The 273,425-nt window shown below is 42.4% G+C and overlaps 1 protein-coding gene across 3 annotated transcripts; it reads left to right on the top strand.

Annotated features, from left to right (window-relative positions):
- The first annotated feature begins 30,421 nt into the window (after positions 1 to 30,421).
- STAG2 (stromal antigen 2) lies at positions 30,422 to 218,239 on the top strand. Of its 3 annotated transcripts, none has more exons than XM_030576074.1 (34): positions 30,422 to 30,645; positions 99,740 to 99,882; positions 111,856 to 111,934; positions 113,000 to 113,161; positions 114,219 to 114,315; positions 117,842 to 117,918; positions 130,983 to 131,187; positions 132,260 to 132,411; positions 134,084 to 134,157; positions 134,263 to 134,386; positions 145,215 to 145,313; positions 145,418 to 145,497; positions 146,525 to 146,632; positions 148,148 to 148,259; positions 150,101 to 150,218; positions 159,431 to 159,534; positions 159,756 to 159,848; positions 160,045 to 160,134; positions 161,162 to 161,365; positions 167,078 to 167,148; positions 167,493 to 167,580; positions 167,678 to 167,758; positions 172,282 to 172,374; positions 180,794 to 180,968; positions 185,925 to 186,064; positions 188,970 to 189,071; positions 192,129 to 192,277; positions 192,999 to 193,127; positions 196,176 to 196,381; positions 196,849 to 197,038; positions 197,124 to 197,237; positions 208,979 to 209,105; positions 212,864 to 212,941; positions 216,358 to 218,239. In XM_030576074.1, the coding sequence occupies exons 2-34, from the start codon at positions 99,839 to 99,841 to the stop codon at positions 216,379 to 216,381; spliced, it is 3,789 nt and encodes a 1,262-aa protein (XP_030431934.1). In that variant the 5' UTR covers positions 30,422 to 30,645; positions 99,740 to 99,838; the 3' UTR covers positions 216,382 to 218,239. The 3 variants fall into 3 exon arrangements, with proteins under 3 accessions (XP_030431934.1, XP_030431936.1, XP_030431935.1); XM_030576076.1 differs by lacking the exon at positions 30,422 to 30,645 and adding an exon at positions 31,392 to 31,484; XM_030576075.1 differs by lacking the exon at positions 30,422 to 30,645 and adding an exon at positions 86,693 to 86,712.
- Positions 218,240 to 273,425: the final 55,186 nt, after the last annotated feature.

The raw sequence follows: 273,425 nt of genomic DNA, 5'->3' as shown, positions 1-273,425 counted from the left end.
TCCCATTGGGTCGGCTGTGGAGCCCCTGGAGTGGTGCCTTCATGGCACTCAATATATGACCCTGCCAACCTCCCCCCCTCTTCAGTTTCTTCTTACTGTCTGTTTGGGCCATTGGAACAGCGCTCACTTACTCAGCAAGTGCTCCCTTAGCATTTTCCTGTTAGCCATTCGAGTTTCAAGTTAGTGTTATAGTTAATTTAGTACATAGTTGTATAGATAGTTTAGATACTAGGTTGGGGGCGGGGTCTCTTCCCAATCTCTAGCCCCCTCCCCCCTTGGTCTCCGGGGCATGCCACAAGCCCAAGGCTTTAAGCCCTGCAGTGCTTGCAATAAGCCTATGCCCATCAGTGACCCCCACAACTCTTGCTTAAAGCATTGGGGGGAGACACACCAAATGGAGAGGTGCAAAATCTGCAGGGCTTTTTAGCCAAGAACCAAGAAGGAGCATGATTTCTGCCTAAAACAACTTTTAATGGACTCCACTCTCCGCCTACAGTTGGCTGTGGCTCGCCAGGATCCGGCACAGAGCATGTCTCTGTGGAGTGCTCCAGCATCCATATGTGACATAGTGCCGAGGAGGGACTCTAGCGCAAGAGACCTTCTGCACTGGTGCTTTATGGCACCGCAGCCAGGAATAGCGGCCCGGTACCACTCGACTTCCCTGGTGCCACACAGTGACACAAGAAGGGCGAAAGTGGGCGCTCACGGGCCCCGAAAGCTGAGGGAGCATCAGGGGATGCACGGGCGCACCCCAGAAAGGATCTGGTGCCAAGTGAGCATGAGTCCGTGTTGTTGTCTTCAGTGCCCCAGAGGTGACTGTTGAGTCTGGCACATAGCGACTCTCAGGCAGGGCAGTGCTAGGTGGAGGTGTGAGAGCCACCCTCCACTCCAGACACTTTTGAAGCTGTCAGAGACCTGATCGAGATGACGGTGGCACAGCCCCTGGTTCTCAGGGACAAGTGTCCGGTGTCAATAAGACCAGTACTATCTAGAGGCAAGTCTGCTATGATGCAGCCTTCACAATCCCCAGTTCGGCACAATACCTGGCACTCTCAGTCACCTTTGCTGCGGCACTGCTCCCCAGCACCAACCCCCATGAAAGCACCTCCAGCACCAGCGATGCAACGCTCCCTCTGATCAGCACTGATCCCTGGCACCAACAGAGGACCGGCACCGACGACAGAGGACTGGCACTGTCCCAAGGCACCAGGGCCCTCGTCCTCGATAGCCAGCACTGGACACTAGGTCTACATCGCTGGATCCCAGTTGCCCACTTTATCGTGGCACCAATTGTTAATGCATGGGCCCTCAGCACCACTGTGGTCATCGCGATCAGGCTCTGCTTCCTTGGAGTCTGATACCGACTTGTACTACTCAAGGCACAGTTGACATAGGTCCAAAAGGCAACAAAGGAAAAGTGCCGCTGACCTGGCAACCACAATGACAGCCCCCAGCACAATGGCCCTTTTGGAACCTCTGGGCTTACCATCAGGCCCAGAGCCCCTTTTGAAGAGGGTCAAGATTGGTAGCCTCAGAACACCAGCTACCCCACTCTTCCAGGGACAGGCCTATGCCTCGGGGATCCTAGGCCACTCTATCACAACCGCCCCCTCAGGCTCGGGTCGTGGTCGAGGTGACTGACACAGGATGACCATAGGGCATACCAGGATCTCCTTAAGTAGATTGCCTGCAACATGGGGCTGCAAGCAGAGGAAGTGGTCGAGGCTGAGGATCCCATGGTGGACATTCTCACTCCCGAAGGTCCATCATGGGTAGCTCTGCCTTTGATCAAGATGGTTCAAAACACCATAAAGACGATGTGGCAGACCCGAGCCTCGATTCCGCCAGCTGCCAGAAGTATGGAATGCAAATACTTTGTCCCTTCTAAGGGATGTGAATACTTATTCTCACGCCTGCAGCCATGCTCTCTGGTCATGTTCATGGTTAACAAGAAAGAGTGTCAGGGTCAGCAAGGGATGGCTCCCAAATCTAAGGCATAAAAAGGATGGATCTCTTTGGTAGGAAGTTCTATGCCACTGGGGGCCTCCAGCTGAGGATAGCTAACCAGCAAGATAGCCTCAGTAGGTATAACTTCAAATCATGGACTTCCATGTTGAAGTTGAAGAGCTGATCCTGCAGACTCTAGGGCTGAATTATCTGCCATTGTCGAGATAGGAGCAGTGGAGGAGGTTCCTCAAGAACTAAGGGGCAAGGGATTCTTCTGCTGTTATTTCCTAATCCCCAAGGCAAAGGGGGGTGTATTGTTCACGTCCATTCCAATACTTATCCTCCTTCCCCTCCATCGGAGTAGCTGGCAAGAAGAAACTGAAGGGGGGCTGGGTCAGCAGGATCATATATTGAACGCCATGAAGGTGCCACTCCAAGGGGCTCCACAGCTAACCCGACGGGAGCTGCTAAGGAAAAGCTTTCCGACAACCATGCATGTGGCGTGGGCACACCTGATTGGAATGGACAAGAGCACTACCAATTCAGAGTATTCCCATTTGGACTAGATTCAGCACCCAAACTCTTCACAAAGGTCTTCTCAATGGTGGTGGTCCAAATGAGATGAAACAGCTACACCATCTTTCCATATCTGGCCAACTGGCTCCTGACAGGCAGATTCAGCAACCCTATCTTTAATCCTACCTTTATCTTCCTTGCAAATCTGTCAACACAGAGAAGCCCACTTTGACACCCATTAAGTCATAGAAACACCCCGACACTTGACTAGAAAAGGCTTACCTTTCTATGGGAAAAATTCCAGGCCATGAACAACTTGATAAGACGAGTCACCCTCAGACAACAGGCACGGTCTGCCCTTCCCTATTAAGTGATTTGGCCTCATGTACCTGAGTAACCCCAATTGCCACATCTGTTGCCTATAGGCCTGGCTTCATTGTGATTATCTCATCAGACAGAAAATGAATACCAGAGTTACAATTCGCACCAAGATCATGGCTTCTTTTGTTTGGTGGGGTGAACCTGGAACGAGTGCGTGTGGGAGTCTTTCCTTCCACTTTGGTCCCGCCATATCCAGATAATGTCAGACAACATGACAACTATTTTCTATGTAAACAGAGTGGAGCAAAATTCCATCATCTCCATATAGAAGCAGTCAACTTACAGAACTGGTGCATCCGAAACCATGTAACACTCTTGGGAACATACTTACCAGGTGTGCAGAACTCTCTCTGGCAAACAGTCTCAGCAGACACTTCTCCACAGACCACAAATGGGAGATACACAATTCCATCCTGAACAAGAGCTTCACCTAGTGGGAAATGCCATCCTGGGACCTGTTTGCTTCCCAGATGGAAAAGAAATTTCTTTCATACTGCTCCAGAGCACTTCTGGGCTGAGGGTCCAAAGGTGATGCCCTCCTGGTACCTTGGACAGATACCTCAGGTATGCCTTTCTTCCCAACCCACTGATACCCCAAGTTATGCAAATGTTTTCCATGAAAAAGCTCAGGTCATTCTCATTGCTCCCAACTTTCCCAAACAGTGATGGTTTTCAGTCTTTCTGTGCATGTCAGACCTCCTATCAGCATCTGACCCTTTCTGGATCTATTGACTCGAGACTGGCAAGGCCAGACATCTCAATCCAGGCCCTCTTTTATTCTCAGAGCCTGCTATTTGGATGGGTGTCAAATCTAGAGCATTCATATTTAGAGGCCATTCAGTCTATTTTCAATCAAAGCAGAAAGGTCTACACCAGAAAATGCTATCTAGCCAAATAGAGACATTTCTCCAGCTGGACACAACAGAACCAATTATTCCCAAGATCTGTGGAAATTCCTGTTATTTTAGATTATCTACTCACACTCAAGTTGTTGGGCCTTTTCATTAGCTTGCTGTGGGTCCACCTTGCAGCAACCAACACCTGCCATCCTCCGTTTGAGGGCTATGCTGTTTTTACTCCGCTAACTCCAGATTCTGGAAGGGCCTCATTAGAACTTTACCATCATTGATGAAACCAACATTGCAGTGGGATCTAAGGGTTTGTCTACACTTACCGGGGGATCGATGCTTCGGCAGTCAATTTAGTGGGTGTAGTGAAAACCCACTAAATTGACCACAGATTGCCCTCCCGTCGACTCCTGTACTCCACCAGATTGAGAAGAGTAGGGGGAGTTAATGGGAGAGCGTCTCTCGTCGACATCGCATAGTGTGGACCCTGCAGTAAGTAGGTCTAAGCTATGCCTATTTGAGTTACACTATTCATGTAACTCAAATTGTGTAGCTTAGATCGAATTTCCCCTGTAGTGTAGACAAGGCCTCAATCTTTGTCTTTTAATACTTACCAGACCTCCCTATGAACTGCTAGCCACCTGCTCTAGGTCCTACTTCTCCATGAAAGTCACCTTTGTAGTCGCCATCACATCAGCCAGAAGGGTGAGTGAACTGGGAGCGCTTAGGGCAGTTCTGACATAAAACACATTTCATAAAGAGGAGGTTTCCCTTCACTTTCTTCTGAAATTCATTCTTAAGGTAACTGAATTTCACACGAATCAACCTATTCACTTATGAGTATTCTTTCCCAGCACTTCAGACTTACGATAAGGAGAGAAGACTTGACTCACTCATCATCTGCAGAGGATGAAACCCAATAGAAAAATGCCTAGATTATTTGTTCCTTTAGTGGCACAATCAAAAGGACAAGCGTTTTCTGCGCAGATACCCTCTAACTGGACCTCCAACTGGATCATTCTTTATCAGCTAGTGCATATTCCTCCCCTGGATGGTGTGAGAGCTCACTCCACTACAGCACAAGCAACTTGGTGCTCTTCAAGATGTACCTATACTGAACAAAGTACTTTCCCAAAACATTACACATTAGTCCAGACCTCTTCTGCAGATGCAGCTGTGGGGACAGCAGTATTGCTGACATCTATATATCCTGTTTGATTACTGCTTATTAATTACCCATGTGTAAAATGCACTTGAAGACGAAATTAAGGTTTACTTACCTGGAGGTTCTTCGAGACGTGTGGTCCCTATCTGTATTCCACTACCTGCCCTTCTTCCCCTCTGCTGCAGATCATGACTGGATTTGTGGTAAGAAGGAACTGGAGAGGCGTCGGTCCACACCAGCCCTTATGTGCTTGGTTCGGAGCACGAGGAGAACAACTACACAGTCCAAATGACACAACTTGCTAGAAATCTCCAATCTCAGGCATATGGTGCTCAGGCATAGCTGCATGTGGAATACAGATAGTGACTGCACATCTAGAAGAACCTTCAGTTACAGGTAAGAAACCTCCATTTAGTTATCAGTCTGTAGTTCATGGGTTTACATATTTGTTTTAATTCCTACTTAATGCCTTTCAAATTAGGTTCAAAATGTGGTGTTCATTTATTCCAGATGAGTCTGGAGGTTGGGAGAAAAGCTCACAAATACTCAGTTTGGCATATTTCTCTTAGTAACTTATTCATTTTGGGCCTGATCCAAAGCCCATTGGACACAATGGCAAGACTTCCATTAACCTCAGTGGTTTTGAATAAGGCCCTTTTAACAAATAAAATACTTTAAAGACTTTCTTTGTGTTATACATTAGGTCTGACAGTAATGTAGGGCCAAAAGTAGTCAACAAAAATAAGTACTGCAATCCTGCATTTTTGGACAAAGATCTTGCAGTTACTGCCAACATTCCCAGTATATTTCCACTATCCTTGCCCACTAGTTTTCAGAGAGGATACCAAACCATATAACTGCTAGTTTTTAAAATGGTTTTTATTTATACTGTAACCAGAAATAGGGAAAGTGTTTGAATGATCTGCTACAATTGAAATATAACTGTAGGAGATTAACAATAAAATGTGATTACCGTTTGCTAATAACATATGCTAAGCTTCAACCCAAAGGGAAATGATTTTGTCCTGACAGGAAAGTTGAACTAAAGCAGTGAAATATATCACCATAGTACTAGAGTAAAGACTATTCAAAAGAAAATATATGTTGCCTTTGGGGCATGCAAACTCATGGTTGCCATACATGTGGACTATATATAAGGCCAGCCTATCCAGCATGTACAAGACTAAATCCTCCAAATCTCCAAACCCCCTTAGATTGTGTAGCTGCAGAGCTACTGGGCGTGTATGTGGAAATCCTAGATGGCTGCAAATAATGATTCAAAGCCGGTCTCTTCTACTCCACCTTTCCCATTGTGTACAGGATTAACCCCTATATCCAACCAGGGCTAGGTGCTGAACAGTTTTGTGTGAAAATACAATTTGAATTACTGTGCTGCTGGCTTTTCCACCCCAGATTATTGAAGAAAAAATAGTTGGGTGTCCATTTGTTCTTGTACCTGTTCAATGTGAAACGGTTCCAATCTCCTTTTCTTCATTTACCATTTTTCTTATTATTTTTGATGGCAAAGGGGGAGGGGAGGCAGGGAGTTGGGGGACCAGTTGGTCAAATGGGCCTAACCTCTTCTCCTTTTAGCGGAGTTCCATTGATGGAGCTGAAATATGGATAAGTGACTTTATTCCATGTATCTCCTTTACACACTTCCATGGGTAGCCTGAAAATCCATCTGACAGAGAACAAACTTTGCCACCATTCCCCTGCACTTCAGATTGTTGAGAACACCTCAGAATCCCTCCAAATCTTCTCCATGAACCTAATTGCCATTATACATGTCACACTGTGCCCCTGGGAAGAGGACAGACCTCTGTGGTTTCATAATTCCAAAATTAGCATTGTTTGGTTGCCTATGGTGAGGAAAGACCCCCTCATAATAGATAATATTCTCCACAGCCACACAGCAGAAAGATACAGTAGCATTCCTGCAAGAGGGTGTGAATATTCCAAATTTAAACAATGATGGCATCAAAATTAAAGTACTACTATGGGAATGTGATGTGTCAGAGACATTAGCATTGCCTATGTAAGGAGATAAGGAGAGTACTTGTTTTTAAATGCTTTGGACATGTCACTTAAAAAGTAGTCTGTGTAAAAAATACAATGATAAGATGGTTGGGGATACATTGGGAATATGTGACGTACCAAGAATGATAAGGTAAGTGAAAATCTTCTGCCTTCTGAGGGTAACAACGCTACTTTATACTGACCCAGCCTATAATAGGAGTGATGACAGGAACTGGAGGCATGGATAACTTGGCTATTGGCTCTTGAAACTACTGGAAATGTGTTGAGGACTTGGACTACTCTCAGTTTAGTTAGTGAGGTCTACAAAATCAAAAGTGGAGATCAAAAACTTATGAAGAGCCCACTGAAAACACCATGGAAAATCTGGTTTACAAAAAGAGGATTGTAATTACTGGAAATCCAAGTTTACTGGAAATGCATACATGTACCTGTAAACATTTCACAATTAAAGGGAGTGTCTTGAATGTATAGATTTAGTCTGCACATTTAAGTTAAACCATGTCCTGCCACAAATTAACTAACAACCCCCCACCTTCCCACTTCACAAAAACGATTGTGTCTGAATCTAGAAGAGACCATTCAAAAGGAGTTGGTGTAACTTTTTATAGCAAACTTTAGTTTAAAAATGTTTCTTCATAGAAAATGTTACAAAGGAATCTAGTTCTGTCTTAATATTGAATGGAGGTTCAAAGAACATTTTGGGCAGGAAATTGAACTAACTGTGAGCTGAAAATGGAAGTTTGTTTCCATAGGGACAACAATGCATTAATCAGGGCCCCATGTATTCCATGTACCCACAACTGTGGAATTAGCCAAATAATTCAGCCCTTACAGCAGAATGTGTTCCAGAATCCTTTCATTTAAAAAACATTGTTTCTAGCAAAGATAACTTTTAAAATGTGAATCTAATATAAACTGATGTGGTGGCATCTTCATGAGCCTGCAGACAGCCTGAAACAATAGTTCTGATATGTTAACTGCCCCATTTAACTCAGTCAGGCCCCTATGGACTCTATTCTGCAGCTATGGATTCTGGCATTTTCCCAAGATGCTACACAGTACAGCACTTTTGCTACAGAATTTGTCATTTGCGCCTGATGTTTTTGGTTTGTTTCCCTGTCCATCTGGGACCTGCTTATAGCTGCCTCTTGCTGTCCAGCTTTACCCAGATGCAGGAGTTAATTGGTTTACAACGCATGCTTCCAGGACAGTTCCAGGGAGCCAATCAGCTGAAGATGGGGGAGCCAGAACTGTAGTCCTGCTTGCAGTTAGGGAATGGAGTGAACCAAAAGCATAGACTAGGCTGCCTGTAGACTACCGCCATGGCCATGGCCCAGAGATCTATGGAGAAGAGACAGTGGAGATGCCTCCAAGTCCCCCACTTCTCTGGTACACGGTGGGTGGGGAGAAAATTTCTGAGCAGGTCTGCCTGGACACTAGCTGTGCAGAACATAATGAAAATAAACATCCAAAACCTATAGTTTTTGTAAAGGTGGCAAATGGGGAGAGAGGAAATTGTAGAGATTTGTCACAGAATGTAAATATTTGCTGCAGAATTTGGTTATCCTATCACAGAAAACAGTCAGGCCCTATCTATAATAATTTTATTGTATATAAAATATTCTGTTAGTGCTGCACATGGATTTTCCTACATCTGTTCTAACATGTTTTTAGTATATTAAAATATTACAAGCTAATGTGGGTGTCTGTAATGCTGTAATGTTTTAACATGTATGTACATTTTAATAAGTTGTGCACTAGGAATAACCTGTGATACATAAGCTGTTGCAGAAGGCAACAGAAGTGGTGTAAGGAAAACAGAAATACTTCTAATAAATGCAAGCAGAAAATTTTCAGTTTACTAAGGCTTTGTCTACATGGGGAGCTATTCCAGAACAGCTAATCTGGTCAATTTCCCCATGAAGACAAATCCTAGATCTTATGTTTTTCTCCTTCAAATGGTAATGAATAGTGGTTAAAGGCAATGGCTCTTATGTTTCCCTCCTACCAGCAGCATGCATGCTCTTCTCACCTTCTCCAGGGACAGAAGCCCTTCCACATTCAGACCACAGAATTTGGCCTATATGAAATAGTGGGTGGAAGGGTGGAACCAGGACGCAGCCACTTAGCACTGCTGCTCCACCAGGACATTACGAATAGCTGAGCAGGAATTAATGCTACTCCAATTTATTGCAGTCATAGTCAGAAGCAGCCAGTGACTTTTGGGAGTCATGCTGTTGTGTTGTGCCTGTGTCAGCTAAGGGGCAACATGGACACTGGACTCCCTGGGCCTGGGGCCAGGGTTCACAGAACTCTCTGGACCTTTTGTATATAAGGATCCTGTACAGTGCACTGAACCGATCCTTTCTGAGAAGACCATGCAAAAGGAAACTCCACCAGAGGAACCTCATGGCATATCCTGGTCCCATTCTTGCCCTCCTAAAATGGAGAGGGCTTGATATGATTAACAGCTCTAATTTACCATACTAATACCTCATGGTGATGCTGTAAAAAAAAAATCTTGGCTTAGGGGAGAGGGAGCCTTTCAACACAAGCTTTCCAGAGTGGATCAGTCCCAGGTCAGTAGGTGTATGAAATTAACTGATTAATTACCTGGTCGGTAGGTGTATGAATTAACTGATGTCAGTTTGGTGATCTATGTGAAATGAGTTGTTGGTCTTATTCCAGTTTCTTGTGGGCAAGTAGCTACAGTACTGGTCATACCCTGGCTGGCTGTGTTAGCAAAAGGCCACAATAGACTGGGCCACAGGGATCAAACTATTGTCTTGCCATTAGAGGTTGTCAAGATGAAATCCTATTGGCAGGGCAAGGTGGGGAGATTTGCACTGATACCACCATACCTGTTCTATGAGTAGTTGCCCATTAGCTGAGTGCATTTTGTGGCTGGGTAGGTCATTTTCCCATTTGGAGCAGAAATCAGTGACTCCTTCAGTTTATTTTCTTAGTTTGTTCTTATATAAAATGTATATGAGTCCTGTTTCCTTGAAGGATGTGGTCACAACAGCACCAGGCTGTTCCATGTTGCAGAAACCTCAGGTAAGGCCCCTCTGCCCGTCTCTCAGGACCTGGTCCACACACACACACACTTGCACGGGTTTCAATGAAGATGCAATATTGGACCAATTTAGTTAAACAAGTTCAATTTTGTGTGGATATACTTACATGGGTTTATCTTGCCCTTTTACATAACTTCTGTATGTAGATAAACCCCAGGACTCACGCACAACTCAAACAAATCAACTGCTTAACTACAGTCTGTGCCCCTTTTCATGCCCCCCACAACCCCTGCACCAACCCTAGTCCATAGTCCACTTCAGACTGAATGGTCTGGAAAGGTGGTCTGGCAATTACTTCTCCCTTTGTACAGCTGCTCTGCAATATAAAGGAACCTCATATAGGTCTAGCAGACAAAAAGAGTGTGTTAACCCAATGCAAAACCCTTAACACTCTTTGAAGGTGGTTACTGTATTGCATCTTTAGCGCCTTTTATAGAGTTTTGTCCTGGGTGTCTGTACGTCAGACACTCCTAATGTGCCAGCCATCACCTTTTGCCATAAAAGGGTGAATAAAGCATTTGTTTTCATTGCTGTCACTTTGATGTTTTTCAACAGCACTAAATTCACTTTTAAAATAGATAAAATGCACCCTAGAAAATACTCTTTTTGGTCTTCCCTATTTTGAATATCCGTGCCAACAGACGATTCTTTGAAACCAACTTATCAATCGTATTGCTGTATCAGCCACTATCTTTCATGCATTAATCTTTTTACACAAGGAGAGTCTATTACATCAAATGAAATTTCAAAAGATGAGCCTGGGAGCTTAAATTCATAACTCTGCTAGACACTAAAAATCATGGATTGAAGGGAAACTGTGGATTCATGGCTTATTACAACAATCTGTAACCCACTAACCCCCTCTTTTTGTTTTATGACTGCAGAGATGTTTTTCTTCTTCAAATGGCAATGAATAGTGGTTAAATGCAATGGCTCTTATGTTTCCCTCCATTTCTACCTGCAGCATGTTCTCCTTACTTCCTCCAGGGGAACCTGCAGAAGCCCTGCCACATTCGGACCACAGAATTTGGCCCATGTGAAATAATGGGCCACTCTACCTTGAATGATCCCTGTGATGGAGTGTACCAGGCCCTCTGAGACTCCCTGCTAGAGACCTTGCAGTTACCACACCCTGCACCAGAAAAGGTGCAGTGAAGGTGAGTCTTCCAGCCCTGCCTAGAAAGGCTGCAGCGAAGCAGCCAATCAGAGTGCAGCAGGATCAGTTAAAAGGATCTGCAAGGCCTACTCAGGTCAGTTCCTGGCTAGGCCCTGAAGGGTGATGGAGTCCGGAAAGGGAAAGGGAAAGGTCTGCTCAAGTAGGGATTGGATAGAAAAGCTCTCCAGGCAGGGAGGTTTGGGGAAGCCCTATGCAAACAGGGAACAAGACAAATAGAACCCAAGGACTGTAACCTAAGGTAATGGGGGTGAAGGTGATGGGACCGAGTGGGAAGTGGCCCAGGGAATAACAGCAGCAGCAACTAAGAAAAGGTGGCTGTCTAGAGGGTTCCTGGGTTGAGAGTCGGAGTAGTTAGTGGGTCTGTGCCTCTGCCCCTCCCCGCCACCGACCAAGCCACAGGAGAAGTGGCCTAAGTCACAAGAAGGGAATAAGACTCCGTATTAAAAGCCTGAGAAAGGGGCTAGAGTTTAAACAGGCCTAGATACAGGGCTGAAGATCCTGGAGAGGGCCAACCATTCACTGAAATGTGTTATCCTGGAGTGGGAATGAAGTTAAGATGTAACCTGGCTGGAGAGCTTGGACACCACAGAATTGCTAACGTCAAAGAATTGTGAGGCAGAAGGCATTGGGGGGTAGTGTTCTATAGTATGGCTGGGAGAGGCTTAAAGCTAGTCCACAAAGGCTGAGAATTGAGCCCAGAGGCAGGGCCACAGTTACCAACAAGGGCACAGTGATAGTCCTTGTTAGATAGTCCTTGTAATTTTCACTCCATGCATCTGAAGAAGTGGTTTTTTTAACCCATGAAACTTATGCCCAAATAAATCTGTTAGTCTTTAAGGTGCCACCGGACTCCTTGCTGTTCTTGTTAGACCTTTGTTACCCCAGAAAGAGTTAATCCATTTTAGACTATGTGTTACTTAGCTGGAGGGCTGAGCCACTGATGACCCTCCTGACAAAGGCAACAGCTAACGGGGTGGAGTGGGGGAATAGCGTGAGAGAAAGTGAGTGTGCAGGTTCACAGCCGATGGGATGCACTCACTAGAGGAGAGTGTGCCCCATCACAGTCCCTTAAAATATGTGCTAACTACTTACGCTAAACAATATGTTCCACCTTGCATTGTGTTGAGATGCTGGGATTACCTTTCCCAGAATTGAAGAAGAGCTATGTGTGGCTTTAAAGCATCTCTCTCTCACCAATAGAAATTGTCCAATAAAAGATATTACCTTACTCACCTTATCTCTCCTAATTACAAAGCAATGACATACAAATCATTTTTCTCAGCTTACAAATTTGTAAAGTAACAAACATCCTTTTGTGATGTTCTCGGGGGAACACCCAGCACCCCCATGTTCATCCTTATATGACCGTGTGGTATCTAATGCAGTTTGTCATGTTGGGTGTCTTCGGAAGGCTCATGATGTATTGAGCATTGTTGTTATGGTAATGTTATAGGAATCATTGTTATAGTAATGTTATAGGTTGTAATTTCATGTATATAGTTATGAGGCTGAAAATGTATCCTCATGGCTTAAAGCAAGCCCAGGCAAAAACTCTCCAGAAGCAGAGGGGCAGTTCACACCTCATCAGGACATGTATGGGACAAACCCAGCCCAGCCTCACAGGAACAAAGGACACTGGCCTAGGCAACAACAAAGGATGTGTTGGACTGTCAAGTGAGTCACCCCCCTTCCTTTGGTTCGTTTGGGACGGCAATGAGGTAATGCTAACCTGACTCTGAGGATGTTTGCCATGCTCTCTCTCTCTCTCCCACCTTCATCTATAGACATAACCACCAAGGGACTGAAACGCTGATCAATGGGGAGAGCCTGGCTGAAGGGCAATCAGCCAGCCTGTGGCGAGAAGAATCTAAGTTTGTAAGGGCATCAAAACTGTTAAGATCAGCTTAGAATGCATTTTGCTTTTATTTCATTTGGCCAAATCCGACTTGTTATGTTTTGACTTATAATCACTTAAAATCTATCTGTGTAGTTAATAAATCTGTTTATTCTACCTGAAGCAGTGCATTTGGTTTGAAGTGTGTCAGACTCCCCTTGGGATAATAAGCCTGGTACATATCAATTTCTTTGTTAAATTGATGAACTCATATAAGCCTGCAGCATCCAGCGGCCATAACTGGACACTGCAAGATAGAGGTTCCTACGGCTGTGTCTGGGACCAGAGATATTGGCTAGTGTCATTTGGTTGCAAGTAGCTGGGAGCAGCTTACATGCCAGAGGCTGTGCATGAACAGCCCAGGAGCGGGGGTTCTCACAGCAGAGCAGGGTAAGGCTGGCTCCCAGAGTCAAGGATTGGAGTGACCTAGCAGATCACCAGTCCAGATAACACCAGAGGGGAACATCACATCTTCCCACTCCCTGCGTGCAGCCCAAAGAAAATTCTGTTTGACCCCCAAGTGGGGCCCCAGGGCCAGACTACGGGTGCTCCGGCCTCCACCCCCCAACGGATTTTTCCCCCAGCCCTCAGAACTGTCATATAGCTGCTCTGAAAGCAGAACTTGCAACAGGAAAAGCAGCCTTGTGGTTAGCCAGCCTGAAGAGACACAGTTCCCCTCGCGACGGTTGCTTCCTGAGTAAAGATGTTAAAGCCCGACTGCCTCCCTTGTATGGGCATATGTCACTCGCAACCCCCCAATTGGCTTATCACAAACAATGACGACAAATTTACTATATATTGCCGGTCCCCTCCCGGGGACGGGCGGAGAGCCCCCGAATTCCTGTCGAAACCGTATCCAGGCCTGATCACCTTGGACGCTCTCTCGGCTCACGCGTTTCCTGAAGCCTAACCGGTTGCCGGCCGTAATGAAACTTTCGTGGTTTGTATGTGTAAGTATAATTAGCTGTTAAGTATTCTGTACTGATAGATAAGAGGCAAAGACTGATTCTAGCCGCCCTGAGACTCTTGCTAGGGGAAACCCGTTGACCAGGAAATCTCAAAAGCAAGGGGGATCAGTTGAGCCTCACAATTTGTTTAGGGAAATTAGTTGCTGCACTTATGATTACTAATAGCACCAATATTACTCCTACTAACCCCTGGAATGATTTAGATAACTATTGGGATTTAGAAAAATACCAGGGCCAGCTTTTATTTGTAATTGCAGTATTTGTATTATTTGCTTTGGTAGTGTGTTGTAAGCCCCAGATGTAACTGATCGTGTTTTCCCTTATCATTATCTGTGATTCATTTAATAAACCCTTATACTCTTAAACACTAAGAGTGATTGCTTGCGTGCTCTCCGTCGCTACCCGTGGGGACTTGACACCCCCCCCAGGGCATCCAGTGATCGAACCTCCGCCCTACCCCAACGCTCATTACCCGGTAGATAACGGGCACCTGGTGGCCATATCGGTGGAGCAAGGGGCGAGAGTAATCAGTAATCAACAAATTCAAGCAGCCAAACGAGAAGAGTGGTTCATGAATGATTTTTTTCTTCATCTGAAGTACTTTTGATGGACATCCTGCTTTCTCTGACTGTACAGGCCAAGTTATTCACAATTATAAGGCTCCATTTGTTTTCTGTTACTCTTATATATATTTGTCCCCCTTGAAATTAGATTTAAAATTTAGGGTACTTAGGTTTAAAATTCTGAAGGCTTTGAAACCTCTCTTCCTTCAGGAGCTCATTCATATATTCCCTTAAGTGTGACCTTTATGATCAACTGATGACTGTTAAGCTTTTATTGTGGAGTATCTTATGTGGACCATCTATTCTGGAATAACTATTGTGGAATATCTTATTCTGCAATAGTTATGCTAGTCAATTCCCCTATTTAGATCAAGCCTTGAAATGTCTAGGATCAGGTGCCTCCTTCTAGCAATGGTTTTCTGGGAGCTGAGTGTAAATAAAAATCTGTTATGGCAGTTTAACTGGCACTTCATACACATTCCATACCCACTGCTTCCACCCCACAAACACATGCTCGCTGGTGTACACAAGTAGATTAATTTGCATAATAGAATATTGGCACAGGCTTTTTTGTATAGATGGGTGCTGATGGGGCCAATGAACCTTGGAGAGGCTATGAACATATCTGCACTGCAGCTGGGAGCTAGGGATAGAGAAACTCAAGCTAGCAGGGCTCAACCTAGATCATTAAAAATAGCTGTGTGGATTTTGCAGTTCCAACAGAGACTCAGGCTAGTCATCTAAGCTGAAGCCTACCTGACCTCCTGAACTTGGCTGACTAGTAGCCAGAGTCTCCACTGGTGCCACAATGTGCACAATGCTATTTTTAATATGCTAACTCAAGCCCTGCTAGCATGAGTCTGTTTACCTGGGCTGGGAGGCCTGCTCCCAACTGCAGTGTAGACATGCTCTGTAAAAGGCCCGAGGTAAGGAGTGAAGTTACAAGGGAGTGAGGAGGAGGAAACCCATTGGATATGGGCATTGGGTGTCCTACAATGCTCCTTGAGCATTCTCTGACTTGCAGTCAGTCAGTGGGAGCAGCCCTGAGCCCAGGAAGGCTTTTGAGAAGCACTGTCTGAAAACAAACGTCAATGAGAAGGCTGCAGCCCCGACAAAGCCAGAGCAAGGCTATGGTGCCCAGAAGTATTCTCAGAGAAAGCAGGAGAAAGCAGAAGCCACAGGTAAGTTCTGGGGATGAAAACAAGAGCCATTCTGCCCCAGCAGGCCCTGGCATGGCATGCAGGATTTTTGCTGAGGGACTCATCAGTTTCTCAGGAAATTTAAATCATTATCTAAGTATCAAAAGAAAACAAACAAACAACCCATTCCAAAGCCCTTACTGTTTAGTTGTGAAGAAAATCTGGATGTGAACTGATGCAATGCCATCTGCCTGAAAATATAGCTCTGAGAGCTGCCCCATTCATTGGAATTGTGTATTATCTCTGAAGCCTAACAATGATAATTCAAATAGTGACATAACTGATTTTATCGCTAACAATTTTAGCAGAAACATCTATCTGTGGGCACAACTATGGATGAATATTCCCACATCCTCTGCCCCAGCCCTAGACTCTGACTTGTCAGGTCTGGAAGTGGGGACAAAATCATGCCCTGGATTTGGAGAAGTTGGCCTGAGTGATAGCTTGTCCCTTCCATCTTTAGTAGTGCCTCAGTTGGGGGTGAGGCCTTTCTCATGAATCTGGGATTAGTTTTTTTCTGACTAAAGCTTGTGTGGGCTTTACATTTTCTTGAAAATATAAACTTTAAAACAACTTTGCGAACTCTTTATCTTGGAAGTCTAGCCTGAAGAGGTGTAGACAAGAAAGAGAAAGGACTCCAGGTGGGGTCCAGTGATCTGAATAAAACTCCCTGTCTGGGAGTTAGGGCACGTCTTCACTGGGAAAGCTACAGCATTGCCACGGCAGCGCTTTAACATGGCTTGTGTAGTCATGGTATAGCACTGGGAGAGAACTCTCCCAGCACTCTAACCCCCTGCCCCGAGTGGAATAGCTACCAGTGCTGGGGGGTGCGCTGTCTACACTGGCACTTTACAGTGCTGAAACTTGCTGTGCTCAGAGGCACACCTGTTTTTTCACACCCCTGAGCAAGAAAGTTGCAGCGCTGTGAAGTGCCAGTGTAGACAAGCCCTTAGTTAGCATACAAGTGGTGTCTGGTATATTGCAGGAGGCTGGCTGTTTGGCTTATTATTTAGGGCCAGGGTGAGCTGCAACACTGCCGTCTCTCTCCAGTGAGGGATCACGTTGGTTCTCTGTGATTCCAGGCAGTCTCTTTGACAGGATCATGGAATCATGTTAGGCTGGAAATTATAGATCCAAAGGTGGTCAGAACTTTAGTCTGGGATCCAGTCAAGGCGTAACAGAAAACAGGGGTGGAATATATAAAGACACTGCCCACAGACCAGGGAGAGACCTCAAGTGAGTTAGGCGTGTGAAGTAGCTCTTCAGGAAATTATGAAAAAGTACTCCATTGTTTTCTCTCATGTAATTTGGTTCATCTTTAAACGGATTGGAGGCAGACCCATCTGGTGAGGGTTGAGCTAATTTCAGAGGACTTGGAAGCAAAGTATCTGGCAAGTGGAGATTTTTTCACTCAGTTATATATATAATCCAGGGGTGTGGCTTTTATTCAGTTTGACCTGTCACACATCTGTCCTTCCCTGGGGATGAATCCCTCAGCACCAGCAAAGGTAAATCAAACTCTTTTGCTCATGTGGGTGAATTCTTATCTTTCAAGGAGTGATTATTTAGTTCTGGTCTTCTCTTGCACATAAAAGAGAGAGGAAGCAGAGTTGCAGTGTGGGTTCCTGCTCCAGTACCATCAAAGAGGAGGCAGAAGTGGTATCAACATGGTTCTGATGATTGGAAGGAGGATTCACGGGTATTGAGAGTACCCTTTGCATCTATGGTGTAGATTCCAAGGTTTTCTTCCTCTGAGTGACAGTTCAGATCTGTTAGTACTGATGCCTTTGTCTTCTATGGTGCCTACTGAAATGGCTGTATCGGATGAGGACTGGAGTTGTATCTAGTAGAGAAGAGTTCTGTGTTGCAGCATCTCAGTTCCAGGGGCTGTCTGAATTGGCCTCACCACCACAAAGAATAGACATTGAAGCTCATCTGGGTAGCTCGTGGAATAGAGGAGCAACAACTAGGACACCACAGATACCTTGTGGGGAGGTGGGGATTTTACTACGGTCTCTTTTCTCTGTCATCCTTGGATAATGTGGCCTTTTTTGCATAGTTCCACTTGATCTGATTGGGAATGAGGACTCCTAAGAAGCAAGAGGCCGCATCAGGAACTTTAGAGCATTCTTCATCTTCTCTCAAGAAGCTAAAAGAACAAGACAAGATCCATTGCTTGCTCTCTGCCATCTGCCAACTAATCACTCTCTTGTCTCAGCCATTAGCCCCCCAAAATGATATGCTATCACTGGCAGTACACTTAACCTGGTTCCTCCTGCTCTGCCTACATGAAGTCCCAGGCGCACCAGTAAAATCAGTCAAAGGAAGAACACAAAGGGAAGAATTCCAAAGAGACTTGAGAAAAAGAAAAGAGAGTAAATGCCTAAAAACTACCTAAAGTTTTCTCTCTTCATGTCATTTACATAAAATACCTCAGCTATAAATTTAAGAGTAGGCTGCATTTGAACTTCACTGTTTTCTCAATAGACTAAATATGTGGAACTAATGTTAATATTTGGATTTTATGTACAGCTGAATCTGCTTCACTCTTGTGCTTTTATCAGCTTTTGCAATAGATCTGTACAATCTTCAAAATTTATTATTTGAGCTTTCACCTGAGCAAAATGACAGAGTACCACACTCTCAGGAACACCAGAAACTTTATTTTTGAGGGCGTATAGCTTGTCTTAATGTAAAGTGGATATATCATACCTAGTCAATTACTTTTAATTGTAGGGGGCAGACAGACAGATGGACCTAAGTCCTTCCTGTCTTTTCTTTCTATTTCTCATTTAACATGCCTACATAACAAGCCCAGTTTTTAAATTTAGCTTTTAGTTTTTTTGTACTTCATCCACAACTTCCAAACTGATATTTGCAGGCTCATATTCAGGATCAGCAACAGCATCTTTGTTCCTATGTGTAAAGCATGAAAATAACACTTTGAATGTAGTTCTGTGACTAGGCGTTCTAGATATTATTTCAGGGTGTACCCGAAGTCTTACAACAGGACTTTTCCACCACACTTTTAACTTTTACCCCCATTCATTTGCTCTCATGAAAACCTTCTTACTCCTTTTAACCTTCTCCAAAAATATACCAGAACACATAATAGATGCTGTACTTTTAAAAATGTCTAAATGTACTCTGCTTTCAAAACAGTTTGTTTGCTTATCCTCATGATTCCCTCTAATTCTGGGAATTGGGGAGAGGGGAAAAGAACCTGTACTTTCATGGAAGCAAATTTTAGTTATAGCATATATTTTATGTTCAAATGCCCTTCAAATACATTTTGGAATGTACCAACTGGTTGATTACACATGGAATAACTAGACAGCACAAATGATTGCATCAAAGATTTATTTATTTTTAAATTCTCTTTAGCTGACTGCAGATTATATAGAAAATGCCTTACCCACCATTTGATCCATGAAGACTCACTCTAGTTACAAAAAGACCACAACTACTAATGGATGTTTTTCTCTCCAGGCACCCAACAGGCTTGTTAACTGTCAAACTGGGAGGATGATCTAGTGGGGCGTAGGTCTGTCTTGGGTCTGGTACAATTCAATATTTTCACTAATGACTTGCACAATGGAGTGAAGAACATGCTTACAAAATGTGTGGAAAACACTGTGATGGGATCCCCAGGGTACAATCTGGAACTGTGGGACCATTGTACTCCCTTAACTCTTTAGCCTGGGTTGTCTCTCACAAAGCTATGCTAGTGACAAGCAGCAACACTCCTTCAGGCACTGTGATCACTCAGCCATCAGCATGTGGAGCCCCACATCCAGCTATATTACATGAATGCTCCCTGAGCCAGTCATGAATCATACAGAGAGGCACCAAACAATCACCCCAGCCATGCACCCTAGAAATATACCATCTTACACTGCTCAAGACTCTCTTGGGCAGTGCAAGCTCATTAATTAGTTTTCCACTTCAAAGGAAAGCGGGCATATACCACCCTTTATAAACTGAGCTGAGATTCCCGAAGCACTTCAACCAAAACCACACAGTTTTAGGTAAAATATAAAACAGATTTATTAATTACAGAAAGACAGATTTAAGTGATTGTAAGTAGCAGGCATAGAGATCAAAATTGGCTACAGAAGAAATAAAAATAGAAACAGTCTAAATTTCAACTTTAACAGACTAAGCAAGATTTTAATGAAGCAGTTTCTCATGCTAACAGATGTTACAGGCAGCTCACAATTCCTCAACACAGAGTGGACTGGTCTCTTCCTGGGACCAATCTCCCTAGTTCCAAGACTTTGACTTCTAGATGATTTTCTAGGTGTTGAGATGGGGTAGGGGTGGGAGAGTGACAGGCCAAATGATGATGTCACTTCCCCTCTTGTATACTTTCTTCCAGCTGCTGGAAAGATCCTTTCTGTGACATGGGGCTCAGGTAGTGCTCATTGTGTACATGCCTTCTCTAAGAAACCTCTGGGTTAGTGGATTCTTCTTAATGGGCCATTAAGCCCTGTCAGGCCAGTGATGATTGCTCCTTTCTCCCTACTGAAAGGCCAGCTGTGGGCATCTCCCAACTTCACAACGTATTTCAATAACACATATAGCAATACTTCATAACTTCACATACAATGATAGTACATACAATTCAACAGGATATTAATGTTCAACAAATCAAGACTTCTTAAATGATACCTCACAAGGCATACTTTGTACAAAACATAGCATAATCATATGACTGTGGTGCATATGGGGGTTCCAGGGTGCTACTTTGGGGTACAGAGTGTCACAGACACCAAGGTGGAAGGAGTTGAAAGAACTCTGAAGAACAGGATTAAAATTCAAAAGGACCTTGATATATTGGAGAATTGGTCTGAAATCAACAAGATGAAGTTGAATTCAATTCCTGCCCTTAGGAAGGAAAAAATCAAATGCACAAATACAAAATGGAGAAAAACCGACTAGGCAGTAGTACTGCTGAAAAAGATCTGGGGATTACAGTGGATCACAAATTGAAGATAAGCCAACAGAGTGATTCAGTTTTGCAAAAGGCTAATATAATTTGGGGATGTTTTAGCAGAAGCTTCATATGTAAGACATAGGAGGTAACTGTCCCTCTCTCTTTGGCATCAGCAAGGCCTCGCCTCAGCTGGAGTACTCTCCCTCCAGTTCTGGGCTTCACACTTTAAGAAAGATGTGAACAAACTGGAAAGAGTCCACAAGAGAGCAACAAAAATGATAAAGGGTTTATAAAATCTGACGTACAAGGAAAGGTTAAAAAAGCTGGGTATGTACTGAGAAAAAAGACTGAGGGGCTCCCAATAACAATCTTCATATATTAAGGGCATGTCCACTGACAATAGGAAGGAATCTGTTCAAGCTACAGCAAGGGAAAAACTTTTTAACTATAAGTATAGTTAAATCCTGGAATAAGAGGTTGTGGAATCCCCGTCATTGGAGATTTAAAAAAACAGGTTAGACAAACACCTATTGGGGATGGTCTAGATTTACTTGGTCTTGCCTCAGTGTGGGGGGAATGGACTAGATGACCTCTCAATGTCCCTTCCAGCCTCTATGAGCTATTTACCCTTTGTGGACAGGTGGACAGACTAGTCAAGCTGGTGTTAGTGGCTCTACCATTCTATAAATGTTGTTCAGAAAGTGAAAATAAAGAGTGATGAAACTAGAGAGGAGGATGCTTAAGGAATGAAGAATCAGGCAAGAATGTGCTTGTACCTAGTGCTCCACCTAGATATGTTAATGCAACAAGACTATTATTATTTTTCTAAGCACCTACAATGTGCTTGGCATTGTCCAATACACAAAAGGAAAGGCCCTGAATTGAAGCACTTTAGAAACCCCCCCCCCCACAATATATATATAGAAATGAGGACACAATGAGACAGTCAGGGATGGGAATAAATTAATGTTTTAAAAATGTGTATCTTCTCCCCATAACTGTACACTCACTTCTTGTGGGTTCCTGGGGAAGAAGTGGGTTTTTAAGGGGGATTTGAATGAGTAGAGTGTGGTAAACTGGGTGAAGAGGTCATAGAGGGCAGTGTCAAAATACATAGATTGAAATAAAGGATGGAAACCTATGGCTTATCAATACAAGCATCACGGGTGGAATAGAGGAGTCAAAGGTTACATGAGAAGCAATAATGTCAGATGTTTGCCACGGCAGTTGTGTAGGGATCAAAGGCCAGAAGAAGAAGTTTGTATTTGATGTGGTGTGCCTTAGAGGGATTTAAAAATGGGGATGAATGACATAGATATTTAGGAGAGTATGACAGCTGGTCAAAAAATAGTCAGGATTTGTCATGAAATATTTTGACATTTTCATTGTACAGTTTTCTAAAGGAAATGGTTAATTCTGAATTTTTGGTGAAAATTTTTATCAAATATTTGGTTTATAAAACTTTCATGTTTCCCCCCCTCTTGGTCATCCTTTTCTCCCCTTATTCCCTTTTTCTTTTTTGCCACTGAAATAAGGAGTGGGAGGGCAATATGAAAAACAAAAACAAAAAAAAGCTGTAAAGGGTTTGGGGATTTAATAGAAAAAAGATCATTTTTTATAAATGAAAATATTATGCTATTTATGTATTTAGGAAGAATTGATAGGTTTACAAGTCCTTGTCATATAAATACCAGAATCAAAAGAATAATCATTACAACAGTGAACTTATGTTTAAAGAGATGTTATGCAGAAATATAGTAGTCTAATCTCTCTACTTAATGTAGTGTTACCATACTACAGAGTATTATAACACTTATGTTGTTTTTAGTGATTTTATTACATTGAATTAAATCTCTGATTACACATTTTTAACAGATCAGGAATGTTTATCAAAAATTAATATGCAAAAAAACTGGACAGGCATTCTGATGGTTTTTGAAGGTGAATACTCTTTGTCTGAGTATTGAATAGAAAGTAACCAATATCTAAGTATCTATTTGTCCTCTGTCTGTTTTCTGGCTGTGTAATTGGTACATTAATTTTTCCATAAAACCCTTCTCCTATTTTTTTAACTAAAAATTAAATTATTCCTAAAATCTTTTATTTTTGAAAAAAGGGCAATTTTTTTTTCACTGAAAAATTGTTGACCAGCTGTAGCAAGTAAGATAACTTTAGCAGCTGTGTTTTGGACAGACAGGAGAGGGCTATGGTGGCCATTAGGGAGGCTAGACATAAGGAGACTCTCAGGGCTTGGACAACTGTTTTAGCCAGTGGGACAGAGGGGAAAAATCATATTACAGCAGTAGAATGTTGGTACGTCTGAATGTGAGAGAAGGAAAGTCTAGGGGTGACACTCCAGGTTGTGATCCTGGGCTCATATTAAAAAATAAAAAACACTAGTGTTTTTCTGCTATTTATTTTTTAAAGGTAGAGAAGGTGAATTCCTGGTCCTCTTGAAATCAATGCAAAATTTGTCACTGACCTCAAATGGAGCCAGGATTTCCCAGTAGTTTCCTCCATGTGAAACATTTGTTAATACCTTGCAAGAAATATGTGCAAGATACTGCTGTGACAAGGATTGCTGGGTATCTTTCAACTGTCTTTTGGCATCTTAATAGATATTGATTTATTCAGGGCAGACTATTTGCATGTTTCAGAATTTAGGGACAGATGCCCATCCCTTATATGCTGTGTATTTACCAATAGATACCAGAGCCTACAGCAGGAGTCGGCAACCTTTCAGAAGTGGTGTGCCGATAATATATATTATATAACTAAACTAGTGTTATATTGTAAAATAAACAAGATTTTCAAAATATTTAAGAAGCTTCATTTAAAATTAAATTAAATTGTTGATCTTATGCCGCCGGCCCGCTGCTGGTCTGGGGTTCTGTTCACCTAGGCTGGCAGTGGGCTGAGTGGGGCCTGCAGCTGGGACCCCAGCTGGGAAGGGTCTGGCAGCCAGAACCCCAGATCAGCAGGGGGCTGAATGGCTCAGCCCGCTGCCGGTCTGGGGTCCCGGCCCTGCCCACATACAGTGGGTACCTACCTTCTCTCTGGTTCTGGCCCATTCTTTTCTTCTCTCTGCACTGAGCTGAGGGTGGGTGTGGACCAAGCACAGGGCTGGGGATGAAGGGCCTGGCCAGGAGCTAGAATGGGGGAGGGGGCTCAGGGTTGGGGCAGGAGGTTTGGGTGTGGGGGCACTTACCTGGGCAGTTCCCATTTGGTGTGAGGGGCGCAGGAGCTCCCATTTGGTGCTCAGGGTGGGGGTGGGGATGTGCAGGGTGCATGGGATGTGGGAGGGCTGGGGATGTGGGGGATGCAAGAGTCAGGACAGAGGGCGGGGGCATGTGAGGGGAATGCAGGTGTCAAGGTAGGGGGGCTGGGTATGTGTGGGGGTGCCAGAGTCAGGGCTGGGGTCATGGGAGGGGTGGAGTCAGAAGGCTGGGTGGTACAGGGCTCAGGGCAGGGGCCTGGGATGTGTGTGGGGCTGCAGGGCTCAGGGCAGAGGGCTGGGTGTGTGGGGGGGAGTGGTCAGGGCTCAGGGCAGAAGGCTGGGTGATTGTCCCCCCCCAGAACCCCGAAACCACCCCCACTCCTTGTCCCAACTACCTGCTCCTGGGACCCCACCCCCTATCTAAGCCTCCCTGCCCCTTGTCCCCTGACTGCCCCCCAGGAACCTACCCCCTACGTGTCCCCTGACTGCCCCAACCCTTATCCACACCCCCGCACCCAGACATACCCACTGGACTCCCATGCCTATCTAACCGCTCCCTGCCCCCTGAAAGGACCCCCAGAACTCTGGATCCATACAACCCCCTCTGCTCCCTGCCTGCCCCAACCCGTCTCCACACCCCTACCTCCTGACAGGCCCCCCGCAGAACTCCCAACTCATCCAACCCCCCACACCCTAACTGTCCCCTAGGACCCTCCCTGCCCCTGTCCGTGACTGTTCTAACCCCTACCCCTCACCCCCAACAGACCCCGGGACTACCATGCCCCATCCACCTCCCCTGCTCCCTAACTGCCCCCCTCCAGAGATCCCCGCCCCAACCACCTCCTGGGATCCCACCCCTGCATCCAACCCACCCTGCTCCCTGTCCCCTGACTGCCCCGAACCCTTATCCAACCGCCCCCGCCAGCCCCAGCCCCAGCCCCCTTACCCTGAGGCTCCCCACTCATCTGGAGCCCTGCCCCGCCCCTGAGAGCACTGTGCGCGTGGCGCCAGGGCTCCAGATGAGCAGGGAGTGGTTTTCCCTCCCCACGGAGCCAAACGCTGCCCTGCGGGAGCGAGCAACCCTGGCCCCCAGAGCGCTGCGTGCGGCGGCGGCAGGGCTCCGGGGGAAGGCGGGGAAGGCGTGGGAGGGGCCGGTGGCTTGTTGGGCTCAGCCGGCTCTCCAGCCGGGGAACGCGTGCTTGCCGTGTCGGCAGGATTTTGAATGGCACACTGGAGTCCCGGCAGGCTCCAGCGTGCCATTAAAAATCAGCTTGCGTGCCATCTTTGACATGTGTGCCATAGGTTGCTGACCCCGGCCTATAGCATACCTCTCTATCGGTACATCTAGACTACCCGTTGTATCGTCGGGTAGCGATCGATTTCTCGGGTATCAATATATCGCGTCTCATCTAGACGCAATATATTGATCCCCGAACGCGCTCCCGTTGACTCCAGAAATCCACTAGCGCAAACGGCAGTAGCGGAGTCGACCGGGGGAGCCAAGGATGTCGATCCCGCACCGTGAGGATGAGAGGTAAATCGATCTAAGATATTTCAACTTCAGCTACGCTATTCACGTAGCTGAAGTTGCTTATCTTAGATCGACCCCCCCCGCCAGTGTAGACCACCCCTATCATATGACACTAATTAACAAGAAGTAGCTGGGATAATGGTCACTATGTATGTTTCCATTACTGTATTTGTTCTTTTAAGGAATGAATATACAAGTAATAGAATCTGAACATTCTGTATGTATCCCAAAATATTTATTTTATCATTTGAAAATACACTGTTTTTTCAATAGATGTTATTTATTGAGTTCCATCAGTGATCTTGGTGATGTACAAACCATACAGAAATACACTGTGCCTGCCCCAAGAGCCCCCAACACAAAATAATTCAGATGTAGTTGACCAGACAAAGTCATAATTCAAAAGTGAGTAGAATTATTTTCTTATATTATTTTTAGGGCTGTCGATTAATCAATTAACTCACGTGATTAACTCAAAAAATGTAGTCATGATTAAAAAATTTAACTTTAGATAGTAACCACATATGAACATGTCCAGAATCTTTTGATCTGTTATTTGAGTATTATTGCCTTATGTCACAAGTGTTAATTTTAATGTTTATTATTTTTCATATTGCTTAGAATAATGCATAGATTGAATTGTCTTAATCTCTTTGTCAATGCTGACTATAGATATTGCATTTTAAAACTTACAGTAGCATGATCCACTCCATACTCTTTGATAAACAAGTATGACAAGTGTATCAAAATTAACAAAGACTTTTTTAAAAGTAGAAAAGACCAGACTAGCTTGGGTAATATTTAGGGCTATCGATTAATCAGAGTTAACTCACACGATTAACCCCGAAAAATTAATCGTGATTAATCTCACTGTTAAACACTAGAATACCAATTGAAATTTATTAAATATTTTTGGATGTTTTTCTACATTTTCAAATATCGATTTAAATTACAAACACAGAATACAAAGAGTATAGTGCTTACTTTAAATTATTTTTATTACAAATATTTGCACTGTAAAAATCAAAGAAATAGTATTTTAATTCACCTCACAAGTACTGTAGTGCCATCTCTTTATCATTCTACTTTTGTAAATTCAACTTACAAAGTAAAGAGATGGTAAACAGTACTTGTATTAGGTGAACTGAAAAATTCTATTTAGTTTTTTTACAGTACAAATATTTTTAATAAAAAATAAATATAAGGTGAACACTGTGCACTTTGTATTGTGCTGTACTTGAAATCAATATATTTGAAAATGTAGGAAACATCCCAAAATATTTAATAAATGCTATTCTATTATTATTTAATTGCACAATTACATTTTTAATCGCTTGACAGCCCTACTTATTTTATATAAAATGCTTACATTGGTAGATTATTGTCTATAATTTACAACTGGAAAGAAAAGTTAAACAGATGGAATAGACTTGATACTAGCATAAGTTAATATATCTAACACTAAGTTCCACAACCAGTAGATGACAAATTCTTACTAACATAGCCTAATACTTATGCTTTTTTGCATCTAATAAAATAACACTACTTATGATCCACAGTGACTTATGATCCACAGTGGCAACATGCCATACTTTTCCAGGAGACCAAAAATCATTTGATGGTAGAGTGCGACTGCTCAAATAGGGTGTAATCCTGCAAACTCAAACCCTGAAAGTGAACTGGTTGAAATTCAGAACTATTTTTCCTCTCAATATAATTAGCTTTCCTAATCTCTGATAACCAACCAATTTGTTCCCTGTTATTGTGAATTAACAACAGTTTGAGGGCTCCCCATCCAATATTTGTAGAACCCCTTTCTATAGCACTCTTGGATTCTGTGATTTTGGTAAAAAGAACAGAATAATATAATCAGTCTTAAGATTTGTGATGGTCAATATATAAGTATTACCTGAACATGTTTTATCATCTATTTGTGACCTTGGGCTTTTAAACTTTTACGGGAGTGCCTGCAAGAAAGCTTTCAGAAGGGCCGTCTCCTTCAGAGCCTAAGAGCAACAACTAATCTCAACTGAAAACACTTAGCAATGAAAAAAAAACAAAAAATTTTGAGGAAGACTGATCTTAACCAGAAGAAGCATCACCAACATCAGCAGACAAGTCCGAATTCTCCAGACAGGTCTAATGAGAGTGAAACTAACATACATGCACATTGTATGCAATTGTAAACAGCTCTGCAAACACAACAATCTTTATTAAATATTATATATAATGAGAATCTTAGAACAGTTTTAAAAAAGTAATTTAAGATAACACAGTTCTGCCTGTGGTTAGCCTAAAGAACAAGCTGACACTTGAGGGCATTAGAAAGGATGTAAATTGATAATGCAGTCCAATTAATGAAAAACAGTGTGACATTTGTGTGTCAGTTAAAACATTTCTCTCACATTGAGAAGTAACTTAATTTTGTAATTGCTCTACCTTTTGGGAAGTAAGAGAGGAAATTAGATACTAGTGTTTATATACAGAATTTTGTGCTTCAGTGTTTTGTGATATTGGTATGATGCACTCAAGATTTCTTATTCCAGTCAATTCTGTCACTTTGAATGAAATAAACAGCTGACCTTGTTAACCAGTGTGCACAGCCCAGCTTGCATAGCACAGGACTGTCCTTATTAGGTCAATAACAATGGCTTACTGACATGGTTCTTACCTGAAAAATATCATCATTAGAGGAGATTTGTTTGTTTCCGGACAAGTTTGTTTCCCTTCCAAAATACTTTTCCTGGTTGATTACAGAACTGTCTGCCCCAAGGGAGCAAATTCTCTGCCTAAAGCACTCAGCAGGGGAGCATGCTGAGGCTCTGTTGCCACCAGCCCACTGAGCAGTCTCTCCCTGAACAGGGCAGAGTAGCAGTGTCTGACACAACTGCCTCACCCTGGGGGAGGTTTTCACCCCACATTCTTCACCCCACTTGTGTGAGGTCCCTCATGCAGGGCCAAATTAACCTTTTGTGGGCCCCCATGGGGAATGATTGTAAAAGACAGGCGATTGACACAGAAGTTGTCTTTGACATGGCACACAGCATCACAGGCTTTATTTACAAAATGGACAAGTTTAAGTTGAAGATGGACGTGGCTGCCACCAGGGTACTAGCAATGATAGCGCTAGGGCAAAAGGAATACACATAAGTGTACATAAAAGAAAAAATAGAAAATAAATCACAGTGAGGAAAAACCGCTAACAAAAGTCAAGGCTGGTCAAAACACCAGCCATGTGCTGCACCCCTAAAAGGGAACTTTCACACTCTCTCACCCTTCACATTTCTTACATGAATACCAGGGCTTGAATTAAATTTTTGTATGAAATGGGGGCAGATTTAAAACATTTTTAAAATAAAAAATATGAAAAACTTTAACACATTTTCTTTACAGCATCATTCATACTAGCTTTGCTTGTCCTTTCCTGCAGGCAGAGAGACAGAGACCAGAGAGACATCAGAACCAGCTGTGCCCCCAAAAGACTGGGCCAATTCTCCAAATCGGACCAGACCAACATCCCTCCCCAGAATGATGTCCCAAACCACATCCATATCTCTCCCCGGAATGACTCCCACCCCCAGAACCAGACCAGACCCACATCCCTCCCCAGTCTGAAGTGGACCAGACCTGCATCCCTCCCCAGACCAAAACCTGCAAACTGGACCAGACCTCTCTATGAACCGACTCCTCTTGACCCAAATCTCCTACCAGAACATGGTATCTGTTCCTCAACCGGACCCCTCCCCACCCTGATCCAGGGTAGGGGCTGCAGAGCCAAGGGAAGGGTGGAGGGAGGGGGCAGAGCCAAAGCAGCAACTCCAGAAGCAGGGGCTTGGAGTCGTGATCTGTATCCCACAGCCACAAAGTGGAACCCAGTGTCTGAGGGAGCTGTGCCCTGGGTAGTGGAACTCAGGCCTCACAGAGCAGTGCCCCCAGGAGTTGGGGAGCAGCTACCTCAGACCAAGGAGTTCTGGCACAGTCCCTTCCCCATGGCCCTGCTCCTGGCTGTCCACTGGCAGCTCTGGCTACTTTGCTGAGCCAAATGCAGTGCTGGGGGGCAGCCGCTGTGTGGCACCTGCAGGTTGCTCCATGTGCCTACCCCACCGTTAGTGCTGGCCCCCCTGCCAGGCTCACCCTGTACATGGAAAGGGAGGGTTTATAGGCCCCTTCTGAGTGTGGGACCCAACACCACTGTAAAACTGGTATGGCCCTCATATGGCCATGTGGTGCTGCTAGCACTCTCCTCTGGGTCTGAGCAGGGCTAGGGAACCTGAAGGGCCAGCCACGGCCATGCCCTGCACCTGTTAGGCTGTCCTCCCCCTGCCAGCAGAGTAGCACGTGCCTGCTGAGTCCCTGTGAGCTGTGGTGGGCTGAGCCCTGAGGGTGGCTGATGGGCAGGGGTGCTTGGACAAAGGCTGATGCCAGCCACTGACTCAAACTGCAAACTCTGTATAGGATGGAAACCACTTCAGTCCAGGGGGTTTGGTGAGGCAGCATCAGCACTCCCAGCCCCTACGCTGGGGGGTCCTTCCTGCCTAGGCTGTGCCCTAGCTACGTGAGGGGACAGACCTCGCTGCGCCACGCGCTAAACTCAGGCCCTAACTTCTGCTCCTTTACTGAGTTAGCGCCTCCCCGCAGGGGCTGGGCCCAGCTGTCTCCACCCTCCCTGCGCTGGCGGGCCGCGGCCCCAAGCCCCGGGATCCTTCCTGCCCAGGCTCCCCGCAGCCCGCGTGCCCGCTCCCGCGCCCCACAAGGCCGCGATGACCCACATTTACCCGCGCTGAGCGCGTGCCCAGCCCCGCCCCGGGCTGGGGTGAGCCTGGCACTGTCGGGCATGCGCGCCACCTTGTTTACCCGCTCGGAGCCAGGCGGGGAGGGGAGCGCAGTGGCCTCCCCAGCCCGGCCGGCAGATGTCGCCCCACGCCCAGGATAGCCGGCCTTGCTCAGTGGCCGCCAGGTGGCGCCTGCGCCCTCCATTCGCTCGCGAGCCGCCGAGCAGCGAACACCCCAAACAATCCCCAGCGCCGCCGCCAAATTAAATAACCTGCCCGCTCCTAGCGCCGTTTCTAAACCCCTCCAGCGCGGAGCTTCCGAGCCGGGCGCGCGCACCCCGCAACCGGGCGGGGGGGACAGGGACGGAGCCGCGGGTCCGGGCCTGCGAGCTGCCTGCGCCGACACTGGGCAAGGTAAGTTAGAAAATGGCGGCGAAGCTTCTGGAAGTTTGGAGGGGGGACTCGGGGGCCGTGTATGGCGATAGGGCGAGGCCAGGCCGGGGCCCTGGGGGACAGAGCGGGGCGCCGGGCCGGTTGGCCACAGGACTTACAGTGCAGCCAAGATGGAGGACGCGGGGCCGAGCCGAGAAAACACTCCAGCCCCCCGCTCCCCCACCCCCTCTTCCCAGCGCTCCCCGGCGGGGAGGGGGAGAGAGGGCTCCGAAAGCGGCCTCGCTGCCCGCCCGCCCTCGAGGAGCCCCCCTTCCTTCTCCCCCTCCTCGGCCACAGGCGGCCCGGGCCCAGCGCTCCGCGAGCTAAAATGGAGAACCTCCTCTTCCTCCTCCCCCTTCTCTAGAGCCGAGCAGGGGCTGCTGGCAAGATGGAGGACTCGGGCATTGTGTGTGTGTGTGGGGGGAGAGCCGGGCCGGAGCCAGCGAGGGGGAGCCCTGCTCGATGGCCACTTAGGGGACGGCAGCGCACCGAAGGGCGGCCCGGCGCGCACGAGAAAAATGGTGGGGCGGCTACTTCTGCCCCGGAGTCGTGCGGCTTGGAGAGTGGCCGGGGCTAGAGGCTTCCCTGCCTGACAGCTCGTTCCCCCCCACCCCCAGTGGCGGGGGGGCATGGTGCCCCCCCAGGGACTGGTACCCCCAATTGATTTCCCCCGCGCCCGGGGGTTGGCCCCCTTCCCGCGCGGCACTTTGGGGAGGAATGGAGGAAGCGCCTCTTCCCCTTTCGGACAGGAATGAAGCCGTGGGGTCTGACCTCCTCCCGCCCTGAAGGAGTTGAGCAGGGAGCGAGCAGGGCCTGTGCGAGTGAGTCTCGGGGAGCGGGCCCCCCTTCCACCTCACTTGTTCTACGGGCTTTCCCCCCGCCCGCGCCCCGCAGGAGATTTTGGGGGCCGTTTCAGTTCAGTTTTGGGAAGGAGGGGCCATTGCAAACTTGTGTCGGGAGCCGCGTGTTGCTGGAGCCCTGCTGGGCCCTAGCCGGCTGTGATGGGGGAGGGGAAGAGAAGGAGGAAGAAGGCTGATTACAGGGGGTTTTGGCGCCACTTTTGTTTTAGACAGCTTTGCCCAGAGCCCCCTCCCTCTCGACATGCACACTGAACTGAGCTGAACCCTGCCCAGGTAGGAGGAAGCCGATTTCCCAGCTTTTTTCCTTTCTGGGCTCTCTTGTGTACGCGTATGCAGAGGTCTTTAGGGACTCGTTGGAGCGGGCAGAGATGGGGGTGTGTGTGTGGAAGGGCAGGGCACAGCAGCATCAAGTCAGTTCCGCTGAACTTGGAAGCTTGTTTCCATATTTCTTTATATCAACGTAAACATAACGCTTGCTTCTGGGGGGTGTGGTGATGCTGGTGCCCTCGCTGTCTGAATGGTCTGCTCCTTGGTGTCTTCTTCTCCAGCTTGTGGTGTAGGTGATACTTGCTGTCCCTGAACATACCCGGGATGACTTGCTGGTTGATTTTCCCCCTCCTCCCGCGCCAGCAGTGGCAATTGAACGGCAGTTTTTCTCTTTTCAAATCAGCTACTTTGTTTTCCCACAAGATTATGCATTTATTTAGCTGTTACAAACTTTTCCGTAAGAGCTGCGGAAAGATTTCGTTCCCGGCTTTTAATAGCTTCCTGGCTCTTTGGTTTAAAACTCTTCTATTTCCCCTTCAGCTGTGTAAACACAGATGATGGCTTGTTGAGGAGCATTGCCTCCCCTTGTGCTCCCTACAGCCACACCCTGTGTTTGTGTCTTTGGACCTGCTCTTATTAACAGCTTGATCTGGTGACTCAGCCCTTCTCTCTCTCCTCTACCAGGTGTAGGGTTGAGACAAGAGGTTCCTTTGCCCTGTGAGGCTTCCTGGAGGTAGCCTGGAGCGGTTCAAAACCTTGCTTTTCTCTTACTGTCGTGTCGCCCTCCTTCAGGGGAGGAGGGGCTGTGTCAGCGCCGTGACTCTTAACGGGGTGGGGAGTCGGGTTACCGAAGTGCGTCACACGCTGCCCTAATGGGGCCTGCTGGAGAGCCGATTGTGTTTGTTCATGTCCTCGGAGCACTCACCCGCCTCTCCTTTCTCTTTCTTCCCATTGGTCATCCGCACACGGAGAAGGAGGTGGCCAGCTTGCTCTCCCTTGGGGTGAGAGCACACTACAATGGGTTTCGTGAACTTGGATTCTGGGCTTCACAAACACAAGCTGATGCGCGGCACAGAAAAGCGTTCAGTTGTGTAGCTACATTAGAAAGTCTGGGGTCAGAGCTGGTTCTGTTTGCAATATGTCTGAAATGTACACAGTCGAGAAATCCAGTAAGAATGTGCTTTGTTAAATAAAGTTAGTGCTCATGCTTTGGATCCCTGGAAGGAACACTGTTGATATCATATACTACTAGAAATTAGAACTGAAAAACTCCTCATAGGTTCACTCCGTGGGGGCCAATGCTGGATTGTTCTTTACAGTACCTACTTGACGAAGTGAGTATTCCCCCACAAAAGCTTATGCTCCAATACATCTCTAAGTCTGTAAGGTGCCACAGGACACTCTGTGGCTTTTTACAGTACCTACTTGAGTGTTTTGTCCAGTCTTGTTTTAGAAGATTGGTTACTTGGTCTTCCATTGCTTCCTTAATAGAATATTCCACAATATAATAGACTCAGTTGTTACCGAATATTATTAATATTCATCCTACATTTTCCATTGTTCAGTTTCATCCTACTGCTTCTAGCTTTAACTCTTGTCCTAGCAGAAAGTTGTTTCTTAAGGAGGACTTTAACCTGGATGCCTTCCATCCTTTTTGGAATTCTTTCCCAGTCATATACCTCAATATCAGAAAAAAGTATTTGGAACTGTGCATAGTTTTGTGTGTAGTCTCGGTGGTGTATAGATAATATTTAGCACTCATGTTTTACAAACACTAACTGATTTTAATGCTAGTCTTGTGACGAAGAGGTAGTTTATCCCCCTGTCTGATTTTACAGATAAAAACTGTAATGGTACTCTGCTGTGGCCTCATAATACCAATTAATACTTGGGGGGGAGGGTCTTCAACAATTAGTGTATATCTATGTCATGGCATAACTTTTGGAGTAGCAATGACAGCATAACCCTATAGTGTGTAGATGAAGCCTACACTGGTGGATGGAGTTTTTCCCTGGGTGTAGGAACACTACTCTGAACAAAGTTTGCTCTGGTCAGTGTAGCTTTCTTTCATCAACATAACTATGGCTAGATTGGGATTTAGTTCAGCGTAGTATGTTGGTCAGAAATATGTGGTTTTCTCACCCTTGCCTGATGTAGCTATGTCAATTCAACATGTAAGTATAGACCAAGCCTCAGTAACAACATTCCTTGCTTCTCTTTCTTAGTATGAGAGTGACCATCTTGATAAAAATCAAAATGCAACTATTTGTGGTATATCATCTGATAGGTTAGTAGTCAGATTTATCATATTCCACTGCTCGCAGCATGCACAAGATTGGGCTGGTTGTGGTGGTTGAAGATTCATGAGGATTGTAGACATGTAACTATTGTGAGGGATAAAACTGAGAAGGAAGCTTTAAAATTATTCCAAAGAGATGACTGGAAATAATTCCTTTTTCTTAACAGATACATAGTGCTCACTACCCCTTGTAGCTGTCAACAGCAATCTTGTGGAAACACCAATGTTGTGTGCTGCACATGGTATAAGCAAGATTTGGGGAGCCTATTAAGTTGATGCAAGCTTTCTTTGTATTAAGTCCAGCTCTGTGAGTGCTCTTTGTCTGTTCCTTTGTGGTAGGGATTAGGGTCTGGGGCTTATTGATCTGTTTCTATAGAGGTCCATCATGAATCCCACTCCAGTGTAGTGGGTTTACAAGTAAAATTAAGGATATTCCAGGCCCAAGTCTAGAGTAAAGTGGTTGAGATTTTTCACAAAACAGTTTATTGGATAATGCTGACTAATCAAAACTGAATTTTTTTGCAGGAGTTTGTTTCCATAAAACTGAAGCTTTTTTCAGGGAGGCTTCTCAGGATCAGGATGTCATTTTTGAGTGAGACTATGTCTATGCCATAGGTGCTGCTGCTGCAGGGCTATAGTGCCATAGCTGACTGATTTAGTGCTGTAGTGTAGATGCTTCCTACAGCAATAGAAGAGGTTTTTCTGTTGACTTAGCTGCATCTTTACCAGGGATTAGATCAGCTTAACTACAGCACTTAGGGTGTAAATTTTTCAGCTTTGTGGCCTTAACTTTAAATGTAGATCAGACCTGAGAGAGTGAGACCTCACCCATCCCCCAGAATAGCCAATTAGGGTGCTCACTGGGTGAGAGAGACAGGTTCAAGTTGCTGCTCTGCCCGATTCAAAGGAATTTGAACCTGGGTTTTCCAAATGAGTGCCCCAACTGTAGGCTATTGGCTACTTTTAGGGCAGGTGTCTTAATTTTCCATGATCATTTTTGAAAGATCTTGGTTTTCTCCCAATGTTGAATGAGAAAATATTTTGAAATCTCAAGGTTTTGTAGGACAGGAAAACTGTCCCACAAAACTACATGCATCTGACGAAGTGGATATTCACCCACAAAAGCTCATGCTCCAAAACGTCTGTTAGTCTATAAGGTGCCACAGGATTCTTTGCTGCTTTTACAGATCCAGACTAACATGGCTACCCCTCTGATACTAAATGTGAAAATGTAGCTAGTAAATCATTGGCTTAGCTCAACAAGTTTCACAGTGCTTTATCATAGTTAAATCATCTCAGTACAGCTGTGTTCTTATAAACTAAAATATCGAGCTTATTAAATGCAGAAATGCTTTTATGTTCAACTTGCATAAGACGTGAAACTATGTAACTCATTAAATGTCCTTTTATTTTCCAAGGGTTTCTGTAATACTTACAAACATTAGCTGAATCACTTTAAAACTAGTGTATATAGAAGTTTAGACTGCTTTTATCTTTTGGCTATTACATGGTAGTTCCATAGTCTCCTATAGAAAATAACCATAGGGTGTTACCCTTTTGGAGATGAGTACTCTTATTTGTGGAAGAGACTATATTAAACTTGGTCAGATTACAAAATATTGGTTGTAATATTTTCTGATGTGTCAGAATACATTTTCATTTTTATGTGACTTCTCTTTTAGTCACTATGATTCAGGTGCAGTGTGACCTTAAAGAAATCTTGACTGGATTACCTGTAATCATGATAATTCAGTGTTACTTTCTGTATCAATATTAAGCAAATTTCACAGCATAGTATAAAAGTAGACTCTCTGGAAGTTATTCCTGTCCATGGAACCCATTTCTAATTACACGGGTCATGAGAGCTTGTACAACACTCCAGCCCCTGATTTTTATTTTTATTTTTTTGGCTAAAAATCTCACTTGAGGTTCGTTAAATGTTTTCTTGTCTGTTCTGATTTCCGCCTGTAACATGATGACTTGAATGCTGCACCTGATTCCTTCCAAAAGTTCAGGGGGTATTTTAGGCATCAATGCCCAGAACACTTTTGACTTTGGTAAAAGTTGTATAAAATGAAAGGGGAAAATAGGGGACACACAGAGTCCTTGGCATCTGGTTAGCAGAACCAGCAACTTCAGCCACTTCTCTAATTGTCTGTAGATCAAAGAATCTCTTGACGGCGGCCAATAATAAATTCTAGCATAATAATGTCCCTCATCTCAGCCCCGCTCATCCTCTTAATACAGTTTTAAATGTTGACAACCTGAAAAAATCATGTCCTAGACAAAAAAGAAAAAAAAAAAAAGACAAGGGAAATAGGAGCATGCATAGAGCTCCTGGCTGGGGGTGGGGGCACACAGTCACTGGTGGGGGTGAAGAAAGGGGAACCGTAGCAGGGTGGGGGCGGGAAGAATGGGGGAACATAGAGGGAAAGGATACATGGGGAACACAGAGACCCTGATGTGATGGAGGGGGAAATGGGATATGTGCACGTAGAGCCCCAGCCATGGTGGGGAAGGGGGGGGGAAAGAAGTAGCACGCAGAACCATAGAACAGGGGATAATGTGGCATGCTAGTATGGGGGCGAAGGGAGCACACAGAGCCCTGTCATAAGGAGATTGGGGGACAATGACGTGGCAGAGGGGGAATGGAGGGAGGACTTTCAGAACCGCAGAAATGAGGGGTAGAAGGTAAGGAGGGGTCGCAGAGAAGCCCTAAAAAAGAGGGGAAAGGGAGGGTGACACACAGGGAGCTCCTTGGAGGCAATGGAGGAATGCAGAGAGTCCCCTGGTGTTTGCGATATACTTGGTCTACAGAAGCAATAGAAGATGCAATCCTCTTGTTAATATTGCTGGAGCAAGACCTATAGTTAAGGTTTCCCAAGTGCTTCTATTCCAAATGAGTCATTTCAATTGCTTATACCTTTATTAAACTTTCACTTTTGGGGTACAATTTTCAGAGTCTAAGGCCATCTACACTACCACTTATGTCAGCAAAATGTATGTTGTTCAGGGGTGTGAAATACCATCCCCCCAGCAACATAAGTTACACTGGCATAAGTGGTAGTGTACACAGTGCTATGTCGGTGGGAGAGCGTCTTCCACTGACAAACTACTGCCTATTGTTGGGGGTGGATTAATTAGGTCGATGGGAGAGCTCTCTCATGTCGGTATAGAGCAGCTACAGGAGAGATCTTACAGCGGCACAACTGCATTGGTACAGCTGCTCCACTTTATGCTCTCTAGTGCAGACATAGCCTAAGATCTCTTACTCATAGACTCAAGGACTGGAAGGGACCTCGAGAGGTCATCGAGTCCAATCCCCTGCCCTCATGGCAGGACCAAATACTGTCTAGACCATCCCTAATAGACATTTATCTAACCTACTCTTAAATATCTCCAGAGATGGAGATTCCACAGCTTCCCTAGGCAATCTGTTCCAGTGTTTAACTACCCTGACGGTTAGGAACTTTTTCCTAATGTCCAACCTAAATCTCCCTTGCTGCAGTTTAAGCCCATTGCTTCTTGTTCTATCATTGGAGGCTAAGGTGAACAAGTTTTCTCCCTCCTCCTCATGACACCCTTTTAGATACCTGAAAACTGCTATCATGTCCCCTCTCAGTCTTCTCTTTTCCAAACTAAACAAACCCAGTTCCTTCAGCCTTCCTTCATAGGTCATGTTCTCAAGACCTTTAATCATTCTTGTTGCTCTTCTCTGGACCCTCTCCAATTTCTCCACATCTTCCTTGAAGTGCGGTGCCCAGAACTGGACACAATACTCCAGTTGAGGGCTAACCAGCGCAGAGTAAAGCGGAAGAATGACTTCTCGTGTCTTGTTTACAACACATCTGTTAATGCATCCCAGAATCACGTTTGCTTTTTTTGCAACAGTATCACACTGTTGACTCATATTAAGCTTGTGGTCTACTATGACCCCTAGATCTTTCTGCCATACTCCTTCCTAGACAATCTCTTTCCATTCTATATGTGTGAAACTGATTGTTCCTTCTTAAGTGGAGCACTTTGCATTTATCTTTATTGAACTTCATCCTGTTTATCTCAGACCATTTCTCCAATTTGTCCAGACCATTTTGAATTTTGACCCTGTCCTCCAAAGCAGTTGCAATCCCTCCCAGTTTGGTATCGTCCGCAAACTTAATAAGCGTACTTTCTATGCCAACATCTAAATCGTTGATGAAGATATTGAACAGAGCCGGTCCCAAAACAGACCCCTGCGGAACCCCACTTGTTATACCTTTCCAGCAGGATTGGGAGCCATTAATAACTACTCTCTGAGTATGGTTATCCAGCCAGTTATGCACCCACCTTATAGTAGCCCCATCTAAATTGTACTTTCCTAGTTTATCTATAAGAATATCATGCGAAACCGTATCAAATGCCTTACTAAAGTCTAGGTATATCACATCCACCGCTTCTCCCTTATCCACAAGGCTCGTTATCCTATCAAAGAATGCTATCAGATTAGTTTGACACGATTTGTTCTTTACAAATCCATGCTGGCTATTTCCTATCACCTTACCACCTTCCAAGTGTTTGTAGACCATTTCTCTTCTTGGTGTGTGTATATAGTTTTTGTTTGTCTTTACAAAGTTTGAACAAAGTAATGGTTCATTGAGTACAAAGAGTGAGAGGGAAAAAATACCCTATCCATTATCTCTATCTGTAACAAATTTGGACATTTGCCTTTTGGTGGTCTATTTTGATTCAGCAGAACTGAGAGTTTAAAACATACTTTTGTGCCTGTATGTAATTGTTTTAACTAGGGGCTTATCTGCACTACAAAATTAGGTTGACTTAAGTTAGATTGACCTATAGCCACCACAACAATTACATTAGTTGTTGGTGTCCACACTGCCTTCCTGCTGGTGGTGCGTGTCCTCACCATTAGCGCTTGCACCAACTGAAGTGGGGCATTGTAGGGCACTGACAGCTGGAGTGTGGTGCACTGGACAGCCATGTGGGGCTTACAGTTGGAGGCCCCCCTACCCTGGGGCAGACTGCCTGGTAGGCTTCCTGCTGTGAAATTGAGGTGTTGGGGAAAAGGGGAGCTCCAGCTGTGAGCCAGGGAGGAGGGTTCACTTGTGCCCAACATGTGGCTGACTACCAACTGGCAATGTAAGGGCAGACGCCCCCCGATTTATGCAGTTGTTCCGTTCCGGAAAGACTTTCCTAAGTTGGAAACGTATACCCATACGTTACACAAAAATTTCCACAACTCGAAAATCCTATTTCTGGCTTATGGAAATTTTTCCCTAACTGCGAATTTGCATAAATCGGGTCTTGTGTAACCTGGGGAGCATCTGTAATGCAGTGTCCACACCAGGGATAGGCAGCCTATGGCATGAGTGCAGAAAGTGGCACGCAAGCTGATTTTCAGTGGCACTCATGCTGCCCGGGTCCTGTTCACTAGTCCGGAGGGGAAGGGAGGGCTCTGCACTTTAATTTAGTTTTAAATGAAGCTTCTTAAACATTTTAAAAACCTTATTTACTTTACATACAACAATAGTTTAGTTATATATTACAGACTTATAGAAGGAGACCTTCTAAAAATGTTAAAATGTATGACTGACACGCAAAACCTTAAATTAGAGTGAATAAATGAAGACTCGGCACACCACTTCCAAAAGGTTGCCGACCCCCGGTCTGCACTGACTGTGTTGTCCTAACTAAGTGCTGCTACTCTCACAGAGGTGGAGTTAAGTTGATGTTGTGAGTGACTGTTGACATTGGCAGGAGCACCGTTGTAGACTCAGGGCCCTAAGAGCTGTCTGTACTAGTGGATCAATTATGTGGGCTCAGGACTAATATTCTTGGGGAATATTTTTTTTTAAATGGCTTTTGGATTGGGAACTGTTATTGAGAGAGCAACTGTAATTGTGTCTCAGGAAGAGTTTGGGATAAAGGGTCCATGTAGTCTAGGGAACTACATTGATGAAACATATTCTCACCAGTAACTGCACACTTCACCATAGTAACTCTAGCTCAGGAACCAATCTGTGCAACAAACCTCGATGCCAACTCTGCCACATATCTACACCAGCAACACCATCACAAGACCTAACCAGATCAGCCACACCCTCACCGGTTCATTCACCTGCACGTCCACCAATGTAATATACGCCATCATATGCCAGCAATGCCCCTCTGCTATGTACATCGGCCAAACTGGACAGTCTCTGCGGAAAAGGATAAATGGACACAAATCAGATATTAGGAATGGCAGTACAAAACCCTGTAGGAGAACACTTCAACCTCCCTGGCCACACTATAGCAGACCTTAAGAGGTGGCTATCCTGCAGCAAAAAAACTTTAGGACCAGACTTCAAAGAGAAACTGCTGAGCTTCAGTTCATCTGCAAATTTGACACCATCAGCTGAGGATTAAACAGAGACTGTGAATGGCTTGCCAACTACAAAACCAGTTTCTCCTCCCTTGGTTTTCACACCTCTACTGCTAGAACAGGGTCTCATCCTCCCTGATTGAACTAACCTCGTTATCTCTAGCTTGTCTGCTTATATATATACCTACCCCTAGAAATTTCCACTACATGCATCTGATGAAGTGGGTATTCACCCACGAAAGCTCATGCTCCAAAACGTCTGTTAGTCTATAAGGTGCCACAGGACTCTTTGCTGCTTTTACAAGATGAGAAGTTATGGATGTTAGGCATGGTAGCTGGTAGTGTTGGGAGAAAGTACTTTATGAAAGGGTTGTGTGCAGAAGGATGGGAAGGTTGGCAGTGAGAGGACAGATTGCAGTGTTTGGTTTTTAGTTTGCTGTCGTTGTGGTAATGATGTGCTTATGGGTGGAGGAGTAGAGGGTATGTACCATTAGGTGGGCTAACTAGCTTTCCTTGTATGGGTTTGGGTTAGATATATTCAATGGCATAGTGGCAGTAACTGCTTCACAGACTATATTTTTGTGCATTAATTTTCTATGGTGGTAGTATTATTTAGCACAGTGGGGGAATATTTTGTCCAACAGCATCTGCTCATGAGAGATACGTAGCTCTTCTTGAAAAAGTCTTTATATGCGATTGTGCCCATCAACCAGATTTGTGTATGTTTGCTCATCCCATCAACCAATCAAACTTGTATACACAATGTGCAAACTTTCATTTATACTATAAACACTTCTAAAACTGTCCCTAAATCCAACATTTAAAAAAAAATAAATCCTTTCCCTGTTGCACTAGTGCTCTTCGGGGTCAGTTCTAACAGGTTGTTTTGTAGATCAATCAACAATGAGAGAATTACAGTCTGATATGAAATCCCAGGGCTTTCTATTAAGAATTTATAAAGAGAAACCAAACAAACTAAATTGAAATCTCTAACCCTGAATGAAATTTAAAATATATTGGACACCTTCTTTAGGAAAAAAGCAGGAATTTATACCTCATTTAAGCCGATTTTTGGAATGCAACCCTTAAATATGAAGTCACTACAATAGTAGCTCCTTATTTATGGTTCGGTTCATATTAAAGCAGGGATTCAACTTCTGTTTTGCATGAAGAACATTTTCCTCAGATTTACAGCACATAATGAAGATTGAATTTACTGTGGATGTTCAAACAAATCTGTTAGAGTCTGTTTATAATTATAAGAAAGTAAGAGGTTAATTTACTGCATCTCATTATTTTTTGAGTTTGTGTAAAAACTGTGGACTGTAGAAAGCATAAAAAAAAATTAACACCATCAGTTTTTAAGGTGTCTTTCTGGGAATATATGCTTTTTTAGTTAACAGAAAGCATGTAGGAAAAAATAATGGCATATTTGTATACAATGGCTAGCCAATGGATTGCTTTGCTTGCGTGAATGTGGTTTCACAGATCAGAGCTTAAGGGAAAGTGGCTTGTATATGGTGGAATATTGGGAAGAGGAGTATTAATATTTTTTATATCAAGCAAATCTCTAAGCAAGGGTATATAATTTAAAAGTATAAAATCTAAGGATATAAATACAAGTAACTTCGGTTCTTGGGTAACTGACCCATTAGCAGAATCCTATAGTATGGTCTTGTATAGCATTTTGAGATCATTGTAAATTAATGTATACTGGAATATAAAGTTTGGATTTTATCAGAGTCATTGTTTTACATGGGCCCTAGTTATTCGTGACAAAAAGAGGTTACTGTCTCCATTACTTGACAAACTTGAAATTGGCTGATTAAGGCCATGTCTATAATAGTGAGCTTACAGTAGTAAGCTGCACTGATGCAGCCGGGCCACTGTGAGATCGCTTGTGTAGCCTCTCTGTGCTGATGGGAGTGAGCTCTCCTCTTGACATAAAATCACATCAACAAGCAGTGGTAGCTAGAAGCTCTTCTGCCAACATAGTGCTGTGCATACCACTACCATTTATGTCGCTCAGAGGCTTTTTTTCTTCCCCCCCAATACCCCTGAGCAACGTAAGTTTTGCCAGCATAAGTGATAGAGCAGACATGGTCTGAATTAGTTTGTTACTGAGTAATGAGGGGTGGACATCACAAAGACACCTGTAATATTGTCACTTTTACTGGCAGTCACATCAGAAGCTGAGGATTGATTTAATAATGATACTGCTTGGGAGTTGAGGCTTTTTTAAAAGAGCTCTGAAAACCTACTATTAATAGAAATTAATTGAAAGCCGTTTGTTTGAATTTAGATTACTTCTGTGTTTGCAACCCAGGCATGGCGACCTTGTGCTTGTTCGTGAAAACCAGAAAGTGAAATTGACTATCTGCTTTCCACTGTACAAACCAAATGAAGTGCACAGAGGAACCAGCACAAGTGATGAAAAGTAAATTAGATATAGAAAATTGTTTTAATAATCTAGGGTATTAGCATAAATAAACATTTAAAATATTTTTTTAACATAATGTCTCTAGTTACTCCTTGGTTTGGTAGTGCGAGGTATCTTGCATTGTTACTACTTGTGCTGTAACTTTTTTTCAATGGACAAGTAAAGCCTCTATCTTTAATACTATCTATACAACACCACAAACGTCTTAATCCTATACACACTGTGACTAATTTTTACAGTTGTCATTATTCACCAATGAACTTGCAGGAATTATTTGTAAGATTGGGTCCTAAGTACTTAAAAAAAAAAAAAAAAAGGTAGGGGGTATTTGGGTGTTTATATGCACACCTGTGCTCCTGATCTGAAGTAAAGCTTTGTTTTACATACCTGGTGTATAAACAGGAGATACTTCTTAGTTGTGGTGCCTTTGAAATGACTTAAAACTCATCCCTTCTCCTCCTCATCCCCCATTTCTAAAGATGACTCCAGTCTTGATTTTTGCAGTAGTGTTTGTTTAAAAAGCTTAATTTAGACACATTTAAAGGACAAAAAAGTTTATTTTGGTAAGATAACGTGTTACTGAAACTATGGCTAAGTGCATTGAAAAATACCTGTTGTCCTGGGCACAGCAAGTGAATGACTTGGGTGAAAGAAGGCTTGCATTTATATTGGGGGATGCACCAGGCAGGATTTTCGCAAAAGACTTTGAAATAAAAACATGTCCCTGGTTTTCTTGGTGCCTCTGTCATTTATCTTCTTTTCCCCTTTTTGTGGCACTTACCTAGAATGCTACTATTAATATGCTATAAATGATTCCTTTTTTAGACAAATCGCTTATCTGTGCATCAGTGAGATATAAATCGTGTTCTTTCAGTATTGCTTTTTAAATTAGTTTTAATGTGTAAATAATCAGATAGTATTCTTTTATTTCTTTTCATAACTACTTTTATTATTTCCAGAAACCTTTGCAACTTTGGCAACCAGAAGCAAAGCTGCACTAGTATCTCTGCTGCATCTGTGTTACAGTTCTATTATAGTTCTATTGCTACTTTTCTGATAAAGGATTGACAACTCTCCGCCTCCCAAAAAAAAAAAATTGAAACTGGCCTATGCATATTGATTTACCTACCTAGGAAATGCATTATTAGGGCAGTTTGCCTGTGAAAGGGGTGGAAATGAGTTTTCTTTTTACTAGCCAATTTTAAGGAACATTTCAGGCTTTCATTTTTATTTGTGTGTCTCATAAACACCCCATATCTTTCCCTTTTTATGAATTGGGTTACCTTTCATTTTATTTTGATAACCCTTGATATTCCAATCAGTGTTTGTACCTAACATGTATCTATTTTTAAAATACATTGCTCAAGTAAGTATGCATGTGTTCTGTATTATTGTAACGTGACTACATTGAACAGAGTCGAGAAACTAAAACACTTGGGGCTCAACACCTGAAAATTGTTTAAAAGTGTCAGTTCTTGGAGCCCAAGATGTTCTGGGTATTTCACTGTCATTTGCCATCTTGTTTTCTCTTCTTAGTTACATTGCTCAACTTCAGTTCTATGCAGTGCAGTGGCAGTCATATGAAATTTGATAATACCGTGAACACAGAAGTGAGCGTGCTGGTGCCTCAAAGCAGTATCTTGTTAATGCAAAATACAATTTTAACTAGTAAACACTGCGTGGTAAGACAAACAAATTATTATGCATCTGCAGTATTTAAAAATTATACAGAAATTTTACAGAACAGAAATTTATATTTTGGAAATTCCAAATCAGTAATATTGTGAATAGATAAATACATTTGAAAACAAAAAGCATGAAAACCAAACTTTTCCTTCATTTACATGGAAAGATCGGACTTCAAGATTCCTTATTTCCCACTACAACTGGCATTGATGTTTCAGCCTCCTTGCTCAGTTTTAGGTGTCTGCTTATGTCTTCAATAAAGTACTTTGATCTCAGGACTTGTTAGGGGAGGGTGGGAAGTATTGTTAATTTTTGGGGATTTTTAAATGTGGTTTTGACATTTCAACCCTAAAAATGTAGGGATCAGTCCTGCTGTCATGGAGGTTAGTATGGGAAGATGCAGTTGATTAAGCAAATATAGGATTTGTGCCATATTTAAAGTAGTTTGGCAATTTTAAATATTTTTTTTACGCTTTTTAGGTCTCCGTTAAGTAAACTTCAGTTGACCTACAGAATAAAGAACAAAGTGGGGCAGAGCATCTTAAATCAAATAAAAGATGGAGAAGGGAAATGAAATAACATTAAGGGAGACAGGAAAGAAGGTGTGAGAAATACTCACAGAAGTAGATAAGTAAGAATGTAAGAGAGGCCGTACTGGGTCAGACCAAAGGTCCATCTAGCCCAGTATCTTGTCTACTGACATTGGGCAATGGCAGGTGCCCCAGAGGGAGTGAACCCAACAGACAGTATTGCAGCACTTGCAACTGAGGCCTCTGTTGTGGAATACACTGGCAGTCATAAAAACTGTTAATGGTTGTACCAATGTGAAATGCACAAAGCTTTTGTATAAATGATGCTTGAAGCATCCTGAGATCATATAGGATGTGTAAGGTAGAAAGATTTCAATAATCCTGATATATTTTTTTCCTTTATGGTTTTAGTGTCATGTGATTTATTGGAGAGAGTAGTTTTTTAATTAAAGTTGCTCAAGGTAGGGTTTAACTAGCTTGATGATCATAGCTCCAAAAGCCATGAGTCTTATTTACAGTAGGGCTCCTTCCAGTGCCAACAACGGTGTTGATGATGGGATTTCTTCCCCTAAAGTTCCATAGACCATATTGAAACTGTCTTGGAATTAGCCTCGTTAAATCACTTCCTGTTTTTTCTATCTTGCTTGTGCTGTTAATCGACTGTAAACTACTGTAGTATTTTTTAAATAGTACTCTTCTGCAGCAGTATACTGCTGGTGACTTAAGTTTAAGACCATATTTAGTTGCTGGAAACACAAACAGGTTTGTGCATCTCTTCATGAAAAATGACAACATTCAGAATGTTTCTCTAGGACTTCTTGTTTTATTTTAAAAAAAAAGTGTCTGTAGTCGGTAACCTTAACTTTGAATTTCTAGGCTTCCTAGCATATGTTTTTTGAGAAAACTGCCATTTCTGTGTCTTTCTTCCTCCTCAAGTAATTGTTTAAATGGAATTTACAATTAAGGTTATAAAGATACTGGTCAGGGTGGATAAACATTGATTTAAAAAAAAATAAATTTTTAAAATTTAACTATAGCATTCTTTTAAAATATACCTATTTAGAATTAAAATTTGACATTAACAGTCTGTGTTAAGACTTAATTTTACTATAATATTTAGAATCATTTACATTGACTAAAAATATATTAAGCAATACATATTTGTTGCCATGTTTTAAAGAGAGTCATATTGCTGAATTGATGGAAGTCACTGCCTAAGCACCTGGAACCAGAGTTTGTTGAAGTTTTTTACAGCAGTAGCTGCTTTTGTAAGTGCAAAGAGAATATTTTTTTTATTTCAGTTTATTCAGTTAGTTCAGTTCCATGACTAGTTCATTCAAAGAAGCCAATTGGGAGGTAAGAGTGGGAATATTGTCTTTTGGAAAATAATACATTTGATAACATATATGTATATATATAGTCTCTCCTGTAATTTATTCTGGGACCAAAAAGTGTTGAGTTTAATTTACCCTTGGATTAGAATTTTTAACATGTCCATTTATTTATTTATTTATTTATTTATTTAATTTGGAAAGAAATTGTTTATAGAGTTGTCAGCTAAAGTCAGAACCTATGGCACCAAAACAGTCTAGCTGAGGTTTATTTTTGATACTTGTCACTTTCCCAAAGTCTGTCAATTTTTAATTGTTTTATGGATAGCAAAATAATAGACAAGAATTTTCTTTCTGTGTTGCTGATCTGATTATAAAGCAAGGTAACTTAATACTGAAAGAAATTCTAGGTTGTGTGCGTGTGTGCGCCCCGCCCCCCACTTCAATTGTGTAATAGTGCAAAAATAGAATCTAAAATACCAGTAGAGAATTTGAAAAAACAATCTCAAAGGTGCAAACATTTAAATATCTACAACAGCCAAATTTAGATATGCTACTACAGTACAGGTTTTAAGCACTGTTTTTCTTTAAACAGTATCGATCAATCTGTATTTATATTCTGTTGCCATTTGACCATATTAGTCAAAACAACTTGGATATAAATCTATGTGCAATTTTCAAGACTTTCATTGCTTCCTTTTATAATTGTCAAATGGTGTTAAACAATAAATATGCCCACAAAGGAAAAACATAGTATTTTCAACTTTTCTGATGTAACTAGTTCTGTTTCTGTGGTCTTAAATATTTAACTGCTCAACGATGAGTGAATCAAGCTAGTTCTTTGTGATTTTTATCTGAAATTACGGGAATTGTAGTGTGTTTGATACTACTTTAAAAATATCCTTGTTTAACAGTAATCAGTTATAGAATTTAAATGACTGTTTTTTTAGATCTGCTTGGTAAAATATAGTACTGTTCTGAATAAGTCTCTGTTTTTGCAACAATGACTTGATCTGAATGTCATTGTATGTTGCTGTAGTAGATGGTATAGGGAATATTTTTCCTGAATCACTTGAAGAGTATTGCAGTAAGGAGTTGTTAATAGTTGGTATTGTGGTAATACCCAGAGACCCCAGTTGTGATTAGGGTCTCGTTGGCTAGTTGCTGTTCAAACACGTCCTGGTGGTCTAAACAGGTTTTTTTATGCTGATTTTAATTTAGCAAAACTGTATGTAGACAAGCCCCTACTGAAAGATGGCCCTTGCCACCGAGGAGGAGAAAATATAACGTATATTTAAATTAAGTCTGTCAGGGTGTTATTATAAAAGCTCTCATATAATACCTATTTAAAGAAAATTGAAAGAACAATGAAATGTCTATAGTGTTTTGCTACCTTTTTTATATTGTACAGCTAGTCTTCTGAGGACAAGATGTTACAACCTGAGAAGGCTCAGAAAAGAGACAGAGACCCAAACTAAGGAGGGCAAGAAAAATACTAAAGAAATCTTAAAATGATGTAGGATTAATTTACTTGAGAAGTAAGGTTCGTTTAGTCTGATGTTTCATATGTTTTATGTTTCTAGCTGTAATTTTTCAGTAATTAAACTTTAGTCTTAAACATGTTTACATCGAGGGGCTTATAAATGTTTAAAACTGAACTAATGATTTTGAAATAAGTGTCAGTTAAGTAGTTTTTGTACAGTTAGTATGCTAATAACTTTCGAGTTTTGACCCATTGTAGCATTGCACCTTGGGTGTCTAAATGACAAAAAAGAGACAACAGTTTTGCAGGTGAAAAGACCAATTCATACCACAACAGACTAGTATATTGGACTATTGTTGTAGGATTGGGAAAGTCAAATCTAAAAAAGACCACTTTTATTAGGCAATCACCTGTGTTAGGCGAATACTTCAAATATCAAGTATAATTTTACTCTTTCATTAGAAGATCATCTAAATAAAGGAATTAATGCAGTCGATCCCTTAAGTAGATATATAAAACATTTCACTGTATAGTGTTCTAGTGCTACTGGAGAATAACAAACTTGTCACTACCTGAGGTATAATGTAAATTTCCCTCTTATATCCTGGTTGCTCAGTGACAAGAAAGTAGAGACTCTAACTTTGTCACCAGCTTTCCAAACAATACAAAAGAATCAGACAATATGTTTAATTGTACAAGTGCTCCAGAAATGTGCATGGGCTGTTGTCTGGGTTTTGTGAGTTTGAAGGAAAAATTTAAGCTATCACTTGTAGTTGTCATGCTTTGAAAATGAGTTCTTTTTATACAGGTTATAATAAGTAGTACATCATTTCAGCTAATGGACAATAAGCAAATTTATTACAATGGCTGTACAAAACCCCATCTCATTTGAGGTACATTGCACAGATGGCTTCATGTTGGACTAGAATTTCCAGGCTTGGGAAGACAAAAGCTGAGAATAAAGTAAGTGTGTGTAAGTGCTCAGGGACAGGGAGGGGATATCACAGGCACATAAAACAAGATAATCAAGTTGAACATGAGAGACATATAAGATTACAGAACTGCTGAAAATAAATTAGTAGAAAATGGTGAATCTCAATAAAAATATTCTCAGTGAACAGTTTGTGAGAAAATGATATATAAATTATATGCATTGTCATATTTAAATATTAAAAGCAATACAGTGAGTTGGAGACAATATTAAACAGCTTTGTAGGAACAATTCATTAAAAAAGTTTAACCGTTGGTACATCTATAATAAAGAACATTGCTTAATAGAAGTAAAAACCTAGCTTAATATGTTGTGTGGCCTTGGTAATGTGAAAATAAGCAGGCAGACATAAACCAAATACGACAGCAGTGTTCCCAAGAATAATCAAATGCATAAATCTTACCTTTCTAGTGTCTAGATGCCATCGAAGGCTGATTGGTTTTATTTTTGTTCTTATACATTGACTTCTTAGCAGACAAATTGGATATCTCTCCCTCAGTGAGAGAATTTACCTCATCAAAAAATTTATAAAGTTTTTCCTTTTTAAAAAAAATAAGATAATGACAGATATAGTCCTGAAATGAAAAGGTGTTTTTTCTTTTGTATTTAATAAACATAACTTTCTCTAAAGACTGTATATGTTCAGGCTTCTGTTCCTTAGTGCAAAAGTAGTGGAACTCCACTTAGTTCTTAATCTTTTGACCCTTTAGGACAGCGATAGCAGGATAGAGCATGAGCTATGCCCCTACCTGATGTTAAGCACCATGTTGTATCATTGATAAATACTGATTTTCAAATGTTGGTCAGTTTCTTCTTGACTTTGGTTAGAGAGAGATTGCAGTTGCTCTCTGGATTCCAGTGACACCCATTTGTGCAGTTTTCTCAGTTACAACCAATAAGGTCTGAGTCAGAAATCTAGATGTAATACAGCTGCTTCAGGTATGTCAGGTGAATTCCTCTGTAGGTTCTCATGTGCTTCCTGCATGGGAGATTTTTTTTTTGATGGTAGTGTCTGTAAGGGCCATACGTGTGCCCTTTGCCTTCCTGTATGAGGACATAAATGGTGGAGCAGTCCCTACCCTGCCCTACCCTACCCTATTCTGATTTTCTGTTTTTGCCCGTGACCGAGAGATGGAACTTGGTGAGTGTCCCAACTGCTAGTTTTTTTCAGGCTTAAAACTTTTCTTTTAGGCTAGTTTTTGAAGTGTCTCAAACAGCTTCCATATAAGGTGAGATCGAAAAAGGGAACTTTTCAGCTTGGAAAAGAAACAACTAAAAGGGGGATATGATGGAGGTCTATAAAATCAAGAGTGGTGCGGAGAAAATGAGTAGGTAAGGGTTATTTTACATAATGCTATAACCAGAGGTCACCGAATGAAATTAATAAACAGGTTTGAAGCTAAGAAAAGGACAGCACAGTCAATGCGCAATCAACACAAGAGCCAACTTGTAACTCATTGCCTGGGGGTACTCTGAAGGGCAAAACTATAAAAGGATTAAAAAATAATTAGAGAAGTTCATAAAGGAGAGGTCCATCAATGGCTATTAGCCAGGCTGATCAGGACGCAACACTGTGCTCTTGGGATTGCAGACGCTAGGACTGGAGGATGGGGTGGATCACTTGTTGCCTATTCTGTTCTTTCCCTCTGAAGTACCTGGCATTGGCTACTGGGCTGTATGGACCATTGATTTGACCCCATATGGCCACTCACTGTCCCAGTAAAAGCAGGTAACTGGGGCTCTCTTCTCTTTCAGGATTCTTGATGCAGGAACCAGAAACACTATTTCCAAGAGAATCAAACAGGCTTCTTCCAGTGATTTCCTCAGAAATTAAAAAAAAATACCATTTTCCTTGTACTCTGAATTGGGTAATTTGAGTCATCTGTTTCTTAACGAAGACTGGGGAAAGTGTTGGAAAGACACATTCATTTTCTCCATACGGGAATCTGTTGAGGAAAACTGATCCAATCATCATAATAAAAAAGTCCACTCTTTTTAGGGTCTCTGAAATCATACCAGAACCATTTGGATGAGACCAAATTCTTCGACTTGAAGATTGGCTCATCCTTCCTTTACCTTAGAATAGTCCTTGAGCAAAAAATAATTTTGATTTCTGTCAGTGGGATACATTCTGTAAAGGATTTAGCTGACTTGAATATAGTAAATCTCTTTCAAAAGAGATACTGAATCATCTATTGCTTCATGTGCTGCCATAGCGTGCATGGTATTGGACATTTTGAGGCAGCACTGTATTCCATACAGAAGCTGGATTCTATCGAGAGATAACATTAGCTTCCCTCTGTAATGCCTCCTGGGAGAGCAGACATCTCTCCAAGATCAACAATAGGAAAACCACCATTTGGTATGCAGAACAGGGTAGAAGAGGATTTTGAGGGAGTGTACTGGAGAACCGAAGTGAGCATTGGGGCCACGATAGTGAACCTGTAGGGTAGAGGTGGGGAGCAGGGGTCAGGGAGGAAATGTGGAATCCGGTTCGTAACCCAGACCCAACTCCTTCCTGCTTACGTACAACTTTTATGTCTGACAATTGAGTTCTGATCCTACTGAGTTCCTTAGGTCTGTTAGATCAGTCATTCTCAGACTATGGGGTAGGGCTTCCAGAGGACATGTGGGAATGTGTCAGGGGAGCTGTGAGCTCCAGGTATCAGCTCTGGGGTGACGGGGCTCTGCGTATTGTCCCGGGGGCACAGCAGCAGCGCAGAAGTAAGGATGTTAATGGGGTGCTAAATCTGCTGTGAATTCCTGCTCTTTTCTAGTCTTCTAATTACAAGGGGCCATAGAGGAAGCATGTACATACAAATGGAGAATAGAAACATAAGTATGCCAAACAAGTGATGTTTCCGGTCTCCTCTGGAGGCAGCTAAGAAAAGTTGGGAATTTGTAGGGACAATGGTGGTTTAGAGGGAGACTGAAAAAGTGAGCTTTTCAAGCTTAGATTTCCTAAGGGGGTATCTTGAAAAATTTCTTCTGCAAAAGTTGGGATAGTGAGGATGTTTTAAATGTGGAAAATTCAGTTTCTCTTTAAATAGTTGTCAAATTTGGAGTCTAAATTCAACAATTAGATTTTAGGCTTGTGTTCACTGCAAATCTCAGCAGTGTATTAACAATGTCTTAATATAAGACAGTAATAGTTGGGTGATTGTTGCTTTCCACCACCCTTTATAGAGGAGTCATCTAAATAATCTGTTAAGTGTGTATTGGAATTTTACATCAACTCAAGTGAAAATATGATGGATCCACTCGTGAACAAATGTTCAATCAACAAGAGCAGTGAATCAGTGGACCTTGAGATTTGGTGCACTTTGGTCCCAGTGTTAGTTCCATCTCCTGAGGGCTGTAATACTTTGGTCTAATTTTGATTGTTGGTCTTGGCTGGGTGGTGATTAATGGCCTGTGGTCTACAGGAGGTCAGACTAGGTCAGTGGTTCTCAAACTTGTGTACAGGTGACCCCTTTCACATTGCAAGCCATTAAGTGCAGCCCCTTTTATAAATTAAGAACACGTTTAAATATATTTAACAGCATTATAAATGCTGGATGCAAAGTTTGGGCTGAAGGCTGACAGCTTGTGACCCCGCGTCCCCTAATGTAATAACCTCATGACCCCCAGTTTGAGAACCCCTGGGCTATGTGATCTGGTGGTCCCTTCTGGACTTAAAAATTTATGACTCTCTTGTAGGCAGAAAGAACAGACAGCTCTGCAGAAATGTGCGAAGTGGTGATTTGACCACCCTGTTACAACTTCTAATTTATGACTTTTTTTGGAGACTCAGTGAGTTATTTGAATGCAACCAAGTTATCCTTTCACAAAAGATTGGTCTCCTTGGACACACAGAATATTGCAAGAAATGTATATTAGAATCCCTGTCAAAGCATTATCCTTTATCTATTGTCTCTGTGGATTGCATTGCTGTTCCATACATATGTCTTGAAAAATTGAAAAATTTATAATTAACCATTATTGTACTCACTTTTTTTCCAAACATGTGTCTGTTTCAGTATCTGCTGCTCATGTAGTGGCTCTTAGTAACACTTCTGTTGTCTCTGACTTCATACTTCTGAGCAGGACGTAACTCTTCAGTGGTGGATTGCTGGACATCCATGTGGCACACGATAAGAAACTGATCTTTCGATTCTAGAAATCTCAAATGCTATAGAAACAGTTTAGAGCTGTCAGGGATGAGTAGTCATATCTTTGAGAAACAATCTTAATAGCCAGATCGATTTTTTTTTTCTTTTAAAAAATAAATTGTATTGTTAATCTGATTTTTGGAGATATTCCAGTTTGGTCAGGTTTTTTTCTCTCACTATCAGTTTTTTCCTCTAATCATATTTAAAAAGGAAAATTTAATTATAATTGTTAGTAAAGTTTGCTAATCACTTAAGAAGAGTATATCTGAAAGCTAATTTCACTTCATTAAACGCCTAGTGGAAATAATGCTGAGCAAATACTGCAGTAGTATTACTTTCACTTAATGAAGACCAAATTATTTTATTTCCCAGGTAAAACTAATTAATACGGATCTCTTGATTTATATTCAACATCAACTACATTGCATTGTTTTTCCTTCCCTGTTTATGAATGGATTCTACCTTTTTAAGCTTTAATGTCTAACCCCCACAGCTTGAAGAGCACTCTGATTATGTCCTGGTGTGTGATACATGGTGACAACCCTATTTTATTAGATTCAAAAAAAGAGAATTCTTTTCTTGTTAGTGTTTTCCCTAAGCCTTTACATGGGTTGATTCTCTTTTTGTGCAATGAATTAGAGGTAGAAGAGCTGTCAAAGGAGGCACAGGCTGAAGGAGGCACAGTAGTAACTGCCACTGGGAAAGCAGGAGAAGCTCAGACAACCACTTGTAATGAAACTGTTAAAAACTGAAGAAGTCTCAGGTAGGACACTCCATTTTCAAACTCTCCAGTGTCCTACTTAAGGAACCATACTTTATCACTTGCAGCAGGCAGAGCAGATGGCTGGAGAGATTCAAGCAAGGATTTCCCCTATGTTTCTGACACCCACGCTTACTGCCTCCTTCTTGCAGCACTAGGAGCCTATTTCTGTTCTGATAATGTGTGCCCCCCCCCCCCACCAGGGATTTTCCTCTCCACAAAAGTGTGACATCCAGAAAGCAACATGATTTTAAAAAACAAACAAACCTAGAACAGTTGCTGATGTTGAGACTCCTCAGAATCATCATCTTGCTTTTTTTTATTGATAAAGGAGAATTTTCAGAGTTTAAGTATCTCAGCATAGAATTGCATATAGACAAGCCAAATCTTGTATCAAATGAAGAGGAACCTCAAGAAAGCAAGTTTTTTCCTGTCCTGGAAAAAGAGGGAACTCGAGGCTTTACCCCTCAATTCAGCACTCATTAGCATCATTCCTGCTATTTGTTATATCCCCTATTGCTTCATGAAGTTAGATTGTAAGATTTTTGTTGCAGAGAGTGTGCTCCTGTACTTTGTACATAGTCTAGTACAATGGAGTGAGTGATCAAAGAAATAGCATCAGAACTAGGAGAGAAGAAGTGTGAAAGCCCGAGCTCAGAGAAACAGGCTTGGTAGAATTCAGTTTTTGTTTAGTAATTAACAGGTTATGTTGATGGATGTTTGTTTTTGATGTTTTCTAAAAAGTATATAAATTTTTAAAATTTTCAGTTGTGGGAAATTATGGGTATGGGTCAGATAATGTGGGAGGGTTAGACAGTGATTATTTTCCGGCAGGAGACATTGCGATTAAAAATGTTAAAAAAGCTTTATAATTAAACACAGATGATTTCATTACATGTCAAAATACGCAAAATGTAAATATTCTTAAATCAGAGTCTCAGGTTCTCAAGCAGCATTTTTCTTTATCTGTAAATTTCTTTATGAATAGAAATTTTTTTTGTCTATGTTTACAGTGAAATCGATGTTTACTGATATTTACCAATAGAAATCTAATCCTTCTAAGCCTAACTATATTGAAGGCCACAGAGAAAATGTGCGTAGGAGTAGGGTGTCAGCTTCAGTTGCATGCTTCCTCTTGGCCACTTATCAGACTGCTGCGAGGGATCTAGCCACTGAATCCCCAAGTGTTTTATGTTGAGCATGGCTAGTTTCATGGTGAATGGCCATAGGACTGTTTTCCTTTTTTTTTTTGGTCCCAGGCTCGAGGGAGCAGAAGCTCCAAGCCAAATCCCAAGGACTGATTTCAGGGTCTTAATGTGTCTCTGCCTTTCAGAGACTGGAACACAAAAAGGTAAACTGCCCAGTGGCCATGTGCCAGGGAGTTGGCTGTGCCTCACAGCAGATTAACTTCGTGGCAGCCCATCCAGAGAACGGTTGGGACACCGTCTCACAAGTGCAGTAGGCTTACTTGTATGAGTACAGACATGAGGTGTGTGTCTATAATATGGAGACACATGAATTTACATCCCAGTCCTCTGCATGTGTCGTGTTGAATCTGGACAGACAACCAGTGGAAATGGGAGGTGAGAATAAATGGAAGGATCCTGGAGGAGTGACACACCCTGTGTAGTGCGCCTGTCAGGTGCTGGAAGGCAAATGTGGGTAAATGTCCCTGTGATGAATCCCATCGTGCTTATAGCTAGTCAAAATGGATGCTAAAGAAGATTCTGGGATGCTCACTGTAGCAGTCTCAGATACAAACGTGCCAGAGCCAGACTTCTTGGCTGTGGGACCAAGCACTCTGCTTACCATTGGCGAAGAAATTAAGTCAGTGTGGACTGTCAGCAGTCAGAAATCGTGGTGAAACTGAGATATGGCTAAAAGGTTCTGTACCAGAACTCCATGGACAAAACGGAAGTGGAAGGTGGTAAATAATACCGTCAGACTTATGATATCAAGTAGAAGGTGGGGAAAGGCTCCAAAGTGGTGGGAGGCAACTATTTGAGGAAATTCAGGAGGAAAGTTCCCCTTAGTTAATGGCTTCAGAAAAGTCAGTCAAGATGTAATTGAACCTGAGAGGGATAGTGGAGCAAGCACAATTCCCTTCTCCCAGTGGAGGTGTGAAGTGGGCTACTGGGCTCAAGAAAAGTTGGGAGATGCTACCTCTCCTTGGGACCATTCATCTCGCTGAGGCATATCAGTGCCAAAGACCCACCTTGCAGGGAGCCAAATCTGACATAGAAGACTGGGGTGACAATAGCATACGGAGGTCCCACAAACTCTGTCCTTGTCTATCCGTTTCCTAAGATAAGGCATGAAATGTATTTATATGCTGTAGATGGAAACTGACCAATAATGTTTTCATGTAACTATGTGATCATTATAATTGTTTACACTTCATATATTCAGACAGTAACAGCAGATTCTCTGTTTAGAAGTTAAGTGCCAAAATAGCCCCAGGGTATTTGTCACACACCTTTGCTTTGAGGAGGGAGAAATGTGAAGATTTCGGGAGTGAGTCTGTACAACTTATGAATTGAAATGGCTGTGTCATGGAATGCCAATGCGTGTGTATCTTTGTGTAGCTACCATTGTTGTCAGGACCTCTAGCAGACACACACCAGACTAAAATGGACTGCCACTGATCACAATGATTTTGAATGTTTAGGGAACAGTGTCCTAATAGATAAAGCACAAGATATGGTATTAGTTAGTGACTGCTACAGATAACCACATCATAGTAGGGAAGAGAGTGGCTCCTTATGCATTTATCTATAATATGTAAAAAAAACTTCATGGTCATGGGGCACTTCAATTTGAGTGATATAAGCTGAAGGTCTCATGCTGCCAGTACTGAAATTTCCTTGGATTTCTAAATATTATAGATGACAATTTCCTAACTCAAAAAATGTTGCATCAACACACGGGAATTCATGTTAGACCTTGTTTAGATAGATAAAGAGGAATTGGTCACAGAACTAAAAATAAATGGTAGAAATGATTGTGACTTGATCAAATGTATAGCGTGCTAACAGAAAAAAGTCCAAACCAGTTATTTAGATATCGATACAGATATCTACACACATACTTGGTACTTGAAAAGGGCCAGTTTCACAAAGCTGAAAACAATTAGGAGCCAGGTCAACTGAGAGGGAGAATTTAATCAGAAAAATGTGAATGATTGGGAATTATTTAAGGACTCTGTTCTAGATGCTGAAAAAAGCCGCAGTGGAGGGAGAAGGCTGTATTGGTTAAAAAACAGAACAAAACCCCCTCCAACAAAACTGCGGTTTACAGGGGAAGTGAGGGCAGCTATAAAATATATAAACAAATGGAAGAAAGGGGAGGTTGACAGTCATGAATATAAATCAGAAGCTAGGAATTGTAGAATTGATAAGGGAAGTGGGCCTCAATTTGTACTTGTATCCCCAGCTGAATTATGGGCAATAAGGAGTTCATGTATTCTAGGAACAAAAAGAATCCTAACAATAATATTGGTCCATGACTTGATGGAAAAGATAAAATTATCAACAATGTAGAAAAGGCAGACACATTCAATAAATATTTCTGTTTTGTAGTTGATGAAAAACAGATGATGCAGTCATATCATATAACATTTTTCCGTTCCACTGGTGCCTCAGGAGGATGTTAAAAAGCAACTGTTAAAAACAGACATTTTTAAATCAGCAGGTCTGCATAACTTTCATCTAAGAGTCACAAACGAGCTGGCTGAAGAGCTTGCAGTACCAGTAATGTTTTTTTCAGTAAGTCTTGGAATACTGGGGAAGTTCAAGAAAACTGGAAGAATGCTTATGTTTTGCCAATATTTAAAAAGATAAATGGGATGATTTGGGTAATTATAGGTCTGTCAGTCTGTTGATCCTGGGGAAGATAATGGAGTGGCTGATATAAAACTAAATTAATAAAGAGTTAAAGCCGGGTAATAAAATTAATTATAATAATCATGGGTTTGTAGAAAATAGTTTGACAGAAGCTATCTTAATAACTTTTTTGATGAGGTTACAAGTTTGGTTGATAAAGGTAATAGCATTGATGTAATAGACTTAGGCTTGTACAGGCAGTCCTCGGACTTACAGCACAATGCAATTTTCAGGAACCAATTGTAAGTCGAAACATTGGAACTCAACCACAATACAGGGAGTCCTCGGCCTTAAGACGCCGACTTACATCGGACATCACTTATGACGCTTTTCAGTTGACTGCCTGTTTCGCTCCTAGATGCTTGTTCACTCTTTTATGACTCTCAATTTGCATAAAGTTTGCTTGAAATCACTTCTGGCTGTGTTATACTGGTGTGGAGCTAGAAGGGGTTGCTTCTGATTGGCTTCAAGGCAGCAGGGTAGCTTGTTGCCAGGTAGGGTTGCTGCTTGTTTTTGATTGGCTCCCAGCCCTGGGCTTAGCCCATTAGAAAGCCTGAACAGTGATTGGCTGAGTCTCAGCATGTGTGCCATTCTCCTTGGCTTTCTGAGCCGATGTTGCCGGCATTCTGAGCAGCGTATATGAGTTTATATGTTTGTTTGAATGCTGCTGACAAATACAGTGTGTGGTAAATATATTGATATTGCAACATTAGTTATCTAAAATTCATTTAGTACAAAAGTCTGTGTTATTGTGATGAAAATAGTGTATCAAGCCTTGGTTCAGGAGCCAATCCCCCCTTCATACTATTGATTCCTATAGGAGAAGTGGTTTTGACTTGCAACGCAATTCTGAGGGATTAATTGTGTTGTAAGTCCGAGGACTCCCTGTACGCTCCATTGCGGGACCTAGCGTCATGAGGTTGAAACCAATTGTCGTAAGTCTAATCAGGGTGTCAATTCAGAAACGTAAATGCTGTTTGTCAGAAGTCAAATGGCATAAAGTTGAGGACTGCCTGGTTAAAACATTTTAATTGGTACAGCATGATATTTTGGTTAAAAAAGAGTGATATAAAATTAATATGGCACACATCAAATGGATTAAAAGCTGGCTTAATTATAGATCTCAAAATGTAATAGCAAATGGAGAATTGAGTGTGTGTATTTCTAGTGGGATCCTGCAGAGATTGGTTCTTGGCCCTACACTGTTGTTCTGGAAGAAAACATAACCCAGCACTGATAAAGTTTGAGCCCAAGTATGTGCGTCCTTCAGGGTTAAAGCCCTGAGCCCTGGTAGGTGTGCCCCAGCTCTTGAACTTCTGAATATTGTCATATATGAGACCCCCGTTCCCACTGGCAGAAGCAGAAGCCACCACCCCACTGCAAGGCCAAGGTCCCTAGCCCCCAGTCTGGCATGTGGAGAAGGGGGAAGGAGGGCTCTGCAAGCCCCATTTTAACAGTAAAAGAGCAGCATGTGGCTTGTGAGCCAGTTTGGCCACTTCTGATATGGGCAATATTTATAGTGACAATGGCTCTGAAAAAGATTTGGGGGTGGTGATGGATAATCAGCTGAACATGGGCATCCACTGTCATGCTGTGGCCAAAAGGGGTAAATATTATCCTTTGATCTTAAGTAGCAGTAGATAGGTTATTTTGCCTCTTTGTTTGGCTCTGATATGACGTGTACTGCAATACTATGTTCAGTTCTCATGTCCACAATTCAAGGAGCATGTTGATAAATTGGAGAAAGCTCTGAGAATGATTAAAGGATTAGAAAACGTGCTGTATAGTGATAAATTTAAGGAGCACAGTCTATTTAGCTTAAGAAAGAGAAAGTTAGCTGATGATTTTGATTTAAGTTCTGGATGTAACTTCGTGGATAACAAATATTTGACGATGGACTCTTCAGTTTAGAAGAGAAAGGTATAACATGATAGAGTGGCTTGAAGCTGAAGCTAGACAAATTCAGGCTGGAAATGTGGTGTACGTTTTTAACTGTGAGTGTAGTTTATTCATTGAAACAACTTACCAAGGGTCATGGTGGATTTTTTATCACTGATCATTTTAAAATCAAGAGTGGATGTTTTTTCTATAACATAGGTTGTAGGGAATATTTTGGGAGAAGTTCTAGGTCCTTTGTTATACAGGAAATCAGACTAGATGACGACAATGGTCCCTTCTGGTCTTGGCATCAATGAAGGACAATGGAGAGTACTTGACTTTAACAACTACTCTCACTGGTCAATTTATATTCTGAGGAGGTTGGTTGGATCTAGGAGATGCCATTTCCTTCAGTTTGTCTGTATGATTCTGGAAGTCTGGAGGCTGGAAAGTTACTAGCAACAGAATAAAGACTCAAAGAGCCACACTCAAAATTCTGGCAAGAAGAAAAAGCTCCATAACTGAAGCCATGCACTACAGCAAAACTGGATTGCCCCAGAGGACCCTGAGTCCAGCACAAAGATTGTTCTGGAGTGGTGAATAAACGGAGGCAGGGAAATGCATGTAAGGTTTTATTTTTGTATAAATCCAAGTAAAGAACAATGATTTTAGAGTCCTGTGCAAAGTTTGTGTGTTGTGTTGCACTACTTGTGCCCCTAGAAGAGGTGATCCTGTGGGTCAAGAGCATCCACTAGGCAGGAATTCTGGGAGAGGGTGCATCTTGCCACAGTTCACCATGCCATTCCAGATTGTATTACAGCAATGCTCTGTACTGTACATGCACCTATCGTAGAATGCTATCCTAAAAGCTACAGTTCCCAAATAATTTGACTGGTTCCCTGCTTGACAGTGTACAATACAGTAACTTTCTGAAGATCATAGTACCTTCCAGTTATAACTGAAGGTATTGACTTTGTTGCATAAGGCTGTATATGGTTTGAGTTCTTGCTAGTTGAGACCACTTTTCCTGAATTTAAGTATCTGGAGGATGGTAGCGGACTGTTCTCAGAGGGTCTTGTATTTTAAATTTGCACCCCTACATCCCTGGCTTGACAGAGCTAATGTCTCTTGACTGTCAGGGAAGAATATAAGGCTTGCCATTCCTGAGAGGGTTGGATAGCGGTTATATTAATAGCATATTTTTAGGGAATATATTTTTTGACACAGTCAGTGGTTGCTTTTGGGAAATAGACACATGCCTTCTAATATTTTCTGATAGCATTTTTGTAAACATAAAAATAAATACATAAAAGCAGCTGTTCAAAGAGGCACATTCTTTTGCGTTTAGCTTTAGCACTGTATCTGAGATGCACAGCAGCACCGTTTGTTTCATTTTTTTGTCAAACCTTGACAAATCATCCAGTTGGTCACTAGCCAGATTTTTCCTACTCACTGTCAGCACTTCCAGTGTGTGTAGGATTTGACGTAGATGAGAGGGAAATTAATGAAGCCTCCCAGAAATTCCACACAATTTAAGGGTAAGCTGAGATGCAGAGAGGCTTCAGAATTAATACTTTGAAATGATCGGAGATGGTTCATATCTTACAGACCAGATATTGACTGGTCTTGAGCAATTGAGGATTTCTTATAGTGTGATGCTGAGGAAGGATTTTGAGAACTCATGCTAGGAAAGCAAACAGCCTGTTAGCTGGAAAAAAATTACTGTGTGGGAGCTCTCTGTGTATTGATGTCTTGAGCAATTGAGGACCTCTTATAGTGTGTTGCTGAGGACCTTCTGTAAAACAGATTTTTCCATTCATTCTCTGTCCCCGCAGATGAGGGGTGTACAGGAGCACTGCAGTGGGAGTAGTGACAAAGCACCAAAGGCTCTGCTACTGTTAAGTGAACTGGGTAAGAAAAATAGGCAATGTATTCTTTACCATAGTTTTAGAAAACCACCCAGTGCAGATTGGTTTTTGGTTCTTTGGTTCTACCTATCTATGCATCTTCCAACAAATAGCTTGAAATCGTAGATTTCGTTTATGTTTATCTTTGTAATTATAAATGTTAGAAAATTTTGTGCAGAAACTGATTAAACACCACATTCACCAGAGTCATATTTGGCAGAATTAATTTTGTTAATCCTCTTAACAAATTAAACCTTAATTGCTGGTTTCAGCACTTTTTCTATCATAATTAAAAGAATTTGTGATTAGTCTGGTTTTTGGTACTGGAAGTATGCTAATGTTAATATGATTTCCCTGTAAAATAATGTATACAATTGAAAGGCAACATTTTAGGGCTAAAATATTTGTTTTAATTTTCATCTCAAGTTGGATCTCTTTTCTTTTTCCAATAACCCTTTTCAAAGATGGCCTTGGTGACTGAAATATTTTAAGGGTGGTTACTTCTGAGTTTGTTTTGGCAATGTAAAAATGTAGAATTTTCTGAAAATTGAAATGTCATATACAGTCTTCCTCACCCCATTTCCCTTTCACGCTCTGTCATGTTCTGGAGTGCAATCCAGACTAGTAAGGGGTTGTGTTACCACCTGCACTGCAACCTTGGGTGCCTCATAAACCTTTCCTGCTGTAGCTTCCAACCTGGTGCCCCACAAACAGCCAAACAAGAACGCCAATCACACACAGAGTGTCTGTGTATAGCTGTAACCTGTCCACCACATTCCAGCCAACGCCTTGGTTTCCATCAGCCTTGGTTACCACTTGCAGGGTAACACTAATACACTCTCTGTCCTGGATTTTCCCCAGAACTGATATTCTGTGCTATCTAGTCGTCTCCTGGACAATTCAGATATTAGAGGTCCATTGCCCCTGTAAAGGGTCAATATACAGTAGTTTGCTGCTTTAATTGGAGTTACCAGCCAGTTCAGGTTAAACACAACACTGGATTAGTTTTGATTAAAGAATGAAACCGGTTTGTTTAATGACAGAGATTTTTAAGTGAGTACAAGTACATGGTATTACATTCAGAAATGGGTATAAGAGAAATAAAGATAAAATGCTTCCTAGTTACTAAGACTATACTTTAATTCAAGGTAAAATCCTTACCATGCATTCCCAGCAATATAGCTGACCAAATTCTCAAGTTCGCATCTGGCCCCAAAGTCCAAAGGGCTGGTTCCGTTGTTGTCTTAGGTGAAAGAGCGAGTAAGAGAGATACAAAGAGAATACCAGGGGTGCTTTTGCTCCTCACTTTTATTGTCCAGTCACTCTTTTGAAAGCATTTTCCAGAGGGTTATCCCTAGATCAGGGGTGGCCAACCTGTGACTCTGGATCCACGTGCGGCTCTTCAGAAGTTACTGTGCAGCTCCTTGTATATGCACTAACTCCAGGGCTGGAGCTACAGGTGCCAACTTTCCAATGTGCCAGGGGGTGCTCACTGCTCAACCCCTGGCTCTGCCACAGGCCCTGGCCCCGCTCTTTCCACAGAGCCTACTGCACCCCAGGAAACAGCTGATCCGGAGGTGCAGGAGAGAGGGGGAGGTGCTGATTGGTGGGGCTGCCAGTGAGCGGGAGGTGCTGGGGGCGGGGCGAGCTGATAGGGGGCTGCTGATGTATTACTGTGGCTCTTTGGCAATGTACGCTGGTAAATTTTGGCTTCTTCTCAAGCTCAGGTAGGCCACCCCTGCCCTAGATAAAGTTCCTTCCAGCTGTGAGGATGGAGACATGAGAGTCTCACTGTGATAGAGGTTCCATGTTATTTGCAAAATGGAGATCAGTCTGCTTCTGCCTCTCTTCCCTGATAAAGAATGGCCACTTGACAATGATTGCCAGTCAACTTTCACACCTGGCTAGAGGTGTTGGCTCGCCCTTTGTCTGGTAAACTCATTTCAATCATAATTTTAGTTTTCAAATGATACTTCACAAGGCATATTTTGTACAAAGATTATTTCAGTGGCGTGTAGGGTTTAAATACAGGAGGGCATCTGGTCACACTCTCCCAAAGGCTATGCATAATGGTGATCCTCTCACTGCCTGTGGAGGGCTAATAAAGGCTTATTAATGGTGTAATCCGCATTAAGTAGTAGGTAAAGAACATCTTGAAGGCACCTCCTTTCCCCAGGGACTTAATGAATTTCCCCTACAGCACTCCTTGTCCCTTCTGTTTGTGGGATATAGTTTTCAAAAATGAGTGAAGAACACTTAATCAGAGACACATAGCCACCGTACCACTGGAGTTAGCATCATCTTTGCCTCTGCCTCATCCATCTGCTTTTTATCAGAGGGGTAGCTGTGTGTGTATTCACAAAAACAACAAGGAGTCCGGTGGCACCTTAAAGACTAACAGATTTATTTGGGCATAAACTTTTGTGGATAACTCCCTTCTTCAGATCGGTTTTTTACCCACAAAAGCTTATGCCCGAATAAATCTGTTAGTCTTTAAGGTGCCACCGGACTCCTTGTTGTTCATCTGCTTTTTGTGTCTGGTCAGGTTCCCCTTCTTAAGTATATTTATTCACTGTCTGGTCCTTTCCTGGGGTCATGCCTATGTTCCTTGTTTCTACATACAGTACTGAAACTCCTGATACATTTTTTGATACCTTTACATACAAATTATTATTTTTCTTTCATTATGCCCTACAGGAGAATATGCAAATGAAGAAAAAGTTTTTCTACTTTTAGTAATATTTCATCTCTTAAAAGATAGGTGGTCACTTTGATATGGCATTCAGAAACTTTTGTTTTGAATGCATATTTTTAGGAAATTCAGGTTCATGTGAAAAGATACATTTATTTTCATTTATATTCTGCAACCTCTAAGATGATTGGCATTAAATAATTTAATTTCAAGGCACATGAGAGGAACAGTAGCACATACTGTGAAACTTTCTCTTCTTTCCCCTCCCATGTTCAATAAAACACAAACTGTTTTATCTCCTTGCATCCTTTTGTGTTCCTAGTTTGTCATTCTTTTCTGCATGTAAATATTGACACAGTAACTTGTTTAAGTTGACTTTTTGGAGATCAACACAAATTTAACCATTGCTACTTGAATGTAACAGAATGGTGATGATGATTTAGTTGCCTCATTAGCTAGTCATAGATTTGAATTTAATTTTATCGGCTCTTTAATATATACAAGGTGAAAATATGCTATCACATTTATTTTCAATCATTTAAGTTCTCGGGAGTAGCAAGTATCACAGTTGAGTTCAGTCTACTCCCTGGATGATAGGAAATAGTCATGTGTAGTAGCGTATAAAAAAATTCGAAGGTTCAGGGTATAAAATGTAGCTATTTAGACTGTAAGATCGTTAGGACAGGGACTGTCTTTTTTTGGTCTGTGTTTGTAGAATCCAGCACAACATGGTCCTGTCTGTGTGTTGCTCCTATGGTATTACAAATAATACATCTCTTACAGAGAAAAATACCCTTCTACCACATATATTGTCTTCCATTGTGAACAGGGAAGTGTTACTGGTAATGAAAGCCATTTATGGCAACTCTTTATATGCATGAGATCGAGGAGAGCGCCCTAGGCCAGCATGTACTGGGAATCCAGTGGAGTCAGCGTGAATCCTTTGAGATAGGAATGATTTCATGTTGCTCTGAATGGTTTTCAAACTTCTTTTCTGGCAACCCAGTTGAAGAAAATTATTGATGCCCGTGACCCAACGGAACTGGGCATGAAGGGTTTGGGGTATGGAAGGGGCTCAGGGCTGGGGCAGAAGGTTAGAGTGCGGGGGTGAGGGCTGCAGGGTGGGGCCAGGAATGAAGGATTCCGAATGTGGGAGAGGGCTCTGGGGTGGGGCTGAGGGTGCAGGAAAAGAATCCGGGATGCACAGGTGCTCAAGGCTGGGGTAGGGGACTGGGGCACAGGCTTACCTCAGGCAATGGCACAGCAGGGGTGCTAAGGCAGGCTTCCTGTCTGTCCTGACACTGCATATCACGCTGCTCCCTGGAAGTGGCCAGCAGCAGTCCAGCTCCTAGGTGGAGGTATGCAAGCAGCTCCATGTGGCTCTCGCCCACAGGCACTGCACACCTTCCCCCCCCAGCTCCCATTGGCTGGTCCCTGGAGCCAGTGCTCGGGGTGAAGTGGATGTGGGTGCAGCATGTGGAGCTCCGTGGCACCCCTAGCTAGGAGCCGGACCTGCTGCTTCCAAGGCACAGCGTGGTGTCAGAACAGGTAGGAACGAGCCTGCCTTACCAGACAGCACTGCCGACGGGATTTTTAATGGCCCGGTTGGCGGTGCTGACCGGAACCGCCGCCACCTAGTATCTTACGTGCCACGACCCAGTACTGGGTCGCAACCTGCAGTTTGAAAACCACCTCTCTAACTGTTCACTGTGTATCCAGAAGGCTGATTAATTTGGACTCCAGCTTGTCTTTTTGTTTAGTATTAGGAGAGGCAATCAAAATAAACAGTGGAAGTTCTCCAAACCCTAAAACCATGTGAGAACTGTAGGTTATTAATCTTGTTCTATAACCAAAAATATATGAATTACATATAGTAACCTTACCAGTAATTTAAGAGAAGATATACTATTAAACACATCCATAAACAATTTGAATATTAGCCTTAATACTCAATTCACACACACACCATTAAACAGAAACCTTCTTAATAACTAGCACCCAGAAAACCTTAACTCTAACCCCTGAATTTGTTGATGTTTTGAGACCTGAGTTTACTACCATTGAAGTTGAAAATGGAGTGTTACTTGTTATGCAGTATCAATTTAGATTATTACATTAATAGTTACTTTTTAATATAAAAATATGTGTGATTAGAATATTCTTGTTAAATCAGCATGAATTGTGTTTAGTCTGTATTCATACAGTAGTGTCTGATTATAGTCTGACTAATATAATTTCTCTGGAATTTTGCTCAGTTGGAACAGATTACTGTTTGTATGGGCTAGTGTAATCAAGTGATCGGTGGCATAGAGAACTGACATAGGCAGATGAGATTCCAGTAGATCTGAATTGGTAAAGTTTCTTTTGATTTTTGTGGATTGTATAAAACCAAACTTTTTATGAATAAGAGTAAGACATTAAAGTTTGTATTTTTTGAGAGAGCTGTATGAATAATTTATAATTAGTAGTCCTTGTTACTGTCTTGTTACAGGAGCAGTTATAGTTGGGTATTGAGCTTGATATCAGATTTGTAACTCTTAGCTTGTTTTTGTAGTTTTCAACATAGGTTTTTTTTGGTGGGTGATGGCATATCATATCTTGAAATGATTTGACTTATAAGGTTTTTTAGTTTTGGAATTTCCTTTTTTTTTTTTTTTTAAATGCCTGATTTGATATCATGCCAGACTCTTCCTGCTTATTGTGTAAAGCACTGCGCACTATAAGGTGATGGCTTGATTGTCCATTAAAGCTTTTTTTGGTGGGTGTCCTCAGGTGTCTCCTGTTGTGGTGTTGGTATATTCTCTCTCTCACACACACACACACTCTCTCTCTCTCTCTCTCTCTCACTCTCACTCTGTGATTCTTTTAGTAGCTCCCCTGACTAGCTTCCCAACTGTTCAGTCTCATTCCTAGTTTCCCAATCTAGTCCTGGCTCCCCAATTTCAGACCCTAGCCAGTCATTCCCAAGGTGCAGCCCCATTCCATAGTCGAATACCAGTCCTAGCGTTCGTGCTTCTGGCTTGCCAGTCTCTTTGATTCTCTCTGTGCCCCATCCCACTCTGCTCTCCCCCCTGCTTATTTGGAACTTAGCAAGTGGACCAGCTGCCAAAGGTGCTTGCACACCATTCTGTTTCTCTGACTGCCGTTTCCCATGTGGTATATTAAGCTTGCAAGTTTCCTGGCAGTTCTAGAACAGAGTTACATATTTGGCACTTGAAGTCTTAATTATGTAGTAATTAAAGCTTAAATCACTTTAATGACTTTGGTAGAGATCCATTCCATAATAATGAAGAATCATTGATATCTAGAAAAACGTCCTTTTTGTGAAAACTGCTGTATGTTGAGTGTTTACAGATTTATATACATATGTGAAATTTGGTATTCTTAAATGTTTCCTGTAACAAGAAAAAGTGGCCAAAAAAAGTAAAAGGTCTTTGTAAAAATAGATATAATAAAAATAGTTTGGATTAAGTAAAGTTGAAAGGTAAAGTGTGTTTTTTTGTTTGTTTGTTTCTAAATTTTAAGGAAAAATTCTTCTCACTTCTTGGCTGAGTGTAATGTGGCCTTTTTCTAATTAAAATTGGATGATTAATATCTTAATAGAAAATAGGTTTCTAATTGAAGTCAGGGCGTGGCTTTAATGGTAGAGTCACTACTTTTGTGAAATCAAAAAACACTCTTCTATGAAAAAAGATGTTGCAGGCTTGTCCTGTTACTTACAGAACCAAATTGATGGCATTTAATCATCAAGAATTTTTATACCCTATAGAGCAGGGATCGGCAGCCTTTCTAAAGTGGTGTGCCAAGTCTTCATTAAGTCACTTTAATTTAAGGTTTCACGTTCCAGTAATACATTTTAACGTTTTTAGAAGATATCTTTCTATAAATCTATAATATATAACTAAACTGTTGTGTGTAAAGTAAATAAGGTTTTTAAAATGTTTAAGAAGCTTCATTTAAAATTAAATTAAAATGCAGAGCCCCCCCCAGACCAGAGGCCAGGACCCAGGCAGTGTGAGTGCTGCTGAAAATCAGCTTGCGTGTCGCCTTTGGCATGTGTGCCAAAGGTAGCCTGACCCTGCTATATAGGGAATGTTTTAAGTAGAGATGAGGTTGAACAACTGCCAGACCTCATTTACATTCAGATTTACACTCAGAAGTTTTCTTGTTGTATAATTGAGTTGGGTACTAATGTCTCCTTGAGCCTTCTTCTCTAAAACTTGATATTTCTTCGTTTTGGGTTTAAGGATGAAGATGAACCATCTTCATGCTCTGATGCCAAATGAATATCCTTGGAGTGAAGTTATTTGTTGTTCTCTTCACATTTATGAAATTGCAAGGGATGAGATATCAATATTTATGATCCACAGCATCCTTGTACAGCAGGGTATTAAGAAACTTAATCTAAGCACAATCCCTACCATAAAATAATGTGGAATCTCTGAAACGCATCAGTCAGTGACATTGGAATCTTTATACATAATTTTGTTAAAACCCTCACAACTTTAGCATTCATATTTGTTGTCCAAAAAAGCTATAGTTTTCTTTTCAGAATTTACATATCGTAATTGCTAAAGATGGAGGACATAAATAGTGGCCAGAGTGGATAAATATTGATTTTTTTCCATTTAAATTAATTATAAATTTTTCTTTTTAAAAATCTGTTTAAAATAATCTAGATTTAATACAAAATATGCTAAAAGTCTAAACTACTTATAACCTATTAAAACGTGTACATAAAAAGTAAAGATGCTAAATCATGAGCCTCTATCAAAAACTTTCAGTTAAAGGCTGTTTTTCACTTGAAAGCTATATTCCCCCCTGATTCTGACTTCTGAGGTCCATCTTTATAAATATGGCGTAATAGTAGTAAATAAGCAGTGTACAATTTGTAATTTTCTTAATTCTAAAATGTACAATTAATAAGAATCTGAAAATATTGAACTATATAGTTGCTTAAATAAAAGCAAGACAATTACATTGTACCCTCCTAGGAGCCAGAAAGATGAAACAAAACTAGTATAAAGGCTCTAGTTGTAAATCAATGTGTTTTCATGGTCTTATCAACAAAGGAGAATATACCTTTTTCAGAAAGTAATTGAGTACAAATGGAAAAGTTGATTAAAATCAGTGATCAGTTTAAATCAAAACTTTGCACTTGGTGATTTATACTGCTGTGACTTAAACCAGTAAGTGTTTAAGCAGGGTTATTAAAATTACTCTTTCAAAACAAATAATTGTTTATAAAAATGTTTTTAGGGCTGTCGATTAATTGCAGTTAATTGACACAATTAACTAAAAAATCACGATTAATTGTGATTAATTGCACTCTTAAACAATAGAATACCAATTGAAATTTATTAAATATTTTTGGATGTTTCTACATTTTCAGATATATCGATTTCAATTACAATACAGAACACTAAGTGTAGATTACTCACTTTGTTTTTCATTACAAATATTTGCACTGTAAAAATGATAAACAGAAGAAATAGTTTTTCAATTCATATCATAGAAGTACTGTATTAGTCTCTTTATCATGAAAATGCACTTACAAATGTAGGTTTTTTGTTACATAACGGCACTCAAACAAAACAATGTAAACCTTTAGAGCCTTCAAGTCCAATCCCTCCTACTTCTTGTTCAGCCAATCGCTCTAACAAGTTTGTTTACATTTGCAGAAGATAATGCTGCCCACTTCTTGTTGACAATGTCACCTGAAAGTGAGAACAAGCATTTGCATGGCACTGTTGTAGCTGGCGTTGCAAGATATTTACGTGCTAGATGTGCTAAAGATTTATATGCCTCTTCATGCTTTGGCCATTGTTCCAGAGGACATGCTTTCATGCTGGTGATGCTCGTTTTAAAAAAAAAATGCATTAATTAAATTTGTGACTGAACTCCTTGGGGCAGGATTGTATGTCTCCTGCTCTGTTTTACCTACATTCTGCCGTATATTTCATGTTATAGCGGTCTCGGATGATAACTCAGCACATGTTCACTTTAAGAACGCTTCCACTGCAAATTTGACACAATGCAAAGAAGATACCAATGTGAATTTTTTAAAGATATCGACAGCACTCGACCCAAGATTTAAGAAGCTGAAGTGCCTTCCAAAATCTGAGAGGGATGAGGTGTGGCGCATGCTTTCAGAAGTCTTAAAAAAGCAACACTCTGCTGCGGAAACTACAGAACCCAAACCACCAAAAAAGAAAATCAACCTTCTGCTGGTGGCATCTGACTCAGATGACAAAAATGAATGTGCGTCTCTCCGCTCTGCTTTGGATTGTTATCGAGCAGAACCTGCCATCAGCATGGACGGATGTCCACTGGAATGATGGTTGAAGCATGAAGGGACATATGACTCTTTAGCGCATCTGGCATGTAAATATCTTGGCTGAACAAGAAGTAGGACTGATTGGACTTGAAGGCTTTAAAACTTTAAAAGTTGTTTCGTTTTTGAGTGCAGTTATGTAACTGAAAACCTACATTTATAAGTTGCACTTTCATGATAGAGATTGCACTATGGTACTTGTATTTTTGTATTAAAATCATACAGATATTTGTACTCTTAAAAAAATAAAAGAATAATAAAAAATAAAATGAGCACTGTACGCTCTTTTCTCTGCTGTAATTGAAATCCATATATTTGAAAATGTACAAAATATCCAAAACAATTTAAATAAATGGTATTCGATTGTTGTTTAACAGTGCAGTAAATCATGATTAATTTTTTAAATCTCTCGACAGCTGTAATATTTTTACATCTTATTCTAACAATATGTAGTCAGATGGTGACCAGATTCTGTTGTATCTAAATGTCTTTTTTAACAGGTCCATCATGATTAAAAAAAAAAAAAAATGAAATCACCTCCACATAATTGCTACTACTGACAACATATAACGTTTGTCATGTGATCTACTTAATGTAGAGTCTGTCAGAAAACCTTCATTTAAATTTTGGGAATTTTCAAATGCAGACCGTTTTTAAATAGATTAAATTGTATTCTTACTCTTACTTGGCTAGACAACAGCATTTGACGTTTCTGTTGCTTATTGATATAAACAGCAATTCCCAAAAGTAACAGTCTTTTTGAATATGCAGTACATAAGATTGACATGCTATATTCACAATCCTAAGAGATTAGCGTGACACAAGGTAATTCAATGCCAATCCATCATTCTTATTAAAAGATCAGTACTTGAGGGATTTGAAGCACATATTTTGAAAAATTCACTGTTTAACATTATACCATAAAATGCTAAATTATTAAATAAAAAATTAACCTCTCAGTTTTGAATTTCTAAACCGAATTGTTTTCTTAAGCTGTTCTTTAGCCCTATGTATCTGCATGCCAGCATTCATGAGCAACCCCACAATAACAAGTTAACGTGGGACTGAAAAAATATTTTCGAAAAAGTGGACTTTAGTTTCAGATATCAAGAGGTTACTATAAATAACAGTAAAAGTGTTTGAATTATTAAAAATGGTCTTTTTAACTTTAAAAATACCTCTTTTAACAGGCTGTAGACTTAACAAAATGATAGAATTATGAGAGAAATGATCACAAGCTATTGGTAAAATCCTTAACAAGAAGCACATCTGCTAGCAATAAGTCACAGCAGAATCTTGGGCAGTCACCACTTTTCTTGATCCGGAGTGTGCTGAGTATTCTGCAATTGGTGGCTAACTACCTCATTAGAACGAAGAAGCCCTGACATTGAATAAATAGTTATAAAAAAGTTAATACCTTCAAATTGAAAATTTGAGCACTATTACTTGTGAACATCATGGAGTACAGTTGTTAGAGCAATATGTTGACTAGTATTCAAGAAGTATGGGTAATAAGCAGGAAGAACTGGAAGTGCTAATAAATAAATACAACTATGACATTATTGGCATTACTGAAACTTAGTGGGATAATACACACGACTGGAATGTTGGTGTGGATGGGTATAGTTTGCTCAGGAAGGATAGGGGAAAAAGGGAGGAGGTATTGCCTTATATATTAAAAATGTACACACTTGGACTGAGGTGGAGATGGACATAGGAGACGGAAGTGTGGAGAGTCTCTGGGTTAGGCTAAAAGGGGTAAAAAACACGGGTGATGTCGTGCTGGGAGACTACTACAGGCCACCTAATCAGGTGGAAGAGGTGGATGAGACTTTTTTCAAACAACTAATAAAATCATCCAAAGCCCAAGATTTGGTGGTGATGGGGGACTTCAACTATCCAGATATATGTTGGGAAAATAACACCGCGGGGCACAGACTATCTAATAAGTTCCTGGACTGCATTGCAGACAATTTTTTATTTCAGAAAGTTGAAAAAGCTACTGGGGGGAAGCTGTTCTAGACTTGATTTTAACAAATAGGGAGGAACTTGTTGAGAATTTGAAAGTAGAAGGAAGCTTGGGTGGAAGTGATAATGAAATCATAGAATTTGCAATTCTAAGGAAGGGTAGAAGGGAGTACAGCAGAATAGAGACAGTGGATTTCAGGAAGGTGGATTTTGGTAAGCTCAGAGAGCTGATAGGTAAGGTCCCATGGGAATTAAGACTGAGGGGAAAAACAACTGAGGAAAGTTGGCAGTTTTTCAAAGGGACACTATTAAAGGCCCAAAAGCAAGTTATTCCGATGGTTAGGAAAGATAGAAAATGTGGCAAAAGACCACCTTGGCTTAACGATGAGATCTTGCGTGACCTACAAAATAAAAAGGCATCATATAAGAAATGGAAACTAGGTCAGATTACAAAGGATGAATATAGGCAAATAACACAGGAATGCAGAGGCAAGATTAGAAAAGCAAAGGCACAAAATGAATTCAAACTAGCTATGGGAATAAAGGGAAACAAGAAGACTTTTTATCAATACATTAGAAGCAAGAGGGAGACCAAGGACAAGGTAGGCCCACTGTTCAATGAGGAGGGGGAAACAGTAACGGAAGACTTGGAAATGGCAGAGATGCTTAATGACTTCTTTGTTTCAGTCTTCACTGAGAAGTCTGAAGGAATGTCTAGTATAGTGAATGCTTACGGGAAGAGGGTAGGTTTAGAAGAGAAAATAAAAAAAGAGCAAGTAAAAAATCACTTACAAAAGTTAGATGCCTGCAAGTCACCAGGGCCTGATGAAATGCATCCTAAAATACTCAAGCAGTTAATAGAAGAGGTATCTGAGCCTCTAGCTATTATCTTTGGGAAATCATGGGAGACGGGGGAGATTCCAGAAGACTGGAAGGGGGCAAATATAGTGCCCATCTATAAAAAGGGAAATAAAAACAACCCAGGAAACTACAGACCAGTTAGTTTAACTTCTGTGCCAGGGAAGATAATGGAGCAGGTAATTAAAGAAATCATCTGCAAACACTTGGAAGGTGGTAAGGTGATAGGGAATAGCCAACATGGATTTGTAAAGAACAAATCGTGTCAAACTAATCTGATAGCGTTCTTTGATAGGATAACAAGCCTTGTGGATAAGGGAGAAGCGGTGGATGATATACCTAGACTTTAGTAAGGCATTTGATACAGTCTCGCATGATATTCTTATAGATAAACTAGGAAAGTACAATTTAGATGGGGCTACTATAAGGTGGGTGCATAACTGGCTGGATAACCATACTCAGAGAGTAGTTGTTAATGGCTCCCAATCCTGCTGGAAAGGTATAACAAGTGGGGTTCCGCAGGGGTCTGTTTTGGGACCGGTTCTGTTCAATATCTTCATCAACGATTTAGATGTTGGCATAGAAAGTACGCTTATTAAGTTTGCGGACGATACCAAACTGGGAGGGATTGCAACTGCTTTGGAGGACAGGGTCAAAATTCAAAATGGTCTGGACAAATTGGAGAAATGGTCTGAGGTAAACAGGATGAAGTTCAATAAAGATAAATGCAAAGTGCTCCACTTAAGAAGGAACAATCAGTTTCACACATACAGAATGGGAAGAGACTGTCTAGGAAGGAGTATGGCAGAAAGAGATCTAGGGGTCATAGTAGACCACAAGCTTAATATGAGTCAACAGTGTGATACTGTTGCAAAAAAAGCAAACGTGATTCTGGGATGCATTAACAGGTGTGTTGTAAACAAGACACGAGAAGTCATTCTTCCGCTTTACTCTGCACTGGTTAGGCCTCACCTGGAGTATTGTGTCCAGTTCTGGGCACCGCATTTCAAGAAAGATGTGGAGAAATTGGAGAGGGTCCAGAGAAGAGCAACAAGAATGATTAAAGGTCTTGAGAACATGACCTATGAAGGAAGGCTGAAGGAATTGGGTTTGTTTAGTTTGGAAAAGAGAAGACTGAGAGGGGACATGATAGCAGTTTTCAGGTATCTAAAAGGGTGTCATCAGGAGGAGGGAGAAAACTTGTTCACCTTAGCCTCCAATGATAGAACAAGAAGCAATGGGCTTAAACTGCAGCAAGGGAGATTTAGGTTAGACATTAGGAAAAAGTTCCTAACTGTCAGGGTAGTTAAACACTGGAATAGATTGCCTAGGGAAGTTGTGGAATCTCCATCTCTGGAGATATTTAAGAATAGGTTAGATAAATGTCTATTAGCCATGGTCTAGACAGTATTTGGTCCTGCCATGAGGGCAGGGGACTGGACTCGATGACCCCTCAAGGTCCCTTCCAGTCCTAGAGTCTGAGTCTATAAGTAATACATCATTAATGGTGTATTACCTCAGAAAAGGAAAGAAGGAATATAACAGGAATATAGCTGTTTAAAAGTGATACTGTTCTGTCTGAATTTTTTGCCAGCTATTGTTACAAGTAATGTCTAAGATTAGTATAACTGAAAGAAATTGGAGAAACCAGTAGGAATTTTTCTTTTTCAGTTTGTTTCCTTTGTGTGCTTGACAACCCTTTGTGTTTAGACAGTTTCATTGCTGCCCTTGTATAGTTAAGTAATTTCTCCTGTTTTTGTTGGTCTTTCACATAGAAACAGTGAAAAGAAACACTAAAATAATATGATTGTGAAGCCACAAAAATTAGCAGGGAGACTCAGTAGCTGGTGTACCTGATATCTAATAAATTAAAAAAAAAAAAAAAAAAGTAACTGTTGATGTCAAATCAAGCATCAACAGAAATGATAAAACACAGGATTATACAAGTCCAAATATTGGGATAAAACTAAAATTGAGTGGCTGGAACAGTTTTCCATACTGGTAGAAGCAGACTATTTGAGATACATTCCTCACCTTAACCCAGAGATGAGTCAGATTTGATTTGTTATATTTAAAAATTCACTGATTACAAGTATTAAACTAATATGAAAACTAAAATCTTACAGTAAAATGTCATCTTATTTCCAATAACTGTAATGTTAATGGCAATAAAAATCTGTAAAAATGGACAACTTATTAGAAGAGAATGATCCAAAATAGCCTGCTAGTATGTCTTGTATGGGAGAAGCAATAGCAAAAGGATGTTGAATATGTAGTTGAAGTATGATTTTGTGACATACTTTGCATGTTAATTGCTTTGCTCATATCAAGCATATTTTTGTCACAGCCTTCGGAGAAGCCTGTTTCTCCCCTCCTCGCGCAATACTTATTTACGTTTGAGAATTTTCATGTGTGTAGGTGAATGTGACAATAAATAGTTGAAGCAGTTTCATTGATACCTTTTGAGCCCTATGCACTTAGTGTGATCTTCATGGTATGCTAAGTATGAAGGAATTCTCATAACTTAGTGAGCTGGAATAGTAGAGAGTATTGGATTCCTTTATTTCTCCTGTGTGTGTGTGTGTGGGGAAATTCATAGCATATGTAACTTGTTTGAGACATCTGTCTGGCACTGTTGCTTCTGCTACTTTTGCAAAAGATAAAAGCGGGAGAACAGCACTAGAGAGAAGGTGACAGCAACTGCTCAGTCTTTCTTGAACATTATCTGCTGGGGGCTAAAGTAATAGATACCGTAGTAGTTGTTTTAGATGATTTTAAACTCTTCACTTAATATTAACTACTTGATACTTTTTTATTGCAAAATAAAAGATCCTTAAGAAGTGGAACCAGTGAATTTTGGGGATTTTTTTTTCCACCATGCACTTGACACTTTGTGTCCGGAGTATGACTGTTCATTCTTATCTTGGTGAGACACTATGCTTACTTAAATATTTGTTGTTTCTTGATTTTTTTTTCAAGAAGATAGATTATGGATTGAATTATTTGAGGGCAAATTTTGTTGCAATTTAAACATTTTGATACCATGGCAACCCTTGGGTTCAATTTGAATTTTGGTTGATTAGCATTAATAAGCTTGATGCATAGTATCTTAAGGCTTTATGGGAAGACTTTTTTCAAAAGCACCTAAGAGATTTAGGTGCACAAGTCCCATTGAAAATCAGTGGGACATTTTTGCTTTTACATTTTAGGTACTTTTGAAAATCCCCCATATTGAATTTATGTAAGGACAGATTGAAAGCAGTTGTCTATTTGTTACCTTTTAAAAACAAATAATTGGATTTACTTCCTGAGCTTTGTAAAAGCAAAAGATTTTGGGGAGAGGGATAGCTCAGTGGTTTGAGCATTGGCCTGCTAAACCCAGGGTTGTGAGTTCAGTCCTTGTGGGAGCCACTTAGGGATCTGGGGCAAAATCAGTACTTGGTCCTGCTAGTGAAGGCAGGGGGCTGGACTCAATGACCTTTCAAGGTCCCTTCCAGTTCTAGGAGATTGGTATATCTCCAATTATTACTATTACTAAGATACAGCTCTTTCAGTAACCACAATTCTTAACCTGCTAGAAGTAGTCCTTTCCAGAACTGAAAGGACTGCTGGACTTGAATATTGCCAAACTTTTATCGTGGTTTTAGGATATTAAAAAAAAGTATCCAGTGAAAACTAAATTGAGACCACTATAACGTATTTCTCTTGTAACCTAATTTAATTCTAGGTCTCAATATGTTACTGTGCCACATTAATCTTCCTCTCTTCCCCAGCAAGTAAAGAGGGTCTTTTAGACAAAAAATTGTTTATAGTGACTTTTGTATATGATAAGTCTTGTTATAATAATTGTAGAACTGGTTGCTTGATAACCTGTGTCATGTGTAAGGTCAGCCAATAAGTTGCATTAAAGTCATGCAAAACACTTCTGCTGTCTCTTAAAAAGGGTAGTATTTGATGCCACAAATTGCTGAACAAATAATGTGGACATTAGTACATATCTTTGAGGGAGTGGATATTAAATAAGCTTTAAGTTATTACTTTTGTATATGGCACGGATTTAAGAAGGGGTGAAATTACAAGGATAACTAACTTTTTAATTTGAAGATGGTATGTTCTTTATATAGATTTCATGTGCATCAATATCATGTGTCAAAGCTTTTATGGAAATAGCAAAATGTTAGTCTAAAAAGCAAAATTAAAAACCCAAGATCTATTTAGTTTTTACAAGCCTGTCAAACAATAAGGTTTTTGATGAAACAATGTTTCGTCCACACTCTTTAAATTAATGTTCAGATTTCAATGGCATAGATTATATTGTAGCATTCAGTCATCTTCTGCACCAGTAGGTAAATCGTTTAGGAACTGATATTGATTAACTACCTCTTGCTTGTATAACAGCAATATCAGGAGCATCAGTATGAATAGAGTGCTCTGCTGTTGTTCTCAAAATTATTATGCTAATAAGTGTACTATGCACTAATGAAGACTCTTCCTGTGCAAAGCTTCCATTCTGCATAAGACAGGTGGGAAAATATATCTGCTTAGAATCAAAGTCCTCGCGCAAATAGGCAGCCATTCAAACTCAGCCAATATACTGCCTTTTTCCTTTTAGCAGCAGGCCTACAGATGCCAATGAAATAGAATAATGCTGTAGTTGGAGCCGATTGTTGTTGTAGTAGTAGTAGTAGTAATTTTCTATTTTTATTACAGTAGCACATTGGGGAAACCCATTGTAATAGGAATTGTACAAATACATATTAAGTACAAAGGAATGGCCATACTTGGTCCAACCAATGATCCATCTACTTCAGAATCCTGTCTTCTGACAGGGACCTATTGTCACATGCTTCAGAGCAGAGGTTTTCAACCGTGAGTCTCGTGGCCCCCTGAGGTCCGTGAGCAGGTTTCAGGGAGTCCGCCAAGCATGGCCAGCATTAGACTTGGTAGAGCTCGGGCCAGAAAGCCAAAGCCTGCCACACGAGACTGCAGCTTTGGGGCACCATGCCCCTCCCACTTGGGGCTCAAGCCAAAGCCTGAGCAACTTAGCTTTGCTGTGCCCCTTTTGGTGTGGGGCCCGGGCAGTTGCTCTGTTTGCTACCCCGTAATGCTGACCCTGCCTTTTATATACAGAAGAAACAATTGTTGTGGCACAGGTGAGCCGTGGAGTTTTTATAGCATGTTGTGGGGAGAGAGGGCTCAGACAGAAAAAGGTTGAGAGCCCCTGCTTCAGAGGGAATGAACAGGACAAATGTCAAGTGATTTATCCTCTGTCATCCAGCTCCAGCAATGAGAGCCTCAAGGACACCCAGAAGATGGGTTTGCATCCCTGACCATCTTGGCTAATAGCTATTGATAGACCTATCCTTCATGGACTTATCCTTTTTTAAACTACTTGTACTTCTGGCCTTCTCAGCATCTCCTGGCAATTAATTCCATAGGTTAACTGCATTGTGTGAAGAAGTACTTCCTTCTATTTGTTTTAAACCTGCTGCCTATTAATTTCTCTAGGTGACTCCTAGTTCTTGTGTTATATGAAGGGGTAAATAACACTTTCACTTTCTCCTCACCTTCATGATTTTATAGATCTCTTGTCTTATCCCTCGTTAGTTGTCTCTTTTCTAAACTGAACAGTCCCAGTGTTTTTAATCTCTCCCTGGAAACTGTTCCCGTACTCCTAATAATTTTGGTTGCCCTTTTCCCAGTTCTAATGTCTTTTCTGAGGTGGGGCAACCAGAACTGCATGCAGTATTCAAGGTGTGGGTATACCATCGATTTATATAGTGACTTTATATTTTCTGTCTTACTGCTATCCTTTATTAAGATAGTCCCCTCCCGCAGACCGTACAGTGTAAGGCTGGGATATTCAGATGTCTAAGGGAGATAAGTGTGCAACTCCTTGTGATGGGGCTCCCTCTCTCCAGTCATCTTTATTCACTCTCAGACCACTCAGAGACATTCCTTTTGTAGATACCACTGTTGAGTTTTTATTTACAGTGCTTCACCTCACCATCTTTTAGATACTCATGCTGGCATATTATTTACAGTCCTTGAGCTTACCTAGAAGGGGCAGGAAACATCTCTCTGCACAGAGAACTCCCTTTATCAGGCCTAGCTAGCCTTTTCTCTTTTGATTTCCCTCTTGCAGTTCCATCCTGCACTTTTTTATCCAGTCTGCTTGTTAATGGACTAATTAGCTCATTAGCTGCCTAAACCTGATCTGGTAATCAGATACTTCTCTCCTTATGCAGGACCTGTGTCAGGGCCTGACTGGCTAAACAGTGACCACAGAATGATGGTTCATTTTCTGAGTCCCAGCACACACAATGTTGTCTCTGCTCCTGCTTTTGAAGTACATGACCCTAGTGACAGCTCCCAGCCATACCTTTCCTGCTGGCTATGAGACACAGGGAGAGGGAAGGGGTAAGAACAGGCTGTGGTGACAAATCCTACAAACTCTCTCACTAGTCTAGCAAAAATGCAAAGACCTTCAGAAAGGGCCAGTGCCTGGAGCCACAGTATTGGAGAAGCTTAACTTCTGTGCGTGATCCTGACATTTGTTTTTCCTCAAAGAGTGATGAAAGCAAATTGTTTGCCTTTTGTTGGGGTATTAAACCGTCCTTGGTAGCATTTGGCATGCGGGTAATGGACCATTGTTATGATAAAAGGACAATGCTGAATTTCTTAAGCATAGAAGAAGTTAAATGTCTGTGTTTAAAATATTCTTGTAAAATATTTTAATCTTTCCATATTAAAAATACAGCATTGGAAAAATGCAACAAGGCACTCATCTAATGGTTCTAGTCACATTGCAATACACTAGCAATTAACTCTGTGGTTGTGGCTACTGTAATGTATTCAGTTGAGTAGAGCATATGACATGTCCAATAGTCACTTCATGCATTATTCTATGTTGTGCTGTTTTATGTATTTATTGTTTTTGAGTGATTCTGTAATTTGAGTAAAAACAACGAGGAGTCCGCTGGCAGATGAGTTTGGGCATAAGCTTTCGTGGGTAAAAAAACCCCACTTCTTCAGATGTTGCTCCATGCAGATGAGGAACTGAGGTACTACGTAGATTGTGTCTTTCCTAAGGTCCAATAGGAAGTTTGTGGCTCAATGAGAAATTGAATCCCAGTGTACAGAATCATGACCTGTCCATAAGACCGTCATTCTTTTCTTTGCATCACTTCCTGACGAGGTTTATCCTGAATTTTAAGTGTGAAAGTCTCCTTAAGAATTGTGAGCTTTGTTTTTAAAAAGGAAAGAAAAGAGAGCTGATATAAAACTGTTTATAATTTCTTTCTAAGTCTCTAAGTGTAAATTAACATCAGATAATTTGCTTTTCTTTGTCTGTATTGCCATTTGTAACAAATTCTGAATTAAACCTGACCCTTTGGCACTGTATGTGGGATTACATATTACTGGGTTGTTTGGTCACTGGTAACTTGTATACTACAGGTATCTGCTGCTACATTTAAGGAAAGTTTGACTAAAGATATGTTTTAACTTCTTAATACTGAAGTGAACTGCATTTCAGTCTCTTCTCTCAGCTTAGCTTAGCACAAGTGAGGCTGGCCACATTGCAAAATAGCACTCAAGTTAGTGTATCCACTCTCACACTTGTGTGTGATGCCAAGTCTTCTGGAGGCACATCCGATAGTCCTCAGTGCTGTAGTAAAATGAATCTCTTTCTAAATTATTTCCCAAGTAAATTGTGGGAGAACTTTTTGTCCTTTTTTTGGCACATGGAGAGGGGAGGCATTGGAGCTCTATTGGTAGTTGAATGGTGCTAGCCTGTGGTTGTGTTAACATCTGATGAGTTGTGTATTCTCAAGTTTTAGCTTATGCTTTGTCACAAGCCAGCCAATTTGGGTTAAAAGTAGTGCTAAACTCAATTTCTTTTGTGTAAGGGACTGGAGTTAGGGGCAAGTTATAATTTGAGTTACTGTATATACTGGTTCATAAGCCAAATATTTCTGGTAAAAAAGTGAAGCTTTAGAGAGTGGGGGTTGGCTTATAAATGGGTCTACACCAAAATTTGATGATTTTAAGCTCTATGGAATTCTTGACTTGAATATCTAATACATTGTTGTTTTGTTTTCCTGGAGCGTCTGCAGGCATTGAGCCCCTCAGCTCCTAGTGGCTGCGATTCGCTGTTCCCAGCCAATGGGAACTGCGGGAAGTGGCAGCCAGCATGTCCCTCGGCCCGTGCCACTTCCTATGGTTTGCCATTCCCAGCCAATGGGAACTGTGGCCCCTGGGAGCTGAGGGACTCCATGCCTGCAGACGCTCCAGGTAAACAAAACATCCCGACCTGCCAGCGGCTTACCCTGACAGGCCGGGAGCCAAAGTTTGCCAACCTATTTATTGATATCTGTACTGCAGCTTTTTAAAGTTGCAAAGGCTTTGTTTAGTGGACTAGATTGGCTTGAAATGAATACTAAATGAGCAGTGCTGCAGAACTGCATGACATTTGACCCATGCATTTCACAAAATGCTATACCTTACAAGCCAGTCAGAAAAATACAATTAACAATAGTACTATAGCACTGGAGTCAGTCTGCTACTGTGTAATTTGATCTCTTCATGCACTTCTGCCAATGGACCGCATGAGTCTTGGGCCAATATGAAAATATAATGTGCAGAATCGATGGAATCTCTAATAAAATAGGCTTTTATCACCACAGACATGCCAAAGAACAATAATAATTTGACAGTGATAAAGGAGGTGACGTTCCCATATAAAGTCCTACAAAATCTATAACAATAATAATCTATTTTCATAATAGTATTTAAAATGAACGGTGAAATCAAAAGAAAAGTCTGCTTATCACACAGCGTTCAAACTTAGTTGTTGAATATGCAGAAGCAAACAATAATTGCGCTGCTGCTAGTGAATTCTGTATCAATGAGAAGCAAGTAAGAGAATGGCAAAAAAATAAAACAACACTAAAAGACAAGCCAAGAACCAAGAAAAAATGTCCAGCGGGGTACGCTTCATTTTCTGAACTGGAGAAAGAGCTCAATAATTGGGTTGTTGAATGTTGACAATGGGTACAATGTCACTGGAATTCGTCCACGTGCTCTGCAAATGTAGAAAGACGACAAATACAAGTCAGTAAAGCTGTCACTGTTTGTCGCATCAGTGGGTTAGTGTACTTTGTTTCTTGAACCATCGTGGTCTCTGTCTTTGTCAGTGAACAAAGATAGCACAATCGATGCTGAGAGATCTGGAAGAAAAAATCCAATCTTTTCAAAGGTTTATTATAAAATATCTAAGGAATATGCACTTGAGCTGTCACAAATAGGAGATATGGACAAAATACTGATGACATTCGATCTCCCAAGCAACAGAACGGTAACCGGTGTTGGTGAAAAAACAATTTTAATTAAAACCGCTTGCCATGGAAAAAAATCCATTTTACGGTGGTTTTATCATGTTTGGCAAATGGATTAAAGCTCCCTCCTGTTATTTTTAAAAGAAAAAACCTTGCCTAAATACATGAAATTTCCTGCTGGTGTCATCCTATGTGCACTTGAAAAGGGATGGATGGATGGATGAAAGTGGGACTATTGAATGGCTGAAAAAAGTGTGGAATAAAAGAGACCAGGAGCACTTTTCAAGAAGCCTGCTATGCTTGTTTGGGACATGTCCAGGGCACACACGATGAGGTGAAAAATGTGGCCAAAAAAATGAAAACTACTTGGGCTGTAATATCTGGAGGCTTAACTTACAACTGCTTGATGTCTGCCTGAACAAACTTTTTAAAGACAAGCTACACAAAATGTGGTCTGTATGGATGTTCTCAGGCATGGCGAAGTTGACAAAAGGCGGGAATCTTATGAAACCCAAAATCAGTCTGGTTGCCCAGTGGGTCAAGGACGCGTGGGTGTCCATTTCCTCGGAAATGATAGAAAAATCATTTTGGAAATGCTGTATCAGCAATGCACTTGAGGGGTCAGAAGATGATGCCATATTTTATGATGACACAACAGAGCCTGATGATGAGAAGGAGTCTGAATCTGAAGATGACACTGCTGACATCTACAATGCAGGAGCAGCTGTGACTGAAGCAGAGTTTAATGAACTGTTTGGTGAATCAGAGACTGATTCGGACTTTGAAAGATTTAAAGACATTTTAAAGTCTTATATTGTTCTGAGGTACTTGTTTTAAATATCCATTTACTGATTTTAAATTGACTAATTTTGAAGGTGAATACATATTTATTATAACAGGTTTTTTGTTAATTACATTAAAATAATTCTAGGAAAACTTTTGAGTGTTTCTTGTGATGCAGAGTTTTAAAATATAGCAGGGCGGTAAGCCGCTGATGTGTTGGGATGTTTTGTTTACTTGGAGCGTCTGCAGGCACAGAGCCCCTCAGCTCCCAGTGGCCGCCATTCGCCGTTCCCAGCCAATGGGAGCAGCGGGAAGTGGCGCCACTTTCCACCGCTCCTATTGGTTGGGGACAGCAAACTGTGGCCACCGGGAGCTGAGAGGCTCCATGCCTGCAAACGCTTCAGGTAAGCAAAACGTCCATGCCCGCTGGCAGCTTACCCTAATGGACCAGGAGCCAAAGTTTGCCAACCCCTGAAATATAGGATCATCTTATGAAAGGGTCATACAGTCTTTGCCATTTTTACCTATCCATCCTGGGGGGGTCAGCTTATTAATGAATGAGTATATACAGTAATATTGTATTGAAGTAGAGCTCCAATTGTGGGTAGAGTTAGAAGCTTAATTTAGTCCTTGCTTTTGTACCACATCAGGTGTTTGTGTTGTAATCCTCAAAAAGGGGAACTATGCAAAAATGAAGGGGGTAGTTAAACAGAAATTAAAAGGTACAGTGACTAAAGTGAAATCTCTGCAAGCTGCATGGGTGCTTTTAAAAGACACCATAACAGAGGTCCAACTTAAATGTATACCCCAAATTAAGAAACACAGTAAAAGAACTAAACAAGAGCCACCATGGCTTAATCATCTAAAAGAAGCAGTGAGAGATAAAGACTTCCTTTAAAAAGTAGAAGTCAGATCCTAGTGAGGTAAATAGAAAGGAGCATAAACACTGCCAAATTAAGTGTGAAAATGAAGTAAGAAAAGCCAAAGAGGAGTTTGAAGAACGGCTAGCCACAAACTCAAAAGGTAATACCAATTTTTTTTTTTAAGTACATCAGAAGCAGGCAGCCTGCTAAACAGCCAGTGAGGCCTCTCGATGATCGAGATACAAAAGGAGCATTTAAAGACAATAAAGTCATTGCGGAGAAACTAAATGGATTCTTTGCTTCAGTCTTCACGGCTGAGGATGTTAGGGAGATTCCCAAACCTGAGCCAGCTTTTGTAGGTGACAAATCTGAGGAACTGTCACAGATTGAAGTGTCACTAGAGGAGGTTTTGGAATTAATTGATAAGCTTAACATTAACAAGTCACCAGGACCGGATGGCATTCACCCCAAGAGTTCTGAAAGAACTCAAATGTGAAGTTGCGGAACTATTAACTGTCGTTTGTAACCTGTCCTTTAAATCGGCCTCTGTACAGAATGCCTGAAAGATAGCTAATGTAACGCCAATATTTAGAAAGGGCTCTAGAGGTGATCCCGGCAATTACAGACAGGTAAGTCTAACATCGGTACCATGCAAATCAGTTGAAACAATAGTAAAGAATAAAATTGTCAGACACCTAGAAGAACATAAATTGTTGGACAAGAGTCAACATGATTTCTGTAAAGGGAAATCGTGTCTTACTAATCTATTAGAGTTCTTTTGAAGGAGTCAACAAACATGTGGACAAGGGGGATCCAGTGGGCATAGTGTACTTAGATTCTAGAGAGCCTTTGAAAATGTCCTTCACCAGAGGCTCTTATGTAAATTAAGTTGTCATGGGATAACAGGAAAGGTCCTTTCGTGGACTGAGAACTGGTTAAAAGACAGGGAACAAAGGGTAGGAATAAATGGTAAATTCTCAGAATGGAGAAGGGTAACTAGTGGTGTTCCCCAAAGGTCAGTCCTAGGACTAATCCTATTCAACGTATTCATAAATGATCTGGTAAAGGGGTAAACAGTGAGGTGGCGAAGTTTGCTGGCGATACTAGACTGCTCAAGATAGTTAAGACCCAAACAGACTGTGAAGAACTTCAAAAAGATCTCACAAAACTAAGTGATTGGGCAACAAAATGGCAAATGAAATTTAATGTGGATAAATGTAAAGTAATGCACATTGGAAGAAATAACCCCAACTATACATATAATATGATGGGGGCTAATTTAGCTATAACTAATCAGGAAAAAGATCTTGGAGTCATCGTGGATAGTTCTCCGAAGATGTCCACGCAGTATGCAGAGGCTGTCAAAAAAGCAAACAGGATGTTAGGAATCATTAAAAAGGGGATAAAGAATAAGAAGGGGAATATATTATTGCCCTTACATAAATTGATGGTACGCTCACATCTTGAATACTGCGTACAGATGTGGTCTCCTCATCTCAAAATACTAGTACTAGAAAAGGTTCAGAGAAGGGCAACTAAAATGATTAGGGGTTTGGAACGGGTTCCATATGAGGAGTGATTAAAGAGGCTAGGACTTTTTAGCTTGGAAAAGAGGAGACTAAGAGGGGGTATGATAGAGGTATATAAAATCATGAGTGATGTGGAGAAAGTAGATAAGGAAAAGTTATTTACTTATTCCCATAATGCAAGAACTAGGGGTCACCAAATGAAATTAATGGGCAGCAGGTTTAAAACAAATAAAAGGAAGTTCTTCACACAGCACACAGTCAACTTGCGGAACTCCTTGCCTGAGGAGATTGTGAAGGCTGGGACTATAACAGAGTTTCAAAGAGAACTAGATAAATTCATGGAGGTTAAGTCCATTAATGGCTATTAGCCACTGTAGGTAAGGAATGGTGTCCCTAGCCTCTGTTTGCAAGAGGGTGAAGATGGATGGCAGGAGAGAGATCACTTGATCATTACCTGTTAGGTTCACTCCCTCTGAGGCACCTGGGATTGGCCACTGTTGGTAGACAGGATACTGAGCTAGATGGACCTTTGGTCTGACCCAGTGTGGCTGTTCTTATGATACATTGTAAATTACTGATATAATTAAATGACTGACTAATGTCACTGGAGACCTCTTCTCTCCTGCACCGCCCCCCCCCCAACTTTAATGAATCATAATGGTCGTACACTTCTTGTTTGTTAAATCTTTAATGGTAGGTTATAGTCAAGGTCCTTCACTTTCAGTTTTTACCAATTTTTTTAATTGTTTACCAAAAATTTCCCAGGTTTTACAAAACCTATTTATTTTTTTTTACCATTTTTTGTTCCAGATTAGACAACTCAAATCAGAATACTGATTAAGAAAATCCATTATACTAGGTAGGTATGTTTATGCTAATAATAAATTAGTCTAAGGGTATGTCTACTCTGCCCGTTGTATTGGTAGGCAGTGATCGATCCAGCAGGAATCGATTTGTCGTGTCTCGTCTAGATCCGATACATCGACCCCAAGCCCTCTCCAATCGACTCCTATACTCCAGCGCCGCGAGAGACACAGGCAGAGTCGATGCGGCAGCAGTCAACTCACTGCAGTGAATACACCATGGAAAGTCGATCTAAGTATGTAGACTTCAGCTATGTTATTGATGTAGCTGAAGTTGTATAACTTGGATCGATTTCCTTCCCCTCACCCCCTAGTGTAGACCGGGGCTTGATGTAAATGCAAGGCTGCCTGTTAAAAGAACGCAATGTAGTGGAAGATACAAACACACACTTACGTGCATATGTGTATGTCAGTGCTCAAGTCCTAAAAAGAGATGTGCCGGAACTCCACAGATCAGTCTACCCACTCTGGAAGGAGAGATGGCAGCTTGGTGACCTGGGCTGCTCAGATCACCAAGTTGTTGTCTTTCCTTGCAGAGTGGGAAGCTAGATCAGAAGTACTTTTTGTTGCTTTATTTTCTGTCCTCCCTTTCCCTAATATTTTCCCAGAACACTGAAGTAAATTTTTTGTACTGATTTTTCACCCATTTTTTAAATATTTGCAATAAAACACTCGTTAAGTTTTCAGGAAATTATAAACAAAATAGAAACGGAAAACAAAGGGCTTCGGTTACAGTATGGCGATGCATCACTGTGGGAGATGCTATAGCTGTAAAAAATTGGAATTTAAATCTTTTTGCAGTTATTTTTGGAACAGTCTACCAAGTTCAGCAAGGTCATGATATAGTTGCCCTTGACACTTTTGTATCCAAGGAGAGTCCAGAGTGATTCCAAATAAATATGTTTTTTAATTTCACCCAAGATGCAGGAACTTTTGGTATATTTGAACTGTTTTGTATAGAGATTTGGCAAATGTAAGCAAAATATGCTACAGTATGTTTTTAACAATGTATTATAAAGTTTATTGTAAAGAAATAACTAGGTCAACCTCTGGATGACCTGTCTTCTAGAGTTTCTTTAGTTAGCTTTAGGCTAGAGCTCCACCTTGTGATCTTTCAGCATCATACATTTTCTTTTAAAAGTTAATAAGTTAATTATGTTTCAGTAAAACTCATGGTCTTCTGAAATTCATCCATAAACTCATAAATCAACTTAATTTTGCCAACAAACACTGAAAACTGTATGAAATATATAAATAGACAAAATTAAAATGCTTAAGTACTAAGGATATAAAAGATAGTTACAGTTTCTTGATAATTAGAGACATATGTCGACCTTAGCCGATGCATATACCAGTACCAGGTGCCAAAGTCTGGCTTTAAATCTGTGCTTACTGTTGATGATTCAGTTTTTTGCTGGTTGGAATGGCATCTGCAAAATAGACTTTTTTTGCCTTCTTCGCTGAATTAACTACATCAAAGTATTTTTTTGTTTAAAAATTAAGTTTAAAAAGGATCTAATAAGGTACTTGTATAACAAAAGCATATGTCTGCCCTTTTACTGTCTATGGTCCCAATCCTTCTCATAACCTCAGCACCCCTTTGCTGGGGTTAATGTAAACTCCTCTGTCATCCTGCTGATATGTAGAGCATTTTGCATACTCATGGTACTATGTAAATAATTTATTTATCTCATATGTTGAGAAAGTTGCTTGCCAAATGCTAGGACCCTCCTCTTCTGTTTTTCTCCCCTCTCAAAAACATAATCCCAAAACACTTCTATTTTTGTAACACAGACTCTTGAGCTCCAGGAGACAGGTTCATATCCCTCTTTTGTTCTATAATTAGAAGGTAGAAATTCAACACTTACTTCAGGAAAAATCATCTGGTTTTCTTTCTTATTGTCTGTGCTAGAAATCTAATTATGAAATTTACAGTGTGTTGCAAAACTCCAGATATCTAGTTTTAATAGATGGTCTTTAATTTCAGAATGAGAGATACACCAAATATATAATTTAAATTCTGTGCTGAGATTATTTTTTAAAAGTTTATACATTCCTTTACTCAGTTTGTGATGATTATATTCTTTAAAAGGTTTTGTGGTTGCCGACCCCTGTGCTAGTGGATGATGCAAACATTTTTCCCAGTAGGGGTTTCATACATGGTTGCTTAACAGCAGACTAATGTTGAGACTTTGGGACCTGGGGCTGTTTTTATAAATTCTGGATAGGACTGTGCTGTGGTGATTACAGATTAAGACTGAGCATTTGCCTGTTCCAAAAATGATTGGTCAATTGATAGGCCAAGTATTATAAAATAATGTAAAAATGGTCAAATATTTTGAAGCATGAGTCCCTGGCCATCTTGGCTGATAACGATTGATGGACCTATTCTTCGTAATTTATTTAATCCCAGTGATACTTTTGGCCTTCACAACCTCCCCTGGCAAAGAATTCCACAGGCTGATTGTGCATTGTGTGAAGAAGTACTTCTGTTGCCTGTTAATTTCATTGGGTGACCTCCAGTTGTGTTACATGAATGGGTGAATAACACTTCCTTATTCACTTTCTCCACCCCATTTATGATTTTGAGGACCTGTGTCATATCCACCCGTTAGTCATTTCTTTTGTAAACTGAATAGTCCCAGTCTTTTTGATTTCTCCTCTTTATGGAAGCTACCCCTAATCATTTTTGTTGCTCTTCTTAATATTTTTTCCAATTCTAATATATCTTTTGTAAGATAGGGCGACCAGAACTGCATGGGCATACCATAGATTTATATAGTGGCATTACAATATTTTCTGTCTCATTATCGATCACTTTCCTGATGGTTCCTAACATTAGCTTTTTTGACTGCCGCTGCACAGAGTAGATGTTTTCAGATCTCTGAGGTGCCGCAAGTACTCCTGTTCTTTTTGCGGATACACACTTACACAGCTGCTACTCTGAAACCTGTCTTGAGTGGTAACAGCTGAAATAGATCCCATCATTTTTTGTGTATTATTGGGATTGTTTTCCAATATGCATTATGACTTGGAGACAAGCGAGCTGATTTTCAGTGGCACTCAGACTGCCCAGGTCTTGGCCACCGGTCTTGGGGGGCTCTGCATTTTAATTTAATTTTAAATGTAGCTGATTAAACATTTTAAAAACCTTATTTACTTTACATTAAACAATTTTGTGTGTGTGTGTATTATATATATAAAAACACACACACTTATGGAAAGAGACCTTCTAAAAATGTTAATGTATTACTGGCACGCGAAACCTAAAATCAGAATGAATAAATGAAGACTCGGCACACCAGTTCTGAAAGGTTGCCAATCCCTGTTTTAACTAGTTACTGATCCATGAGACGACTTCCCTCTTACCCTATTGCTGCGTACTTTGCTTAAGAGCCTTTGGTGTGGGACCTTATCAAAGACTTTCTGAAAGTTCAGGTACACTGTATCCACTGGATCTCCCTTGTCCATATGTTTTTTGACTCTCTCAAAGAATTCTAATAGATTGATTGAGGCATGGTTTCCTTTCACAAAAGCCATGTTGAGACTTCCCCTATATATCAGACAAACAGATGAATGCAATAACTCTTCTTCGAGTTATTGCTCATATCCATTCCAGGTAGGTGTACGCGTCGCGCGTGCACGTCTTCCAGAAACTTTTTACCCTAGCAACTCCAGTGGGCCGGCAGGTCGCCCCCTAGAGTGACGCCAGTATGGCACCAGATATATACCCCTGCCGGCCGGCCCGCCCGCTCAGTTCCTTCTTACCACCGTGTCGGTTGCTGGAACTGTGGAGTGCGGCTTGCTGACCTCCACGTCCCTAGCTCTCCTGTTCTTGTTCGTCGTTTTTAGTTGTAAATAGTTCTTAGTTAAGTAGTAGATAGACTGTTAGCATAGTAGTTAGTTAGAATCTTGTAAATAGTTATCTAACATCGCTTGCGGGTTGGCCGTTGCCCCACCGGGCCCATGCCTGCCTCGCCGGGTTTCAAGCAGTGCTCAGCGTGCAAGAAGCCGATGCCTACGAGCGATCCCCACGACGCGTGCCTTAAGTGCCTGGGGGAATCGCACATTAGCGACAAGTGCCGCATTTGCAAGGCTTTTAAGCCTCGCACTAAGAAGGAGAGAGACCAAAGAGTTCGCGCTCTCCTTATGGAAGCGTCTCTGTCTCCGACACCGGCGGCGCAGTCAGCCAGTTCTACTCCGGCACCGGACCGTGCCGGCACCTGCAAGACTCCCCGGCACCGACCATCTCCGGCACCGGGAGCAGACTCACGTCCCTCGGCATCTGCAACACCATCCAGGCAAGCCCGAGTGGAGCGCCCGGCACCTACCCTGGCCGCGGCACCTACCCTGGCCGCGGCACCTACAGGACTGCTGTCGACTCCGGGCCCAACGGTCCGTCGAGTCCAGCCCCTCCTAGCTCCCCCTTAAGATCAGGGGTCGAGCTATGGGTACCGTCTACGCCAGAGACCTTTGCCTCGGCTCGGAACTTGATCGCATTGACGGAACCATCTCAGCATCAGCCGGCACCCCCGGGACGGGTAACCTCCAGGGGTAAGCCGATGCTTCGAGCGCTGTCTCCCGAGTCCCGGCACCGATCACCCCGGAGGCGTGAACGCTCGTACTCGGGGCGCCGCTCGGAGTCCCGGCACCGTTCTCCCAGGCAGTACCGGTCGTACTCGCGGCACCGATCGCCATCTGCACGGTCCCGGTCGGGCTCGTCTCCGCCGGCACCGAGACTCCAGGAGCCGTTCACCTCGGCGTTCGGCTCCCCGGTCGACCTCCCGGCACCGAACTGGTGGTAGGTCCCGATCCCGGTCGACCTCCCGGCACCGCGCCTGTGGCAGGTCCCGGTCTCCGCTGCCGTCCCGGCACCACGCTCATCGAAGGTCGCCGTCCTGCTCCTGGCACCGACATCGCTCCCGATCCGGATCTCGGCACCCGTCATCATGCCGTTCCCGGTCCCAATCCCGGCACCGATGTGTGTCGCGGCACCGGGCCTCGGCACCGAGGGGAGCGTCGGTCTCGGCGCACAGAGCTGCATACCAACCAAGCTCAGCGCCTCCATGGCCTTCTAGGGAGCCATCGGTCTCTTCCCAGACTGACAGCGCCTATGCCATGGGACAGGACAGACACTCGGCCCTGTTCCAGGACCCTCCACTACAAGAGGCGAGGGCCTCAACAGTGGGGGTTTTGGACCCCATGGGCGTATTCCCAAGTCCAGGGCCCGCAACACGTTACCCCCCACCCTATGGGGGAACGCAGACCACCGGAGGCGACAGTATCTAGACCCCCTCACTCTCCGGAAGCAGACTGCAGGTCCAATCACCGGGACCCAGAGCTCCCTCCAGAAACGGAGGTGCAGCCCCACACAGAACCCCCCGTGGACACTTTGTTGCCGGGGGTTTCCTCGTCCTCTTCTCCGGATGAGGCAGTGACGGGTACCTCGTCCTCCAGTCCTCCCCCACTGGATCTTAGGGCACACCAAGACCTCCTCCGCTGGGTGGCACAGAACCTGGACTTGCAAGCGGAGGAGGTGTCTGAAATTGAGGACCCGGTGGTGAGCATCCTTTCCGCCGATGCGCCCACCAGAGTGGCCCTGCCCTTTATAAAGACAATCCAGGCCAATGCCACTAACATCTGGCAGTCACCGGCCTCCATCCCTCCGACCGCTCGAGGGGTGGAACGAAAGTACATGGCCCCCTCGAAGGGCTATGAATACCTGTATGTTCACCCGGCACCCTGCTCGTTGGTGGTCCAGTCGGTGAACGACAGGGAGTGCCACGAACAAGAGGCCCCAGCGCCCAAGTCGAAGGAGGCGAGACGAATGGACCTTCTGGGCCGCAAGGTCTATTCGGCGGGGGCGCTCCGGGTCTCAAACCAGCAGGCCCTCCTCAGCCGCTACTCCTTCAACTCGTGGGTAGCGGCGGGGAAGTTCGCGGAGCTCTTGCCTCAGGACGCCCACCAGGAATTTTCCACCATCCTGGACGAGGGCAAGAAAGTAGCAAGAACATCGCTACAGGCCTCCCTTGATGCTGCCGACTCGGCCGCTCAGACCCTAGCCTCTGGGCTCACGATGCGCCGAATTTCTTGGCTGCAGGTCTCTGGCCTTCCACCGGAGCTCCAACATACAATCCAGGACCTCCCCTTTGAAGGCCAGGGCCTATTTTCGGATAAAACAGACCCTAGACTAAAAGACCTCAAGGACAACAGGGTCATAATACTGTCGCTGGGCATGCATACGCCGGCGACACAGCGCAGGCCATTCCGGCAGCAGAACCAGCAGCAGCAGCGGCGGTCCGTCCGCGGCAGGACCTCTCTAGGCGCCGAGGCAGGAACAACCGCCGCAGGCAGTCTGGTGGTCAAACGGGGCAGAACCAAGGCTCCGCCAAGGCCCCTCCAGGGCCTAAGCCTTCATTTTGAAGGTGCGCCTGAGGGCGCAGTACCAGTTTCCCCTCCGGATCCCTCCCCGCAGTTTTCCAACCGCCTTTCTTTTTTCCTCCCGGCGTGGACCCGAATAACGTCGGACCGTTGGGTCTTGCGTCCGGTGCAGGCCGGTTATCGCCTCCAGTTTTCTCCGCCCCCACCCTCCCACCCACCATCCCCGTCCCTCTTCAGGGACTCCTCTCACGAGCAATTCCTCCGTCAGGAGGTGCATGCGCTCCTTGTCAAGGGAGCCATAGAGGCGGTTCCGCAAAACGAGAAGGGCAAGGGGTTTTATTCCCGTTACTTTCTAATCCCCAAGTCCAAGGGCGGCCTCAGGCCCATCCTCGACCTGCGGGAACTCAACAAGTATATCGTGAAGTTGAAGTTCCGCATGGTATCCCTTGGAACCATCATCCCATCCCTGGATCCCGGAGACTGGTACGCCGCCCTCGATATGCAGGACGCTTACTTTCACATCTCCATTGCCCCCCAACACAGGCATTTCCTCCGCTTTGTGGTCGACCGCCAACATTATCAATTTGCGGTCCTTCCGTTTGGCCTCTCTACGGCCCCAAGAGTGTTTACAAAATGCATGGCAGTCGTCGTCACACACTTTCGACGTTGCCGCATTCACGTCTTCCCCTACCTGGACGACTGGCTGATCCGAGGCACATCGGAGCTGCAGGTCCGCGACCATGTCGACAGGATCAGCACCCTCTTTGCGGCCTTGGGCCTCGTCATCAATGTGGACAAGTCTACTCTGCTCCCCATGCAGCGGATAGAGTTCATCGGGGCCCTTCTGGACTCTACCCTGGCCAGGGCCTTGCTACCCTTGCCCAGGTTCCAGTCGTTGTTGGCCATCATTCTGCGTTTGCAGGCGGCCCCGCTGACCTCTCTACGAACATGTCTGGCCCTTCTAGGCCACATGGCAGCCTGTACGTTCGTAACGGCATATGCCCGACTCCGCATGAGGCCTCTTCAATCATGGCTCATTGCGCAGTATCGGCCAGCCAGACATTCGTTGGACACAGTCGTCACCGTTCCTCAGCGGGTGCTGGACTCTCTTCGCTGGTGGCTGGACCAGTCCGTAGTCTGTGCGGGGCTCCCGTTCCATCCGCCCCAACCCTCGGCATCCCTGACCACGGACGCCTCAGATCTGGGCTGGGGGGCACACTGCGGCACCCAGAGAACTCAGGGCTTGTGGACACCTCAAGAGATCAACCTCCATATCAACATACGAGAGTTGAGAGCGGTCCGCCTTGCTTGTCAAGCGTTTGTGTCGCGGTGTTCACCGACAACACAACGACCATGTTTTACATCAACAAGCAGGGTGGCACCAGGTCCTCTCCCCTGTGTCTCGAGGCCATGCGTCTCTGGGAGTTCTGCATAGCCCATTCGGTTCACCTTTCCGCCTCCTATCTCCCGGGAGTGCGGAACACTCTAGCGGATCGGCTGAGCAGATCCTTCCGTTCGCACGAGTGGTCCCTCCGTCCGGACGTCGCCCTCTCACTCTTCCAGAGGTGGGGTCGTCCCCGGATGGACCTCTTCGCGTCCAGGCAGAACAGGAAGTGTCGAGCATTCTGCTCCTTCCAGGGTCGGGAACCAGGGTCTCTAGCAGATTCATTCCTGATCCCATGGACAGCCCACCTGTGTTACGCATTCCCTCCCGTTCCGCTGATGCACAGGGTTCTGCAGGGTTCACAGAGCCCGAGTGATTCTCATAGCTCCAGCATGGGCCAGACAGCATTGGTACCCCATGTTGCTGGACCTCTCAGTGGCCAATCCGGTTACCCTACCCCTTCATCGGGACCTGATCACTCAGGACCACGGCAGGCTCTGTCACCCGGACCTTTCGTCTCTACACCTTACGGCATGGCTCCTGTGTGGTTGACAGGCTCCGAGTTGCGCTGTTCTACCCCGGTTCGGGAGGTTCTCATGGGCAGTAGAAAGCCTTCCACCAGGGCTACTTACTCAGCTAAGTGGAGGCGTTTCTCCTGCTGGTGTTCAGAGAAAGCCCTTCGCCCTATGGAGACTCCCGTCACCACTATTTTAGACTACATCTGGTCCCTCAAGTCCCAGGGTCTGGCGTTGTCGTCCCTCTGGGTCCACCTAGCGGCCATCTCCGCGTTTCATCCTGGAATGGACGGATGTTCTGTCTTCTCCCACCCTATGGTGGCGAGATTCCTGAAGGGACTGGAGCGGCTCTATCCACAAATCCGCCCTCCGGCCCCTTCATGGGACCTCAACCTGGTCCTATCTTGGCTCATGGGCCCTCCATTCGAGCCATTAGCTACTTGCTCCCTGCTCTACCTCTCGTGGAAGACCGCCTTCCTAGTGGCCATTACCTCAGCTAGACGAGTGTCAGAGCTGAGGGCCCTCACAGTGGACCCACCGTATACCGTCTTCCATAAAGACAAGGTACAGCTGAGGCCTCACCCTGCCTTTCTTCCCAAGGTGGTCTCAGCTTTCCATGTTAACCAAGAGATTTTCCTCCCAGTCTTTTTCCCAAAGCCCCATTCGTCCCGCAGGGAGCAACAGCTCCACTCACTAGATGTCCGTCGGGCACTAGCATTTTATCTGGACAGGACCAAACCCTTCCGCAAGTCCCCCCAGTTATTTGTGGCGGTAGCGGACTGGGTCAAGGGGCTGCCGATTTCCTCCCAGAGGCTATCTTCCTGGGTTACCTCCTGCATCAGGACCTGCTACGACCTGGCCCACGTTCCGATGGGCCGTGTGACTGCTCACTCCACCAGAGCACAGGCATCATCGCTGGCTTTCTTTGCCCGTGTGCCAATCCAAGAGATTTGTAGGGCGGCGACCTGGTCATCGGTCCACACATTCGCTTCCCATTACGCCCTGGTTCAGCAGTCCAGAGATGATGCGGCCTTTGGCTCTGCAGTACTCCAGGCCGCGACCTCTCACTCCGACCCCACCGCCTAGGTAAGGCTTGGGAATCACCTACCTGGAATGGATATGAGCAATCACTCGAAGAAGAAAAGACGGTTACTCACCTTTGTAACTGTTGTTCTTCGAGATGTGTTGCTCATATCATTCCACACCCGCCCTCCTTCCCCACTGTCGGAGTAGCCGGCAAGAAGGAACTGAGGAGCGGGCGGGCCGGCAGGGGTATATATCTGGTGCCATACTGGCGCCACTCTAGGGGGCGACCTGCCGGCCCACTGGAGTTGCTAGGGTAAAAAGTTTCCGGCAGACGTGCACGCGCGGCGCGTACACCTACCTGGAATGGATATGAGCAACACATCTCGAAGAACAACAGTTACAAAGGTGAGTAACCGTCTTTTCTGTTCTTCACTGTCATTTCAGCCAATTTGCCTGGTACTGAAGTAAGGCTTACCGGCCTGTAATTGCCAAGATTGCCTCTGGAGCCTTTTAAAAAATAGGCATCTGATATAGAGGCTGATTTAAGTGGTAGGTTACATACCACAGCTAGTTTTATTTGAGCTCCTTCAGAACTCTTGGGTGAATATTATCTGGTCTGGTGACTTAATCCTGTTTTATTTATTTGTTCCTAAACTTCCTTTATTGACACCTCAATCTCTGACATTTCTTCAGATTTGTCACCTAAAAAGAATGGCTCAGGTGTGGGAATCTCCCACACATCCTCTGCAGTGAAAATCTATATAAAGAATTAATTTAGCTTCTCTGCGACGGGTTTGTGTTCTTTGAGCAGTCTTTTAGCACCATGATCATCCAGTGGGCCCCATTGATTGTATGGGAGACTTCCTACTTCAGATGTACAGAAAAGTTTTTTGTTCATTTTTGTATCTTTTGCTAGTTACTCTTTAAATAATTTTTTTGGACTGCTTAATCATACTTTTACACTTGACATATCAGAATTTATGCTCCTTTGTATTTTCCTCAGTAGGATATGACTCAATTTTTAAAGGATATCTTTGTTTCTAACCACCTCTTTAACTTTGTTTTTCCATAGTGGCATTTTTTTGGTCATGTTGCTTTTTTAAAAATTATAATAATAATAATAATAATAATAATAATATTTGGGGTATACATACAGTTTGAGCCTCTATTACAATGTCTTTAAAAAGTTTCCATACATCTTACAGGCATTTCATTCTTGTTACTTGTTTCTTTTAATTTCTGTTTTACTGGCTTCCTCATTTTTGTGGTGTTTCCTTTTTTTGAAGTTAAAATTTACAGTTGAGCGTTTCTTTGATATTTCCCACCCCTACAGGGATTTTAAATTTAATTACATTCATTTGGTAAGAGCGACCATAATCAGCTATATTCACCTCTTGGACTAGTTCTTGTATGCCACTTAAGACCAAATTAAGAATTGCCTCTACCCTTGTGAGTTCCAGGACTAGCTGCTCCAGGAAGCAGTCATTAATGGTTTCTAGACATTTCACTTCTGCATCCTGTCTTGAGGTGACCTGTATCTCCTGTCCTGAGGTCACAGTTTATTCACTGTATTTTTAAACAGCAATATATTGGGCTGAGTGGTGATGCTCAGTTGTGCACTGGAATAAGTAAAATGCTGGTTGTGGAGTTACCCTTAAGTTATTGACACGCTCATTGTGAATATTGTCCCATCCCTCAGGTACTAGACCGGGTTGGGCAAACGTTTTGGCCTGAGGGCCACATTGGGGTATTAAAATTGTATGGCAGGCCTTGAATGCTCACAAAATTGGGGATGGGAGTGAGGGCTCCAGCTGGAGGTGTGGGCTATGGGGTGGGGCCAGAGATGAGGAGTTCAGGGTGCGGGAGGGGGCTCCGGGTTCAGGTATGGGGTAGGGTGAGGGCTCTAGATTGGGGCTGGGATGAGTTGTTTGGGGTGCAGGAGGGGGCTGCAGGCTGGGATCGAGGGATTCGGAGGGTGGGAGGGGGCTCAGGGATGGGGTAGGCTATTGAGGCATGAGGGGGTGAGGCTGGGAATGAGGGCCTTGGGGCACAAGAGGGGGCTCTGGGCTGGGATTGAGTGTTCGGAGGGCGAGAGGGGGATCAGGGCTGTGGCAGGGGATTGGGTGCAAGCTCTGGGCAGCGATTCCTGTAAGCACCTCCCAGAAGCATGTCCCTTCTCTGGCTCCGAGGCACAGCCAGGTGGCTCTGCGTGCTGCCCAGGCGCCATCCTTGCAGCACCCATTGGCCAGGAACTGCCTGCAGATGGGGCAATGTGCAGAGCCACCTGGCCATGCCTCTGTGTACTACGTAGGAACCGAAGAGGGGTCATGCCAGCTGTTTTCTGGGAGCTGCGCGGAGCAGGGCAAGCCCCTGGCCCTGTTCCCTTGCTGGTGCACTGGAGCAGGGCAAACCCTGACCCTGCTGCCCGGCAGGAGCTGAGGGACTGTTTGAATGGTCTGACGGGGTCGGATATGCCCAATGGGCCATAGTTTGCCTGCCCTTATACTAGATGCATGAGGAGCTTTTGCAATAAGGACGCCAACTGTCTTTTTCACATTGTCTACTTTGGAATTCAGAAGACTACCTGGAAGCCATGAAAATTTCACCCTGAACAGTTGAAGTTCAGCTAAATTTTAAGCAACTAAGGTCTTATAATGGGTATAGGTGGTGTGTCCAGCTCTGCCCATAATAGTTCACAGTTGCACTAGATGGCAGTACTTCTTAATTTTTTGTCCGGTATGAGTTTTCTTGCTAGCATTCTAGATGGACCAATGAACTGCTGTAGCAATTCTTATGCTCCTGTTTGTAATGGGGATAGTATCTATATTGAGGAGCTGTTGAGAATTAATCGGATACAGCTTGTTAAAATGCTTTCAGTATAAAAATTGATGTTAATCTGGCATATTAAACAAACTGAAGAGTAGACCAACAGAAAAGCCAATATCTTAGACCCCCTTTTTGTGTATTTTTAACATATACTACATGTGGCATGATGTATACACACATGCCGCATGCCCACTAGCACTGGTATAAATAAATAACCGTGCAGACAGGCTCTGCTTGGGTGAGTAGTGTAAAGACACATCAGAAATTTAGAGTATGCACCCTAAATGGTTCACAGTGCCTTTTATGCCAAGACTTCTATTTTTAGCAGTTAAGTGTTCCACTGCCTCCCTTCTGCCAAAGCTTTTCCCCTTTGGTGAAAGACTCTGGCAGTGGAGAAAGGTTTTGGCAGCTCCCTTCTATTGGAGCTTTTCTCTGCTGCCGCCTCCTTGCCAGAGCCTTTCACTGCATTGTGGACTCTGCCTGCTTTTTTCACTGTGGTGTGTAGCTACTGCCGATGTAGACAAGGCCTTAGTTCAAAGAAAAAATTGAGGTTTTGTTCTTTAGATTAGTCTTCTAAAATGATCTAGACTAATAAGGAATGCATGCATATTCTCCTTGCCACTTCTGAGATTTTTTTCCCTATATATCATTTACCATGTTTTGCTGTATGTTTTTTTTTAATATTGTGATGCTGTTTCAGGAGTTGGAGGAGAGATTTTGGCGGGAGAAACAGCACTTATAAAATTTGTAATTTAAAAGGAGAAAAATAAACTTCTGATCTTCTGAAATATATGTAAAAAGGCTGATATACAGTACAAGACATTAATGACAGTAATATTTTTGCGCATTTCACTAAGAGTAAAAATTGACCTGGTTGTGTTTTTTTAATAGGAATTGTCTTTTGTGAAAGGAAGAAAACGTGCTTCCGCACCATAAACTGTTTTTTGAACATATTTCCAGTACAGTGGTGGTCCAGAAGATGATAAAGAAATGATAGCAGCTCCAGAAATCCCAACTGATTTTACTCTCCTTCAGTAAGTAACAGTGCTTAATGCAGCCATAACAAGGTTTATTCTGTCAAGTAATTACAGTGATTTAAATCTAAAGCATTGCTTGAATGGTGTCCTGTGTTTCCAGGGGAGTTAAAATAGCAATTGTATAACTGGTTTAACTTTATTTTTTACTATAGATTTTTAGAATCTTTAATGAAGCGTTTTGCTAGTAGGAGAAGCTATTGTCATGGTCACAGAATAGTTTCCATTATATAAGCGTAAGAAAAATGTTTCTAACTTTCTGAAAAACGTTTCTTTTGGATTAGAAATTTTCTGGACAGAAATATGAGTAATGTCAAGTCGTTATCTTCCTGTTTTTGAAGACAGATGTTGATTGAGGTCTTTTTTAAAGGGCTCGGTTGCTTAATCCTTAACCGAAAGAGTTGCTTTTTTGCCAAATGTTTGTTCGTGTGTGTGTGTGTGTGTTTTTGATAAACTTTAACTGTAGATTATATCACTTCTCAGATACTTGTAATATCTTCCTACTGGTTCTCTAGTCATCCATAATCTGCCAGGGTAGACAAAATCTGGGTTCCTAATGTGTTTTTTTTTGTTTTGTTTGTTTTTTAAATAGGGGAGGAAAAGCAAAATGCATCTCATAGGTACAGGTACAGACAGAAACCTTTTAGGCCTTCTTTATACATAATCTATTTTTCCTTTGTAGTTCACTTTTAAGAAATTCTAAAAACCCTTTTTTGAGTCATGACTTCAGCTGAAAAGTGCCTAAAATTTGATCTTTATGTGTAATTAGTGCTTAATGAAGAGTACCAACTTTCTTCGGGTTGGTTGAGGATATTAAAAAAGTAGTGGGGTAGGAAGATGATGTGATTGGAAAAAATTGTTTTAGAGCATCATTAGTAGTATTTAAGACCTTTTTAAAAATATATATTGATTAGCAGAGTCTAATAGATTCCTAAGGTTAACTTTCTTTTATATCTTTTACTAAGCACAGTCACTTAACCCTATTACTCCATACCCTTCTCTTTTCCTCTGTCTTCACTCTCCAAGAAAATTAAATACGCACAAGTGTTAAATCAAGAAACAATTTCTCCAAATTGTGTGCATGTCCACAAACTGGATTTGGGTTTATGTGATTTATTTGCTTCTTCACAACGTATTTTTCGGAAAAGTTTTTAAATTAAAACTTTTGTGTGTGATATGTGTGGCATTTATGTAAGACATAGGTTTTGTCTGTTGTTTTTCCTGAAAAGACTGTAGGGACTTCTGGAGAACTAGTGAGATCATGACGACAGAAGTACTATGGATGTAAAACTTAACAGTTGAGAAAGGAGGAAGGAGGAACTCTTAGACCTTATTTAGAAGAAATAGTTGCACCAGTTGAAGTTAAGATGATTTCAACTGGTGCAAAAATCTGTGTGGGCACTTTTTATTTTAAGAATATCTTATTTTGGTTTAGTTGAAATTGATTCCTAATCAGTTTAAAGCAAATTGAAATAAATGTGGTTTAACCAAAATAGATTTGTATACACTGCCTTTTTCATTAGTTTAATTAAATCTGTTTAAAGTCATACCTTAAGTTAAACTGGTACAGCTTTCTTGTGTAGACCAGCCTTTAGTCATATGTTTAGAATTTGGGTTTTCACACCTATTAAACTCTCACATGCCAAGTTTTGGGCTGAAAGGTTTTTTTATTAAAGACTTACCAGCCTGTTCTCTTTAATGGTTGGGGACAATTCCAATCCATATCTGAGTCCTCCTCTACAAAACAGGAACAACAAAATGTTGACATACCTGATCATTCTAAAGTTTAAAAAATAAACAAACAAGCTTTAAAATGGTTTTGCAACTGTAGGGGCTCTCAGCTTTTTGGCATCCTTAATATAAATAAGGAAGTACAGACAGTTTTTCCCTTTGCAGATCACATTTAAGGTTGCATAGTTTAAAAGCATGTCAGCAAATGCAAACTTATAGGTTCTGTGGCAACTGTCATTTGCATACAATGCATAGTCTGTATAATTTAGAATATACATTTTGTTATTAAACATTATTATAACAAGAAATGCAAAAATACTAATTTTATATTGGTGAAATTTAGCCAAGTTAATATTGCTATAGGAACAGGTGACTTTTTTTTCCTAACTCGTATATTTATATTAGGGCTATGCATTAATCGCAGTTAATTAATGCAATTAACTCGAAAAAATTAACTGTGATTAAAAAAATTAATCGTGATTAATCGCACTGTTAAACAATACAATACCAATTAAAATTTATCAAATATTTTAGAATGTTTTTCTATATTTTCAAATATATTGATTTCTATTACAGCAGGGAATGCAAAGTGAGAGTGCTCACTTTATATTATTTTTATTATAAATATTTGCACTGTAAAAATGATAGAAATAGTATTTTTCAATTCCTTATACAAGTACTGTAGTGCAATCTCTATTGTGAAAGTGTAACTTACAAATGTATTTTTTTGTTACATAACTGCACTCAAAAACAAAACAATGTAAAACTTCAGAGCCTACAAGTCCACTCAGTCCTACTTCTTGTTCAGCCAATCACTAAGACAAACAAGTTTGTTTACATTTACTTTTTACAGATAGTGCTGCTGCCTTCTTATTTACTATGTCACCTAAAAGTGAAAACAGCGTTCGCATGGCACTTTTGTAGCCGATATTGCAAGATATTTACGTGCCAGATATGCTAAATATTCAGATACCCCTTCATGCTTCAGTCGCCATTCTTCCATGCTGTTGATGCTTATTAAAAAAAATAGTGCGTTAATTAAATTTGTGACTGAACTCCTTGGGGGAGAATTATATATCTTCTGTTCTGTTTTACCCTCCATTCTGCCATATATTACATGTTATAGCAGTCTCGGAGGATGATCCAACACGTGTTCATTTTAAGAATACTTTCACAGAAGATTTGACAAAACACAAAGAAGGTATCCATGTGACATTTCTAAAAATAGCTACTGCACTCAACTCCAGGTTTAAGAATCTGGATTGCCTTCCAAAATCTGAGAGGGACAAGGTGTGGATCATGCTTCAGAAGTCTAAAAAGAGCAGCATTCCAATGTGGAAACCAAACCACCAAAAAAGAAAATCAACTATCTGCTGGTCGCATCTGACTCGGATGATGAAAATGAACATGTCGTTCTGCTCTGCTTTGGATCATTATTGATCAGAACCTGTCACCAGCATGGACACACATCCACTGGAATGGTGATTGAAGCATGAAGGGACATATGAATCTTTAGCGCATCTGGTATGTAAATGTCTTGCAACACCGGTTACAATAGTGCCGTACGAAGCCTGTTCTTGCTTTCAGGTGACATGGTAAACAAAAAGTGGGCAGTATTATCTCCTGCAAATGTAACCAAACTTTTGTCTGAATGATTGGCTTAAGTAGGACTTGGTGGTCTTGTAGGCTCTAAAGTTTTACATTTTACTTTTGAATGCAGTTATTTTTTTCTATGTAATGCTACATTTGTACGTTCAACTTTAATGATAAAGAGCTTGCAGTACAGTACTTGTATTAAGTGAATTGAAAAATACTATTTCTTGTGGTTTTTTACAGTGCAAATATTTGTTATAAAAAATAAATATCAAGTGAGCACTGTACACTTTGTAGTCTATGTTGTTATAATTGAAATCAGTATATTTGGAAATGTAGAAAACACCTCAAAATATTTTTTAAAATAGTATTCTGTTTTTTAACAGCGCAATTAATCACGATTAATTTTTTTAATCCATTGACAACCCCAGTTTATATTATAGCATTTTTAAAAAGTATGGTATGTTAAAGTAAAAGTGTAATTAGGAAATACAAAAATTGCTACACTTCCAACATTTTCAAAACTTTTGTAGAAAACTTCTGAGTTTTGAACCACAGTAGATGTATTATAGACTCATAGGTCAGAAGGGACCAATCTGATCATCTAGTCTGACCTCCTGTACAAGGCAGGCCACAGAACCCCACCCATCCAATTTTATAACAACCCCTATCCCAGGATCGAGTTATTGAAATCTTCAAAATTGGTTTGAAGACCTCAAGCTGCAGAGAAACCACCAGCAAGCGACCTGTGCCCCACGCTGCAGGAGAAGGCGAAAAACCTCCAGGGCCCCTGCCAATCCGCCCTGGAGGAAAATTCCTTCCCGACCCCAAATATGGCGATCAGCTAAACCCTGAGCATGTGGGCAAGAGTCACCAGCCAGCACCCAAGAAGGAATTCTCTGCAGTAACTCAGTTCCCATGCCATCCAACATCTCCCCACAGACCATTGAGCAGACCTATCTGGTGGTAATCCAAGATCAATTGCCCAAATTAACAATCCTATCATAACATCCCCTCCATATACTTATCAAGCTTTGTCTTAAAGCCAGGAAAGTCTTTTGCCCCCACTACTTCCCTCGGAAGGCTGTTCCAGAACTTCACTCCCCTAATGGTTAGAAACCTTTGTCTAATTTCAAGTCTAAACTTCCTAATATCCAGTTTATACCCATTCGTCCTCGTGCCTACATTAGTACTAAACTTAAATAATTCCTCTCCCTCCCTAACGTTAACCCCCCTGATATATTTATATAGAGCAAGCATATCCCCCCGCAGCCTTCTTTTGGCCAAGCTCTTTGAGTCTCCTTTCATAAGGCAGTTTTTCCATTCCTCGGATCATCCTTGTAGCCCGTCTCTGAACCTGTTCCAGTTTGAATTCATCCTTCTTGAACATGGGACACCAGAACTGCACACAGTATTCCAGATGTGGTCTCACCAACGCCTTGTATAACGGTACTAACACCTCCTTATCCTTGCAGGAAATACCCCGCCTGATGCATCCCAAAATCGCATTTGCTTTTTTAACAGCCGTATCACATTGGCGACTCATAGTCATCCTGCTATCAACCAGTACCCCAAGGTCCTTCTCCTCCTCCATCGCTTCCAACTGATGCGCCCCCAATGTATATCCAAAATTCTTATTATTAATTCCTAAATGCATAACCTTGCACTTTTCACTATTGTATTTCATCCTATTTCTATTACTCCAGTTTACAAGGTGGTTCAGATCTTCCTGAATAGTATCCCTGTCCTTCTCTGTGTTAGCAATACCCCCCAGCTTCGTGTCATCTGCAAACTTTATTAGCACATTCCCGCTCTTTGTGCCAAGGTCAGTAATAAAAAGGTTAAATAAGATCGGTCCCAAAACCGATCCTTGAGGGACTCCACTAGTGACCTCCTTCCAGCCTGACAATTCACCTTTCAATACGACCCTCTGGAGTCTCCCCTTTAACCAGTTCCTTATCCAACTTACAACTTTCATATTCATTCCCATCTTTTCCAATTTGACTAACAGTTCCCCGTGCGGAACCGTGTCGAACGCCTTACTGAAATCTAGGTAAATTATATCTACCGCATTTCCTTTTATCTAAGTAATCCGTCATCTTCTCAAAGAAGGAGATCAGATTGGTTTGAAACGATCTACCTTTAGTAAATCCGTGTTGCAATTCGTCCCAATTACCATTGACCTCTGTGTCCTTAACTACTTTCTCCCTTAAAATTTTTTCCAAGATCTCTGTCTCTATTCTCTTAATAGATGTGTAACTCCCATTGACGTTTATGTATATTTTTCTAATAGCTTACCAGCTTTGGCAGGGAGGAAAGGCTTCAGTTTTGCAGTAGTGTGGCAGATGTTAAGAAAATGTAGTGAAGTGCAGCATATGGGTCTCATAGAAACATACATGTGACATAGTCTCATGCATATTCATAGTCTGGAAAAAGCTAATAAGCTCCAATTTTATTTGTTGTTTTACCCATTTTTCTCTCCTTTTACCTCAAGGTGTTATGAATTTTCTTTATATAAGGGGGAAAAACCCACCCTTTGTTCTGTTAAGATGCCTGATTTGATATTTAATTTAATATGAAAATTCTTAAAGTAGTGACACATCTCTCATCTTAGACATGCTTATAGAATTTCAAAAAGACCAATGTTGAAATAACTTACCCTTGTGAAACACTTTTAGTTAATTGCAAATATTCTGCAACGTTATATTCCACTATATTTCTTGTAGGTGTCTAAAAATGAATGGCTCTTCTAAGAGTAGTGTCCCCCTCGGTACTCCACTTCAGGTGCGTGTGTGCCCCATATGCCTTTGATCAGAGATTTTCATTAGCAGTGTCTATTCAGCCTGTGCGTACTCTGCTGAGATCCTTGTACCCGTTACTGAGGGACTATCAAGCTGCCTGAGTGAATAGCCTTCAGTTCCTTCACAGCTATCTCAGCCTGTGATGAAGCTTAGCATATCCGCATTGTGTATGCCTACACTACCTGCTGATTTCAGTCTAGCTAGGTTTATTTTAGTTAGTTATTGGGAAGTTTGTTTTACTTCTTCCAGGGAGGTCCTTCCTGAAGGGCATACCTGGTTAACCAGGGTTTAAACGCTGCCTCACATGTAGACAGGCTATCCTGGTCAACGACAGACACTCTTAAGTATGTTCATTATTTAGAGGAGTTGCACATCCCACAGAATGTAACTTCTGTGTTGCCCTCAAATCCAGGGCAAGGAAGAATTGGGAAATGAAGCTGTAACTATTAATTATGGCGCTCTCCCTTCACCCCGCTTTGGAAACAGGTCACAAGAAACCCCCCTGTACACCAGTCTCCAATGATATCTAGTACCCCTTCCATCTTGGTACAGCAGTCTCGCAGAATGGGAAAAGCGTTAGAGACCTCAAGAAGAGGTTCCAAGAAGAGAGCTCTAACTCCACTCTAGGAATCCACTTTGAAAAGACCCCACTCTCTGAACAGGTAACAGCCTCAGAATCTAGTCTCAGGGCTCAGTCTTGCAGAGGCAGTGGGCTCCTCCAGTACCGTATCTCTTATGAAAGTAAATGTGCCTCTGAGAAGGTGCTGGTACCATCTAGCAAGATGATCTGAACAAATAGAGAAGACCAGTGCCATTAGACTTAACCTATGTCCTGGTACCTCTGTTGGGTTTTTCAGTACTGTGTAAGATTAAGCTTCCAACTGTGTCAGCACCTTCTGTGAAGTGCTCAAAACCCTTGGTACTGTCTTCCAGGGACAAGCATACAATACAATCAGTGCATATCACAACCTCACTCGGTACTGCAATTCCACTCTTCTTGATTTGCAAGACTTTAGGTGCCTGAGGATTTATTGGTGACTGCTGAACTAGAGTCTCCATTGCTTGCATCTCTTGGTACCGAGAGCCACTTGCTGTCTGGATCCTTATACATCTCTTGTACCATCTAATTCACCTCCCTATTTGGTTAGGGGAAGAAGAGGACGATGAGGGATACCTCCCTTCAGTATCATCAGTCTCTGTCCAGGGTTTTCCTAAATAACCACATAGGAAAACCTCTTTCATAAAGAGTGAGAGAAAATGTCTGGCGACATGGTTTTTGGTGGGATCATCCCTGTATGCTACCCTCTCCCTCCAGTGCTTCTCAGAGGCCATATTGAAATCTTTGGTGAGCTTATCACCAACAGTTCTCCAAGGTTCAGACCCTCTCTCACTGAGATGACAAGGAGACTGAAACTTCCGCTCCCCAGCACACCACTCAACAGAAGGAAAGATTTGAGGATCAGGAGGCTAGGACAGAAAGAGCCTACTCCTCAGATTGCCATCTCATCCTCATCACCAGATGAGGCAGTAGTACCTTCTCCTCCATTAATGACCGATGATTTTTTTGACAGTTTCAAGGCCTCATTAAACACGGGGCAGATTCTCTGCAGATACTGCTTGAGAAGGTTAAAGAATCTCAACTCAAGCTATTGGATGTTTTTCACTTTGCAGCATCATCCAGAGTTGCCCATCCTATCAAAAAGGCTCTGCAGGAACCTGCAAAAATGGTTTGGCAAACCCTGTCCACAGTAACGATGAATTCCAATTGTAACAGGTGCATAGAAGAGCTACTAGGATGATATAGGGAGTGGAAAATCTGTGTTATGAGAGGAGACTCCAAGAGCCTAACTAAAGAAAGCTAAGGGGAGATGTGATTGCTCTCTCTAACTACATCAGATAGATAAATACCAGGGAGGTACAGGAGTTATTTAAGTTAAGTGCCACTGTGGACACAAGAACAAATGGCTATAAACTGGCCATCAACAAATTTAGGCTCAAATTAAATGAAAGTTTCTAACCTTCCAAGGAGTGAAGTTCTGGAACAGCCTTCCAAGGGGAGCAGTGGGGGAAAAATAACCTAACTGGCTCCAAGACTGAGTTTGATATATTGTCCCTCCATGAATTTGATGGAACTGCCTACGATGGCATGTGGCCCATCAGAGATTGCCAGTAGCAAGAATTCCCAACTACTGGACATGGGGCACTAGCTGGGAAGGCTCTACACAGCATTTTTCCCAGCTATCTGCTTGGGGGATCTTGCCCACATTTCCCATGGGTCAGATTGGCTGAGATGCTGGGGGGGGGTTCGTCTTCCTCTGCAGCATGGGGCACAGGTTACTTGCAGGTTTAAACTAATATAAATGGTGAATTCTCTGTAACTTGATGTCTCCAAAAAATGATCTGAGGCCTTCAGTAGCTCAGCCTGAGGTTAGGGGTCTTTTTCAGGAGTTGTTCAATTTCTGTGGCCTGCAACATGCAGGAAGTTAGATTAGATTATTACAGTGGTTCCTTCTGACCTTAAAAACAGTAGTTACAGACTACCTCCATCATCAGGCAGTCATAGTGTACCTGTACCTTGATGATTGTGTGTTTTAGGATCAGTCATACTAAGAGGTGTTGACTGTCATGCAAAGGGCACTGTCTCTGTTCTTGGACTTGGGTCTTCAGTTGAATGTGGGAAAATGCACACTAACTCCCATATAGAACATAGAATTTATAGGGGCATCCCTGGATTCCTTGGCATCAAGGGCCTTCCTTTCTGTGAACAGGTTCATGACACGTGTCTGAACTATTCAAGGGAGCTCTCAGACTTCAGTCAGAAACTGTCATCAACTTCTAGGTCACTTGTAGGTCACTTGCACTTTCATGACAGAACATGCAAGATTACACCTCTGCAGTTTCTAGGGCTGTCTCAGTCAGTATACTTGCCAAACAGACACAGCCTACACCAGGGTTAGGCATCCTATGGCACGCATGCCGAAGGCGGCACTTGATTTGATTTTCAGTGGCACTCACACTACCAGGGGTCCTGGTCACTGGTCCGGGGGCTCTGCATTTTAATTTAATTTTAAATGAAGCTTCTTAAACATTTTAAAAAACTTATTTACTTTACATACAACAATAGTTCAGTTATATATTATAGACTTACAGAAAGAGACCTTCTAAAAATGTTAAAATGTATTACTGGCACGTGAAACCTTAAATTAGAGTGAATAAATGAAGACTTGGCACACCACTTCTGAAAGATTGCTGACCCCTGGCCTAGACAAACAAGTGTCAGTTCCTCAACAGGTGAAGTACATACTAGATCAGTGGAAGGTTAATCACTGCATATGCACGGGAGATTACTTCCTTCAGTCGACGCCATGGTAACCATGGATGCATCTCTCTTAGGATGGAGGGCACACCTCAGTGCTCCCATGGTACAGGGTAGATGGTTGCCCCAAGAAATCACCAGGGGCTGTGAAAGTTCACGGGATTAAAGTCGACCTGTACTGCAGAGCTACAACAGATATTACTGAATAGTAGGAAAATTCTTCAACAGTAGAAAATATGTAGTCACTGGTGTGAACTCCAGAAAATTGTTGCTGAATTTGCCTCACTTCTGCTTGTTCTGGATTACCTTCTGCAACGAAAGAAAAAGGACTGTCAGTGCTCTCAAGATTTGTTTAGCCATCTTACTTTTCATATCACAATTGAGAGATTTTCACTGTTTACCCACCCTACAACCATAGGCTTTATGAATGGTCTGGGAAATTCTTTCCCACAGGTAAAAGTCCCTAGGTTGGGGCCATAATTTATTTCTTAAAGCTCACGAAACCTCTTTTTGAACTGATGGCAACCTGCTTCTTACTGAATTTGTCTATGGAGATAGCCTTCTTCGTGGCTATTACATCAATCTATAGAGTAGGAGCAATTGGGGCCTTGATGGCAGATCCTCCATTCACAGTACTATACAAGGATAAGGTTTCCTTAGTTGCATCTCAATTTCTTTTCTAAAATATCTTCTGAATTTCATCTGAATCAGATCATTTACCTAAAGATTTCTTTCCAAAGCCATGTAATTCCAATCTGGGGACTGCTTTTCATACTCTAGATGTCAGGAGGGTATTAGCTTTCTGACTAGATAGTCTAAGAAATTTCTAAAACGATTTAGTGCTGTTTTTTGCATTTGCAAACAGATCTAAAGGTTTTGCTATTTCTACCCAAAGACCAGCAAATTGGATTTCTGCTTTCTAATTTGCTTGTCAAATTGCAGCCAGCATTCCACCTCCTCCTTGTATGTTGGCTCACTCTGAGGTCAGAGTCTACATCTATAGCTCTACTTAATAGTGTCCCAGTATCTGAGATTTGCAGAGCTGCTACATGGTATTTGGTACATACCTTCTTTAGATGCTATGCCCTAGTCAGCGCCTCTAGATCTGATATGGCAATTCTTTGCTCCGTTCTGGACTCAATTCCAAAGCTCATTTCTCCTATGGGGATACTGCTTGGCAGTCATGTGAAGTGGAATGCTCATAGGGACATTACTCAAAGAGAGGGAGAGAGGTTACTCACCCTGTCCAATAACTGTAATTTTCAAGATGTGTTCTCCTATAGGTTTCCACTACCTTCCTTCCTTCTGAGTTTTCTTCTGAGACCCGGTGATGGGTGGAGAAGGAATTTGGGTTGTTTACCCGTGCAGCCTAATATCTCAGTGTATGCATGGGCTTGAGCGGTCACTGCTAACCATAATCTCTGATAGAAGGTGTGTGGGGCACTTGTGCACCTGAAGGAAAGCACCCATAGCTAAACACATCTTGAAGAACTAGATACTGCACAGAGTGAGTAATCTCTCTCTTCTGAATAATCTTGCCATTTCACAAAACATCAATTTAAGCAAATTTTGCACAGTTAACAGTCTGAACTTCATACTCTTTAGGCCCTGACTCAGGAAAGCATCACTGTTCAGGACAACACTTAAATATGTGCTTATCTTGGTGCCTTGTGTGCAGGCACTTTAGTGCTGTTCTGAATAGGACTGAACAGAAGCACATGCTTAAGTACCTTCCTATATCAAACCTAAATTAAGAACAAATCAGGGATCAAGAATATTTGAATATTGTGAATATGACATCAGTCGTTACTAATATGACAGAAATGGTTTTATTAGTGTCTAGTCTCTGCAATGGCTTATCATGCAATTAAATTAATAAAATATATTTGTAGGGATAAGACTTTTAAAAGCACTTTGTAAACATGTTTTGAGCAAACAGCATGTCAACATTTTGATTAAAATTAAACACAGAATGTTATGTTTTTCTTGGCTGTCCAATTTACATGTTACAAAATTTGGGTTTTGATAAAATACAAAGCTACTTTGAGTATGCTTAATTTTTTTTTTCAAAGTAGGAGCTGGGTAAAGATAACTAAGGGGTGTGCATAAAGATGTTAGAGGAGGATTCCTACTATCTCTTTATCTATTTTCTAACACAGCTGGTTGAAAAAGCCAGAATATTTTTTTTTGTGAACTTTTTTTGTTGGAAAAAAAAAATTTTCAACCAGCTTCAGTGTTCAATAGTTGGATTTCTGTAAGTTTAAAAAAAAAAAAAAAAAAGAGAAAATTCCATAGCCATTTGATTTCACAGAAGACACCTTCCTGTGTTGTCAGCAGAAGGAACCTTTAATTTACGGTTCTCTAGCATGTTAATTAGTTGTTAGGGCAAAATGGATTTAAAAGGAAAAGCTTAAATTTAAATATTTGTTCATACTGAGTTGACAGTCTTATTGAAGATGGTAGATAATATTGCTACAATTATTTTGAGAGTAAGGTTTCTGACAGTAAGTAAACATTTGTTTGTCGTTACAGGGAGTCTGAAACACACTTTTCTTCTGATACAGACTTTGAAGATATTGAAGGAAAAAATCAAAAACAAGGCAAAGGAAAAGTATGTTCAGTTTATCAGGGATATTAAAACACTTGAAATTTTGTGCAGACTGAGAAGTACAAGAATTGTTTTAATGCTGGTTAGGTGGCTGTACCATGTGGGGGAAAAATTGAACTAGAAATATCTAAACTTCCTTTTTCTTTTAAAAAATGCAAAGTAATGAATGTTGGAAAACATAATCCCAACTATACATATACAGTAATGGGGTCTAAATTAGCTGTTATCACTCAAGAAAGAGATCTTGGGATCATTGTGGCTAGTTCTCTGAAAACAACTATTCAATGTACAGCGGCATTCAAAAAAGCTAACAATGTTGGGAATCATTAGGAAAGGGATAGATAATAAGACAAAAAATATCCTATTTTCTCTATATAAATCCATGGTATACCCGCATCTTGAATACTGTGTGCAGATCTGGTCACCACATCTCAAAAAAAAATCTATTGAAATTGGAGAAGGTACAGAAGAGGGCAACAGAAATGATTTAGGGGTATGGAACAGCTTCCATATGAGGAAAGATTAATAAGAGTGGGACTTCTCAGCTTTGAAAAGAGACAACTCGGGGATATGATCAAGGTCTATAAAATCACAAATGGTGTGGAGAAAGTAAGGAAGGAAGTATTATTTACTCCTTCTCATAACATAAAAACTAGGGGTCACCAAATGAAATTAATAAGCAACAGGTTTAAAACAAAAAAAAGGAAGTTTTTATTCACATAATACATAGTCAACCTGTGGAACTCTTTGCCAGAGGATGCTGTAAAAGCCAAGACTGTAACAGGGTTCAGAAAGAACTAGATAAGTTCCTGGAGGATAGGTCCATCAGTGGCCAGGATAGGCATGGATGGGGGTCGTTGCCTCTATTTGCCAGAATCTGGGAATGAGTGACTGCGGATGGATGACCTGATGAATACCTGTTCTGTTCATTCTCTCTGAAGCATCTAACATTGGCCACTATCAAAAGACAGGATACTGAGCTAGCTGTACCTTTGGTCTGACCCATATGGCTGTTCTTATGTTCTTACATTTGTAGTGATTTTAAACTTGCTTTTGAATTGATTGCAGACCTGTAAAAAAGGGAAAAAAGGCCCAGGAGAAAAGGGGAAAGGTGGAAACGGAGGAGGGAAACCTGCTGGTCCAAACCGGATGAATGGACATCACCAACAGAATGGTGTGGAAAACATGATGCTGTTTGAGGTTGTTAAAATGGGCAAGAGTGCTATGCAGGTAAGATCTGAGTCTCTTTAGGCTTAAAGGGATGTTCAACTCTTAAGTTGGGCTGCAAATTTTGTTAAAAAAGTTTTTATAAAAATTAAACCCACTACAGGTTTTTCCCCAATTTTTAAACAATTTTGTTTAAAAATCTTTAAACAAATATTCCCCCTACAGTGTTTGAAACCCAGATTTTGCATCACTAAGAACCTAAATGTGAAACTAATTGGCTGAGTTGGTTTTCACCGAGAGACGAAAATGTAATTTGTAAATACTCATGTAAAATGGAAAGATTTTTAATTATATAGTTTCTCAGATATAGGATGTTTTCATTTGTTTACATATGATTTTTTACTTATCCCTTTAAGTAGCTTGAATGACTAAATAGGTATAGATCATGTTTATAGTTATGAAGGGCACATAATAACAGTAAAGCTGCAATATAAAGTATGTGGGGGGTTACCAGTGCTTGCTAAAAAGCTAAAGTAGGGAGGATTAAAACTAAACATTTACAAGGAAGGATTTTTGTGACCATTTAATAACGAAGGGTAACATGGGAATTCTTAAAATGGGTAAGGATAAAATTCCTGGTATTGTGTAAAGTTGCTACCACTAAAGGTCTGTCTATTTCTGCCACAAATTAGTGCAGCTTAAATTATCTCATGCAAATCTATATCACATGAGTAGGAGCTGAATTGGATTCTTGTCTGGAAATTTGAGGCTGATTAATAAGTTTCTTAATCAGACACTTCTCCACCTCCCCTTACTAGTAGGATTGTAGAGCCTTTGCACTATATTCTGTCATTTGTTGGAAGCACAATATTTGTATGCTTTTGGTCAGCTGCACACACTTAATGGTCAGTTTTTGTGCTTGTATATATTTACAGGGTAAAGCAGGAATCCATTCAAAACCTTTACTCAGTATCAGTCAGTTTATTTCAAGGGTTCCGTTTGTGTGTTCTGGGAAGCAGTTGAGAAATACTGTTCATTTTCTCATCAATTTGTTAAAAGCTAATAGAGTTTTTTTGTTTTTTCTTTCTACCTCTTTCTCCTGCCCTCCGCCATGACCCAGTCTGTAGTGGATGACTGGATAGAGTCATACAAACATGACAGAGATATAGCACTTCTTGACCTCATCAACTTCTTTATTCAGTGTTCAGGCTGCAAAGGTAAGATGTATAGTTTTGGAAGCATGTTAAGTTAAAATACTTTACTAGCTATTCTACATCCCTTTTGTTTAGATAATTGTCTGCCAGATCTCTCTTTTGTAGTCTTTGCTGTTATGCTGATGGTGTAGTGAGTACCTTCTCACTCTTAGGGTTAGTCTATACTAGGCAGTTGTACTGCATTAATTATACTAGTTCAGTTAAAATTGTAGAATCCTCCTAGACTGGGTGCAGTTATGACGGTACAAAAGTGCTTTATATTAATATAGACATTCCGTACAGAAAAGGGAGTAACTACACTGATATAACTCATCTTATAGCACAATAACTTCATCCACACTAGGGATTTTACCTGTGTAACTATTGTAGATAGGGGAATGACTTTTTTCAGCAAAACAGAAACACAGGTGGAAACATTTTAAGTTCGAATCATACTTTAGCCAGCCCACACTGGAAAGATGAGATTTTATCTTTTTTTTTGCCCCTTGATGAATTTCAGTATAGTTGAACATTCCAGAAAGACTTTCAGCAATTTTGTTGGCCCTGAGTGTCATGCTATGCCTCTAATTTGTTCTATTTTAGAAATTGGATTTGAGTTGGACATTACTAAATAGTTTCATCTATTGCAAACATTTTAACTTCGAAGTCTAATACAGCTTTTTCTTTTTTTGATTTGAAAGATCTTTATTGAGTAGTCTCAAGATAGGTGGCCTAGAGAGGATCTTATGTTATTTCTGTGGGGCATAGACATAGTTTTACTTCTATTGGGGGAAAGATGGAGGATCTGGCGGGGCTTGGGCCAGTTCCTCATGGTGGGATCTGGAGAGGGAGCACCATCTCCATCCCCTGACTCACCTCACCAGGCCACCTTGCCTGTCTGGGTTGTAGGGGGGAGGGGTGCAACCAAAAATAGCTCAAAGTGGGGACTCAGCTCAAAAAGTTTGAAAACTGCTCAGGGTGCAGGTAGGAGGGCAGCTAGGGGCTGTGTGCTGGCAGGAGTATGTGTAGTTCAGGGGGCAGGGATAACTAGGGGGTTGCTCATGGGGCAGCTCTGGGTGCAGGCGGGGATAGCTAAGGGCTGTGCGCAGGCAGAGGGTAGCTCGGTGCAGGGACGGAAGTAGCTAGGGATTGGGTGCAGGCAGGGAGGTAGCTAGGGGCTATGTGAAGGCAGGGGATAGCTCAGGGTGTAGGATCAGAGGTAGCTAGGGGCTGTGTGCTGACGAAGGGGTAGCTCAGGGTGCAGGGATAGGTAGATGAAGGACTGTGTGACTGGGGGCTTCCCACCACGGTTGCTGCTCCCAGAGGGTTCCCCCCCACCCGGTGGCCCTTGCTGGCTGCAGTCAAAAACAGCTGGGAGCTGAGTAGTAGCTGCAACCCCAGGCAACAGCAGCAGGAGATGTGGGAGTTCTGACTCCATAGCACCAGCAGCAGCCCTGCATGGCCTGACTCCAGCTTCTGGCCTCTGACTTAGCCAAGGGGTGGGGCCTCAGGGGCAGGGCTGGGGGAGAGAAGGAGGTGATGGAGTGTGGAGCTGTCCCTGGGACTGCCATGGTCAGGATAAGGTGCTTCAGTTTGGGTGGGGGAGGGAAGCACGATGCCCCCAGTAATCTTCAATTCTGCCCTTGGACTCAGGGCTTTAGTCTCATGGGGACACTGGGTTTCAGGACTTCAGGGCTGAGGATAGGGGCTTCAGCCCTGTGGCTCCACTCACGGCTTCAGCCCTGTGGGGGGCACTGAGTCAGGGCTTCAGCCTTGCAGCTCTGTTCCCAGCTTCAGCCCCACAGGGAGTGCCAGGGCTTTAGCCCTGCGGTAGCACTAGGGCTTGTGGCTCTGGGCTTCACCCATGCAGCTCCTGGCTTTAGCTCCACAGTGACACCTGGGCTCGAGCCCCAGAGAAGCACCAGAACTCAGGACTCCTGGCTTTTATGCCCCAGGGGACACTGGTTCTCAGCTTTAGTCCTACAGGGGGCGCCGAGGCTCAGGGGTTCAGCCTCATGGCTCCCAGTTTCAGTCCTGCAGCTCAGGGCTTTAGCCCCGTGACGGGTGGTGGGGATGCTTGGGTTTAGCCCCAGTCCTGATGTGGAGGCACCGGGATTTGAGGATTCAGCCACGAGGACCTGTGGTTCCCCCGAAATGTGTCTCAGCCCCCCAGGGGGCCAGGGACTCTCAGTTCTAGAGCTCTGTACACCTCCAAGAGCAGGACTGAGTTCAGTAGTGCATCTCTTTTATGTTGGCACCAAAGTTCCAGAGTCCTTTATTTTTTTACCATGATCCATGTCATGAAGCAGTGAGCATAGTTGAAATAGGAACCAGGAGGTCTTTTTTATGCCCTCGTATCACTTTTTACAATCTACCTGTTAATGTTTGTAATGACTTAGATGTCTGTAGCTGAAAACTTCTTCTAAAACATTTTATGGTACCAGTAACTGCGGAAAATCATTATATGATTCTATTTAGCACCTTAGATACTGTAAGGTTAGTTCACATGAATGCAGTCTTTCATCCAGTGTTGTAGTCAGGCGCAAATGCCATTCATTCTCAGAAGTGAGATATTCCATGTTATCTATAAAAGCAGGTGTGGTACTTGGGACCTAATATTTTGCAGTGATTGTAGTTCAATCTTGAGTAGGAGAGGTCTTCTAGAAGCCCCCACTTCCCAAAACATACCCTTTGTCATCAAAGGCATCACACCACATCAGACCTCTGGATGAGGATTGTGGAGATTGGTTCACTCTTGACCTCATTGCTGTGACTTAGTTGGCTGGAGAGGATCCTAAAGATGCAGTGGTTCCTCTCATTTAGAACTCTGAGCAACCTATCTCTACAGTAGTTCTAGTCCTTCCTGCTTTAAAATAATTTGAATTTTCAATTTTCAGCCTTGAAAGTTTGATTTTTTTTTTTGGTTTATTTTTGCCTTTGGGTTTTTTGAGGGAGGGAACATTGAAAAGAAAACTGTAAGAGGTCATGTTATATTCCTCATTCAAATACTCCTTGTTTCATTTTGAGTTGAGCTTGTCACCTTAAAATATCGTGTCCTTAGTGATTATCTCATAATTGCATTATTTTGCAGGGAATTATGCAACTTTGTAAAACGATTGTATTCAAATATATCAAACTAAATTTCTCATAAATAATTGTATCTGTACTTCTAGAAATGGGAGCCAGCCAATCCATGTTTTTAGCCTCAAAAATTGATGTACTCCTAAAATTTTTTACCATTTGAAGGAGAATATATGAATCTTATCAATTAAATTTGTATATATAATGTTTCCCAAAATATATGTGGGTGCTTCTGTTGTTTAACATCAATAGTTACATTAATAGTGCTCTAAATAATTTGAGTGTACAGACAATGAACATGTTTGACTAAATCATGTTTTTTCTTTCTGTATAATTCTGTTTTGTATGAAAAACTTCAGATGTTTAAAGTCTATAAATTGATAGTTGTCTGAACTTTTTTCAGATGCTAACTAATATGTGATTCCTCTTTTATATCTACAGTATTAATAATTTAATATCTGAATTGTAGGAGTTGTTACAGCAGAGATGTTTCGACATATGCAGAATTCTGAAATAATCCGAAAAATGACTGAAGAATTTGATGAGGTAACTGTTTTAACACACACAGGTTCTGAGAATCTCCTGCAATCTAATAATTTTGAAATTCTCTTATTCAGGTTACTGGATGATAATACCCCCAGTAATAAATTTCTAAACTAGGGGCAACTATAAAATATATTGACAGGTTTCAGAGTAACAGCCGTGTTAGTCTGTATCGGGAAAAAGAACAGGAGTAGTACTCCTGTTCTTTTTATAAAATATATTAATAACACGGGGAAAAAGTGGATATTAGAAAAAATTACCGTATTTGGCACAACTTTATAACCAGTTAGTAACTCATCCCATAACTGAAAATCTCAAGTAATGCATCATTTCATCATGAAATCAAATGGAGTGCTTAATTGCATACAATGTTGTGGGTTTTTAAGTCATGTTTGAATTCAGTGTGGGTATGAGAAATTAAAAAAAATTTTTTTTAAAAGATAGCAGGATATTTGATTAATATTCCATTTTTTTAAAATGAGAATTGCAAAGTTTAAAACCTTAGCATAAGAAGAAAGTTATTGAAAGGAGTGGCTGAGCCTGATGACATCATTGTAAAAAACAATAGCATCAGCAGTTTTTAAAGGAAACGTCCAGCTTCATCTGCTTCCAGGTTCCTTTTTAAATTAATTTTCATTTAAAAAAAAATAAAATTGTTATTACGCAACTTGTCAGAACTGCAAACAATCTGGTCCACCTTGTGTTTTGCTGTAATGCTAGGTGTATCTTTCCCAGACCTCAAGAAGAGTTCTGTGTGGCTCGAAAGCTTGTCTCTTTCACCAGCAGATGATGGTCCAAGGAAAGATACTACCCTCACCAACCTTGTTTCTCTAATATCCTGGGACCAGCATGGCTACAACTGCACTGCATAGATATAACATATTAGGGTAGAGATAAAAGTAAAAAAAACAAACCACACACATAGGCAGAAAAAGGGGACGTGGGAGGGGTGGGAAGACGGGGGGAAAAAAAAAGAGGTCAGATGGAATGGAAGTCTGGCATTATTGGGCTATCTTAGCATTCTTTATCCAAACGTATCAAGAAACAATCCAAATTTATTCGCGTTTGTATAATTGCTCTCTACATCTTTCTTTTGATGCTGTCTCAGACAGGTCCAAATACTGCTGCTCTATTCTGGACATAAGCAATCAATTTTTTTAAAACCATGTGCTTGGTAAGCCTTTGTGGCATAGTTAAATCCAGTGTAGTAGGTTCATAATTTAGTAGATACGGATTACTTGAAATGGTCACAAATTCTTTTAAAGGGTAAACTAGGAACTTAAAAGCTATTCCTAGTTTTCATTTCAGCATGATTATAAGTTTTGTTAGAAAGAAGGTTCATTTTTAACACACACAAATGGTAAAATGGGTTTTATGTGACTGTTTAACAGGGTAAACTTCCAATACCTATAATGCTCATGCACAGAAGCTTCACTTAAGTAATGTTTAGGTTGTAACTGAATAAAGCAAATTCATTATGAAAGCAGTAATACCCGACGTGACTTGATGACATTTTGTTGGTTTGTTGTGGCCTTGAGCGAACTGCAAAGCAAAAACTGAAAACCCGTTTGTGATAAATAATACTCCTCAAATTAATACAGTTAGTTTTTATTCAATATGTACAAAACTAGTAACTTCCAGTTTTAAAAAGCTTGTTTAGTTCCCGTTGCCTCCTGTTACCTTCCTCTGTTCAGCATTATTCTGTGATGACATAGTTATGAGAGCAATCTACTGGTATGTGGAATTAGTTCTTAAGGTCTCTGTCTTTCTCTTGTATGTGGTATACTTTTCAAAAAATTTCTTTTCGTTTTTATTTTCTTGCACATTTTTCTCTTTTTGTAAACTTTGCAACATCCACACAAATGACTTACTTGAGCTTTGTAGGTTGGGTACATGTTCCAGCAGACTTGTTAGTTGTTGCATCGTCAGTCGGACTTCATAAGATCTAAAGGAATTTTTTTAAGTAAGTTTAAATGCCATTCAGTCATTCAATAAGTATTGGTAAAACGATTTTGTCTTCGTCTTTTTGTATAATTTTAAGAGGAAAAAGTGTAGTATTGCTCTGAGATGTTCATTGCCAAGAAATCAAAATAAGTAATCACTGACTTGATTGATTAGATTGTAACTTTGAGAAACAACTGTTTTAAGAGGGCTAAAAATCTTTCAAACCACCACCTATTAACCCAACTAAACAGCATTCTTCATGATGTTGGTTCCATATAGCCAGGCTATAGGAATTCCACACCTGGCAGTGTGGCTGTTGAAACAGTTGGGGGCACATGTGTATGTCCCTTGAGCAAGCCCTACATTCTACTTACCAAGAGTATAAATACCACATTACCTCTAATAGTCATGGTTCATCTCTCTCTGCCAGCTGCTAATATCCTAAGGCTTTTGATGGAGAGATAACGAATGGAATCATCTAATTTCCTGTGACCAAGCCCGTGCTATTTCCACAATGGAACCATAAGGTCAGCTCCATAGGAGTTTTCTCCAGAGCCTTGATTCCCTTGGTTACGTGCAGATATATTACTGGTGCTTTGGATGTCTCTGTTGCATAACAAGTTAGTGATGATGTTGATTCTGGGAGATTCTTGGGTCTAGCTAGAGTATTTGCTCAGTTTCATGGGCTTTTTGGATCTGATGAAACCAGTTTCCACCATATTCAGATGCTGTTCCTTTTGGAAAGCCCAACACTGGTATAGGATTATGCCCTCCACACCCTGTCTCCCCCTGATCAGCTCCTGATTATATAAGACTTATATGGATTAGTTGACACCCTTCATGTGTTTTACCCACTTGGGGGTTTTGCCTTATGATCCTCCCTTTTTCAACAAACTACATGATTAGCAACTGGCGGGAGCGGGGGATCATGATATCTAGATCCCTGTTGCTGCCTCCAAAAAAGTATTAAACTGTGGTGACGTTTCTTTTACTCTCCTGAATGCCATCAGGATTTTCCACAGCTTGGGTGTTCTAAGGGTTTCATTGTTCGACATCCCTTTGCTAGTTTTTCATAGAAAATCTAACAAACTTTTTTGTATCCTTGAGCTTCAGGAGTAAGACAAGATGACTCTCTCCCTTTTAATGAATAATTATTAGAACCTACCAGTGTGGTTTTGAACTATCCTGTATCAACTGCCTAGTGGCAAGGAACTTCGTTTCTACCAGATTCTATGGGGAAGGCTTTAGGAGCTCTCTTTAAAAAAGACTACATCTATGCTTGGGTGCCAAGTTTATTGATCTGTATTTTTGACGGTGCTGATCTATTTCAGTTGAAAGACTTTTGAGGGCTATAATAAAAATGAAGGCCACCAAATTACTGGCAAGGTGCTTTGATCAGCCTGCCTTCCAAATGAAATAATCCTTCAGATTTCCAAGATGAAGATTATCTGGGCCCCCAAATTTCTTCCCATTAAGCTGTTTGAGTTTGGCTTCTACCTCGGATGTGGTAATATCTACCTCCATATCCTCATTCCCATTTGTCATCCTACCATTATCCCTAAGCACCTCATTAGCCTCATTAAAGACTGAGGCAAAGTATTTGTTTAGATACTGGGCCAGGCCTAGATTATCCTTAACCTCCACTCCCATCCTCAGTGTTTAGCGGTCCCACTTCTTCTTTCTCTGTTTTCTTCTTATTTATGTGGCTCGTGACAAAGTTTCTCCTCTGCTTTGGTGGGTCCGGTGCTTATTGGCGGATTTGCTCGCCTCAGAGATCTTTACCTCTGGTAGAACCCACAGTCCGAATCAACTCCTCCTGTAACAGCTGCATGACAGCAACAACTCCCTGGGCTACTTTCCCATGGCCTCCTCCAAACACCTTCTTTATCCTCACCACAGGACCTTCTTCCTGGTGTCTGATAACGCTTGTACTCCTCAGTCCTCCAGCAGCAAACTCTCTCACTCTCAGCTCCTTGCGCCTCTTGCTCCCAAGCTCCTTACATGCGCACCACAAACTGAAGTGAGCTCCTTTTTAAACCCAGATGCCCTGATTAGCCTGCCTTAATTGATTCTAGCAGCTTCTTGATTGGCTGCAGGTGTTATAATAAGCCTGTCTGCCTTAATTGTTTCCAGAAAGCTCCTGATTGTTCTGGAACCTTCCCTGTTACCTTACCCAGGGAAAGGGGACCTACTTAACTTGGGGCTAATATATCTGCCCTCTATCACTCTCTTGTAGCCATCTGGCCTGACCCTGTCACAGGCTATAGAACCTGTTTACTGTTGGTTTTAATTCCCTTTGCAAGGTCCAACTCTACAAAGCTTTTGACCTTTCTCACTTTATCCCTACGTGTTCTGACCTCAATAAGGTAGCTTTCCTTGCTAATCCCTGCCATCTTCCACTCCTTGTAGACTTTCTGCTTTTTCTTAATCACCTCTCCAAGATGCTTGCTCATCCAGATTGATCTGCAACTCTTGCCTATGAATTTTTTCCCCTTTCTTGGGATGCAGGCTTCTGATAGTTTCTGCAACTTTGACTTGAAGTAATTCCAGGCCTCCTCCACCTTTAGATCCACGAGTTCTTCAGTCCAATCCGCTTCCCGAACTAATTTCCTCAATTCTTTAAAGTTAGCCCTTTTGAAATCAAAAACCCTAGTCTCAGATCTATTTTTGTTTATCCTTCCATCTAGTTTGAACTGAATTAGCTCGTGATCACTCAAACCAAGGTTGTCCCCTACAACCATTTCTTCTATGAGGTCCTCACTACTCACCAAAACCAAATCTAAAATGACATTCCCTCTTATTGGTTCTTCAACTACTTGGTGAAGGAATCCATCAGCTATCGCATCCAGAAAAATCTGAACCCTATTGTTATTACTAACCCTTATCCTCCAGTCTATATCTGGGAAGTTAAAGTCTCCCATGATCACACAATTCCCATTAGTGTTTACTTCATTAAAAACATTAAAGAGGTTTCTATCCATATCCAAATCAGATCCCGGTGTTCTGTAGTGCTTGGGTGTGCTATCTCAGGGGAGGCTCTAGTAGCTTTCTTTCCCAATGTGATTTTTGCCCAGACAGACTGTCTTATCCATTCCATCATTTTCTTATTTCTTTACAGTTTACCTTATCATTGATATACAATGCTACTCTACCACCTTTGCCTTTCTGCCTTTCTGTCACAGCACATAACCTTCAATACCTGTACTCCAGTCTTGACTTCTATTCCACCATGTTTCTGTTATCCCTATAATATCTGGTTTCACTTCCTGCACCAGTATCTCTAGTTCCTCCATTTTGTTACCTAGGCTCCTCGCATTAGTGTACAAACATTTTAATTTTTGCCATTTGGCTTCACTGACATTCTTTACCTGATTAGGCACAGACATTCTACCACCAGTATCACCAATTAGACGGTATCTACACTACCCTTCCTCCTTATATCCATTCTCCTACCCATGGCTATATCCTTTCTTACTTTTTCTTCCCTCTCAATGTTAAATTCTGGCGTGGCGATTACCTGGACATCTCTCAACCATCTCCTCCAAATTCCTAGTTTAAAGCTCTCTTAATCAGTTGTGCCAGCCTCCATCCTAGAAGTCTATTTCCCTCCTTACTCAGGTGAAGTCCATACCGAGAGAACAGTCCTCTGTCCATGAATGCTTCCCAGTGGCTGTACATCCCAAAACCCTCTTTAGAGCACCACTGTCTGTCTGAGCCATCTATTGATCACCATAATCTTGTCACACCTTTGTTGCCCTTCTCTAGGAACAGGCAGAATCCCACTGAAGATCACCTGAGCCTTGATTTCCTTAAGTGTCTTCCCCAGCCTGGCATAGTCTCCCTTGATACGTTCCAGCGAGAATCTAGCCGTGTCATTCGTTCCCACATGAAGGACAGTCAGCGGATTCTTCCTGCTCCCATTAGGATTCTTTTCAGCCTCGGGTCCACATCCCATATCTTTGCACCTGGCAGACAGCACACCCTTCTGTTCTCCGGATCAGCTCTAGTTACAGGCTTGTCTAGTCTTCTCAGTAAGGAGTCCCCAATCACGTAGACCTGCCTTTTCCTGGTGACAGTGTGATTCTCTGGTCTATCCCCTGTTCCCTCTGGCTGCAAGTCCTCTCAATTTCTGTTGTCCCTTGCAATCCTCTGCAACCCATCCTGTATCCTCCTGGGGCTCATGTTTGGTGTTGACTCTTCCCCTCTTCCTATAGGACTAGCTTCTCTTCTCTTCTTCCTTGCCCTCTCACCTTCAGCGACCACCTGCTGTGCCCCGTCTTCATTTTCCAACTCTGCAAACCTGTTCCTGAGCTTTGTTTCTCCTTCACTGGCCTGTCTTTTCCTCTGCCTGGTTCTCTTAGTCACATGCTTCCACCATCCACTTCCCTCACTCAGCAGTCTCCCCTCAGAATTCTTTGGTCCTGCTTCCATCTGCAAGTCTGAGCTTTTCCCTTCAGCCTCCATCATGTCTTTGCTCCATCATCCGCTCAAAGCCCCTTCTAAACTCAACCAGAGTTTCCACCTAAATTTCCAGTCCTCCGATCTTTCTTTTCTTTCATCAGCTCTATCAGGTGGCACTTCATGCAGATGAAACTCTCTTTTCAGGTACCCCCTCCAGGATCATGTCATGCTGCAGCTTCCACATCCAGTCATCCTCATTGTGTCTTTCACTGCTGCCTCTGTATCGGTCATAGCCTTCCCACCTAAAACCTGTTAGTCCAGGAAACACAAACCAAAGCAAACCACCACCACCTACAGCAAAACAACCCAGCAGGCACCAGAACACCAGCAGACCACCACCCACTCCCTTCACTAACCTGTCAATTCCTCTGCCTAGATCTCTTAGTCTCCCCCACAACCTCCCCTTGCAAACTCCCACTGAAACTTCTCTGTTTACAACTCTGCTTGCTGGCTGCAGTGCTGCTACAGCTGTCTGTGCTGCTGCCTGAGTGGCTGACTACCTTTATAGGACTCCTAAGCAGAGAAGTCCCACTCCCTAATTAGAGCTCAGCTTCTCTCCCAGCACACTACCCCTACCAGCCTCGACACGTATAACTACAAAATATAATACACAGAATACAGAAACCTTCTCCTCCAACAGAACTCCCACTGAAACTCCCCTGTTCACAGCTCTGTTTGCTGGCTCCTATGCCGCTGCAGCTGTCTATAACTAATCCTGTGCCTAGTTTTTTTTTCCTTCTGTCCCACCTTTTGGAGGCTATCTGGCATGGAAGGCAAATCCTTTAGAACTATTGGTCTTGGAGTATAAGCTGAATAAGAGTATTTCGTTTAGTTCAAGACCATACCAAAGCCTAACCCTCCTTCTCCTTCCCTTTTTAGGGAACAATCTCCTAGAAAATAGTTACAAGAGGAGATCTTGGCCTTGCTGCAAATGAGAGCCATAGAAGACGTGCCATAGTCATCTTAGGAGGGTGTTCAGAAAGAAAATCAAGGATGTTCACTGGAAAAGTTCAGGTCTATTTGGTTCCTTTAACAGCATGAGATGTCTTCAGGCCCCAGTGAATTTCTTGCCCATTTGTAGAATCATAGAATATCAGGTTTGGAAGGGACCTCAGGAGGTCATCTAGTCCAACCCCCTGCTCAAAGCAGGACCAATCACCAACTAAATCATTCCAGCCAGGGCTTTGTCAAGCCTGATCTTAAAAACCTCTGTGGAAGGAGATTCCACCACCTCCCTAGTAACCCATTCCAGTGCTTCACCACCCTCCTAGTGAAAAAGTTTTTCCTAATATCCAACCTAAATCTCCCCTGCTGCAACTTAAGACCATTACTCTTTGTTCTGTGATCTGATACCACTGAGAACAATCTAGATCCATCCTCTTTGGAACTCCCTTTCAGGTAGTTGAAAGCAGCTATCAAATCCCCCCTCATTTTTCTCTTCTGCAGACTAAACAATCCCAGTTCCCTCAGCCTCTCCTCATAAGTCATGTTCTCCAGCCCCCTACTTATGTGCTCATATTCTTAGTTAATGTTGCTTTGTCCTAAATGTTAAATGGAGTCTCCTGTTGTAATATATTAAGATAAGCTATTTGTTCAGAAACTGTCATTTTTGTTACAAACAAATTCAGCCAGGCTGCAAGGTATACAGTATATTTTATTCTAATTTGGAGTAGTTCATCTGTTGGAATTATGAATTCAGAATGAGCTAATCGCTTTCTTTAGCGGAGTGAAAAATATCCTTAGCCATACAAGTCTCAAGGGCCAAAATCAGCAGAATTTTTTTTCCCTAGAGACTTCCTTAGCCTCTCTTTGTTTTCCTTCAGTGACACGCATATAGAGTGGAATTTTTTTTGTAAAAAAGCATTAAATAGCAAGTGCAAGGGATTTTATTTCAGGCTGTAAGGATATGGATATAAACTTTGAATAGGAAGCTACACCTGGTGCTGAAGGAAAGGGGTTCTTGATGCCTTAGCTCAGTTTCTGCTTCTCCTGAAGATAGTGGGGAAAAGTATAAGGACTGGAACTGAGTAATATTGTTTGCCCCATCTTAGATTACACACTTGTGGTACTCCAATCTGTTAGCTCTGCCATGGAGCCTTCCTTTATTAAACGGAAAGCTGACTCCTCCATCTGCATCTTGAGTCCCTTCACCTAGCAGTTTCAATAATCAGGTCCTAGTTTTCTTTAAAGAGTTTAGAGGTCTTGCTGGAATCAAGGTTCCATAAGTAAGTAAAGTGCATTGAAATTTGAAAGTTTCTTCTATTCTCAATTATTTTGCTGTCTCTTACTGTGTGTTTACAGTGCCTAGCACAGAGGGACCACAATCTCAATTAACGAGGGATTATTAGAATACAAATAATAAAATAACTGCTTAAGGAAAATTAGATTCCCTGTGGATATTGGATTATATTATTTCTGAAGAATCTTAGCATTTCCTTATCACAGATTGTCCATGTCAGCCGTGTGTGTGTGTGTGTGAGAGAGAGAGAGAGAGAGAGAGAGGGGTCTTTTATTTTGTCCTTATTCATCAGTTAAAGTATTTTTTTAAAATAGCTGCTAAACCTATTTCCATCCGTTGATGAATCCGTAAGTCCCCAGGACTTGAATTTGGGTCTTACCTAACTGATGGTTTTATCCTTTGACCCTTCATGGGAATGTTCTTTATGCTATTTCCTTGTAAATTGCCTTCTTATTGGCTATTGCATTGAACATTAGGGTGAATGAGATGCAGGGTCTTATGGCTGATCTTTCTTGCTCTGTATTTAAAAAAACAAAAAAAAAGCCCTGCTTCTAAAACTTCATTGAATACTTCTGCCTAAGATGGTAACAGATTTTCTCAGAAATCAGTTTATAATTCTCTACATTTTATCATATGTCTCAGGATCTGCCAGGCGAGATGAGATTGCACAAACTAAATGTATAAAAAGACATGTTTGTCACAATTTGGAAATAAACAATCAAAATATTTTGAGTTATACCTTATGGCAGTAAGACCAAAATGTCAAGTTTTCTTTTTTAATTTTAGATGTTGTCCTTTGAGTAGTGCCCCTATAGGTGCTCCACTGTAGGTATGATAGCATCTCTGCACCTGGGATTGGAGATCTTCGGTAGCCATACCCATTGAGCACATGTGCTCCTTCCCGTATTGCACCATGAGTGGAATCTATATAGCTCTGGGTGGTCCACCCGCCCTTCAGTTCCTTCTCAATGGCCTTGACCTGCGACGGAATCCTTAGCAGAGACTGCATACGTCTTTACTGCCCTTAGTAATACTTATGCTTTCATTACTATTTCTTATTTAGTAGCTATTTCCTTTAATTTTTTTTCTTTTCTTTACCCGCTCTTAATTTTTTTTTTTTCCTTTTGGCTCCTTCCTCCCCATTATTTTTAGATTAACATAGGTTTCCCTTTCTATGCCCATCCCTACCGGGGCTTTAGCCAGATTTCCAGGGTGCCTCTCCCATTGTGGTGCCTCTCCTGTCATGAGACCATCCCAGTGAGCAATGTCCGATCACGGTACGTACCCTTGGTGAGGGGAACATATCACAGTAGTGCACCCAGTGCCTCAAATTGAAGGCTCAGTCCTGAAAGGACTGTGAATTGAGCCTAAAACTTTTACTAATGGAGAGCTCACTGCAACCAACCTCAGCCCCGGGTCCCGATACCTCTCCTCTGTGGTGGTCACCATCAGCCTGGTCATTGGCCAGGCCCCACTCACTGCTCATCACAAAAGAAAATCTTCACTGTTCTGCCAAGACAAGAAGAAATGGGTCCTCAGCTCATCCACCAAGGAGCCACCTAGGAAAAGGTGTCCCTTTTTGAGGTCAGACTCTCAACATCTTTAGGGCGAGACCTGGCTCTTGTGACCATCCGGACACTTCTAGTACTGGGATTGTTGAGGCGTTCAAAGACCCTAAAATAGCAGAACCACAAATAGGCACATCATTACTCAGAACCAGGACTGAGACAGACAGAGAAAAAAAATCTGTCGGCACCGATGGAGAGCGACACTGCTCTCCCTTGGCATATATACACCAGCACTGAAGAGAAGACAGAGTAGATATCAACCTGGCCCAAGATCTTGACCTCCACATTTCACCCCTCAACAGCATTATGATACACAACATAGGCGACAGAGACCGCCTCCCAAGTGCAGGCAGACATTGGCACAAGTGACTATGCCCCACCCGTCCAACAACAATTTTGAACATTTGGTTGAGGCCCTAAGATGCCTCTCCCGCTCCAGTTACTGCAACCATCTCCAGTAATCCATTAGTTTGGTGACCGCGTGACCTCTACTACCCATCAGAGCAACAAATCATCTCCAGTGAGTGGGCCTTGGAAATTCCGTGTCCCTCTTCAAGGACCCTTCTTATGAACACTTTCTATGAGAAGAAATAAACCACTGTGACTGGAAGCCGTAGAACTGGTCTTATTCCAACAGAGAGGGGAAAGACTTTATTCTCACTATTTTCTGATTCAGAAGAAATCTTCTGGGTGTAGACCTATCCTGGACTCAAGGAACCTCAAAAAGTTGATCAGACGACAATGCTTCAGGATGGTCACACTGTCAACAGTAATCCCAGCACTGGAATAAGGGAGTTGGTTCTCAGCCCTCAGCTTCCAAGGCATATTACTTCCATATCACCATACACACTCCCACAGGCAATTCCTCAAGATTTGTAGTCTGACCATTATCAATAATAGATACTACTTTTGCCTCTCTGTAGCACCCAGAGTATTTTCCAAGGTCCTCACAGTGGTGGTGGTGGCACACCTGTGCAAACAAGGGATTGCACTATTCCCATACCTAGCCAACTGCCTCCTCAATGCTCCGTGCAAAATCAACGCATTTGAAGCAATAAGGAAAATGATGGACTTTTTCTCAGACCTTCCTTCTTTCTTTCCCAAGCCATGTGGCAACTAGCAAAAGCCTCACTTCATACCTTAGATGTCAGATGGGCACTAGCCTTGTACCTTGACACAACAAAATCATTCAGTCACCACATTTATTCCTCTATATCGCCATACAGTCCTATCCTCCTCAGTAGCGATCACTCCGACGCCCCAGCCTTCCAACTAGGGGCACTGCTCTACAGTGACCTACAGTGGAGCACCCCAGGAACACTACTCGAAGAAGAGAAGGCTACTCACCCTATACGGTAACTGAGGTTCTTGGAGACGTGTGTCATTATGGGTGCTCCACTACCCACCCTTCTGCTTCAGAGTTCATACATTGATCTGCACTAGAGAAGGATCTGAGAGCAGTTGGACCACACATAACTGTATAGATATTGCTTATGGTGCAGGATAGGGGAGTATTGCATGTGCGGCCCAACGGGCACTGCTACCAAAGATCTCCAATCCCAGGCACAGGGACACTACTGCACCTACTGTTGAGCACCCACAGGGACACACATCTCTAAGAACCTCAGTTACTTCACAGGGTGAGTAAGCTTTTCTAATTGGATTATACATTGTGTTCAAGTCTGTGACCAGTTTAGAGTTACATTACCATAAAGATTGGGAATATATCTTAGATCAGTGGTCCCCAACCTTTTCCGGGTGACGGGCTCTGGACCATGGCCGACAGACAAGCATCTGTTGAAATGCCACCAAGAAGTTGCAACGTCAAGAGGCATTACTGCCAAAATCCTGCCAAAAATCAGCTGCATTTTGGTGACGACACCTTTTGATGCTGCTGCTTTTCAGTGGCATTTTGGCAGATGATTTTCTGCCAGCCAGTACACAAGTGCACACAGATGCCCCGGTGGGCCCCATGGCCCCCGTGGGCATCGCGCTGGGGGCCCCTGTCTTAGATAATCATTAACTACTGTTTAAGGAGTGTCTCTTCATAAAATCTATCAAACTGACACTTGGAGTTATACAGTCACAAAGCATTACTCTCTGTTGCTTGGAGTTAGGTCTGGAAGATGTTTCAGGACAGAGGTTTAATCACTTTTTAATTAGGTAAACTTTAACTTTCCTTTGGAAATATACTGCTGCTAGTTAGTCTCTTGAAATGGGGGTCTGCAGAAGCAATTAATAAAGGAAAATGTAAATCACTTACCAGTTTTACTTGTTTTATCTTTCAGTGTGCACACTGGTCTCTCCCTCCTCCCTTCACTTTTAGTTGTTTTTTTTTTTCCTTTTTGTAGAGGCAGAAAGGAAGTAGATACTAATTTTTGTGGAGTAATAGTTTAGCTTTTTACAGTTTCTGGTTCTGTAATGTTCTAATAGTTCCTTGGCTCATGAGCTTGGTGTATAACTGTGATTACATGGCCTTTCTGTTAATTTAGCTCTAGTTATACTAAATATTTTTGTTGTTGTCATGGGCGTTACTTTATTTGTTAGTGTGTTACGAAAAAAATGGTCAGTGGAACATTAGCTCAGTATATTTTTATGCAAGGAATGTCAATGAATTCCACTAGGTGAATGCTCGCTTTGTGCATAGCAAAATTGAATTGACAAGTAAATATAAATTTTTGGGCCAGATAGTGAGCTGTGCCCATTTACACCAGCAGAGAACTGGGCTCTGTCTGGTTGAACGAACCTTTTTTATCCTTCAACTTATCTGTATTCTGTACTGTTATATTCTAACAGTATGTAATTTTTTATAGTTCTATGCTGGCTAATGTTTGAATATCTTTTTATGTTTGTAGGATAGTGGAGATTATCCACTTACCATGGCTGGTCCTCAATGGAAGAAGTTCAAATCCAGTTTTTGTGAGTTCATTGGAGTATTGGTCCGACAGTGTCAATATAGTATCATATATGATGAATATATGATGGATACAGTCATTTCACTGCTTACAGGACTATCGGACTCACAAGTCAGAGCATTTCGACACACTAGCACACTGGCAGGTCAGCATCTTTTTATTTATTCAGCTTCTGTATACATTTTCTTTTCAATTTTCAGCGTTATCAGAGAAGACTTTTTTTGTAAAACTTTCTGAATATTCAATATTTGGCTCTTTCATATTTTGTTGCATTGGGTTTAGTCATTTCATTTTCATTTAATTATTCAGTTTTGTATTCTGCATCAGTTTTTTAGTTGTAGTTTTTATAATTGTGGGTGTTGTGACCTGGTGCATGGGGTTGGAGCACCACTGAGTTTTGGCCCATCCATCGTTCGGACTCAAACTATGGTCCAAACCTGAGTGGTGGTGTGACCTAGTGCATGGGGTCACAACACCACTCAGTCTGAGGCCTAATCAAATGTGTTTTTACAGCCATTTCCAAGATTGCACAGATTTTATTCATATTCATGATTTCTGTGACCTCTATGAGAAAATCATAGTCCTAACTTTCTGTGACCTCCTTTTGAAGAGAGAGAAATTCTGACTAGTTTTTTGGAGGTTGTGATTGAACAGTGGACTGTATTACTTACTTTAATGGTGGAGTCCTCTTAATTTAATGTTTCCTTTGCAACACATTTTAACATTCATATATGATCAGCTAAATTAAATGCTAAATGAAGGCTCTGTTACATAAATGTGTATGTTGCAGTTCAGAGATCACAACGATGGTCATAGTATGAAAAAGTAAATAGAATAAAATAAAAAATAAAATTGCTAATTATTGAGTAAAAATGTTAGGGCATTTTCCCCACAAGTTTATCCTATCTGCCCTTTTTATGCATTCCTTGTATTGCTAACCAATTTGAATGAATAAATACAGTTGGAATAATTCTTTATTCTTCTACATTAGTAGTTATCAGCAAAATTATGCTCTTATTTAAATAAGTCTGCAATTGTTATGGATATCTTAAAGTTTAAAACAGATGTATTGAAGATATTCACAACACTTTAATATATGTAGCAATTGTATTTACAAGTGGTACTAGAGTATTTTACTTGAATATTATCTCATTTGTTTTCATCTTTGTTACAAAGATAACTTTTAAAATCAATTCTCACTTTTTACTTTTTTGTAGCTATGAAGCTGATGACTGCTTTAGTGAATGTGGCATTAAATCTTAGCATTAACATGGACAATACACAACGGCAGTACGAAGCAGAGCGAAATAAAATAATTGGAAAACGAGCTAATGATAGGCTGGAACTTTTGCTACAGAAGAGGAAGGAGGTTAGAGCAATTGTTAATATTTCTAGTTGCTGTGTGTGATGGGATGAAGGAGAGAAAATGTTGATGAAATGACAACAATCTTGTGTGAATTATTTTTGCAAAGGAAATTTTTTTGCCATTTTGTTTCATCTTTAAATTTGACATAACGGTCAAATATTATTTTACTAAACACTTAAACATGGTTGTGTTATAAAAACTAGAAGGATCTCTTGGTTCAAATTGAGCTCAGCTAGGTAATGAAGAAAACTCACCATCCTCTGACTACTCTTCTTGTTCGAGGTTAAAGTAGGTTATTTCAATGTAATAATCAGAAGCCCTTGTCACAAAAAACAATTTCAGCAGAAAGTCTTTTGAACTATTTTCTTGTCCATAGAAGTTGTCCTCTCTGAAGTCAAAGTTGAGGTAAAGCTGTTAACTTAAGTTGTCTCTGTCATTTCCTTTCTGAACATAGGAAATTCTGCTAATTTACTGCTCTAGCACCTTTCATGAGCCCTAATTCATTTTAAACATTAAAAATGGCAAATATGTTTTGTTTTTAATGTATTTTTTTTGTCTTTTAAAAATATCTTCTCCCACATATGTTAAAAATATTCTAGGTGATTAAACCAGAATTTTTAGTTTTCTTTTCATCCTTTATGCAATTATTTTTTAATTTTAATTATTTTAGATTGAACAATGGAAATATACTATTAGATATTACTAGTAAGATGGTCTCATGTTTGTCGTCCAAAGAGGTTTTATTTATGGCCCTGACCCTTTGAAGATTACACATGTATAGTCCTGTTTAATTCAGTGGGACTACTCGTGTTTACAAGATTAGGTCTTGAATAGGCAGCACACAGGTTCCAAAAGGGGAAGGGTGTAAGAATTGAGACTGCCCTATTTTATTTTGCCCCATGTAGGTTTGGTCATTAGACTTTCTCTGTCAGCCCTTTATAGCTTTGGTTAATTCATCTATTTGCCTTCTGATTGTATGTTTGTAGCTTCTGCATTAAATTTAAGCTCCTGGTCCTTGCCTTTATAGCTCTGCACATTTCTTGTCTTCTGTTCCTCCAAGCTCCACAACTAACTGGGTTCTTCATTTGTCTCTCTCTGTTTTGTCAATGCTTTCTTCCGCTTTCTCTCTCTATGTGGAAGCTGGATTGTTTTGCATCCATCATTTCTAATTTCTCACTCTTCCTTGAAATTAATTTCTTCACAAGTCCCTCATTCAATTTCCCCTTTTTTCCCTCCAATGAGGCAAAAAGAGAGGATTAAACCAGTGAATGCCAGATGTGGAACACAATACATTTAATTAAAATTACTCCAAACAAAATTATTAGACAAAAGTAATTTACTAAAGGTTAGAATGTCTTTGTAATAGGAGAGGAAAACATTTGGTCTTTTTTCTAGTTGTCAACATTATAGTTATTGACATGCTGTAATATTTAAAGTGTCTTAAATACTAGGGCATGATGCTGAAAACTGGCACTTACAAATATTCACTGCAGAGTAGACTGAACTGTCAAAACAATTTTGAATCAATTTTCTTTTTAGTAGAATCTGTGTAAGACTCACATAAAATAAACTATAAAAATATACATGTGGTGCACTCCGTCTAGTACCAAAATCAATTATAGTACTCACATTTTTACAATCATTCAGTAATTATATACTCTTTTTTTGTTTTTAGCTTCAAGAAAATCAGGATGAAATAGAAAATATGATGAATGCAATATTTAAAGGTGTTTTTGTGCATAGATACCGGTAAGTTTTTAACCTGTTCTGTAATTTGTAGCTTTTGTAAACTTTTTTGGGGTTTGGTGTAAATACTTTACCTTTCACCATTACCTTTTTGTTTCCCCCTTGCAGAGATGCAATAGCTGAAATAAGAGCTATCTGTATTGAAGAAATCGGCATATGGATGAAAATGTATAGTGATGCCTTTCTTAATGACAGCTATTTAAAATATGTAGGTTGGACTATGCATGATAAGGTAAGCTGTATGTTTGAACAGTGCTGTTTGTTCCCACAAGTTATTTTCTGGGGAAAAATCAGCTTCCCTATTTTTGAATTGGTAGACCTTGAATTAGCATTTGAGCAGATAGAAAACCAAAACCAATTAAAAAAATTAATATATTCAGTCCGTGATCCTATTTATACTGAAACTAGTGGCTAAACTATTGAGGTCTACTAGTGTGGTAGTGCAATATATATTCAACTCATCCAATTGTGTATCAGCCAACATTTTCACAATTTCCATGAAGTTAAGCACATTCACCTACATTTTCAAAAGTGAGCAGTGATTGTGGATGCTAAAAGCTAAGTGTCTAACTTGATATCTCTAAAAGGGGCTTATTTTTCAGAGTGTCGGTTCCTCACACTTTATAAAAGTCAGGTCACTTTAAGGCATCTCAAGATGGATAACCTAAAATTGCTCATCACTTTGGAAACTGTAGGTCTCAATTTGTGTGACTAAATATGGATTCAAGTGGCGTAATTTTTCAGAGGTGATGAACAGCCTCAATTCCTGTTGAAGTCTGGGAATGGTAGGTACGTAGTACCTCAGGTGTGGGTGTAGGTGCCTAACTTGGGTACCCAAGTTTTAAAATTTTGATCATGGTATATGGATTTTATATACTCATAGTCCTATTGTAAAATAGGGAATGTTGATATGAGTGTTAGTTTCAATATTTTCTTGGGTTTTGATTTATAGTATAAATACTACGTCAGTGCAGTTTAGTTTTTTAGATAATTCATCTTGTTGTTTTTAAAAGAAAAAACTTTCCTGTCATATAAGAACTAATTGAGTTCATAATACCTCTGACTCTATTACTTTATTTCACAACATGGATTAAAGTTGTACAAATACATTTCTTACGAATCTATTTTTTTGATGTTTGATCGGATAAACAATAGAGAGTTTATTGGAGTTGTTCTCATCACATACGCTTTTAAAAAAGCAGATCATACATATTTAAGATAGGAGTTTAGATATCAAACATATTAAAGGAAATATCAACCATAAGAGAATACTTAATCTTTTTAAATGCCTGTTTAGTCAGTATCTTCAACACTGACTTCCTTTCTGTAATTTTCAGCTTCCTTATTTGTATTATTTTTCACATTAATTATGACACTGGATTATGCCAACTGTTTCAGTTTCTCTGGCTGATGCAGTTTATTTGGGTGTGGTAATTGAACAGTTTTGCTCGTTGCAAAAGTCTTAATCTGCTTTCTGCATCAGAGTAAAATTTAAATTTCAGGAGGGTTTGTCTGAGTAGCTGTTTTTGGCTTTCTGCCAAAAACTTGTTACTTATTTTTAAATTGCTAGTTTGGATTGAGGTGCAAAAGCACTGTCTGGAATACTACACTAAAATTAATGTCTTAAGCACTAAAATTCTTCAAGTGATTGCACATGTGCATTCCACTTTTGATGTGCATGTGCCCTGTGCACAGTCTCCGAAAAATTTTCCCTAATCAGTACCCGGCGGGGTGGCTCAAACACCTTGTACTGCTGTGTGCCTTTAGTGCCAGTAAAGCACACAACTTCTTGCTCCCGCTTCTTGCCATCCGAGATAGTCATTGGAACTGCTGTTTTTGCATTCACAAGGTTTCCATGGACTTTACTCTGTATATTGTAGGTAGTTAGTGAGTGTGGTTAGTAATTAAGTAGCTAGTTTTTGGTGCTTATTGGTTGTTCTTCAAGTGTTTGCTCAGGTGTATTCCACAGTAGGTGTGCGTGCTTGCCACGTGCACCAGTATCGGAAGTTTTTCCCTTAGTAGTACCCATAGTGGGGGAGCCCCGCTGCAACCCTTGGAGTGGTGCCTCTATATCGCGCCATACAGGGGTCTGTGCGCTCCCCCCACTGTGTTCCTTCTTGCCATCAGTGAAGGTAATCGGAACTTCTGCTCCAGCTTTGCTGCAGTATCTTCCTTAGTAGTACAGTCTTCGTCTGTTACTAGTTTTCTCCAGTTAGGAGCCTGGCTTGGGGCATGCCCTGAGCCCTAAACTTCAAGTCGTGCGACTCCTGTTGCAATTCCATGCCCAGAAGCAATCCACACTCTTGAGTGTCTTCGCTGTGTGGGCGAGACTCTCATAAGTGAGCTCTGCAAAATCTGTAAGTACTTCAAGCCGCGGACTAAACACAAACATGAGTTCTGACTCCAGGCCCTGCTTATGGAGTCGGCTCTGGCCTCAGCACCACCGCACCAACACAGCCTGGCACCGGGCACTGCATCCTCGGTGTGGCGCGAAGCGCTATCCACAAGCCGTCACTGCTGCCCGGCCAAGAAGCAAACCAAGACCCAGCAGCACCAAGATAAGGTCATGGGTGAGGCTGGACCTGAGTTGGGCAGCCTGCGATCCCCCTGGGGACCCAGACCTCCAACATATGTGGAGCGGAGTAGTCTGGCCCCGTCAGCGCGTGCCTCCCCGACAATGAGGATTCCGTCAATGCCAGAGGCAGCTCAGGCAGCACAAGACATCCTGGTCATGCCAGTATCGAGCGGGCCTCCCGAGTTGGGGCCCCGGTCCTGAGGGAAGCTGCTGCTGGGCGCTTACCGGCCAGGTCGGAGGTTGAGGTCCCTGCTCGATCTGCAGGGCCTTCCCATAGCCCACTTTAGGTTCCTACTCCATTGTCCGGGTTGCCTGGGAGCGAGTCACTGGAGTCTTCCTCGGCACGCAGGGACCACAGGCGCCGAGACAGAAAGCATTGACGCTCCTTATCCAGCTGTAGTGATAGTAGGTCACGACATGATCGGCACCGTCGATCTCACCATAGCGTGTGCCATGCTCGAAGTGCTTCCCGACGGTCACTGGCGCGTCGGGGCCGAGGTCACCAACAGGAGTCCAGAGACAGCACCTCTGACGTTTATGTCTCATCGTCGTTGAGGTCTATATCCCGGGGCTGATGCATCATAGCCCACGTCCAGACTAACCCGCGGCATCGGCGGGTTAAAATCGATTGCTCGGGTATCGATATATCGCGTCTAGTCCGGACGCAATGTATCGATCCCCGAGCGCACTTACATCGATTCCGGAACTCCGTCAACCCGAACGGAGTTCCGGAATCGACACGGAGAGCCGCGGACATCGATGCCGCGCCGTCCAGACGGGTGAATACCTCGATTTTAGAAATTCGACTTCAGCTACGTTATTCCCATAGCTGAAGTTGCGTATCTAAAATCAATTTTAATACCTACTCTGGACGTGGCCATAGACGTACCGATCAAACCACTCCTATGGCACCGTGCAATCCTCCGTCACTTCAGCCTCGGCTCTGTCGTCCTTCCACAGGCCGCACCGTCCCTCAGGAACGCGTAACCCTGGTCAGGCTTCAGCCGGTGCAGTGGCAAGGTGCACCATGGCAAGGATCGTGGCCCCAGGCACCTGTACCACCGAGGCCCCGATCCGTGGCTGAGGCATCCCAAGTGCCCCCTGCGTCTCCACCTCGGCACCGAGAGCAGTACTCGGGCGCTGAACCCCTGGCACCGCAACCAGACACGGAGTGCGACCTACCTCTACCGCCCGATGCCCTAGGAGCGGTACCGGTCGTCTCGTTGGCACCATACGACTCCATAGCGGTCCATTCTCAGGAGGATTTCAAAGCTCATCAGGAGCTTCTCCAGCCTCCAGCTCCAGGCAGAGGAGATGGAGGAACCGTTGGACAGTTTGTTTAATGTCCTCTCCTCCTTGGCACCAGGCTGTGTGGCCTATCGCTTCACCAAAGGGTAGCCAACATTTCAGTCGCTCAATGGCAAACCCCTGCCTCTCTGCCGCCCATTGCTAAGAAGGCAGAGCAGAAGTACTTTGTGCCAACCAGAGGGCATGAGTACCTGTACACTCACCTGGCCTCGAACTCACTAGTGGTGAAGTGGGTCAACCACCATGAAAGACATGGCCAGCGCACGCCCACCCCCAGTGACAAGGATGTGAAGAGGCTGGACACTTTTTGGGCAAAAGGTTTATTCCTCTGCGAGCTTCCAGCTCAGGGTGGCAAACCATCAGGCACTCCTGAGCAGGTATGACTTGAACTTGTGGGAGTCTGCCTAAATTTGAGCTTTCCCTTCAAGAGAAGGACAGGAAGGAGTTTAAGGCAACCCTAGTCGATGAGGGGGCAGCAGCGGCGAAAGTGGGTCTCCAGGCAGCCTCGAACACAGCACGTTCGATAGCCTCGGCTATCTCCAGGTGATGGGCGTCGTGGCTTTTGCTGTCAAGGCCGTCCGTGGAATCCCAGTCCCTAATGCAAGACCTGCTGTTCGACGGCAAACGTTATTTGTGGACCAAATGGATACCTGTCTGGACGGGATGAAAGACTTCCTTACCACCCTGCAGACCCTCAGCCTGTATGCCCTGCCAGCCAAGGACAAACCCAGGCTACAGCCCTCGGCTCCCCACATATAAGGGGCAGATACAAACCTCCGCCTAGGAGGCCTAGGGACCAGAGGCACAGGTCTCAGTGCCAGTCCCGTTCGGCGCCATGCCCCAGCCCCTCGACGGGCAAGAGGCAAGGGAAGAGGTGTTTTTGACTCTTTATGGGGGGCCACCTGGCCTGTTGCCAGAGAAACCCCTCAGTTAATAAAGTTGTTTTTTGGCAAGCGTTTATCAGCCTTCAGAGTGCATTGATCCCATATAACGTCAGACCAGTGGGTCCTCAGTACCGTCCCTGCGGGGTACAGGTGGCAGTTCGATGAAACCCCACCACATCATCCTCCGTCCCGGGATGTCTCTGAGGAACTGGAGCATGCCCTCCTTCTATCTCGGTGCGGTGGAGAGGGTCCCTCAGGAATTCCAGGGCAAAGGATTTTACTCTCGGTATATCCTGATCCCGAGGGCAAAAGGTGGGCCCAGGCCCATCCTCGACCTGAGGAATGTCAACCAGTTTTTGGTTCACTGCAAATTCCATATGGTGTCCCTGATCTCTGTTATTCTGTCCCTGGACCCAGGGGATTGGTTCGCATCCCTGGATCTCCAGGATGCGTACTTCCATATTCACATTTTCGAAGATCCCAGGCGCTTCCTCTGCTTTCTGGTGAGGACAGACCATTACCAGTTTATGGTCCTCCTCTTTGGCCTTTCCACGGCCCCCAGGGTTTTTACCAAATGCATGGCAGTGGTGGCGGCCCACCTCAGGAGGAATGGGCTTCAGATCTTCCCCTACCTGGACAACTAGCTGCTCAAGGGCAAGTCTCGGTCCCAGGTGCAGATGCAGATGGAATTCCTGCTATATATCTGCACGAGTCTAGGCCTTGTGGTGAACAAAGAGAAGTCCACTTTAGTCCTGGTCCAGCGCGCACACACTTCATAGGGGCACTGTTAGACTCCCACGGCCTCCCTCCCCCAGGAGAGGTTTGAGATGCTCAAAGGTCTTGTCACCTCGGTCACGGCCTTTCTGGTGATGATGGCACGGGTGTTCCTTCAAATCCTGGGCCATATGGCAGCATGCACCTCTGTGCATGATATGCCAGGCTCAGAATGAGGCTTCTCCAACTTTGGCTGGCCTCCCAGTATTCCCTGGCCTGGGACAATCTGGACAAGGTCGTCACGTTGCCACCCAATGTAGTAGCCGACCTGCAGTGGTGGTCCCTCCCGAGCAACGTGCTTCAGGGAATGCCCTTCAGGGAAACCCCTCCTGCACTAGATCTGTTGTTGTACGCCTCGGACTTGGGATGGGGAGCCCACATAGAGAGCTTCAAAACTCAGGGCAGATGGTCGCTCTCGGAATTGCATCTGCACATAAATGTCAGGGAGCTCAGGGCGGTGTGCCTGGCCTGCATAGCCTTCAGCCAGTACCTGAGGGGAAAGTGGGTCAGGGTCCTCACGGACAATATGACTGCGATGTATTATATCAGCAGGCAAGGGGGCACACGTTCCGTGCCTTGTGCTAGGAATCCCAGCTCCTGTGGGAGTTGGGTATAGCCCACAACATCCTTCTCAGGGTTTTTCACCTGCCTGGCAGGCACAATGCGCTCGCAGATCACCTAAGCAGGTTCTTCTCCCAACAACACTAGTGGTCTCTACACAGGGAGGTGGCCAGGCAGCTCTTCCTAGAATGGAGCACTCCCCAGGTAGATCTATTCGCCAGCATCCAGAATTGCCTATGCCCACGATTCTGCTCCAGGGCAGAAGAGGGCGATATCGGATGCGTTCCTAATCCCATGGTTGGGTCACCTGTTCTACGCCTTCCTGCCCTTTCCGCTGATAGGCAAGGTCCTCCAGAAGGTAAAGGCAGACGGGGCTCGGATTATCCTCATAGCCCCAGATTGGGCCTGTCAACATTGGTATGGGTCCCTCCTGTAGCTGTTAGCAGCCTCCCCCGTGCAGGCTGCTACTCCGACTGGATCTCCTCTCCCAGGAGGAGGGACGTCTCCTCCATCCCAACCTGGCCGCACTCCATTTAACAGCATGGCTGCTCCGTTGTTGAATGAGGAGGAGAGGAAGCGTTCTCAGTACATTAGACAGGTCCTGCTCGAGAGCAGGAAACTGTCCACACGTCGAACCTACCTGGCCAAAATGGTATTGGTTCTCCATGTGGGCAAGGGAGAGGGGTTCTTCCCACTCCTCCGCATCTATCCAGCTCATCCTCGATTATCTCCTGTCCCTTAGGACCCAAGGGCTGGCGCCCTCTTCGGTCAGGGTGCACCTGGCGGCCATTTCGGCTTTCCACCCCCCAGTGCAGGGCCACTCAGTGTTTTCACACCATATGACCTCCCGGTTCTTGAAAGGGCTGGATTGGGCATTTCCTTACACTTGACCCCCAGTCTTCCTCTGGGACCTGAACCTAGTGCTCTCCTGCCTCACAGGGCCTCCATTTGAGCCTTTGGCCACGTGTTCGTGGTCCCGCTTATTATGTAAGGTGGCGAACCCCCATATACGGTCTTTCATAGGGATAAGGTCCAGCTCCGCCCAAACCCAGCTTTTCTGTCAAAGGTAGTCTCGGCTTTCCACATGGATCAAGACATCTTTCTCCCAGTCCTCTGTCCTAAGCCCCATTCCTCCAATGAGGAAAGACGCCTTCACATGCTAGATGTCTGTAGAGCGCTGGCTTTTTACTTAGACAGAACCAGGCCCTTCAGTAGATCCCCTCAGCTTTTCATTGCTTATGCCGAGCATATGAGTGGGCGACCAATGTCCACCCAGCAGATCTCCTGCTGGATCACTTCGTGCATACACATCTGTTATAACCTGGCAGGGGTTCCCCCACCTCCTATAGTGAAAACTCATTCGACAAGAGCTCAGGCCTCATCTGCTGTCTACGTGGCGCATTTCCATAAGAACGGCCGTACTGGGTCAGACCAAAAGTCCATCTGGTCCAGTATCCTGTCTGCCGACGTGGCCAGTGCCAGGTGCCTCAGAGGGAGTGAACCTAACAGGTAATGATCAAGTGATCTCTCTCCTACCATCCATCTCCACCCTCTTGCAAAACAGAGTTTAGGGACACCATTCCTTACCCATAGTGGCTAATAGCCATTAATGGACTTAACCTCCATGAATTTATCCAGTTCTCTTTTAAACGCTGTTATACTCCTCGCCTTCACAACCTCTTCAGGTAAGGAGTTCCACAGGTTGACTGCGCGCTGTGTGAAGAACTTCCTTTTATTTGTTTTAAACCTGCTGCCTATTAATTTCATTTGGTGACCCTCTAGTTCTTGTATTATGGGAATAAGTAAATAACTTTTCCTTATCCACTTTTTCCACATCACTCATAATTTTATATACCTCTATCATATCTTCCCTTAGTCTCTTCTTTTCCAAGCTATAAAGTCCTAGCCTCTTTAATCTCTCCTCATATGGGACCCTCTCCAGAACCCTAATCATTTTAGTTGCCCTTCTCTGAACCTTTTCTAGTGCCAGTATATCTTTTTTGAGATGAGGCGACCACATCTGTACGGAGTATTCAGGATGTGGGCATGCCATCAATTTATATAAGGGCAATAATATATTATCCTTCTTATTCTTTATCTCCTTTTTAATGATTCCTAACATCCTGTTTGCTTTTTTGACCGCGTCTGCACACTGCGTGGACATCTTAGAACAGTCCACGATGACTCCAAGATCTTTCTCCTGATTCGTTGTAGCTAAATGAGTTCCTGTCATATTGTATGTATAGTTGGGGTTATTTTTTCCAATGTGAATTACTTTACATTTATCCACATTAAATTTCATTTGCCGTTTTGTTGCCCAATCACTTAGTTTTGTGAGATCTTTTTGAAGTTCTTCGCAGTCTGCTTGGGTCTTAACTATCTTGAGCAGTCTAGTGTCTGCAAACTTTGCCACCTCACTGTTTACCCCTTTCTCCAGATCATTTATGAATAAGTTGAATAGGATTGATCCTAGGACTGACCCTTGGGAAACACCACTAGTTACCTCTCTCCATTCTGAGAATTTACCATTAATTCCTACCCTTTGTTCCCTTTCTTTTAACCTGTGGCACCTTAGAGACTAGCAGACGTTTTGGAGCATGAGCGTTCGTGGGTGAATACCCACTTCGTCTGATACATGTAGTGGAAATTTCCAGGGGCAGGTATATATATGCAAGCAAGAAGCAAGCTAGAGATAACGAGGTTAGTTCAATCAGGGAGGTTGGGGCCCTGTTCTAGCAGTTGGATGTCTATGCGCTCCACCATGGATGTAGAGGCTCTACACATAAGCATCCCACACACAGATGGAATACAAGCTGTCAGGAACAGTATCCCTGATGATGCCACAGCAAAACTGGTTGCTGAGCTCTGTGCCTTTATCCTTACACACAACTATTTCAAATTTGATGACAATATATATCTCCAGATCATTGGCACCGGCATGGCCCCACAATATGCCAGTATTTTTATGGCCGACCTGGAACAACTCTTCCTTAGCTCTCGTCCACTCATGCTCCTTCTCTGCCTACGGTACATTGATGACATCTTCATCATCTGGACCCATGGGAAGGAGACTCTGAAAAATTCCACCACAATTTCAACAGCTTCCACCCCACCATCAACCTCAGCCTGGACCAATCTACACGGGAGGTCCACTTCCTAGACACCACGGTGCAAATAAGCGATGGTCACATTAACACCACCCTATACCGAAAACCTACCGATCGCTATGCCTCCAGCTTCCATCTCGGGCACACCACACAATCCATTGTCTACAGCCAAGCACTGAGGTACAACCACATCTGCTCTAACTCCTCAGACAGAGAGCAACACCTACAGAATCTCCACCAAGCATTCTCAAAACTACAATACCCGCATGAGGAAATAAGGAAACAGATCAACAGAGCCAGACGTGTACCCAGAAGCCTCCTACTGCAAGACAAACCCAAGAAAGAAACCAACAGGACTCCACTGGCCATCACATACAGTCCCCTGCTAAAACCCCTCCAACGCATCATTAAGGATCTACAACCCATCCTGGACAATGATCCCACACTTTCACAGGCCTTGGGTGGCAGACCAGTCCTCGCCCACAGTTAACCTGCCAACCTGAAGCATTTTGTCACCAGTAACTGCACACCACACCATAGTAACTCTAGCTCAGGAACCAGTGCATGCAACAAACCTCGATGCCAACTCTGCCCACATATCTACACCAACGACACCATCACAGGACCTAACCAGATCAGCCACACCATCACTGGTTCATTCACTGCACGTCCACCAATGTAATATACGCCATCATATGCCAGCAATGCCCCTCTGCTATGTACATCGACCAAACTGGACAGTCTCTACAGAAAAGGATAAACGGACACACATCAGATATTAGGAATGGCAATATACAAAAACCTGTAGGAGAACACTTCAGCCTCCCTGGACACACAATAGCAGATCTTAAGGTGGTCATCCTGCAGCAAAAAAACTTCAGGACCAGACTTCAAAGAGAAACTGCTGAGCTTCAGTTCATCTGCAAATTTGACACCATCAGCTCAGGATTAAACAAACACTGAATGGCTTGCCAACTACAAAACCAGTTTCTTTTCCCTTGGTTTTCACACCTCAACTGCTAGAATAGGACCTCATCCTCCCTGATTGAACTAACCTCACTATCTCTAGCTTGCTTCTTGCTTGCATATATATACCTGCCCCTAGAAATTTCCACTACATGCATCTGATGAAGTGGGTATTCACCCATGAAAGCTCCAAAACTTCTGTTTAGTCTATAAGGTGCCACAGGATTCTTTGCTGCTTTTACTGATCCAGACTAACACGGCTACCCCTCTGATACTTGTCTTTTAACCAGTTCTCAATCTCTGAAAGAACCTTCCCTCTTATCCCATGACAACTTTATTTACGTAAGAGCCTTTGGTGAGGGACCTTGTCAAAGGCTTTCTGGAAATCTGAGTACACTGTGTCCACTGGATCCCCTTTGTCCACATGTTTCACCCCTTCAAAGAACTCTAATAGATTAGTAAGACACAATTTCAATAGCGTGAAATTTCAGATTTAAGTATCTGAAATCATTAAATTTACGATTTTTAAAATCCAGTAACCATGAAATTGACCAGAACGGACTGTAAATTTGATAGGGCCCTAGACATATGCAACACATCTCAAAGAATAACAATTACAAAGTTTGTAAATGTTTTTTACACCCTGAAAGTGTAAAAAGTAATTATGACATCAATATCATGATGATAATCTTTGGTTATTTGTTCCTCAAGAGAAGAGCTGCTGATAATTATGCCAGTGATGTGGGAAAACAAAATGCGAGCCACAGGATCTTAATTTTATTACGACAAATTCAGATGTTAGAGTGGAAAATTATATATGCTTTGAAGATGAAATACACTTCAGATACATACTTGGTTTTAATCCAGTTCTTAATTTTATTTTAGCAAGGGGAGGTAAGACTCAAATGTCTTACTGCTTTGCAAGGACTTTACTATAATAAAGAGCTTAATTCCAAATTGGAACTCTTCACCAGTCGATTCAAGGTACGTATAGTTTGATATTTTGAAGAAAACCGACTTTAAGCTTTTAAAAAATTGTTCTGTTTTACTTTGTGCTGCTTTGAAAATAGTTTCCTTTTTGTTCTTAGGATAGAATTGTGTCTATGACTCTTGACAAAGAATATGATGTTGCAGTCCAAGCAATAAAATTACTTACTCTTGTTTTACAGTAAGTATATATCTTTTTCTGATCAATGTTAAGTACAAGAACTTTAAAAATATCTTTGTATAAGTGTAAGTCAGACGCCTCCGTACAGAGTCTGAGAGAAGTTTGTCCATCTTACACTAGCACAATGATGTATTCTAGAAATAGTCAGCAATGATATTTCCAGCGAGGATATCATCCCAACCTTTACCCAATTTACACATTTAAATGCTAGAAATATTATGACACTCATTTCAATTTGAAGTTTTTCATAATAGAGCTGAACTAAAAAGGTATACTGCAGATGGGATGTGTCTGACAGGAGGCAATAATTGAACGAAACTGACTCTTAAGTCACAACATACTGTGTCTTGGATATGTTTTAGAAAATGTAGTGTAAGTTGGTGGAATGCTATTTTAAAAACAGAACATTTTTATATCTTGAGAACCTTTCTGAGAACCAGTAGACAGTTTATTTCAAAGAAATTCTCTGGTTAGGACTAGTATAATATCAGATTAAGGTATTTTTCTAAACTAAATGCTATAGATGAAATGTATACATGACACTAAAATCTTAGGATGAGGTTAACCATTACTATAGGCCATATAGAAACAATCTTGATTAATTTTATTGGAAGATGGGAGTCCCCTAGAATGAGTTGAAAATCTTAACCCTAGTAGCTAACCTTTCTTATCCATAACAAGATAAGATGACATGAAGCAGAAGAACTAGCTTGCTATAGAGTATGTAACTGGAGACAGGCTTGACTTGATTTTGTTTGTGAAGTGATAGTTTCAGTACTGTGTTGATTTTAAAAGCATGGCACATGTAGGCAAAGCAAAGGGTTGCCCAACAGATTAGACTAATATTTTAGCAGTGCTGTATCCTCCATGTAGAAGGACTATTCACTTGTTGGGTTTTTTGTTTGTTTTTAAAGGGTTGAGGATATTTTAGAGAAAAGGCTTTCTTTTGACTCTTTCTTCCCTTTTTTCCTGTCTAATGATAGAATTAAATTTTTTGTCTGTGTATTTTTTTCCTTTCTCTTCCTAGGAGTAGTGAAGAAGTTCTGACTGCAGAAGACTGTGAAAATGTCTATCATCTGGTTTACTCGGCTCACCGGCCAGTAGCAGTAGCTGCAGGGGAGTTTCTTTATAAAAAGTGAGGAGCAATATACTTAATGTTAATTGATTACCTTTTTATTGTATGGACTATCTTAAAAAAGCACTAACATAATGGATATTTACCTTCTAGCTAGGAAAAGGGAAAGCTGAGTAAGGAAGTAGGTGTTAAAATACAAAGGCATGATTAACTTGTAGTGAGATCTGCATTTAAAAACAAAAAAAGTCACAACCCAGGCTCAGATAGAAGCGTTAGTCCTGGTGCTGGCTGTTGTTTGGGAAATGTTTTAGAGAATTCTTAAAATATGTTTTCTGTGTAATGTAGCATGTACATAAAACATACACTTGCATTAGTAGCTCATAGTTTTCTTGCTTAATATGTGGCCATCCCAGCTAAATTATGGAAAGAATACACCCTGTTCTCATGAATGCCATGTAAAATGTTGCATATATTACACTTAGAAGTGGAGATGTTTTAAGGAATGGACTAGGATGTGTATTGGTATTACATTCTCTTACATGACTGATCCAGATTATTTTGGATTGTCTGCTGTCTTGGTACATCTGGCAGCCATTGTGGTTTTGCTTGCTCCTGTAAACTTGCATTTTTCTCATCATCTTTCAGTAAAAGAGTTCATGAAGAGTCTGATAAATCTATGTCCACCAATTGGTAAATCTACAAGTCTATGGGATTTGAATTTGGCCCATACCCAAGTTTTTGTCCTTACCAAGCTTACACTTTTGCGATAATGCTTTTTCTCTCTAGTGTGTATTTCTAATGGCCGTTGCTTCAGCTAATCTTCTGATGATGACAGATTGCATAAGATGGATGTAAAAGGGCTCTCAGTCCTTTAACTTATCAAACTTTCTGGGTAACTATTACATAGTTACTGAGATTGTAAACTCTTTGGGATAGGAACTGTCTTTTTGTACAGTTTTTGTACAGCTCCTAGCGCAATGGGGTTATGATCCATGATCGGGGATCTCAAGCAGTATGATATTGCAAATAATAAAAATTATTTGGAATCGTGCAAAGTCCTTTTGTAAGACACCTACATTCTTTGAGAAATTTAGATCATTTATAAGAGATTATAAAAATGGATAATTTTGTTATGCAGACCTGCAATGATCTATGTGGAGTATCAGTGTCATTAAGATTTCAGCCTCAGTTCTGTTGACTTATGCACTTGCTCAGCTATAAACACTTGATTAGTCCCACTGAAATGAGTGTTTAAAGTTGGACAACCTAAATGCTTAGTTAATCACTTGCTTAAGCTTTTCTGGGATTTAAGGCCTAAATCCTGAATGACACTAATGGAAAGGCAGCTCTATCAATTCCTGAAACTTACAAAGCTGCCTATTGGAGCTCAAATCATAGAATCATAGAACTAGAAGGGACCTCAAGAGGAGCAGTTTACATCTTCATTTGAAATATTCAGCATTGGTTACTGTTGGAAACAGGATACTAATACTGTTAGTCTATTTCAGTATAGCATTTCTTATTTCCTTCAAGGAGAAAATATTTTGTTATGTTAAAAATATTTTATTTTCTTAGACTTTTCAGTCGCAGAGAGCCTGAAGATGATGGACTGCTTAAAAGGAGGGGGAGACAAGGTCCAAATGCTAACCTTGTGAAGACTTTGGTATTTTTCTTTTTGGAAAGTGAAGTAAGTTGAGTTTCACATTATCCGTTTTATCACTGTGGCTAAGGCCTGGTCTACACTGGTGGGGCGTAGAATTGATCTAAGTTATGACGCTTCAGCTATGTGAATAATGTAGCTGAAGTTGACTGACTTACACCTACTCATCGCAGTGTCTTCACTGCAGCGAGTCGACTGCTGCCACTCCCCTGTCGACTCTGCCTGCACCTCTCGCCACGGTGGAGTACAGGAGTCTACAGGAGAGCTGTTGGGGCTTGATTTATCGAGTCTAGACTAGACGTGATAAATCGACCCCCGCTGGCTCAATCGCTGCCTGCCGATTCAGCGGGTAGTATAGACGTACCCTAAGAGAGAGTTCCATTCTTTCCTGCTCTTATGTATTACATATCCATACTGGTTTCCTGTTTTAAATCATTACTCTGGGAAACTAAACTTTATTCTTTATAGTGTAGTATATCATTGAAGATCCGCAGAGTACAGGAACCCATTTAATGGAATAGACAGCCAGTCACTTAAAACTATATGAGAGAGAGGTAAATATAAAAAAAAACTCCTGAGGGCATTCTGCACCAAAAAATAAAATAAAATTCTACAAATAAATGTGGAGGCTACAACATGGCATTGGGGAGCACAGGCCACTGAGATCACTGTGCAGCTGTCTGCCGGTGGGGGGGTGGGCCCAGTGGTGAGGCTGCATCCAACCCTAACATAGCACAAGGACATGGCCAGCCCCAGAAACACCCTATGGCCCTGCCCCTCTGTTTGGGCAGCAGGCTCTGCAAGGCAGGATCCAAGTGTCAGGGGGATCCAGGTATGGGTTGAAAAGATTCTAGCGTGGTAGTGCGACCTAGTGGTCATAGTCCATATAAACCCCTTTCCGGGGTAGCATTGCCTAGTGGCCAGAGTCCATATAAACCCACTTGTGAGTGGGGTAGCGCGGCCTAGCGGCCAGAGTCCACTTAAGATCCTTCATGGTTCTGAGGTGAGGGTTAGGGGGGACTTGGGACCTCCCTCTCCACTGAGCCCCGACCCAGCGCCCCGATAGTGGCAAGCTCTCCTTGCCTCTTGCTTGGCAGGGATCTGCCTGTAACATGCCGAGCTTCCTCACAGCTCTAACACTGTCTCTAGAGTTCCCCTGGGTCACTTTCCACTGTAAATACTAGTTCATCTGGGGCTTGGGGTCCTCTGGTCTGTTTCTCCCTGTGACGTCCCCCGTCAGGGTCCCAGGTTGTGCCTCAGCTTGACTGACTCGTGGATCCTGATGCGCAGGCTCTCCCTCCTCAGGAGCAGGCAGCATGCATCCTTCTCTTCTAGTGGTCAGCCCAGACTGAGCTGTTCTGCAGGTTTTTATATCTGTTCTCCAGTTGAAGCATGCCCAGCAGAGCTTCTGGGGTGTGGCTTCCTCTGCTAGAAAGGAAGAGTTAACCCCTGCTGTACCAGTGCGAGGCCACTCTGCCCCATCACAAGGACAAAGAAGTTTGGGCCTTGCTAGGTGTTGAATGTCTCCTGTATGAATGGGAGATAAGAGTGCTAAGTGTCTTGCAGCATCAGACCTGTTAGTTGGGAAAATTAGGTACAGTCTTCTCACATAAAAGGTTTGGAATCAGACAACTCAGAAAGTTTGCTTTCTGCTGCTTCAAATTCTGTCTAAATAACTGTTAGTAACTCAGCAAATTGAAAATGTTAAAATATAAACTAAAGAGGAAGTTGGTAAGAATGTTTGTACTTTAAAAGTCACTATTTCGTATTTGCTGTAACAGTGTTGAGATCTCTGGATTAATGTGCCACAAAGTTAAAAACTATCTTTTTCATTGGCTGGAGAATATAACTAATGTATTCCTTTTTAGTTACATGAGCATGCTGCTTATCTTGTGGACAGCATGTGGGACTGTGCAACAGAACTCTTGAAGGACTGGGAATGTATGAATAGTCTTCTGTTGGAAGAGCCGCTCAATGGAGAGGAGCGTAAGAGATTTCATTATATCTTGCTGTCCAAATTGATGTATTGTTCATTTTTCAGCATTTGATATAGTTGAGATACTGAAACTAACTCACCGAAATTTTTGAAATAATTTAAGCAAAACATAAATAACTTCAGATTGATATGGACTGCCCAGACTAGATCACTAATTATTTGACTAATTGTAGTCACAATGGAGTTTGTACATGATGGTTAGACTGTAATTTTATGTGAGAAGCCTTTATTCATATAACTTTTAACTAGGGCTGTCATGCAATTAAAAACTTAATCATGCGGTTGTTAATAGAACACAATTCATTGAAATATTTTTGGATGTTTTCTACATTTTCAAATATTTTGATACAGGATACAAAGTGTACAGTGCTCGCTTTACATTTTTTATTACATGTGGACAGTTGCTATGCACAGGACCGTGACTCCGATGTGCCCACCAGAATCTTCCAGAAGACCCAGGCCTAAGATCAAGGCCCCCATCAGTGGTCATTCTGGACACCTTGGACGTATCACCAGGCCCAAGGTGTACCTCCAGTCCCATTTCGCTCTGCTCCATCGGAGCATCAGGTGCCGGAGGCGACTATCAGCTGCCCCCCTCCTACCGGTATGGAGGAAGCGCATGTTCAGCCACCAGACTCCCAGATCCCACTGGAGCCGGAGGTTGTCCAAGAGCAAGAGTCCACACAGGACCTGCTTGTCCCTGGCCTCTCCTCTCCTGATGAGGCGGTGGCGGGGACATCCTCCATGGTCCCTCCTCCAATTGACCTGAGGGCCCATCAGGACCTCCTGAGATTTGTGGGACTCAATATGAATTTCCAGGTAGAGGAGGTACCGGAGATAGAAGACCCCGGGGTGGATATTCTGTCGGCTGACGCCCCCACAAGAATGGCCGTACCATTCATCTGGACGATCCAGGCCAATGCTGATAACATCTGGCAGTCTCCAGCCTCTATTCCACCTGCTGCCAGGGGAGTTGAATGCAAGTACATGGTGCCCTCTAAGGGTACGAGTACCTGTACGTCCATCCTCGTGCCTGCTCCCTTGTCGTACAGTCTGTCAATGAGAGGGAACGCCATGGCCAGCAGGCTCCGGCTCCCAAAATTGAAGGAGGCTAGGCGCATGGACTTACTGGGCCGTAAGGTATACTCTGCAGGGGCTCTCCAACTCTGGGTGGCAAACCAGCAAGCCCTGCTTAGCCGCAACAACTAGAACACCTGGGCAGTGGTGGGCAAGTTCACGGAGTTAGTCCCTCAAGATTCCCGTCAAGAGTTTGCTGCCCTCTTGGAGGAGGGGAAGAAAGTGACAAGGACTTCCCTCCAGGCCTCGCTGCATGCAGCAGACTCCACAGCCAGGACTCTGGCCTCAGGAGTTGCCATGAGACGCATTTCATGGCTTCAGGTGTCAGGCCTTCCGCCAGAACTACAGCATACCATACAGGACTTGCCCTTTGATGGTCGAGGCCTCTTTTCTGAAAAGACTGACTCTAGGCTGCAAAGCCTGAAGGACAACAGGGTCATTATGCGTTCTCTTGGCATGCACACGCTGGTGACTCAACGCTGGCCTTTCTGCCCCCAGCCTGACCGCCATTACCCTCTGCCTAGACAGAGGCAGGACTTTGGCAGAAGGCATGGTCGAGCCGGTTGTAGGCGGCAGTCAGTACCCCACAGGGGCCAAAATCAGGGTCCCTCCAAGCCACCTACGGTGCCAAAGCCAAACTTTTGAAGGTGTGCCCGAGGACGGTGTACCAGTTACTTTCCAGGATCCTTTCCCTCCCTTTTACAACCACCACTCTCCTTTTTCCTCCCTGCGTGGTCCCAGCTAACTTCGGACCGTTGGGTCCTATGCACGGTGGAACTTGGGTACCACCTCCAGTTTTTTTTGCCCCCTCCCCCCCCCTTTCCATCCCCCATCCTCGTCCCTCTTCTGGGACCCCTCTCACGAGCAACTCCTCTTACAAGAGGTGCGGAAACTCCTTGCCATGGGAGCCATAGAGGAGGTACCAAAGGACGAAAGGGGCAAGGGATTCTACTCCTGCTATTTCCTAATCCCCAAGGGGAAGGAACGTCTCAGACCTATCCTAGACCTGCGAGAACTCAACAAGTTCATGATAAAGTTGAAGTTCCGCATGGTATCCCGGGGGACCATTATCCCATCTTTAGATCCCAGAGACTGATATGCCGCCCTCGATATGAAGGACGCGTATTTTCACATCACCATTTATCCTCCACGCAGACGGTACCTCTGGTTTGTAGCCAACCATCAACATTTCCAGTTTACGATCCTTCCGTTCAGTCTCTCTGCTGCCCCAAGAATATTCAAAAAGTGCATGGCTGTAGTTGCCGCCTCCCTCCGCCGCCGTCGGATACACGTTTTTCCATATCTCGACGATTGGCTCATTCGAGGGACCTCCGAGGCACAAGTCACCCATTATATGGACATCGTCAAGGACCTATTCGTGAGTCTAGGCCTGATGATCAATACAGAAAAATCCACTCTGGTTCCCACACAGAGGATAGACTTCATTGGAGTCCAGGATGGCCCCAGTCTCACCAGTGCCTGCTTACTACAGCCTCGGTTTCAGGCTATGGTAAAAATTATCTGAGCCCTACAGAACTTCCTGACAGCTTCGGCTCGCACTTGTCTCGGTCTCCTGGGTCACATGGCTGCCTGCACGTTCGTGACCAGACACGCGAGGCTATGCCTTTGTCCCCTCCAATCTTGGCTCACCTCGGTATACCACGCGGGCAGAGACACCATAGACATGAGTCACGATTCCCCCGAGCATCCTAGGCTCCCTGGACTGGTGGTTGACGCCCTCCCTGGTGTGTGCAGGGATGCCGTTCCATCCACCTCAGCCTTCCATGTCCCTGATGACGGACGCGTCATCTCTCGGCTGGGGTGTTCACCTCGACCATCTTTGCATTCAAGACCTTTGGTCATCTCAGGAGCTGGCCTTGTACATCAGTGTCCAAGAGCTGAGAGCAGTCTGCCTTGCGTGCCAGGCATTTCAACAGCATTTGCAAGGCCGTTGTATTTCAGTGTTCACAGACAACACAACAGCCATGTATTACATAAAGAAGCAGGGAGGGACACAGTCCTTCCCCCCTTTGTCAGGAAGCCATCCAGCTTTGGAACTTCTGTATAGCCCACTCGATAGACCTGGTAGCCTCTTTTCTCCCAGGAGTTCCGAACACTCTGGCGGATTGACTCAGCAGATCCTTCCTGTCTCACGAGTGGTCTATTCGTCCGGACATTATTCATTCTGTTTTCCGGAAGTGGGGCTTTCTCCGTATAGACCTCTTCGCTTCCCACGAGAACAGGAAATGCCAGATGTTCTGCTCCTTCCAAGGCCTCTCCCAGGACTCGATCTCGGATGCTTTTCCTGATGCCGTGGACGAGCCAATTGCTTTACGTCTTTCCACCGTTCCTGCTGGTTCACAGGGTCCTGATAAAGCTCCGCAGGGACAGAGCTCGCATGATCATGATCGCTCCAGCGTGGCCCAGGCAGCACTGGTACACCATGCTGCTCAACCTGTCGATAGCCAACCCAATTACCCTGCATCTTCGCCCAGAACTCATAACTCAGGACCACAGCAGACTTCACCACCCAGACATGCAGTCCCTTCGCCTCACAGCATGGCTGCTGAGTGGTTAAGCCAGTCCGAGTTACATTGCTCTGCCTCAGTACAACAAGTAGCAGGAAACCTTCCACTCGGTCAACGTATCTGGCCAAATGGAAGCGTTTCTCCTGCTGGTGCAAAACACATAATGTTACTCCCACCGAGGCATCGATCCCCACCATGTTGGAATACCTCTGGTCTCTCAAACAACAGGGCCTAGTGGTATCATCATTGAGGGTGCACTTGGTGGCCATCTCTACCTTCCACCCAGGGGAAAGTGGCTGCTCTGTGTTCTCACATGCTATGGTTTCTAGGTTCCTCAAGGGCTTGGACTGCATATACCCCCAAGTATGCCGTCCCGCCCCAACCTGGAACCTCCAACCTGGTTCTAACCAGACTGATGTCTGCCCCTTTCGAGCCGTTAGCAACCTGCTCGCTACTATACCTGTCTTGGAAGACAGCTTTCCTCGTAGCCATTACTTCGGCCAGACGAGTCTCCGAGCTTAGGGCTCTTATGGTGGACCCATTGTATACTGTGTTTCACAACGACAAGCTGCAATGCGACCACACCCGGCTTTCCTCCCTAACGTGGTATCGGCCTTTCATATCAACCAGGATATCTTCCTTCTGGTCTTCTTCCCGAAGCCACACTCATCACAATGGGAACAACAGTTGCACTCCCTAGATGTCCGGAGAGCACTCGCATTTTATATCAAGTGGACAAAACCCTTTAATAAAATGCCCCAACTCTTCATCACGGTGGCAGGCCGAATGAAGGGCCTGCCTGTCTCCTCCCAGAGGATCTCATCTTGGGTGACGGCGTGCATCCATACTTGTTATGACTTGGCTCATGTCCCCTTGAGCCACCTCACCGCACATTCTACCAGGGCTCAGGCTTCATCTGCCGCCTTCCTGGCTCATGTACCCATCCAGGAGATATGTCGCGCAGCTACCTGGTCCTCAGTCCACACCTTTGCTTCATATTACGCTCTGGTTCAACAGTCCAGAGATGATGCAGCCTTTGGCTCAGCAGTTCTGCTTTCTGCAACATCTCACTCCGACCCCACCGCCTAGGTAAGGCTTGGGAATCACCTAACTGGAATGGATATGAGCAAGCACTCGAAGAAGAAAAGACGGTTACCTTTGTAACTGTTGTTCTTCGAGATGTGTTGCTCATATCCATTTCAAACCCGCCCTCCTTCCCCTCTGTTGGAGTAGCTGGCAAGAATGAACTGAAGGGCCGTTGGGTCGGCAGGGGTATATATCCAGCGCCATGGCGGCACCACTCTAGACAGCACCCCAGCCGACCCACCTAGTGTTGCTAGGGTAAAAATCTTCCGACGAGCGTGCACGCACCTAATTGGAATGGATATGAGCAGCACATCTCGAAGAAAAACAGTTACAAAGGTGAGTAACCGTGTTTTCTTAAACATGGGAGACCAGAACTGCACTTGGTATTCAGATGAGGTTTCACCAGTGCCCTGTATAACGGTACTAACAAAACCTCATCTCTACTGGAAATACCTCACCTGATGCGTCCCAAGACTGCATTTTTTTTTCAAGGCTATATCACATTGGCAGCTCATAGTCCATCCTATGATCAACCAATACTCCAAGGTCCTTCTCCTCCTCTGTTATTCCAACTGATGCATTCCCGTTTTATAATAGTAATTCTTGTTATTAATCCATAAATGCATAACCTTGCACTTTTGACTATTAAATTTCATCCTATTACTATTACTCTAGTTTACAAGGTCATCCAGATCTTCCTGTATGATATCCCGGTCCTTCTCTATATTGGCAGTACCTCCCAGCTTTGTGTCATCCGCAAACTTTATTAGCACATTCCCACTTTTTGTGTCAAGGTCAGTAATAAAAAGATTAAATAAGATTGATCCCAACACCGATCCCCGAGGAACTCCACTAGTAACCTTCCTCCAGCCTGAAAATTCACCTTTCAGTATGACCCATTATAGTTTCCCATTTAGCCAGTTCCTTATCCACCTTTCAATTTTCATATTGATCCCCATCTTTTCCAATTTAGCTAATAATTCCCATGTGGAACCATATCAAATGACTTACTGAAATCGAGGTAAATTATATCCACTGCATTTCCTTTCTCTAGAAAATCTATTACCTTCTCAAAGAAGGAGGTCAGGTTGGTTTGGCATGATCTACCTTTTGTAAAACCATGTTGTATTTTGTCCCAATTACCATTGACCTCAGTGTTCTTAAATACTTTCACCTTCAAAAATTTTTCCAAGCCCTTGCAAGCTACTGATGTCAAACTAACAGGTCTGTAGTTGCCCGGATCACTTTTTTCCCCTTTCTTAAAGATAGGAACTGTTAGCAATTTTCCAGTCATACAGTTTATAGGATATTTTCGCATCTCAATTTGACCTTTGCATTAAAAATACTCATGGTTCGTTGTGGGAGGAAATCATTACCAATATAAGGTTCTTCTGTTTTGCCTGTCTGTAGCACCTTGAGTATTCACAAAATGCTTTTCAGCAGTAGTAGTGCATTTAATACATCAGAATTTCCATGTCTACTCTTATTTGAATGATTGGCTCATCAGGGTATCCTCACAGGAGGTTGAAGCAAAAGCTCTGTCATAAATATGCACTAGGGTTCAAGATAAACCAGAAGAAATTACACACACCACCAGATCAGACCTTTTATTGGGGCAATCTGGAATCTCAAAAAAGCAGAGATTTTCTTCCAGAAGAAAAGCATTTTAAAAATTGGGTTGCAGCAATAAAATTGTTGCAGGAGGACTCACATCAAATAGTAACATTCTTCAAGATGGGCTTTGCCCACATATGTGGCTGTTTGCCTATCTAGAGATGAGGCTTCTGCATCTCTGGCTATCAAAAAATTGTATGCCAAATACAGACAGCATGATTATGAAATTGACTCTACCTAGGGTTGTGTTCCTGACTCTCATATGGCGGACTCAAACTTCAGTGTGTCCTCAAAGGAGTTTTATTCAGTTCCGAAACTCTCCGCTTGCAGGCAAGGGGAATATACTAGCAGATTAGTATGAATGGTCATTCTGGAGTGAATGACTTCTCCCTGTGGAGATGTCAGGACAGAGACTTATTCGCAGCAAGAGACAGCTGTAAATGTCAGAGGTTTTGCTCCAGACCAGGAGCAGACCATTACTCTCTGATGCATTTCTTGTAGATGGGGAGTAGGTCTCCTGTGTTCTCTTCCTCACCCCCATTTCCCCTAATTCAAAGAGTTCTAGGTAAAAATCGAACAATATAAAGCCAAAGTTAATCTGATTGCTCCAGCTTTAGCAAAACAGTGGTTCTTAGAACTATTTCAACTATCACAAGGAGTTTTATCTGTCTGTCTCTTCAATTCCATTCCTATTGACAGAGCAAAAAGGTCTGATTTGCTATCCAAACTCAGACTCTCTGCCCTTAACAGTAAAAGCCACAGGAACCTCACCAATCTGATACTGTACTCTTAAGAAAAGGTGCAGTAGATTCAGTTGAACTCCAAGAACCAGACACATCACTTGTGTTATAACTAAAAAAAATTCTCTTTGTGGGAAACGAACAATATCATAAACTCAGCTTCAACTCCTGACCAGTCCATACTGGGATACTTCATTTGAAATTCTTGGGACTCAGTGATTGGTAAAAGTATTTATAATAGCCATCTCAACTCATTATACTGTAGTCAAGCAAAAGATTATGTTTATCCATGATGTAGATTCTTGAAGTCGTTGGTGAATGACTACCTTTCATTTAGAGTATTTACATCTACACGACACCTCAGTCTAGTAGTTACTCAGCTGATGAAACTTCCCTTCAGACTACTGAGAAGATGTTACCTGTTTTTTCTCTCAAGACAGCCTTTATTGTAATATTAATCTGCTAGAAGAGTGAGTAAGAGACGAGCTTTCATAACTGACACACCCTCCTGTGTTTGCAATGGTGGTGTAGCCAGGTTGCTCCCAGGAAATCAGAGAGAGAAGGTGGATGAGGTAATATTTTTTTATTGGATCAGCTTTTGTGGGTGAAAGAGAGAAGCTTTTGAGCTACACAGAGCTCTCCTTCAGGACTGTTTCAGATCTGAAGAAGACCTGTGTATATCTTGAAAACTTGTCTCTTCCACCCACAGAAGCTGGTCCAATGAAAGATAATACCTCATCCACCGTGTCTCTCTGACACCCTCCCATGCCCTCTTGTGGTATTTCACAAAGACAAAGTGATCCTACTTCCATACCCAAATTTTTTCCTGATGGTAACAGAATTTCATCTTAACCAGTTTGTAAACTTACTAGTATTTTTACCTAGACCACACTCTTTCAGGAGAAGTAAGCTACCTGCCTGGGATGCTATGATAGCATTAGCTTTCTGTTTGAGTAGATCTCAGAAATACAGGAAATCACCTAAACTGCGTCTCTCTTATGGAGAAAAAGAGTGAAGGTCAGGCTGTTGCATGTTAATGTCTTTCTAAATGCTCTTGGACTCTGTACTGAAGAATGTTATAAACACGCATCTGTTACTCTTCCATGAGGGCTTAGAGCACACTTGATTAGAGTAAAGGCCAGTTCCATGTCCAGCCTTAGATATATTCCAGATTAAAAACCTGTTGAGCTGCTGTTTGAAGCTCTATTCATACATTCACAAAACATTATTTCTTAGAACTGGTTTCTATATCAGATGCACAGTTTGGTAAAGCAGAATTACAATCTGTTTAACTAGGCATCCTTTAACAATATCTGGAGGGAGGAGAGTACTGTTGGCCAGACTGCCAAGGATGCAAATGTGCAGAGGTCAGTTGAAGAAGAAATGAAGAATACTCATCTGTAATCATAGGTTCTCATGATGGATTGTGCACAATCACGCTGCCTGCCTGCTTTCTCCTCTTCCTTGGAATCCTAATTTCAACTTTGAACCCGAGAATGCAGTAGAGAGAACTGAGACAACTAGTACACCTTGTCACCTTTTATAGCCCTACTCTCTGAACATTTGGAGCTCAAGTGAAGGAGAGGCAGGGAGCGTAAGGGTACCCCAATGGCTGCTGCTGTCAGAATGTTCCACAGGTCCAAGCTGCACTGCCAGCTCATCCCAAGACTCCTAACGTGAAGAGGTCATCTTGTAGAATTCCAGTTATAGGTGAATAACTCTAAAGTTCTGTTTACTGTCATATCTACATACCCACATGCAAAAATAATTAAATGCCAAAAACAATAGATTTTCGGGAAGAGGGGAAATAGGAAAATTACAAAATCTGCCACTTCTGTGACATAAGTGTAGCCTTCTTTACACTAGAAAAACAAAAACAGCGTACTAAATTTACAGCACAGATCACATGACTGTTGCATCATTCCCCCAACATTATATATTTTCAGTCTAATCCTGTGAGGTGCTGAGCATCTTCAGTTTCTCTTCATATCAAGAATAGTCGAGGGCTCTCTGCATCTCAGAGTCATAAGCCCTCGGTTTATAAACTTTGAAGTAAAAACCTTGTTGCTTGATGTCTAAGGAATCCAGTGCTATGGAACTAATATATATAAAAAAGTGACAAGTTGCAGCTATGAACTGTTTTCTTTCTAATTTCAGCTTTAACTGATAGACAGGAAAGTGCACTGATTGAAATAATGCTGTGTACAATTCGACAAGCAGCAGAGTGCCATCCACCTGTGGGAAGAGGAACAGGGAAAAGGGTATGATCTGTAACTTTGAAACAACATTTATTGTTACGAGATAAATTCTGTTAAATTCTGCCTTTTTATTGTTTTTTCTGTTCTAGTATTCAGGCCTTTCATAGCTCTGATTTTTTGACTGTATTGAATAAGAAGAGTGTAAAATAATTTAGTTCCAAAACCTGTCTAAAAAAACAAAGTCAGTTTTTAGTTATAAAAACTTCCTTACATCAATAATTTAGGTGCTGACAGCAAAAGAGAAGAAAACACAGCTGGATGACAGGACAAGAATTACGGAGCTTTTTGCAGTGGCACTTCCTCAGTTATTAGCAAAAGTAAGTTTAATTCCATTTGGAGGTAGTGGTTGTGTGTTGTCAAAATGTTAGGCACTTGTATATTAGATACTTGTTTAGCTTTTTGTTTTGATCATATGTTAGTAATAAATAGCTAGGTCTTATAGCTAAGATTATTATTGTAATCACTTCAAAACAAAAATCTTGTAGGCTTTAATTATTTTTGTTTATTTGACAGTATTCTGTAGATGCAGAAAAAGTGACCAACTTGTTGCAGCTGCCACAGTATTTTGACTTGGAAATCTATACAACAGGACGATTAGAAAAGGTAAGATAACATAAAATGAAATTAAAGAGAGGGAAAAATGAACTGAGACCTTGTCCTCACTGAGATTTCAGACATCAGCGCTGCGACGCTGGTGAAAACCACTTATGTAAATACTGTTTGCTCTGGTGCATCTACACCAGTGAAGAAAAGGCCTGAGCTTCATGGTCTCCACTGGCTATTTGTCTTAGACTGTGTCAGAGCCCAAGTTTACTTTTGAAAGATTTCTTGGCCAAAGTCAGTAGAGGAGAGTCTTTCTAGGCAATGATTGTCATGTAAGAGCATCCCAGTTCTGGGCTATCAGGGTTGTTACATTTCAGAACAGGTACACGATTTGGTGAGAGATGCTTGTGCTAATCTTAGTTGTAGCTAATATAATTAGGTTCGAACTTTCGTAAGTACTAAAACTAGTAAAACACAAAACTTGCATTTGAGAAGTGTCAATTGAGCTACATAGTTGTAAACTTTATTGTTAGTAAAATTGTTTGGTGTTACAATTTGAGAGGTGATATATTGACATTTTCTCCCTGTGGTGGTATAGAGCAAATATACTTGATATGTGTTTATGAATACAGGAGTTGCTCTTAAAAGCTTTTCTATTTTGCTTTTGATGACTAGATATTACCACAATGTTGCCTGTATATCATACATTACATCACAACACAACTAAAATGTTTTTCTGGTGACCATCAGGTACAAATACAAGTATTTTAGAATGGGAAATAAATATTTTTCTGTACACTGCAACTATCACCATTAATTCAGCTACTATCTAAAAGTTTCTTTTGTGTTTTGTATTTTAAACTGTTAATTTTGGTATATGTTTTAAATTTGTAGTCTTCACTGACCCCCAGTTAATTTTTTATTTTGTATTTTACTGTATTGCTACTATTGCTTTCTCTAGAGAATTGGCAGTTTTCTAAAATAGTGTTACGTTCAATACGACACAGTCATGAAAGTAACAGAACAATCTAAAAATCTTTGCTTTAATAACTAGAATATAATTGGAACTTTGTTTTTACTTTTGTAGCATTTGGATGCCTTATTGCGACAGATCCGGGATATTGTAGAGAAGCACACGGATACGGATGTTTTAGAAGCATGTTCTAAAACATACCATGCACTCTGTAATGAAGAATTCACAATCTTTAACAGAGTTGACATTGCAAGAAGTCAGTTAATAGATGAGCTGGCAGACAAGTTTAACCGACTTCTGGAAGATTTTCTGCAAGAGGTACATCATGTGCATGATGATCTTCATATCTTACCATTTTCATTATATCTTGTTGGCTTAGTATCTCCAACGCATACTAAATCCACTCTAATTTACGAAACTTTTAATATAGTAATCACAGTAATATACATTATAGATAATATATATAATCATGTTTATATATAATATATGTCATTATAGTAACATACCATTTCAAGTCTGGTGAATCCAAATCTGTTTTGTTCTGAAATTAAGTTGGTGATGATTCTGTTTCCTACTCTTTCAACATGATATGGGTCAAAATCTGTTGGTGATTTTTTTAAAACATATCTTCATAGTTTGTCTCTTTATGCTATTAAATTCACTTGGATCTTCAATTTTTAAACAGTCAAGTTGCAAAATTTATATGTGGTGATGAGTTACTTAGCTTGTAGATTTTGCTAGTAACACTTTTAATTGGCATCCATGCTTTCTATTATGTGATATTTCGTCTTTTTTAACTGTTTTTTTTTTAATGAGTTCAGTTATTCATTATTATATATGCAATCATCAGAGGCACGTATTTCAGCATTAGGATTTTTTTTTGTTTAAACAATCCTATCCCATTGTTGTTCAAATATTAGTAAGAGGTAAACACCAAGGATGAAGATGAATTATGTAATGTGTAAAAAGGACTATCCTGGGAATAGTGGCAGGAAAAATGTAATGACATTGGCACACATCAGGTACTGGAATTCTTTCCCAAGAGAAATGGCAAAGGAACTTCCACATGTGACATCTAAAATGGAAAATGACAAAGGGTAAAATTTTCAAAACTGCCTGAGTGACTTTGCTTTAGGAGCCTAAGACTCATTGAAAATCAGTAGGACTTAGATTCCTCTGTCACTTACGCACCTTTGAAAATTTTACCCAAAATATTAGGGGAAAATCCTACATTGGTACAATAATGGACAAGATGGTCTTGTTTATATCTTTTTACAGAACTTACAGATGGTAGAGGTTCACCTCTATGAGTGACCTTTAAGCTTTTATGCTCTTATATTACTAGATTGATATGGGGTTGGGAATGCTGCATTGAGTCCTTATATTGTATACTGGCTTTTCTAGACATACAGTAGTTGTTTCAGGTTTATATAAGAGAGAGTAAAAATCTAAGTGACATTCCATTGTGAATGGTACTTTTAATCAAAACATTGTAATGCAGGCTCTTAAAGTGAGGTGAGGAGATAGAAAAGAGAGAGAAATTAGGATGAATCAGTCAAGCTCCACTTACACCAGTTTTCAGGAAGAAGACATCTAAGAACAATGAGCCCTGTGGGGCAGGGACCATGTCTTCTGCTGTGTTGAAGCATCTAGCACAATAGGGACCTCAATCCAGATGTCTTTTGGGTGCTACTACAATCTAAATTAATAATACTCAATCTAGTGACTGGATTCAGCACAAAAATGGAACTTTTTTCTATTTTAACTTTTTGGTGTCAGAAGGTGAAAGATTTTGCTGATAAATAATTTTTAAAGGAGCTTTGTTTTCTGAATTATTATTGTTGCTTATTCATGTAATTTCTCTATGGCAGATAAGTGTTAGGCACTCTCTGTAAATCCCAGTATGCATAAGCACCCTTTATTCCAGATATACACCTCTACCCCGATATAATGCCTTCAGATATAATGTGGTAAAGCAGAGTTCGGGGGGGGGGAGGGGGCTGCATACTCTGGCGAATCAAATCTGTTTCAATATAACGCAGTTTCACCTATTATGCGGTAAGATTTTTTGGCTCCCTGGACAGCATTATATCGAGGTAGAGGTGTATTTCAGTAGAAACTGAAAGGAACCCCAACAAATTTGTCCTGCTAAAGACAGTGTAAGCCATCTTGTAGTATCTAAACAAAAAAGAAACCACAAAAGCTGATTTTTCCAGAACATCATGAAAGATCTGAAAACTTCTTTGCAAATTTCACAAACCAGTTTTATGACTTCCATATCCCGCTGACTGTGAATTACCAGGAGGATGATATTCTTAGCTATCCCACAGTGAATGAGGGTTTTTTTGCACAATAGAGCTGTTAGTCTTGGCAAGACCCTGCATAGACCTCTGCATGAAAACAAATTCTGCTACAATATTAATTTATTTGTGTGAAATAACTTCATTCCTACCTCGACACACACAATCATGGCTCATCATTGGAAATACTTGTTGATGTTGAACATAAATGAATTTCTCAATTATTATTTTGGAGGACAAAATTTTCTGCAACTTGGCTCTGCTCCCTGGGCTTCTGTTTCTGTGATGATCATAGAATATCAGGATTGGAAGGGACCTCAGAAGGTCATCTAGTCCAACCCCCTGCTCAAGGCAGGACCAGTCTCCAGACGGATTTTTGCCCCAGATCCCTAAATAGCCCCCTCAAGGATTGAACTCACAACCCTGGGTTTAGCAGGCCAATGCTCAAACCACTGAGCTATCCCTCCCCTTGATGTTATGATCAGATTCTCCTTCCCAACGTGTGAAAAAGAAGGGAAAAGCTTTAGTTGCTCATCTCCCTTGCCCCCATAGTTCTAAGCTACTGCACTGTACTGCAACCTGCCTTACTCACCAGCTATGCTTCTGGCTCTTCCTGCTCTTTGGCTGGAAGTTGGATTCCACCTCAGAATCCCAAACAGCAGTGCCTACCTCATTGAAACAATGCACAGAACAGGCGGTGAAAATCCAGTTACTGCCTCCTTTTGAGAGAGAGGATAGAAAGCAAGAGGTGGATCCTGGCGTGGCAGAGAGATAAGTCAATATCACTCAAAAATGGCAAACTCAGAAAAAAATGCTGAAATCCCAATGGCATCTTGGAAAAATAAGTATTGTGGAATCCATTGTGTCCTGATTGAGATGAGTGGAGCATCTACCTCTTAGATATATTGTTTCAGATTGTCTGTGGACTCAGATAGGACATCCTGTGGAAAATCTGTGACCCAGATACTTTTGGGGGTTTGTGGTCCTTCTTCCTCCTGGAAATGCAAGATTATAAAGGTCTAGGGAAGACCAGAGTCCAGGCTTCAGCCTGAGCCCAGAAGTCTACGCAGCAATGAAACAGCCCCGCAGCCTAAGCTGTGCAAGCCCAAGTTGTCACAAGCCAGGAACGGATTTTTCTTGGCTGTGTAGATGTACCTGAAGAAAACAAAGCCCTTCTCTTCCTCAAAGAATGAAAAGTTCTCCACCCTCTAAGTAATTGAAGGAAGAACTGGACTTCAGTGGGGAAGATACACCTCTACCTCGATATAGCGCTGTCCTCGGGAGCCAAAAAATCTTACCTTATTATAGGAAAAACCCCATTATATCGAACTTGCTTTGATCCACTGGAGTGCACAGTGCCCTCCCTACCCCTGCACTGCCTTACTACGTTATATCCGAATTCGTGTTATATCAGGTCGCCTTATATCAAAGTAGAGGTGTAGTTTGTTTTATTATTATTATTATTATTATTCCTGGACTCTTATCCAAGTTAGTATATCCTGTCCTTTACAGTCTTAGAAATAAAGATTTTTTTTTTTTTTAACAGCATGTGTAGTAGCTCTTGTGTCTGGCTACAAACACAGTGCAAATTGCAAAATGTGCTGGGAATTCACAGAAATGATTAAAGGTCTCCAGACCTCTGTCATCCTATTTATGATGCTGCACTTGACATAACTCTGTTCACATTGTATTGTTAGCTGTTGATAGAAGGATTTTGTGGGTCTGGGCTTCAGAAACAGAAGATATATCTATATCCCACTTGGTGCAGGCCCTCTCTGGTGGCATCAAGTTGTATGAGGAAGACCTAGGATGTTGTCATGAAGTAATCCTCAGATCTTTGTAAGTTTGAGTTTCTTCAGGATAGGAGGGAGAAACACTACCCCCCATGGTCATTTCATTAACAGATTTAGGTATTCTGTTCTGGGTCCTCTTTCCAGAAGCATCATCCCTTCTCTAAGCAAGCATAAATGAAGAATTGCTGGCTCAACCCCACCAATCATAGGAGACTGAAAATCTGGTCTAGATTAGTACGCTCATTACTGGCTTTTGAGTATTGTCAACAAGGACTTGTCATTGCATTCTTTCTCCTTCTCTTCTCTGCCTCATGTATTCTTACAGTACTAGGGATCACCCTCAGGGATCCCTACAGAAATAGAAATTGGCAGTTGAGGTGGTAATGATAATATTTAACATTTATAGAACCTTCCATCTGATCTCAAATCATTTTACAAGACATGGTAAAGAGAATTTCTATAAATCTAAAATTAAGCAATATCTTCAAATCTCTTTTGCAAAATAGAAAAAAATTGTTGCCATTGTAAAATGATTGCAACATCTCTGCAAGGTCAATAAGTATTGTAACCATATTTCAGAAGATGAAATGGAAGTGCATTTTTAAATGACCTGACAAAGGCTACAAAGGAAGCGCTTAGAATAGGTCTTAAGTCTCCAAGTTTGTTGCCTTAGCCAGAAGATCTTTCATCTTTATGGTCTCTATGTACAACCTCTTCTCAGAAATAGCCCGGTTGACTGCTACCACCAAAAAAAAAAAATAAACAGCATGACACTTGAGAATTTCCAAAAATAATCCAAGACACTTAGCAGGATTCTGCCATGTGACTCAGCTAGCTGAATTGAAACTGAACCCAGATTATGTTAAAGGAGTTTATTCAAATTACAGAGAACCAATTCTGTAACTTAGTGTGTGTTGAAGTCCTTTGATTTGTTGTCACTTAGTTTGGATAGTATTTTTAGTATGTTCATACTCAGTCCCTAACTTGTAAGGTTCTCTCCCTTGTTTATGGAACTAATTTGTTATAATTTAGCTTCTAAATATCTAAAAGAGATTTCTTCTAGTGAAAATTTTAAACATTTATATATATCATCTTCATAGGTGAGTCAGATTGCCAGAATAGTCTTTTCCCAGATAAGCATAGTGATGAGCACATATTGCCTGCTGGTCAGCCATTTTATTCAAGAAACTTCAATTACTGTTTTCCCCAGACTCTCTTTTTGAAATTTTCTGACAGCAATAGGAACAACCTAATTGTTAAAATTAAGTTGATAGTGAAATGTACTCCAGTGACTAACTAATAGTAATTTAATGTCTTAGGTACACATAGCCACATGGGCGATATGTTATGTTTAAGTTGTCAGGGTACTCTTGGGGAGACAGGAGAGAAGTAGGGGGGCAGGGGAAGTTTAGATGTAAAGTAGAAATCAGGGAAAGAATATCTGTAAAGTTTCCTACCTATCTCTTTTGTTTTGGGTTAGAGTTGAGCCTGAACATGTTCCTAAGGAGTTTACTAGGCTACATTGACGGTTTTCATATTTCTTTTTGGAAAAAGAGTTGTTTTATGACTGAGGTACTTGCCATATCAGTACTGACCAATGGTCCATCTAGTCCAGTATCTGTTGTGTGACAGTGGCCTCTGCTGGATTCTATAGAGAAACTTGAATCACCTTCAGAATACACCTGCCCAATTGTGCTATGCTACGTATGCCATATAGAAAATTTCTACCTGATCTTAGCTCTGGTGAGCAATTTATCTGAAATGTGAGGATCGATAGTTCTCATAACTTACTCTAGCTAGTGTTTTGTATCTTGTTGTTGTAATGCCACTTTTCCTAACACGGATATGAATTATTCCAAAATGTGTTGATGCCTTCATACTATTTCATTTAACACACTTTTTACTGCAACTCTTACCACAAAATAATTGTGTAATAGGGTGAGGAACCTGATGAAGATGATGCTTATCAAGTCTTGTCTACGTTAAAGAGAATCACTGCTTTTCACAAGTAAGTAGAATCTCAGCCTGAATATCTTGATTTTCATATTTGTAACGTACTATAGTTTCTTATATTATTAAATTAACCATGTTAAATTTTGTGAGAAACTTATATTTTGTTCAGTTTAAATTCGGAACTGTGCATGACATTGGCAAATCTTGAATGGCAGACTATTGTAAATACAAAAACATTTATACAAAAATATCCTTATGATTTAAACTAAACTCTCTCTGGTTTCTTTACTAGGACAGTTAAAAGCATAGAGTAGTTATTAAATACCAAATTCCAGAATTAGTGTAATAAAATATAGCCATTTGATGTGTACAACACAGTTTCATTTCTGCTTTCTCCAGTGCACATGACTTGTCAAGGTGGGACTTGTTTGGTTGCAACTACAAATTATTGAAAACTGGTATTGAAAATGGAGACATGCCAGAACAGGTATTTAAAATATGCATATATAAGTATAGCAGTGAAGATACTTTGTTAATGTTTATATTGGGATTTTTTTCATCTAACTTTTTTTTCTTAATCACAGATTGTTATTCATGCACTGCAGTGTACTCATTATGTAATCCTTTGGCAATTAGCAAAAATTACTGAAAGCAGCTCCACAAAGGTATGTCATGTTTGAGCGGTAAGTCCAATTGAATGTATAATCTTTTTATAACATTGTGAGAGTCTTTTAATTTCCTGGTGGAATCTGTATCACCTCTAGGATCACCACCATCTACCCTCAGTTTTCAGTGCTGGTTGAAACTTTTGAAATTATGATGAAAAATGACTTTTTTTTTCACATTTTTACACTTTTTTTTTTTACACATTTGAATTCCTTCTGTCTTCACTTTTTCCTTCCTGCTATTTAAAATATAACATTGGGTCTGTGTAAATAAACAAGCTGTAGAACTTTAAAGATCTACTTTAAAGTAACAGTAGCAAAGTAACTCAGCTGCAAATTAGCTACTTTGTCAGTGTGATACATATCAAAATAAAATTCTTAATACAGAGTAGTGAAACAAGTGTACAAAATATAGTATAATCAAGGCTCTTTGTGCCCTTCAGGAATTGGATCTAAATTGTGCACAAGCCCTGAGGTATCTGTGGTAATGCATTTAAATGAAAAGGTTTTTATGTATTAAATTTCATAAAACAATCGGTGCAGTATCCTGCAATTTGTTTCTGTATTGCTGAATACTAAACAGTATAAAAGTTAGTAAACGATGAACAAAACACAAGCTTGTAATGAAAAAATCATTTGAAGGATCAAACTTTACCTGGTAAAATCAAGAAATTGCATAGTTTATGGGTATGTGCTGAATTAGGTAACGCTGCTTTACTTGGTGCTTCTCTCCTTTTCAAATGCATAAAATAGTTCAAATTAGGGACTTGACTTTGAATTTTCTGAGTTTTGTCCATTATAGTTTTTCCAAAAGGAAATATTAACATTGCTTAATATAGTGTTTCATTATGTGGTATATGAAGGGTTTGACAAAGCAAAATGTATCAAGTCCTAAAGGGCTAACTTCTGGTGTGGGGTTTTTTTTGGGGAGACAGGAGGAGGCCCATTAATGCAAATGTCATGTACCCTGGTTTTGATGCTCAATAAACAAAACAAAATGGAATTGACTGAATTGTGGTTAGCAAAAAGTTTAGGGCAGGGGTCCCCAGTGCTGTGCTCGTGGGCACCAGGGTGCCCGCGTACTGGCCGGCAGACGGGCATCCGCCAAAATGCCACCGACAAACTGCATCATCCAGAGGCATCACCACCAAAATGCTGCCGATTCGGCGATATTTTGGTGGCAATGCCTCTGGATGACAGTGCTTGTCGGTGGCATTTCAGTGGCGACGCCTATTGATGTTGCCGCTTGTTGGCGGAATTTTGGCAGATGCTCATCCTCCGCCACGGTCCTCCATGGCTCGTCGTCAGGCTCCTGCCAGTCAAAAAAGGTTGGGGACCACTGGTTTAGTGCCTGGTAATTAAGGTTTGTCACAAGGGTGATTGAAGAAATGGAGGTAAGTACTGAATAATGAGGTTTAAGAATTGAAACAATGACAATTCACTAAAACTATGTCAGGATCCCAATAAGGGCAGAGAGGGCCAAGGGTCAGAGCAGGGGGAGTAGCAGAGGAGTTTGCAGTTGGGTTCTAGACCAGGGTTGATACCAAGGATTAGAGTCCAAGTCAGGTTTCATGGTCCAAGTTGAGACATGAAGCCAGGAATTCAGGAGCAAGGAGCAGGAATGGTCATGGCAGCTACAGGAGATCTGTGGTCAGGGCCAGCGCTTCCATTTAGGTGGCCTAGGCAATCGCCTAGGGCGCCAGAATTATTGAGGGGTGGCATTTTGGGGGGGAGGGGGTTGGTAGGCAGCTCCGGTGGACCTGCCGCAGTCGTGCCTGCAGAGGGTCCCCTGGTCCCGCGGCTCCAGTGGAGCTGCCGCAGGCATTCCTGCTGACAGTCCGCTGCTGCCGCAGCTCCGGTGGGCCTCTCGCAGGCACGGCTGCAGCAGCTCCACCGGAGCCACGGACCAGCGGACCCTCTCTGCAGGAATGCCTGCGGCAGCTCCACCGGAGCCGCGGACCAGTGGACCCTCTCCTCAGGCCAGCACGCAGGGTGGCGAAATGGCTGTGCGCCTAAGGCACTAAAAACACTAGCGCCAGTCCTGTCTGTTGTGATGCCTGGACAACTCAGTTTACGTAGGGCAGGGAGCCAATCAGGAGCCATGAGGCTGCTGTCTTGCATACCCTTGGGGCAGAACTTCCCATGGGCTGTGGCCCCAGTGGATCATGGGTACTGAAGTGGAAGCTGATGACAGCTGCCGCTGAGCAGCTGGCTGGTAGCTCTGCAGGCCTGGGTTATAGAGCTGTGGGGCCATATAAGCTAGGGCAACATTATAATGCCTTCAGTAGAAATGAAGAAAAAATACTAGAAAAGATGGTCCCTTTGAGATTATTTTTTCTTATTAAACAATCACATTTTTGAAAAGTAAAACTTCATCGTTTAGTTTAAAAGTTAAACCTATTTTATTATATATTTAACTGCTTCACTGCTGCCAAATATACTAGGTATATACTTCAGTTGATTACAATTGAATGCCAATTGAACATGATGGCAAAGGGATTGGAGCAGAGAATGAGAAGTGGAAGGGATGCATTAAGCTTGATAAAAGTTTTGTAACAGTACAAGGTCTAGCTTAGTCACTGACAGTCTGAACAAACTGAAATGGAAATGAATGTAAGGTTCAGCTTTGCTGGTGGTGGAGTGCAGGATATCAAACTGGCAGATTACATTATTTTTCTCTCGAGAATAGCTGTAAAATCCATTTTAATACTTTCAAGATCAGAATAAATTTTGTTTTAAAGAGTGAGAGAGCAGATGTAATTCAGAATATCTTATTCATATGTGTAGTCCCATTGACTTCATGTAATAAATTTTGAGTGTTGGATGGAATGAGTATATGTTTCATGTATTATATAAAAATACATAGAAACAATATTAACATTTCAGTGACAAGCATGTAAAAGGTAGGACATATTGCTTGAGCACAAGAACAAGTTAAACCTGAGCTGGCACCAATAACAAGTTATTTTTTTGTGGGCTACCCATTCAAATGGGGAGTGTAACACCCTGAATGTGTGGGTATTACGTATTTCTCTGTTATAGGGAGCCATCTTTCAAGTGTCTAAGATCTACTAGAGTTCAGTCACCTGTTTAGGCTCCACCGTTTGGGCCTCACATCAGGTTTTAGTCACTGGTGACAGCAGCACAGACCTCCTTACTACTTGGGCTAAAGGAATAATTACTTTAGATGGTAGCAGTAGTAGTCTGTTATCCTCTATAGACCAGCCACCAGAGGGGAGTATATATATAACACTGAAACAGCAGATTTACATATGCATTTATAGACTGTGTACTAAGGGCATGGATCTGGCAGATTCTTTTTGAAAGGCAGAATAATTGAGTGGATGAGATTTAAGTCTGCTATATTAGAGGCCTGAGTTTTCTTCCCGGTTCTATCAGAAGTGTCCTGTACAACCTCTCAGTTACTCTTTCTCTGAAATAATATTGCTGCTTGCCTCTCTCCTATGCTAGAGATGTTTAGCCTTATTGATAATTCAATGCACTTCATAACCTTTATGATTGACCACCTTGAGCTTGAGGTGAGACTAGAACTTGTGGTGTCCAGCTCCTAGCCTAATTAAGCTTCCTGTAGCCCAAAGGATAGGAGGAGGAGGATTAATTTTACCTGTGTCCGGTCAGAAGTTTCAGTTTTGTGAAGGGTTTTTTTCTCCTCTCCCCTGGATGACTGGAGGTGTTAATTGGCTGCCTCACTTTGAATGGTCCTGTGAAATATGTGTATACTGCTTATAGTAGGCTCTTCCACCTTGTATTTAGCTGTGACATTCTGAATACATTTCCTTGACCTGAAGATCTCTATGTAAGCATGAAAGCTTCTCTCTCACCAGCAGAAGCTAGTCCAATAAAAGACCTCACTCACCTTGTCTCTCTAACTTCAGAATTATTTTCTCTACCATGTTGACTATTTTTTTTATTTCAAGAAATATCTGTTCAAAGGAACATAGGTATTAGTCTTGGGAGGATAAATTAGTGAGTTGATGATGCAGCCATATGCACAAAATTCATTCAGTATTAGCTTGGCTTACCTAATTTTCTGGAGTGCTGTCACAATTGGAAGTCTGTGAACCTGAACAGAACCCCTCCCTCACAGATTCTTTTATTTAAAAAATGAAAAGCGGCAGGAAAGTTTTGCTTGCATTTTTCAAATACTGTCAAGGGGAGGGAAAGGAGAGCTCCCATTCATCCACTCATAGGAGCTCTTTAACCAAAACATAGAGGAGAGAAATCACAGCTTCCATCTTCAAACTTGAGAGATTTTCTCTGCTCCTTGAGCATATCTTAAACGCAGTCCCCTAAGTATGTTTCCTCCAAGTATATCGGAGTGATGACATATTCAGTCTACTACAGCACGCCTCTGTCAAGTTCATATGGGCTGGAACTTTCAAAGGCACCTGAGAGTTAAACACCTAGCTCCCATTTCAATCTATAGAATATTTATTGTTCAATGTAATTTAAAAGGTGTTAAACTGTATTTCATTTCTATTTAAAATGTTTTATTTTTAAAGGAGGACCTTCTACGTTTAAAGAAACAGATGAGGGTATTCTGTCAAATCTGTCAGCACTACCTGACCAACGTAAACACTGCAGTTAAAGAGCAGGTTAGTGACTATTCTGAGCCTTACTCTTTTATAACAGTGATCTGATGCTTTTAGAAGTGTTTAAATGATCTAAATTAGAAGTAATTACTTTAGTATTGCCTGCATGGGTATGTGATATGTGCAGTTTGCTAGATGCTCAAGTTCAGTGAATAGCAGTGTCCAGTAGTGCTGCGCATGTATTCTGCCTCATGCGCCCTTTTACTATATAAAAGAGATTTATATGCCCAACTACAGCTCATTTCCTTCAGACAGCCATAAGCAGCAAGTACAAACTTTCAGGGAATACTGTTACTTCATAGGTATAAAATAGTTCTTTGTTTATATTTAGGAATAGTAGTTCTTCTTCGAGTGCTTGCTCATATCCATTCCAGTTAGGTGTGCGCGCGCCGCGTGCACGCTCGTCGGAGACTTTTTACCCTAGCAACACTCGGTCGGCCAGCAGATCGCTCCCTGGAGTGGCGCCGGCATGGCACCTGATATATACCCCTGCTGGCCCACCCGCTCCTCAGTTCCTTCTTACCGCCCATGTCGGTCGTTGGAACTGTGGAGCACGCCTAGCCATTCTCCACCTCCCTAGCTTTTCACTCTTCTGTAGTTGAGTGTATATAGTTTAGTTTTTATAGTGTTAGTTGTAGTTATAAAGTTAAGTAAGTATAGTTGTAAATAGTTATACTGAGGATTGGGGGTTCACCCCTTTTTCCTCCCCGCGGTGCCGGGGCCCATGCCCGGTTCACCCGGCTTTAAGCCTTGTGCGGCCTGTCATCGGCCGATGCCAACAGGAGACCCGCACGACTCCTGTCTGAGGTGCCTAGGCGAGTCCCACCTTGTGAAAAAGGGTCGGATCTGCAAGGCGTTCAAGCCCCGAACTAAGAAAGAGCGGGACAGTCGCCTGAAGCAGATCCTGATGGAGGCAGCGCTGACTCCCCCACCGTCGGCACCGACTCCGGCACCGGGACCAAGTGTCGCCTCCGCTCCGGACCGCCTGGCGCCAGCGAGGGCTCCAACTTCCCGCTCGGCACCGGCCCGGCACCCTAGCCGGCACCGCTCCCTCTCCCCGAGGAGCAAAAAGCACAGGGCTCCTGCGGTGCCTGCAACTGCACCACAGTCAGAGCGTGCCTCAAAATCTGACCGCCCGGCACCGTCATCTGCCGCGGCACCGAGCGTCGCCGCACCATCGACTCCGGCCCCTCAGAGGCCGTTGAGTCCGGTGCCATTCAGCTCCCCGGTGAGGACAGGGGTCGAGCTTGTCGCGCCCTCCACGCCGGAGACCTTCTCAGCGGCACGCGACATCATCGCATTGACAGAGCCCGAGCTGCCCCAACCCCCGGCACCGCCGGTGCAGGTTATACAATCGCTGGGCAAGCCCGCCATGGTACGGCCGCATTCGCCAGGCACTACCGAGCAGCGGTCCCAATCTAAATCGAGGGACCACTCACAGCGTCGCCGCTCGAGATCTAGACGCCGCTCGCAGTCCCGGGACCGCTACCTGCGGCACCGGTCGTACTCGCGGCACCGTTCGAGATCCAGGTCGCCGTCGTACTACTCTCGGCACCGGTCTAGATCGTGGCACTGACGTTCATACCGCAGCCGATCCCGGCACAGCAGCGGCCGGCACCGGTCGACCTCCCGGCACCGAGCCGGTAGCAGGTCCCGGTCTAGATCACGGTACCGCCATGACTCCCGGTACCGTTCACCGGCACCGCGCAGCGAAGTCGGGATGTGCAGAGGTCTGCCACAGTCATCGGCGGCTCCTCCCTGGCCCTCGAGGCACTCGTCCGCTTCGTCCCATATGGACAGCGCCTCTTACGGGGGTTCAGATGTGCACGCTCACACGGACCAGGGTCCACCTCAATGGTCCTTTTGGAAGCCCTGGGCATACCACCAAGCCCAGGGCGAACCTTCGGGACAAGCTCGTTCCAACCCACCGGAGCTTCCTGCACCAGAGGCCACAGTCAGTCACCCCCCCTCCCCCCAGGTACGGAGGAAGACCCCACGGATACCATGGGGCAGCAGGATTCCCGGGAAACGGAGGCCCCTCTGCACGAGGCTTCGGTGCAAGAACCGCTTCTCCCTGGGGTGTCTTCGTCCTCGTCCCCGGATGAGGCGGTAGCGGGCTCGTCTTCATCAGGGCCCCCGCTGATCAATCTCCGGGCACATCAGGACCTGTTGAGGCAAGTGGCCCAAAACATAAACCTTCCTGTAGAGGAAGTCCCGGAAGTAGAGGACCGGGTAGTAAGCATCCTCTCGGCGGAGGCACCGACCAGGGTAGCCCTCCCCTTTATTAAGTCGATCCAGGCAAAGGCGGACACCATCTGGCAGTCTCCGGCCTCCATTCCACCCACTGCCCAAGGCATGGAAAGGAAGTATATGGTACCATCCAAGGGGTATGAGTACCTCTACGTACACCCCGCCCCCTGCTCCTTGGTGGTACAGTCAGTCAATGACCGGGAACGCCATGGCCAACAGGCTCCTGCTCCAAAATCCAGGGAAGCCAGACGCTTGGACTTGCTGGGATGTAAAATTTATTCTGCTGCAGGCCTTCAGCTCCGTGTGGCGAACCAGCAGGCCCTCCTGAGCCGTTACAGCCACAACACCTGGGAGGCTGTCGGCAAATTTGCAGAGCTGCTCCCTCAGGACTCACGCCAGGAATTTTCATCTCTCCTGGAAGAGGGCAGGAGGGTCGCCAGAACCTCGCTACAGGTGTCCTTAGATGCCGCAGATTCAGCAGTGAGGACTCTGGCGTCGGGCGTAGCCATGCGCCGTATATCGTGGCTGCAGTCTTCCGGACTACCGCCGGAGCTGCAATACACGATCCAGGACCTGCCATTCGACCAGCAGGGTCTCTTCTCTGAAAAGACGGATCCCAGGCTACAGAGCCTAAAGGATAACCGGGTCATCATGCGTTCTCTGGGAATGCACACGCCCCAGACTCAGAGAAGGCCATTCCGCCCCTACCATCAGCGCACTTACCCCCCGCCTCGCCCCAGACAAGACTTCAACCGGAGGCGAGGCCGGCCAAATCGCAGACGACAGTCAGGTCCTCAAAGGGGTAACACTTCCGGGTCTGAGAAGCCACCGCAGGGACCCAAGGCGAACTTTTGAAGGTGCGCCCGAGAGCAGCTTACCAATCCCCTCTCTGGATCCACTCCATTTCCTCAACCGCCTCCGCCACTTCCTACCGTCTTGGTCCCAGCTGACTTCGGATCGTTGGGTCCTGAGCATGGTGCAGTTTGGTTACCATCTTCAGTTTGTTTCTCCACCCCCCTCCCATCCTCCCTCCTCGTCCCTTTTCAGGGACCCCTCTCACGAGCAACTTATCATCCAGGAGGTTCACAAGCTCCTGTCCATTGGGGCTATAGAGGAAGTGCCAAGGGAGCTAAGGGGCAAGGGGTTTTATTCCTGGTACTTCTTAATCCCCAAATCAAAAGGGGGCCTGCGACCTATCCTGGACCTGCGAGGCCTGAACAAATACATCAAAAAGTTCAAGTTCCGCATGGTAACATTAGGAACCATCATTCCTTCCCTGGATTCAGGAGATTGGTATGCCGCTCTCGACATGAAGGATGCGTACTTCCACATTGCGATCTTCCCCCCGCACAGACGGTATCTCCACTTTGTGGTGAATCAGGACCACTACCAGTTCACGGTCCTCCCCTTTGGGCTCTCATCGGCCCCCCGGGTGTTCACCAAATGTATGGCGGTCGTCGCTGCTGCCCTGCGACGTCGTCGTATCCATGTCTTCCCTTACCTCGACGACTGGCTCATCCGAGGCACGTCGGAAGAGCAGGTGACCGGACACATCGCCATCATCACGGGGCTGTTTGCGAGCCTAGGCTTGACCATCAATCCGGGCAAGTCCACTCTGGTGCCTACGGGGAGCATAGAATTCATAGGGGCAGTGCTGGACTCCAACCTCGTGACAGCCAGCCTCCCCCGGCACTGATTCCAAGCCATAGTGTCCATGGTCACAAGCCTGCGGGCCTTCCCGACCACATCTGCTCGAACGTGCCTCGCTCTCCTGGGGCACATGGCCGCATGCACCTTCGTCACCAGACACGCAAGACTCCGCATGCGCCCGTTGCAGACCTGGCTCGCGTCGGTCTATCGACCACGCAGGGATGCCATAGACACAATTGTAACGATTCCACCGAATGTTCTAGGCTCCCTAGGCTGGTGGACAATGCCCTCCCAAGTGTGTGCGGGCCTCCCGTTTCACGCCCCACAGCCATCAGCGTCCTTAACAACGGACGCATCATCGCTGGGCTGGGGGGCGCACCTGGGGACCCTGCGTACACAGGGCCTGTGGTCACAGAGAGAGTTCACTCTTCACATCAATGTGCGAGAGCTACGGGCCGTTCGCCTAGCATGCCAGACATTCCAACGCCATTTGCACGGTCGTTGTGTTGCGGTATCCACTGACAACACAAGGGCCATGTATTACATCAACAAGCAGGGCGGGACTCGGTCCTCCCTGCTGTGTCAGGAAGCAATACGTCTGTGGGACTTTTGCATAGCCCACTCTATTCATCTAGTGGCCTCCTTTCTCCCGGGAGTGCGGAACACCCTGGCGGATCACCTGAGCAGATCCTTCCTGTCCCACGAATGGTCCATCTGTCCGGACGTCCTCAATGTCATTTTCCAGAGGTGGGGGTTTCCCCAGATAGACCTGTTCGCCTCCAGATCGAACAGGAAATGCCAGGTGTTCTGATCTCTGCAGGGCCGCTCCCTGTCGGACGCGTTTCTCATACCGTGGACAGGTCGCCTTTGCTACGCCTTCCCACCATTCCTCTCGTCCATCGAATCCTGATCAAGGTCCGGAGAGACAAGGCCCACCTCATCCTGATCGCTCCGGCGTGGCCGCGGCAGCCTTGGTACACCATGCTGCTCGATCTCTCCCTGGCAAACCCGATTGCCCTACCTCTTTGGCCGGACCTGATCACACAGGGCTTCGGCAGGATGCACCATCCGGATCTACAGTCCCTCCATCTGTCTGCATGGCTCCTGGCTGGTTAAGCCAAGCCAAGTTGCGCTGTTCCGATGCAGTACAACAAGTGTTGTTGGGCAGCAGGAAGCCTTCCACGCGTTCCACCTACCTAGCGAAATGGAAACGCTTCTGCTGCTGGTGCAGTCAGCACAACCACGATCCACTTGCCGTACTAGTCCCCACCATCTTGGACTACATGTGGTCTCTCAAGCAGCACGGCTTGGCGATCTCCTCTTTACGCGTCCACCTCGCGGCTATATCCACCTTCCACCCAGGCGAGGCTGGCAAGTCCGTCTTTTCTCACCCAATGGTGTCAAGATTTATCAAGGGCCTGGAGCAGCTCTACCCCCAGGTCAGACGGCCTACCCCTACTTGGGACCTGAACCTGGTTCTAACCAGGCTCATGGCGCCCCCCTTCGAGCCCTTAGCCACATGCTCGCTGCTGTACCTATCCTGCAAGGTGGCCTTCCTAGTCGCCATTACATCGGCCCGGCGAGTCTCGGAGCTTCGGGCTCTGACCGTGGACCCTCCGTACACGGTGTTCCATAAGGACAAAGTACAGCTGCGACCGCACCCGGCGTTCCTCCCTAGGGTCATTTCCGCCTTCCATATTAACCAAGACGTCTTCCTGCCAGTCTTTTACCCAAAGCCGCATTCATCCCGAAGAGAGCAACAGCTCCACTCCTTGGACGTCCGAAGAGCTCTCGCGTTCTACATTGAGAGAACAAAATCCTTCCGGCGTTCACCACAATTGTTTGTGGCAGTAGCAGAGCGCATGAGAGGCATGGCAATCTCCTCCCAGCGTATCGCATCCTGGGTCACGTCCTGCATCAGGACATGTTACGACCTGGCCAGTGTGCCAACGGGACCCCTGACCGCCCATTCTACCACGGCTCAGGCTTCCTCGGCTGCGTTTTTGGCTCATGTCCCCATACAGGAAATCTGCCGTGCAGCCACATGGTCTTCTGTGCACACCTTCGCATCACACTATGCGCTGGTACAGCAAGCTAGAGATGATGCCGCTTTTGGCGCAGCGGTTTTGCAGTCCGCAACGTCTCGCTCCGACCCCACCGCCTAGGTAAGGCTTGGGAATCACCTAACTGGAATGGATATGAGCAAGCACTCGAAGAAGAAAAGACGGTTACTCACCTTTGTAACTGTTGTTCTTCGAGATGTGTTGCTCATATCCATTCCACACCCACCCTCCTTCCCCACTGTCGGAGTAGCCGGCAAGAAGGAACTGAGGAGCGGGTGGGCCAGCAGGGGTATATATCAGGCGCCATGCCGGCGCCACTCCAGGGGGCGATCTGCTGGCCGACCGAGTGTTGCTAGGGTAAAAAGTCTCTGACGAGCGTGCACGCGGCGCGCGCACACCTAACTGGAATGGATATGAGCAACACATCTCGAAGAACAACAGTTACAAAGGTGAGTAACCGTCTTTTATTAGAATGGAAATAAAATGCCCAGTAGGGTTAAAAATTCTATGTTGTTAGCTGTGGATATAGTTACAGTTGAAGCAGAGTCTTTTGGTTTCTGAGTGTGTCCTATCTTGTGATAATTCAGTGTCTGACAAACACATTTAGGACCTTTTCTGTCAAGAATTGTGGGACATATTCTTAATTTTTGCTCTTTGTGCAAGTCAGTCACCAACTATCTATGTAGAGACCAGAAAGGTCCATTAGAAAGAAACACCTCTTATAGATGGATATAAAGACATTATTTTCTGGCACTGATTTGCTTGATGAGTCTGTACTGAGATCCTAATCTCATTCTATTGATTCAGGATCTGGTAGTTTGTGAAGCTTGGGTTCTAGATCAGCTCATGTGTTTGGATCTGATGCCAGGACGCCTTTAAACCACTCTTTAGGAGTTGGATTCAGTTGCCTTGATGCTTTCTGTTCTGTTGACTTTGGCATTGGTCACTGGTCGAGCTCCTCCAGAATAATCTTTCTGTACTTACTTCGAATTTGGTTCTGTCTTCTCCTATCTTGGCACTTTCACCAATGGGGCATGAGAGTGTTTGCACAAATAAAAGATGAAACCACCATCATCTTCACAAGAATGGAAGGATGAAGATGCCACTGATACTCCTGTCCCAGAAGGTAGTCATTTCTCCTCATCTTTACCAGACAATTCTGTGGCCTTGACAGCACAGAGGAGTGAGTCTTTCTGTTCTCAGTTCTGGTTCCCTGTGCCACAGTGATCCCTGGCAACTGAGGTTGGATGAAGTCCTGGGGGGAAAGAGGGAGGACAGAGACTGGAAGGGATTGGACTGAGATTGTATTGACCCCACTCTGCTAGTACAAACACAGAACAGAAAAACAGTCCCTGTCCTGAGAAACAGATGGCTTTTTCTCCCTCGTTGTTGTGTAAATATCCAGGCAAACAGAGAAAGTAATCAAAGCATGTCTCTCTTGTGACTATTAAGGGAAAATAGTGAAATTGTGTATAGAAAAATGCTGTGAAAAAACTGAAGGACGAAGGAAAAATATGCAGAGAAAATAGTTCACCTGTAGTGAGAGCCCTGTGAGAATCTTTTTATTTACAATATTTCAGGTGGTTGTGTGTGTTTTGGTTTTTTGATAATTTTGTTTTATCCCTCCTAGCGGCAAAAGGAGGTTGAGTCCTGTCCCTGAGGAATGGGGACAGTCAGGTCCTGCCCTCTGTGTTCAGAGGACCTGGCGTGTTTAAACCAGGTTCTGCCAGAGTTCTAGGTAGCCCTGTAGAGGATGAGGAGGAGGTCATAATGACAGAGGGGCAGTTGGACCAAACCCAAGCAGCACTGTGACCCTTTCAGCAGATTGCAATGCCTGGAGCAGGAAGCCACCATGAATGGGTGAATGTGTTCTGTTTCATTAGTTGCTTTTTGTTTTATTCTTTGTTTTCATTTTATTTTGTGGTGTTTTCCGTTTCCAAAAAATGCGGGGCTCTATCTTGAGCATTCTTTATTGTATGAACGTTAAGTATGAAATTTTCAGACTTTACTTTTTTATTTTTGAGTGGAGGACCCTTTATATTTTTTCAGTTATTTTGCTTTTTTTAAAAAAAATACTCCGTAATACCTTTCAGACGGAACTTGAGACATCAGAATTTCGCAGGTCCTATAAATATTTCAATTTGTAATAGACTTCATCATGAGTGCGCCCTTATTTAAAGGTCAGATCCCAATTCAGCAAGCACACACATGCAAGAGTTTATTCACATGGGTAGTCTCACTGCATCCAGTTGAACTACTCTATGTGAGTAAAGTTACAAATGTTTCTTTAGAATCATACTTTGAATGTAAATATTTTCTGCATTGGGACTGTAAGTACCTTTTTTGTTGATGTTTAACTGCCAGTTTATTTAAAATACAGTTTCTGATGAAAGAGCAGAAGTTTAAGAAATTCAATATAGGAAGTCTTTTTTTCTTTTTCTTTCCTTTTTTTAATATAGGCCTTCACTATTCTGTGTGATGTCTTGATGATCTTCAGCCATCAGATTATGTCAGGAGGACGTGACATGTTAGAGCCTCTTGTTTACACTCCTGATTCTTCATTACAGTCTGAACTGCTCAGCTTTATTCTAGATCATGTCTTCATTGACCAGGATGATGACAGCAATAGTGCAGGTATGTATGTGTGTGCGGAGATATAGATATATTTAAAAAAAAAAAAAAAGTCAGGTTTTTTCACTGTGTTCACTTGCCTTCTAGCATGCGCACTTGCGTATGCTTGCTGTCCTGTGTCCATGTTCTTATGCAGTCTTGCCAGTTCTTGTGTACATGCAAACACAAAAGTATACATGAACATAGAAGCAACCATTTGAATCTGTTCATGATTTTGGGTTGTTGGAAGTAGTATCCTTGGTGAGACAGATTTAGATTGGTAGACAGAAAACTGGGGAAGTGACCAAAGGAACATAATAAATAATTTATCACATGGATATGTTTCTAATATGCATGTGTGTATGTACTTAGTAATTAAAGGCAACTTAAGTCAACATATTGTAATTGTTTAGATTCATAGATTCTAGTGCTGTCTAGACCATCCCTGATAGACAGTTCTCTAACTTACTCTTAAATATCTCCAGAGATGGAGATTCCGCAACTTCCTAGCCAGTTTATTCCAGTGTTTAACCACCCTGACAGTTAGGAACTTTTTCCTAATGTCCAGCCTAAACCTCTTTTGCTGCAGTTTAAGCCCATTGCTTCTTGTTCTATCATTAGAGGCTAAGATGAGCAAGTTTTCTCCCTCCTCCTTATGACACCCTTTTAGATACTTGAAAACTGCTGTTATGTCCCCTCTCAGTCTTCTCTTTTCCAAACTAAACAAACTCAGTTCTTTCAGCCTTCCTTCATATAGGTCATGTTCTCTAGATCTGTAACCATTCTTGTTGCTTTTCTCTGTACTCTCTCCAGTTTCTCCACATCTTTCTTGAAATGCGATGCCCAGAACTGAACACAACATTCCAGTTGAGGCCTAACCAGCTCAGAGTAGAGTGGAAGAATGACTTCTCGTTTCTTGCTCACAACACACCTGTTAATGCATCCCAAAATCACATTTGCTTTTTTTTCATATTGTGTGTATAGTTGGGGTTATTTCTTCCAATGTGCATTACTTTACATTTATCCACATTAAATTTAATTTGCCATTTTGTTGCCCAATCACTTAGTTTTGTGAGATCTTTTTGAAGTTCTTCACAGACTTCTTTGGTCTTAATTATCTTGAGCAGTTTAGTATAATCAGCAAACTTTACCACATCACTTTTTACCCCTTTCTCCAAATCATTTGTGAATAAGTTGAATTAGATTAGTCCTAGCACTGACCCTTGGGGGGACACTACTTGTTACCCCTTTCCATTCTGAGAATTTCCTATTTATTCCTACCCTTTTAATCTAACTGTCTTTTAACCAGGTCTAAATCCATGAAAGGACCTTCCTTCTTATCCCATGACAACTTAATTTACGTAAGAGCCTTTGGTAAGGGACCTTGTCAAAGGCTTTCTGGAAATCTAAGTACACTATGTCCACTGGATCCCCCTTGTCCACATGTTTGTTGACCCCTTCAAAGAACTCTAATAGATTAGTGAGACACGATTTCCCTTTACAGAAACCATGTTTACTTTTGTCCAACAATTTATGTTCTTCTATGTGTCTGACAATTTTATTCTTTACTATTGTTTCAACTAATTTACCTGGTACTGATGTTAGATTTACCGGTCTGTAATTGCTGGGATCACCTCTAGAGCCTTTTTAAAATATTGACGTTACATTAGCTATCTTCCAATCATTGGATACAGAAGCCAATTTAAAGTACAGATTACAAACCATAGTTCTGCAACTTCACATTTTGAGTTCTTTCAAAACTCTTGGATGAATGCATCTGGTCCCGGTGACTTGTTACTGTTAAGTTTATCAATTAATTCCAAAATCTCCTCTAGTGACCTCAATCTGTGACAATTCCTCCGATTTGTCACCTACAAAAGCTGACTCAGGTTTGGGAATCTCCCTGACATCCTCAGCCATGAAGAGTGAAGCAAAGAATCCATTTAGTTTCTCCGCAATGACTTTATTGTCTTTAAGTGTTCCTTTTGTATCTCGATTGTCCAGGGGCCCCACTGGTTGTTTAGCAGGCTTCCTGCTTGTGATGTACTTAAAAAAACATTTTGTTACTAGCTTTTGCATTTTTGACTAGTCATTCTTCAAACTCTTCTTTGGCTTTTCTTATTACATTTTTACACTTAGGCAGGCAGTGTTTATGCTCCTTTTTATTTACCTCACTAGGATTTGACTTCCACTTTTTAAAAGATGCCTTTTTATCTATCACTGCTTCTTTTACATGGCTGTTAAACCTCGGTGGCTCTTATTTAGTTCTTTTACTGTGTTTTTTAATTTGGGGTATACATTTAAGTTGGGCCTCTATTATGGTGTCTTTGAAAAGCATCCATGCAATTTGCAGGGATTTCACTTTAGTCACTGTATCTTTTAATTTCTGTTTAACTAACCCCCTTCATTCTTGTATAATTCCCCTTTCTGAAATGAAATGCCACAGTGTTGGGCTGTTGAGGTGTTCTTCCCACCACAGGGATGTTAAATGTTCACTATTTCCAAATCGTCCTGTTATAGTTACCTCTTGAACAAGCTCCTGCACTCCACTCAGGACTAAATCGAGAGTTGCCTCTCCTCTTGTGGGTTCCCGTACCAGCTGCTCCAAGAAGCAGTCATTTAAAGTATTGAGAAATTTTGTCTCTGCGTTTCATCCTGAGGTGACGTGTTCCCAGTCACTATGGGGATAATTGAAATCCCCCACTATTAATGCTTTCTTAATTTTGATAGCCTCTCTAATTTCCCTTAGCACTTCATCGTCACTATCACGGTCCTGGTCAGTTGGTCAATAATAGATCCCTAATGTTATATTCTTATTGGAGCATGAAATTACTATCCATAGAGATCAAGCAATCCATGCCCTGTTACCCAATCCCAGCTTCTGGCAAACAGGCTAGGGACACCATTCCTGCCCATCCTGGCTAATAGCAATTGATGGACCTATCTTCCATGAATCTATCTAGCTCTCTTTTGAACACCATTATGGTATTGGCCTTCACAACACCCTCTGGCAAGGAGTTCCAGAAAAAATACTTTCTTGTGTTTGTTTTAAACCTGCTTCCTATTAATTTCATTCGGTGTCCCCTTGATCTTGTATTATGAGAAAGAGTAAATAACACTTCCACGTTTACTTTCTCTATACCACTCATGATTTTATAGACCTCAGTCGTATCCTCCCTTAATCACCTCTTTTCCAAGCTGAAAAGTCCCATTCTTATTAATCTCTCCTCATATGGAAGCCGTTCTATCATTTTTGTTGCCCTTTTCTGAACCTTTTCCAATTCCAATATATCTTTTTTGAGATGGGGTGACCATATCTGCACACAGAATTCAAGATGTGTGCCTACCATGGATTTAGGAAGCATCTTGGTTTTGTTTGTTAACTTATGTTATCGTAAGTATTTGAAGAGTAATGCTGTGTATAGAGAGAAACTGTTTAGGGTAATACAAAAATATTTTCACTCTTTAATATAAGAAAGAAAACATTTAGACTGAATATTTGCAGGGGAGTGGGGGAGATTCAGGCAGACTTGGTAGGCTGTAGAGTAGTCTCCCAGGGAAGAAGTAGAAGTTCCATCAGTAGGGATGTTTAAAAATAGACTAGAAAACATACTGTGCGGAACAATCCAGAATTGGCAAACAGAGCCATGAGGTTTCTTCCAACACTTACTTTTTAAAATATATATAAGTAAGGAAAAATCCTGTAAAATAAATCTTTTTTTGCCCAAATAAAGGGCTTCAGCCTGCTGCTGTTGAAGTCAGTAGTAAAATTCCCATTGCCTTTGATGGTGCAGGGTTAGGCCAAAAATTATTTATTTATAAATCTTAAAACGTAATATACAGTCTTCCCCCTCCCACCCCCATCCCCCTAAAAAAAAACAAAAAAAACCCCACAACACAAACACCTGGTGTGTGAGCTGTTTTACTTACTTAGCAGTCTGAAAGGTTTACTGGTTAGAGCAAAAGAGTCTAGAAACCAGAGTATTTTAGATTCTCATCTGATAGTTGCACTCTTACTCTGCAACCTTGGGTAGCAAGTAAGTTAACCTATGTGATTTAGTTATCCCAAGTATTAAAACCACATTGTTAACCTTGGTACTGAACTTCTTTACAGTTTTGCTGGTGAGCTTCTATTTTTGCTTTTCTTGGTTGCACTCGAAATAAATACTACGTAGTCAATATTTCACAAAGCCAATGATTAGTTAATAAGGGTGTAAAGTGAAATGGGGCTTGATAACAGCATGCAATAACAAGGGTGTACATCTGTTCAGATTAATTCCAGCAAGAAAGAGACTTAAAAATAGTTACAATAAAATGGTGTAGAGATTACAAAGAAAGTGTCAGTCATACAAATCTTTACTAGAATTGGCATCGTTGTTGATAGTCTCTAAAAAGACAGGATTTGAGTGTGTCGAGGGAATGTTTACTTAGAGGCGTTTCTCCCATGACAGGGTTGGTATATTACAAGATTTGGTCAGATGTAACTGTGTAAACATTGAAAAGAGAAACTTTTTCATTACGAAAAAGTAGAAAATAAATTGTAGTAATAAAACTGCTTTTAGCAAACGGTAAAAATTATTAGTTTAGCAAAATATTGCCACACAACATTGAAATTAATCGTTTGTCACAGTAATGTGGCTGCTTTATTATTAGGAAATACACTTACGGTAAAGTAACACCTTCCATTCAGTGATCTCAAAGTACTTTAGAAGCCTTATTTAAACCTTATAACATTCCTTTGGAGTAGGTACTAGTCCCATTTTTCAGATGGGTGAAGTCATTTGTCTCAAGGTAACAGTGGGTTACTGGGAAAGCTAACAGAATTCTTGAGCCTTGACTCCTGGTGCTTTTGCTATAGCACTTCATATAGAGGTAGAAGGCCAAAATGTAAAGTGTTCAGCCACTTGAGTAAGTAAATGACCTGAATAATAAAAAAACAACAAAAGTCCTAGGTAGTTTAATGCTTTGCGTACCTTCCAGATGGACAGCAGGATGATGAAGCTAGCAAGATTGAAGCATTGCACAAAAGAAGAAATTTGCTTGCAGCTTTTTGTAAACTTATTGTATATACTGTGGTTGAAATGAATACTGCTGCAGATATTTTCAAGCAATATATGAAGGTAAATTTGAAGACTTTGTATAATAGTGAAACATTAAAAATACTGCAGTATAACAAAAATTGTATTTGTAATTAAACCTTGTTGGGTGCCTGTTTCTTTGATTATGTGAAAGATATATTTTAAATCCAATATAAACAGGTAGTTGTTTTCCCATGTTTCCATATGGAAAATTGCAAAGACAACTTTATTATGTCAGAGTAACACATTGTTTTATTGTGTAAAATTATTCCCACAGCCGAACTTTAACACTTTTTTAATAGATTTATTTTTCCATCCTGATATATGGTACTTTTGATTTCTTGTTTGAGTACGGGAAAGTAGCTGGCTTTTTTTAACCTCGTTACTGTAGATGAATAAAAATCAACTCAGTGATGGCTAATTCCAAATGAAAATGAAATTCTTTTTGATACACAAGTTCTTTTAGAGTTTTGTAGGATGGAAAAGTTATTGGATCCAGGGAACAGAGATTCCCCACAAATAGAAATTTTACTCATTACACATAGATTACTGCTTTAGTTCAATAAATAATACCCTCTGTTCCTGGGATCCAGAGCCATGCCTGCTCGTCCTGAGCCTTCTGTCTGTGAACATAAAAGTCTTTGCTTCTTACCTGTACAAAAAATGCATTAACTATTCCATGCTGTTCCCCCCTCTGACCTATGGCTACACTACAGAGCTTACAGCTGTAGCACGGCTAGTGCAGACACCTAAACCAGAGACTCTTAACCTTTGCAGACCACTCTACCCCCTTCAGGAGTCTGATTTGTATAAACAAACCAGTAGTTCTCAACCAGGGCTACATGTACCGTGGGGATACACAGAGGTCATCCAGGACCTAAATCAATTTATCTAGATATTTGCCTACTTTTACAAAAGGCTAACAAAAAAAGCACTTAAAGTCAGTACAAACTAAAATTTCTTACTGACAATGTCTTGTTTATACTGCTCTATATACTATACAGTGAAATGTAAGTAGAATACTTATATTCCAATTTACTTTATAATTATATGGTAAAAATGAGAAAGTAAGCAAATTTTCAGTAATAGTGTGCTGTGACACTTTTGAATTTTTATGTCTGATTTTGTAAATTAGTGGTTTTTAAGTGAGGTATAATGTATGGAAGACGTATTAGACTCCTGAAAAGGGGTACAGTCGTCTAGAAAGGTTGAAAGTCACTGATCTAGATAAGTTGGTGTACCCTCTGGAAGACCTCAAAGGTACACATACCCCTGGTTGAGAACCACTGCTATAAGCTGAAGGAAGGGAGATCTGCCATTGACGTAATTACTCCAGCCCCCGCAAGCAGCAATAGCAGTGTTGGCAGGATAAGCTCTTCCACCAACGGAACGCTGTCCACACTGGCACGTAGGTCGGTATAACTTTCATCGCTCACAGGGATGTATTATTCACACCCCTGAGGCACATAAATTATACCGACTTAAGCTGTAGTGTGTACTTAGCTTGAGTGTACAGCTTTTTTTTTTTTTTTTTTTTAGCACAGTGACAGACAGATTCTCTCCTAATTATTTTAACATGCTCTCTGGATAACTGAGGAGTAAATATAGATTCTTTATTCAATTTTAAATACTTTTAAGGAACAATGGCAGAAATTTTATTATTTATTAATTTAAAAAGGCAGCTACGGAGGCCAGGTAGCCCTCCTGTGGAAGCTGAGGAAGGATACCCCCGTTGCCACAAAGAAAATGGGTTTTCCTCACCATTGCACCAAAATTACTAGAATATGCTCTCCTCCCAAGAAAGGAAGTGCTACTAATGCTTGTGTGTTTATTAAATATGGCTGCCTGTCAACTGTGAAGCTAAATACAGTAATTCCTCGCTTAACGTTGTAGTTATGTTCCTGAAAAATGCGACGTTAAGTGAAATGATGTTAAGTGAATCCAATTTCCCCATAAGAATGAATGTAAATAGGGGGGTTAGGTTCCAGGAATTTTGTTTGCCGTACAGTACTACAGTTAGGAGGTGCCCCCGCCTTACCCCACACAGGCACAGCCCACTGGCACTGGAGACTGTGAGGCAGGCAAGGAGGCTGAAGGTGCTGTAGACTAGGAGAAGCACATTGCGCAGTGGCAGCAGCTTCCTCTACTTTGCAAGCACCAGGGGCAGGGGACTAAAACCCTCAGCCTGCCCACTCCACCCCTTCCCCCAAGCCCTCACCCTTAACCCGCCTCTTCTTCCCCCTCCCATCACCCCCTTTACTCCTCACACCCTGTCCTTGCTCCTCCCTCCCTCCTGCCTGCAGCAATCAGCTGGCTTGTGGTGTTCAGGAGGGAGGCGTGAGGACATGGCGCACAGGCGCTTCCTGAATGCCGCAAGCCAGCTGATTGCCATGGGCAGAAGGTGTGGGGGAGTCAGGGGGAAGGTGCTGATCTGTGGGGTCTGCTGGTCAGCTGGAGGCGCTGGGGGAGGGGAGCATAGGGGAACTGATAGGGGGGCTGCCAGCTGAGGACAAAGTGGGCAACCAAATGACGTTATAGTGAAGCATTGCACAACTTTAAGTGGAGCATGTTCTATAATTGAGCAGGGATGTAAGTTCGAAACAAAGTTAAGCGAGAGGATGTTAAGTGAGGAGTTACTGTAGGTCATTCTGCCTCAAAACAAACTCTCTTGTTCATTAAGCAGGGTATAAAAGGCAGTGGAAAACTTCTGTTGAACTTTTCAAAATTTCAGATTTTTAGAGTATAATTTTATAGTGGTGAAAAATGTGTTTTTTAACACTGTAAAGCTATTTCATCATTTCCTTCTTGTTAGGTACTGAACATGTTTCTAGCAAAGTACATGGTAAAGAAAGTACATAATGCATTATTCTTTTCTGAAGGTCTCAGTAGTAAAATGTATTTTTCTAAAATCTAAAGCTTCAGCTGTTTTGTGTGGATTTTTTCCTAGTATTACAATGACTATGGAGATATTATCAAAGAAACAATGAGTAAAACAAGACAGATAGACAAAATTCAGTGTGCGAAGACACTTATTCTTAGTTTACAGCAGGTAAGAATTATTCATTTTAAATATTCATATATAAATACAGAATAATAAAATATTCCTTGTTGGTTGTGGGTAACTTTTTCATAGGAAATTGTGTGGAGGGGAGGGTTAGGAGGAGGTATTAAACTGTAAAGTAAGGCTCTAATAATTTTTAAGGTGATATTTAAAGAAAACGCTGCTTATTCTGCATTTATCTTCAAGTATTATGTTAATGAAAGGTGGGGAAAAGATTGTAAAAATCTAACGAAGAGGTACTCTATCATAATATCTTACAGTTCTAGCATAGTGAGTGGAGCCACATGTTCATTTTAATAATATGATAAATGCATTACAAACTTCCTTAATTACACGTTCTTGAGCCAATCAACAAGGAAAAATAGCTCCCACTTTTCCCCCAATTGTTTTCGTTCTATCTAGTAATGAAAAGACTTACCTTATTTATTACACATCAGTGCTTGGCAAAGGCTTCATTCATCTCAGAAATTAAAATATCTTTCAAAGCCCTAATTCAGCAATGACATAATTCAGGTGGACCAACACTGACGTTAGTGGGGTGCTGTGTGTTTGCAGGGGACCACCCACATGGATCTCACTTTAGGATTGTAGGCCTAGAACAGTGATTATCAAACTTTTGTACTGATGACCCCTTTCACATAGCAAGTGCGAGTGCGACCCCCTCCTCCCATATAAATTAAAAACGCTTTTAAATATATTTAATACCATTATAAATGCTGGATACAAAGCGGGGTTTGGAGTGGAGGCTGACAGCTCACAACCCCCTATGTAATAACCTTACGACCCTCTGAGGGGTCCCAACCCCCAGTTTGAGAACCCTTGGCCTAGAAAGAAAAAAATGTTCAAATAACTGCTAATTTCTCTTTATACAGTTTTTTACTTTATCCAACTGGCTTAAGTTAGTAATTGTTTTCTGAAACCAAAAAATCTCATCAGCCTTCTCTGCGTGTATCCTATAGACAATCTAATGATCTAAAAAAGGTATTAAACAGTATACTAATAATGGTCACATAATGCCAACTTGATAGGAGTTCCATAAAGCAGTGTGGTCGAAAAAAGAATACAAAGGGACTCAGAAAATTATAGAAAATATATTAAACTTGGAAAAATGCTTAGTAATGCATCTAGGAAACGACATTATAGGGGAGAATCCTTGGAAGCAGAAGAGCTGAAAGGAGACCATAGGACTGATAGGGTGTGTCGACACAGGGATAAAAGACCTGCAGCCAGGGTGTGTTTGGCCCACGTCATCTGACTCAGGCTCAGACTGCGAGGCTAAAAGTCGCTGTGTAGAGGTTCAGGCTGGAGAAGGAGCTCTGGGACCTTCTAGCTTCGCAGGGCCCAAGCCCGAACAGCTGCACAGTGATTTTTCAGATTCTGAGCCCAAGTCAGCTGACCTGAGTCAGCTGCAGGTTTTTTATCCCCATGTAGACATACCCATAGTGTACAAGAAATAAGACATTTTGCAGTGTAATATAACTACAAGAAAGGCAATGAACTGCATAAATAGACACTTCATGGGACAAGCTGCTAGCAATCATTTTGTTCATAAATGCATGTAAATTGTATTTTGCTGGAGCAAAATCTTGTTACAAAAAAGATACTGACAGATGGAAAGAAGTTTAGTGAATAGCACCGAAGAAGGAAGCTAGAAGTATTGATTTAAGGGGAAAGATTAAAAGAGCTCAGTGTGTTCAGTTTTGCCAAATATTAGTGTAGGTCTATCAGTAAATGAAGGATATAAACATGGGGGCGGTGAGATCTAGGCTTCATTGAAGTCATGAGAATTTTGCCATTTATGTCAGTGGGGTCAGAATTGCACCATAGAGGTGGAGAGGAGGAACTTTCATTTAGGATGGTACAAAGGGGTGAACTAGAAATTGATGGGTTGAGTAGGCACTCCACACTACAGTGATAGTTGTTGCCAGTAGCTACTGTTGTGGTGCTCTGCTCTTGTTCGATAAGTTAGCTGTGTGTGTGTTCCCTCTGTGCTGCCCCAGTTCTGCGCGGATAGCTAACACAGCAAACCCCAAGAGAACCCCCAAAGACCACAGACTCTAGTAAGGTACGAAGGAACCCGAGCCATGTTTATTGTCAAACGAAGCACAGTAATAGTTACCCGTAGACTCTACAAGCCATGCTATGAATTTGTGCCCCTGGCAACGAACCGGCTCAGTCAGTGGCGGGACTTTCCACTGCCCCCGAGGCCAGACAAAAATGCGCACTCCGGGACCTACTTTTATACAGTTAAAGGACAGATTACTCATCCTTAACTGATGTTTTGAGGTACAGCCCCTTGGCTCATTAGGGTGCTGTCTCCCCCTTTGATCATGTTGTTTCAAACAGATCTATCCATCATGCTGTCTTTCTGACCCTGTCTTTAAGATGCATCTGCCTGTTCCTTGTTACGTCTGTGGAGTGTCCTTGTATCAGGATGTCCAGGTGCCATCTTGGCACAAGTTCCTTTTATTAGCACTTACATGTGAATGCACCTGCTTCTAACAACCCTCTTCTCACCAACTTCTGTGAGTGGAGCCTGCCTCTGGCTCACAGCCAAGCTTTTGCTTAGCAATGCCTGGAAGTACTTTGGTTCAGGCTTCATGCCTCAGACTGGGCCTCTGACACAAGAGTTTGTTTCAGGGCCTCATCTTACTACAGGAGTCGCATGAGAAACCATATGGATACCTAAATAGAAAATATTTAGGATGGGAATCTGGGGAATTACCCTGAGAACGAGGTGTGCTAAACTGTGCAGTTGTCTCATTCGGAATGTGCTGAAAGCCCGATATCTTGGGATAGCTAAATCTAGACTAAACGTATTAGAGAATGTACTTTAAGGAATAATCCTGACTTGGCAGGGAGATGCATTTGTAGACTTAGGTTTTCATAAATCGCCAGTTTTCATTATTTTGTAATGAAACATTGCCTAATTATGCAAAATTTATTTTCTTACAATCACTAAAATGAGAGATCTGATTCTCAGTCTAGTTTTATACATTTGGTATATTTTAATCAGTAAATATCTTTCTTCCTCATTTCATGCAGCTTTTCAATGAGATGATACAAGAAAATGGTTATAATTTTGACAGATCATCACCGACATTTAGTGGTATTAAGGAACTTGCTCGACGTTTTGCTTTAACATTTGGACTTGATCAACTGAAAACAAGAGAAGCTATTGCCATGTTACATAAGTAATTATCTGATACTTTTTTTTTTTTTAACTTCATTTCCGCAGACATGAAATTTTATCTTTGACATGACAAATATTTTGTTTTGGGAATTTACCAAAGTGATGTATTAATCAAAATGTTTTAGTGCTAATTGAGGATCTTTTATTTTGCTAGTCAAGTAGAGGTGAAAAAAGTGATTTTTCTATTGTAGTTTCACTTGATTCTAAGAACCATGTTTTCCCAGGGCTTTAAGGGGAGCCAGACTGTACTACACCAAAATAAAAACTGAAGCACAAAGTAAAAACTTTACTGTTCAGCCTCATTCTAATTCCTTTTACACTACATGAAATGCTAGCAAGTATTACGAAGTGTTTTCAACCTCTTCGTTGATAAAGAAGGCTGACCCAGTTGACTACTGGTAGTACTCTTCCTTGTCATGTTGGAGAACCAAATTCATTCCATGCACTAGAGAGGATCAAGAAAGATTATGGAGACAGCAATTCCACCAGTTCACATAGGAGTAACACTGACAGCTTTCAAGGGTGTCCTATCTAATACCTCTGGAAGAATGGTGGTTTTGACCTTGATCTTGTTTCTTCATTAATTTAATGCAGGGGAAAGGGGTGAAATGACAAATTAGAACTCTCTCAGTGATTAGATACTTTGGTCATGTGGGTGGTGCTATAGAAAACTGTAAAATAGGTAATTCTTCTAAATCTTAATTTTTAACTTTTATTTTCAGAGATGGCATAGAGTTTGCTTTTAAAGAGCCTAACCCGCAAGGTGAGAGCCATCCTCCTTTAAATTTGGCATTTCTTGATATTCTGAGTGAGTTCTCCTCCAAACTTCTCAGACAAGACAAAAGAACAGTGTAAGTATTCTCTGAAAGTTTTTAATGTTATGAAATGTTAAGTGATGAAAACAGTTAAATTTGATAACATTTTATCTCTAATTCCACCTTTATTATTAACTAGGCAAAAAATTGCTATCACTAATGTTGAAGTAAGCTTCAGTAACATTTAGAATTAATAGAAAAACAAGGGAATGGCAAGCTATTATAGCAGAGTCCCTCATTTTTGTAATAAGTATATAATATTAGTTAATAACAACGGAAGTATTAGCTGTTCTATAATTGTTAATAGATTACTTGGTGTCTCCTGTTCTGCTTTCAGCTATTGAAATCATAGCTTTTAATGGAAAGAATAAATAGCATTAACAGTTTGAAAAGCTTGCACTTCAAATGGCTGTATATATTCCTAGTTATATAGATAATAGGCTGCACTGGTTGGCTCATCTGTGGAACCTTTCTGAGCAGTGCCTGTTAGAACACAGATGCACCTTCTCATTTCAGCGTTCATGAACATTCTGAGAGTGGGGCTATATAAGGGGGCGCTGTGCCCTCTACTACCACAATTTCTTCCAACTGCTAGTGCTAGATGGAAGTGAACTGTTCCGGTCCTTTGGATCCGATTTATATTCCTACCGTAGTGGCTTGGATAGCCTGTTGGTGACGTTAGCGCATTAGTAATTTTTAGTTTTAGTGTTTAGGCATGGTTCTATAGGTCTGTAGGTTGACAGATCCAAAGAAGAAGCCAGGTTCCAAGCCATGTCCTCTCTGTTGAGCCAATTTCAGGCACTGGGATTATCAAGTGAGATGTGTTAAGTGCCTCAGTGAGAGTCACACTCCTTCTGGATTTTCCATCTGTTGGACCTTCATACCCAGAATGTGTGATGAGGGGTAAAACAGGCTGCCAGGTGCTCCTGCTTAAGAAAACTTACTGCTAGACCCTGGGGTTTTGAGAGCTCTTCAGATCTGAAGGCTAAGAGGTCTCTATCAGCTCCAACTGCATCAAGGTAGAGTGCCTAAGAAATCCAAGGGATGTCTTTGTTGGTTCTAGCTGACATGCCTAGTTAGTAAGATCCTCCTATTAAAGCTGAGAGAATGTAAGTTCCAAAGAAAAAGGTGAAGGAGAAGAAAGTCGCTGTCAGATAGGCACAGTTATCTTTACCAAACCTAGTATCAATGACTGATCTGAAGAGGACCGTTAACAGTAGTAGTAGAAGTTTGTTTGGCATCTGATTATTCTTTGGATCATTTGAGGATAGGAAAAGGAAGACTTTTAGTTCCAAGGTCTAAATCCCCTACTGATGATAAGAGAGGAAGGATGGAAGATACTCTTTCTCTGGACTATCTCTGCTTCCTCCTACTAAATCTCCTACGGTATCACCAGACAGACCTTTCTCACAGTTCATGTTTCTTCATCCTCTGGGCTGTTTTCTCCAGTGAGATCCATAGTACATCTGAGGACAGATCCACAATTAAAGAGGATCAAGAAAGAATCAAAAGATCTGAGCCTTCCAAGTTTACGCGCCCCCCCCCCCCCCCCCCCCAAACTCTTGGTTTTCTCAGCCCTTTGGACATTTTGTACCTCTGTTTTGGATAGTCTCTTGCAGCCTGCTAAGGTAGTTTGTGTTACCCCTGCTTCCTGTCAGCCCGTTTCTAAGAAGGCAGATGAACTGTATCAAATCCCATGTGAGGGGGTTTTGTGTTTTTCATATTTTTCCCTTGCCACATTGTTTGGTGGTTGCAGTAGCAAGTAATATATTTAGGTCTCGTCAAGCTCATTCAACCCCCACAGATAAAGAGGGAAGAAGTTGGATGCCATGATAAGAATTTTTTTCTTCTTAATCTCTAGGTATTAGAATATCTAATTATCCAATGGCAGTGTCCCACTTTATAAATTCTATCCGTAGGAGAAAATGGCTACCTTTGTGCAAGAGTTATCAGACGAACACAGAAGATTGGCCAGTGCTATCTTTGGAGAGGGACATAATATGCCAAAGCATGTTCTCAGGGCTTCTTTTGATATTTTTGATTCTTCAGCCAGAGTCTTGGTATCTGCTGTTACTTTGAGAAGACATCCCTGGTCTGTTGATGACCCTGGAGACTAGGTTTAAGATTTGGGATCTCGCCTTTGAAAGTGATTCTCTTTTCAGTAACAAGGAGGATGAGCTTTTGGAACAGTTGAGACTAAATCTACTGTTCATTTGCTTGGTTTGTTTTCCACTGTTAGAAGGAGACCATCTACCCCTTTTCGTTACTAGATACAATGAAGATTGAGGATAAAATTATATCCTTCAACTCAAAGACAGCAACAACACCAGCAAACAGCTTCTTCCTTGCAGTTTCAACAAAAGAGGAAGTCATTCAGGTCCAAGCTTCATCAAAACAAAATGCAATACCAAAGATTCCATTTTGCAGATTATGTAAGCATTTAAGACATGAATAAATGAAGTATTCTTACTTGTAACTTGAGTTCTTTTGAGGTGACTCTGTATATTCACACATCCCTCCCACCTCCCCTCCTTCTCAGAGTGCTATCTTTGTTTCTGTGGGTCAGCAGTAGATGGAATTGAGATATTAGAAGGCCCAGCATCCACTTGCATAGTCTCTCACCCTCAGAATGTTGAACACTGATAGAAAGGGTAATAGAGCACATATGTACCCACTAACGGGCACTGCTTAGAGATTGTTAGGTTGCACCAGTTGGCACATTATCCATAAGTGTGAATATGCCAAGTTACAAGTAACCTTTATTTGTTCATGTAGTAAATGTGTATATAATCTCTAAAATGGAATTTTTGATATGCCATGAGTAACTAGACTGGAGCAAACAAGTCTGATCACAACAAGGCAAACTATTTGTTTCAGTTATTTTCACACTAAAGTGGATGAACAAGTCTAGACATCTTGTTGCGTTTGCTGTTGGCAATACTTTTTTGTTAATTAGATTATAAAAGTCTTTGTAATGAAGATGACATTATGATGCAAGTTTTTGAGTAATCAAATTTACATTTCTTAAAATATAGGAATGTCTTAATATATTCTGCACATTTATAATCATTATTTCTTTTAAAGGTATGTTTACTTGGAGAAGTTCATGACCTTTCAGATGTCTCTACGAAGAGAAGATGTGTGGCTTCCTCTCATGTCTTATAGGAATTCCTTACTAGCTGGAGGTGATGATGATACTATGTCAGTCATTAGCGGAATCAGCAGTCGAGGCTCTACAGTAAGGAATAAGAAAACAAAACCAGCAACAGGGAAGCGGAAAATACCTGAAGGTGTGAATTTTTTCTTTCTGACAAAATATATTGACATTTTCGGAAGTTAATGAAGCCAACCTCATTTACACAAGCTGGGGATCTGACCTTGAGTTTTCATATTGGTCAGATTGATAAGAGTATCTCTGCCCTTCAATGTATCTTTAATATATCTTTACAACCTAATTTTGTGTATATATATTTCTTGCAATGCTACCCTGAATAGGAAGTCTGAATGATAAGACATGGGCACAGATCAAGTGAAGGAAAAAACAATTTGCTTTTAGTGGTAAGGTATTTAAAGTAATTTATGCAATGATCAGTTGTGCCAAGGCATTTTATTCTGCAGATTCTTAAAAGTTAAGAAATGTATTATTGATCCCCGATGGACACCTTGACAGATATATCACTCTATATTTGTCATATTTAAATAATTTGATTTTAAATTGGTGTGAAAAGTATATGCTGATATTGTTCTTCACTTTCAGCTGAAGAAAGCAGTAGTAGTGACAGCATGTGGTTGAACAGGGAGCAGACAATGCACACACCAGTCATGATGCAAACGCCACAGCTCACTTCCACAATCATGAGGGAGCCTAAGCGGTTGCGACCTGAAGACAGTTACATGGGTGTATATCCAATGCAGCCTGAACACCATCAAGCTCCACTTGATTACAAGTATGTAGAAACAACTAACACATACGCTGTATTACCATTCAAATATGAAACCAGTTCACATTTAAAGGAAAACCATTTTTTTTAGCACGCAGGTAACGTGGATGTTGGCTCAAAGACAACAAGAAGAAGCAGCCAGGCAACAGCAAGAGAGGGCAGCGATGAACTACGTCAAACTGAGAACTAACTTGCAGCATGCCATGTGAGTAAAACTGAGCAAAAAGATTATGTATTTTTTTCAATTTTCTTGTGCATGGCTTCATAGACTATATATATCTATATAGTCCCCTGTTACACTTTTTTAATTTTACTATTTTTGAGTTGTCTTGATATCTTGGCAGTTAGCATCTTAGAAATGCCTAGAGATGGAAGCAATGGCAAAATAAATTGAAGCTAAGATAAAATTAACTTAACTTATATGACTAAGCAATTTAAGCTGCTTCATTTCTTACAATTTTTATTTTTTCATATAGATTCCAAAGATTTAAAGTAATAGTATGTCTTTTAGCATGACATAAATTTGATACAGATATGAACTTGAATCTGATGCTAAATTAACTGTTATCTGTGGCAAATTTTGGTATACTGTATTGAATTGTGCTGGAGAATACACTTCGAATGCAGTATCTTTTTGAGTAAAAAGATTATTAAAATAATAGTTTTATATGTGTAGAAGTAGTAGTCTTGATTCCAAGGTCACATTTAATTTTTGTGACTGTTGAAAAACAAACTCTAAACAACTTCTCTGAACTTTAAGTCCAAGAAGTCCAGTGGTATGTACTAATGATTATCCAACTTACTTACACAGATCTAAAAAAATAGAACTGTAAAACATTGCCTACTTGCTCCAAATGGCAAAACTAACAATGAATTTAACACATTATAAATTAATGAACAGTGTCTCCCATGTTAGGCATGCACACAACCAATCATCTGGTTGTCACTCAATGAGTTTACAAAGGAGTGTCACAACTACTGTTATCCTGGTCAAGTAATTGCTAGAGCTAGCTCTTATGGGGATGGTTTAAGACAAGTTACAGGGAGTTTCAAATTTTTAATGATTGCATGATTTTGCAAAATAATAACATATTTTTAAAATTTTTTTAAACTAAGACTGTTAAAATTTTGTCTCATTTTTGCTAGGCAGAGAGGGAAAACACAATACCCCACACTCTTATAGGCTGTTATAAATGATGGGTGAAATGTCCAGATCATAGTGCATTCTGCAGCTCCAGTGCTGCTTTCTTGGGCCAATGATTTGTAGTGAATTGGGAGAGTGGGCAGGAGTTCTTGTCAGTGTAGGTTCAAGAATTGCCTGTAGAAGTCCGTGTTTTTGGGAAGCACCTTCACATACATATTGTTACCAGAACATGCTAGAAAGCTTTGGCCTTTGGGACTGTGCTCTCTCATGGCTCTGAACATTTAGACCCAAGCATATAAAAGGATCCATGGCTTTGACCCACTTCTCAGTTCCTTCCAGCTACCAGACTGTCTAGTTGAACCAAGAGTGATTCCTTTTTCGAGTGATGTCCCTATGGGTGCTCCACTGTTGCAGCAGTGCTCCCTGCACTTGGGATCAGAGATTTTCATTAGCAGTACCTGTTGGGCCACACATGCACACCTCCCTGTCTCACATGGCCCGTGTGGCATGTATATATACTGCTGTGCAGTCCATCTACCTCCCAGTTCTTTCTCAAATGCCTTTGGTATGGGACAGAATCCAGAGCACAGCCATTCTATCCTTTGAGCTGTTATATAGTGCCTTACCTGTTAGTTTAGTAGCTAGTTCTTTTCTTTATCATTTTTCCTTCCTTTTACCCTCCCTGTTAATTTGTAATTTAGGATTTCATTTTCCCACTTCCCACCCTTCCCGACTGGGAAGCTTTCTTCCTCATCCTTGTACCCGGATCTCCTAGGTTTAAGAGGTATGTTTCCTGCTAGCAGGCATTCCCGGTAAGCAACAGTCACCCACAGTGCATCCACTGCCTGGGTGAGGGGGACATCCCGCAGAAGTGTACCCATTGCCACAATCTGACTGCCAGGGTCAGAAAAGACAGAGACATTGGCTATGACTTCTCATGGAGAGATCATTGCGTCCAGCATCGGACCATGGTATGGACACTTCCCTTTTTGTGGCTCTCTCACGCTGCTAGGTCATCCACCAACCCTCATTCGCCACATCCTTCTAAGAAGAAATCTTTTCTTCAAGTGCTTGCTCATGTCCATTCCATGCTGGGTATGTGCTTACCACATGTACTGTTGCCAGAGATTTTTCTCTTAGCGGTATCTGTTGTGTCAGCTCTAGCACCCTCTGGAGCCATGCGTGTGTGTATTGGTATAAGAGGTGCTGACAGTCCCACACTCTCTCAATTCCTTCTTACTGCCTTGTTTTGGCTAGTATCTTCCTAGTGATTTTGAACCTTTTTTCCATTCATAGTGTTAATAGTTTAGCGTATATAGTTTTTGAAAGTGATAGTTACATAGTTAGTGGAGTTCTTATCAGAGGAGAGTTGTCCCAGGAGCAGAGCATGCCCCAGTCCCCAGATTTCAAGTCTTGTGCCTCTCGTGGCAAACGTATGCCTGTGAGTGACCTGCACTTATGTTGCTTAAAGTGCTTTGGGGAAACTCACATTAAGAACAAGTGTAAAATTTGTTGAGATTTCAGACCCCACACTAAGAAGGACCAGGACATCAAACTAAAGGCTATCCTCATAGAGGCCAGCCTCAAGCCTGTCTCAGAGCTGAGCGAGTCCAATTTGGCACTGAGTATTTCAGCATTGGTGCAAAGTGCTCCCTCGGCACCAAGCGCTTCCCAGCCCTATTCTTCATCCCCGGTGCCATGTAAGAAGCACAAAAAGCAGCACACTGAGGGTGCTTGCTGGTGCAAGAGAGGAACAAGCAGGGAGACAGCGTGAGACCCACACTGGGCCGCTCTTCTACTCCTGGACATGCATCGGCATCGCTGACTCTACCAAGAGAGTTGAGTCTGGTATGGGACCCTCCACTGACACCAGGGAGCCACCAAGATACCAATGGACTGACAGTGCTGTCAACTCTGGAGGCTTATCGGGTGGCAAGGGACCTTCTCTCTTCCAGTCCATCCAGCCCCATTGGGGAACCTGCTATCTCTTGCTTCCAGAACCAGGAGGGAACAGAGTTCATCAAGCATCTTTCCAACACCAGGTCCTCCGGAACCACCCATGGGCAAGCTCTGCCTGATCCTGGCATCCAGGAACCATGTTTTATATCAACAAGCAAGGAGGGGCCAATTGTCCAAAAGCTCAGAGGAATGATGACTTCATACACTGGACGTTAGGCATGCCCTCACCTTCTTTTATATTGAGAGGACTAAGCCCTTCCGCAAGTCCATGTGACTCTTTGTGGCAGTAGCAGAAAGGATGAGAGCGTTCCCAGTATCAACCCAAAGAATCTCATCTTGGATAACTACTTGTATTCGGCTTGCTATGAACAGGCAAACGTTCCCCCTCCAGCCATCGCGCCCACAAAAGCCCAGGCTTCGTCAGCAGCATTCCTCATGCAAGTACCAATCCAGGACATCTGCAGAGCCGAACCTGGTCATCAATTCATACCTTCGCATTTTACTTATGCCATCACCCAACAGGCCCAAGATGATGCTAGTTTTAGGAGAGCATTGTTACAGTCAGCATGTCCATGAACTCCAAGCCCACCTACTACAGTACTGCTTGTGAGTCACCTAGCATGGGAGGGACATGAGCAAGCACTTGAAGAAAAAATGGTTATTAACTTTTCATAACTATTGTTCTTCGAGATGTTACTCGTGTCCATTCCATGACCCACCCTCCAATCCCTTTGTCAGAGTTAACCATCACAAAGGAACTGAGAAGGTGTGGTTGCCAGTGGTGCCCCCTCTTCCCCTACTAGTACATACCTGTGCGTGGCTCCAAAGGGCCTTATAACCAGGGAAATATCTCCAGCAACCATGCGTGCAGCACGCACATACCTAGCATGGAATGGACATGAGCAACACATCTCGAAGAACAAAGGTTAGTAACTGTTTTTTTCCCATGCTGATGGGAAGAAACTAACTACCTCATCACCCTCTTGACAAACAGCCTGCCAGAACACCGCCCCCTACAAGGTTAGTAGCTTTGATATCTTTGGGGATGAGACATAGTTCCAGAGACCATCTGGTATCACAGCTAAAGAGCCTAAATGGGCAGACCTGCAGCCGACAGCACCATCTCTGGGCATAAGACCTTCAAAAATGGACACCCTAACCAAATCAACTTCAGGCTCCATGGCACGGATGAAACCACCGGCAACTCTGTTGGTGTCGACAGTACATGCAGCATCAACCAAGCTCTGTACCTGTGCGCTCTCTGGCACCATTGACACCCTCGACACCATGCAGGACCTCAACTCCATCTGCCTGCTGCTCAAGCGAATGCACCTCTCCCTCCACACTGATGCATCTGCCGGTGCCAATGGTGCTCTTTCCTCCTCCCCGGAGTTCAGATATCCTAAAGAGCGGCTCATATCTGACCTGCCTGAGTCGCCATTACTTAGACACGACCTCCTTCCGCCTCCATCCTCTTCTCCGGAGTTACAGCACTCCTTCCTTTCCCCTCTAAGGATGGCACTGCTCTTCCCTCATGAGGAAGAGGAGAACTACTCCTCCCCCTTACATTCAGGACAGGCACAAAACACATTAGCTACATATCCTTATTATCTGCAACTTCCAAACAAACCAGGACGGAATGCCATGGATGCAACCCCACATGCCATTCCCTACACTTTGGCCATACTGTGATCCGTGGGCCATGTACAGATCACAGTTTGGGAATTCTCCCATAGAGTAAAGCTGGAGGCATACACATTCGCCATCCCCATCCATCTCTCGACCACCAGAGATCAAGACACTCCCAACAGCAGACATGGAAGAAAAACAGGAGGAGGAGGTTACACTACCACTCCTTTTCTTCCCCGATGAGGCTATCATACTTCCCACCCCCTACATCAGCAGACGACTTTAAACGCTTTCAGGAGCTGTTTTGCAAGATTGCAGACTCTCTCCAGGTTCCTTTTGAAGAAAGTGAAAGAACAGCAGAACAAACTGCTAGACATCCTGCATGCATCTTCATCGTCCAAAATAGCCCTACCTGTCAATGAGGCCCTTCTTGACCTGGCCAAGGTGCTCTGGCAGACCCCAGCATTCATCCCACCGATCTACAAGCGAGCAAACAAGAAATATTATGTCCCCACTAAAGACATGGAATTTCTTTTTTCTTACCCCACTCTAAATAACCTAGTTGTCAATGCTGTGCACAAAAAGGGACACGAATACCAACTTAAATCCACCCCTTATGACTGGGATTGGAAGTGACTGTACTAGGGCTGTTGATTTAATCGCAGTTAACTCACACGATTAAAAAAAAATTAATCATGATTAATTGCAGTTTTAATTGCACTGTAAAACAATAGAATATCAATTGAAATTTATTAAATATTTTGGGATTTTTTTTCTACATTTGCAAATATATTGATTTTGATTACAACACAGTATACCAAGTAGACAGTGATCACTTTATATTTAATTTTTATTACAAATATTTGCACTATAACAATGGCAAACAAAAGCGTGGTTTTTTCAATTAATCTCATACAAGTACTGTAATGCAACCTCTTTATGGTGAAAGTGCAATTTAAAAATGTAGATTTTTTTTTTGTTACATAACTGCACTCAAAAACAAAACAATGGAAAACTTTTGAGCCTGCGGCAAACAAATTTGTTTACATTTACGGGAAATAATGCTATCTGCTTCTTATTTACATTGTCACCTGAAAGTGAGAACAGGTGTTCACATGTCACTTTTGTAGCTGGCACTGCAAGGTATTTACGTGCCATATATGCTAAACATACGTATGTCTGTTCATGCTTCGGCTAGAGGACATGCTTCCATGCTGATGATGCTAATTAAAAAAAAAATGTTAATTAAATTTGTGGCTGAACTCCTTGGGGATGAATTGTATGCCTCCTGCTCTGTTTTACTTGCATTCTACCATATATTTCATGTTATAGCAGTCCTGGATGATGACCCAGCGCATGTTGTTCTTTTAAGAACACTTTCGCTGCAAATTTGACAAAATGCAAAGAAGGTACTAATGTGAGGTTTAAGAATCTGATGTGCCTTCCAAAATCTGAGAGGGACAAGATGGAGAGATGCTTTCAGAAGTCTTATAAGATCAACACTATGATGCGTAAACTACAGAACTTGAACCACCAATGGCATCTGGCTCAGGTGATGAAAATGAACATGTATCAGTCGGCACTGCTTTGGATGGTTATTGAGCATGGGCACATGTCCTTTGAAACAGTGATTGAAGCATGAAGGGACATATGACTCTTTAGTGCATCTGGTACATAAATATTTTTTACAACAGTGCCACGCGAGCGCCTGTTCTCACTTTCAGGTGATATTGTAAACAAGAAGTGGGCAGCATTATCTCCTGCAAATGCAAACAAACTTGTTTGTCTGAGCGATTGGCTGAACAAGAAGTACAACTGAGTGGACTTGTAGGCTCTAAAGTTTTCCGTTGTTTTATTTTGGAATGCAGGGTTTTTTTGTATATAATTCTACATTTGTAAGTTCAACTTTGATAAAGAGATTGCACTACAATACTTGTATTAGGTGAATTGAAAAATACTATAACATTTACAGTGCAAATAAAAAATAAAGTGAGCACTGTATACTTTGTGTTCCGTGTTGTAATTTTAAATCAATATATTTGAAAATGTAGAAGATACCCAAAACTATTCTAATAAACGGTATTCTATTATTCACAATTAATTTTTTTAATCACTTGACAGCCCTGGACTGTACCTATTCGGCCACAAGGCTTATTCGTCCAGTCCACTCCAATTCTGCATCTCCAACTATGAGTTTCTCTTGGGCAAATACAATTATGTTAATTATTCCAAGATACAGTAGAGCCTCAGTTACAAACACCTCTGGACTGGAGGTTGTTCGTAACTCTGAAATACTCGTAACTCTGAACAAAACATTATGATTGTTCTTTCAAAAGTTTATAATTGAACATTGGCTTAATACAGCTTTGAAAATTTACTATGCAGAAGAAAAATGCTGCTTTTAACCATCTTAATTTAAATGAAACAAGCATGGAAACAATTCCTTTACCTTGTCAAATCTTTTTTTAAAATTTCCCTTTTTTTTAATTAGTTTACATGTAATAGTACTGTTGCATGTAATTTGCTTTTTTTGGTCTCCCCTGCTGCTGCCTGATTGTGTACTTCTGGTTCCAAATGAGGTGTTTGGTTGACTGGTCAGTTTGTAACTCTGGTGTTCACAACTCTGAGGTTCTACTGTACAGGAATTCTGCCAAGACATTTCTGATGATGAGAAGGAGCAGCCCCAGGCGCTCAGGTCAGAAGTACGCCTCTTAGCCCATCCAGCTTTACAAGCCTTGGATTCTGCAGATACTGCTACCTTTTCCGTCATGATTGTCATAGTCATGAGATGGGCATCTCTGGTCACCCAAAGGAGGTACAAACCACCGTTGAGGACCTACCCTCTGCGGGCCCCAAATTATTTGCAGAGCACACGGATGAGTCCCCTACCCTCCCTAAAGAACTCTCAAGCAACTCTCTGCCCTCTCGATATTTATAAGCGAGCACTGAAGAGACTGGGGAAATACCAACCTCCCCCACGATCCCAAGCACCACCGTTCACTCCTCATCGATGTTATGAGACACAATGCCCCCTAACAAGCGCAGACATTCAACTTCCCCAGGGGCTACCTCTCACATGCCTTCAGCTGAACAACAATTTTGAAGGTGTGGTTGAGGACCTGAGAAGCCTCCTCCCTGTTCCAGTCACGACAACCATCTCCAACATTCCACCAGTTTGGCGACCATTTAGCCCCTTTCTTTCCATCATGATGGCTAATTACTTTGGACAAGTGGGTTCTAGAGATCATCAAAGAAGGATACTCCATTCCATTCCTATCTATCCCACACACCCTCCATCCTCTTCAGGGGCCCTTCTCATCAACACATTCTACGAGAAGAAATAAACCATCTTCTGTAACTGGGAGCCATACTACTGGTCCCATCCCAGCGCAGAGGGAAGTGTTTTTACTCCCATTATTTTCAGATCCAAAAGAAATCTGGCAGAGTGGTGACTGGTTCTAGACCTTCAAAATCTCAACAGTTTGTCAAACTGCAATGCTTCAAGATACAACCCTGTCCATCATTATTCCAACACTGGAACAGGGGGACTGGTTCTTGGCCCTTGACCTCCAAGACATATACTTTCCCATCACAATACACCCTGCCCATAGACCGTTCCTCCGATTCGTCATGGGGACCGATCACTGTTGATACAAAGTACTACCCTTCGGACTTTCTATAGCCCCCTGAGTGTTCTCCAACATCTTGGCGGTAGCGGACACCTACCTGTGCAAACAGGGCATTGTTGTATTTCCATACTTAGATACCTGTCTCCTCAAAGCTTCATCCGAACCTGATGCTTTTCACACCATACAGCTGACAAGCCTTTCTCAAGCCTTGACCTTTGCATAAGCTTGGAGAAATCTACAGTGATACTGGTGCAACACCTGGAATTTATTGGGGCACAACTGGATGGCATAAAAGCCAGAGCCTGCCTCACAGATTTTCATCAGTAGTCAATCACAGTGAGAACTGTCCACAGTGAGAACTTGCCCTCAGATCTCAGCCAAGACATTGTCTCCAGCTACTCGGCCACATGGCAGCAGCTACTTTTTATAGTAAACTGTGCAAAGTTACACATCCGCTGTCTCCAGACATGGCCACGTACAGTGTATGTACCTCACAGACACAAACCTCACAAGCTCCTGTCCTTGCCCATCAAGGTCAAGAACTTACCTAATGGACGCCTCCTTAATTGGTTGGGAAGCGCACCATCAGAACTATACGGTGCAGGGCAGATGGTTCTTTACCAGATCTACCCTGCACTTCAGTCTCCTTGGGCTATGAGCGGTCTGAAATGCCTACCAGCATTTTCTGCCATTGATCAGACATCACACTATAAGAGTTATGACCAACAGTACTGCCTGAATGTTCTACATCAACAGCCAAAGCAGAGCAAGGCCCCACTTCCTATGCTCGGAAGCACTGAAATTAGGAACTGTCATACCCAACACAACATCAACATCTTAGCTGCATACCTCCCTAGACCCTAGAGCACCACAGCAGACTCATTTCGCATGAGAGTCTCCCAAGACCACAAGTGGGAGCTGAATACATGGGCCTTTATCGTATCTTCAGCCACTGGGGATTCCCCACCATAGATCTCTTTGCCACCCCGGAGAACATCCAATGTCCTCAGTTTTGCTGAAGAGCAGGCCTAGTCCACGGATTCCTGGGCAATTCATTCCTCCTCACATGGAATGTGCTGCACCTTTAAGACTTTCCTCCTGTTCTTCTTCAAAAGATCCAAGGGGACTGAGCCCAAGTCATCCATATAACTCTGACATGATCATGACAGATTTGATATACTTAACTTATTCGCATGACTGCCCTCCAATCACTCTGCGACAGACTCCACAACTCCTCACGCAGGATGCAGATTGAATCCTCCATTCCAGTCCACAGCTACTCCACCTGAAAGCATGGCACCTTTATGGGTCCGGGATTCAGAGATGACCTGTTCAGAGGCAGTTAAACAAGTACTCTTGGATAACAGATATGAGACAAGTCGTCATGCTTATCTCCAAAAAATGGGCTTAGATTCCAAACCTGGTGCATCACCAATTATGTCAAGGCAATGAGCGCTCCATTATCACTCATCTTGAACTGCATTGTACACCTTAAAAGATTAGAATTGTCCACCAGCTCCATTTGTGTACACTTGGCTGCTGTTATGGCCTTTCATCCCAATATAGACAGCCACTCCTTGTTTATTCACCCACTCATGAAAATATCTCTGAAAGGCCTCCAAAATCTTTACCCTGAGATACGGGATCCCACTCCAGCTCTTTCTATGTTCTCTTACTAGACCACTGTTCAAACCAGTGATGATCTGCTCTTATGTCCACTTATCCACAAAAACAGCATTTCTTATCACTATCGCCTCTGCCCGTCAAGTAGGTGAAATTGGAGCACCTGTGGCATACCCCCTGTGCATGATTTTTCATAAAGACAAGGTTACGTTATGACAGCATCCCAAATTTTTACCCAACATACCATCCTCTTTCTACTTAAACCAATCTATCCATCGTTTCTGCTTCTTTCCAGAACCAAACAGCAATAAGGAGGAAGTGCCGTTACACACCTTCGAGATAAGACGAGCATTAGCCTTTTATTTGGACAGAACTAAACCTTTCAGATGGTCACCATGCTTATTCCTCTCAACGGCCAAAAGATAGAAAAGTGCAGCTGTTTCTAAGCAATGCCTTTCCAAATGGATCTCACAGTGTATACACCTGTCCTACCAAATATACAATTGACAGTCTTCTCCTTGAACTAGAGCACATTTCACTTGCTCTCTCCACCTCGATTGCCATTCTCAACCATGTCCCAATTGCTGACATTTGCAAAGCTGCCACATGGACATCCATGGACACTTTTAGCCGTCACTATGCAATTAATCATAATGCAGCACCAGATACGCTACTCGGACACACTGTCCTATCATCTGCAGTAAATGCTGCTCTGAAGCTCCAGCGTTCCAACTAGGGGCACTCCTTTATAGTCACTTAATATGGAGCACCCATAGGGACCTACTCGAAGATGAAAAGGTTAGTCACCCTGTGCAGTAACTGAGGTTCTTTGAGATGTGTGTCCATCTGAGTGTTCCACTACTCACTTTCCTTCCCTCTGCTTCAGAGCTGAAAGATAAGCTTTCTGGTAGAGAAAGAACTAGTGGGTGGTTGGACTACCCAGCGCTATATATACATGCCACTCCTGGGGCAAGACGGGGAGATGCACATGTGCAGTCCAATGGGCACTGCTAATGAAGATCTCCAATCCCAGGCACCGGGGGTGCTGCTGCACCTACAGTGAAGCTCCCACAGGGACATCTTGAAGAACCTCAGTTATTGCACAGGGTGAGTAACCTTCTCTTCCTCCAGCTACTTTCTGTAAGCTGTTCTTCACTCTTGTGATCTTAGTGTTTTCTAGATGTGCTTTTCCATGATTTTATTTTTTTAATTAAACTTTATTTCAGTCTCTCAGTGTGATAGGTATTGCTGTTAGCATTGCCATTTGGTACCAAAAGGATGGTTGATAAGGTAACTAACTGTAAATTATGCCCTTTGTGTAATGGAAAGATGTACAAGGTGGGCCTGCATACAGATTCTTCATCTGTCACAGAGGACCTCTTTTTCAACCGCTTTCAGCTTGAGAGCTCAAAAGAACTGAGAATCTAGTCTCTGATCCTTCCTAAGAGAGAAGATCCTCAGAGTATCTCAAGGAGACTTGCCCTTGGAGAAGGTGGTTCTGTTCCTTTACGTGGTAAAGTAAAACAAAAGTCAGGTTTCATTAAGATCTCAGATCCAAATAAAAAAAAGTCCAGTCAATTTAAACACCTTAGACTGTGAAAAGAGTAAGAACAATCATTCTTTTGAGTCATATAAATTGGCCATGAGTCTGATATTTTCTGAGATCTGTTGTGTCCGCACACCAATAATGCTGAGGAAGATGATGGTGTACAGCAAATCTTCTTGTTGTTCCCAGTCTCCTCTCTTCATATGAAATAAGAAGGGAGCTTTTCTCATGGGCTGGGCCTGGTTTTGTCATTCAGGTTCAGCGACAGATAACCGAACTCTCACTTCCTTTTTTTAGTTCCATCACTCTTCATTACAATTGTAATCCATATCTAGGGTTTTCTAATGTGTTTTTATTTTTATTTTGAGTAGCTCAGATCCAGTGTGAAATAAATCTTTTTTTTCTAATTTCTTCAGTCGGCGTGGTACAAGCCTGATGGAAGATGACGAGGAGCCGATTGTTGAAGATGTGATGATGTCATCAGAAGGGCGAATCGAAGACCTAAATGAAGGCATGGATTTTGACACCATGGACATAGACCTGGTAAGAAAATTTAATGATTTTTTTTCATTTAAACCTGCTATTATTTCATTATTGGCTAAGTCAGTGATTCTTCTTAAATAAACTTATTTTCTTTGCATCACAGAACAATTAGTGATCGTGTTTTTTTAAAAAAAACCCTGAAGGTGGTTTTAACAGTTTTGGCAGAGATGTTTTTTTAATGTAAAGATATTAGCAGCACAGTTCCTTTTTTTATTATTCAGAGTTCCTCTTCACATTGTGGTTCCTGTGGGTATTCAGTACGGCGTGCACATACATTCCTAATGGCTGAGATTCGAAACTCTTCAATAACAGTGTCTGTTGGTCTGCCCCTACACCTTCTCATGCTCTCAGCTGAGGGCATTAGGGGGAAAATAGTCTGATAGCCTCTCCAGTTCCTTTTCTACAACTTAGTCTGGGACAGAATTTTCAAGTGTCTGTTTCTCCTGTTTAGTGTTCTGCTTCATCATACCTGTAAATATAAATAGTGGTTAAACTTCTGGATATTGAGTTGGGGATAATGTGAGTCCCCCTTCACTCCCCCCCACCTCCACAGTTCCCTCACTGTTTCAAGCACCTATTATGTCCCAAGTTCCAGGCTTGAAACCGTAAGTGGAATGTCCCCGGATTGTCCTGGTGAGTAACCTGCACAGGGCCATCAGTATTGTCTTGGAGAAGCAAACATTCCTTCAAAATGTGGCATCTTCTGTGCTTTCCTTCCATATACCAGACAGTCTCATGAGTTCAAGTTCTGGAGGTACCTTATAGAGATCTCCATGAGGCCGTGCCTGAGCCCTTCCTCCTCACATCAACCCATCTGGAGCCTCTGGGCAGCCCTCCACACCCGCTCTCAGTGGATTGGAGTCCTTCAGCAAGCATTGGGACTCCATGTAGTGGAAACATGAAGATAAGGGCAAAATCACTGCAAGAAGAAGTACATATTTCTTAAATCCTCTAAAAAGAGGTCTTCCATGACTTGTCCTCCTGCACCATCCACCTGAACCAGAGGCTCCAGTGGAACAATCGATGGAGGAGGAATAGCTACGAGCATCAGCTCCACCAGCAGTGCTTTCTTTGTCCTCTCCAGATGAGGCAGTATCGCTAGCATTTCCATCACCAGTGGACAACTTTAAGCGGTACCAGGACCATCTCAGGAGAATCAGACACTTGTCAGGTTCTGCTTGAGGAGGTCCAAGAGCTGACCCAGGAGTTCCTAGACATTCTCCAGGGTGTGACTCTCTCCAGAGTGGTTTGGCGCATACCTGCCACATGTGACCCAACCCCGAAAGGGGTTGAGAAACAGTTTGTTTTCCCTCAAGGCAGCAGAATATTTGTTTTCTCAGCTTAATCCAAACACCTTGGTGTTCAGGCTGTCACAGAAAAAAGTCAGCTACACCAGCCCAATCCACTCCCCTGGACAAAGACACAAAGCAGCTGGATCTCTTCAAAAGGAAGATTTTTCTCATTGGACAGTTTAGCATTCCAAATAGCAAATTACCAATTGTTCATGTGTAGATACGATTCCTTGAATTAAAACAAGCTATTTGACTTTGCAAACAAACTGCCTCCGGAATGCAGGCCTCACTTCCAGGCCATCCTGGATGATGGAGTCCCTTGATCACTGGACATAGCATCACATTCCTTTGCTATTTCAGTAGTCATGAGAAGGGATTCATGGCTTCAGGGTTCCCAGAGCAGACCAAATTACCACTGAGGACATTCCCTTTGACGATAGCACTCTCATTAGCCACATATAACAACATTTTCAGTACACAGTGCTCCCTGTTGGCCTCTCAGTAGCCCCAAGGGTCTTTACAAAATGCTTGCAGTGGTGGCCACTTACCTTCCTAAGCAAGGCAGACCGATGTTTTCCTATCTGAATGATTGGCTGTTCATAGTCAGCCATGCCAGGAAGTACTCAGCAACCACCGCTGCACTTCAAATTGTTCCTTAGGACTCCAAGTAAATTTAATATCCACACAAACCATACAATTCATCAGAGCGGAACTGAACTCAGTCATGGGGCGCACCTATTTACTTCAGAACTGATTCCTTGCTAGGAGGAATCTCATCGGCTGCCTCATCTCAGCCCTCAGATTGCAGTGTGATTTTGCTTAGTCCTGTTAGGGCCACAAGGCAGCGTGCGCCTGTGTCATCCCATGCAAACAGCTGCACTTATGACACCTTCAGATCTGGCTATAGAACGTCTATGCCCAGAACAGTGATCCTTTGGACAAGAAAGTTTCTTTTCCACAGGACATGTTGACATTGCTCACTTGGTGGGAAAACTGTGTGTGTGTCTCTTGTTCCCACATGATCTACAAAGACACTCATCGTGGATGCTTCCCTACTGGGATAAGGAGTTCATCTCAACAATCAAACTGCCCAAGTTTCCTGGTCCCCATACAAATCCAGGCTACGAATCAAGCTATTCGCACTATGGATGGTTCACAAAGTATGCAAGACACTTCTAGCCATTATTTGGATCTCATGCATGCAGGTCAAGAATAGACAATAGCATCACCATCTACTATATAAAGAAGCAGGAAGGAGTGAGACTTACCCTACTCAGCAGAGAAGCAGTCTAGCTCTGGAACTGATGCATTAGGCATCAGGTCACACTCCTGGTAGCACATGTTCAACAGTAATGAATTCCTTGTCAGACCGCCTCAGCAAGCATTTCCACGCAGATTCACGAATGGGAACTCTACCCATTTATAGTGCAGCACATCTTTCAGTAGTAGGACAGGAGGAGAAGGGTGTCTCATCTTAGGATCTTCTTTGCAACCTGACAGAACAAGGAGTGCCCAGCACACTGCTCCCAGACTGCCCAAGACCTCAACTCCAGATGGGCCACCACCTTGGTGCAGGGGTCAGATACACTGATGTTTGCGTTCACTCCCATTCCCCTATTGCCTCCCATACTCGGGAACATTGAGCTCAACTGGGCAACTGATCCTGATAACTTGCTGGTGGCCAAGGCATTGGTAGCCTTCTTACAGGGAATATCCCGATCAGAGATATATAGATCAGCTACTTGTGGCTTCATACACATCTTCACTAGGCATACTATGATTCAGTTTTCAGCTAGGGACACCTCCTTTACTACAGCATACTTCCTCTCACCTTCCTCCTCAATGAGCACTGTTTGGGAGTCACCTGTAGTGGATATCCATAGGGACCAGCATGTGAAGAAGAAAAAGTTACTTTATAGTAAGCAGAGTTATCCGAGATGTGTGGTCCCTGTGGTTAGTCCCAACCTACCCTGCTTTCCCCTCTGCTCGGATCATCTTGTGATTCATGATAGGTCAGAACTAGTGAAGTGGTTGGTCCATGCCGCCCATTACGCCTTCGGTTGGGAGCATGAGGAAATGCAGGCGTGAATCAACAGATGCTGCTGTTGCAGACTTCCCAGTCTTGGGCGTACAGAGTGCATGCACATCCAAGAGTGATGACCCATAGGGACCATGCATCTCAAAGAATTCCAGTTCAAGAAATAAAGGAAGGTTACTTTAAGTTTTTGTTGAGTTTGCATATGTGTTAAAATAGTTTTTGGCACTTAATATACAACTTGTTCAAACTGTCATACAAAAAGCAAAAAAGAAACAGTTATGCGGGAATAAAAATTAGTTTTTGTACATTTTTATGCTTTTAAAGTATGAATATCATCTGTGCTCCAAAAAAAGTGATTCCTTTTTCCTGTACCTTAAATGTAACTTACTATTAACATATTTGGTGACAGTTTGCTTGCCTTTTTTTAGCCACCATCAAAGAACAGGAGAGAGAGGACGGAGCTAAAACCAGATTTCTTTGACCCTGCTTCAATCATGGATGAATCAGTAGGTTTAGTGAAAAGAGGGGGGAACTAAAAAGAATGTTAATTGTAAGATTAAATATATAATAAAACTGGGTGTGTATCTGGAAAGGAATACCCAAGATTGTGGCAACTTAATCAAAGACTAAGGAGAACTTTGTGATTATTTTGACAACTGGTATGTAGCTGATGAAACTGTCTTCTGCTGTAATTCTGTTTTGTAAAATTTTCGGATTTTGACTATGTAACATAAGATACTTCATATGATATCACTAGTGGCTTTTTTCATGACAGGAAAAGTAATTAATGTAAACAATATTCATGAATTTCTAAGTAGGGATAACTGAAATACTACATGCTGTTGATACTAAGGTATTTCCAAGTTTCTGATTTTCCATGGTCTGAGTGTAATTCTTTGTGGTTAGGTCAAAAGCAAAATAAGAGGATAGTACTACTAATGTGGAAAGACATTTCTGTAGGAGCAATTAATAGTATATATTATATACTATGTGACTGGACTCTAAGGCAAAGATCCCTGTTCTGGCTGAATGAGCCATTCACATGATTTCTCAGCCAGTTGTCAGCAATGGATGGCTGGGATCTTCTCACCAATTGAAATATGTATCACTTACATCCTTTGTGCTACACAGGTTACAGAATTTAAATAGGGGAGAAATGTTTAAATGTGTTTCCCCTATTATCTGTAGTGGGGAGAGGCTTTTTTTTTTTTTTTAATTGAAAGCCTTAGCTGCATAGGCCACTAAAGCTTGTGATTCCCACTTGAACAGCTATTTTTCCCTCACCCACTTTCTCTACTGTCTCTAGCCTCCATATAAACGTGTCGTCACAGCTGAATCAGGAACCTTTAATCAGCTCCTTTCATCAGTCACGTCCAGTTAAAAGTAGCCTGGTTATTAGTTCTGAAAGCAAATAGCTGTAAACATCCTTTTCCCTTCCTTCTCAGAACCAACTGTCATTTTTAGCCATTTTCAGCTTTCTTTTAGTATTACAAAATTACATTGAGAATAACAAGCTGCAGCACCCAAACAGCCAGGCTCTAGTAGGAAAGGGAAACAGGAGATGTTCTGTGGGAAACCTTCATGGGGGCATGAGGAAGAAAAATGAAATTAGGAAAAAATCATTTCACATACATATAGTCAAAATTATAATGGGGTGGGGTTTATTTAGTGGAAGGATATATAATATAAATTCCATTAAAGTTTTAAACCCTATCCCCTGCCCAATATCCATTTATCTGGCTCACATACATACTTCATATTAGCAAGCATCTTCTGGTAGCAGGAAGTCATTCCAGGATTTGCACTAGTATGGCTTTTTCAGTAGGATATTGGTGCTCTCCTCAGATAGCACCTGTTGGGAACACCAACCAGACACCAAGCTTTATTTCATATGTAAAATATAATGCCTTTCCATTAATTGTAGATAGTGGAACTGTTGTAAACATCTTTTTCATCTTACTAAAATGTTAATGTTGTTCATCCTGGTCGCCAATTTCATCTTACACAGAGTTCATTCCTCTGAATCCAGGGCCATTATACCTTTCCAGTCCAATGGTTCTGACCTCAAAACTTACATCATAGCTTACACCTTTACCACAGGCTCACTTCTGTTGCCACGTGCCCCATTCTTTTACCCCATTCCTACTAAAACACTCTCACAGAGCATATACTTTTGCTGGAATTTTCAGCTTCAATAAAGCTTAAATTTTAACATGCATCTGTACTTGCAGTTTATCAGCATTACCACATGATGGCAGCAGATGATAAGTTACAGTACTGCAAGTGCATGCATCCAGAGCATATTCTGAGTCAAGTGAATGTGCAAGACAAAATGAATTAGTCTGCTTAAATTTCAAGAAGAAAAATCTGTCTTGAACTGCTTATTTCAAAGATTTCAATAATTAATCCATATATAAACATCATTCAGGAATTGTATCACTCAATATTTAAAAAAAACCGAAGCTAATTATTCTGTCTAATTTTATAAACATACATTCCTCCTGGGTAGTGTTAGTGTAGGTTTCTTCATGGAATTGCTTGTACAGATCTCTCACTCTTGGAGTTTGTGCCCTTTGGTATAGACGCTGGACACATTAAAAAGCAATTAAGTTATGATGGGTCTGTGACTATGTGGATCCAAAATTTAGTTTATAAACAAGTCATGATAGTTCCCTGTGATCTCACTTGTTTTGTGGCGCACACAGTGTCATTGGCACTTTGGATTACTGGTTTCTCATCACAATGTATTTTTGTATGCCTTTTTATAGATTACTTCAGTTGCATGTTAGTAGTTAGTGCCAAGGTCAACATTAAGAGTTGGTTTGATACCAGAGAGAGGAGCAAGTGCACAGCAGTATTGTGTAAATTCTTGCTACAACAGGGAATGAAATTTCTTTTACATAGTTGCACTGCACTATATTTTGATCCTCAAAGTCCTATACAAAGCAAAGGAGGAAAATGAATGCATCTGGATATTTTTGGTTTGGGGTCATCAGTCCTGGAACCTGCTTTTGATAGTTCAGGAAGCAGCTTGCCCTCCTTGATGTCAGATAAGTCTGAGCAGATTCTTCACCCAGATCCAGCTTTCTTTCACTTAATCATGTGGTCTCTCAAGTGAGGTTTTGTCTTTATTAGATTACTTACTAGTTGTATTTTTCTGAATATGTTGCCTTCATCATCAGTACCCACTGTTTAGTCTCTGTATCCTGGACAGCAACTGAGAGGCAAGATGTCTTCTTTTATAATAAATGGAGATATACCTATCTCAGAGCTGGAAGGGACCTTGAAAGGTCATCAAGTCCAGCTCCCTGCCTTCACTAGCAGGACCAGGTACTGATTTTATCCCAGATCCATAAGTTTCCCTCCCCCCGAATTGAACTCTCAGCCTTGGGTTTAGTAGGCCAGTGTTCAAACCACTGAGCTATCCCTCCCCCCAATAGAGACAGTTTATGCGCCAGACCATACATTCATATAGACCACTTCATCCAAGACTAACTGCTTTTTAACAGTTCTGAAGAACAAGATACTCGACTTCTGTTTTGGGCCTGAGAAATTGTCATCTTCAAAGAATTTCGGATAGTTAACTCATGGAAAAACTAGCTAATTTTTACTTATCTAAATTCATAGAAATATGATGAAAGACACATTTCAATTTTTTTGAGGATCCACTAATAAATAGATATGAGATGTATTGTTTCCATACTAAAGACTTGGTAATATCCTCTTCATTTTGGCTAATTTTGGTTCGAGGAGAGGATAGAAAATTTAAAATATATTGGAACATTTGTATGTGTCTTGGTGTGATATAATCTTAGTATACATTCTGTGTCTTGTTCTTTACATTTAAGTTAGAATTTGTGGAAAAATAGAAATTGACTAGCAGGCAACTTTTAATATGTAAATTTTTTTCTCTTTGTTTTAGGTTCTTGGAGTGTCAATGTTTTAATACAAGATCAGCAAATAAATCCATGATGAAGTCATTTTCTAAGTGGAAGAGGAAGTTTTTAAATACAAAATTGTGGTAGATACAGTGAAATTCTGAACAGATTTTTCTCTAAGGAGAATGACATGCTTTCAAGATCAAGTGCATTGAAGGGGCAGTTTTGTTTGCCTGAAAAATGAAATGTAAAGGACAAGTAAACAGTTTGAGGATAAGCTACAGTTTTTGTTGAAAAACCAATATTTTATGTGTTAGTTTATTTCCGAATCATAAGAAGTGTTCCACATTTGTTTTAATCTAACATTCTGAGAGGTGCTTGGTACAGATTTGAGCTCCTCTTTTTTTACATTTATTGGATGTACTAAATAATCATGAACTCTGCTCGGTTTGTTTACATACATGAACTGAAATGGCAGATGGATTGATTTTCTAGAATTGTAAAACCAGCAGAGTTTTGGCATTTTAAATTAAATGCTTAATCTGCATCAAGAGAAGCTTTGTTTTAGTTAAGATAATCATGGAGAAGAGTAAGCTTAAATGCAGAATGTTATCAATTTTTTCATCTAAAATATTTTTCAAATCCAAAAGCTTCATTCTAGCCTTCTCAGAACTGCCAGAAAGTAACACAATTCCGTCATGCTCGCCCCATTATCAACCCTGAAAGTTTGCTTGTCCTTTAAGAAAAATGTAATGTTGTGAAATTCCTTCCAGTAGTGCCACTGTATTTTGTCTCCAAATAAAAGAAGCTTATTGTAGTATGTTTGCAGAAAAATTCTAAACAAAAATTATACAGCTTATTAGAGTGTGGGAATAGGGATCTAAATTTTAAATAAAATTATATATATATATAAATTGGTGCTGATTTTATAATTGCGCAGTTTGTTTAGTTTTTTCTTACTTTTAAATTCCAACTTAAAATTATGAGGTTTCAGAAATATATTGAAAGTTTAACAATGTTTAAAAATAGAAAAGCATGAGAATACATGCTTTAAAAATGATTTTTAAATTTGTATTTTATATTGTTTTATCTATCTGTCTTTGCAAGCAGTCTTCAGGTTAAAGATACTTCTAACAGGTTACAGTACATTTCCTCTGTATGTAAATTAGATTGGATAATAGAAATTCATAAACCACCCCATAATATTCTTTGAAAGCTAAGCTTTAAACTTCATTTTTTGTCCTTTCACAAATAAATTAAATCAGTTTAAAACAAAGTGGATTTATGCCATTTTGACATCAACTTATTTTGCAAGGCTTAGGCAGCTAGACATCATTTTAAAGGAAATATTAACTTATATTACATATGTATATTTTTTGTCAGTTGTCTCTCAGTTCTTGAGGTATATTATTTTAATCATTCCATGCCTTAATACGCTTGCAATACAAGAATTTCCCCAAATGGGTGAACACAAAAAGGCTTCCTGTTTTTTAGATTCAGAAATTAAACATTGGGCTGTGGTAGCCAAAAACCATAGATTATCTAAAGGATCATGATAAAATGTAATTATTTTACTAAGTCATGGGATAACCATATACTCAAAACCAGATCTGCCTAACTCATTTTACATAAATATTCTCATTTCTAAAAGTACTGCCTATATTGTTTTTCACACCACTGCATTTAATAGAACTGCTGAGAGGACTGTATATATGATTTTAAACTTAAATTGATTTTTTCTTACTCTTGAACGAGTGTTTCTTTGTGAAAGCAGTTCTTACAGCTTTGTTTTCAACCAGCTAAAATGTTTTATATATTTACCTTAACCTGTTGTCCTCCACATTCTATTGTCCTAATTGTACTGTTTTCTGATTTGTATTTATGTCTTGAGACAGTAACTTTTTGAATAAAAATAAACCTACAGTATGTTGTATGTTTGATCTTTTTAAATCGGGGTAGGGAAGGACGTTGAAAATAAGGATGTGAGTGATGCAAATGTTATGTTTATAGAAATTAAATCTTTTTCCATGTCTTTTAAGTGTTTGTCTCAGAGTTGAGATAATGTATGGAAAACTGCACTGTTTTATATTTGTAATAAATTGTACAAGTTTTTAAAATGTGAATAAAGCACTAATTGGGTTAATAATTTAAAGTAGAAAAGTTATGCAATCATGATTGTTTTAAATATTATTTAATTTGGGATAAACTTGTTATACAAATCTTTAGCAGTGTAAATACAAAGAAATCTTTTAAAGAGGGTAGTACCTGAAAATAAAATTTAAGATTTGTACAATACTCTTGTATGCCAGGAAATCAATGGCTAATTGGTTTTAAAAAAAAAATCAAGTGTGACAGTAACTGATCTGTAGCATTTCTCTTCTTAAGGATATGTCAGTCTTTTCTTCTACTAACTGACCTCTAACATAACTGCTGTTTTAATTCAGATACTGGAAGTGGGTGAAAATGGATCAAATTGAGCAGTAATTTACACAAGTTGGCATGTCATTAAAGGTGATGATTCTTTTTATTGTGAGCAATAGCTCAGTGCTCAGCACTCTCCATTTGTTGCACACGAACATCCTGACTCCTGGTATAATAAGTTAAACAATTCAAGTTTAATTGTTAAGAGAAAGAAACAGCAAGGAAAGTTAAAATGTACTAAAAATGAACGTCAGAAAACAAACATTCACAAAGTTTTTGCTATCTTTTTTTAAAAGATCTGGTTTGGCAAGGCCTCCCTATCTCCTTCTCTACTTGTCCTGTCATTGCAAATAAATGATTGTTTAAAATGTTTTTGATACATTACTAAGAATTAGAAGTATATGACTCTAAATGTTCCCATTATCCTTATAAATGTTCTGACCTTTTCTAAATCCTGTTAAACAATTGGCCTATATGATACCTTGTGACATTTGTGCATCTTGTAGAAGGTATTTTCATTCACTGCCAACTTCTTGTACTATGGAAGGGTTAAATAACGTACTCTTTACCGTCTTAGTACCATTCATTATTTTGTATACCTTTATCATGTCTCTCCAAAACTGAACAGTCCAAATCTTTTCAGTCCCCTTTACTTATGGAAGTCCTTTTCAGTTCTCTAATAGTGGAGCACAAGATTTCATAGAGCTGCCAACAGTTGCCAATGTCTTTTTGCCCCCCTTGAGTTTTGAGTTAAACTAGAGTCTGGTAAAGTGTGTAAATTCAAATTACTCCTATCAATATGCATTACCCTATTAACGTAGCTTGCTAGGGCCCTCTGAAGTTTCTCATAGTAGTCTTTGGTCATGATTTATCTAACTTTATGTCCTTTGCAGGTTTTGCCACTTCACTGCTCTTCTCCCTTTTCCAGATCAGTAACAAAATTCATCAGTTCTAACACACCACCTCAGGACAACCCATTGTTAACTTTTACCCATGATGGAAATATAAACCTACTGTTCTTTTTTTGAGTGCTTGCTCATATCTATTCCAATTAGGTGTGCGCGCACCACGTGCAAGTTGATTGGAAGATTTTTACCCTAGCAACACTCGGTGGGCTGGCTGGGTCGCCCCCTGGAGTGGTGCGATTATGGTGCCGGATATATACCCCTGCCGACCCAACAGCCCTTCAGTTCCTTCTTAGCGCCTGTGACGGTCGTTGGAACTGTGGAGTGCGGCTTTGCTGATCTCCACTTCCCCGAGCTTACTTATCGTTCTTTACTGTTAGTTGTGTTTATAGTTCGAGTTTTTACAATTATAGTTAGTGTTAGTTGTGGTGTGTGTGTGTGTGTGTATATGTGTATAGATATAGTTAGTGTATATAGCTGAGGGGGGATCGAGGATTAGCCCCTTCCCTTCACCCCGGTGCCGGGGCTCATGCCCAGGTCAACGGGATTCAAACCGTGCTCAGCGTGCCAAAAGCCAATGCCAATAGGTGATCCCCACAACGCCTGCCTCAAGTGCCTTGGGGAATCCCATCTTGCTGACAAGTGCCGCATCTGTAAGGCATTTAAGCCGAGGACGAAGAAGGAGCAGGACTTTAACCTGAAACAGCTCCTCATGGAGGCGGCACTTAGCCCTGCAACGTCGGTACCGAGTGCTCAACAGCCTGCATCTGTGAGGAGCGCTCCTTTGGCTCGGGTACTGCGAAGGAGCCACGGCGTCGGCTCGGCCCCGCTCCCTCTCCCCGCGGCCTAGGAAGCAACACAGCACTCCAGCTGCCTCGGCACCGTCTGTACCGCAGAAGGAATGCCCATCGAAGATGGATCGCCCGGCACCGTCATCTGCCGCTGCACCGTCGATTCCAGTCCTACAAGGGCCGTTGAGTCCGGTGCCTAAAAGCTCCCTGGCTCACCCTGTGATTGAGCTTGCTCTCCCATCTACGCCAGAGACCTCCGCGGCAAGGGAGCTGATAGCCATGACGGCGGCCGCCCTCTGTCAGACCACAGAGAGATGTTGTTCTGGATCTCGGTCTCACCGATGCTCTCGATTATGCCGATCCCGCTTCTGACACTGCTCACAGTCCCAGCACTGCTCTCTGTCGCGGTACCAGTCGCACTCACAGCACCACCCGGCCTCCCGTTCGCCTGCCAGATACTCCTGGTACCGATCCGGCTCCCGGCACCGTTCATGGCACCGCACATCTCGCAGCCACTCCAGGCGAAGGGACTCGAGATCCCGGTCGACCTCTCGGCACCGTTACAGTTCCCAGTACCACTCCCCGGTGCCGTCCCCGGAAAGACCGACCCAAGACATGGCTTCCTCTCAGGGTCTATCAGCACTGTTTTGGCCGTCGAGACACCTCTGTGTTGTCACAGGCTGGTAGCATTTCCTATCCACAGGATCGTGACTCGGATGTCCCCAGCCATATATTTCCTGAGAGCCAAGGCCACGAGCAAGGACCCCATCAGTGGTCTTTGGACACCGTGGGCGTACCACCAAGCCCAGGGTGCTCCCTCAGCTGCACCACAGTGTGCCCCGTCAGAACACCGGGCACCAGAGGCAACCGTAAGTTCCCGTTCCCCCCATGGGTACAGATGAGGCTTTGGTACCACCTGCAGACACCCAGGTCCCACCTGAGTCTGATGCCGCACCTCAGGAACAGGAGCCCCCACAGGACCCTCTTGTCCTTGGCCTCTCCTCTTCCTCCTCGCCAGACGAGGCTGTGGCAGGGACATCCTCTTCCGGCCCTCCCCCAGTTGACCTAAGGGCCCATCAAGACCTCTTGAGACAAGTGGTGCAGAATATGAATCTGCAGGTGGAGGAAGTTCCTGAAATAGAGGACCCTGTGGTGGACATCTTATCTGCAGACGCCTCTACTAGAGTGGCCCTACCATTTATCCGCACTATACAAGCAAACGTGGACACCATTTGGCAATCACCAGCCTCGATCCCTCCCACAGCCAGGGAAGTAAAGCGAAAGTACATGGGACCCTCCAAGGGGTACGAGTATCTCTACATGCACCCTTCTCCTTATTCCCTAGTAGTTCAATCGGTAAACAAGAGGGAGCGTCATGGCCAGCAAGCTCCTGCTCCCAAGTCTAAGGAGGCTAGGCGCATAGACCTCCTAGGCCACAAAATATATTCAGCTGAGGGCCTTCAACTTAGAGTGGCAAACCAGCAAGCCCTCCTACATAGGTACAACGATAACACGTGGATGTCCTTGAGGAAGTTCATGGAGCTTCTTCCCCAGGAGTCCCGCCAAGAATTTGCGGCCCTGCTTGAGGAGGATAAGAAGGTGGTGAGAACCTCCCTCCAAGCTTCTCTGGACGCAGCGGACTTTGCAGCCAGGATTCTGGCTTCAGGAGTGACAATGAGGTGTATCTCCTGGCTTCAGGTGTCAGGCCTTCCTCCTGAATGACAACAAACTATTCAGGACTTGCCCTTTGAAGGCCGGTGCTCTTCTCTGACAAGACTGATCCCAGATTACAAAGTCTGAAGGACAATCATGTAATCATGCACTCACTGGGAATGCACACACCAGTGACCAACACAGGTCCTTCCGGCCCCAGCCTCATCGCGCTTACCCCCTGCCTAGGCCACGACGTGATTTCAGCAGAAAGTGTTCCTGGGGGAATCGACAGAGGCAGTCTGGCCCCCAAGGGGGTAAAAATCAGGGCCCCCCTAAACCACCGACGGGGCCCAAACAGAACTTTTGAAGGGACGCCCGAGGATGGCCCACCAGTTGTTCTCCCGGATCCTTCTCCTCCCTTTTACAACCGCCTCTCCCATTTCCTCCCTGCGTGGTCCCAGCTACCTTCGGATCATTGGGTCCTGCACACGGTGGAGTTGGGATACCACCTTCGGTTTGTTTCAACCCCACCTTCCCACCCTCCCTCTTGGTCCCTCTTCAGGACCCTTCTCACCAGCAATTTCTCTTACAAGAGGTCCAGTCTCTCCTAACCATTGGAGCCATAGAGGAGATACTGAAAGACCTGAGGGGCAAGGGTTTTATTCCTGCTATTTCCTAATCACAAAGGCAAAGGGAGGTCTAAGACTGATCCTAGACCTGCGAGGACTCAACAAATTCATGATAAAGTTGAAGTTCCGCATGGTATCCCTGGGGACCATTATCCTGTCGTTGGATCCCGGAGACTGGTATGCCGCCCTCGATATGAAGGACGCGTATTTCCACATCGCAGTTTACCCACCACACAGACGGTATCTCCGTTTTGTGGTCAACCATCAACATTTTCAGTTCATGGTCTTTCCATTTGGCCTTCCTACAGCTCCGCAAGTATTCACAAAATGCATGGCCGTAGTTGCTGCCTCCCTCCGGCATCGTCGGGTGCATGTTTACTCGTATCTCAACGATTGGCTCATTCAAGGGACCTCTGAGTCACAAGTGAGACATCACCTGTGCGTCGTCAAAGATCTCTTCAGGAGCCTAGGCCTGATGATCGACATAGAGAAGTCTACTCTGATACTCATACAGAGAATAGACTTCATCAGGGCAATTCTGGACTCCAATCTGACCAGAGCCTGCCTGCCGCAGCTTAGTTTTCAGGCAATGGCTACAATTATTCAAGGCCTCCAAACCTTCCCGACAACGTCGACTCGCACCTGTCTCAGCCTACTAGGTCACATGGCCGCCTGCACCTTTGTGACCAAACACGCCAGGCTACACCTCTGTCCACTTCAAACCTGGCTTGCCTCAGTATACCGGCCGGGCCAGGACAGCCTGGACTCAATACTCAACTGTTCCCACGAATGTTTCAGGCTCCCTAACCTGGTGGCTGACCCCCCATTGCTCTGTGCAGGAGTGCCATTCCACCCACCACAACCTTCAATGGCCCTAACTACAGACACGTCATTTCTCGGTTGGGGTGCCCACCTAGGGGGTCTCCGTACTCAAGGTCTTTTGTCGGCCCAAGAACTAACCCTACACATTCATGTTCGGGAACTGAGGGCGGTTCATCTTGCGTGCCAGGTGTTTCATCAGCATCTCCAAGGCTGTTGCACCTCAGTGTTTATGGACAACACAACAACCATGTTTATATAAACAGGCTCTGGGAGTTTTGCATAGCCCACTCAATCGATCTGGTAGCATCTTTTTCTCCCAGGAGTTCATAACATCCTGGCAGATCGCCTCAGCACATCCTTTCTAGCTCACGAGTGGTCTATTCGTCCGGACGTCATCCATTCTGTTTTCCAGAAGTGGGGTTTTCCCCACATAGACCTCTTCGCCTCTCACGAGAACAGGAAGTGCCACATCTTCTGCTCCTTCCAGAGTCGCTCCCCAGGCTCCCTCTCAGACGCATTCCTGATACTGTGGACAAACCATCTACTCTACGCTTTTCCACCATTCCCGCTGGTCCACAGGGTCCTCCTGAAGCTCTGCAGGGGCAGGGCCCACCTGATCATAATCGCTCCAGCGTGACTGAGGCAGCACTGGTACACTATGTTGTTCGACCTCTCAGTGGCAGCCCCAATTCTCCTACCACTCTGGCCGGATCTCATAACTCAGGACTTCAGCAGACTTCACCATCCAGACGTACAGTCTCTTCACCTCACAGCATGGTTGTTGCATAGTTAAGCCAGTCCGAGTTACGTTGCTCTGCCTCGGTCCAACAGGTACTCTTGGGCAGTAGGAAGCCTTAGGTTGACATATCTGGCCAAGTGGAAGTGTTTCTCCTGCTGGTGCGCTCAGTGTAACGCTGTCCCCACGCAGGTACCAGTTCCTACTGTCCTGGACTACCTCTGGTCCCTGAAACAACACAGTCTAGTGGTCTCTTCCATAAAAGTACATCTGGCAGCCATCTCTGCCTTCCACCCAGGGGAGAACGGGTGATCAGTCTTCTCTCACCCCATGGTTTCAAGGTTTCTCAACAGCTTGGAATGTTTGTACCCGCAGGTTAGATGCCCTTCCCCTACCTGGGACCTCAGTCTGGTTCTAGCCAAGTTTATGGGTGCTCCTTTTGAACTGCTAGCCACCTGCTCGCTGCTGTACTTCTCCTGGAAGACAGCCTTCCTCGTCGCTATTACTTCGGCAAGGCGAGTGTCCGAGCTTCGGGCCCTGACAGCGGACACCCCTCCCCCCCGGGCCAAGGACAAGGTACAGCTGCGACCACACCCCGCCTTCCTCCTTAAAGTGATGTCTGCCTTTCATGTCAATCAAGACATCTTCCTTCCGGTCTTCTTCCTGAAGCCGCACTCATCGCATTGGGAACAACAGCTGCACTCCCTAGACATCCACAGGGCTCTCGCCTTTTATAACGAAAGAACAAAGCCTTTTCGAAAGTCGTCTCAGCTCTTTGTAGCAGTGGCGGATCGAATGAAGGGCCTCTCAGTCTACTCCCAGCGAATTTCATCTTGGATGACGTCTTGCATCTGTGCCTGCTATGATTTGGCTCACGGTCCGACTAGCCACCTCAACACCCATTCTACTTGGGCTCAAGCTTCATCTGCCGCCTTCTTGGCTCATGTTCTCATCCAGGAGATATACGGGCAGCTACCTGGTCATCGATTCACACCTTTGCATCACATTACGCATTGGTACAACAGTCCAGAGATGATGCAGCAGTTTTACATTCCTGCGATATCTCACTCCGACCCCACTGCCTAATTGGAATCGATATGAACAAGCACTCAAAGAAGAAAAGATGGTTACTCACCTTTGTAACTGTTGTTCTTCGAGATGTGTTGCTCATATCCATTCCAAACCCGCCCTCCTTCCCCTTTGTCGGAGTAACCGGCAAGAAGGAACTGAAGGGCCGTTGGGTTGGCTGGGGTATATAACGGCGCCACTCCAGGGGGCGACCCAGCCGACCCACCGAATGTTGCTAGGGTAAAAATCTTCTGATGAACTTGCACGCGGTGCACGCACACCTAATTGGAATGGATATGAGCAACACATCTCGAAGAACAACAGTTACAAAGGTGAGTTACCATCTTTTTTTATGTCTTTTGAAACAGTTTCTGGCTCATGACAGTAGTTTGTCTCTCACTACTACTAAGTTTCCTTAATAGCCTATTGTGAGGGACCTTGTCAAATGCTTTTTGAAAGTCCAAATAATTGGCCATTTGTTCTCCTTTTATCTTTTATTTTGTTGATGTGTCCAGTGAATTCTGATCACGAAACTCAATTTTCTTTTGCAGAAGCTATGCTGTCCAGTCCCTACTATATTGTGTAGGTCTTAAAATTGTAAGTAATATTTAGTTTAAACAAATTTATGTGGTACTGAAGTAAAAGCTTCCTGATGTAATTCCCCAGATCACTCCTATCCCCATTTTTGGTACTGTAAACATGGCCCGGGATTATATATTTCTGGTTCTGCTATGATATCAGCTACATATACTTATGTGTATATGTTCAAAAACCATATATGTACAAGAAGACAAGATAACATAAGAAAATATCTACCATATAATAGTGATTTATATAAAAAGGACAAAGGCACAACTCATGCTAACTTGTCAACTCATTTTTTTTTTCCTCACCTCTCTTCTCTTCCTCCAGTTCCCACCTTGGTGAGCCTTACATGTGTCTTGTTTCTTTGATTACTTAAATTCCTGAGTTTTCCCTGACTGAAAAATCCTAGCACTTCTTTTTTTTTTAGAGCTGATCTTTTTAAAACTAAATCTTTGTATGTGTTTACCTTAATATTTTTAAACAGGTTTCATTGCGTATTCTGTTTTTCATAAGTACTATACACGTCTGAAAATCAGGCAACTTTTTAAAGTCTTTAAATATGGATATAGTTTCTTATACCAAGAGCTTGATTATTATGATAGGATTAGCTTCATTTAATTGAATGGGTTTTGGATTAGGCATGTTTGAAAATTGTGGCCATTGTTTTTAAGTAAGTCCATCTCTGCATTTCTTTCAGGGTATGATTACAGATCTCCCAAAATTAACTCTGAAAATATAATCTAGAGTTTGATTTTAATAATTTCACTTTACAGTATAGCTGATTTTTTTGACAAAAGAACAACAAAGGGGAAAAATCAACAATTTGTTTATATCACTCGCTTTATAAAGAATGAAAACCATGTTACAAGGATTGAAGAATGAAATCCCAGTATTTGATAAACGGCCATCAGTCAGAATTCAGTAGTTAACCCACACCCCTCAAAAATCCACCCTTTAAAGAAAAGTTGTATTAAAAGTTTGTCAAAATGGGAGTTATAAGTCAATTACAAAAATAGAACTGGAAATAATTTTATAATCAAGGGTACGTGGCATGTAAAATTCAAAATGACGGAGAGCCTCAATTCTCCAGTTATTCCTCATCTGAGAAGAGGAACTAAGTGTTGAAATGCAGTCACCACTGCATGAAAAACAAATACAAATTGAAGATATAAAACAAAATGATTGGGAGAAACTGAATCACAAACTTGTTATGCTGCCAAAAGCAGAATTTCTGGTGACCGTGCTTAGTCCTCAAGTTTCCAGCAACACCAATGGAGTTTTTTGAGTTCTGCAGGTAAGAGGAGTAGCCCAGGTAAGAAATTTTCCATTCACCTGTCCTAAGTAATGTCTGTCACGGAGTGTGGAGGAATCAGGGCTCTGCACCCCCCACTTCCTACGATTCACCATGACTCTCAGCCAGCCAGTAAAACAGAAGGCTTATTAGACAACAGGAACACGGTCCCAAGCAGGACTTGTAGGTACAACCAGGACCCCCCAGCCAGATCCCTCTGGGGGCAAGGATCTTAGACCCCAGACTTGGGGTTCCTTGCCTCTTCCCAGCCAGCGCAAAACTGAAACCAGAACCCCCTCCAGCAGGCTCTTTCCCCCTCTTCCTTTGTCCAGTTTCCCGGGCAAAGATGTTGACTTGCCCCACCTCCCTTCCTGGCTCAGGTTACAAGCTCAGGTACCGTCCCTCACCTAAAGTCATCCCCTGCTCTTCCATCCCCCATGCAGAGAGTCCCAGTAAAACTAAATGACTTTCCCAGGTCAATCCACCCGGCTCCGTACTGCATCACAATGTCAGCTGAGAAACTTCTGTCGACATTAGCAATGCTACAATTGAGCTGGCAAAACTAAAGGAGATAGTTGTGTGAATGGGAGAGATGACTTGTTTTTTTTTTAATCTGACTTCCCATTACAACTGGGGATGCTGCTCAATCTACTGGGACTCAACCCTGGTATAAATTTAGTACATCTGTCGGAGGTACAATAGGGTAGAGATTTCTTTAAAATTGATATGCATGCTCTGCTATAGTTTCATCAATAGATGTTTCTCTTTGGTTTGGTCAGAGCTTTGGAATGACTCTGCATCATCTCAGTTAACTGGTCTACCTGTCCATTGACCTAGATGTTCTAGAGAGTACTTTCAACATGTTGAAAACTTGGCGGTTCCATATGAAAGTTCTTGCTATTTGCCACACCATGTGATCATTCCAGGAAGCCATGTGTTTTGCTTTTTCTTTTAAGCAGCAGTTAAACCACAGTTCTTGAGTGACACGTAGACATCTTTTTTTATTATCACATTGCTGTCACAGCTTTACATTCAGTTTTTCTAACATTTGAACTTCACAATAAGCAAAAAAGCAAACCACATCCACTTGTTTTTCATATTATGCATGAAGGAGCTTACTGATAACCAGATGTGATGAACTTTATGTTTAAACTTGCTTTAACATCTTGCTCTTTGTATCTTTTTATATGTAGATTTTCACTTTTCAAAATACTATTGCATTACACAATTTTTTCTTATGTACCAATTGATGACAGATATCAACTCATCCATTCTCATCAGGTTGAAATTATTTGCCTTTCTAAAAAGCTAGTGATTTGCCAGTTTCAATTACTGAAGTTTTCCATTACATCCATGAGTTGAAATGCTTTAAAGTGTGTATAATGCTGATTCTAAAGCTCCAGCAATGCAGTTTTGCCAATTAAATTGTATATTTTTTTTGTTTCTACACTATTTTAAGGTGTCTTGGTTTACAATTTTCAAATCTATATTGTGTTTGTAATTGTTGGAGAGTATGAATTTGTATTTTTGCTGTGACAACTCTTTAAAGGAAACTAATACTAGAAAATTGGAAGATGGAGTCTTTCAGTGTAAGAAACAAAATGTTTCCTATTACTTTCAATAGCCATTACTTGGCAAAAAGAGGTTTGCCGGAAGATATGATCTAAAATAGAAAGGTGACACATTGTGTTTTTAAGTGACTTTCCTTACAATGTCTACTCTGTCATCTTTTGCGACCCAACAGAGTAAAAATAGAATAACTTCTTGATCTCCCCTTGTGTCTGATGGGCAAATGATATGTCAGGACAGACTGACAGCCAACTTTGTATGTCTGACAGAAAGCAGGTGGTACACTGTATGAAACATTTTGTAGTCAGACTCCAGAATAGCCTGGGACTGTGGAGTTTCAGGTGCCTGGCTTCTTTTCCTTTTTCTGGGATTCATTCATAACTGACTAAGCAGAACATCTGGTTAATTATAGGTTTTTATTATGGTGCGGTAGCTTCAAATTTTATGGATCTGGACTAACAGTCTAGAAGCAATTAACAATCACAACTTCTTCCCTTTTTCAGTCTCAGGCATTTATGTTTGGGTCACTTTATCCATCTGCAGAATTTGAAGGACATCATGTCATTCAGAGTTCGTTGGGTCCCTGTTGACAAACCATCAGCTCTTTCTACTCCAAAGAGCCCTAGGTTTCCTTCTTAATGTTTTCAGATTACTTTATTGCTTTTTCTCTTTTCGATGCTTAGCAGAAATGGATTATGATTGGAGTAACCCATTTAAAACCTGAAATAACTAACTTTTCTTTTTAACTTGTCTGAAAAAAAGTTAGGGATCAAGTCAAAGTCTTGGTCAAGAAACAAGCTGCTAGACTAACATTTTCTGGGAATAAAAAAGCAGTGTTGCTACATCAGCATGAGAGGTGTAAATGGAACAAAAGGTGTTAAATCCATGCTGAACATAGGAAAAAAAAGGTACCAGTGGCATTTTACCTATGAAGTCTCTTCAGAAAAGATTTTATAGAAGCAAAAAGTAAAGCAAATCTTAACTGACTTTGCTATTTTTTATAGAATATTCCTGAAGAAGGCTTCATGGTTGAAATGTCACTGCTTAACTTTATTTTCCATTTTCAATATGAATTTAAGATGGCCTTTTAGTTCCAATCTCTCGTCCAGTATTTAACTAGTCAGAAGAACAATCAAGCTAGATTTCATCAGATCCTCCTCCTCAAACAGTATTGTAGATAACCATGGGGGTAGGGGGAAATGTTCATCCTAGGGAATTTAAATGAAAAGAAAGTGCATTCTGAAGAATCTCTGTCAAGATGATATCTGCAGCCGTTCAATCTGTGTAACATGAACAAAGCTATATGCTTCTGTTCCCTTCTGAATTTAAGAAAGGTGAATCTGGAGAGATTTGTTCTAAAGGAAGAAGCTTTTCTATTAAGATATCAGGTAGGACCAAAGAGTGTCTTTTATATGATTGCGGTGAGGGTAATCTGGTGGGGAAAGACTAATTGTATAGTTATTACGATTGGGAACGGACATGTTTCATAAAATAAACTAAGTATATTATGTTATATCACAAATGATTACTAAATAATTAAATTCTAAAATGGCAGTACTAATAAAATTGTGCCCTAAATGCTCAAATTAGTAGTAACAGGAATATTCAGTACCAGACACACAACTCATTTCAGCACAAAGACATCTTTGAATTAGTAATTTGCAGTCACTCCAAGAATAGGTCAGTAAAAGTCTTATTCCCACTGCATTTCATCGCCATATTCTCTAGTCTGATTAATCTCATCCCCTTTTCACTATACCAGCTGCAGAGCCAGGCAAATAATTAATTGATTTTGGTCTCTCCTTCTGTTTTGATTGTCCAGACAGATCAGGAATTTCTCAAACATACTTGTTAAAAATGATCAGGCAAATTGCTCTATAGCATGTTCATAAACAGTTCTTAGTGAGTATTCCGTTCTCAGTTTCTTATATTTTGATTGGGCAAATAGACAAATATCTGGTTTTGCTCCTTGATTGAGAATACTTTATTTAGACTCATGATTATGGATTCAGAATTCACTTTCCATTAATATTTTTTAATCTCCTTTTAAATGGCTGTTGAGTGAGTATTCCTGTTCTTACTGGCATCTGCTAGAATATTTTAAGGAAGGAAATACAAAAGTATTGTGACTATAGTCAAAGCAACTCTGTTAAAAAATTTGAAAGAAAATTCTTGGGAGGCTTCCACCCATCCCCTCCCCCCCCAATTTTCTCCTGGCTCTGACCAACGGCAGACACTTAGGGTTTGTGGAGACTAAAAAAAGTGGTTGAGATTAACTAACATATTGTAGTTAATCTTTTCTTTTTTCTCAGTCCAGCTGCAAGATAAACATCTCGATTTAGCTGGTCAAGGTTGACCCTAGGGAAATTGGCTAACTTGAGGTAAAAGGAGTTTATCCAGCATCTAGACTGGGAAAAGGGTCAAGGTTAGCTACATGTTAACTAGATGACTTTTCCTAGCCTAGATGTACCCTTAAAGTGCAACACTCATCCTGAGCAGGAATTATTTTGGAAAGCTGCAGTGCTGTCCCTGACTGTAGGAAGTGCGAACCTGCATGGTGTACTTTTCACCATATGCTCTCATGTACAGCCAGTCTGAGGGGTGCTATGTAGTTCGACACAAGTTGGCACGTTGAATTTTATTTAAATTTCATTTTAATTGTAATATGCATATCTACACAAATACCCCAAAGCAAAATACTTTATGGTTGCTACAAGTAAAATGTCACTGTTTAGAAGATGGTGTTCTTCAGTGGGCACATGTAGGATATTACCTTGTGAAGGGTATAATATCTGACCACATCTGGAAAGGTAGATGGGAAAGGTCAGCAGAAGTGAAGAAGCCTCTAACCTTGAGGAAGTGTCTTATTAGGAGAATAAATCAGAGATTTACATTAGTGCTTATCTCAAATGAGAATTTCCTAACTAGATTTTATAGCTATATTATTTAAGGGTTAATATGTTCTCAGTCTCAATGTTACCTCAACAAAGTTTTTGGCTTTGGAGAATTTCCTTGCTCTTGTAGAAGGATGTCTCTCTTAGGGTGTAAAGTAAGTTTCAGATATCTTGACTACACGGATATTCCTTAAAATTCTCTTCTAAAAACCAAAACACAATTCTCTCCTACCCAGCCTCCCTTTAAAAGAAATTGATTTTTGTGGCTGCTTTATCATTCATCATCTTGGTTTCTTTACCAGACTTTTTCCAACTTGTCTTATGTTAGCTTATCTTTGTATTCTTATCCCTTGAAGAAATTCCACCTGACTTTTAAGAGAGCCAACATTGTTAATATATTCAAGAAATAGGACAAATCATTGTGCGAGAGCTACAGAGAGATTGCCCTCATCTCTGTCGCAGAGAAGATCCTTGCCCAGATCCTACTAAACTGCTTTCTTGCCATTGCCAAGTGTGGCTTCAGGCCACCCCAAGACACAAATGACATGATTTTCATGGCACGACAGATTCATAGCATTCATCAATTTAACCAGGGCCTTTGACTCTGTCAATAGCGATGCCCTATAGAAGATGCTGTGTAGGTTTGTCTGTCCACAGAAATTTATTTCCATTATCAGACGGAATATCTGTCACCATTCTTTGCAATTGCTCAAAGACTGAACCATTCATCATTTGCACTGGTGTCAAGCAGGGCTGTCTCATTGCTCCAACACTCTTCTCCATTTACCTTGCTGTGATTCTGATTCTTATCCGTGACCATCTTCCTGATGGAATTAGGATTGAGTATTGTATGGATGGTCAACTCCACAACTTCGACATCTCCAAACAAAATCTAAGATCATGAGAATTTGGCATCATTTACTTTCACTATTCAGATGACTGCGTCATTCTTGGACACATAGAGACCATCCTACAAAGTACCCTAAATTTTTTTGCAGATGCTTATCACAGCCTGAGTCTCTCTCAACATAGGGAAAACCAAGGTATTCTATCAGCCCTCACCTGCACAAACTACTCTTCATATTCTACAAATCACCGTCAGTGGCGAACCCCTGGAAAATATGGAACATTTTCCATACCTTTTAAACAGCCAATGCTGACATAGAAATTGAATACGGGGTCTCCTGTGCCAGCACATCCTTTGGAAGACTACTCAAATGAGTCTTCAATGATAGGGATCTGCAAACAGGAACCAAGATCTTGGTTTACAAGGCAGTTGTCATCCCCACTTTTCTCTATGGGTGTGAGACCTGGGTAACCTATAGACAACATCTCAAACGGCTGGAGTGATTCCAACAGCACTGCCTCAGGAGGATTCTCAGGATCAGCTGGGCACATCGACGCACTAACATCAGTGTTCTCTCTGCAGCCAACATCAGCAATATAGAAGCGCAGGTCATGAAACACCAGCTCCACTGGGCTGGCCACTATGTACATATGCTTGACACTTGCCTCCCAAAGCAAGTACTCCTCTCGCTGTTAAGTCAGGGAAGAAGGGCTTATGGAAGGCAGCAGAAGTGATTCAAAGACATACTGAAAGTACACCTTAAAAGAGGGAGGCATCAACCCAACAAACGGGGAGGGACTCAGTGCTGAACAGAACACAGTGACACCACACCATACACCCAAGCCCCAGGCTCACTTTTGAGGAGAACAGACGTGCTCATGAGACAGAAAAGTGACAAAGGAAGAAAGGGCACAACGGTCCAGACAACAACTATGTCTCCTCCGAGATTTCACCTGTCATTTCTGTGGGAAAATATGCAGGGCTTGAATTGGGCTCCTCAGCCACTTTAAAACCCACCAATGAACCCTCTTGGCAGACGACATCCTCACATCGAGGGATAGCCGAAGATCCTTGTTTTCTATAAATATATAGGCCCACGCTAACAAATTATGTTTAAAACTTGATACTAAAGTAAGAGCAGTTTAATTTCTGTCACCAGACAGCTGTGTAATGTTGCTGTGGTTGTGATACCAATGGAGTTTGGTGGCATCTGAACATAGGTAATTAACAGTGACATATAAGTCTGTGTTTTGAGACAATTTACAGCAAAGGGCAATGGTCATGCTCTCTACTTGCCTCAATACCAGGTAGGACAAAGGCTCCAGTTGGGTACTGTAAGTACTTCCCAAATAACTTGAGCATTTTTCAAGGTGGTTCATCAGATGAAGATAGTTTAACTGAATGTTGGAAAATACTAGGGGCCCATCCTCAGCTGGTGTAACCTGTCATAGCTCCATTGAGGATCTGCCTCTTTTTAACTACAGGCAGAAAAAAAGACTACTTTTTGTCATCTATAAAACTCACAGCACAGAGTGATGGGTATGTATAACTCTTTCAGCCTTTTTCCCATTTTTATCACATTGCACCTGCAGGTCTTCACACATAATTAGCCACAACACAAGAGCAAGATACAGAGTAAGCACAAAGAGTAAGTAGGTTTGGGGATTTTTTGCATAAAGACATGCTTTTTTCCCCAGATAAAATCATCAAAGGGTCATGATCAGCCACTTATGGAAAAAGATAAAATTAGTTAAGATTATTAGCATTTTCATCCAGAAGAATAATATAAGTGAAGAAAATATATTGCTTAAAGCAAGTTCCAGAGCGCTGTTCTGTACAGTAGGAGCATCTCTGGGGCTCTTTCACTATGTGTATTGTACAGGCGATGAATGTAAATTTTTTTCATTTTTACTTTAGCCTAGATAGTTCTGATGGTGGTTTACAAGCAGACACCTTTTCAGGGCTGAAAAAGAGAAGCATGCATTTGCAAATTTCTCCCTCTATCCATAGGCACATTTGGCCGCAAACTAATCAGTCAATGCTGTTTCTTTTCATTTTCTCTGTGTAAGCAGTATTTAACGGGAAGTATTACAAAGCTATCATTCTAAACCCTTTTGGCCTTTCAGCTAACAGAATGTTACCTTCAGTGAATGAACAAAAAAGGCAATCCCCATTACCTTTAGAAAAGTAATCAATTGATAGGTTAAAATACACCAACTTCTAGGTGTCTTCGTTAAAACGTTACCATCTTTAGGAAGGGATCTAGTGGAAGGTATAGCGCAGGAAGATTTTCACCCGGGGAAAGGAAATGCCGGGAGGTGTTTACTTGATTTTAACTGAGATTGAGGAATGTGAGAGAGAGTACACAACTTCACTGTGGCTGGGCTGGTATTTGGGATATCACAGTTTTGACGTGAGATGGGCAAATCTGCTTTGGTGAGGATCTGGGAGGTAGGTTGGTGTGTCTGGTTGTCATTTTTGCTTGTGCTTTTGCAATGGGAAGGAACATCAATCTCAGAAGTGGATGGTACTGTTTTGACTGGACTGAGGTCAGAAATCCATTGAGACTATGAAAGAGTGCCTCACACATGGCAATGAATGCAGAGGGTGGCTGTTGCCCAGATTTTGACTTGGCCTGAGGTGCATCTGGATTTGGGGAAGGAGGATTTCATAGTTGTCACTTGATCGAGGATTTGAGGAGGAGAGTCCAGACATGTTTTGACAGTGGTGGAAAGAATCAAACCATATAATAAGACCAAACTTAATCCAATAAATAAAATGATTCCACACGCAACAAAGCTTGAGGCCCCATAACCAACACACCAGAATCCCTACTGTAATATGGAAAGAGTAAATAACATTAGGAAGCAACCTATAAACCATAAAACTGACGTAAATATAATTAATTATTATTAATAAAGTAGGAAATGCTGTGTTGCCATTGCTTGTATAGGGGAAGGTAAGAAATGCAGCTCACTGCTAGGATGATGAGAGATCAACCTTCACTGATGGCACATTTTTTTAATGCTTATCCAAATCAGACTTAAATCTCTTTGAAGTTTTCCCGTCAGAAGTGTAAATGTGCCACATTGCTATGAAAGAGATGGTATCTTTGACACTGTTATAGGGCTTTGTCCAAAACACAATGAAGTCAATGGATGCTTCCCTATTGAGTTCAGTGTGCTTTGCCTCAGATCCAGTCCTGCAGCCCTTACTCCTTTGAGTGGTCCCATTGGCTAGTATTAAGCCATGCTTTTCAGCTGAACCAGTCACATGAGTAAGAGCTGCTGGTTTGGACTTCAGAAGTCTTTGGGTCTGTGCACCCTATAAGCCAGGGAGTTTGAACCTTTTTTCCTTTGCGGACCTTTAAACATTTTTGAATGGAGGTGCATGAACCACAGTTTGAAAAGCACTGATGGAAATCATCATCATTAGAAGTCTGGTTTAACAGACAATGGCCATGATTCTGCAATTATATCCACACTGGTAGACCCCTATTGCAGTCAGCAAGGCTCCACATGGGATCCAGTAGCAAGATAAGGTCCCCAGGTGCACTTGCAGGGTTTATAATGGAAAAGGGACTAAAAACTTTGCTTACAAGAAGAGAGAACCTTGGAGTCTGTAAAGAGCAGCAGAAATTGCAAGGAGACCCTAGCACCGTAAGATCTCCAATTTTTTTTTCCTGATTAATATACTGGTGATTATGGGAATAAAAAGAGCGAGAAAAGGAACAAGAGTGGTGGTACTTTCTGAATAACACAGATCATAGTTTAATACAGATCAAATGCTGAATTCCAGCTGTCTGATTGCATAACATCAAATAAAGAATCCATTTTAATAGCTAAATGAGTGGTTTTATCCTCCTGCATTAAATATAATAAGGCAGATATTTTAATACCTGCTGTTTCTATGGTAAGGTTAATCAGACCCTTTCAAATAATTGGGGTATACAGCACTGCAGAGGTACTCTACACCAGCCAGTGAGTCTGAGTTATGCTAGAAGCACTCTAATTCTTTCTTCCCTCATCTGAACCTGTAGCAACTGCAGAGCAGTCAATGCCGCAGTATTGATGCTACTGCTGCCATATTAAAGTTTCCCTTAGGTGCAAGTTAGTTTTAAAAAATGAGCTGCGTTTTCTGTATTAACTCTAAGCTTGTTTTTGGATTTATTGATTAATCACTTCAACCCAGAGCTAGGCCTAAACTGCTTTTATTGGGGGGCTTCACCCCCACCCCCCGCTCCCTATAACGTAGTCAAATGTTTGTCAGTATACCAGAATATGCAGTTTGACAGATTCTGGGAAATCTCTCCTGGTCTGGTGGACTCTCCCATTTAATTATCTTACAGACAAAGGAGATGATTGTGAGGGGGAAGTACTAGGTGAAATTGATGCCTTTGATTTCCTAGCTGAGTAACTGTGATTATTTAGATGTTCCCTTGGAAGCAGTGAGATTCCATTGGTGGGGCGCTGGAGGGCAACTTCATCACTGAATGGAACAGCAGAGAGCTACAAAGATGGTCTTGTGACTAAAATATGGGCTGGGACTCAGGAGATCTGGTTTCTGTTCTTGACTTTTCCATTTATTTTTTTCCTGAATGACCCTTGGCAAGCCATTTAGTCAGTGCCTCAGTTTCCCCATCTATAAAATGGGGAGGGGAGTTGAAAGTCCTAATTCATTAATGTTTGTAAGGTACTTTGAACTTCTCGGGTGGAAGGAGCGATAGAAGCATAAAGTTCTGATTGATAAAATAATCATGATTTTGTTGCAGTATCTTGAGGTTGCATGCTGAACAGCTTGATTTTGATAAATAATAAAGATGCAGAAATACTAATTTTTTTATTTCACTGTCCATGTTCAAAGCCCTACAGAGTAGAGACTCAAATTAACTCATTTGAGAGAATATTGTCTTTCATTGTTAAGAATTTTTTATTAAACAGAACTGTATCATTATCATGCTGCTATGGCCAAATTTTCAGAGCAGGACCCAAATCTGAACAAAGAGTTGATAGGAGCTGAGCATTTTTGAAAATCTGGCAACTTAATTTTGGTGCTTAAATGGGAGTGGCTACTTATTTAGGTGCCTAAATTCGAACTATTGGAAGCTGAACTCTTGAATATCTGGCCTTTAGTACACCTGGACTATATCTTATATCTAGAAATAAGAGAATACAATACTGTTTCTGCTAGTGATGATTCCCATAGACGTGCATTGTGGGTGTACACATGTTCCATGCACCTGAAACTGGAAGATTTTTACCAGCAGTGTATGCTGATCCATACCTGCACCTTGCTTGTCCTAGTGCTCCAAACTGAGAGCATAAGGGGTGGCTCGGGCCAATTGCCTCTCCAGTTCCTTTCTATTGCCCTGGATACAAGGATAATGGGAGTTTAGACAGAGGCTGCCTTTCAGGGAAGAGCATTACTCCCTACCCCCTGAGGAGAGTTGTGAGGAAGAGGAGCAGCTGCACCATCTGGTCCCACTTGATGCACTTTCAGCACTATCACCACTGCCACCAGATGATAGATGATTCCAGGATGTCCTGAGCAGGATTGTGAAGATGTTTCCAGAATTCTTCTAGAAGAAGTGCAGGCTCTTACACACAAACTACTGGATACCCTCCAGACTACAGGCCCTAGTGAGGTGGTGGCGCAAATGAGTGAGGCCATATTAGAACCTGCCTACAAGGTTTGGCTTATCCCAGCTACCCAAGGCTCTGATTCAAAAAAGGACTGAGACAAAGTATTTTGTCCAATCAAAACAGCGTGGAATATTTGTTTTCTCATCTCCACTCAAACTTCCTGCTGGTCCAGGCTGTCACAGAAAGTAACAGGTTGCACCCACTTATCCATTTCCTCAAACAAGGATGCCAAAAAGCTGGATGGGGTGCTGCAGAAGGGCATGGACAAGGGGCTTGAGAGGGTGCTGAGAGGGAGCTGGGGCTGGGGTTGGCAGGACTGGGGCAGGGAAATGGTGACCTCCAGCTCCTAGTTCCACATGCTGCCTCTTCTCCACTCCAAGCCCTGGTTCCGCAGCTCCCATTGGCTGGGAACTGCAGCCAATGGGATCTGCGAGGGCGGTGCATGCAGGCGGAGGCAGCAATTGGAGCTGGGAGCTGAGGAAGGGGAGTTCCTGTCGCTCTTCTGGGGAGGTCCCCCAGGTAAGTACCCTCCCACACCCCAATCCCCAGCCCTGAGCACCCCTACACCCAAACTCCTGCTGCCAAGGGGCAGGGTGGTCTGTAACTGCCTCAGCAGCAGCCGGTTTGACTGGCTCAGGGGCTGCGCAGGCAGCTAATTCAATAAGTTTTAACTTAATTCAGTAAAGTTTATTCAAGATATTGTCAGTCTATCACACAGATGATGGTCCTTTCCTTACTTGACCATCTGCACTATGTGGAACTTCTGGCAAATCTGGAAATAACCACTTTTGAGTATGTCTACACTACAAAATTAGGTCGATTTTAATAGAAGTCGATATTTTAGAAATCGATTTGATACAGTCAATTGTGTATGTCCCCACTAAGCACATTAAGTCAGCGGTATGCATCCACAGTACTGAAGCTAGCATCAAATTTCGGAGTGTTGCACTGTGGTAGCTATCCCACAGTTCCTGCAGTCTCCACCGCCCATTGGAATTCTGGGTTGAGCTCCCAGTGCCTGATGAGGCAAAAACATTGCCATGGGTGGTTCCGGGTATATGTCATCAGGCCCCCCTCTCTCCCTCCCTCGGTGAAAGCAATGGCAAAAAATCGTTTCTTGCTTTTTTTCCTGGGTTACCCGTGCAGATGACATACCACGACAAGCATGGAGCCCGCTCAGCTCACTGTCACCTTATGTCTCTTGAGTGCTACACAGCAGCATCCCCTTGCCTTGCAGATGGTACAATACGAGTGCTAGCTGTCATTGTCGTCCCATGGGTGCTCCTGGCTGACCTCGAGTAGGTTGGTTGGGGGCACCTGGACAGAAATGGGAATGACTCCAGGTTATTCTCTTCTTTAAGTTTCATCTAATGGAGATTTTGCCTGGAATATCATGCCAGCTGGAGGCTTCTGCCTCAGGCTACTCTCCCAGTTGGCAGCACCACTCGGTCATGCCTACCCCTTGCTCCCATGGCTCATGAAGCCTGGACAGTAGTAAGGAGCAGTTCAACTACAGGCTGAGCAAGTGCATCATGGTGGTAGAATGTGCCTTTGGACGTTTAAAAGCTCGCTGGTGCTGTTTGCTGACTCGGTTAGACCTCAGCGAAACCAATATCCCCATCATTATTACTTCTTGCTGTGTGCTCCACAATATCTGAGAGAGTAAGAGGGAGACTTTTAGGGGGGGTGGGAGGTTGAGGCAAATCACCTGACCACTGATTACGTGCAGCCAGACACCAAGGCGGTTAGAAGAGCACAGCAGGGAGCGCTGTGCATCAGAGAAGCTTCGAAAACCAGTTTCATGACTGGCCAGGCTACAGTGTGAAAGTTCTGTTTGTTTCTCCTTGATAAAAAGCTGCCCCCTTGGTTCGTTCTACTTCCCTGTAAGCCAACTGCCCTCCCCTCCCCCCTTTGATCTCCGCTTGAGGAGGGAATAAAGTCGTTGTTTCAAATTCATGCATTCTTTATTAATTCTTTACACAAATGTGGGGGATAACTGCCAAGGTAGCCTGGGAGGGGTGGGGCAGGAGGGAAGCACAGGGGTGGGGTAGTTGTAGGGGCATCCCCTAGAATGGCATGCAGCTCATCATAGAAGCGGCATGTCTGGGGTTCTGACTCGGAGCGGTCATTTGCCTCTCTAGTAGGCTTCACGTGGTGGGTCCCTGTTATAATCTCTGTCCTTCATGACCTTAGCAATTTTTAAAAATATTCTGGCATTTCGTCTTTTGGAACGGAGTTTGGATAGCACAGATTCATCTCCCCATACAGCGATCAGATGCGGTACCTCCCATTTGATCCATGCTGGAGCTCTTTTGCGATGCTGGGACTCCATGATCACCTGTGCTGATCAGCTCGATACGCTGGCCAAACAAGAAATGAAATTCAAAAGCTCGCAGAGCTTTTCCAGTCAACCTGGCCAGTGCATCTGAGTTGAGAATGCTGTCCAGAGTGGTCACAATGGAGCACTGTGGGATACCTCCCAGAGGCCAATACCACTGAATTGCGTCCACAGTAACCCAAATTTGACCCAGCAGTGTCAATTTCAAAGCTAATCCCCTCATCAGGGAGGAGTACAATAGATTTTAAGAGCCCTTTAAGTCGACAAAAATGGCTTCGTCATGTGGACGGGTGCAGGGTTAACTTGATCTAATGATTCTAAATTCGATCTAAACTCGTAGTGTAGACCAAGGCTTTAATTCCCACAAGATTCCTTGTGATGAGAGATCTCATCGCTCCACCTTGACTAAGCTTCCAGGTGACATTCAATCCTGCCTACCCCTTCTAGGCCATATGACCTACTGTGCCTACATCACACCCTTCACAAGGCTCTCTCTTCACTGATTCCAGTGTGGCTGTGTCCTAATATGACTCACCTGGTGGGAAACTAAGGAGACTATGTGTGTACGGGTCCCCTTCATTCCCCCACCACCCACAAGGAAGCTAATTTCATAGGTCTCCGTTCTGGGATGGGGAGCACACCTGGATGAACCTGTGACTCAAGGGTCTTGGACTCAGAAAGGGTCCAAACTGCACATCAATCTCTGGCCATTGCACAAAGTTGCAAAAGGTTTCTACAATTAATCTATGCCATACATATTCAAGTCACATCAGACAACATGCCTGCCATATATTACACATACAAACATGAAGGAGTGAGATCTACCCCACTTTGTAACTAGTGCATGTTGCACCAGATCACCCTCTCGATGGTGCACCTTCTGGGAGAAATGAACACTTTAGCAGACAGCTTCAGCAGGCATTTCCACAAGGATCATGAGTGGGAGCTCCACAACTTGATGCTACAAGACATTTTTGGTGGTGGAGCTTTTGATCCTGGGACCTCTTTGGTTTCCTAGGCAAACAAAACTTCTAACCTACAATTTCCAGGCCACTTAAGGGCATAACTACAGATGAATTGCATTCCTGGTGCAGTGGTCAGAGACGCTACTGTACACTTCCCTTCCACCCCTCTTGTCCTGCAGGAGGTCAAGCAGGACCAGATCCCTAGTGGCACCTTGATGGTCAAGATAGTTTTGGTTCATCACCATCATCCAGATGGCCTCACACCTGGGTGCACAATTACACTGCTCCCGAACCTAACAACTCAGTACAGAGGTAGGACCAATGATCCCATCCCAATGTCTCACCATCTTACAGCCTCATTTTTGGATGGACAATGAATATAGACAGATCATGTTTAGAAGAGGTCCAATCCATCCTCAGTAGCAGCAGGTAACCCTTTAAAAGGAAATGTAATGCCACCAAATGGAAGCAGTTCTTTCTTTAGTGCTAACGTCATCACCTGCATCCATCAAATGCTGGGATGCCTATCACTTTGGAATATCTTCCATCTCTTAGACATCAGGTGTGTCCATTAGCTTTCTGCATGTACATGTAGCATTAATTAACACCTTTGTGTGAAGTTCCCTGTGAGTGTGAAGTTATTAAACGGTATCACTAGAATCTTTCCCCCGTATCAAGACCTGCACCTGCCTGGCACCTGAACCTGGGACTATCAGCACCTATGTATCTGCCATTCAAGCCTTTGGCCTCCTGCTCCCTTTACACCAATACATGAAAGTGGCCTTCCTAATGGCAATCACCTCCAACAACAGAGGGGGTAAGCTTAGGGCCCTTATGGCAGACCTCTTCACATGGTGCTTGAGGTTGAGATTGCATCCCAAGTTTACCCCAAAGGTCCCTTCCAAATTCCACTTGAATCAGACAGTCTTCTATCCAAAACCTCACAATAAGAGAGATAAGAAGCTCCACTTGCTGGATGTTGGCAGAGCTCTGGCATTCTCCTGGCAAAGGACAAAATCCTTTAGGGACATCACCAATACTATTTGGGTCCATTGGCAGGTGAATGAATGGAGAAGCAATCTTCTGGCATTGACTCTCTAAATGAATTTCAGGCTGCATCCTGCTTTGCTATGAATAAATAGAAATCCCTCCCCCACAAGGTGTAAGGGCCCATTCAACCAGAGCACAAGCTACCTCATTAGCTTCTCTGCAAGGAATTCCCCTCTTAGAAATCTGAGGAGCAGTGACATTGGGCTTGGTACATACTTTTACAAAGCATCATGCCCTCATACAAGCCTCATCTGTGGATGCTTCCTTTTGAACAGTGGTCCTGCCCTCTGTGGTGCAGCATTGTTCCTCTCACCTCCTCCGCAGTGAGTTCTGCTTGTGAGTCACCCACAGTAAATCTTACAGGCACCGTCATTCAAAGAAGAAAGAAAAGTGGTCACCTTGTACAGTAACTGGAGTTCTCCCTATCTGTATTCCACTATGTGCCCTCCTTCCCCTCTGTTTCAGATCCTGAATATGATTTGCAGTAGAGTAGGAACTGGAGCGATAAGTCCACACTGCCCTTATGCCCTTGGTTCAGAGCACAAGGAGGTGCAAGCATGGACCAAAGGATATTACAAGTGAAGAATCATCAGATCTCAGACTTATAGAGCAGTACCTCTCCTAATACCCCCAGGGACCACACATCTCTAAGAACTCTTGTTACTATAAGGTAAATAACTTTTTCTTTTTTAGCTTAGACTATAATGTGAAAAAAAAAATTGTGTGTGTACAAGTAGTGAAAAAATTGAATTGTAAATAAGCGCTCCGGAAATATTAATCTGATGCCACACAGAGAGCTGTTAGTGATTAGAATATCCTGTACCCCAGACAAAGAAAGTGCAACTAAGTCAGAAATTCTTGTCTGTGCTGGCTTGAGAATAGTAACTGTATAGCTGTGAGAAAACCAGCAAGAAAGGAAGTGACATGATAACACACCTGCTTAATGCGGGTTTAAATATTTGATTTTATTTCCAACACCATCTCTCACTATTCACTCCACTTCTGCAACTCTCAGAAGCAAAGTTTCCCAGAAGACATTATTTGAATAGGATTTCATTCATGTGTTTTAGTTAGAAAGAAGAATGGTCTAGTGGTGAGCACATAAGACTGGGAATCACTTAACCATTCTCTGACTGCTTCCTCATCTTTCTTAGTGATGATAATACTGCATTTACCTATCTCACAAGCTGTTGTGTGATTTAACTCAGTGTTTAAGGGTTCAGGGAGGCTCATATTTAAGGTGCAATATAAGCGCAGAGAATTGTTGTAACTTGGCAAAGTAAACACATTATTTGCATATGTACATGTGCAAGAGCACAGTCCAAAAGTATGCAGACAGTCTGGGGTTAAAATGGCCAGTGTAATCTGGGTATGAAATGGTCTCCCCACACACAGGCTAGTTGAATTACCTAGTTACATGAAAAGAAGCATTGGGCTTCTGTAATACATACCAAAGAACGTGGCTGTGTCCGTTGTTGCATTGCTGCCATAGCTGCACACCCGATGCTATTACAGCAAGAGTAGTTCAGCTCAGTCTGGCACCATGTTACTGCACAAAGCACACCAGGTGGCTGCGGGGCAGAAGATAGAAACTGTCATTTTACCAGGCTCTGAAAGACTAGAGAGGGATAGCTTAGTAGAGCAAGGTGAGGCATGCCAAGCCCCAGTTCAGACAAACTGTTTTGAAAACTACCAGGGGTGTTTTGAGGGAAACAAATGGAATACGTCCTGTTTAAAAACTCTTAAGAGGAGTGCAGATTCGTCTCCCCACCTTTCGCTGCAAGACAGCTGCACTACATGAGTTCCAAAGTGTCGTTCTAAATTAGCCCTCCAGCATAGCTCCTGCTGGATAAGTAGGAGAACCCCTGGATGTTTATCAAGTGTCCTTCCTATGTGCTAAGCCCCATATACTTTAAAGATGTATCCAGCATTTGGCAGATTAATGCACTGTTGGTCTATACAAGACTCCCAACTCACCAAACCTTAAGGCTACCCCTTTATTCTTCAACAGCCTCCTTCTGGAAAGCACTGGGAGAAAAGGCAGACGTCTCTAAAGATCAACGAGCTTGACAGTCTTGCACTAAGGTATCTTCCGTAGTAAACATCACTGAGATCTCCCTGCCTTCTGATGACAGTGGAGAGTTGGTGTGTCTGGCAGCCAGGAAACAAACAAGGAAGATTTGTTAGATTTTAAACAAGCTCTTCAAATTTCACCCAGAAATAACCTGGAAGCCAGTGCGCAGTCCCTGATGAAGGTAAAGTGTACTCCCTACCAAGCTGTACAGTAACTTCATAGAAGGGCACTTCACGTGTGCCCACCAGTGCCAAGCCACCAGCACTAAGCATCCACATCACAGGGGAAGTGTGCATTTGCAGGACAGCCCAGAGACAGCAGAGTGACATAGTTGTATTGTTGAGGGCAGCATGCTTGCAGCCAAGAGACTTGTGACAGTTGCACTCAGTCAAATATCCTATGCACACTGAGATTTTAGTTGCAAGCAAAGCCTGTTTCCAACACTGAAATGTATGAACCAAAATTCTTTCAGGGCTACAGCAAGAATTCATTCTTAGCCATATGCCTATGACATCAAATTAGTTGTGAAATCCTTACAGCAAACTGTTCAGTTTTTGAAGTTATTGCCAAGGTTTGAAGTCTATTATTAGCTTTCCCAAATTTTTCAGAATACAAATGTAAGGGGGAAAAAATACTCAGCTTCAGTCTTCTTAATCCTTTCACTTTGCTCACCAGTGCCTTGCTTCCTCGAGAGCACATGTTCAAAGACCAGTTTCAAAGAGCTTTAATGATGGAGCTGGGCAAGAGAGTCCCCCGTATGACAGGAAACCTGGCACATTACAGAGAGCTTCCTGCTGGTTCTTATGAAGATAACCATCATATTAATTTTCTTACCACAAACATGAGGCAAAACCTTGGCCAGCATAAGAAAACACTGTTAACTTTCACAAATATGACTATTGTTGTTATATCCCATCAAGTTCATGACATTTCCACATAGCTTACGATCTCTCTTTGGGGTTGAGGAAGGGGAGTGGAAAGATTCCCGATTGTTTCATTTAAACGGGACCAAGGTGCCAGAGGTGGAAAATGATTAAAAACTAGTATGAAATCTTTGCAATGCTATTTGGTACTATCAGAGCAGGGATCCCTGGTCTACAGATCCAAATCCCTTTATTGCTGCAGTGCTGCTACATCAAAGTCCTTAAGTCCCAGGGTGCGACTTCCTAAAACCTAAATTCCTTTTGCTTCCTAACTCTCCTTCACTTTCAGTGGGAATTAAGTGTCTAATTTCCTTAAATACTTTTTGGAAAATCCCAATGCCCATTTCTATCTAATTTTCTAGTCCTGTTACAAATTAACTAATTCAGCACATAGTTTAAATCAGCAAAAGCAAATCCAGTACATAATTTTCTTGGCTTTAAAATTACTGTCACATAAATGGCACTTTTCATTTCCAAGTTTCTATAAGCTTAGGAGGGTCTTTTAATAAACACTTTCTGTTGTGAGGTCTGAACATAAGAACGGCTGTACCGGATCAGACCAAAGGTCCATCCAGCCCAGTATCCTGTCTACTGACAGTGACCAATGCCAGGTGCCCCAGAGGGAGTGAACCTAACAAAGATCAAGTGATCTCTCTCCTGCCATCCATCTCCATCCTCTGACAAACAAAGGCCAGGGACACCATTCTTTACCCATCCTGGCTAATAGCCATTAATGGACTTAACCACCATGAATTTATCCAGTTCTCTTTTAATCCCTGTTATAGTTCTAGCCTTCACAACCTCCTCAGGCAAGGAGTTCCACAGATTGACTGTGCGCTGTGTGAAGAAGAACTTCCTTGTATTTATTTTAAACCTGCTGCCTATTAATTTCATTTGGTGACCCCTAGTTCTTTTTTAAATGGTGTTCTTGCTGGCGGGCCTGGTAGCACTGTATATAATTAAAATTGTCCAACATTTCCCATTATGAGTACTTAGCCTTTTATATATTCAAGTACAGCTCCCACTGACTTCTGAGTGCTCAGCGCTTCTGCACCTTAGGCCCCAGGAGTTGGCAATCAGAGAATGAGGAGTGCACAATTTTAGTGACCACCTCTGAAAAAGTAGTTTTAAGTGACTTTCTTAGCATCACATGGGAATCAGTAGCTGAGGCAGGGATGGAATTGAGTTCTCTGAGGCCATAATCATAAGCCCCCCCTGCCTTCTCCTGCTTTCTGCAATCCTCTGCATCTTTCACTACCCACCTTTCAACCAACTTGGTTGTGGGGATGGCCTTTAGTTATGAACGGGCTTAGGTCCACTGTCTCCTGGCACTACAATAGGTACTCACCTTTCAACTTCTGCAACAAATGAGGCAAGGTTTCCTACAGACAACAGCCTCCTTCACTACAAAACTGATTCTTTCACAGAGCAGATCTATCCTGTGCACTGAATAAGGGATCCCATGGGAAAAAAATAGCACAAGATAGTATACTTGAAGGCTGTATCATAATGCACGTGCACAAGGGGGACTGAATTAAGGTTGCACAGACAATTATTCATTGTAACATTATTAATCTTCCTTTTGATTGCCTTACAGAGCCCCACTGTGTTTTAAGAGGATCTGATTGTGGGATTGGCCTTATACAGTGCTTCAGCCAATCAGAGAATAGCTTATCTCTAAAATGAGTCTTACAAAGGGTACTGTAGTTCCATAAATAAATTATTCTGTGGCTGAAAGTTGAATTTTTTTCTCCTTTTATCAGAAAATATGTCAGTCACCCAGCTAACTGATTAGCTGGCATACGTTTAATGTGATACACATAATGGGGACAGGGTGGAGAGGGAGATGGAGACAGCAGAGCGATTACAGTTTGGGACTCTTCAAAGTGATTTCTGAAACTGTATATGCCATTTAATAACTCTGCTTAGCACTGATTAAAAAGTAATTTCATTGCCTTGCCATAGATAAGGGTTGGGTCTTTTCTTTCTCCCTTTCATTTTAAAAGCTCGTTGCTGTAGCTCTGTGGGAGTGCTGACTCCTAGGGCTAGGCAGAGCTGATAAAATGAAATATAAATTACATTTTTTTTAAAGCAAGGAGAGAGACTCAGCATTTGTTCTCTCAACTTCAGTTGGTGTTTTGGCCTGGGAATTTCAAAGGGGCCTAAGGGAGACTGGGTGGGTGAGGTAATATTGTGTATTGGATCCACTTCTGTTGGTGAAAGCAAGAGAAGCTTATGAGCCATACAAAGCACCTGAAAAAGAACTCTGTGGGGCTCTAAAGCTTGTCTCTCTCACTAACAAAAATTGGTCCAATAAAAGCGATTACCTCACCCACCTCATCCCTTTAATATCCTGGAACGGACAGGCTACTACTACAGTTGAGAGAAAAGTTGGCATTTGGCTAGTGAGCTCTCATCTGCCTGAGTATGGTGAGTCTCAGGTTGTCTTCACTGCAGGAAAAGTAAGAGTGTGTGTGTGTTTGTGTTTGTTTTACAGCCGGATAACTAATGTGTGGGAACTATCCTGCTCTAGAATCCTAGTGGAGATCAGGGCCTTGACATAGCTAAGCAAGACCATCACTGTACTCCCACCCATGGTTCATCTCATCTAGTTTAGCTCATGGTAAAACTACAGATGTCCGGTCTCCACTAGGATCTTACAGCCGGATAGCTAATGTGTGTTAGGAGAGAGGGCAAGGAAAAAGAGAAAAGCTACAAGAGGAGGGGAGAAGTCAATGGAGGCAACACCAAATATGAGCCCCAGGAGGATTGCAAGGGGGAATTGGAATCGAGAGGACTTGCAGCCAGTGGTTGCGGGGGCTAGACCGGAGACCCACACTGTCACTAGGAAAAGGCAGGTCTACATGATTGGAGACTCCTTACTGAGAAGAATAGACAGGCCTGTAACTAGAGCTGATCGGGAGAACAGAAGGGTGTGCTGTCTGCCGGGTGCTAAGATACAGGATGTGGACCTGAGGCTGAAAAGGATCCTAGCGGGAGCAGGGAAGAATCTGTTGATTGTCCTTCATGTAGGAACGAATGATACAGCTAGATACTCTCTGGAATGTATCAAGGGAGACTATGCCAGACTGGGGAAGACGCTTAAGGAAATCGAGGCTCAGGTGATCTTCAGTGGGATTCTGCCGGTTCCTAGAGAAGGGCAACAAAGGTGTAACAAGATTATGGCGATCAACAGATGGTTCAGGCAGTGGTGCTATAAGGAGGGCTTTGGGATGTACAGCTGTTAGGAAGCATTTACGGACAGAAGACTGTTCTCTCGGGATGGACTTCACCTGAGTAAGGAGGGAAATAGACTTCTAGGATGGAGGCTCACCAACCTGATTAAGAGAGCTTTAAACTAGAAATTTGGGGGAGATGGTTGGGAGATGTCCAGGAGATCTCCACGCCGGAATTTAACCTTGAGAGGGAAGTAAACAAAGTAAGAGGGGATACAGCTGTGGACAGAAGAATTGGCATAAGGAGGAAGGGTAGTGTAAATAGCAGACTAACAGGTGATGGTGGTGGTAGAATGTCTGTGCCTAACAGGGTAAAGAATATGAGTGAAGCCAATCGGCAAAAATTAAGATGTCTGTACACTAACGCGAGGAGCCTAGGGAACAAAATGGAGGAACTAGAGCTACTGGTGCAGGAAGTGAAACCGGATATTATAGGGATAACAGAAACATGGTGGAATAGTAGTCATGACTGGAGTACGGGTATTGAAGGCTATGTGCTGTTTAGGAAAGACAGAAATAAAGGCAAAGGTGGTGGAGTAGCATTGTACATCAATGAGGAGGTTAACTGTAAAGAAATAAGAAGTGATGGAATGGACAAGACAGAGTCTGTCTGGGCAAAAATCACACTGGGAAAGAGAGCTACTAGAGCCTCCCCTGAGATAGTGATTGGGGTGTGCTACAGACGGCCGGGATCTGATTTGGATATGGATAGAGACCTCTTTAATGTTTTTAATGAAGTAAACACTAATGGGAAATGTGTGATCATGGGAGACTTTAACTTCCTAGATATAGACTGGAGGACAAGTGCTAGCAAGAATAATAGGGCTCAGATTTTTCTGGATGTGATAGCTGATGGATTCCTTCACCAAACTGAAGAACCAACAAGAGGGGATGCCATTTTAGATTTGGTTTTGGTGAGTAGTGAGGACCTCATAGAAGAAATGGTTGTAGGGGACAACCTTGGTTCGAGTGATTATGAGCTAATTCAGTTCAATCTAGATGGAAGGATAAACAAAAATAGATCTGGGACTAGGGTTTTTGATTTCAAAAGGGCTAATTTTAAAGAATTAAGGAAATTAGGGAAGTGGATTGGACTGAAGAACTCGTGGATCTAAATGCGGAGGAGGCCTGGAATTACTTTAAGTCACAGCTGCAGAAACTATCACAAGCCTGCATCCCAAGAAAGGGGAAAAAAAGCATAGACAGGAGTTGTAGACCAAGCTGGATGAGCAAGCATCTCAGAGAGGTGATTAAGAAAAAGCAGAAAGACTACAAGGAATGAAAGAAGGGTGGGATTAGCAAGGAAAGCTACCTTAGTGAGGTCAGAACATGTAGGGATAAAGTGAGAAAGGCTAAAAGCCAAGTAGAGTTGAACCTTGCAAAGGGAATTAAAACCAATAGTAAAAGGTTCTATAGCCATATAAATAAGAAGAAAACAAAGAAAGAAGAAGTGGGACCACTAAACACTGAGGATGGAAAGGAGGTTAAGGATAACGTAGGCATGGCCCAATATCTAAATAAGTACTTTGCCTCAGTCTTTAATAAGGCTAATGAGGAGCTTAGGGGTAATGGAAGGATGACAAACAGGAATGAGGATATGGAGGTGGATATTACCACATCTGAGGTAGAAACCAAACTTGAACAGCTTAATGGGACAAAATTGGAGGGCCTAGACAATCTTCATCTGAGAATATTAAAGGGTCTGGCGCATGAAATTGCAAGCCCGTTAGCGAGAATTTTTAATGAATTGGTAAACTCAGGGATTGTACCGTACGACTGGAGAATTGCTGACATAGTTCCTATCTTTAAGAAAGGGAGAAAGAGTGATCCGAGTAACTATGGGCCTGTTAGTTTGACATCTGTAGTATGTAAGGTCTTGGAAAAAAATTTTGAAGGAGAAAGTAGTTAAGGACATTGAGGTCAATGATAATTGGGACATGGTTTTGCTAAAGGTAGATCGTGCCAAACCAACCTGATCTCCTTCTTTGAGAAGGTGACAGATTATTTAGACAAAGGAAATGCGGTAGACCTAATTTACCTCGATTTCAGTAAGGCATTTGACACGGTTCCACATGCGGAATTATTAGTCAAATTGGAAAAGACGGGGAACAATATGAAAATTGAAAGGAACTGGTTAAAGGGGAGACTACAATGGGTCGTACTGAAGGGTGAACTGTCAGGCTGGAAAGAGGTTACTAGTGGAGTTCCTCAAGGATCGGTTTTGGGAACAATCTTATTTAATCTTTTTATTAATGACCTTGGCACAAAAAGCGGGAATGTGCTAATAAAGTTTGCGGATGACACAAAGCTGGGGGGTATTGCTAACACGGAGAAGGACCGGGATATCATACAGGAAGATCTGGATGACCTTGTAAACTGGAGTAATAGTAATAGGATGAAATTTAATAATGAAAAGTGCAAGGTCATGCACTTAGGGATTAATAATAAAAATTTTAGATATACATTGGGGACGCATCAGTTGGAAGCAACAGAGGAGGAGGATGACCTTGGGGTATTGGTTGATCACAGGATGACTATGAGCCGCCAATGTGATATGGCCGTTTAAAAAAGCTAATGCAGTTTTAGGATGCATCAGGCGAGGTATTTCCAGCAAAGATAAGGAGGTGTTAGTACCGTTATATAAGGCACTGGTGAGACCCCACCTGGAATACTGTGTGCAGTTCTGGTCTCCCATGTTTAAGAAGGATGAATTCAAACTGGAACAGGTTCAGAGACGGGCTACTAGGATGATCCGAGGAATGGAAAACCTGTCATATGAAAGGAGACTCAGAGAGCTTGGCTTGTTTAGTCTAGCCAAAATAAGGCTGAGGGGGGATATGCTTGCTCTTTATAAATATATCAGGGGGATTAATATTAGGGAGGGAGAGGAATTATTTAAGCTTAGTACCAATGTAGATACAAGAACAAATCGGTATAAACTGGACACTAGGAAGTTTAGACTTGAAATTAGACGAAGGTTTCTAACCATTAGAGGAGTGAAGTTCTGGAACAGCCTTCCAAGGGGAGTAGTGGGGGCAAAAGACATATCTGGCTTTAAGACTAAGATTGATAAGTTTATGGAAGGGATAGTATGATGGGATAGCCTAATTTTGGCAATTGATCTTTGATTATCGGCAGATAAGTATGCCCAGTGGTCGGTGATGGGATGTTGGATGGGATGGGATCTGTGTTACTGCAGAGAATTCTTTTCTGAGTGCTGGCTGGCTGAGTCTTGCCCACATGCTCAGGGTTTAGCTGATGGCCATATTTGGGGTCGGGAAGGAATTTTCCTCCGGGGCAGATTGGCAGAGGCCCTGGAGGTTTTTCGCCTTCCTCTGCAGCGTGGGGCACAGGTCACTTGCTGGTGGATTCTCTGCAGCTTGAGGTCTTCAAACCACAATTTGAAGACTTCAATAACTCGGACATAGGTTAGGGATTTGCTATAGAAGTGGATAGGTAGGGTTCTGTGGCCTGCTTTGTGCAGAGGGTCAGACTAGATGATCACATTGGTCCCTTCTGACCCTAGAATCTATGAGTCTATGAGTCTATCATAAACACACCTTTTTTGGAAATGAAGACAATGACTCTCATAGGTGAGGGCCGTCTTTTGGACAGTAAAGTTGTTTCCTCAGCTCAAGCCAAATGACTAAGTCTGCAACAGAGGATAAGCTACAAGCATGTAGGCTGGGATGTTTGCAGTGCACAGTGGAGCGTAATTTATAATTTAGGGTTTGGATTTTATTTTTATATTTGGTACATAGAACAATTTTTACATTAAAATTAATGAACGCAAACAATGCAAAATTCTGTTTTTTTTAAAAGAAGCGTTTAGATCTTCACGTTTTAATTTCAAGAAAGTTCTATTACAGCTACTTGGTGCTGTTGGTGAAGTTACATCTATATAATGACATTACATACTAGTTAATCTGCATGGTGTGATCATTTGTTTAAAGGTTCTGTTTCATGTCAAATGGTCACTAAGATCTTAAAAACCACACGTCCGTCTGAACATTTCTAGGTGGTTATAACTAAAGGAGAGTAGAACCAATGGTTTTTATGTAATTTGTTTATTTGGTGAGAGTGATGGCCTTTTGTTTATTGTCAGTTTGTCCCATTCCTGCAAGTATTTAGACATATGCGTAAGTATTATTGGGATCCAGGGCCTTGATCAATCTTCATCCATTGTTTGTGCTGGTCCTTCATGCAGCGATGAGAAGGAAGAAAAACATTTTAAGAAATATGGAAGCGTGATTGTATAACCATTAAATATTGGCAGCAGGACTGCAGCAGTACTTTGGAGTAACTGTTAGACAATGTGCTAAATTTCAAGTTGAGAGTTGTCCACTAATGGCATTGAAACCCTGGTAGGTTTAATTTGTGTAAGATTTTATGCCAGCATGAGTGTCAAAGAACCTGCTTATATTGAGATACTTAAGCATAAAATGCCAAGGGCATGAAGAAAAACAACATAGGGAAAAAAGAGAATAAAAAATCTGACAAAAACTAATCAAATGTGGAACAAACGTATTGATCTCACCTCTTCTATAAAATTGTTCAAAAAGAATTATTCAGGCTAAGTATAGGCAGGCAGTGACTGATTGGAAGGAGGTTTAGTGAATTAGGTAAACCACCGTTTAGTGATTCCCTTTTTCGCTTATATGAGATTGAAATTTAGTTCTCGGTAAATGACAGCAGAGGGAGTAAAAGAAGGAAGTGACATCTGCTCCCAAGTTCAGTCCAATCACAGAATGATATTTTAGACATTACATTTTGCTTCATTTGCAATTTTTGAATGACTTACTGTAGCAGGTTAAGCTGGAAAACATTGACAGATAATGAGTCTCAAGATAGGCATCCTCCTTCACAGGACGATGGAATCCAGAGTGGAAGTAATGCCACATGCTAGATGTGGATTATGTTAAGAAGAACATTGTAATAGAAATAATTTCTTTGTAATTCTTGGCCTCTAGAAATTGCTACATTTGACTTCCCAAATTAAAAGGCCTCTATGCTGGAACTAGAGGTGCTGCCGCACCCACTGCTTGGAAGTGGTTTCCATCATATACAGCGTTTATAATTTGGTTCAGTGGCTCTCAGCACCCTCACTGTACAAATTGTTCCGGCACCCTGGCCCTAGTTTTCTGAGTGCAAGGATATGACACTATACTGCTCTTCCTTGGGAAATTGCCTAAGCTTCAGGGCCTGATGGTCACCATTGCAATTTAATCCTGATTCTATTCTTCTGCTGCCTGGACTTGGCCTATCCCTGGAGAACCTCTGCACTGGTTTGGATACTGCTGTGATGTTTGTACAACACCTTGCCACTGATGCCTTGCTCCTGAATGGTGACTTTGGAGGCCATTGCAGTGAAAATGAACAATACAAATAACACAATTAGAAATGAAATGACGATTAAGAGCTCAAAGAGAAGCTAGATAAAACAACTGGATTTAGTAAGAGTTTTGGGAGTGGTGAATGGCATTATAGTGGGAAAATTCACATTACACTCCCCCAGTGTAGTATCATTTAACGCAGTTCCCAGGCTGGGAGTTTCAAAGGAACCTCAGGGAATGAGCGCCCCGCTCCCATTAAAATCACAGCCTAAACCCACAACACACCACCAGCCCAGCTTTCTTTGGCTGTTGCAACCTCATATCAGGATTCTGTTTCTAACATCCCTGTAGACTTTATTTCCAAATTAACTCATTCTCCGCTGCCAAATATACCTTCCTGGGAGCGTTTGAGAGTGGGCGGGGCTGAGCTTTGCTAACCTGGGAGAGGAGTTTTAGTTGTTGTCATTTCTGGCACTTGAACAGACTGCTCATCATTTGCCTCCTCAAGGGCTCAGCTTTTTGTGGGCAGGGAACGTCCCTCAGTGGTGCAAGCTCTGGCTCTTTGCTTACCTTTCCCTTTCTCTTAGGTGCAGCTGCTTGGCTGCTGTAGCATAGCTAAAGCAAGTACTATGGAAAATATGTTAATAGGTAACAGATGTAAAAGGAGCCATGGGATGAATATATTGCCAGTGCAGAACAATCACCATATGCCTCCCAATCACATTTCCCTGTGCTCCAATTGAGTACACCTGTGGTCTTACTGGCACCGCGTTTGGATTCATAGTTGGAGACTCATGTTCAGAGCTGCAGAATCTCTCTGTGCCTCCTATTCTTTCTTTCACTGCTCTGCCCCTCTTCCAGCACCATCCGCCAGAAAACAAACAAACATGAACAAATATTTACTTTTTTATTAGTTTTGCCTCTTGGTATCAGAGAGAGGAGCACAAAAGTGAGGCAGCATCAGAGGCTATTTGAAACCCTTATCAGAGCTGATTCCACTACTTATGAATCTCTAAGAAGTTACCTATTGTATCTCGGGTAAGCCGGGTCCCATTATTGCATGTCCTCTGTATTCCGTTCCATATGAGGAGTCTGCCTGGCCTTGTGCATTACCATCCCTTGAAAAGCATAGCAAGCTTGCATGGCAAGCTACCCGAATTTACAGGGTCCCCTTTGGGAACTGCCTCATTGCAGCTGTCATTTATGTGCCCTTCTCTGAGAGACAAATCCCTGCTGCTGCTTTAGACTCTTTGGAAGCTTTCATTTGGAGTCAGCTTCCAAGGGAAACAAAGCTCTTTAAACCTTTTGAAAGGAGATGCATGGGGAAATGAGCCCAAATTAGAGGCTGCAATCAGTGTGTACCAGATGCGGAAGGCCAAATTTTTGGAAAAAATTATCAACGAAGCCCACCTTCAGAAAGATTTGTGTAGTTGTGTGCCTAGATTATTTGGCATGCAAGGGATATTTAGAGGCGGCCCACCAGACTATTTTAACCTCTTGAGTATTTAGGTGCCATTTGGGTGTGTGCAAATGTCTGCTTTCTCACACCCAATTACTGCAACTGCATGTGCAAAGTTTTGGCTCACAATTGCATAGCAATTTTTGTGCATGAACTTCATGCCTGATTTCTCGTCTCCTGCCCCCCGCCCCCCATTGGAACCAAGATCTCATGGAACCCATTCTAATGAGCCAAGGCTGCCTGCATATATGGTTCCAAAGTTGTCAGCTGAGCAGCGTTCATACATGTGTGAATTAAACCCCAATCCCAGAACACACAATCTAAAGATTATAATCCATTATTTTACCACCCCTCTGTAGGCCAGCCACTAAAATATAAGACAATCATGGATTCCCAAGAAGGTTTTATTTCTCTAGCCATCAGAGGGCAGTGGTGCCCATGAGCATGTATGTTAGCATGAGTTCCACATGCTTTTAAAGTCAAAGCAATTTGTTTAATTCATGAGAGATTTTTAATGTTTGCAATTTGTATTGCCATTTGTACATACCCAGTAGCCTCTGCCTGTTAGAGTTATAACAACTATGCCTTTAATAATGGGAGGTGCCTTGCATGGTGTCAGGTATCAGAGGGGTAGCCGTGCATCCGATGAAGTGAATATTCACCCATGAAAGCTCATGCTCCAATACATCCCTTAGCCTATAAGGTACCACAGGACTCTTTGCTGCTTTTAATAATGGAAGAATTATAAATGCAGAATGTAAAGGACATCTACAGGACATAGTTTTAGGTCACCCAATTTTTTAAAGTCTTGGCTATTTTGTGTTAATTAGATGTGGACTCTGGGGCTCAATGATTGGATCTGGATTAGGGTGTGGGTTTAGGAGATACAGCTGGGTTTAAAATGTAAGAGCAGGTTTGGACTCAGCAGCACCAAAAACCTTGTGAGCTTTGCTTGTGAGATTTCTTCCCCGATGAAGTGGGAATATTGAGATATTAGCCGGCCTCATCAGATTTCCCCCATGCTGGGCTGAAATCCTTCAGGAATGGATGTCATCCAGGATGGATCTGGACAAGAGATTTCTCTCAGAACCAAATTCACGGAAGAAGGGTTCAGTTTACATGAGGGTATTCTGGGCTCAGGGTCCAATATGAAATTCTGGGTTTGTACTCTCAGTTGTCTTGCCTTGTTTTCTGTGTATTAATTATATCCAGCCTTTAGAGATGGGAGACCTTTTCAGAATACAATAATTTAAAACAATAGAATGGGTTCTTTTCTGTTCTAAACCACAGCAAAACTATGTAACTCCAGTCCTAGAAAAGGAATGTGAATTTCTGAAGGCTATTGAACTTTGCACATTTGTGTACAGTAGATCCACAAGAACTAATTTAGCCGAACTGAATGTTTCTGTCATTCTAATTCAGTAGGAAAGCCACAGAATTCTATTCTCCCTTCTGAGGATGGGGATTTGCACCTGTAACCCCCACTAGTGGTACTGGGAATTATTTGCATAAATCCCTGCATGCTGAAATAAAATCCTGATCAAAACTGCCTTCCTTGTTCTAAGAACCTTCTATAGGCTTGAGGTTCTCTTCTCTCTGTATGGTCCCCTACTCCCATGGCTCATCTGATACTGATACCAATGTCCTCTCTGCCCCCTTAACCCCAACCAGCTTCTTCTGTTTCTGCTCCTTATGAGCTCTGCTTCTTTGGTCATTTCTCATCTGATCACATTTCTCTCTTCCTCTGGCCATAACTTTTTGTTCCTTTCCTTTCCTGTTCTATTTTACTTTAAATTATGACTGGATTATTTACTTCTGTAAGGGACTTTGGGATACTATGTATGTAAAAAAGCTTATGCAAAATATGCATCCAATCCTACAACATTTACTCAGACCCACTGAAAGGCTGCTTGCCTCTCTGTCTGAGGAAATGTGTTTATAGTGACTGGGGTAGGAGACCCTCAAGTTTGATTTTACTGTATTGAGATGTTTCACTGCTCAGCAACATGTGAGCACACACCACTCCAATGATAGTGTAGTATTAGGATACTGTTAGTACAGCAGTTCATCAGGACTATAGGTTAGTGCATGTGCCAGACACTTTGAGATATTTAACTCCATCATTACTGGACTAAACTGTAACATTGCACAACATATAGCATTGCCTAGCACTTTGGTGAACAGGCAGTACTGATTGTCTCTTATCCTGCCAGCATCTTTGTTTCTACATTGATTAGAAAAGAAAAAAAAGGCAAAGTGGATTTTGCTGAGAAGTTTCCTGAACCACCAACAAACCCTATTGCCAACATAACACAAGAGTGAGTATAAAAATAATGACTGGCACAGGCCTACTGAAAGTTCTGAGTCCACTTCAGGATGCAATTGTTCATCTGCTATTGGGTATCCTTGGCTTTCAGGTTTAAGTCTATGGAAGCAGACGATGACATTTCACTCTTAAAGATCGTAAATGCGTGAGTGGTGGGGGGGGAGGGAAGGGGCCTGGAGATTTGTTGTTCTAGCACTGTATTGTGGTGTTTCTTCCAAGTAAAATGATTATTAAAATGTATATTTTTAAGAGAAAGAACAGACTGTCGCTGTTTATGTGCCAACTGTGGACACTGGGCTGCTTTTCATAAAACTACTCTGGAGACACCAATAAACACTTCAATTTCTTTTTCTAATTGTGAAACAGGTTTACAGGAATTAAATGTGACAGCTGTGTAATTGACAGGTGTCTGCGCTGAAACAGTACTGCCTAGGCACATGTAAAACAAAAGGAGTAATGATCTCTTCTAATGTCTTTAACTAAAAGTGACTTGTTTTATTCGCCTGGTGCTCAGTAGCACACCCTTGTCTAACAGTGATGCAGCCACTGTCCCCAGATTTTGGGGATTTCACAGCTTTTACATTTTAATTTCATTCTCAAACTTGGTCTTCAGGAGTGAATTGTTTTCTCAAGGTCTTTAATTCTTCATCCTCCACTTCCCTTCCCGCAGACACTTAAAAAAAAATTCTGATACTTCAAAATTATAGCAGCGGATTTTGGAGAGCTGCTTATGGTAATGACATGAGAAACTGGAGGTTTCACCACCATTGATTAATGATTAAACAATTGATTTGATGACACCTATCGTGTTGTTTTATGTACCCTGGTTACTTTACTGTTGTTTTTTGTGCATGATTTACACACTTTGCTGAAGCTGAGTGATTCTGCTAGGATGGAAGCAGTTCCCTGTTTTAGAATGTGAAATTAAATCAGGACCACATACGGATCACTGCAAACTAAATAAATAAAAAGCTCTGGGCATTTTGCTGATTCTATTTAAACATGTGCATAGCTGGCAATTTGAAATGTGTACACCCACTGGTCAATACTTGTGCCCCTGTGGCTGTAGTATCTCTATGATTTCCTGTGATATTGATCGTATTGTGTGTAATTGCACAGGGAGGGGGGGGAGGAGAATGGACAGTTTCTAACACCAGAGATGAAGACCTATCACTAACACAGAGGATGCAGCTAGTTAAATTTTAAGAGCAGATGAAGGACAAAAAGAGCCAGCCAAATGCTGCTTCCTGGAGGTGAAACAGCCAATTCCTTGGGGCACACGAGTATCCCTGTTGACACCCATGCTTTAACTTCTGAACTTTCACAGACTTTTAACTGAGAGAGAATCTGTTTTAAATATAGACAAAAAATATCCCCTCCCCAAGCAGTAATCCAGGCACAGTCAGTGCTCTCCGGAGGAATGACACTGTCACTATAAACCACCACATTTCTCTTTTCTTTGTTTAAAGTGCAGAAAATGTAAACAGGCAGCTCTGCAAAAGCAAATGTTACCACAGGCCATTTACATGACAAAGTCATTGTAATTTCATGCTCCCCCATTTTTTTCCCCTGTGGCTATGAAAAATGCTGTGAGTGTATAACTGATGATCAAGATAACGTGGGCCAATACTTCCTGAATGTTCTTAAAAGACAGGTTGTAGCTTGCTGCCAATGTGCCTGGATAGGATATACTTTAGTGACTCGGGAGCACGCTGGTCAGGTTATATTAAGGAATCCACAGAATTCTTCTTACATGGTTAAAGTTTGAATCGCTAGACATCTGCTGCTATATGATGATCAGAACTTCTTTAGCAACTCCAAAGGCTGCTAAAATTCAGGCCAAATTCTGTGGTGATGTGCAAGACTGTTGATGATATGTCAGTAAATGGGTGTAAGGGGCTCTGAGAGCTGTAAATATAAGCTGGGGGGCTGGAATAGAAGAATGAAGCAGAAAAAGCAACTATCTGAAGCATTTGGGATGTATGCTCAAGTAACCACATTATCTCTCACCTCTTTTTAATGCCTCAGTTTGTAGGTTACACCATGTTACACTACGTGACCTGTGGCTGCTGGGTCAGAGTTGCTTACATCCACTTTCTGATGCATAATATACCATCTTGCAGAACATCTCTGAATTTGGGGCCTGGTCGAAAGCCCATTGGGGTGAAAAGGAGTCTTTCAATTTACTTCCAGTGTTTGGATCAGGGCTATAGCTCTTGGTGTTCACAAATGTCTCCTTATTTCTAGCTGTTTCCATGTGATTGTAAAGCACATGGCTGGGTCAACTCTCCAGTTATTTAGGGTCCTAATTTTAGCTGGGAACATGAACAAGGTTTGCAAGAGGATTAAGACACTGGATATAGATTTCACAAAATAGTATTAAAACAGCACAGGAAAAGAATGAGCTCGGTTAGAATTATACACCTGCTAAGCAAACAGATTCTTATCTTGGAAATGTTTCATATGCAAGAAGGGTAGACAATGTGAGCAGACAGTTCTGAGGGCACAGTGACAATGGAGATTTGAGATGCAGCACAATCTACTGTGCATAAAACCACACACCATTGCCTCATTGATCTGCCCTGTTTGAAATACTTTATTTCCCAACCTTTTCACTCACATGGGCATAGGAGTCATGGGGAACAGTCTGGGGAAGGCAGGACCGGTGCTAGAGTTTTTCACGCCCTAGGTGCACGGCCATTTCGCTGCCCCGTGCGCTGCTCCCGCGGCTCCGGTGGAGCTGCCGCAGACATTTCTGCAGAGGGTCCGTTGGTCCGCGGCTCCGGTGGAGCTGCTGCAGCTATGCCGGCGGGAGGTCCACCGGAGCCACATGGGGCCAATGGACCTTCCACAGGAATGCCTGCGGCAGCTCCACCAGAGTGACAGACCAACAGAACCTCCGCAGGCACGACTGCGGCAGGTCCACCAGAGCCGCCTGCCGCCCCCCCGCCCTCCCCGACAAAATGCCACCCCCTGAAAATCCTGGTGTCCTACGCGATTGCCTAGTTCGCCTCAATGGAAGCGCCAGCCCTGGGGGAAGGGCTCACGGCTGGAATACTGCTGTGCTCCAGTGATCTCTCGCTGGTGGAGTAGCCCCTTGAGTTATCAACCAATGCAACTTAGAGAAGCCATGAAGATGAGATCCAACAGTTCCCAGAGTGACAGCAGAGGGAGGGGATGATAAATTGATATAAATCCATATTTGATTTAACTTTGCAGCTTCTCTGAATGGAACCCAGCCTCAGCTGAGGATTCAGCCCTTTGGATGTCAAATAAAAGTCATGTCCAGTTCTTTCCATGAAAGGATGTAGAGTTTTTGCCCTTCCTGTTTCAGAGGGATAGCCGCGTTAGCCTGGATCTGTAAAAGCAGCAAAGAATCCTGTGGCACCTTATAGACTAGCAGACGTTTTGGAGCATGAGCTTTCGTGGGTGAATACCCACTTCATCGAATGCATGCAGTGGATATTCACCCACGAAAGCTCATGCTCCAAAACGTCTGTTAATCTATAAGGTGCCACAGGATTCTTTGCTGCTTTTGCCCTTCCTGTTTCTTTAAGAGGTATCGCTTTAGAGGTTGGCTTTCTGAAGAATGTCCCTACCCTCTGAGCCCTGTTATTGTGTCACGGCCTGCATGAAGTAGTAGCATAACTCAGGCTTACTTTGCTGTCCAGAAGAAGAGAGTTGCATGACCTATTGTGTACTGTGAAAATTGGTAAAATTGGCCATGTAGTACTTGACTGTCCTTTGCTGCTTAGACTCCAGGAAAGAGATTAAAAAACATTTAATGGAATGCACCATTTCCCAGACAATTGTGAAGCTCTTTAGTGTAATAGGAAAACATTTATTGGTGCAAAATACATGTTTTAAATCATTTTACTAGTTCTGAGTTAATGCTTCTAAAGCACAAAAATTATTTACAGAGATTAAAGTATGGCACTGTAAATCAGCATTGTAAATATAAGCCTTTTCTTGTCACCTGCACTTATCTTGATTTTTAGAGTACTCTGTAGTATTCAGAGTATTTCACAGGCATTCTGACTCTAACTCATGATTAAAGTGGTACATAAAATAGCAAGATTAGAGTCTCAGTTGCCTGCTTAATATGTAAATGTATCCAGTTATGTCTGAGTGGTTTTAATAAAGTAACTTGGACTTCTGTTCCTATATATCACAGGTGATTGATGGAAAAAGCACTCTAGATGCCTGTTGAAAACCACAAAAGCTAAGATTCTGTTTTTGTCTAAAGTTTCCTATTTTTTAAAATTATGTAGATTCCTGAGGGCTGGGAAGAACCCCAATCCAGGTTGAATTTAACTAATCCAAATTTAGGCACAGTCCTGCAGGATCTGTAAATTATTAGATACAAATAATACATCAGGATGTTGTATAATAGTCCACATGGTGTCATAAATAAACCCTCTCTTAGGCTGTAGTTTACATCTGAAATCTACTGTAAATTATTTGATACTGTGTATGAAAGAATGTAGACTGAAATTAATGTGGATGCGTTAAATGCATGAGTCCCTCTAATATTCTTTGTGTGCTGATGACTCTCATTCTCTGGCTTTCTACTAGCTAATGGAATGCAATTTCCTTTTGCAGAGCGCCTTTCATCCAAATTGTATCCTGCATGTTTTACAGGGTTAAACAATACAATTGCACAGACAAAGAAAGAAAACACCAGAGAGTAAGAAACATGAATTGATTTGTGTAATACATGGGATAAGGCCTTCTAATGTGATAGACAAGTACTGTTTGAAAGATGGCATCTGTTATCCCTGGACCTGGAAAAAAGACTGGATTCTGCAAGATTTATTTCAGGGCACCCTGTGATTAGGGTGTGATTCCTCCTGGAGGTTCAAAGTGCAGTTGCTAGATCAAATGTGAGTGTCGTCCATAGAGCTCTACAATTAGCCCCAATCTTTAATGAGGAGAGGAGCCTATGGTCCCAACATACAATGATATCTCTGATTTCGAGGGGCCTAGCACTGCAGGCTGTGCCAATGTATTAAAGTTCAGGGTAATTGCAACCTGCTCTAGTGTGTACAAACATGTGGCTCTTAAGTTCCCAGCAAGTTGCAGGTGTGGCTCTTGGTTAAGTAAAATTTGCTTCCTCCTAGATGACTCGAGCTGTGCTAGTGGGGGCTAGAGCCCTGCCGGGGCATGGAGTTGCAGCAAAGACGCATGGGGATTCTGCGCTGGTGGACCTTTTCCTTCCGCAAATCCCCTGGGCTTTGCTTGGGGTGTTGTCAGGGTCTGTTCCCAACTCCCAACGGAGTGATTATATGGGGAGCACTGCTGGGGAGGGGATGGATCGTTGTGCAGGAGATAGTGAGGTAGTAAGGAAGGGAGGGGGACGTGACTGGTGAAAGGTTCTTAATACAGGAGATGATGACGTCATTCTGATCCTCAATTTAATTAGCCAGGTTACCCATGAAATATTGCTTGAGAACAACCCCTCTGAGTCAGAGCATTCTTTCATTCTGTCCCTAAAACCACTAAGCTTGTTTTAAAATCACTGCTGGCAAAATAAAGACTGTTGTGCTGAATCCCTGGTTGAAAGCAGGGAGGGAAGTTTTGCAGTGGTTGTAAAATTCAGTAAGATGCTGTGAGCTAAGCATTATATAACGTCCGCTCTTTGGGATTCCAGCCATAAAGTTTCTCAGTTGCTGCAAGATCTCACAAAGATAAAATGAACGTCAGTGCGTTGCTGTCAGAGGAATTTAAAATATTCAAATCCTGTTATATCTCCCCCTTGCTTCTTTCTTCTTTGCTCTTCCAGGTATTTCTGAGCTTCCGAAGAAAAAGCTGTAACACACGGCATTTTCTCCTCTTCTCCACAAGCTTTCCTTTTGCTTCATGAGACTGACTGGTGGTTACAGACAGGGCTAGTCCAGCACCTATTAAAATGCCCATTCCAAGACTCTGTTTTCAGTTGCTGATAACTTTGCCAAACTTTAACTGTTTGGGATGAATTTTTCCATACCTGGTGTGTGCCTCAGGCTGATTTGTTGGAGACAATTACAGCCAAAACAGTTGATCTGTTTCCAAGAACGTGGCTGGGGGGAAAAACATTGATTTGTTCATGTTAAAAAAAATTCTTGATGTTTTTCTTAAAAGAAACAAACAACCCTTCTCCCCACCCTCCACAAAACTCAAGGGTCCCTGTGCTTTGGGGCTGGGTCTTGAAATTTGGCACAGGAGTGGCCTTGTGTAGGCCTTTGTGTTTTCCTGGGAAAATATTCCCTAATTTGGCAATTTGAAATGTATCTATTTGAAAAATATCAAGTAACACATTTTCAGTAGAGACTTCTTCAACTTTAGTAGCTAAAATTTCCAAAGATCCCAGTGTTGTTGAGCATGAGCCATATCATAACCAGATAGCTAAGGGTTAATGTCTCTTTCACCTATAAAAGGGTTAACAAACAGTGACCTGAAACACCTGACCAGAGGACCAATCAGGAAAAAAGACTTTTTCAAATCTGGGTGGGGGGAAGTTTTGGGTGTGAGTCCTTTGTTCTTGGTCTGTTCTCTTTCTGGGCTCTGAGAGTGACCACAGCAATCTCCAGGCTTTCTAATCTTCTGTTTCCAAGTTGTAAGTACAAGGATAGTAAGACAATAGGTTTATATTTTTTTTGTATTTACATGTGTGTAGTTGCTGGAATGTTTTAAATTGTATTCTTTTTGGATAAGGCTGTTTATTCATTTTTTCCTTTAAGCAATTGACCCTGTATTTGTCACCTTGATACAGAGACCATATTTATGTATTTTTTCTTTCTTTTTATATAAAGCTTTCTTTTTAAGACCTGTTGGATTTTTTTTTAGTGGAGGCTCAAGGGGATTGAGTCTGCAGCTCACCAGGGAATTGGTGGGAGGAAGAAGACGGGGGGAAGAGAGAATCTCTTTGTGTTAGATTTACTAAGCCTGACTTTGCATACCCTCTGGGTGAGGGGAGAGAGAGATTGATCTCTCGGTACTTGTGTTTCAAGGACTTGAAGCAGGGAATCTCCTAGAGTACCCAGGGCGGGGAAATCTGGGAGGAGGTAAAGAGGGAGAAGGGAAGTGGGTTATTTCCCTTTGTGGTGAGACTCAGGGCATCTGAGTCTTGGGGGTTCCCCAGGGAAGGTTTTGGGGAGACCAGAGTGAGCCAAACACTGGAATTTTCTGGCTGGTGGCAGCGATATCAGATCCAAGCTGGTAATTAAGTTTGGAGGTTTCATGCTAGCTTCTCATGTTCTGAACTCTAAGGTTCAGATCTGAGTAGGAAAGTTATGACAAGCCATCTCCTCACAGTTACTATATGTGACTAGACTGCGCATGTGCCATTCCTACCAAGTGAGCCGAGCATGCTCCCTCAAGCAAAGGGCTACAGAGGTGAAGCCGGCCTATCGCTGCAATGACAGCTCCTAGCTCATCTCGTTCAGGGTGTGCTGGGCACTGACACTAACAACAGAGAGCCTTCTGCTCTAACGACCCCCTGGTGGTGCCCAGGCAGTGTGGAGGAGGAAGCTGCCTGACTCAAATGCGAAAAGGATGTGAGCTGGACCCCTGGGGGTTGGGGGAGAAGGGAGAGGTGAATAAGCTGAGATGAGGACCCTGGTGAGGGAGACTGGGACTGATGTCTGGTGGTGATGTGAGGAAGGGAAACTGAGACTAACACTTGTGGAGAGGTTTAGATTGGAAACTGGGGGTAGAGCAAGGAGGCTGTGACTGGGGAAAAGGAGGTGGAATGTAGGGGGAGAACTGAGATTGAATGGGAGAAGGAATCAGGCAACATGGACACTGAGACTGGTCAAGAAGCGCAGAGAGGGAGACTGGGAACATGGTCAGGGTAGAAAGAGACAAATTGCAAGGGGGACTGGGACCGGGGAGGGAGGGGGATGACTGGGAGTGGCTGTGTAGGGAGATTGGGAGTGGCAGTCATGGAGACTGGAACTGGGAAACAGAGTCTGGAGGAGTGAGATTAGGATTTATGAAGCAAGGAGACACAGATTGGGATGAGAAACCTAAGGAGTGGAGGCTGGGACTAGGTCAGTGAGGAGAGTGGGACTAAGACAAGGGGAAAGGGGTAAGACTGGGCCAGGCACATGTTGGTGGGGATGAGGCAGAAGTTCAGCTCAGGGAGATGGGCAAAAGTCTATGCTCACTAGAGAACATTCACCTTCGGAGCCTGGAATGGAACTCAAGCTTCTGGAGTCTCACCATTCCTCTGCTGCCAACAAATATCTGTGAAACCCAGTGGTAAAGTGTGTATGTCCTCCTCCTCTAGTGCTGGTCCACGTAGAGAATGAAAATCTAGTGTTACAATCAGTTACTCTGTTGGGTCAGTGCCCAGAGGTCTATGTGGAGGATCTAAGGGTTCCAACCCTGCTTCTGATCTGTTGTGGTGTCAGTAAGATGCCATGTGATGCAATGTCTGCTTTTTCAATTTGCTTTTTAAAAACTGAGGAACTTTTCTCCACAAAAGATGGCATTAAAAGAACATTGTTAAGATTGTAAAGTCAAATACTGAGAAGTTAGGAAATGCCACCATTAAGAATGCTTGTGCACCTACTTAACTAGAGAGCGTCTCACTGACTTCTCAAATGGGCGGATCTAGGCAAATAATCGCAAAACAACAGTGTTTCTGCTGAAGGAAGCAGCAACATGTGTCTCTGCTGTTCTGTACTTTCCAATATACCTGGACTAAGTTTGTGGTTTGTTCAAAACACCTCCAGCATAACAAGAGAGGTTTTGAATGAGTTGGAACTCAGTTCTTCAGTTTGTGTTGTACTTTGATATGGGTCAAAAATATTTATACTTAATGGCAGACCAGAATAGGCTTAGTTCATGTCTGAGAACTTAGTCATGGAAGATCCTGATCTGAGAGGTCCTCAACTTTCTTTGACTTTGAGGTTGAGGATGCTCACCCTCCTTTCAATATCGGTCAAGCATATGCTGCTTTCCAGCAATACATTAACTACCCTGCAGGAAGTTACTGTTGCACCTAATTACATAGCATGCTTACATTCCTCTTCTTCCATCTCTACATGGTGAGTCTCCAACCCGTGCTGCACATGCACAGGTCCTCTGCTGTGCTAGTTAGCTCTTATGTAAGATTCCTAATGGGGCTTGGATGTAGCAAAGCAGGTGTGTTTTTAAAACTAATCAAGTACCTTAAAAGTGAGAGGTTTAAGACAAACATTCAAGGGGAACTGGCCAGTAAAGTATAAGAGAGAAACAAAGCTTTAAAAGGCTGGATATGAACGTAGAAAGAAGATGAATTTAAGAAACAAAAAATAAAAGTTGTTTTAAGACAGTTTGTGATGCCCATCCGTAATGCTGGACTTTTGACTCTTCAGGCAGTAGCTTCACACTTTGACATTGCTGTCTGCTTGGCAGCTGAGTTTTAATGCAGTGTCCAAGTATAGAGCCGGGGCGAGAAATACTGAACATTTTCACAGGCTCTTGAACAGCTTCCAAGTATATTTATTTAATTTAGCATCATAGAACTCAAGGCTTTAAGACAGGCTGAAACTATTGAAATTTTGGACAGTCTCTCCTCAATAGAATCCTGGATCAGCTCAGTTAAAATAATTATTAATACATGAACAGACTGATGTATGACAGCAAAGTGAATGTACTATATATGATCGCAACAATGGATTACAGCAATGTACAAAAAGAGTTAAAAACTTTCCTTGAGTTCTTCAGGTTCATGCCCCACTTAGCGCATTCCACTGTCACGGTGACATGCTTGGTTCCAAGCTCTTGATTCTTTCAAAAGAACCTGAGATGGGCCTGAGCCACAAAGTTTGGACTTGGAGATGAACATTTCCAAAGTTTGGGTGCAAGGGTGGGTTAGATTCAGAAAGTGGGTCCATTCCATTGTGGAGGGCTGGACCAGCCACAGAATTCAGCTATGTGGTGAAATCCTCTCACCACTGATTTCAATGGGAGCTTTGCCACTGAATTCAGTGGGGCCAGTATTTACAATGTCATGGTTTCCATAAGTGACAGTCTCTATATCAGACAGCTTTCTGTCATTTCCATTGAAATGATATAGAACACTTTATAGAACACTTCCAGTTTCTCCATCAAGAGCAATGGCCGCCACTTCTGACAATCAGTATCTGGCTGACAAGTGCCAAATTGTGTGTATCATGTATCATGAAGAACAAAGAATATAATGCCCAGAGGGTACAGTGAAAGCAGCCCTCATATTGCCCAAGTGTGATATTTTCCTAAAATGCAACTACTACATTCTCCTTGGTTCTGGTTTTGAGAATTGAACTGGAAAGTAAAGGAGAAATTTCCTCTCAGAAATTAAAAGCATCAAAGTGGAAGTGATCCATTTTATAGATTAACTTTCTCCTTCCCAAATAAAACAGGCAAAGGTGTGAGCACACAGATTACCTAATAAAATCTTAAATTAATACAACACTTTATAGCATCCTATCAAACCTGCAGACATCAGTTCACTCTCTGCTCAAATGCTGTCAGCCTTTCTCTGAAGTGGAAGGCAATGACCAAGAGAAAAAACTTGCAGCAGGAGGAGAATGGAGATTTGGAACCAGGACACTAGAGGCAGCCTTTAATTAGACTGTATAATAATGTATACATGCATTCATTACATTCTCATATACAATTTTTTCCATAGGATCTCTGCCTCATTCAGTGCACAGGATGGACCTCTGGGATAAATCAGGGTGTGTACTGAAGGAGGCTGTTTGTCTGTAGAGCCACCATTGTTGCAGAAGTTGGAAGATGTGTAGTGAACCAGGGAGAGTAAGGGTGGTCTCATGCTTGAGATGGTTGAATACATCTTGGAAAACTCAATTCTATTCCTGCCTCTTCCACAGAGTTACTGTGTGATGCTGGGCAAGTCTCTTTAAACCAGCATTTCACAGGTGGTCTCTAATTGTGTGTTCCTTATTTTCTAGGTTCCCAACATGACACCCTGGAGCTGAGTTGCGGAAGTATTGAGTGCTTCCTGCTGCATCTGAAGCCAGTGAGAAAAATCAGATACTGAGTGTGTCACGTTTGGGATCCAAAATTATTTGATTCTTTTGTCCTTAGTGCCTCTGTGACACAGTTACCCATCTGTAAAATGGGGATACCACCCCCCACATCTCACACGAATGTGGTAAAGATAAATTCATGAATGTTTGTGAAAGCCTCAGATACTGTAGTGAAGGGTTTCATAAAGATGAGGAAATGGATAATTCTGTCTTCAGAGCAGGGTTTGAATAATGTCTAGTAAATAGGGCCTAGAGCCATACACTGAACTATGAGAAGAAAGCAATGGAATGAATAGTTGCTCATTCAGTGAGCACTGTCTATTATTGTAATACGTATGCAACCCTGATTCTGGCCATTCTTAACTGTTGAGTAGCTAATGGTGTGTGTGTGAGAAAGTTACATCCAATGACAATCTCCTGATGATATTTAGAAGTGACCACCAGTTCAGATGTAAACTGAAACCAAAGACTGGGCTAGTTCGTCTTGAGATGGACATTTTATCTCAATTGCCTATCTAGTTTCAGAGCAGATATTTAATTGTATTGGTGACGTAGTACCGATGATGGTGCCCTTTTAGTGCCTGAAAAGTTAGGCTAAGATTTTCAAAAGTGACTAGTGATTTTTGGAGCCCAAGTTGGGGGTGTTTGTGTGTGTGTGTGTGTGTGTACAATTTTCAGAAAGTCCTGAGCACCCATCCTCTGAAAATCAGGCCTCTTTGAGGAGTGTGTAGTGAGACACCAATAAATTGACGCAGACAAAATCATCATAATCTTGGCCCATAGAATGTTCTTCATCAGAATAAATCACAATGGACTGCAGTGATTCGGTTGTTTTAGGGTGAACGTATTATAAGTGGGTCAATGGCTGATTGTGCTCACAGCTGTGCAAACATATAAGACCTAGACCCTTCCCCCAAGAAAGATTCAGTAAATCAGTCTACAGACGAGTTGAATAAAGTGTAATTAACACATTCGTAAAGGTGAGAGAATAGATGAATTGATCAGCACTTGGTTTATTCCCTTTCTTAAGCCTCAGTTCTAGTTTCAGTTTAGCAAGCTGTGGGATAAGAGAATGCTCATTCTTTGAGATGGGGTGGAGGTGCACATCTCATTTTAGTTGTGCACCACCTGGAATGCAGAGGTAGGTAGCCTGGTCAGCAGTACATCACACATTAGTCTTGTTAAATTTTAACTGCTGGCAACACCATAAACTTCGGTGGTAGACAATGGCAAGCAGAGCAGAGAAAAGTGAATATGGAGGATCCTGATAGTCCTAGCAGGATTTTTTTAAAAAAAACATTCATTTAGAAGCACAAAAGAAATTGGAACTAATTAGCTTGGTTCTCAACATTTTAGTCTTGTGTTATGTATTCATTTTTATGATAGTAGCTCCAGGGCCGGCGCTTCCATTGAGGCAAACTAGGCAATCACCTAGGGCACCAGGATTTTCGGGGGGGTGGCATTTTGCCAGGGGGGGAGGCAGGTGGCTCCGGTGGAGCTGCCGCAACCATTTCTGCGGAGGGTCCTTTGGTCTGTGGCTCCGGTGGAGCTGCCGCAGGGATGCCCGCAGACGGTCCGCTGGTCCCGCACGGCTGCAGCAGCTCTTGCACGGCTGCAGCAGCTCCACCGGAGCCACAGACCAACGGCCCTCCTCAGAAATGGCTGCGGCAGCTCCACTGGAGCTGTGGGAGCGGCGCGTGGGGCGGCGAAATGGCCATGCACCTACGGCGCGAAAAACTCTAGTGCCGGTCTTGAGTAGCTCCCAGTGACCCCAACTGAGAATGAGAGGCCCAGCATGCTACATACAATATAGATATATAATGTGAGACTGTCACTGCCCTAAAGAGCTTACAGTCTGCATTGGCAAGACAGAGAAAAGATTTGCGAAGAAATGGAGGCACGGAGAGGCGAAAAGTCCTGCCCAAGGTTACAGTGGCAGAGCTGGGTTAGAAGAAATTAGTCTCCTGGCAGGTTGTTGAGAAATACATAGTGCTTGAAATTCTCTCTTTGTCATCAAATATTTTCTTTTCTCTAATGGTAATTTCACTTCCATAATTCCACCCCTCCCCACATGCAATCTAAATGCAGAGACCAAGTAAGCTTGATTTCTACCAAGGATGCCAAGACTTTCCACTTCAGCAAATTTATTATTTCAGTTCCTTTGAGGGCAGGAGAATCCTCTAGTCTAAACACTAACAGATAATATTTTATTGTATTCTGTATGATAAATTAGTTGGAATAGTTATCTGACAGATGTTTAAAACTTTCAGTGCAAATCAAAACTATTAAACATGAATTAATACTCCATAATTCATACCTGGAAATGTCTTATTCTGAATCTAATGTTTTAGAACAAAATGTTATTTAAAAATACCTGATGATGAGAGTAAAAGTTCTGAAATTGGAATTACACTGGGTTAATTTCTCTGCTCAGAATTCTGATTATCTTATCAGGTTACTCAATGTGATTTATTTCTTTATAAAGAAATACTACATCTTCAGCAAGATTATTTGAAGTTTGATTTTGCATGAATCCCATTCTATTACGGTTTATGCAGGATGCATTTTTTAGAGTCACTCTTCAAAGTTGAACTGCACTCTAAAACCCAAGGTCCTGTCTGCTTTGTATGAACTAGAGCTGGCTGTTCGCAGCGAGGCCCAACTGTGGGATGAGGCCAGGGGAGGTCAGTTATACCGACGGGTAGGCACAGCAGTCAATGGCATCCCTCTTTGTTTATTTCTAGTACTAGGATTGGCTAGCTGGTAAGCGGCCCACCTACAAAAGAATAACAGCAGGCAGTGGTGGCCTCTTTTGATCCACGCGGCACCCTTTGCTGCTGCAGAAAGCCAGGCTGCCTCTAGCGCCCTGGTTCGAAATCTCCATTCTCCTCCTACTGCAAGTTTTTTCTCTTAGTCATTGCCTTCCACTTCAGAGAGAGGCTGACAGCATTTGAGCAGAGAGTGAACTGATGTCTGCAGGTTTGATAGGATGCTATGAAGTGTTGTATTAATTTAAGATTTTATTAGGTAATCTGTGTGCTCACACCTTTGCCTGTTTTATTTGGGAAGGAGAAAGTTCATCTATAAAATGGATCACTTCCACTTTGATGCTTTTAATTTCTGAGAGGAAATTTCTCCTTTACTCTCCAGTTCACTTCTCAAAACCAGAACCAAGGAGAATGTAGTAGTTGCATTTAGGAAAATATCACACTTGGGCAATATGAGGGCTGCTTTCACTGTACCCTCTGGGTATTATATTCTTTGTTCTTCATGATACATGATACACACAATTTGGCACTTGTCAGCCAGATACTGATTGTCAGAAGTGGCGGCCATTGCTCTTGATGGAGAAACTGGAAGTGTTCTATAAAGTGTTCTATATCATTTCAATGGAAATGACAGAAAGCTGTCTGATATAGAGACTGTCACTTATGGAAACGATGACATTGTAAATACTGGCCCCACTGAATTCAGTGGCAAAGCTCCCATTGAAATCAGTGGTGAGAGGATTTCACCACATAGCTGAATTCTGTGGCTGGTCCAGCCCTCCACAATGGAATGGACCCACGTTCTGAATCTAACCCACCCTTGCACCCAAACTTTGGAAATGTTCATCTCCAAGTCCAAACTTTGTGGCTCAGGCCCATCTCAGGTTCTTTTGAAAGAATCAAGAGCTTGGAACCAAGCATGTCACCGTGACAGTGGAATGCGCTAAGTGGGGCATGAACCTGAAGAACTCAAGGAAAGTTTTTAACTCTTTTTGTACATTGCTGTAATCCATTGTTGCGATCATATATAGTACATTCACTTTGCTGTCATACATCAGTCTGTTCATGTATTAATAATTATTTTAACCGAGCTGATCCAGGATTCTATTGAGGAGAGACTGTCCAAAATTTCAATAGTTTCAGCCTGTCTTAAAGCCTTGAGTTCTATGATGCTAAATTAAATAAATATACTTGGAAGCTGTTCAAGAGCCTGTGAAAATGTTCAGTATTTCTCACCCCGGCTCTATACTTGGACACTGCATTAAAACTCAGCTGCCAAGCAGACAGCAATGTCAAAGTGTGAAGCTACCGCCTGAAGAGTCAAAAGTCCAGCATTACAGATGGGCATCACAAACTGTCTTAAAACAATTTTATTTTTTGTTTCTTAAATTCATCTTCTTTCTACGTTCATATCCAGCCTTTTAAAGCTTTGTTTCTCTCTTATACTTTACTGGCCAGTTCCCCTTGAATGTTTGTCTTAACCCTCTCACTTTTAAGGTACTTGATTAGTTTTAAAAACACACCTGCTTTGCTACATCCAAGCCCCATTAGGAATCTTACATAAGAGCTAACTAGCACAGCAGAGGACCTGTGCATGTGCAGCACGGGTTGGAGACTCACCATGTAGAGATGGAAGAAGAGGAATGTAAGCATGCCATGTAATTAGGTGCAACAGTAACTTCCTGCAGGGTAGTTAATGTATTGCTGGAAAGCAGCATATGCTTGACCGATATTGAAAGGAGGGTGAGCATCCTCAACCTCAAAGTCAAAGAAAGTTGAGGACCTCT

Source organism: Gopherus evgoodei, chromosome 9, assembly GCF_007399415.2.
Source record: "Gopherus evgoodei ecotype Sinaloan lineage chromosome 9, rGopEvg1_v1.p, whole genome shotgun sequence".
Classification (NCBI taxonomy): Eukaryota; Metazoa; Chordata; order Testudines; family Testudinidae; genus Gopherus; species Gopherus evgoodei.
This window is presented reverse-complemented; position numbering and strand designations above follow the sequence as displayed.

Bases quoted from the DNA above. Each gene is read 5' to 3' on its own strand.
- STAG2 (XM_030576074.1), top strand. From the start codon at position 99,839: ATGATAGCAGCTCCAGAAATCCCAACTGATTTTACTCTCCTTCA. The intron at 114,316-117,841 runs GTAAGATGTATA...TCTGAATTGTAG, and splicing joins TCAGTGTTCAGGCTGCAAAG to GAGTTGTTACAGCAGAGATG. The intron at 134,387-145,214 runs GTAAGCTGTATG...ATTTTATTTTAG, and splicing joins GTTGGACTATGCATGATAAG to CAAGGGGAGGTAAGACTCAA.